Below are 288,358 nucleotides of genomic sequence, written 5' to 3' on the forward strand. Positions count from 1 at the left end.
TCATGTTCACACGCTTCACCACTTCATGTTGAGTTTCCCAGCTTCCTTGTACAAACGTAGCCTACAGTTCCTGCTCATCTTTCACTCTTACTGTAAGCTTGTTATGATGGACATTTCATCATGATAATGCCGAGCGCTCCTCTGCAAACCTCAGAGATCATGTTTCAAGGCATTTCATTAAGATGTAAGAAGTCTGTCTCATCCTGTCATGATGAAATGATGGGAAATCCTGCCAGATGTGGGATTTCAGGCTCTGGAATGAGTTTCCCATCAATCATTGATATTGATAAAGAATTGCAGGACTCAGTGTTTGCTGATCTTTAGTTTGAGCTTTAGGACTCTGAATTCAAGCTTGTCTAGACAAATACATATTATTCTGAAAACACATCAGCTTTAGTCAAACTTACCAAGAAACCGCGTGTCTATATAATAACAAGCTAAGAAACATCAATCTCTTTGAGTTATGACAACTTTGAATGCAATTATGTAACAAACCACACTGAGTTTGAGGAACCTGTAGAATAAGCAACTAAAAAAACTACTGAAAAACCTCAAGAAAAGCTAAAAAAAATAAATAAATAAAAATAAAAAAACTAGAAAAATGTTCCAACTTATTTAATGTTGGTCCTGGAACCAATTCATTTTTATATTTCAGCAAATGCTATATCTAATTTAATCAGCATCTACATTTTGTTCAAGTTTTCAAAGTTATCAAGACAATTTCATTGCTACAACTTAGAGAAATTTGAGTTTAAATGATACACAATATTAAGTTGATGTGAACATCAATACATTATGCAAATAGAATTTACCAAAATAATGTTTGCATGTCTGAGATCTCACACACCTGAAGCGCTCACACTCGTGTGTGTGTTTGCAGTGGTCATCTGATGATGTCATCGCTCTGGCTTTTCTTGAGAACTGACAGTCACTTCCTGTTTTGGTGAGCGGCTCAGATTACCCCAGGGTTAGCGAGACGTGCGTCCCTCAGTATTGCAGTGAAGGAAAACTGCCAGACTTCAGGCTTTAACTAAAACAGCAAAAGAACAACAGTCTCATTATAAATGGTTGATGTGAAACAGTCCAGAAAGGAGCATTCTGTGGTTTACCTCCCTCATGTCGTCCAAACCTCTGACTCTCTTCTGTGGAACATTACAGAGACATCAATCAGGTTTTTTTATTGTACATTTTTAGGTATTGTTTATTAATAAAAATAAAAGTTCCCTGCTGTCACAGATCATCAGATTCGTCTGATCTCAGAACAGTCTCTGCTGTACAACTGTGTGTTCTGAAGACAAGGGCTTTGAGTGATGCGAAACACACACACACACACACGCACACACACACACAGAAGAGAACAGATATAAACAGCTGGAATAGAGCAGAATATTTAGAATTATAATGTGTGCCTTTATTTTTCTCTCTTTAGAAATATCATGCTCTATATTATGTCAGAAAAAGCTCTTTGTTTTTTATGGATCAGTAATATATTTAGGCATCAGTCTGGCAATTTGAAAAATATGTTTTCAAAGTCATTATAAATATATATATATATATATATATATATATATATATATATATATATATATATATATATATCACTTTAAAAAATATTGATGGTTTAACTTAAAAAGTAAGTAACCTGGTTGCCTTAAAATTATAAGTTCATTGAACTGGAAAAAGTGAGTTAATACAATGAAGGAGATTAATTTAACCATCAGAAACTCAAAATAATGAGTTATCTCAACTAAATAAATTATTTAAGTTGATTTGACAAAAGAAAATATGTTGTGATAACAAATCTTGAAAATATTTTTTAACAGTGTATATATTATAACATATAACTCTATATGGTTATATATATATATACATACATACATACATATATATATATATATATATATATATATATATATATATATATATAACCAAATAACCATGTAGGCAAGAGTTTTTAATGTTTCTGAAAGAGCCTCTTCTGCTCACCAAAGCTGTTTATTTGGTGAAAAAATCAGTAAAATTGTGAAATATTATTCCAGTGTAAATCATCTGTTGTCTATGTGAATATACAGTAAAGTGTAATTTATTCAAAGCTGAATTTATCATCATTACTCCAGTCTTCAGTGTCACATGATCCTTCACAAATCACTCTAATATGAGGATCAAGAAACATTTATGATTATTATCAGTGTTGAACACAGTCGTGCTGCTTCATATTTCTGTGAAAAATCATCATAAATTTTATTTTTCAGGATTCTCTGGTGAATACAAATTTAAAAAGAACAGCGTTTATTTGAAATATAATCTTTTGTAACATTATAAATGTCTTTACTGTCACTTTTGATCAATTGAATGTGTCCTTGACGAATAAATGTATTAATATCTTTCAAAACAGATTTCTACTGACCCCAAGCATAGCCTAGACGGGTTCGACTGTCTAAACCAGGTTATAAACTTGACCAGATCAAATCCTTCGGCAATATGATCAAATTTATTATTATCATATAAAAATATACATGGGAAGTGTTACACACATACAGTAAGACGGACAGGACACATTACGGCCCTATACACTGCGACACAGCTGCCTAAGCCAAATAATACTGATGGAAACAAGGGCCCTTAATGTGGTGCAGACACAAACAACACGACAACACAACCGTCAGTCATGAGCATTAGCTCTGCAGATGACCTCATCATCTCAAAATAGAACATTTTGCTTCTCTTATGAACATAAAGGTTTTGCAATACTTCATTTAAAAAAATCTATACACATACATTTATTTATATATATAAATTTATAAGCAAGGCATATTGTGTTTACCACTTTACGGATAAGCAGTACGATTGTCATAATTGTTTACATGGCTGGGCTCCTCTTTTCTGGGGGGGGGGGGGGGGGGCAACATTAAAGGAACAATACAATATTACAAATATATCATATTTAAAAAAACTTATCCTCAGGCCACTTGAAAGCTGTGGAAGCTCGTTTCTGCCACAGAACAAAAAATGAAACAAGTTTAACTAAATTCTGACGTGTTCTCGCAATTACGGCTTTTAACTCACAATTCTGACTTTTTATGGCAATTACGGCTTTTAAATCACAATTCTGACTTTTTATGGCAATAGCCTCTATGCACGATCGCTTCCGGGTTCGTCTCGGCACGCCCAGTAACATCCGGTGCTGCATCGTCAGTCTATGGTCAGAATTACACTCGCTGTTTATAAAAACGTCCCGCGGTTAACGTGATTGATATTAACAACACTGAGGCAGTTAGCTGTCACACAAGAGTGAAAAAGAGAAGTTATTTTAAATTATATATTTCCAGCTACAACAACAACTTTGAGGGTTAGTATTATCTCTTATCGTACGAAATTCGACTAGCGAATCAGCGTTTCTAAAATCGTTGTCTCCGTTTCTGAGCAAACGGATTTTATTAAAGGTTTACGCGCTTCCGGAAGTAAAGACGCTGACTGAGATTCTTTCGGACACACGTCAGCAGGGTTCGTGCATAGAGGCTATTGAGACTTTTAACTCACAATTCGGACTTTTTCTCACAATTGCGACTTTTAACTAACAATTCTGACTTATAATTGCGACTTTTTAACTAACAATTCTGATTTTTTTTATAGCAATTGCGACTTTTAACTAACAATTCTGACTTATAATTGTGACTTTTTATCTCACAATTCTGACTTTATGCCAATTGCGACTTTTAACTCACAATTCTGACTTATAATTGTGACTTTTTATCTCACAATTCTGATTTTTTCTCACAATTCGAACTTTTAACTCAAAATTCTTCTTTTTTTGGCAATTGCGACTTTTTATCACAATTCTGAATTTTTATCGCAATTGCGAATTACTCAATCAAAAAATAATGATCACAATTGCGACTCAATTCAGATTTTTTTTCTCACTATTGCAACTTTTTACCTCATAATTTTGACTTGTTGTAGGAAATTTTTACTTTTTTTGCAGTTGCGACTTTTTAAGGGACTATTCTGACTTTTTTTCTCCGAATTGTGTAATATAAACTCACAATTGCGGGGAAAAAGTAAAAAAGATTTTTTATTTTTTATGTTAAAAGTCGCAATTACCTTTGTAGAGTTTTTATTCCGTGGCAGAAACGGGCTTCTCTAGAAAGCTGATATGTGCTGGAGTAAGTCGGTCCGTGAGAGATCTAAAAGCAGCAGTCGTCTGAACTCGACACGTTTCTTCCGTTTCCGGCTTCACTCCACCTTGAGAAACATCTTCCTTTGGAGAAGGTCCTTCGTAGTGAGGAAAAGTCTGGACTTGATTGTCAGTTTGCAGCGTAATGGTCATAGTCGACCTGGACAGTGTCCAGTCAGGTGACCTGTGAAGGTCAGAGGTCATGTGGGGTAAGGATGTGGAAAGACAGGATGAGGGCGGAGGAGAGCAGGAAGAAGGAGAGAGAGAGGGATGAGGCGGAGGAGAAGCTGACAGTGGAGAGCTGGAGCTCCGAGTGCAGGAACGCCGACAGAGGCACGTGAGACACCAGCGTCGGGCTGCCCGAGTTGATGAGCGCGTCGATCTTCTCTGCCTCCTTACTGCAGGCTTCAATCTGCACACACACACACACACACACACACACTGTTCAGTTCCACTGGGCAGAAATAGGGCATTAAGTCCTTGTAGACAACTTTAATATTTTTAGGCAATTGCGGGAGCATCTGGAGCTCATGATGCAAGAGTGTGAAATCCTGCGCCGGGAGACACACTCGATCATCACAGGGACACTGCTCCATACTAACACTGATGCTCACTGCTCCATACTGACACTGATGCTCACTGCTCCATACTAACACTGATGCTCACTGCTCCATACTAACACTGATGCTCACTGCTCCATACTAACACTGATGCTCACTGCTCCATACTAACACTGATGCTCACTGCTCCATACTAACACTGATGCTCACTGCTCCATACTGACACTGATGCTCACTGCTCCATACTAACACTGATGCTCACTGCTCCATACTAACACTGATGCTCACTGCTCCATACTAACACTGATGCTCACTGCTCCATACTAACACTGATGCTCACTGCTCCATACTAACACTGATGCTCACTGCTCCATACTAACACTGATGCTCACTGCTCCATACTAACACTGATGCTCACTGCTCCATACTAACACTGATGCTCACTGCTCCATACTAACACTGATGCTCACTGCTCCATACTGACACTGATGCTCACTGCTCCATACTAACACTGATGCTCACTGCTCCATACTAACACTGATGCTCACTGCTCCATACTAACACTGATGCTCACTGCTCCATACTAACACTGATGCTCTCTGCTCCATACTGACACTGATGCTCACGGCTCCATACTAACACTGATGCTCTCTGCTCCATACTGACACTGATGCTCACTGCTCCATACTAACACTGATGCTCACTGCTCCATACTAACACTGATGCTCACTGCTCCATACTGACACTGATGCTCACTGCTCCATACTAACACTGATGCTCACTGCTCCATACTAACACTGATGCTCACTGCTCCATACTGACACTGATGCTCACTGCTCCATACTAACACTGATGCTCACTGCTCCATACTAACACTGATGCTCACTGCTCCATACTAACACTGATGCTCACTGCTCCATACTGACACTGATGCTCACTGCTCCATACTAACACTGATGCTCACTGCTCCATACTAACACTGATGCTCACGGCTCCATACTAACACTGATGCTCACTGCTCCATACTAACACTGATGCTCACTGCTCCATACTAACACTGATGCTCACTGCTCCATACTAACACTGATGCTCACTGCTCCATACTAACACTGATGCTCACTGCTCCATACTAACACTGATGCTCACTGCTCCATACTGACACTGATGCTCACTGCTCCATACTAACACTGATGCTCACTGCTCCATACTAACACTGATGCTCACTGCTCCATACTGACACTGATGCTCACTGCTCCATACTAACACTGATGCTCACTGCTCCATACTAACACTGATGCTCACTGCTCCATACTGACACTGATGCTCACTGCTCCATACTAACACTGATGCTCACTGCTCCATACTGACACTGATGCTCACTGCTCCATACTAACACTGATGCTCACTGCTCCATACTAACACTGATGCTCACTGCTCCATACTAACACTGATGCTCACTGCTCCATACTGACACTGATGCTCACTGCTCCATACTAACACTGATGCTCACTGCTCCATACTAACACTGATGCTCACGGCTCCATACTAACACTGATGCTCACTGCTCCATACTAACACTGATGCTCACTGCTCCATACTAACACTGATGCTCACTGCTCCATACTAACACTGATGCTCACTGCTCCATACTAACACTGATGCTCACTGCTCCATACTAACACTGATGCTCACGGCTCCATACTAACACTGATGCTCACTGCTCCATACTAACACTGATGCTCACTGCTCCATACTAACACTAATGCTCACTGCTCCATACTAACACTGATGCTCACTGCTCCATACTAACACTGATGCTCACTGCTCCATACTAACACTGATGCTCACGGCTCCATACTAACACTGATGCTCACTGCTCCATACTAACACTGATGCTCACTGCTCCATACTAACACTGATGCTCACTGCTCCATACTAACACTGATGCTCACTGCTCCATACTGACACTGATGCTCACTGCTCCATACTAACACTGATGCTCACTGCTCCATACTAACACTGATGCTCACTGCTCCATACTAACACTGATGCTCACGGCTCCATACTAACACTGATGCTCACTGCTCCATACTAACACTGATGCTCACTGCTCCATACTAACACTGATGCTCACTGCTCCATACTAACACTGATGCTCACTGCTCCATACTAACACTGATGCTCACTGCTCCATACTAACACTGATGCTCACTGCTCCATACTAACACTGATGCTCACTGCTCCATACTAACACTGATGCTCACGGCTCCATACTAACACTGATGCTCACTGCTCCATACTAACACTGATGCTCACTGCTCCATACTGACACTGATGCTCACTGCTCCATACTGACACTGATGCTCACTGCTCCATACTAACACTGATGCTCACGGCTCCATACTAACACTGATGCTCACGGCTCCATACTGACACTGATGCTCACTGCTCCATACTGACACTGATGCTCACTGCTCCATACTGACACTGATGCTCACTGCTCCATACTAACACTGATGCTCACTGCTCCATACTAACACTGATGCTCACTGCTCCATACTAACACTGATGCTCACTGCTCCATACTAACACTGATGCTCACGGCTCCATACTAACACTGATGCTCACTGCTCCATACTGACACTGATGCTCACTGCTCCATACTGACACTGATGCTCACTGCTCCATACTGACACTGATGCTCACGGCTCCATACTAACACTGATGCTCACTGCTCCATACTAACACTGATGCTCACTGCTCCATACTAACACTGATGCTCACTGCTCCATACTAACACTGATGCTCACTGCTCCATACTAACACTGATGCTCACTGCTCCATACTAACACTGATGCTCACTGCTCCATACTAACACTGATGCTCACTGCTCCATACTGACACTGATGCTCACTGCTCCATACTGACACTGATGCTCACTGCTCCATACTAACACTGATGCTCACTGCTCCATACTAACACTGATGCTCACTGCTCCATACTAACACTGATGCTCACTGCTCCATACTAACACTGATGCTCACTGCTCCATACTAACACTGATGCTCACTGCTCCATACTAACACTGATGCTCACTGCTCCATACTAACACTGATGCTCACTGCTCCATACTAACACTGATGCTCACTGCTCCATACTAACACTGATGCTCACTGCTCCATACTAACACTGATGCTCACGGCTCCATACTAACACTGATGCTCACTGCTCCATACTAACACTGATGCTCACTGCTCCATACTAACACTGATGCTCACTGCTCCATACTAACACTGATGCTCACTGCTCCATACTAACACTGATGCTCACTGCTCCATACTAACACTGATGCTCACGGCTCCATACTAACACTGATGCTCACTGCTCCATACTAACACTGATGCTCACTGCTCCATACTAACACTGATGCTCACGGCTCCATACTAACACTGATGTTAAATAGAGAAACCATGAAAATATTCTAAATTATTACTTGCTATGAGTGAGATTGATCCAGACAACAGTCATCTTTAAAAAAATAATTAGTTAATTAATGACGTATTCACTAGGTAGTAGTGAACGAGTGAATTCTGGGAAATTGGGACACTTTGGGAGATAACTGGGGACACATGTCGTAATTATCTTTAATTAACCTCTATAGGGTTTATTTGTTGTTGTTATGTTAGAAAATATCTTATATTGGTTGATTACATATTCAATTGCTTATTTTAAAGTTGTGATTTTTCATACTGTGCATTATAATATTGTGGTGGATGAATTCAAGCAAGTATTTTGTTTTTTTATTATTTTAATAACTTATTTAGTTGTGATCAGTTGTAATTATTTGTGATCCGTTGTGGTCAGTTGTGGTTAGTCGTAATTGTGGTCAGTTGTGGTTAGTTGTAATCACTTGTAATTGTGGTCAGTTGTGATCAGTTGTGGTCAGTTGTGGTCAGTTGTAATTGTTGTGGTCAGTTGTGGTCGTCTTACACACACACACACACACACACACACACACCTGCAGTGGCGTTGGCTGCTGATCCACAGGCACGATGAGGATGATGATCTCGGAGTCGATGCTGAGATAGCCGAAGACGTCGCACTGAGGAACAGAGATGTGCAGCCGCAGGATCTTCAGGATGTCATGCAGCGTCACCGGCTGATTGCGGTTCAGCTAAAACACACACACACACACACACACACACACACACACACACAGTGTCAATATCAACACACACAGACTCTTATCTCTTAGCACATTTCCTCAACAGGCCGCATCACTCATTTGTTCACAGCATACCCCAGTAACAGTGGTGATGGCATTATTTAGTACAACACTGCCAGGCATTATTGGCCATTAATGAAAGATAATATCTGTAACAGTAGACAGATTTTGGTTGGTTGGTGTTTTAACGTCAGACAAGATTCCTTGGTTATTTTCATGGCGAGTAACACTAATATAAAAGAGCAATTTATAAACTTAAATAATGTTTTCAACATGCAACTTCTATCCACAGTAGAGTAAATTTATGCAGTTTGTTGTTAGTTCACTGATGTCATTCATCCTATTGATACCGTAAGATAATATGGTTTTCGGAGGGAGGCCAGAACCCAAACGACAACATTCACTAATAAAAGTTAATAAAGCCAAATATAACACACTGCTTACAGAGCATAAACATCCAGAGAGTGGGTGATGAAACCCAAGCTGTTCTGGAGAAATGCATGCATGTGTAGAGCCCTACACCCCCAGTGATGCACTGAAGGACCAACACTGCCCCCTGCTGACGGCTCCTGTCCCTGCAGCCCACAACCCCACATTACCTTGGCGAAGGTGTTCATCTGCTGTTTGTTCCAGAGGATCTGCAGCATCCCTGCACACACCGGACAGCAGGCGCCTGCGAACCGTTCAGAGAGATTAGAGTCTGTAACTCGGCTCTAAATGAAAGATGTTTGGCGTGAGCGTGCGGCGGCGCTGACCCGGTGGAGTGACGGGCCGGCAGCGGCTGCTGGAGAGAGGAGCACACGACACCGCGTTACAGCCCGAGTCCGACGGCACGCCCGACACGACCCCGACCGCGTGACACCGGCCCTGATAGTCCACGGCCACGCGCGCAGAGAACGCCTCACACACCGTACTGAAGCTCTCGCCGCTGTGGCCACACACCTCACCGGGCCTCCGGCACGACTCCTGCAACACACACACACACACACACGTTACACACAACACACACCTCCATGGGGCTCCGGCACGACTCCTGCAACACACACACACACACGTTACAAACAACACACACCTCCATGGGGCTCCGGCACGACTCCTGCAACACACACACACACACGTTACACACAACACACACCTCACTGGGGCTCCGGCACGACTCCTCAACTATAATTCTTTCAAATTAAAATTTAATACGACTTGAGAAAGAATAAATTTCACATAAGCATAAACCGGCCACACACACACACACACACACCACAGCACAATAGCGATAGTGCCGTACGCCTCATCATGCAAACCTTCATCAGAGACAACATCGCATCATATTCACAAACACATGTCACATATTTAATACTCAGTTTATGATCAAAGCTCTGTGGTTCAAAACATATAATGCAAATCAGTGATGATTGAGAGATGAACAAATAACCCTTCCTCAAGCCTGACGATCGGGATTTCTCTAATCAATGATGTCTGGATCAAGTAATCAAATAAAGTTATTCTCATGTTTCGTTGATAAAGTACGTCAGATTGACACAGAAAGACTCGTGAAGCTCGAGCTGAAGGACGTTTGTTCAGTTATACTAACAGACTTTACTGGATAAAAGAGTCGAAACTCTCAGTCGGACACAGAAGGACTGCAGGAGATCCAGATTACAGGTGTGTGTGTGTGTGTGAGATGTGATCAGTGTGTGTGTGAGATGTGATCAGTGTGTGTGTGTGAGATGTGATCAGTGTGTGTGTGTGAGATGTGATCAGTGTGTGTGTGAGATGTGATCAGTGTGTGTGTGTTGCGCCGCACCTGGCAGTGTCCGCTGTACGCCAGGGTCTTGCCCCGCAGGTTCAGCTGGCAAAGGTTGGCGTGCTCAATGTTTTCTGTGTCACACACCGGGTCGAGCTGGTTTTGGTCACAGGCGCTCGGTCGCGACACACACTCGTACTGTGGGCAGGGATAGTCCGACAGGTCCGTCAAACACACCTGACGTCTGGGGATACACCTGTGGATGAACACACACACACACACACACACACAGTTTGTAGAAGTCAGTAGCAGTAAATGAAGAGATGTCTTATCCATCACACGTTCAGTATGGCGTACCACAAGGCTCAGTACTAGGACCACTGCTGTTCACTCTGTACATGCTGCACACACACACACACACACACACACACACACCTGACGTCTGGGGATACACCTGTGGACGAACACACACAACTATCTAAACCTCCTTTTGATGTTCTTCATCTACTCGTGACATTCAACATTCTCCACTTAACGATGAGAGGTGAGCATGCACTCATAATGAACTGCACATATATAGCATTTATTAATCTTAGTTAATATTAATTTCAACATTTACTAATACATGATTAAAATCAAAGGTTGTGTTTGTTAACATTAGTTAATGCACTATGAACTATCATGAACACAATGAACAGCTGTGTTTTTATGGACTAACATTAACAAAGATTAATAAACATTGTAACAAATGTATTGCTCATGGTAGTGCATGTTAGTTAATACATTAACTAATGTTAACTAATGAACATTAATGTAAAGTGTTCCTGTTAAAGGTCCCATTAAGGTACAAAAAAAAAAACTTTTGTTTTTTTATGGGTTATACAAACATTCCTTTCTTTAATCATTATTTAAATGTTACTTTCAAATGATTGTTCAGGAGTAACATTTCCAAACGTTCCAACTAAAACATTTCAGGAAAAACTCCACATGAACAATGTATAACTAATGTTTTTGTGCTAATGCTTTATAGAAGAACTTACAGTGTTACATGCGACACTTACAGTGGTAAATCAGACTGAGGGGTCGAGAGGTCACACACACACACACACACACACACAGAGATCCTCTGGCCCTCGGTCACATGTGTAACATCAAAGCTTCCACATTTTATCATCTTGTTTACAGAGGAACAAACATTTCCTTTGAAACGCGGGCCAAGCCGATGTTACGCAACACGCATGGCTGTGTGTTACATAAGACAGATGTGGACGATCCTCACACACACTCGTTTAACCTGACGCTGGAGACCACGAGCGTATGAACGTCCTCAGAGACATCTACAGCAAACACACACCCCCTGATGAACACACAGACCCTCGACTAATCCCGTCAGGACAGAGCTGTGAACTCCAGCAGAACAGTCTCAGACAGAATAACTGTGTGTGTGTGTGTGTGTGTGTGTGTGTGCGTAACTCACCTCTGGTTCTTCTGGCAGGGGTCGGGCAGGCAGGGGTCAATGCTTCTGCACGAGCCGAACACAAACTGATTGTCCCTGAAGCCGACACAGCGAGCCACACATGCGCTGGGATACGTGCGTCCGTTCCCGGCACACACCGGCACAAAGTGATCCGCACAACCGCAGGGAAGGCCTGAGGAAGAAGAGCAACACTGATGACAATAATCATAGGATTATGATTAGCTTAGGGTTAAAGTCATATCCATTTCAAGGCAACAAGTCTCTTCTGTGATCCAATAAAAGCAGCTTTAGTGAGCAGAAGAGACTAAAACATTACAAAATCGTCATCACTGCAAAGATTCGACTGGTAGTGTATTTTAAAATTCTATATTTTAAATTCCCTTTCAAGGGAACTCACGCTGCATCGAAACGCTGTGGGAACGCCTCTGCGTGATTGTGTCATGAAGCATGTATAGGGCCCTATAAAATCCGTTTTATTTTTTCCCAAATTCCATTTTTTCCGTTTTAATTTTTGCAAATTCCGTTTTTTCCGTTTTAATTTTTGCAAATTCCATTTTTACCGTTTTAAATTTTTGCAAATTCCGTTTTTTCCGTTTTAATTTTTGCAAATTCCGTTTTTTCCGTTTTAATTTTTGCAAATTCCGTTTTATTTTTTGGGAATTCAGTTTTTTTTTTTTTTTTACCCTACAGTTATTTTAGTTGTAAAAAGAGCTTTTATTGTTGCTTTTAATGTTAATGATTAAAATGTACACAAATAAAATAGGCATTTACTCTTAAAGGGTTAGTTCACCCAAAAATTAAAATTAAGTCATTAATTACTCACCCCCATGCTGTACCAACCCCGTAAGACCTTCGTTCATCTTCGGGACACAAATAAAGATATTTTTGATTGAATCTGAGAGCTGGATCAGTCCTATATAGAATGCCTAAGGGACAGGCTCTTGACGGCCCATAAAGTCATTAAAGAAAAGGTTTAAATATTCCATGTGCCTACAGCGGCTCAATTATAAGTTTATCAAGCGACGAGACTACTTTTTGTGCCAAAAAAACATAAATAACGACTTTATTCGACTATTCTATTACTTCCTTATGGGCGCATGCGCGATAACTGAGACGAGGACGTTCTCATTCGTCTACTTCTTGTTACCGGCTGCTCACCGCTTAGGAGTTTTACCGCCCCCTACCGTACGTTTTTTTCGCACAAAAAGTAGTCTCGTCGCACAGTGTTCCCACAGCGTTTCGACGCAGCGCCTCGTTCCCTCTTCAGGGAACTTGGGTTACATGCGTAACCGAGATTTTTTTGTCTGTTATTGTGTATAATAGTAACCATGAAGAACTATATTTGGATATAGGCACAGGTGTAATCTGAAAAACACACACACACCTGTGAAGATGCGCCGGCCCTCGTCTGGTACGTCAGACCGCAGACAATGACGGGATGAACAGACGGTTTCTCCGGCGAAACAGGAACAGGTCTGGCAGTCGAGCCGGAAGGAGGAACCGTGAGCTGGACCGGAACATCAGAACATCAGAACATCAGAACACTGGGACAGACAACATTCACTCTCTGACATCAGCAGATTCTCCACTGACACAGACAACATTAATCTCATCTCTTTCTTGCTCTGTCTGCGTTTGCAATAATGCAATCTGAGATCAACTGATCAGAGTACAGCTTGACAAACTCAAAGTAGCCTCTTAAACACTGTTTCTTGCCTTTTTTCATTTCCTTTACTGAAAATTATATATATATATAGTTATTCCCATATTCTCATATTATGACTAAGAATATAACACTACACATTTGTTTTCATACAAATAGTAAAAATCCTTGCGAGATTAGTTCATTTTCTAATAAGCATCGCTTAAGACAACTATAAAGCACATCTGTCTCTAATAAACCGCTTTAGAAGTGGAGTAAAAATACACATGAAAGAAAAGGCAATAAATTCATTCAGGTTCAGACCAACAGGCGTAAAATGAGCTGTTTAAAAAAGAGGAATACTAATAAAAACAAGAAGAAAAGACCATTTAAAATTATATGCATTTATTCTAATTAGAAGGTGTTAAAATGTTTAATATATATATGTATATATATAATAAAATATAAACTTATGAAAGTGTAATATTTGTGTGTGTGTGTGTTTGAGTGTGTTACACAGATAATGTTTTTAATGTTTTAAGCAGATATTTTGTGTTTAAAACATTATGGAAATCATCCATTGAGAATACAGATTTCATAAATTACAGATGCATGAATTTGTCGTTTTATTCAACATCTCACCAATAGATGGCAGAATCCACCTTTCAATAGTCTCAGTTTTTGTCACATGTCTGTCCTGTCATATGTAGCACATGTGGTGTTTTGTGTTCCTGTCTCTGTCTTGACTCCTCCCTCCTTGTTATCTGATTATTGGTTAATTTGTCCCAGCTGTTTTCCCTCGTTACCCTCCTTGTTTGCTCCCCTATTTAGTCTCCCTGTGTTTGTAGTCCTGTGCTGGTTCGTTGTTATCATGTTTCCCGCTGGACCTTAGATTATTCTTAGTTTGTTTTAGGTTGTTAATGTTAGTATTTATATTTACTTTATTACATTTTTATTCCTGCACTTCGAGTCCTCGATCCTTTTCACTATCCATCCGTGACAGAAACGAACCGTTCATGATGAGGACTCAATGGAAGTCTTCGGGTCAACCACCAGTTGTGCCGATTGACTGCCCGTACTATGACCGGATCATGAAGGTCTCTGTATTGGTTTCCTTGCACCAGGACGGGAGGAACGTGAGACTTTGCATGGGAATTTTTCTCCACCAGTGAGAGTTTAGGGTTGGGAAAGATGTCTCTCAAGGACCTCTTTAATTAAGCCCTGGATAAGCCATTTGATGTGTCAGAGATGGAAGTGCTGAAAGCCTTTGACTTTTGGGCTTTTATTAAGGTTTTAAACCCACAAGGGAAACCTCTAGTGTGGCAACGGCAGCACCTCCGGAGGCAGTTCACCCAACAACGTTTCACATTCATCGGCGCAGGAGGAGGACCCCCGTGGCCTTCGAGGATCCGATCTTAGTGGTTCACGTCCCGTCTGCTCAGCCAGAGACTGCAATTCCTGAGCCCGTGTCAGCTGTTCCTGAGCCGATGTCTGCTGTTCCTGAGCCGGTGTCTGCTGTCCCTGTCTGCTGTTCCTGAGCCGATGTCTGCTGTTCCTGAGCCGATGTCTGCTGTTCCTGTCTGCTGTTCCTGAGCCATAGCTTGTTTCTGTTCCACCACCATGGCCGCCCGAGGGGTCTTCACCTCCCTGGCCGCCCGAGGGGTCTTCACCTCCCTGGCCGCGCGAGGGGTCTTCACCTCCCTGGCCGCGCGAGGGGTCTTCACCTCCCTGGCCGCCCGAGGGGTCTTCACCTCCCTGGCCGCCCGAGGGGTCTTCACCTCCCTGGCCGCCCGAGGGGTCTTCACCTCCCTGGCCGCCCGAGGGGTCTCACCTCCCTGGCCGCCCAAGGGGTCTTCACCTCCCTGGCCGCCCGAGGGGTCTTCACCTCCCTGGCCGCCCGAGGGGTCTTTACCTCCCTATGCTCTCCCGAGGGGTCTTCACCTCACTGGCCGCCCGAGGGGTCTTCACCTCCCTGGCCGCCCGAGGGGTCTTCACCTCCCTGGCCGCCCGAGGGGTCTTCACCTCCCTGGCCGCCCGAGGGGTCTTCACCTCCCTGGCCGCCCGAGGGGTCTTCACCTCCCTGGCCGCCCGAGGGGTCTTCACCTCCCTGGCCGCCCGAGGGGTCTTCACCTCCCTGGCCGCCCGAGGGGTCTTCACCTCCCTGGCCGCCCGAGGGGTCTCACCTCCCTGGCCGCCCAAGGGGTCTTCACCTCCCTGGCCGCCCGAGGGGTCTTCACCTCCCTGGCCGCCCGAGGGGTCTTTACCTCCCTATGCTCTCCCGAGGGGTCTTCACCTCACTGGCCGCCCGAGGGGTCTTCACCTCCCTGGCCGCCCGAATGACTGACATCTCCACCACTGGCCGCCCGATGGGTCGTCTGCTTCACCCTGGTCGCCAGATGGACTGACTTTTCCAACCTGGTCTCCTAAACTGTCCATGTCTCCTGTCCCGCCCTGGTCTTTCCCTCTTGGCCCTCCCTAAGGTCCCTAGAGAAGCGTCTGGTAGCTCCTTAAGGAGGAGGTAATGTCACATGTCTGTCCTGTCATATGTAGCACATGTGGTGTTTTGTGTTCCTGTCTCTGTCTTGACTCTTCCCTCCTTGTTATCTGATTATTGATTAATTTGTCCCACCTGTTTTCCCTCGTTACCCTCCTTGTTTGCTCCCCTATTTAGTCTCCCAGTGTTTGTAGTCCTGTGCGCTGGACCTTAGATTATTCTTTGTTTGTTTTTGGTTGTTAGTGTTTGTATTTATATTTACTTTATTAAATCTTCTTCCTGCACTTGAGTCCTGGATCCTTTTTCACTATCCAGCCGTGAGAGTTGTATGCCTCTTGCGTTAAACTTGCAATAATAATTAAATACAAACTAACAAAATCGTAGATGTCGGTTACATAAAATCATCATGTAAAACACGTTATTAAATTACATTACTGGGTTAATATTTAAAGTGCCCCCTATTATGCTTTTTTGAATATTCCCAGTCATGAAGTGTGCAATAAAGCTGTTTGTGAAAGTTAAAGCTCTACAAAGATTCAAAGATCAAAGAGCACATAAATAGAGTTTTTCTCTCCTAAAAGAAGTGATTCTGAACTGAAACGAGCCATCAGTAATTCAGTTTCACTTCCTGATGAAACTGTGTTTTTTGAAAAAAAGTGTTTTTTGACCTCAGATGCATGCATACCTGTTGTAGGAAACTCTTAACATTAGGAGCCTTTTTTAAGCATCTTACTTCTGCGCTGTCCTGCGACGAGGCAGGTCTGGGTGGTGTCGACACATGGCATCTCAGCACAATTCTCCAGGTGTCCGCTCTGACCGCAGGTACACACCTCGTAACAGCCCACCTGTGCACTCCTCGTGGGCACCTGGATACGAGCGTCCATGGGCACCAGGAACTCAGACGCCTCGCCCAGTTTACAGCCTTCAAAACATACAGAACAAACATCTTCAGACATTCCTCGGTGCTGACGTCATAATTCAATCCAATGAGTCATAATACAATGAGTGAGTGAGTGAGTGACGGTACCAGGAACGCAGAAGTACGGCAGGCAGTCTTGTCCAGGATGGCAGCCCTTCCGGTTGACCTCACACAGGTGATTGCTGGGACACGGGTTCGGGTTGCAGGGATGGATGACTTCTTCAATGATGTTGTCAAAGGGACTGGGAGCTGCAGACAGTAGGAGTGAGATCAGACGAGATGAATGGGATCAGACACACTTAGAGGGATAGAGGGATCTGGACGGGATCAGACACACTAGCTGCATTTACATGGACACTTATAATGGGATTGACAGCTCAATCGGACTAAAAAACCTTCATGTAAACACCTTAATCAATCCAATTGAGTTTGATCCGATCCGAATTTTGATTGGATTGAAAGGGGTGGTTTACTCTTTTTGTAATAAGATCGAGAGTTCACACACTAAGAGAGATAGAGGGATCTGGACGAGATCCGACACACTGAGAGGGATAGAGGGATCTTGATGGGATTAGACACAATGAGACAGATCTGGATGGGATCCGACACTAAGAGGGATAGAGGGATCTGGACGGGATCAGACAAACTGAGAGGGATTTGGACGGGATCAGACACTGAGAGGAATATGGATGGGATCTGGACGGGATCAGACACACTGAGAGGGATACTGGGATTTGGACGGGATCATACAAACTAAGAGGGATAGAGGGATCTGGACGGATCAGACACACTGATGGGATCTGGACAGATCAGACACACTGAGAGGGATACTGGGATCTGGACGGGATCATACAAACTAAGAGGGATAGAGGGATCTGGACGGATCAGACACACTGATGGGATGGGATATGGATGGGATCTGGACGGGATCAGACACACTGAGAGGGATACTGGGATCTGGATGGGATCATACAAACTAAGAGGGATAGAGGGATCTGGACGGATCAGACACACTGATGGGATGGGATATGGATGGGATCTGGATGGGATCAGACACACTGAGAGGGATAGTGGGATCTGGATGGGATCAGACACACTGAGAGGGATAGTGGGATCTGGATGGGATCAGACACTGAGAGGGATAGTGGGATCTGGACGGGATCAGACACTGAGAGGGATAGTGGGATCTGGACGGGATCAGACACTGAGAGGGATAGTGGGATCTGGATGGGATCAGACACTGAGAGGGATAGTGGGATCTGGATGGGATCAGACACTGAGAGGGATAGTGGGATCTGGATGGGATCAGACACACTGAGAGGGATAGAGGGATCTGGATGGGATCAGACACACTGAGAGGGATACTGGGATCTGGACGGGATCAGACACACTGAGAGGGATAGTGGGATCTGGATGGGATCAGACACACTGAGAGGGATCGAGGATCTTTGCTCACCCAGGTATCTCTCCAGCGGGATGCAGCGCTCCGGGTCATCGGTGGGCGATAGCAGGTCACAGATGCGCTCCGGCGTCTGTCCTTCAAGGAAGCGTTTCCGGTCGCCACACTGACTCAGGATATCCACACAGTCTGATCTGAGGACACACCAAACACAACACTCTTGTTCTTTATGGAATATTGCAGTGTTTATTGCAAATTATTTATCGGTGCACATCATTATTGTGTTCATAATCTTGAATCGGAACAGTGTATGCGTGTGACGTCACCGTCGGCCGGAGTGACAGCAGTTACACACACTGAGTGGCAGAAACTCTGAGCGGCAGCATTTGTTCTCAGCGTGAATGCTGCAAACACACAAAACACATCTAAGACCGGAAAGAGCTTTGAGATTGACTGTATAAATATATTTGAAGAGAAATCCGAGGTATATTTTTTTACAGACGGCTGAAAGCTACTGAACAGAGAAGCAAACATATCGCTGCGATTCACAGAAACAACTGGAAACAGGCAGAGAACGGTGGATTTACAGCTTTCATTGTGTGTCAATATGCTGAATTATGGGGTAAAATCACACCCTATATATTGTATTGTCATCAGTTACTGTAAATATTTATCATCGTATAATCTGCATAATTGGATGTTTTTAAATAATGTTTTAGGGCTGGACGATATGATGATATGACACTGATATGAGTGATCACATGGATTTAGACCTATACTGTATTTATATCAAGCATTCACAGGCAAATGTGCTTTATGTTTTTCTTCGGCATCAAAATCAGGCTCATATAAATGCCAGGAAACATGATTCCTGCTGATCCCAGGATCTTTGGTGAGTTACAAGGATCACTATATCCAGTCCAGTCTTTAGCTTAAACTGATAATCGTTCGTTTTACTCGTGTTTTCGCAGTTGCCTCTATTAAACGCAGTTCTGCCACTCAGTCCGGCTGAGGGAGTGTGTTCCCGCGGGAAAGTGGCGTCAATGCTAACCCTCTATGACTTCCCCTCTCTCTTATCTCTTCTCTTCTCTGACTTCCTCAGTGTTTAATGTAACGTTTCTTTTAATGAAATTCTAAACCATTAAGATGACTTTTAAACTGTTCCAGAAACAAAACAGTTGTTGTTTTTGCTTAAAATCAAAAGTCATACCTCGCAATTGAGCTTTTACTTCATCTATTTGCTTTGTAATATCAATTGTGAAGGGATGGCCCTTCAAAGGCAGGATCATAATTCATCTTCAGCTGCGCGAACCCAATACCTGCAGCTCTGGGATATGTTGGAGTATCATGAAAGGACACAGACGGCGTCATTCCTGATCACGAACACTTATTACATGAATTATCATGTGTGCTTTTGTTGTAAATCGCTGTTTCTGCTGGTGTCAGAACAGGCCAGAGCTCTTCTCTGTGCGTCTGCCAAGCGTGAAACTACCGTGACCTTTGCCCTCAGACAGAGCAGATGAAAGCCAGCTTCCTATTGACAGTACACACACCGTACACACGCCTCACGCTCCAGTGTTTCAGGACGCCTTTCAACTGCCACATGTCCATATGTGCCATTCCCGGGAGAGGCTGGATGTCCCGCGGCGCCTTTTCCCTCTCCGGCTGGGGGTTTGTTGCTTCTGCTCGACTCACGGGGACGGAAACATTCGGACTGTTTTGTTTAACAGCACATAGTAAGACACTTAACTAGCGCACTACTGAGGGAGACTGACGCATCTGAAAACATGATCAACCTTAAACATCAATGATCACAGTAAACTAAATAGTATTCATTTATTGTTTATTAAGTCTACTTTTAATTTACTAAAAAGAACCGGTTCATTAGAGTCATTTGTGCAGGAATCAACTATAGCTTTTGAGCCGTATGGTTTGATTCAGTGACTCATTAGAATCCTTCATTCGGGAGTCAGACCACACCGCTACTGTACAGCTTTGATTCACTAATAAGAACCGGATCATTAGGGATCGATCAGCCTGCGCTGTATAGTGCCGGTAACGTTTACATCCACTTTGGCAGAACTTTCCGTTACCAGAACACTATTTAGATTGGATTTTTGTGTTTTTAAATGGCTCTGGGTTCCCTCGTAGCCTGAAGCCTGCTGGAACAAGACCTGGAGGTGTCCCATCACGCCTGACTGATGCATTGTGGGTCGCAGCCGCCCATTAATCACAGTCACAGCTCTTCATTGACTCCTAATGCTGCCAGTGCTGGAGAAGATCTGCACGCTGTCACAGGTTTATAGGACCCAAAATACATATACAACCCAACAGGCACGTAATTGACCACTAAAGATTTCTGCTAAAGCAACATGCAGGTTTAAGATGTCAAAACCCATCACAAGACAACCTGCAATTACCGGGATATATTTCATATTGACTGCATTAAAGACAGAACACACACGAATCAGAAAACTGGCGTCCACAGGCTGTTTGTGGACTAAAGTGTGGATTATGGCTTTTATACGGCAACTAAATGTTTTTTGGTCTAGCGCATAAAAATCGGCCAATAAATTTAGTTATAATTCTTTTTATATTATTATAGTATTTTATATATAATAACTGCAAAGTATTTTATACTTCATAGTATTATTAGATGTAGTGATCAGTTTTATTGTATTCTTTAATTAGTGCTGTGCAACGATTAATCACATGCAAAATAACAGTTTGTGTTTACATCATATGTGTGTGTACTATAATTATTTTGTATATATAAATACACACACATACATTTATATATTTAAGAAAAATGTGGATGCATGTACTGTATATATATTTATATATAATTTATATTTGATATATAGTAAATATAAATATTTTATACATAAATAACACAATGTTCTTATATATATATACAAACATACATACATGCATGTGTGTGTATTTATATATACAAAATAATTATACACAGTACACAAACATATATGATGCAAACACAAACTTTTATTTTGCATGTGATTAATTGTTGCACAGCACTAGTTTTAATGCAACAGTAAAAAAAAAAAAAAATATATATATATATATATATATATATATATATATATATATATATTTAAGTAATAAAAATATGATCACTGCCAATTTACATTTATTGGGGGAAAAAAAAAAACCTGTTAAAAATAAAACTTCCAAAACAATGTTTTCCGTAGAAGAACCAAAGAACGTTTGTGTGTGTGTGTGTGTGTGTGCCGCACCTGCAGATGACGCTCCCCCTGGATCTGCTGTAGCAGGGTTTGATCTGCAGGGCGCAGGCCACAGCCTTCCACATGTCCGGCCGGCACTTCCTGATGTCCAGCACGGGGATGTTCATGAAGGGCATCTTGATGCTGCCATTGGACCAGAGCTTGAAGTCGTTCATGGCGCCCTGATCCGACTGAACGTTACAGCTGCGAAACAGCTCCGTCGGCCTGAGGACAACAAACCCAATGTGAGCGCTTCCAGCCTTACACACACTCATCACACACACATTCACAGAGCAACAGGACACAAACTGGCTCACAGTCTTGACTTTTATTTTCCCAGAAGCAGCAAATGATGCTGTTGAAGACAGCGTTGGGATCTGGATGTTGTTTTGTGGATCTGCAAGCGTCCGTCACTGAATAAACACAGCGTCGGGGAGAGGGACTTCCTCAGGAAAGCTGGAGCAGAGAGAACCTTTCCCCCAGTTTGTATTCTCTGTGATGATCCGCTGTCTCTGGACGGGTGGAGTAATTGTTGGGTAGAGTCCGGGCGGAGGTTTCTGGATCCTGGATGCGGTCAGAAGCGGATTCTGCTTTGAGCTTTCCTTCGGGGTGTGGCGGCGGCGGATTATAACAGGAAATAAAAGAAGGCCCTGACAATCATCATGTGTGTGTGTATATTCAGTACTATTTATATATATGTGTGTGTGTGTATTCTAGAAATAAAATCAGCTTTGTTGACAGGAATAAATGACACTTTACTGTTAAAAGTCCGTGCCCTTACGTAGACTACGTTACCCATAATGCATGCGTTCATTGTAGTTCCGATCGCTCGCGGTTGCGCGAGCCGCTTTCACTTTCGGTGCGGTCTAGTTATGAGAAGCAGCATCCTCAGAGCAGAAAACTGACATCCTTTGTTAATCCTTCGCTAATATTGTGTGTAAGAGCGCTGTGTGCGTCCTTGAGATGTAAGTATGGTGTTTTGCATAAATTATGTTCAATACAGAGTTATTAGCTCAGATGAGGAGATTGTTAATCGTGTAACTCAATACTACTATAACGTTTCTTATCCAAATCGCTCTGCATTTCCTCATATAGTAGTCATTTACTGTGTATACTTTAATTATTGCTTTGCAAATAACCCCAAATATTATATTTAATGCATAGATTGCCTGTTTTTTGGCATTTTTTTCGCTGTGTGGAAATTTGTGGTAATTATGCAAGTTCATTTATAGTGTTAGAGCTCCCTCTAGAGGATTTTGGTTGTACTACGGTCCATTTCTTTATGCAATTGCATGAAACTATCCTACATGTTTGTTAATATACACTTTATTGTATTTTCTGTTTCAGATAACCACACACACACACTCACACATACACCCATTGACACATATTGTGTCATATTGATATCTGCAAACTCTTATCCTCCATGTACCTTATTCCTCAATAAATATGTAAACTGCACCATTGGATTTGCCTATTCCTTCTGACCGAGGAAGACTCAGTTGATGAGCAATCTATAATCAGCCGCAGACGCACACGGTCTCTCACAAGTGGTCCTTCGAGCCGGAGGTTTATTGGCTGAGTCAACAAGATGGCAACTCCACAAGATGAAGTTCCTCAGGAGAAGATTCCAAAGCATAGTTCCCGTCCAAGAAGGAGCAGAAAGCTTCCGGGACATCTGGCGGAGTATGAGCACGACCTACCTGATCCAGAGGATACAGAGTCTTCAAGCAGTAGCAGTTCAGAGGAATCTGATAAGGAGAAGAAGATGAAAAAATGGAAGAGAATGGAGGCAGTTTGGGGCAGTGTACTGAAAACGATGAATGAGATGCAAATCACAATGAAGGAGACCAGTGGTGCATTAACCAAGCGTGTGGAACAACTGGAGCGAGCGTGTAAATCATGCAGTCCTCTCCCTACTCATAGTGATGTTCAACAGCAAGATAGAGCCGCTTCACTTCCTGCTCTACTCCAATCGCCACAGCACAGCAGTACGGGCATGAGCAGCATACATACTACTGATCAGCTACATGTACTGACACCATCAGAGAGACAGGACACTGGAACACCTGTGAACCTGTTAAGACCAGTAGAACCTATTGCATCTTCACCGTTGCAAAATCCAAACCCCATTCATCCAGCACCAAAGTCAGCTCCATTACCATTAAGCCCTATCATTCAGCCTGTTTCAAATAATCAGCCAGTGCCGCTGTCACCGAATTCTGTAGCTCAACCTGCACAGCAGCCAGCCGCAGTGCTAATACCTCAACCTGTGCTTCAGCAACCGACAGTGACACAGCCTGTACTGCAGCCCAGAGTGTATACTGCATTCCAGCCCGCAAGTCAGTCTCCATCTTGGCCTGTGCCACAGCCTGCTTCCCAGCTGAGAATCCCTGTGGCCCATCCAGGTATTCAACCGGCTCCGCTATCTGCTCCAACCCCCAGAATGAGTCATGTGATTCAGCCTACTCTACAACCTGTCAACCAAGTAGCCCAATCAGTACAGTTTGGGAGGTTTGAACCACGTCAAGCTGAGCCCTTATTCAGTCAGAGGTACCAACACTCACAGCCTCTAAGCAGCTCCGCTCAGGTACTCTCCACACAATCCCATGACTTCTCTGCAGTCTCAGCGTCACTGTATCAGCCACCACCGGGGATATCAGCGTCGCAGACTTATAGCCAGCTGTATGCTGCTCCACCTCCTGATTCAGCCTATCCATCAGTCTCTGCCTACCCTTCACTGCCTGCTGCGTTTACTGCACAAGACACAGTATCTCCTGCAGCTGAAATCACCCAGCCAAACCTGATGGAGATGCTCCTAGCATCTTCATACGGCATCCCGAAGCCTAGACTGGTGACATTCAAATCAGGCAGAGATAGTGATTTTCTATTACTGAAGAAAGGATTGGACAGCCTACTTGGTCCACATGCTCATCTCACAGAGGAGTATAAATATCACATTCTGATAGATCAGTTAGAGCATCCATGTGCATTACAAGTGGCCAGACGCTATATTCACGACCGCACTCCCTACACTAGTGCAATGAAAGCTTTGGAGCAGAGATATGGGCAACCCAGGCAATTAGTCCAGAGTGAACTGAGTGCTATACTTAACTGCTCTCCTATTAAGGCAGGTGAACCTCAAGCCTTTGAAGATTTCTCCCTGGCGGTGTCCAGCCTAGTGGGCCTCCTCAGTACTATGGACGATGTAGCAGCCAGCGAGCTCCAGTGTGGTTCACACGTAGACAGGTTACTCACTAAGCTCCCGCCTAGCTACAGAGACAGTTTCATAGAGTACTGCATCACACGTGGCATCATACGCACTGGCAGCAGTAGAACCTACAACATGTACGACTTCTCCGAGTGGCTTGAACGCAAGTCCCAAGTTCTACAGTTATCACGGCAAGCCATTCAGCTACAGTCCTCAGACAGATCACGCCCAGAGAAGGGGAACCTCAGAGCCTTTGCAGGGTCCAGGGCACAGAGTAAGTCTACATCCATCTATTATGGCTCAGATCCCGCTCAAACACAGCCAAAGATAGACTCTAAGGCACACACAACTAATCTTTATCCCTCCTCTAAGAAGAAGCCGTTTAAGCCATACTGCCCATACTGTGAAGGGACAGAGCACTACCTCAGTGGCTGTGTAGATTTTAAGAAGCTAGACCTCAAAGCTGTAGCTTCTTGGATAAAAGAAAAATCCAAATGTTGGCGCTGTGGCCGTAAACATACCCCTGACCAGTGCACTCTTAAGAAGATGTGTAGCACCTGTGGAGAACAGCACTTATTAGTGCTTCATGACCTGTCTGAAGCGAAGAGGAGGGACCCGAACATCCTAACAGTGAGCACCAGTCGAGTGTTTTTGGCTCCCGTCAGTCACTCTGGCCGTGTGATGCTTAAGGTTGTGCCCATCCAGTTACACTATCAAAGGAAATCTCTGGACACATATGCTCTTCTTGATGATGGCTCAGAGAAAACCATTATACTCCCTGCTGCTGTCAAGTCGTTAGGCTTAATCCAGGAGGAAGAAACTCTGTCTCTGCGTACTATTCGTCAAGATGTTATCCAGATTAAAGGAGGCTATGTCTCTTTCCATGTGTCCCCAAAGGCCAAGCCGAAAATACGCTACAAGATCACGCGTGCCTTTACAGCCCAACAGCTCAGCCTAGCTGAACAGTCATGCCCAGTGGAGTTCTTAAAGGAGAAGTATCATCACCTACAACAAGTGCAGCTTGAAGGATTCAATCAGATACAGCCACTTGTGCTAATCGGATCTGACAATGCTCACCTCATAACTCCCGTCCGTTCTATCCTGCGAGGTTCAGCCCAAGGACCTGTTGCCGTCTGCACTAAGCTCGGGTGGGCCATCCAGGGTCCGAGCTGCAGTATGCCTACTCAGAAGGGGGAGGTGCACTGCCTGAACATATCATGTCTTTCTCCTGCCGTTGCCCTTCAACGGGATGTACAGCGTCTGTGGCAATTAGATGCTCCTCTTCATAGACCAGGGAAGGAGGTCACACGCTCAAAGGAGGACAAAGAGGCCATAGCCATGTTAGAGGCCAAGACTATCAGAGTACCTGTGGATGGTGTAGAGCGATATGCCACCCCCCTGCTCAGGAAGACGGACTTCCCACAGATGCATGTCTCCTCTGAAGTAGTTAAAGGCCTTCTGAGGTCCACTGAGCGTAAGCTAGCTAGGAATCCTGACCTGGCACTTACATACAACCAGGAGATCAAGAGGCTGATAGATTCTGGTTATGTTGTCAAGCTGACTCCCGAAGAGATTCATAGCTCTGCTGAATCTTGGTATGTACCACACCACATTGTACATCACAACAACAAAGCTCGGGTCGTCTTTAACTGCTCCTTTGAGTTCCAGGGGACTGTTCTCAACCAGTACCTCCTGCCAGGACCTCCCATGGGGCCTACACTGCTGGGTGTACTTCTGCGTTTCCGGCAGTATCCTGTAGCAGTGAGCGGAGACATAAAGGCCATGTTTCACCAAATCCGCCTGCTCCCGGAAGACTGTCCCCTGCTGCGGTTCCTATGGAGAGACTGTGAAACAGAGAGGCCCCCAGATGTCTATGAGTGGAGAGTCCTGCCCTTTGGGACAACGTGTAGCCCCTGCTGTGCTACCTTTGCCCTTCAGAGCCACGTAAGGGAGCACAGAGACACCTTTGAAGACGTCTACGACTCTGTCCACACCGCTTTCTATGTGGACAACTGTCTGCAGTCCCTTTTTGACCCACAAGAGGCCAAGTTGCTCATTGACAGAATGAGAGAGCTGCTTATCCAAGGTGGATTCGAAATACGCCAGTGGGCTAGCAACATCCCTGAAGTGGTTGCTCATCTGCCAGGTACAGCCAGGTCAGACAGTTGTGAACGATGGCTAAACCTTAAAAGCCTTGATCCTCAGGAGTCTACACTGGGTCTCAGCTGGCACTGCACTACTGACGTCCTGGGATATAAGCACCGCCCTGTAACCTACACAACTGTGACGCTGCGCAATGTTTACAAAGTACTGGCCAGTCAGTATGACCCATTGGGTTATATCTGCCCCTACACTACAAGAGCAAAGCTCATTGTGCAGGCCCTGTGGAGCACAGAAAGAGGATGGGATGATCCCATAGAAGGAAACCTGCTTCAGTCCTGGCTCGAATGGGAAAAGGAATTGTCCTACCTTCAGTATATCACCATACCTCGATGTTACACTCCTCCTCACAACAGCAACAGTGCGACCTATGAGGCTCACGTCTTCTGTGACGCCTCAGAGAAGGCGTATGGAGCTGTGGCCTATCTCAGAGTCATTGAGCAGCAGACTCACATCTCCACCTCCTTCATCATGGCACGCTCCAGAGTAGCGCCCCGCAAGCAGGTGTCGATACCCCGGCTGGAGCTGTGTGCTGCGCTCACTGGAGCCCAACTGGCAAAGGTACTCCAAACTGAGCTAACATTACCCCTTCACTCAGTCTATCTGTGGACAGATTCAACGACAGTGCTTCAGTGGATTCAGTCCAGTTCTTGCAGGTACAAAGTGTTTGTGGGGACTAGGATCTGTGAGATACAGGAGCTTACTTCTCCGGAACAGTGGAGGTATGTGAACTCTGATGATAATCCATCTGACGACATCACAAGAGGGAAGCCACTGTCAGAGCTCACGGTCTCCAGTCGATGGTCACAGGGTCCACACTTTCTCACACAGACTCCTGACACCTGGCCGAAGTCCCCGACAGAGTTCCTAGAATGTGGTAGTGAAGAACTCAGAAAGACTGCCTTCTGTGGTCTTACAGCTGTATCACCAAGCCTGCCAGATCCAACACAGTACACATCTTTAGATGATTTGATTCTGGCCACTCACCAATCCCTGCAGGGGGCGGCTACCCCCTACACTGCAAGTGGACGCCTGGAGGCAGAGACCCAGCTGCTTCAATCTGCACAGAAGGACAGTTTCCCAGAGGAGGTCCAAGCCTTACAAGCAGGTAACCCTGTTCGCCCGAGCAGTCGTCTCAGCGCCCTTTCCCCTGAGTATGACAGCCCCAGTGGACTAGTCAGAGTGGGCGGCCGCCTGCGTCAAGCGACAGATGTAGATCCTGACAGCATCCATCCAGTTGTATTATCACCTGATCACCCTCTGACTCAGCTCATCATAAAGCATTATGATGTTCAGCTGTTCCACCCTGGTGTAGAGAGACTCTATGCAGAGTTACGCCGCACTTACTGGATCCTCAGAGGTCGCCAGGCCATTAAAAAACATCAGTATCGGTGTGTGGACTGCAGGAGATGGCGAGCCTCACCCTCCACACCAAAAATGGCTGACCTTCCCTTATCTCGATTGAGACTCTACAAACCACCCTTCTGGTCTACAGGCGTAGACTGTTTCGGACCATTCTTGATTAAGATTGGGCGTAGGAGAGAGAAGCGCTGGGGAATCATCTACAAATGCCTCACCACCAGATGTGTCCACTTAGATCTCATCCCTAGCCTTGATACTGACTCTTTCTTAATGTCATTACGCAGGTTTATTGCACGCCGGGGAAAGCCGTACGAGCTGTGGTCCGACCGGGGAACCAATTTCAGGGGTGGCCATAAAGAACTACAGGTCGCCTTTGAGAGCATGGCACCAAAGTTGCAGCAGCAACTGGCTAATCAGACTATCAACTTCCACTTCAACCCTCCATACTCTCCTCATTTCGGGGGAGCTTGGGAGAGGGAAATCCGATCTGTTAAGTCAGCCCTGCAAGGTATCCTGAAAGACCAAGTAGTAGCAGAGGAAGTGCTCCTAACAGCTCTCATAGAGGTTGAAGGGCTCCTTAATTCTAAACCACTCGGATATGCTTCCTCTGATGTAGCTGACCCGGACCCCATCACGCCAAACCTGCTGCTAATGGGGCGGCGCGACGCTTCATTACCACAGGCAGTATACGGCCCTCATGATGTCCTTTCCAACAGAAGATGGAAACACAGTCAGGTGATCAGTGATCATTTCTGGAAACGCTTCATCCAGAATTACCTACCTGGGCTTCAGTTGAGACATAAATGGAGGAAAGCTACTGATAATGCTACTGTGGGACAAATTGTGATGATCGTTGATTCCAACCTTCCCAGAGGACTTTGGCCTGTTGGTACCATCACCAAGGTTTTCCCAGGGACAGATGGTGTTGTTCGAGCGGCAGAGGTGAAGGTTAAAGACAGTATCTACATTCGCCCGGTAACCAAACTGGTGGAACTCCCTGAAATGCCTGAGGATTCAAATGACACTTCTTAAACTAATTTACTTTTGAATGAGTGTATTTGCTAGGCAAATACAGGGGCGGCTGTTAAAAGTCCGTGCCCTTACGTAGACTACGTTACCCATAATGCATGCGTTCATTGTAGTTCCGATCGCTCGCGGTTGCGCGAGCCGCTTTCACTTTCGGTGCGGTCTAGTTATGAGAAGCAGCATCCTCAGAGCAGAAAACTGACATCCTTTGTTAATCCTTCGCTAATATTGTGTGTAAGAGCGCTGTGTGCGTCCTTGAGATGTAAGTATGGTGTTTTGCATAAATTATGTTCAATACAGAGTTATTAGCTCAGATGAGGAGATTGTTAATCGTGTAACTCAATACTACTATAACGTTTCTTATCCAAATCGCTCTGCATTTCCTCATATAGTAGTCATTTACTGTGTATACTTTAATTATTGCTTTGCAAATAACCCCAAATATTATATTTAATGCATAGATTGCCTGTTTTTTGGCATTTTTTTCGCTGTGTGGAAATTTGTGGTAATTATGCAAGTTCATTTATAGTGTTAGAGCTCCCTCTAGAGGATTTTGGTTGTACTACGGTCCATTTCTTTATGCAATTGCATGAAACTATCCTACATGTTTGTTAATATACACTTTATTGTATTTTCTGTTTCAGATAACCACACACACACACTCACACATACACCCATTGACACATATTGTGTCATATTGATATCTGCAAACTCTTATCCTCCATGTACCTTATTCCTCAATAAATATGTAAACTGCACCATTGGATTTGCCTATTCCTTCTGACCGAGGAAGACTCAGTTGATGAGCAATCTATAATCAGCCGCAGACGCACACGGTCTCTCACACTTTACTATATATATATTCACATAGAAAACTAACTATATTCCAGAGACTAACTTTAATATTTTAATATTTAGTGGTATGCAGTTTTATATATGTGTTTGTGTGTGACTTTTATGAGATACTGAACATGCAATATCTGTTCAGCATTATATATCTGCCACCGGCTCTTTAAACAAAGGTTCAGAAACTGAATCAGCTCTTGTATTCGGTCGGGTCAGATGCAGCGCCGCTGATAGCCTCGTCTGGGATGGAGTTATGTCTTCTGCCGTCTGTGTGTGTGTGTGGAGGTAAACACTGCAGGACGTCTCTCAGCCCTGCTGGGGTTTCCTCAGGGTAAGTCTACGCACCGCAGGCGCTCTCGGCACTCGTGTCCCTCCGCTTTCTTCCCTGTTTGCCTTCGGTGCGCTTTGAAATCCGCAGGAGAGCCGCCACGCAGTCAACCCAGGAATCCTTCCCAGAAATCAAAGCCAGCGGTTGTTTTCCTGAACTCCAGATCCCGTCGGAGGAGCAGGGGTGCCCTCATCTCCGGCACTGCCATCCGTCAGCCAGAGAAAACAATACCCAGAATTCTTCACATTGCACTGGATTCCTTCCTCGCCCTGGGGTTCACAGTCACTGTCAGCCATCCATCCATGTGTGATACAGCAATATGTGTTATTGAAAATAAAGTCAAAATGAATAATGGCGATAGATCAAAAGTGACTCCCACCGGTTTTATTGCCTGCCAGTCAGAGATGGGGCTTCAGAATATTGTGTATGGGTGTTAGCGCTTGTTTTGATCATGTCTCGAATGCATTACCAGAGCTTGATCTGTGACGAGGGTTCAGTGTGAGTGTCTTGGGTCAGTCAGACTCAGTTTGCTCTGTATTGAACGATCCAGTTTTTCATCTCGACCAGCTCCTGCCATCATCATCTTCATCAGTCGTCCGCTGTGATGCTCTCAAGCCATTTCATCATCAACTGGGCTTGTTGCGACACTTTCACAAGCTCTTTGTGTAAGCCGCACGCATTGTTTAAAGACCTGAAACTCGAACTCTTGAGAGGGCTCATGGGATTGACGAGAGCGTTGGTGGGAAACCAGCAGTCCTGTCATAGTGATCCATGCCTTTCTGACCCGAAAACAAAGCTGGACCCCGGCTGCCATCATCCATCATGCTGTCCACATCCGTGACCCGCAGAGAACGGCCGGCCAGCGAGACGCCCGACAACACGACCGCTGGATGTTCATTTCCCATGTAACGTAGACCTTGTGTTCAGTTGCAGAACAGCATCCGATCTCACGAACCGACTGAACCCGTCTCATAACGAGATCACTGGGCAGAAGGTATAGCTGGATATACTGTATTTCATTCATTATATGCCTGTTTTATACAACAATCCCGTAAACAAGAAGTTATTATTGAGGAACATTAGACACACAATGTTATTTACTTTTTTTTGCTTTGCAATGAAAACAGCCAACAACACAAAAACAGTTATTGTTAACTAAAATATTGTTGTCGTTATTGACTAAAAATGACTGAAAAAAAAATTTAAATGAAAAACAAACTTAAAAAAATAGAAATGCTGCCTTGGCAACTAACAAAAATAATCAGTTAAAGTTCTAAAATGAATAAACTTTAATTAAAATGAAAAATATAAAAATAAAAGCTTATTTAGAATATAAATAAACACTACAAACTAACTCTTAAAGACTGTCACTTGATTTGTTGTTGAAAATATCAGTGATTTTTGATTGTGATAGTATAGCGTGGACAGAGAGGGGAATCGGGAAAGGTCCACGCCGACTCTATCAGTGATTATGAACGAATCCGTTAAATGAATGATTCACTCAAAAAGTCGCCCCCTACTGGTGTGACAGTGTAACCTGCAGAAAGACCTATGGGAAAATCCCCAGAACGAACGCACAGACTCGGACGAGCGGACTGATAGAAAGCCAGCGCACCAGCAGCAGTGTGTGTCGGAGCTGAACAGCGGGAGTGTGTGTCGGACCTGAACAGCGGGAGTGTGTGTGTGTCGGACCTGAACAGCGGGAGTGTGTGTGTGTCGGAGCTGAACAGCGGGAGTGTGTGTGTGTCGGACCTGTTGTTGAAGTTGGTGCAGTAGCTGAGGTCTTTGCAGCCGAGCTGGCAGGGCTCGCGCACGTCGGCCAGGCACGTGATGAGGTCCATCTCCACCGGGTTATATTCGCAGTGCTGGTCGAACTCCTGCCATGTCTGAGTGCCCCAGTTGGTGCTGATCTCCAGGCACATGTTCCTAACAAACAGGAGAGATATGGAGCACGTTCACATTCATAATATTTCTATAGTGCTTTTCACAGTACACTCGTCTCAAAGCAGAGTCCACATGATCCATGTCCAGCGAGAGAGATATGGGCTCGGCTGACCTGCAGTGGGACGTGTTGGCTTTGGAGCAGCAGTGCAGCTTGGCGCAGTCCATCTTGGCGATGGGGGGGGACTCGGGGTGGGTCTCGGTGGGCGGGTGGGCGCTGCCCAGGAAGCACTGCCACAGCGGGTCCTGCGGGAGAGGCTGGCTGCCGCACTCCGAGATCAGTCCGTCCATGATCTCCTGCTCCGTGCTCATGGTGCGCAGGATCCGCTTACAGGCGGTCTGACAGTGAGCCTCCACCGCCCGGTCACAGCAGTACAGACCTAAACACACACACACACACACACACATTTACTTAACCAGTTCAAACTGTCGTTTACAATCAAGTCCTGCCACTGTTAGTTTGTAGAAGTTTATCATCATCAGACAGAAAAAAAAAATCACAATTTAAAGGAATATTGTGATAAGTTTAAAATATTGTGTAATAATATTGTAAACGTTTATTTTATTTTATTGTAATGTTCATGATTACTTAACAATGAGCTCTTTTCAGAGGTCTTCTTCAGTCTTTGTGTGATGTTGCTGTTAGATCATGAGAAGCTCCAGCTCTTCTCTATATGAGTGTCAGTGTTTCTGAACTCCTGAAACGCCTCCACTGTATCTCGAGTTTATTCCGGGAACACGTCGCAATATCCCTCATTATAATAATTCATGCGCAGAATAAAGGGGCGGGGCCTGGTTGAGTTAGTTAGTAGTGTGTCAAACTGGCGGTTTTGGAAAGGGGCGGGGCATTTCCCCAAAACACTCGAATCGCTCAACCAATAAACAACAAACTGATCCAGCCGACCAATCAGAGCACAGTGTGCTTTAGGGAGGAGGGGCTTCATAGAGACAGGAAGTAAACAGAGCGTTACTGACAGACTGGGAAGAGAGGAGCCGCAACAATGGAGAATATGAGGAGAATAATCAACATTCAAGCAGGAAAACCTGTTCTAGGAGCGCCTGAAAACACATCAAGAGTTTGGAAAAGGGGTTTAATCAGCGCAGTCTCACCCCAAAAAGTCATATAACTGACGTTTTGGGACGTCTTTTGACCATACGTCAATATTCGCCCTTTTTAGGGCCCCCTTAAACGTCGGTAGATGAGGTTATGGGAGCCTAACTCTACCCCAGACCTAAACCTAACCCTAACCCTAACCCTAACCGACGTTAAAGGTAAAGCGTCAGTTGTATGACGGGCCAGGATCACCATCTAGCGACGTTTAAGGGGGTCCGAAAAAGGCGAATATTGACGTATGGTCAAAAGACGTCCCAAAACGTCAGTTATATGACTTTTGGGGATGAGAATGTGTTGGTTTAATAAATCCTCACTATATTAACACAATGGATTGATTCTATTTACTTTTGTTCATTTTAATTCACAATATCTAATACTGTGTCTCAGATGATCACATGTTTTGTTTCCCCCCTTTAGACAAAGGATAGTTGCACATTTATAAATTGGGTTAAAATATGAATTATTCATGAGGTTAATCATCAGCTTGACTGCAAAATAATAAAATCAAAAACCTTTGATGGATTACATGGTACAGGCAGTCTCAAACAGACAACCCCAATTTATCAAACTTCAATTTGCATACTGCATACTTGCAAAGTTTGTTGGGGAAATGCTCAAATACAGTAAAACAGTGAAATATTACTCCAGTGTAAATCATCAGCTTTCTATGTGAATATACAGTAAAGTGTAATTTATTCCTGATCAAAGCTGAATTTATCATCATTACTCCAGTCTTCAGTGTCACATGATCCTCCAGAAATCACTCTAATATGAGGATCTGATGATCAACAAACATTTATGATTATTATCAGTGTTGAACACAGCTGCTTCAGAATTAATAGAAAGGTTTTTTTAAATGCACTTATTTATTTATTATGTTTTTAATGTGAAAATGATGAATTTCTTGTGTCGTAATTTACACTGTTGACCCCCAGATAAGGCAGTGTTGTCAGTGGCACACACTATGATGTCATAGACGGGCTTCTTGACACCACTGACCTCATCGCATTCTTGTTTGTGTTGAAATGTTAGCATGTAGCAAAATGTATCGGCGTAATAAAAGTGTCACGTCTTGCATGTTCTCTGAGAAACTGAAGCCTGTGACGTCAGCATGTCAGAGAAGCTCCACGGCTCTGGGGTTCACGAAGGCTAACACTCCTCAGATCCCCACGCGTCCATGCTTCTCGACAGTGGGTGTGTGTGTGTGACTGGGAACGCAGTTGAAGTACTCACTGTCAATCGGGCTTCTGATGGGGTATGATTTGGTGTAGTTGGCCACACAGCCGATGAGCTGAGGGCTGATGCTCTGGCAGTACTCCTTCACGGCGTTGATCTGGGAGACGGTGGGCGACGAGTCCGTGCGGAAGATGGCCTGGCAGTATTCCCGACAGTTCGTGTGTCTCCCAGCGTAACTGCAGCACACTGAGCCCACTGGAGGACACACACACACACACACACATGAGGAGACATCTCTATGGCCCGGTTTTAAGGATCTAAGCTCATGCTCTAAAGCTCTTAATGCATCCGAATCCACTTTTGCTAGTTTAACGACGACACAAATAGTCTGAAAGGGTCGTCCCTATTCTCTTAATGAGTAACGAGAGTGTTTTGTCTCTATTCTCTTAACGAGTAATGGGTGTGTTTTGTGCGTAACGTGCAATAAACCAATCAGACTTTAGAGCAGGTTCATTTGGTCAACGGCTCAGTGTATTCCAGCTCCTCAGAATAGCAGCGCTCCACCAAAGCTCCTGAACACACACTCGTCCTCAGACCCACAGCCCACGGCCACAGGGGGGCGCTAATGCAGTCGCTAATTAAAGGGGTCATGAACTGGCTTTTTAAAAAAATGTATATTGTTGTCTGAGGTCAACTTATGACGTTCGCTTGGTTTTTACATTAAAAAACATCAAAATGAATAAGTAATAGGCTATTTTCTGTCCTAGTTTTGAGCCCAGCTCACAAACGCTCAGTTTTTATGGGCGTGTCGCACTGAAGTAAACGCCCACTGCTGTGAGTGGAGAACAGTTTTGCATATTATAATGAGTTTCACTCTCGATCCGGTGTGTCATCATGAGGTAGGCATCTATGTTATTTAGCTATGCGTGTAATGCGCGAATCGGTGGGCGGGGCTAAACCGGCCGCGTTGATCTTCTTCTGCGGGGGTGGGGTTTCATCCTCTTTGACGTCATAGTTCCCCACTTTGAAAAACGAGGCGTTTGCCGAGGCTGGTGTCAATAAAAGCTTTTATTGGACTAACAAGGACGTTTTCAGTTCTGAAACTTACAGGATATTCTTATAATATGATGACCTCTTAGAAGTCAAAAGCTCAAGGAAATTTTGATTTCTCAGTTCATCACCAACACGGGATGTGAACATGACAGCCGTGTCGGGCTGAAACTAGCGAAACACACCAGCGTCGCGCCTGGCGCTGCATTGCGTCGAGTGTGTGATAGCGGCCGACGTCTCACTGCTTGTTGTCAGATATATCCAAGCAGTATGAACACAAATAAGCCCTTCATTTAGATGTGACGTCCATGACAGGCTGGAGGACAGCAGGGTAAAGGTCATGACCTCCCAGGCACATAGACCACTCGATCTCATTTCCTCTTAATACTGGAGGACTGACATGAGAGAAGAGATAAACGAGATCCAGATGAGACTGAAACCTTCTCATGCAGTTCTGCTTACTTTCATTTTTGGTGATGCAGCTGAAGAGCGGCTTCTGCAAGAGAACAACACCTCCTTTAGAATAACACAAGTATATCTGCCTTTATAAAACAGATCAATTATGAAGACACAAACATTAAAAAACTTTTTTTTTAATTTAAGAACTTGACCTTCTGGTCTATTAGTCAACATTTCATTTTATTTCTCAGTTTATTATTTTTTTTTTAACTTTTCACACAAAGCTGTTGTTAGCGCAGTGGGGTAAAATTGACTACTTTTAAAGGCATCTTTATTTTCCACTGCACTGTCCCTTTAAGACTGCTTCTTCAACTAAAACATTCACCAAATGACCAAACATTATTTCTGAATTTATGTCCACTACTATTCAAGAGCTTGAATAATGACCTCTTTAACTTAACTTAGGCTTGCAGTGTATTATGGGAAGGGACGTATTGGTTTATCACAGTTTCAATCTGTATTTATGAAAACTTGATTCCACCTGGATTTACAAAAATAAAACTTAATTCCTGGTAATTGTGACTTGTGGAGTGTGTGAAACTCTCAGCTGTGAGATGTTTCTCTTACACACATGTACTGCTCACACAGACTGTGACTCTACAAACACACACCAGCATCTGCGACTCCGTAACCTCTCACCTCTGAGTCTTTCTTGCACACTTTTGTGATGTCATTCCTCGACGAAGCCTGAGTAGAAGAGCAACACGTTACAATCTCACACACCCCAGATGTGTCATTTACAGAGCGCTTTTACAATACAGATTGTTTTCATTTTGTGCGTGTGTGCGTGTGTGTGTGTGTTGTCTGTGTGAGAGACCTGTTTGCAGTCCCGTCGGCAGTCGCTGTTGATGGCCAGTTCACAGCAGCCCAGACCCACCCAGCCATCAGATTTCTTGGACGCACCTGAGAACCATTAAAGAAACCAGTGACCTTTACAACAGACTGAAATACAATAAATAAATGCATATGTTACTTTAATGACCGTCAAAACAACACAGCATTAATCTGAGCAAATATTTCATCCTGACATGCTTTAATGTTCTCAGCTCGCTCGCTTCTTCAAAGAGTGTCAGGGCGAGCGAGGTGGAGTGTGATGGATGTGGAGGACCATACTCCTGCATCTGGGAGCTATTATGTCTTCAAACTCTAAATCCTCTCTTGTTCTTTTAAGACTGGCACAGGTTGAGGAGACAGGTGTGTGTGTGTGTGTGTGTGTGTGTCACGTACCCGGTAATGTGCTGTTGATGCAAATCCAGAGTTCGTTCTGCAAAACAACCAGGAGATGTTGAACATAACAGCAACTGAAAACACCTGTCACACACACACACGTCAAACAGGCACAAAAATCTTTGTGGGAACACACACACACACACACACACAGAGACACACACACACAGAGAGAGAACACTGAACACGCATAAGAAAACCAGTGAGTCCACCGGGACGTCGTGGAGGAAGCCCCAGAGATGCCGCGAGGAAACCCCAGAGACGCCGTGAGGAAACCCCAGGGACGCCGTGAGGAAACCCCAGGGACGCCGTGAGGAAACCCCAGGGACGCCGTGAGGAAACCCCAGAGACGCCGTAAGGAAACCCCAGAGACGCCGTGAGGAAACCCCAGAGACGCCGTGAGGAAACCCCAGAGACGCCGTGAGGAAACCCCAGAGACGCCGTAAGGAAACCCCAGAGACGCCGTGAGGAAACCCCAGAGACGCCGTGAGGAAACCCCAGAGACGCCGTGAGGAAACCCCAGAGACGCCGTGAGGAAACCCCAGAGACGCCGTGAGGAAACCCCAGAGACGCCGTAAGGAAACCCCAGAGACGCCGTGAGGAAACCCCAGGGACGCCGTGAGGAAACCCCAGGGACGCCGTGAGGAAACCCCAGGGACGCCGTGAGGAAACCCCAGAGACGCCGTAAGGAAACCCCAGAGACGCCGTGAGGAAACCCCAGAGACGCCGTGAGGAAACCCCAGAGACGCCGTGAGGAAACCCCAGAGACGCCGTAAGGAAACCCCAGAGACGCCGTGAGGAAACCCCAGAGACGCCGTGAGGAAACCCCAGAGACGCCGTGAGGAAACCCCAGAGACGCCGTGAGGAAACCCCAGGGACGCCGTGAGGAAACCCCAGAGACGCCGTAAGGAAACCCCAGGGACGCCGTGAGGAAACCCCAGGGACGCCGTGAGGAAACCCCAGGGACGCCGTGAGGAAACCCCAGGGACGCCGTGGAGGAAACCCCAGAGACGCCGTGAGGAAACCCCAGAGACGCCGTGAGGAAACCCCAGAGACGCCGTGAGGAAACCCCAGGGACGCCGTGAGGAAACCCCAGGGACGCCGTGAGGAAACCCCAGAGACGCCGTGAGGAAACCCCAGAGACGCCGTAAGGAAACCCCAGGGACGCCGTGAGGAAACCCCAGGGACGCCGTGAGGAAACCCCAGAGACGCCGTGAGGAAACCCCAGAGACGCCGTGAGGAAACCCCAGAGACGCCGTGAGGAAACCCCAGAGACGCCGTGAGGAAACCCCAGGGACGCCGTGGAGGAAACCCCAGAGACGCCGTGAGGAAACCCCAGAGACGCCGTGAGGAAACCCCAGAGACGCCGTGAGGAAACCCCAGAGACGCCGTGAGGAAACCCCAGAGACGCCGTGAGGAAACCCCAGGGACGCCGTGAGGAAACCCCAGAGACGCCGTGAGGAAACCCCAGGGACGCCGTGGAGGAAACCCCAGAGACGCCGTGAGGAAACCCCAGAGACGCCGTGAGGAAACCCCAGAGACGCCGTGAGGAAACCCCAGAGACGCCGTGAGGAAACCCCAGGGACGCCGTGGAGGAAACCCCAGAGACGCCGTGAGGAAACCCCAGAGACGCCGTGAGGAAACCCCAGGGACGCCGTGGAGGAAACCCCAGAGACGCCGTGAGGAAACCCCAGAGACGCCGTGAGGAAACCCCAGGGACGCCGTGAGGAAACCCCAGAGACGCCGTGAGGAAACCCCAGGGACGCCGTGGAGGAAACCCCAGAGACGCCGTGAGGAAACCCCAGAGACGCCGTGAGGAAACCCCAGAGACGCCGTGAGGAAACCCCAGAGACGCCGGGACTCCAGCTTTGTAACTAAAAGGAAGAGGGTGGAGGACGTTCCTCTGAGGGAAACACACCACAGTTCGACAGGAAGTGACAGCGCTCGGCGTGCAGGACTTCCTGTGACGCCACGGCGATGGCTTTGATGTAAACAGAGTTGTGAAGAGTTGAGGAAAGCCTTACCAGAGACTCAGGGCAGTAGCTGGGCAGACGCAGGAGCAGATGCTTCAGACGTGACTCGCTCCGGATGCTGGCGAGCTGTGGATAGAAAGCACAACAAACACTCAAACATTTCAGTGTGTGAACTGCATCATCATGAGACCCCCTGAAAACTGCACTTGGTGTGTGTGTGTGTCTGTGTGTGTGTGTGACGGTCAGAAGCGAGTCGGTCTGATCTGTTCCAGTTTACAGAACGGCCGGCTCATGCTCGGCCAGTGTTTGCCTCTGTGTTGAAGGATAATTAGTGATGAACAGAGAGAGAAAGGGACTTTGGATTTGCTGATAGATAGTTTCAAATAATTTCTCTTTGCAAAAAAAAAGAAAAAAAGTGAGGAAATTGAGAGCACTGGCTGTACAAAAAAATCACTTTTATATTTTTAAAATGACAAAAGACTCCATCAATTGTAATTATTTGTCACTATCTGACACTTGTCAGCCAATCAGAGGACAGGGAGGCGGAGCTCTGCCAGCTTCAACCAATGACATGTATTTGGAAAAACATATGTAAACAATCATTATTTTTGCATATAATGACATTAATGCATATATCTATGCTTTTCTACACTAAAGTCATGAAGGTTCAGAGAGTTTTCAAGACTTCAATGTAAAGTTTGCATTGAATACTTGAGCTGTGTTTTCCAGAAGCAAGAACAGCTGCCTGCATCAAAGGAAAGTGGTGACTCCACCCACACAAGCAGATACTCCACCCATAAGAGCCGAGATCCCACCCACACGAGCAGTGACCCCGCCCACCAGAGCAGAGACCCCACCCACAAGAGATATGCCCCCGCCCATATGAGCCGATACTCCGCCCACAAGAGCTGAGACCCCACCCACATGAGCAATGACCTCCACCCACAAGAGATGTGACCCCGCCCACATGAGCAGTGACCCCCGCCCACCAGAGCAGAGACCCCACCCACAAGAGATGTGACCCCGCCCACATGAGGCGATACTATGCCCACAAGAGCCGAGACCTCGACCACACGAGCAATGACCCCCCCCCCCCTCCCACAAGAGATGACTCCGCCCACGCGAGCTGCGACTCCGCCCACCGCACAAAGAGCGGCCCCTCAGATTAATCCAGCTGGAGAAGTTTCTCTCTTTTGCTCTCCTCTTCATGTTTTGTTTCGAGGGTAAATCAATGGCGGATGCCAGCAGGACTTCTAAAGGACTCGTCTCCTCTCCTCAAAGTCTCTTCAAAGCATCGGCTGTCCATTAGGATGAAACGTTCTGGCGATTACCATCCGCACGTTCCCTCCTCGCTCGCTCTCTAACAAGGTGTCATTATTCTCTCCTCCTAATCTCCTCTTTTACACACACCCGTCTCCCGTCTGATGGGCTTTTAGCTTTCCTTTAATGCATGTTTGGATCCTGGTCGCTGGCAGGACAGTGTTGCTCTGGGTCAGAGAGGGTTAACAGCGCTCCAACTACTGACCGACCCCCTTTAACTTCATCAAAAGCTCCATTCAGAAGTGTGTTTCATGTCCTCGATTCTGTGGAAGTCGGTTTGGGACGAAGAGCGCGAAATAACTAAAAAAGACAGCTTTTATTTGCTCTTTTTCATCAATCTTTCCACCTTGAAAGGAAGAACATCTCACCGTTATATATCCCGAACAGCTCCACAATAACGCTTGTGTTTGCTATTATTCATGCTGGTTTTGAACAAAATTATCTTTTTCAGCTTTCTCCATGATGTGCCTAATATGATCATTTAAATATGGCAGTCACTCAGTATAATATTACCATCTGAATTTATCAAAACAGGCTTTTGTGAAGAAAAAAATGGAAAAATATTAAATAATAGAACTGGTGCTCTTCGTGTGGTCATCATAAATGACTTTTTTTCATTTAAATGAAGGGAATGCACAATATATATTTTTTTATTTTATTTAATATTTTGTATTTTTAGGGTATTTTATGGTACTGTACTCAATTTATGCTGTATGCTGTATTTATTCACTTTTTGAGCACTGACCTGAAAATAAATGACCAGTTTAAACTGTGGTGAATCTTGAACGCTTTAAAGCATAGACTGAAGTTTGGTCTCTTTTCAAAGACGACACTTGGCAGATTATTGCTGAAGTGAAAAAAAAAAAAACGTTTTAAAAGTAAACTTAAAAAAGTAACAGAATTTTACATTTACTGTTATGAAAAATGCACAAAAACTCTAATGTGAGGAGCACAAGTGTGACTGTTATTTGCAGGATCATCTAACCTGTTTGTATCATGTCCATGATTATTTGTGTGTTCACAAGGCAAGTGCCAAAACCTTTACCAAGTTTCGTACTATTCCAAATAAATAAATGATTAAACATAATTTTTTTTGAAGAGCACCATAGAGTTAAATGCCAAAGTGTCATTCCGGGAATACTGATGAACAGAAGAAGAGTGGTAAAAATGTTAGATCTTTTCCACAAAGTAAAGCTGACAGTTAATTCATCTGGCACATTTATTAATAAAAAATAATGCAATAAAATTGAACACATTGATGGAATTTTACAATTCATGCCCCCCTGACCCGTACATAAATTCCAAATATATGTAATATTACTGACTGAATTTTTGTCATGTCTCTTCAATAATTCACCTAATATCCTTTAGTCAGCAAATAGAGATTATATGCGATTAATTGGATATTTTTTGTGACTTTTATAGACATTTCTCTCAAACAGGATACAGATAATAACCAGGGATTTTATATGAGAACATTGACAGTCACATTCCCTTTTGTTTCAACTCAGATTTGTCCTTGAAAGGTCTACGACAAAGAACCATTTTCCTTCATTATTAGTGGACGCCTTTCTCTAGATGGTCAAAGCTGCATTAATGCCATTGATGTCTTCATGTGTTTTTGCATCAGTTGTGTTGGTGTGAGTGTGTCGTACCTGTTCACACGCTCCCTTACACTGAGGAAAGAGTTCTGCAGCATGATGGCAGCAGGAGGGATCTGGAGAGAGAGAGAGAGAGAGGGTAAGTTCAATCCATTCCATCCAATGTACTCCCAACATATTTCACTTTAAGCCCCGCTGACGGAGAATACCTTTTGTCGGCACTTTGTATTCACCCATACATAGTCAGTCTAATGTGTAAGTATCTTGAAATGGGCAGTTGACAGTTAATCATGGGATTTCACTTCTCCTCACACTATATATGGACATTTACTGAAGCTCTGGTTACATTTAAATCAACATCACTACACTTGAAGAAAAGTCCATAAAAATAGCTATTACTATGAATACATTTTCTGAATCGATTTCACAGGTGTTTTATCCGTGTTTTGAATCACACATTACACTGCATCGTGTTTTATGGTGAAATTAAATATCTGTAAACATAACAGATAATGTCCGGGCAAAAAATGTCCATCACCTTTTCCGTTTTTGTTTTTCTACAGATATTTTTTTTCTTCAGTGAATGAATGTCCTGAAAACCCCAAATAAAGATTTTCTTCGCAAAATATTCTTCGTCCTGGTGCTACAAAACTACGGCACATCAGATTGAACCAAGAGACAAAGTTTGAACTTCCTACTCTACAATATAGAATGAGACCTGAAGTCAGAACTTGACAACTATGACATTTCAATATTAGGCACTAACAGTAACGGTATCGGTAGCACTAACAGTAACAATAGCGGTCGGAGTAACACTAACGGTAGCGGTAACACTATCAGTAGCGGTAGCAGTAACGCTAACAGTAGCAGTAACAGTAATGCCATCAGTAGCAGTAACATTAACGCAAACAGTAACGGTAGCGGTAACACTAACAGTAGCAGTAACACTAACAGTAATGGTAGAGGTAACACTAACAGTAGCAGTAACAGTAACGGTAGCAGTAGCAGTAACACTAATGGTAGCGGTGACACTAACATTAGCGGTAGCAGTAACACTAACAGTAACAGTAGCGGTTGCAGTAACACTAACGGTAAGGGTAACACTAACAGTAACGGTAGCAGTAACACTAACAGTAGCGGTAGCAGTAACGCTAACAGTAACAGTAGCAGTAATGCTAACAGTAACGGTATTGGTAACACTAACAGTGGCAGTAACAGTAACGGTAGCAGTAACACTAACAGTAACGGTAGCGGTAACAGTAACAGTAGCGGTAGCAGTAACATTAACAGTAGCGGTAGCAGTAACATTAACAGTAGCAGTAGCAGTAACACTAACAATAGCGGTAACACTAACAGTAACGGTAGCGGTAACAGTAACACTAACAGTAGCAGTAACACTAACAGTAACGGTAACACTAAAAGTAACGGTAGCAGTAACACTAACAGTAGCAGTAACACTAACTGTAAAGGTAGCAGTAACACTAACAGTAGCGGTAGTAGTAGCAGTAACACTAACAGTAGCGGTAACACTAACAGTAACGGTAGCAGTAACAGTAGCGGTGACACTAACAGTAATGGTAGCAGTAACACTAACAGTAACGGTAGCAGTAACACTAACACTAACAGTAGCAGTAACACTAAAAGTAATGGTAGCAGTAACACTAACTGTAACGGTAGCAGTAACACTAACAGTAGCAGTAAAACTAACAGTAGCAGTAACACTAACAGTAACAGTAGCAGTAACACTAACAGTAGCAGTAACACTAACAGTAGCAGTAAAACTAACAGTAGCAGTAACACTAACAGTAACAGTAGCAGTAACACTAACAGTAGCAGTAACACTAATAGTAACGGTAGCGGTAACAGTAACACTAACAGTAGTAGTAGCAGTAACACTAACAGTAACAGTAGCAGTTAAACTAACAGTAACAGTAGCGGTAACACTAAAAGTAACGGTAGCAGTAACACTAACTGTAACGGTAACACTAAAAGTAACGGTAACAGTAACACTAACTGTAACGGTAACTTTAAAAGTAACGGTAGCAGTAACAGTAACAGTAACACTAACTGTAACGGTAGCAGTAACACTAATAGTAGCAGTAACACTAACAGTAGCAGTAACACTAACTGTAACAGTAGCAGTAACACTAACAGTAGCAGTAACAATAACTGTAACAGTAGCAGTAACACTAACTGTAACAGTAGCAGTAACAGTAGCGGTAACACTAACAGTAACAGTAGCAGTAACACAAACAGTAGCGGTAGCAGTAGAAGTAAAACTAACAGTAGCGATAGCAGAAACACTAACTGTAACAGTAACACAAACAGTAGCGATAGCAGAAACACTAACAGTAGCGATAGCAGTAACACTAACAGTAGCGATAGCAGTAACACTAACAGTAGCGGTAGCAGTAACACTAACAGTAGCAGTAACGCTAACAGTAACGGTAGCTGTAAAACTAACAGTAACGGTAGTGGTAGCAGTAACACTAACAGTAACGGTAGTGGTAGCAGTAACACTAACAGTAATACTAACAGTAGCAGTAACACTAACAGTGACACTCACACAAAACAGTAACACTCACACTAACTAGCCCTAACACTAACACTCACTCACACTTAAGTACCAGACAAAGGAATTTGACAGATATCAAACAGGTAAATGCATGTGAGAATGTGATCTGACTGAGAGAAGACGTGAAGCTAAGCTGGAGAAGCGCTATTGTGTGTGAGCGACTGTTTGCTTATAATAATCACAAGAGAGAGTTGTGGCTTTGAAAACTTAAGAAAAACATATTCTCATCTGTTTATGCTCCTCCGGAAAAAGTCATCATTATCAAAATGAAGTACTTTCATCTCAGCCCAGACTCATCCAGGCTGATTCCTTTCATCAGTGTGATTGGATCTGTCTTGGTTGCACTGCTAAGTGCTCTTCTTCAGGGCTGTAGTGCGCTTCTCTGGACGATCTGCTTTCTGTCTCACAGCATCTGGCCTTCAATGAGCAGAAGTAAGATACGCCTTGCCTTTCATGCTTTCCACACTGTGGTTTATCGAGCTGACACCAGTGCTTTCTGAACGCGTGTGAGAATGGACACGCAACGTGAAACGAGATGTTCTTTTGAGGTCGAGGAATAGAAGTAAACCACTGAATGAACGCAGTCGTCTGCATTTATGGCTGTGTGAGTAAAAGGACAAATTTTAACATTTTAAAATTATTATTTGAAATAATAAAAACAATTTTATAATAATTATGCCAAATTACTTTTTTGTTTTTTTGTTTGTAAAAATGTCTTTCCTTTATGGATAATGATAACAGGAAAGTTGACATTTTCACTTTGTGCCACATAGAAATACATGAAGAATTAATGGATTAATTAAAAGCATGCTCATCATTTACATGGTGCAAGTAAATGTATATATTAAAGGGGGGTTGACTGCTTTTTTTCTTTGCATGATTGTGTTTATGGGGTGCAATATAACATGTATTCGTGTTTTTTTGTTTGTTTGTTTTTTAAAGTCTTATTTTTCATAAACTTCACCTTTATTGTCAGCCGCGCTCTCCTCTGTCCTCGAACGACTAGTTCACTTCCTGAGTCTATAAAACCACTCCCTCAAAAACAGACATTGGGCTCAGATTGGTTAGTTCGGGCCAGTGTGTTGTGATTGGCTAAACTGTCGCTCACTCTGTTCGGAAGTTTAACGCCCATTACCTTTATGATCGAAACGTGCATGCCAAAGGTCCTATCATGTAAATAACGGTTACAGTCTATAGTCGATACGTGCAGCATAACTAGTTGCCTAGTGGCTATAAACCCAGCGCTGGCATTTAAAAAAAAACAAAAAAAAACACAAGGCTACGTCTGGAATTATACATGCAAATACTACATTTAAAATGATGTCTTAGCCTACTTACAGGTTGTGGCCCAAAAACTGCTGCCTCTGGTTTTAAAGCTGGAACTGCTTCATGTTTTAGTAGCAGCTTCTTGTTGAATCCGGTGTTGAATTCGAGGAGATTCTGGAAGCTGTCTTCCGTAAAATGCGCAGCACAGAGAGCTAAATTACGACGTCATTTTCAGGAACATAATCAAACATAAATTGTATCCATTGTTGACGAAGTACAGCGTCCGTGGGAAGCTCGAACACAGAAGACCTGACAGCTGGGTGAACAACACACTCGATGAGCCGCAGAAATATGGTCATGCCTTTTCCTGCATTTTCCAGAGGGAGGGTTGATGCAAATGTGTGGGTTAGTGACACCTAAAACCCAGCTGTAGTCCCAATCGAGTCGTTTTTGTAGGCAATATACTTCCTGATTTTTAAAAGACGATATCTCTGCTTACACTGAACTTTCAGCGCTGCAACTTTGCAGATACTGTTCACGCACCAACAGCAACATTACACACTATTTAAGATGAAAAAAGTGAAATCGCAATCAACCCCCCATTTAACTATATTTGTATAGATATTTCTGAATAAGAAATACATCACCTCACTGACCATTTAGCCAAGGTCAGATCCTAGGGAAGCAGATCCCAGTACAGCATAAATATGTGTGAGTGTTTCTGAGTCTCTCAATCACTACTTTGAGCCTGTTTTTCTGAATAATATAATAATGGCACATCAAAGGCTTTACCGTCCTCAACACTCCTAAACATCCACTTCACCAACATCCCAAACACTTCTGTTCCTGAGTGTGCTTCAGTCCACCGGTTCCAGCAGCTCCCGTGAGTAAAGCAGAAGGTAAAGGGAGTAAAGCAGAAGGTAAAGGGAGTAAAGCAGAAGGTAAAGTGAGTACCTATGCCCGTTCATGTCGAGTACGACAAACTGCTTCCCGTTTTGAGCATCTCTCTTCCAGAAATGGCTTGAAAGCCTCCTGAGAGTCCCTGCGGCCATTGTTAACCCTCTGAGACCTAAGGGTATTTTTACAATAAATTTTCCGTCTGGTGTCATTTACTAAAAAAGCTTGTAAAATATCAACCCTTTGGTGCACAGACAATTGACACACCTCTTTTTTTTCAGGACAAATTGAACTTTCAGCATATTTGTGTTACATTGATGTCACCTGAATGTAAAATAAGTTATGGGACCATAAAGACAAATGAAAAAATAAATCGGAAATGGAATCACTCAAATATTTATTGAAATCACACACAAATAAATAAAAGCTAAGCAATTTTCCTCTGGAAAATAGTTTGTTCATGTCTTTGGAGTCCTGGAGCACAGGAATAAACATTATAACTTGTATAGAACAAAAACTATTGACATTTTTCCAAAAGAAGTCCAGGCGTTTGGGGCCTCATGAAATTCACTGGTGCCAAGCCTCAAAACAGTTTCTATCAGCAATCACACAGAGGCCCACATCACAGGTTTTGCATTTCTATTTTATTTATTATGTTCTTTTTATTCTTTTATAATACATTTATAATACTATAATACTTTTTTACAGTAAATAAATAAATGGCACTTCAGCTGGGCCTCATGAAATTCACTGGTGCCAAGCCTCAAAACAGTTTCTATCACCATAACACAGAGGCCCACATCACAGGTTTTGCATTTCTATTTTATTTATTATGTTCTTTTTATTCTTTTATAATACATTTATACTACTATAATACTTTTTTACAGTAAATAAATAAATGGCACTTCAGCTGGGCCTCATGAAATTCACTGGTGCCAAGCCTCAAAACAGTTTCTATCAGCAATCACACAGAAGCCCACATCACAGGTTTTGCATTTCTATTTTATTTATTCTTTTATTTATTATGTTCTTTTTATTCTTTTATAATACATTTATACTACTATAATACTTTTTTACAGTAAATAAATAAATGGCACTTCAGCTGGGTCTATCCTGGTAATCTAGTTCCTCATCTGTCAAAAAGCTCTGTTCTCCTGAAAATCCTTCATCCTGCAAGGAACCAAAATAGACCAGCGCTTTATTTACGTCCATTTCGCTGTGTTTCTCTGTGAATCGCGCGTCTCCGTGAGTCTCTCTATCTCTCTACACTATATCAGCGCTTGGTTCATGCGTAATGACGCACACCAATGTTTACTACGGATCAGCCTGTAATTGGTCAAAAACCATCACGTGAAAACATCACGTGATATCCAGAATGTCCGCTAGCATCGAGCTAGCGGCAAAAATGACGGAATATTTATGAATTATGGACTTCAAGAGTATCAAAGTTTGACATAAAGCGTTTGGATTTATTGCTCAAAACCTCTGAAAGGAAGCACAAGTTCCAGGCTGGATAGAAAACCTTCTGTAAAGGCTAGAAAGACCCGAAAGACACCCCCGTGATGGCTAGCTCGTTAGCTTTCTGCTGGAAAAAACGGTAAGAAAATCGATAAATCTGTCATCGAGTTATGTAAACATTTATCGGAGGTGACGTGTGGCATCGTCGACGATGCCGTCGGGCTCAGGGGGTTAATTGCTGTGCGCCATTTGGTTCTGTCATTTGCAAGTGCCTCCCAGTTGTCCAGGTTGATGGAGAAAGCCTGAAGATCCCTCTTAATGACGTCTTTAAAACGTATATGGGGGCGACCATGTTTGCGGGGGGTATTTGCCAGCTCGCCATAAAGCACGATTTTTGGAAGGCGAATGTCGTTCATTCGATATATATGCCCCGTCCAACGGAGATGCCGTTCGCGAAGGATGGTGTACAGGTCACTAGAACTAGTTCTCTCAAGTATGGTAGAGTTTGGCAAATTATCCTTCCAGCATACACCCAGTATGGAACGAAGGCAGTGGAAATGGAAGGCGTTAAGGCGATTTTCATGCCTCCTGTATGTTGTCCATGTCTCACTTGCATATAGTGAGGTGCTCAATACACATGCATGGTACACACGGACTTTGAGGAGCAATGAGCGGTTCTTGTTGTGCCAGACACGCTTGCTCAATTTTCCAAACATTGATGATGCCTTCCCAATGCGTATGTCAAGCTCTGCTACAAGGTTATTGTTGTTTGATACTGTGGAACCCAGGTAGGTGAATTTGTCTTCCACAAATAGATATGTGTTTTTAATGTATACTGTAGGGTTTAGGGTTGGAGGTCTGGCAAGTATAAATGTCTTTTTGAGACTAATCTGCAAACCAAACTCTAGACATGCAGCAGCAAAAGATGAGCAGAGTAGTTGTAGATCTGCCTCTGAGTGGGCAACAAAGGCAGCATCATCAACATAAAGCAGCTCACGTACCAGAACATGGCACACTTTAGTCTTCGCCCACAGTCTGGTCAGATTGAACAGTTTTCCTGAGCTGTGGGTATGTAGAAGGATACCCAAGTCATCAGGGAAGGCACGGCATAGTAGGGCAGAGAAGAAAATTCCGAAAAGGGTAGGAGCAAGGACACATCCCTGCTTTACCCCAGACCTTATCTGGAACTCGTCAGAGCGAGTGGCTTCAGACTGTACAGTCGCCTTCAAACCCTCATGAAACTCAGTGATCACCTTTAGTAACTTTGGAGGTCAGTCAATTCTTTGTAAAATTAGGAAAAGTCCAGATCGACTAACGTAGTCAAGAGCCTTGGTCAAGTCTACAAACACCAGGAGCAGAGGCTTGTGCTGTTCAATACACTGTTCCTGTAGTTGACGGACACAGAAAACCATGTCTGCTATGGAGCGGCCAGCACGAAATCCACACTGGCTTTCAGGAAGAATACGGTCAGCAAGGGTTTGTAGACATGGTAGAATAGTGCGAGCAAATATCTTGCCAGCAAGACTGAGCAGAGATATTCCTCTGAAGTTGTGACAGTCTGCACGGCTCCCCTTGTTTTATAGATGTTGATGATGTTGGCATCTCTAAGGACATCGGGGAGATATCCACTGTTCCAGCACATCACAACCAGATGATGTAGGACAGAGGCAAGAACATCACGCCTGCCTGGTAAACCTCAGGGGGGAGGCCGTCAGCTCCGGGAGACTTGTTATTTTTCAGTGCCTTAATTGCAGATTTGACTTCCTCGATGGTAATATCTGCATCCAGATCAGACATAGGGGGAGCTCAGGAATATCAGCAGTTATTGCCAGTGTGTTGGCTGTGACAGGCTGGGCATAGAGAAGGCTGTAGTGCTCTGCCCATCTCGCCAATTGAGATTCCATATCGGTCAGAAGTTCGCTTGATAGGGAACGGAGTGGAGAGGATTTTTTAGGGACCTTTTTAGGGACGAATGTTTCCAGTGGACACACTTAACTCAATACGGTCACACAGTGTGCTCCAGTAAGCCTGCATGGCTGTACGAGTGGCCCGTTGGACATTGTGGCATGCCTGCTTCAATGCTGCCCTATTTGAGCGAGTGTTGTGCTGCAGATAGGACAGTCTGGCTGAACGCTTTAAGTCAATTGCTGGTAGGAGCAGGCTGGCAAGGGTTTTGAACCAGTCAGGCTGTGATCTGGATCGCTTTCCAAAGATGGAAAATGCAGTCTTTGTGGTAACAGAGTGGAAGTGCTGCCAGGCAGCCGTGATATCCGCATGAGGAGGTGAAGAGTCAAAGCTGGAAGCAAGTAGTTCCTGGAACGCATGATGTGATGCAGGAGCATAGGTTGCAGAAATATCCAGACGAGGAGTAGGCTTGGGCCTTGCGTAATGAAACTTGCTTGGGACCATCCTTAATTTACAACGTAGAAGGCAATGATCAGTGTCACAATCTGCTGAATGCAGTGATAGGCAGTGTGTTACTTCCTTTAAATGTTCACGGAAAGGAGTAAAGCAGAAGGTAAAGGGAGTAAAGCAGAAGGTAAAGGGAGTAAAGCAGAAGGTAAAGTGAGTAAAGCAGAAGGTAAAGGGAGTAAAGCAGAAGGTAAAGGGAGTAAAGCAGAAGGTAAAGTGAGTAAAGCAGAAGGTAAAGGGAGTAAAGCAGAAGGTAAAGTGAGTAAAGCAGAAGGTAAAGTGAGTAAAGCAGAAGGTAAAGGGAGTAAAGCAGAAGGTAAAGTGAGTAAAGCAGAAGGTAAAGTGAGTAAAGCAGAAGGTAAAGGGAGTAAAGCAGAAGGTAAAGTGAGTAAAGCAGAAGGTAAAGTGAGTAAAGCAGAAGGTAAAGTGAGTAAAGCAGAAGGTAAAGTGAGTAAAGCAGAAGGTAAAGTGAGTAAAGCAGAAGGTAAAGGGAGTAAAGCAGAAGGTAAAGTGAGTAAAGCAGAAGGTAAAGTGAGTAAAGCAGAAGGTAAAGGGAGTAAAGCAGAAAGTAAAGTGAGTAAAGCAGAAGGTAAAGTGAGTAAAGCAGAAGGTAAAGTGAGTAAAGCAGAAGGTAAAGTGAGTAAAGCAGAAGGTAAAGTGAGTAAAGCAGAAGGTAAAGGGAGTAAAGCAGAAGGTAAAGGGAGTAAAGCAGAAGGTAAAGGGAGTAAAGCAGAAGGTAAAGGGAGTAAAGCAGAAGGTAAAGGGAGTAAAGCAGAAGGTAAAGTGAGTAAAGCAGAAGGTAAAGTGAGTAAAGCAGAAGGTAAAGTGAGTAAAGCAGAAGGTAAAGGGAGTAAAACAGAAGGTAAAGTGAGTAAAGCAGAAGGTAAAGTGAGTAAAGCAGAAGGTAAAGGGAGTAAAGCAGAAGGTAAAGGGAGTAAAACAGAAGGTAAAGTGAGTAAAGCAGAAGGTAAAGTGAGTAAAGCAGAAGGTAAAGGGAGTAAAGCAGAAGGTAAAGGGAGTAAAACAGAAGGTAAAGTGAGTAAAGCAGAAGGTAAAGGGAGTAAAACAGAAGGTAAAGTGAGTAAAGCAGAAGGTAAAGGGAGTAAAGCAGAAGGTAAAGGGAGTAAAGCAGAAGGTAAAGTCCCAAGAGTGTTTGTGACACCAGGATCTCAGCAGGAACTGAAGACAAAAGAACTGAAGACAAACCGCCTCATGAAAGAGAGGTGGTTTGACGGCCTCAAATAAAGGTGATCAAACACCAATGAGAAGCAGATGAGAACTGGGCATACATGTGTCAACTGCTCCACATGAGGATCCCATCAGCTTCAAAGCCTTACAAACACACACATACACACAACTGGAACAGATAAACCCTTCACTAACCTGCAGATAACCAGTTCTGTGTAGCGTTTGAATAAGGGAATGCATGAACTGATCAGATATATCTGATATATATATATATATATATATATATATATTACAAATGTGTAAAGATGAGAAAACAGTTGTCATTCTGACTCATAATACTGAATGTGGTTCTAGAAGATCAAAAGAAAAGTTGATGATGAACATTTAGGCCAGTGAGTCATTTTTGGGGGTCCTTTATGACATTGGTTTTACATGAAAAAATTGAAGCGTTTGACTTTTTCAATATTGAGAGGAGGACAGAAAGAGGAGGGATGTTAATATTTAAAGGGCCGGCGCTATATGGTCATATATATGTATATTCAATATTGCACCACTTTACCACATTATAACAGTAATATCCATTATAATACATCCTTGTGTGAAAACTGAATTTCTATTGCGTTTTTTCTAAAGTTTAGATTTAAACGTAGTTTCTCACGGTAAATTTACACTGTAAAGGAAGCACAAAGAGCTTCTGACTGTTTAATGCTGCAGAAAAATGCAGTTTAATGCTGTATATACACTTAGACAGCAACTTTATACAGTATGATATTATGTCTTTACACTGTAAAAAAGTATTGTTGGTTTAACTTAAAAAAGTGAGAAACTTGGTTGCCTTAAAATAGTAAATACAATGGAGATTGGTTTAATCAAAAGAAACACAAACTATCATAAATTATCATTTGTAGGTGATTATTATTGATTTGACAAAAAAAAAAAATGTGATAAGTCATGATTTCTTTTTTTTTTTTACAGTGTACACAGAATGCTGAGAATGCAGAGATAAAGACGTGAATATCTCTCCTAGAGTTGAGACTTGAAAAAAGGCTGTTTTTTAAAGAATAAAACATGATGTTATAAAAGTGCACACAGTGTTAATAAATGCTGCGATTTTCAATTTGAAGGATTTCAAATTGTTAAAATTGTTCTCAAATTAGCATAAAAGGGCAGCTAGCAGTGCATAGTGTGGTAAAGGGGAGGAAAGCAGGGTGATTTGAGAGTCTTTGTTCGGATCGGGTCGGGTCTCCTAACGAGCTGGGGTTTTAATGACCCGCTGAAGGTGCACTGGAGCATTTCAGAGCCGTTACGGCCTCAGCCTGTGGGCTTTGTGTTCGAAGAGAGGAACGCTAAACATTCAGCACAGACCCGACGCATTACTGATGCTGCTGGGGAAATGATGAAAAAGCCCTGGAAACTACAGGAGTGGTAGTGGATAAGAGTTTCCCTGAGACTCGTGGAGAAAACACTGCGTCTGTCGCTCGCTGGCTCGAGCAGCTTTACATTATACAAGAGCAGGCTGAATTGTGCAGTGGAGCCGTGCGTGTCTCGCAGCGAGATCTTTAATGAGCAATGACAGATTCACACAGATCATAATAATGGAGACTGGGAGACGCGGCCCATTAGTGAACGCAACATCACATCAAGCAGAAAGGAGAACTAAATGCATCCCATAGCTCAATATACAAGAAAATAATTATTACAAATATTCAGACTGATCTCATGAAATTGTGTGTGTATGACACGCCAATTCGTATTTCCATTTTTGGCGTGCTATGTATCAACGCGTATAATCGCTTTTCAGCGTGTTTATGAATGCAGATGACTTAGCGTTACATTACTGTATATATAAATATATGACTTACCTCAACCCCGTCCCTAAACCTACCCGTCACTGGGGTTAATGGCATTATGAGTCTTCCCCTACCATCCTAGGAAAAAAAAATATCATTCCCCAGATGTAGATCTACACTTTGCTTCGTTTCACTCGGACATTTAACGGCATAAAGTGTTCAGAAACTTCCAGAAGAAGCCATTTACCTAAAATAAAAAGAACTAAAAATGAGAGGGTTTTTAAAAAAATTCAAAGGTCATAGATAATGTTTGAAATTGTCATGAAATGCTAAATATAACAAAATACCTGTAAAATCACTGTAAGAAATGCATGACATGACCTCTTTGAGATCATTTTTTTTGATAGAATAATTTTTTCAAGTCTTATGCAGCATGAATATTAGCTCAATACACAAAAACACCCTCACTGTTTATTTTTTGAAATATTTTTACACTAAATATTAGTCAGTTAGTTGAGGCAGGATCTTTTTACTCGACCATAATCACAACCAACTAAACATAAACGAGAACAACTCAAACTAAAGGCTATAAATACAGAGAAACTAAAGGGTGGAACAAGGAACAGGTGAGTCAAATCAATCAAACAATGAGTTGCTATGACAACAAACGACAACATTCCAGAAACCATGGAAACAAAACAGAAACCAAACTGAACTGGGGTGTGTTTCCCGGAAGCATCGTTAGCCAACTATGGTCGCAAGTTCTGTCGTTACCAATAGAGTTCAATGGAAATTGCGACCAGCTTGCGACCATAGTTGGCTAACGATGCTTTCGGGAAACGCACCCCTGAACGTTTCATTATTACGTTACTGAACGTCATTGCACAGTTTATTGAAAGGAGCTGAAAATGGCTTGAATTTCAGTAACTCTACACTAACATACCGTATGAGTGCCTGCATCTGCAAACTTTTATGAAACTTTAAACATAGCAGAGGGTTTAAAGTTTTCAGGGTTAAATGGTCACGAAAAACTGAATTATGACTTTTAGTGTCCTAAAACCTTGACAAACATGGAGCTCTGGGAACATAAAATGTCATTTTAAAAGAAAAAAATGATAAAGAGAAAGAAGAATCAATCCGTCAAAGCAGCGGCAGAGTATTAAAGGAAGAGCGTGAGTTTGTTATGCAGTTCCTTCAACAATGCCTATTGTTACGCAGCACGAGTGTGAGCAGGCAGATGATGTCACACACACACACAGATCCTCCGGCCTGATGTTCTACACACACACAGGGATTGATGGAGTTAATGGAGTACAAATAAACAATGACCAGAGTCAACAAAAGCCATGAGTGACAGAGGCCTGCTGTAATCCTGTCAGTCTGTGAAGAAGCATGTGCTGTCGCTCAGTGGGGATCCAGACACACACAATACAGCACAACACACACTCGCGCCCTCACAATACAGCACAAGACACCAAGCTGACTCTGGAACAACACACTCGCTGGGAGACGTGCGCCACTATACACACCGCTATACACACCGCTACAGGCTCTCGTGTGCAAGGCTTCATCCAGGAGTTAATGCGTCTCTGTGCAGTTTGACTAAAGTTCAGGTCCTTTCTTTTGTGGAAAAGGCTAAAAAGATCCCCTAATTTAGCCCAAAATACAATTCATTCATGCATTTATTTGAATACACCTATTCTAAATTCTTCATGTTTTCCTTAATGCATCTAAAAAAAGAAAAAGAAAATCCTCATAAAAATAATGTAAAATATGAAAATAACTTACTTTGCCTCACAGTAATTACGTTAGTTGCTAATCAGATACTTCTTATCCAAGGCAACTTTGGAAACAATAATGTCCTTGAGGAACCGTGGAACTTCATCTGGAAGTTAAAGCACAATCTCCCGATCAGTTCTGAAGTGGATCGGCGTTCGTAGATCGACTGGTAGAGACTATTTTTCAAAGATGGCTTCTTCCTGTATTCGCGAAGTTGACTGTGTGTATGAAATATCTTCTTATTGAACTGTATGGACACTGATAAAAGTTCTCAATGCTTCGGTTTGAATGTAGGGACCCGTGTTACTGTGGGGCTATTTTGAGCCTTGTTAGTGGTAATAACAAGCGATTTTTATTTGTCATTACTCTATGCCCGATATACTAGCGTTATACTAGCGTTATAGGGTAAACTGTTTATTTACATTCGGCAATCGTGAAAACAAATCTCAGATAACGGTTGACTAGGTAACAATGTGTAATTAGACCAAAGGTTCATTTTGCGCCGGAGTTCTCCTTTAAAACTTTGTAATAAAACTAGCAAACTAGTTTGTAATATCTATCTTCCGGCAGACGGACTGCACAAGCTGACTTACGGCACAAGAGTAACGCTTGACGATGTGTGTCTGCAGAAAACTGTTTCTGGCCGAATACACCCTTCCCGAGAGTCTTAAAGTAAGAAGTCCAGCTTATTGAAGGTCAAACTACGGCGCGCCTGAACGACTCGTTCCACTTCCATTGGCAGAGATCTTGGGAACGGACACTCTCTTGGACTCGAGACTAAACACACATCAGCCGTGCAGTGCTTGGGGTCTTCCTCGGGGAGCGTCCCGCACTTCACGCTGGATAGATGTATTAAACCTATATTCAATCATGCAACATTTGACTAGTTGTGCTTTCACTGCATTAAACCGCAGGAGCACATTCAGAAGATCGAACTGTGAAGCGGGACGCTAACGACATCCGAGTCTTCATCGGACATCAAGAGTCATGGGTTCTGTCACACTGATCACGGGTCATCTCAGTGGATCTTGACCGCGTGTGTGTGTGTGCCATTGTTTTCTGGAAACGGGAGTTTGAGTTTGAGGCGACATGCGTTTCCTGTTCACTTTCGGTCGGTCACAGAAGAGAGGGTGTCACCAGAAGTGTTTCAATAGCAGGACTGTGAAGAAGACATCACACACACACACACACACTGCTGAATGCTGGATGATTCTTGTCTGGTTTCTTCTGCCGGCTCCTGCATTCCTGTGTGGCAGGGCCTTCAGAATAATGCCTGAGGGTCAAAGGTCATTTCCTGTGCATTAATAATTGAGGAAATTTGACATAAACAAGGAAGGATGGAAGGATTGACCAGGCGGGAAAACACGAGGATAAAATGTAAAACACTCTCATCATTTTGAGCCAAAGTTTCGAATCTTGTTGACCGAGTGTTAGTCGAGCGTGTGAGCCACAACATTCCCAACGTTTCCCAAAACCACTGCATTGGCTCCTCCAGTAGGACATTCGACAATGATTGAAGAGTTTGCAAACGTTCAATCTGTGGTGGCGAATATTTCAGCTTCGAAAGCAGCAAAAAAACTAAATGAGGGTTTTATAATTGCAGATAAACGGACCAAGAAACGGTCAGTCCCAGCGAACGTCCAACACACACTCTTCCAGGAACAGCAACAGAGCGCTCGTTAAACGCTATCTGCTCCGTAATGTTCTCAAAACAACTCGTTCAGGGAAGATTTTTCTGAAACGATTGTAAAAGACTGAAAGAATCTGCATAAAGATGTTCAAGTACAACATCAGCAAACCTACATTAGTGAAAAGGAAACTCCTTCGCAGAAACGGTCAGATGTTCTGCCGGATTAGAACAAATGTATATCTTAATGTATTTAGTTTAGCCGAAATGTTGGTCAGTAAGAAAATATTTACTTTGTAATGTCTTTAAAACGTTTTTGAAAGATACGCTTCATAAAGACATGTGGGATTCTTAAATTAAACGTCCCTCTCGACTTCGACTGCTGTCCGTTACGATGATCAGCTCGTCTCGATATTTCAGAATATCTTACAGTGACATGAAAGTGCCAGATGGCTCTGAGAACATGAAAGGCACGTGGGCATGGCATGCGTCCGGCTCTACACCCCTACATGTGTCCGGCAGACTGGAGCTGGATCTCTCCACAGATGTTCCAGACTCGCAGCGCCAACCCATCGGCTCCTCGAACCCAATAAAACGACCAGTCCGAGCAGATCTAACGACACACGCAGAGAACACGGCTGTAATGGCTGACACGTGTTTGGGTGGAGATCGTACGTCACAAAGAACGTACAAAGAAATCTTCCTAAACACTAAAAAACATGGTGGCCTTAACTCCTGACTCCGCACTAGAAGAACGGCACTGGTTTTCAACCTCGGGTTCTCCTGTTCTCGTGCTCGAGGAGCCTAAATGAGTTGCAGATGTTTCTTCAGATAGGTAGAAAACACGAGACGCCTCTCGATCGTCTGAGGAAGGAAACACACATTTATACTGTGCGAGGGAGAAACTGGCGAAACAACGAGTAAATAAAGGTTCAGAAGGTTAACAGGGAACTTTTGCACGGTCACATTATCTGCGTAAGAGCAAGAGTAGCCTAATGTCTTCCGTGTGTGTGTTATTTACTGGAGGAATCCGAGCACATGTTCACAAACACACACTTCAAAGCTCCTCCAATCCAGATGTCAGCTCGACTCTCTGTGACACTGATAGAACATGAAAGAACTGGCTTTAAGTTTCCTTTGGTATAAACAACACGAACATTACGCCAGAAGGACATTTTATAACTTGTTTATTTTTTTGCCAAAGCAAAACATCATGAAAAAGCGACTCGAGGATTCCGACACCCACAACAAAAGGCAACGATAAATAACAAATGTTTCCAACACCTTCTTCCATTCTGTTCATCAACATGACTTACACTGATCTCATATATCTGTTCAGGAATAAATACAGTATTTATTTACTATTTGCTGGTTTTTACAAAAATCCTTGCTTCATTGTTAACTTCATTACAACTCTACACTATAGAGAAAATATTGCCATGCATTGTGTCGATTGTAAGTAACGATCAGAATTAAAAGTTAATAATAATGCAAAACTTGTTTTCTTAATAGTGCACATTATTTAAAAATAAAATAATTTATGTCAAAGATCCCCAGAACAGATCGCCATAATAGCGACTTTAAATTACTATTATGCAGCACAACATAGTCACACAGCGTGTTATTATAGCTACAGCCTAATGCTTGTTTATGAATGATTAATGGAAGTTATTATAAAGTGTTAACCGCGGTCCTGACAGGATATGAGCGAATCACCGGATCTGAAAGAGTCTAAACTCTTTTTCACACGCATATTCGGATCATACTTCTATCAAAAACACATTTATTAAGATGTTGCTTTAACTGGAATATGAAATTTGAAGCTTATTGCCCATAACCCAGCATGCATATAATGAATTCAGCAGTTGTGGGAATATAACGGTACAGTCGAATCGAGCATAGGCTGCACAAAGATCGTTATCAAACTATGATTTAAAATTCATTACCAAACCATAATAGCAAGGACAATTCATTACCTCTGATCCAGCACTGAACGCGTGCTCGAATAACGGTTCAGAATCAACAAGTCCGAACTCGCGATTATGCTGCGAACATGACGTTATTACTTCATTATTATTAGCGTCTGCGCTTTTAACAACACGCATCGACAGGAAAACGACGTTTTCAACTGGTAAAACTATCAGATTATCGACATTAAACAACTAGACGCATAACGGGCGAAGTAAAAGCGGACTTACCCTGAGTATAAACGAAGGCGCAGAAGTTGCCGGAGAGAAGCAAAATGATTATCTCAAAACACACAAACATCTTATTGAAATCCTAAAGTGCATGGTGGAGTCGAAGGCAGAGGAGACGCGAGCTCCATGAGAGAGTGTGTGTCCGCGGCGGGTCCGCACGCACAGGCCGCACCGGAGACGCGCTGGAGACGCGCTGGAGACGCGACGCTGGAGATCTGAGCATGTGCGGGGGACTGAGGGCTGGAGGAGGGCTGGGTTAACGGAGGAGCCATGAGAATCACCGCTCTTATACCGTTATGTGCCCGAGGGGTGGAGTGTGTGTGTGTGTGAGAGAGAGAGAGAGAGAGAGAGAGAGAGAGAGAGAGAGAGAGAGAGAGAGAGAGAGAGAGAGAGAGAGAGAGAGCGTGCGTGCGTGTGTGCGTGAGAGAGAGAGAGACTTTGAGTTTTTAAAACGCTTTATTTAACAACACTTATTTGTTATTTAACAAAAGAAAACACAACAACACTACATGACTTTATCTTAAATCACATATAAAAAACAACTCATTATTAAGTATAGAACAACATCGCAACATTCAAACTCAAAAACGTTGATTGCATTCATCATCTTGTAATAATTAAAATCAACAAGAATTCTTGATTTAAACATATTCTTAAAAACTGAAACAATATGTTGCCCATTTCTCTGTTCTATTTCATTTATTCTGGAAATATGAATTGCTAATTTGGCTTGGCCAACAATAAAGTTAATCAATTGACACTTGTACTTTACTTGAAGCCAAATATAAAACATTGCTTTGTAAAAGAAATCCCTAATAAAGAGAATAAAAATTCTAGGTCAAAGAGCGGAGAAAGTCTGTGACAATTCATAAAACAATGCAATATTGTTTCTCTCTCTAAACAGAAAGGACAATTATTTACAGTGGGATTCAATTTCGCCACAAAGGCGTTTACAGCGATTGCACCATGCAGTATTCCAACCCGATCTCACGACCAAGTCGTACAAATTCGACGAATGATTAAAAAGTGGCTAATTCGTAACAATTCATACGACCTCACTCGTACGAATTAATACGATTTTGCTAAATCGTACATATTTTACGAATTGGCCAATTCGTATGAATTCGTACGAATGACCTACCCCTTACCCCGCCCCTAAACTTAACCATCACGTGGGTTTAGACAAATCGTACGAATTAGTACGAATTAGCCACTTTTTAATCATGCGTCGAATTCGTACGAATTGGTCGTGAGATAGTGTTGAGTATTCTCTACTTGTACTCAATGGTGGTTTGTATAGTACCCTCCACTCTGGTTTTAATTCCTCTACCACTCCTAGTTTGTCTCTCCATACTATGTCAATTCTGCCTTTTATTGTATGTTTATTTATTACCTTCATAATACATTTATATAAGATCTTTCCTTTAACTGTCCAAAAATCAACATTTTCATTTGCATTCAAACACAACAGAGGACTATTATGTGAGCATTCCTCCAGATCAGGTGTACTTCTGATGTCTGGGAAGAGGTCATTATCATCAGGGACAATATCATCACCCGTACTGTAACTCTCAAGTAGAGCCCGACCGATAAAGGATTTCGAAGGACGATACCGATACAAATATTTTTGGGTTTTAAAATCCGATATATCGGCCGATGTTTTATTTATTTATTTATTTATTTATTTTAAACTGGACATGATAGTCACAAATTTTGTCCTGCTTATTTGAGCTGAGAGAACTGATGGGGATGTTCTTTTAAATGTTATTCAAGCAATGTATGTCTCGTGCCCAACTCAACGAGTGCTGCCAACAGGAACGATGTAGAGTGCCCTCTGGTGGACAAACTATACAACTCCAACACTCATGACATGGTTCAAGCATGTTTCGTCCGTTTTTATTTTATTTTTGAAATATTGATTTATCAGCCATTATAACTGCCGATACCGATAGTTTGGAAAATGCCTAATATCGGTCTGCCGATATATCGGTCTGGCTCTAAACTCAAGTAGAGCTTTTTCCTTGGAGTTTAAAACCCCACCCAGTTTGTTCAGAAAACTTCTATCAAATCTCACCGATCTTATTCCCAGATGTGTAGCAACAGTTTGTGCATTTTTTAGTCCAGGTCCGGCTTTTTCAACAACGTCTTTCAATTGCAACAGTTTCTTTGACACAAGCAAGTCTTTTAGTCCGGGAAGGTCAACTCCCGACACATCAAGGCGACGTCCAAACACAACAGGTTCCTCAAGCACCCAGAAAAGAGATGTGCCCATTCATGCTTAAAAAAGACTTTTATAAAACGAAGGTAGTCCAAGACAAATCCAGGAGATTATTGTCTGTTAAAACAGTCCAGCATGAAGTCCCACTCCGTTTACACCAGATAAAACAGTCTGTGCTAATGGTCTCCACACTAGACTCTGGGGACCCATCAGCTGCTGAAGTTTTGGTAACAGTCCCAGAGGAGGATCGACACTAGCAAGTCTATGCCATAACGAGGAGGACCCACCAGGTTGTTGATCATGAGCGTACGACCTCGATAAGACAGTTTGGGGAGTAGCCATTTCCATCTCTGTAAACGTCCTTTGATTTCTTTCTAGCATACAATCCCAATTGTTTGTAACACAGTCATCATTCCCTAGAAAAATTCCAAGATATTTAAATCCACCTTTCTTCCACATTAAACCACCAGGCAAACTGGGAGGACCTCTATTCCAATCGCCTATTAAAAGGGCCTCACTTTTCCCCCAGTTAACTTTTGCAGAAGACATTTTTTTTAAAACTGTTAACAATAATCTTCAATTTTTCAATGTCATCAGCACCAGATATAAAGACAACTACATCGTCTGCATAAGCAGAAAGGTGCAACGTGATATTACAGTGTGGTATAGTAAAACCACTCAACTCATTTCTTAATTTATGAAGCAGAGGTTCAATAGCCAGGGAATAAAGCATGCCCGACATCCCTGTCTAACTCCCCTCTGAATCGTAAACGGAGCACTCAAACCACCATTGACTTTGACAACACTCTCAATGTCACAATACATGGCCTCAATAAAAACCCGACTAAAACCGAAAGCTTCTAAAACATCTCTCAAACACGCTCTACACGGTCAAAGGCTTTTTCTTGGTCTAACGAAATCAGACCAACATTTACACCAAATAGCCTCGCAACCGCCAAAACATCTCTGACCAATGAGATGTTCTCGAAGATTGACCTATTGGGTATGCAATAATTCTGATCAGAATGTATTATTTGAGGTTGAACTTAACTTAACCTTGTAGCTAAAGCCTTTAATAAAATGTTATAGTCAGCAGATAACAGAGATATCGGTCTCCAATTGCTTATGTTTAGGAGATCTCCCTTCTTGGGCAGGAGGGTAATAACAGCTCTTCTACAGCTCAACAATCCTTTATTCAAACTGTCATTAAGAACTAAAAAGAAGTCTTCACCAATCACTGGCCATAAACGTTTATAAAAATCAACAGGAATCCCGTCAATGCCAGGACACTTTCCTCATCATAGCGGTATATAATTCGTTTTGTGACAAATTTTGTTCAAGCTTAATGTTAGACTGTTCATCAATCTTTGGAAGACCGTTAAAAAAAGTGAAGTCATTATTTTCTCTTTGAGACAATTCACATTTATACAAGTTTGAATAAAAATCAACAGCATGTTTGCGTATCTCACTAGGCTCAGTAGCTCTTTCCCTGTGTCCGAGCGCGTAATGAATGAATGACACGACTTTGGCCGTTTTTTCTTTCCAAATTGAAAAAAAATTTAGATGGTGCATCCATTTGTGAGATGCTTTGAAAACGTGAACGTATTAACGCCCCTTGAGCTTTTGTACCCAACATATCTGCAAGCACTTCCTTTTTGGATTTGCTGCTATCAAAACAATCACCGTCACCTGTAGAAGCTGTTGTATTTAAAAGTTCTATAATTTTATTTTCTAAAATCTTCATTGACTGGGCCATATCTTTAGTGGCATTAAGAGTGTACTCTTCACATAATTGTTTTATGTGGACCTTGCCACAATCCCACCATTGTTGTAAGGAAGTATAAAACTGTTTTTGTTTCTTAAAATTTTCCCAAAACAAATAAAACATTTCAATAAACTTTTCATTTAAAAGGGATGTATTAAAGTGCCAACAAGCAACACACAGAATTACTAAAAAAAAAAATCACAAACAACAGAACAGTGATCAGAAAACCCTACAGGAATTATTTTACATTCTCTGGCCAGATTTGCTTGATAATTACACACATCCAGTCTTGCCATAGAAATAGTATTATCTCTACTATGTGCCCAAGTATACTGCCTATTCTTGTGATGCACATTCCTCCAATCAAAATGTTCTCATCAACTGTGTGAGCGCTTTTTGAGAGGCGATATGTGGCTCTAAGTGATTTCTGTCCAATTCATCATTCTCAGTACAACTAAAATCTCCACCGAGGAAAAATAATTCTTCAGGGTTTAGGTCTTTCATAGCAACACTAATTGTATGAAAAAAGCAATTCTTTCAGCTCCTTTTGTGGGGGCATACTGAGCTTTAACTTTTAAAAACCGGCCTTTAACTATTTCTTCCATTTCACAAGAAATTGGCAGGGATTTCTTTGAAAACAGAACAGCTACACCTCCACTATTGAAAGACCTATGACTCAAAAAAAATTCTCCATCCCATTCTTTTTTTCCAGTCTACCTCATTATTCAAGTCACTATGTGATTCTTGAACAAAAGTGACATCAATATGTTTTTGTTTAATAAATTCAAACAAACACATTCTCTTCTGACCATCTCTAGCACCATTTAAAGTGAGACTTCCAATTTTAAAATCTCTCATAAAAAATGATGTTTTAAAAAGACAGAAGTAAATAAAAGAAACAGTAAGGCAAAAACTTCTACCAGGAAGAAGAAATTATACCACGTCTTGTTTTTCGTCATTAAGATTTTGCTTTCTAAGTTTACTCACAATTTTCCTAAGACGGAAAACTTCTTTGTCTGCAAAAGCACCTTCTTTCATTAGAATTTTTGCATCATTAATGAAAGTTGAGCGATCAGGGAAGTAATCTTCAACCTGTAAGCCTTTAGTCTCTTTCAAAAATGTGCTAATGTCCTCAACTTTATATACTGTGGTCTGATTCTCATTTTCATTTTGCCATGAAAGATAAGAACATTCAGAAATATTGGAATCTGAAGAATCACCGTCATTCTCTGGGACTAAACTTTCAACCTCGTTTTTGTTTGTTTAAGGACTTTGCTCTGGTGGACTTTTTTCCTTTTATTTGGACGTTTGAAGATTGGCACTGTTTCCATCTCCATTTCAACAACACCCTCACTGACCTGTTTGCCATTTTATCTGTATTAATGTCACTGCTCGAATTAACAGTGTCAAAAATTATGCGATCAGAGACCGAGATCAGACCTGCAGTAAGCAGCCATATAGTGGGTTTATTCCCAACCGACTCACCCACCAGAACCAGCAGCAGCATCAGCATCAGCATCAGCAGGGGCCACAGCATCCTCTGTGACAGACAGACACAGCTTCAGAAGGATTACTCTGAGTGTTGGTCTGTACAGTAGCATTTTCATCTATTTTATCAGGACAAACACGTATCAGATGGCCAATTTTGCCACAGCCAAAGCATTTCATTATACTTTCAGACGTTGCATAAACTGTAATTAAATTCCTCAACTCTAACATTGAATGGCAGGTTCAGCTCAGCATTGTTTTTCAGAACCATGTAGACCTGTCTCCGAATTAAGACACTACATGTTTCAGGAAGGGAGGTTTACAGCTAAAAGCTATTTTTCTAATGGGAGAGACTATCTTACCAAAGAAAGACAATACTTGCATCAGAAACAAAAGGAGGTACATAATCGTCCGAGAAGGTAAGAGCAGAACAAGCGTAAGCGCATCATTGATTCATTTACAACTCCCGAACAAGTTCATTCACTTTTTCGATCGCGTTTAAAAATAAAACAACCGCGTTGTTCATTTTAGATGCAGAAACAATAGCGTTGTAACCAACTAGCCTACATTGCCAACCGCTAAAGCACATTCATCTACACTAAAATTACACAAAATCTTAATCCATGACGCCGAGTTAACCATCACTGCTCGTTATGTGTACACCTGAAGCAGACATGCTTACACGCCGGGGGCAGACTCACAACTTTCTTTAAATAAAACTAATCCTCAAACACAAAAACAACACACAAAAAACATAACCAAACAAACAAACAAAAAAGTTAGAAAACACACTCAGGTGTCACTCACCACGCACTCTTCTCACTCACTCAGCAAACGCTCGCACATGCGCACAAGAGAGAGAGGGGGGGGGCAGATAGATAGATAGATAGATAGATAGATAGATAGATAGATAGATAGATAGATAGATAGATAGATAGATAGATAGATAGATAGATAGATAGATAGATAGATGGAAAATAATGAAACATATTTTTTTTTTTACAATAAAAAACGTTATAGTCCAGCATAAGAAAGTTTAGTGATGGTTAATTTTTGTTTAAAAAAAGTTATTAATTTAGTTAATTTATATACACTATACAGCTGCTCTGGAGAAAACCGTGATGTCATCATCCAGCGGACTACATCGTGCGTTGTGGTCGTGTCTAGGCGCAGGTCCTCCATCTGATCTGGATACGGCTCGGATACGTGTTGTGGTCGTGTATCTGATACAGTCAAACCAAAAATTATCGAGACACCGTATATAATTTTTGATATTTTTTTACTGGTTGCAGGAAACCTCATTTATGTAAGTTAGGTTAGCAAGATGTCTGAATACAATTTAGTTTGACTGTAGATATTCACGCAGAGAGGACAAAATGAGGCCCCATTCCTCCCATTCAGAAGAAAACCTTTGAATGTATTAAATCAGAGAGAGAGAGAGAGAGAGAGAGAGAGAGAGAGAGAGAGAGAGAGCAGCGTAGAGACACAGAGGCACTGACGCGTGGCAGGAGTGGACGAGCAGATCGTCATGTTCATCTGAATGCTCAAAAAACAGTTCATGAAAAATAATAAAACAAAACAGCTAAATCAGAATAAGCGATTCAACAAAACCATCTCGAGGTTGAGAAATAACACACATCTATATTGCTCCGCTGAGGGCTTGTGACATCTGTATATGATTCACATGACTTTCCTGACCTTTGACCCGCGGTCTCCTGCTCCTCGGGCCATTACAGCACAATCATAACAGATGTCCGCTGTTCTTCCCAGACACATGTTTGATCCACACTCGAGGGTAAAATAGGATCTTTGGCCTGATCATATCAGAACTGATTCATCACAATCTGCCACTTAAAAATAAATAAATTAGAGATATGCAAAGATATTCTTGGGGAAAAGATAATATCTTTTGAGGAAACTCCAGCTCCTATTATATTAAAGTCAGAGTGAAACCGCCGTCGTTCAGACGTGACCTGTTTCTGTGCTGAGAATAAAACCTGCGGTTTGGTTTCAACGCTATTATTTTGCACCGCTATATACATTTAAATATCTGTTTATCAAGCTAATGACACCCTGCTTGAAGCCAGACGTAAGTGATATATCTTGAGGTAATTACAGTAGGTGTTCCAAGCTAAACTTAAATTGGAGACCGTAATGACTTTTGCTGCCGTGAAGGCAAATACGCTTTATTTAATGAGCTGCTTTATAACCTCAGTGCAGGACTTCCGCTCCATCTCGTGTCGTTCTGTAATTAATACTCACAACTCAAACGTCAGTCTTTGTTGTGGCCGAGCGCAAGACGCAGCTTGAAGACGGAAAAGCATCAGGAAGTAGCAGTAATTCTCCACACACACACACACACACACACACACACACACACACACACACACACACACACACACACACACACACACACACACACACACACACACACACACACACACTTAGAGCAAATCCACCATATCAAACCACTGCTATATTTATCCACCAGAACCACATATTACGGTCATCAGACACCTTTATCACCCTAATGAGCAGAACTCATGCTGAGGAGTGCAGGCCTCACACACACACACACACAATCTCTCTCTCTCTCTCACACACACACACACACACACACCTGATTCCCCATAGTTTCTTCAAATTCTGCTATTACTATATAAAGTAACAAGAAGTGGCATTTTACAGTGGTGAATTATGAGCGCTGGATTGAATAAAGTTTGACTGGCACTGTAAGAAGTGTAGAAACACATCTGTACTGATGGGAACTGCGCCACTGTTCGTCCGACTGTTACTGTACTTGTTATTTACTGTATTTTATGTTTTACTTTAAACTGTTTTAATTATTCTGATTTCTTTAGATTATTTTAATTTCTTCCATGTAAAGCCCTTTGAATTACCACTGTGTATGAAATGCATAAATAAACTTGCCTTGCCTAATGTAAGTCATGTCTTATAAAAATAATTATTTTACATTTTTTGGGTAATATAAAATAACAAAATAAAATACAGTGACCAACTTTCTAAAGCTGTCGTTTTGTTCCAGTAAATAACAAGAAATTTACAAAAATCTAAAAAGATGCATGATGACCATCAACTACAGTAAGTGACGCCTAATACTTGCAATGAATTAATATTTAAAGGGGTCACGAATTGAGACATAAAATGTTCCTTGATCTTTCGATATATAAGAGGACACTGTACTATAAAAATATCCTGCAAGTCTCTCTTCCTCTTCCTCTTACTCCAAAAACAGCTTTTTTGAATCCAAGCTCAGGTAATAGTGTGATAAGAGCCTCTGCAGAATGAGATCGACGCCCACTTCTACATCATCAGACCCCGCCCACCGACACACACACGCCATGAGACGCAAACACAGGATTTCAGCAACAAAACCACAGCTCAGGACATGAGTGCTTGTGACCCGGGGTCGCCAGAAGGTGCCTGTCAGTCTCTTGAGAGATGACATAGCCAGAAAAAATGCCATCTTTAAGACTGGGCACTTGTCTGATGCCGTGTCCAGAGGCTCGAAGGGCCAAGGATAACGTTTTAATACTACGGCTAGATCCCATGTGGGTAGACCAGCGTTCAGGAACCGATCCCTCTCAGGGGTCAAACCCATCATTTCCACTTCTATGATGTCGAAGATCTATAATGGGACGTAACGCACCCAAATCACCACCTTCGACGCTTAAGCCCAGGATCAAACCCTCCAGAGCTAGCGGACGAGGGCCTCATACCCCTCACATTATCCACGAGTGAAGCCCCCGGGCTGCGTCTGACAACAGCTGTGATGCCGGCTCCTTTATAGCTTCGTTTTCCACCGGCACGCGTCACGGGACCGTCATCGACGCAGCTCTAGATCTCTCGAAAGGGAACTCTGAAGGGCTTTGCTGTGAGTGACATCATCAGAAAGACATTACAACATGTTTTGTTTTATTTACAACATGACACTGCAAATGATAATGAATACGTTTTTCACTTTATCGAAAAGGATGAACTACGAATAGCCTACAAAAACGACAGTGGGATAGACAATCGGACATTCATTCAAGATTCTGTTGTTACACAAAACACAGTATCAGTTATCATTTGTAAACTATAACCATGGCAACTCCGTCATTATTTTATTTTATAAAACAGTTAGTTCGAATCCTTGATTCTGATTGGTCAAGAGCTGTGCTTTATTCACGATAAAACACGGCTATGACCGCTCCACCCAACGGCTCTATCGATCGCTGCACGACACTGCGGTTCTGTGTTGTTTTTATTTGAGCTTCATGCGTTTTACACTCTGGAGCGCCGTTGCTGTTCAGGCCGTTCACGCTCAGGGACTATTTTTTCTAGCGGAAAGAAGGCTTTTTACTTCAAGAAAGTTGCACTAATACATTGTTTTTTACTTTAATATTGTGTGGCAACCGTTTTATAAAAGCAATACTCGAGGCTGTGCTGTATGGTGAATAAGTGACGGCTGAAGGGGTTACTCCGCTTCGCGTCGGGCCTAACGACGCCCTTCAGCCGTCACTCATTCACCGTACAGCACAGCCTCGAGGACCTTATTGCTTACATGCAAAACTGTTACTCAATCACCACTCCTGAATGAGAAACGCCCATCAAAACAGTGTTTCAAAGAGAGGGTCGAAACTGGATAGAAAATAGCGTATTGCCTCTAAATTAGGATGTTTTTGACGTAAAAAATCTTGATCACATTATACAATTTTAAGAAAACAAAATTCCTGACCTCTTAAAGTGACTGTTTACATGATTTTTCCCACAACATTCCACTGTGAGGAGAAAAACAGTCATACTGTTGGTGTGTGTGTGTGTGTGTCAGTGCAAACCCTGAAAAACAAGCCCAGCTCGTGCCAGCTCCTCTGGACGCCTGCATGCGTTCGTGTTCGGGAGGTGCAAACTTTCCCAATAAACACTGTTTCTGACAGCGCTTCAGGCTTTACCACCAACATTTGTTCATAAACACACTTTCACATCTGAGTTCATCACAGGTCATCATATCAAAATCAATAATAATAACACACAAACATGAAATTTGGAAAAAAATGTTTTATTCAACAGACAATAAACACTTGATTTGCTTTATAAAAAAATCTATAAAAAAGATGATTTGATTGTGATCTGAGATGCAAGGTCCAAAAACGGGTTCATGACGATACAAAAATGAAAGAAAATTAATTTCAACAGTTAAATTACATATTTATCAATGACATTTTTAAATCATGTGCGGTCGGTCACTGTATAAATAAAACACGGAAATTAAATTAAATACATACAGAATAACAAACAAATAAATGACATGATAAAAAAGGTTTTTGTTTGGAAAATCAACATCAAAAATAAAAAAAGTACAGTGCATGAAAATGTCATGGAGAGGGCCGACGTCGCCGGTCCAACGCTGCGATCCGGCCAATAAACACGTTACATTCGAGGAGGGCGGCTTGGGTTGGACTGAACGTTCATGTGCTGCTGGAGCTCATGTCGTCTCTGTCCACACTAACACAGTTTCTGCGGCGAGCGGCTTCAGGATCTCAGGATCTGTGCTCGTGGCTGGTCTCGATGCACAGGACGATGAACCGGTTGGAGCAGCTTCGGGTCTGCTGGTTCAGCAATCCGCTGTAGAGGAACGAGGCCTGACCCGTGATGGCCATGTCTCCGGCTCTCCAGGACTCACAGTTCAGAGCATCCAGTCGCTTTCCTCTCGCTGAAGAGCCGTGCCACACCGCCTTCTGAGGCCTGAACACACACACACACACACACACACATAACTAAAGACATGTATGGCTTCAAACATCTCAAAACGCTCTCGGGAACATGCAGAACTGTTTACATTTCCTGAACCCAAAGAGTTTGTCTAGCCCTGTATCACGAGGCTGCTTCAGGGTCATCCATGGGTTCATATGTGTATTAGCTTTGAGCTCATGTACACTACTGTTCAAAAGTTTAGGGACAGTAAGGTTTTTAAATAATAATAATAATATGTTAATTCAGTAAGGAAGCATTAAATTGCTCAAAAGTGACAGTAAAGACATTTTTGTCATGACACCTTGGGTGTTTGGTATGATAATGGATATATGCAATGCTAATGTATTCAGTCTTGGTAGAAGATCTGCTACGCTGCTGTTACTAATATTACTGTTACTGTTATTACTGTTACTGTTATTACTGCTGCTGTTACTGTTATTACTGCTGCTGTTACTGATATTACTGTTACTGATATTACTCTTACTGTTATTACTGCTGCTGTTACTGTTATTACTGCTGCTGTTACTGATATTACTGTTACTGATATTACTCTTACTGTTATTACTGCTGCTGTTACTGTTATTACTGCTGCTGTTACTGATATTACTGTTACTGATATTACTGTTACTGTTATTACTGCTGCTGTTACTGTTATTACTGCTGCTGTTACTGATATTACTGTTACTGTTATTACTGTTACTGTTATTACTGCTGCTGTTACTGTTATTACTGTTACTGTTATTACTGCTGCTGTTACTGATATTACTGTTACTGTTTTTACTGTTACTGTTATTACTGCTGCTGTTACTGTTATTACTGTTACTGTTATTACTGCTGCTGTTACTGTTATTACTGTTACTGATATTACTGCTGCTGTTACTGTTATTACTGTTACTGTTATTACTGCTGCTGTTACTGTTATTACTGTTACTGTTATTACTGCTGCTGTTACTGTTATTACTGCTGCTGTTACTGTTATTACTGTTACTGTTATTACTGTTACTGATATTACTGCTGCTGTTACTGTTATTACTGTTACTGATATTACTGCTGCTGTTACTGTTATTACTGTTACTGATATTACTGTTACTGTTATTACTGCTGCTGTTACTGTTATTACTGCTGCTGTTACTAATATTACTGTTACTGATATTACTGTTACTGTTATTACTGCTGCTGTTACTGTTATTACTGCTGCTGTTACTGATATTACTGTTACTGTTATTACTGTTACTGTTATTACTGCTGCTGTTACTGTTATTACTGTTACTGTTATTACTGCTGCTGTTCCTGTTATTACTGCTGCTGTTACTGATATTACTGTTACTGTTATTACTGTTACTGTTATTACTATTACTGTTATTACTGCTGCTGTTACTGTTATTACTGTTACTGTTATTACTGCTGCTGTTACTGTTATTACTGCTGCTGTTACTGTTATTACTGTTACTGTTATTACTGTTACTGATATTACTGCTGCTGTTACTGTTATTACTGTTACTGATATTACTGCTGCTGTTACTGTTATTACTGTTACTGTTATTACTGCTGCTGTTACTGTTATTACTGTTACTGATATTACTGCTGCTGTTACTGTTATTACTGCTGCTGTTACTGTTATTACTGTTACTGATATTACTGCTGCTGTTACTGTTATTACTGTTACTGATATTACTGCTGCTGTTACTGTTATTACTGTTACTGTTATTACTGTTACTGATATTACTGCTGCTGTTACTGTTATTACTGCTGCTGTTACTGTTATTACTGTTACTGATATTACTGCTGCTGTTACTGTTATTACTGCTGCTGTTACTGTTATTACTGTTACTGTTATTACTGTTACTGTTATTACTGCTGCTGTTACTGATATTACTGCTGCTGTTACTGTTATTACTGTTACTGTTATTACTGTTACTGTTATTACTGTTACTGTTATTACTGCTGCTGTTACTGTTATTACTGTTACTGATATTACTGCTGCTGTTACTGTTATTACTGTTACTGTTATTACTGCTGCTGTTACTGTTATTACTGTTACTGTTATTACTGCTGCTGTTACTGTTATTACTGTTACTGTTATTACTGCTGCTGTTACTGTTATTACTGTTACTGATATTACTGCTGCTGTTACTGTTATTACTGTTACTGTTATTACTGTTACTGTTATTACTGCTGCTGTTACTGTTATTACTGTTACTGATATTACTGTTACTGTTATTACTGTTACTGATATTACTGTTACTGTTATTACTGCTGCTGTTACTGTTATTACTGTTACTGTTATTACTGTTACTGTTATTACTGCTGCTGTTACTGTTATTACTGTTACTGATATTACTGTTACTGATATTACTGTTACTGATATTACTGTTACTGTTATTACTGTTACTGTTATTACTGCTGCTGTTACTGTTATTACTGTTACTGATAATACTGCTGCTGTTACTACTGTTACTGATAATACTGCTGCTGTTACTGTTATTACTGTTACTGATAATACTGCTGCTGTTACTGTTATTACTGTTACTGTTATTACTGCTGCTGCAGAGCAAATACAAGACTTAAGTTTTCTAATTTAATTCAAAATTGTGATGAAGCTTCAGGAATTATCATGATATGGAAATGTGATACGTCACATGCCTAATAATAAGCTCGAGTACATGCATTTCACACTGAGTTCAACCATGAGTAAAAACAGATAGAGTTCTTAATGTGAGACTGAGGAACCACTAACATAGGCTTAATGAACTGTCTCTTCTGTTTCATGCACTCATACAGCAGTTCTCCTGAAACTCAGTCCACGTAGATCCTAAAAACGTCCCACTTCACAAACAACCTTAAAAAAGGCTCCAGCAAACCACAATTGCTGCTGCGCTGTCACTGCCTCATCTGGAGCATCACACTGCAGGCTATATTTACCGGCCTGGAGTATAAATACACTTAAAGAGAGAAGAAAAACACAAATGCACGGGTGGAGAAATGTGAGGTGTAGCCGCTGTCGTCTGGACTGTGGTCAGTGCACGGAGGAGGGCCGTGTGTGTGTGTGTGTGTGTGTGTTGGCAATACTTGAGAGACTCCAACCGAAGCTGTTTACCACTAAACCATTACTAGAGTTTGTCGACTGCCTTTAGGCAATTAATGAGGTAGAATGATGGGACTAAACTGAGACATTTCATGCGATTGCTTGCCTAAAATGTGCATGAGAAAATAACATTCAGCCAACCAACACAAAGCTTTTAAGCACATGATTGGATCAAGAAGTTGTTGAAGTGTGTTAGAATCTCTCTGCTCACTTGAGGATAATCTTCAACGCTGCGTACGCTGTGAGTGTTTAACACTTGTTCAGAGTGTGTGTACTGACCAGAAGGGGTCACTCATCACATCACGTCCGTCGAAGGAATACAGCGGGATCCCGGGAGGCAGGAGATGGTTGGAGAAGATCGACTCCCAGTCCTTGAACAGGACCTCACCCTACACACACACACACACACATCGCAGAGAGATTTAAAACTGTCCCGTAAAATCTAACGTGAAGTATATGGATTTAAACTCTTAGAGGGACAGTTCCAGGGTTATTACACTCAACTGAAACTTAAAATGTCCTGATAATTTACCATCCGAGATGTTCACGTCTTTCTTTCTTCAGTCAACAAGAAATTAAGGTTTTTGAGGAAAACGTTCCAGGATTGTTCTCCATATAGTGACCTCAATGGGGTCCAACGGGCCGAAGGTCCAAATGTGAGTTTCAGTGCAGCTTCAAAGTCTCACAAAAATAAACATTTACATAGTCTTTAACCACAAAATCGTGTCGAGACTTTGAAGCTGCACTGAAACTCACATTTGGACCTTTGACCCGTTGGACCCCACTGAGGTCACTATATGTTTTCCTCAAAAACCTTCATTTCTTGTTGACTGAAGAAAGAAAGACATCTTGCATGGCGTGGGGGAGAGTAAATTATCAAGAAATTTTAATTCTGAAGAGAACTAATCCCTAAAAACGTGTTGCTTTAACCCTTTACCTGTCACCCCCCTTTTTGATAATTGACATTAAAATGCACTATACAAACTGAAATGGTTGTAATTCAAGAATGCTTTGGAATATATCCACAAATTTGGTCTTGTTTTAAAGAAAACAAACAGTAGATTATTACTGAAGTGAAAACACTTCAAAAAATTAAAGTATGAAAAAGTTATGGAAGTTAAAATTTACAGTAAATAAAACATACTTTATTAATATATAATTTTTTATATAAAATAAATATTTTACACAATAAAATTACTATAAAATGAAAGCTATATATCTAACCAAGTTGTTTTCCAAATTTAAAGTTGATATCACAAAAATTGAAGTTCCCATGAGATTTTGTTTAGGCGTTATACCAAAAATAGCCACCGGTTGCAATTGAATTCCACTGAATTTAATTGTATGCATTCTGCCATAACAAATTAATACATTTCTATCCAAATATCACTTCTGTCACTAAATATGGAACCTTGAGACTCAGATCTTTCTGAAAATATGTGTTTTGTCAAGATTAGAAAAGGTTTTGATAATAAATTATGAAAGATGATGCCCAAAAGGGGAGGGGCCTAATAAAAAAATACCGTTTCTATGGTAACGCAACGTCTAATTTCAAAACGGTTTTCACAGGATGAATTCTGAGTTCATAAGCTTTCAAATGATGCCTAACTTATGATAACTACTAAAATATGTGATATAATAATAATAAAAAAATGTTTATATATATATATAATATATTATACTTTTTAGAGGACTTCTTACTTTACTTTTAAAAATATAATTTTATCTTTTTTTATTGACAAATACTAGATTATGTTTTATCATGAACTTTTAGCACTAAAAACCAAAGTTTAAATTATTAAAAGTGTGTGCGTCGACTTTTTGTGACAAACGTCAGAAACTCCTGTAATGACGTCAATTTTTTGAGGCGCACTCTTGTCAAAAATTCATATATTACTGTTCATTCATAAATTGTAAGAAAAAAAAAACAAACAAATATCAAATATCTATTTAGGAGTCTTAGACCTTTCCAACGATATATAGTTTGTCATGACTAGATTAGGATTTAATAGTAATATAGTGAAGTAAATTTAGGTTGCCCGTATACGGGCGAGTGACAGTTAAAATAAGCGTTAACTGAAATAAATAAACAAAAAAACGTATTTAAAACAGAAACAGGTGAGATTCCTTTACAAAGGAGCAGGAGAGAGTGAAACCTAAGACATTCACCTTCAGGTTGACGACTGGCGTGTGAGTTCGGAACATGGGCTGCACGGTGTCAATCAGGTCCTGTAGGTGGTGTGAGAGGAAGGCCTTGTAATGGTCCCTGATCCCCATGGCTTGAGCTTGAGTTCTGCAGAGCTGGTTCACCGAGTGGATGGAGCCCAGATTGCCCGTCAGCGGTGTGTTGAGGGCCACCAGCCTCAGCTGAGAGCATGGACAAGTACACACGTCACCACACACACAATAAACACTGCCAATGCTGAGAAACACGATGACTATTGTACTGAAATATAAACGGGCTTTATTTAGCACAGTTCAGATTTTATAACTCACAATTCTGTTCTTTTCTCTTCAAGACCTTTTAATCTCAAAATTGTGAGATATGAAGTTGCAGTTACCAGCGTGTGGAAACCGTTCGCCCTCGTGTGAAAGGAGGATTACTAAACAGATTATTGAAATCATTTTGCCCACAAACCATTGAAAATGCGCTTTTTTTTTTTTGTAAAGTTATCAGCCATTCAGAACTTCTACTAGCCAAAAAAAGGAAAGAAAAAGAGAAAGAAGAAGAAGAAAGAAACGAACCAGATTAATTACATCAGAGCTTATTTACAGTATATACTGTAAAATTTGGATTTCATACATTCATTCCTTATTCAAACAAAATCATGTCATCCATCATCTCTCTTCCTCCTCATCCTCATCCTCATCCCCATACATGTGTTTTAGAAGGACACAGAACATCAGAAACAGCTCAGATGTTGGAAAACAACAGTGTGTTTTCTGTTCACCAAGAGCGTTTTAATCTCCGCTATCGCTTCAACGCCAATGAACGAGCGAGCCGTTATTAGTTGTGTCGAGCCGCGTGTGTTCAAGCCAGATATGAGCAGATTCTGTGCAATACGCTGTGTTTTATATCTCATGATGATTTTTGATTTGGCAGATTGGCTACGCGGACTTCCCCAGCAAAGTGAGTAAATATAATAATAACATGCAAATTGGCCAGCGATTTAAAAGCGTTTCCCGCCACTGTTGATCTTCACCCGCATTTGTTCATTTCAAACCCTGATTATAAGACACAAAAATGGTCCAAAAGTGAAGAAAGCAGAGCATCTCCTCATGGATGATGAAGAACCGTCCTTTAGTCTAAAACAGGAGCTGGACACCACAGACTCAGTGACGAGGCCTGATCTCTCCGAGCTGCTTTTCATAACCAAACCATGACAAATCTGAAATATGACATGAGTCTCTCTGTGGAGGACAGCCTGGGGAAGTGTGTGTGTGTGCGGCTGAGAGAGCGTTCAGTGTGTGCTGGGACAGCCAGAGATACACTACTGGAGGATACATGACACTCGCTTTACACTGAGCTTACTGTGGAGAACTTAACACTAGGAGAAGCCAAACCATTCAACACACACACACACACACACACACTTACTGCTTGTCCCGTATGTATCTCAGGTGTGTTGAATTGAGGCCTCAGCATCAGAGGTTCAGCCAGTAGGGTATAACAGACACAAGCTCAGTCCACACACACACACACACACATACACACACTCACACACACTCTCTCTCTCTATTTGAAATCAGATTTAAAACAGTCACTTTTTCCACAATAAAAAGTGTTTTCTTGCCCAATAACAAGTGTGTAGTGTGTGTAGTGTGTGTAGTGGGCTGAAGGAGTGTTTATTACATCATCCTGTGCGAGGGCGGGAGACTCGAGTGTGTGTATCAGAGCGCCCAGCAGAACCTCTCGCCAGCCTCCGGACACTCGGATGAAGAGTTTACTGGAGTCTGAGAGCAGAGCCAGCGTTCCCTCGTCCTCCAGCGCCTGCGTCATCACTCGCACACTGGCAAACCTCCGAACCTGTGGACACGACACAAACTCCACATATCTCTCACGACAGGACACCAGATGAGCGATTTAACATATTCAGGGCTTTAAAGGAATATTTCACTGCAAACTGAAGTTATTTCAAACCTGTATGAGTTTCTTAGTTCTGATGAACACAAATGAAGATATTTCGAAGGATGTCGATAACCAAACCGCCCCAGCGCGCCATTGAGTAGGAAACACATAGTATGGAAGTCGATCAACTGTTCGGTTACCGCCATTCTTCAAAACATCTTCCCTCGTGTTCATCAGGAGTAGGTTTGAAACAGCGTGAGGCGGAGGACATGATGACAGGATTATCAGTTTGCAGGGAAGTATTCCCTTAAAGCCGCAGTCACATCAGTGACATCTCCCAGTGTATGAAGCACAGCTCACTCTGTTCCTCATGCGGCGAGATCATGTGACCACATTTTGGCATTAAAGCAAATGATTGACAGATTGGTTGAAGAGATATGAGGGTTTACTCACGGCTCCGGCGGGATCAGCTCGACCCGGGGGACCCGGGGGACCCGGAGGACCCGGAGGACCAGGGATCCTCACACCTGAAACAACAACAGGATCACACACACACACACTGGGATCACAGCAGGACTGATGGGAAATCTACAGCGCTCTGCAGGGGTCCACTGAGAGAATCATTATCTCTGATCAACAACATGCTGAGAAACAGATAAACAGATGTAAAGCGTCACCATTATAAGAGCCTCAGGTATAAAGATGTGTGTGTGTAATGATCCTAAATGTGAATGTATGAATGATTTATCAAACACCACTCTCTCTTTATAAATACAGTTCATCTTAAAGAGGCTTGATGTAGTTTTCAGGCTCTCCTAGAACAGGTTTTCCTGCTTGAATGTTGATTATTCTCCTCATATTCTCCATTGTTGCGGCTCCTCTCTTCCCAGTCTGTCAGTAACGCTCTGTTTACTTCCTGTCTCTATAAAGCCCCTCCTCCCTAAAGCACACTGTGCTCTGATTGGTTGGCTGGATCAGTGTGTTGTGATTGGTCGAGCGCTTCGAGTGTGTTTGGGAAATGTCCCGCCCCTTTCCATAACCTCCAGTTTAACACACTACTAACTAACTCAACCAGGCCCCGCCCCTTTATTCTGCGCATTAATTATTATAATGAGGAATATTGTGACGTGTTCGTTCCCGGGAGAAACTCAAGACTACAGTGGAGGCGTTTCAGGAGTTCAGGAACACTGACACTCATATAGAGAAGAGCTGGAGCTTCTCATGATCTAACAGCATCATCACACCACACTCAGAGGAAAAGCAGAGTAGGACTCGTTTAAGTTCAATTTGGCTCCACCTACAGGACGGTTTATGTACTATGTGTGTGAAGGCATTTATTATTGTGAAAGTTAGAATTTAAAGAAGTTAAAATTTTGCTCATTTCTTATAATAATGCATATTGTAAAAGCTTGTTTATCTTTATATTTTCATAATAGTTGGGGGCCTTAAGCACATAAATAGGTAATTTCGCGCAAATTCATCTAAAAGCGCCAAATTTGGCACAGATGTAGCTCAGGTCATACTGAAATGATTTAGCTAGGGCGCCGGAGCCAGCGACCCTCGGGGCCAAGATGGCGGCCAAATCCAATATGGCCGCTGCCCGAAAAGGGTTCCGGCTATAACTTTTGAACCACATGAGTTACAAATACAAACTTAAAATGTTTTCACCTTAATTGATCATGGGAAACACATAGAAATGTTTATATTTATGACCCAGTATATCTGGACCCCTTGATCCTCCAATTCCAATATGGCCGCTGTCCAAAAAAGCAGTTTGGGCTGTAGAATGGGGCCTTACATCCCATTGTTCGCGTAAATTCATATACAAGCACCAAATTTGGCACAGATGTAGCTCAGGTCATACTGAAATGATTTAGCCAGGGCGCCCAAGCCAATGGTCCCTGAGACCAAGATGGCGGCCAAATCCAATATGGCCGCCGTCTGAAAGGGATTCGACTATAGCTTTTGAGCCAGATGAGATATAAATACAAACTTGATGTCTATTTTACCTTTTCTGGCTATGGGAAACCCATATGAATACTTACATTTATGATTGGGTATATCAGGACACAATATTTTTTTTCAAAAAAAAAAATATCGCTATCAGGACCCCCCAAATTCCCTAAATCCAATATGGCCACCACCTAAAATGGATTCGACTATAGCTTTTGAGCCAGATGAGATATAAATACAAACGTGATGTCTATTTTACCTTTTATGGATATGGGAAACCCATAGGAATACTTACATATATGTTTGGGTATATCAGGACTCCCCAATATGGCTGCTGTCCGAAAAAGGGTTTTGGCAACAAATTTTGAACCAAATGCGCTACAAATGAGGATGTGGTGTCTATTTTATGTTTATTGATCACAGGAAGTCCACTGGCATATTTATATTTATGCTTGTGTAAGTCTGGAACCTGTATTCTTTTCAAGACTGTGGACAGCGGCCATATTGTATTTAGGAAATTTGGGGGGTCCTGATATACTCAATCATAAATGTAAGTATTCATATGGGTTTCCCATAGCCAGAAAAGGTAAAATAGACATCAAGTTTGTATTTATATCTCATCTGGCTCAAAAGCTATAGTCGAATCCATTTTAGGTGGTGGCCATATTGGATTTGGCCGCCATCTTGGTCTCAGGGACCATTGGCTTGGGCGCCCTGGCTAAATCATTTCAGTATGACCTGAGCTACATCTGTGCCAAATTTGGTGCTTGTATATGAATTTACGCGAACAATGGGATGTAAGGCCCCATTCTACAGCCCAAACTGCTTTTTTGGACAGCGGCCATATTGGAATTGGAGGATCAAGGGGTCCAGATATACTGGGTCATAAATATAAACATTTCTATGTGTTTCCCATGATCAATTAAGGTGAAAAACATTTTAAGTTTGTATTTGTAACTCATGTGGTTCAAAAGTTATAGCCGGAACCCTTTTCGGGCAGCGGCCATATTGGATTTGGCCGCCATCTTGGCCCCGAGGGTCGCTGGCTCCGGCGCCCTAGCTAAATCATTTCAGTATGACCTGAGCTACATCTGTGCCAAATTTGGCGCTTTTAGATGAATTTGCGCGAAAATGTGCTTAAGGCCCCCAACTATAAAGATTCTGTAATTAATTGAGCTGCTGGCACATGATTACACCTGCTCGTCAGCTTCTGCCGTTATTAATCTGTAGGAGAAATCCATGGTCTTTATGATCAGATCTGCTCATACGTGTGTCTGTACTGGACGGTCCGGCAGATATGTTGTGGATTTGTGGAATGAGGACGGCGGTGTGTTGATAAAGCACATTTGTGTGGTTGGGTTGGACTGTTGATGGTCAGATGTTCTGATTGTGCTTTAAGGTTCTCCTCACCGGAAGCGTATCGTCCGGGTGGTCCCGGAGGTCCCGGCGGTCCCGGAGGTCCAGCAAAACCACTTCTGCCCAAACCTGGTGCTCCAGGGGGTCCTCGAGGGCCTGGGTGACCCGGGGGCCCGGCCACAGATTCCCCTTTAGGCCCCTGCGGACAAACCCTGAATCATTACCCATCACACTCCCAGCAGAACCACTGGACACACACCCACTCAAACTAAACAGCACTTCTAGTGCAGAATTTACTCTGAAGAGTAACAGCATGTGGATTTGAATTAGTAAGTAAATTATTCATTTTAAAATTAAAATTTTAACTATGTTTATCTGAGTGATTACTTTCCTGGTAAATTTTTAAATTTAATTTCATTATATATCATACACTGTCTATTATAATGTTCTATTGTTGTAGTTTTACTGTGTGCCTTGTTGTATTTTATATCTGTGAAGCACCTTGTTCAGCCTTGGTTGTTTTAAGTGTGCTATACAAATAAAATTGATATTGACATTGATATTGATATTGATAAACATAGAAATAAATTGGATTAACTATTCCAAAAAAAAAGTCAAGAAAATCCATAAAATACCATAATCTATGATGATGAGTTATTGAGATTATCTGCTCTAGGTCAGGTATAAGAATTTGAGAATATTTTGCAATATTTGAAAAGTCACGTTTCACTCTAATATGATCTGTCAGAAAGTGAGTCATTATCCTCAGATTAACCAATGAGAAATGGCAAATTTACAATAAATCACTCCTTGAATCGCACAGAAAGATCAGAAAACACTTTGAGTTACGAGAGAAGAGAACAACAGGGAGTGTGAGGAGAAATCAAAACTAATAATAAAATGTCGGACACAGAAGGACTGCAGGAGATCGAGATTACAGGTGTGTGTGTGTGTGTGATGTTCAGTCGGACACAGAAGGACTGGATTGAGTGTGACGGGTTGATCAGATTCGAGATGTGTGTATCAAATATGATACAGTAGCTTATAGGGTTCAAATAAATGCATCTTTGAGTCTAATGAAGAACTGATGAAAACAGAAACAGAGGTTTTATAAAAGGCCACGTGTGTGTGTGTGTGTGTGTGTGTGTGACTCACCAACAAACCAGACTTTCCAGGATCCCCCGGCATCCCCGCTTCACCTCTCTCTCCTTTCTCTCCTATGAAGCCTTTATCAGCCTGACACACACACACACACACACACACACACACACACACACACACACACACAAATAAAAACAACTTTACCGGTTAAACATTAAAGCACATTAAACATTAAAGTGTGTGTGTGATGAAACTCACAGTGACTCTGGTTTCCAGTGTGTGGCCTATGAGAGAACAGATCAGACACTCATTACTAAATTATTCATATATCACATTAAAACAATATAAAAGAATAAACTATTAGAATAAATTAATTGTCATTATTTTGTGTAATATGTTTGGTGTAAGTTTTGAACAGTAGTGTGTGATGATCATGAAATAACACACCTCGAGTGGGATCTCCATTCAGCTGAACAGAAGCAGAGAGAGAGAGAGAGAGAGAGAGAGAGATCATATCATTATTTATATATAATATGTTGATGCTTTGGCAACATTGTGTTACACAGTCATGCTAATAAAGCTATATTGAATTAAAATTGAATTGAATTGAGAGAGAGAGAGAGAGAGAGAGAGAGAGAGAGACAGGTGTGTGTTAATGCGACTCAGTATACAACATCTGGGTGTGAATCAAACGAGCAGAAGAAACACACACTCGTGTTCTTCATGTGTGTGTGTGTGTGTGAGAGCTAACACTGCTGATCTCAGGTTTATAGTGATTCACCGAAGTTCAGGAAGTTGATGATCCACGGACACAAACAGCCATAAACACCGGGCTATGGATCATACGCACTGAATCATGGGATATGCTCAACTCTACGGCCTTCATGTGTGTTATTAAAGACGTCGTGTGTGTTTGCTATTAAACACTGACTGTATATGAGTTATGAGATGATGATGATGCAGTGGAGCTTTGAGGAAGAACTGTAAATCAGTGTTAGAGATTCATGATGTGCAAAAACTCTGAAAGCCGAGACGAGTTCTTATGATCCATACGAGCCGTTATGACCATCACACACACACACACGTGCAGGCGTCTCACATGATCAAACCCAGCCCAGAGAACGGCATTATGGGCCATAAACTCATGCTGCCAGTATCTCCTTCAGGTTATGCGTATGTGCTGCAGTGTTATGATGTGCAACACTTGAGAGGGGTCAAAGGTCAAGTGTGTGTTCAAATCATCTCTCTCATATCCCAGTTTGATATCTAGAGTGATCTGTATAATACTGACGAAAACACATAATATGATAAAAATGTATGTAAATAGTAAATGAATGTGTCCAGCGTCCTTGTTAGACGTGTTAAATGTGTTACTATAGTAATAATTACATGTAACTAAACCCAACCCTAACCCCAGAATGAGTGCATTTAGTTAGTTAATATTACTCTGAACGTAAATGTATAATTCCACTGCAGCAAGAACAGCTCAATAATAAAGTGGAACTGGTAGTAAATACTAAAAAAATGAAATAACACTATCATAATATTTGTTTTGGTGCAGAAATGACGCACTTCTCCTTTAAATATGAGAATGAAATCCTCACTGAGAGGAATATTTCTTGATCAGAGTTAGAGTGAGAGAGTTGAAGGATGATGAAGATGAAGATGAGCTTTACTCAGTCACTCACGGGCTGTTTGCAGTTGGGCCGAGGAGGGACGGGAAACACGGTCTATGGGAGATAAACACACACTGAGCAACAGCTTTACACACAGTCTGTGTGAGACACACACACACACACACACACACACACACTTACTCCTCTGGGACAGTTGAAGGGCCCTGGACGGCCTGGAGGACCCGGAGGACCCTTTGGGGAAACAAGAGGAATCATTAAAGAATCACGACAGACACTGGGAATCATCAGGAATGAAAGACTTTGCATCAATCTTAGCCCAGACTTTTATTCTCCCAAATCGTCAAACTGCTCCAGCTTGTATTTGAGACGGGCGTCTATATAAGACTGGCAGTGGGCAGAGGGCACGGGCAGAGGGCAGGGGGCAGTGCCACAAGGCAGCCGTCATCTCCTCACACCTGCAGCAGTGGAGGGAGAGTGTTGCCTCTCGAAGTCGAAGTCCTCCAACCCGAGTACAGAACTGAGGACTGTCATTCGGGCGAGGAAGGCTACGGTGAAGAGCCTCTGAGGGTGGTTGCGGATGTACACGACACAATGTAATAACATTACCTAGCATTTTCAGGTAGGGGAAAATCCTTTCCAGGTCAAAATGACCCGAACACGACATGAGGGAGAGCCAGGAGAACGGACTCTGAAGACGCTTCACGTTTGTGTTGTTGTGATGTAAAGCTTGCGCAGCTGCCCTGAACGATGAATAACTGTTATTTCTTAGATAAAAACATAAACGTCTTGCTTGTAGAGTACGGCAAAGCCCTTTATAAATGCTGGATGTCAAGGGCAGCAATCTGGACCTCATACAGCTTTGAGTAAAGACATGAAATGCTGTGAGTAAAAGAGCTCGATGACACGGCATCATGATTTCCAGATCACTTCAGCTCAGTAACACACGACACATGATGGACTCACAGGTAAACCCACGGACTCTCCTTTCTCTCCCTTCCGCCCGCTGACCCCTGGACGACCCTGAGGACACACACAACACCCGTACATCATCGATTCATCGCAATATTCAGCTTTGACCAGGAATTACACTTTACTACACATTCACATAGAAACACAGCTCATATACATTGGGATAATATTTCACTGTTTTACTGTATTTCTGATCAAATAAATGCAGCTTTAGTGAGCAGAAGAGACACAGTAACATCTCACTGACCCCAAACCTCTGAATGATACGCTCCTGCTCCTCTTAAGAACTATATAATGTTAATGACACTTATGTTATATTGTTGTTTATTGAGTTTTTCAGGGAACTTACCGGACGTCCTGGAAATCCAAACTCCCCCTTTGGTCCAGAGGGTCCGATGAGGCCCTGGATCAGATTAATAACACACAGATCAGAGATCAGACTGAACTCTCGTTGTGTGTCTGTTCTCTGGACTCGACTTATTATAAAACACAATCAGCAAAGGCACTTCAAAAATATGTGAATTGGAAAATGTTAGAGGAGTCTGACTCTTAACTCTTAATCCGTCACTGCTGTTTCCTATCAAGAGCAAGAGCTTCTAAACGCATGATGTGATTGGCTGTGATTTTGTTGCTTCTTGTGGTGTTTTAGTTGGACAAAAAGCCAGTCCCTCCAGAAAAACGTGATTATGCGATCGCTGAATTCAATGCAAAAGTCCGCATATTTATGCGGGGGCCGCATTTTTTCAAATACGCCGCACTTTCGCCACATAAATTGCCGATTTCTGTGCAAAATATGCGGGGTTTGCATAATTTCACAATCCTCGCATTTTCGTTGCAAAAAAAGTCACATGTATCTTAGCAGAAAGTTGAAAAATGTTGCGTTTGCTTCACACAAGAGCAGCCGTTTCCCCCTGTTTCCATGGGAACGTTATGAAGTGACGCAATTACGCGACGCCAGACAGACTCACGGAGGCGATCGACATCTCACAAATCGAACTCGTATAACTGTCCGTCACACGTTCTACCGTCACAACGTTACTTAATAAACAACATAAGATAAAAGAATTAGCATCAAACAGAAATGACCCGCACACATGGGGTGTTCGAGGCGCACATATAACACTGCAGAGAGCTCTTAAAGGGGCCACACCTTATTTACACTCGTTATAGTCTGAAATAAAACAAGATGAGAAATTAAATATTCCCAGCACTTTCTATGATGTAGTATGCTTGCTTATCAAAGGAAGTAATAAGAAATGACTCTTACATTAACAGGATGTTGGGGGAATCACTTTTTTTTCTCTTTTTCATCAAACTGCAATTTTTGCAAGTTCCCTCAATTTTTGCAAATTCCTGCAATTTCATCTCATAAAATTGCATACATTTACGGTATGATGCTGGCAACCACAGCTGCCAGTAGTTTACCGCGTAATCCATCAATTTTTGCCCGCAACAATCACAAAAAAACTCCGCGTTTTTCTGGAAGGACTGAATACTATTATGGTAAATGTTATATATAAATCGCAAATTTTTTCACAAATTTTTGGAAATTACCACCACAAAATCAGTCATTTTGATCGCAAAAATCACACAAAAAAATCGTGAAATCCTGGAGGGACTGAAAAGCAAATAACTGACTGACTCCATCAGGTGGAGCTGATGTGACGGAGGAGTAGCAGAAATACTGTGTTTGCATTATTATTCAACACGATCCCTCTTTCATTTGGAGAATTCATAATGAAATATAAGTGTGAAAATATGAATGAATGCCAGTCACGATGACGTCCTCCTCTCACCTGTTGCCCAGGCGGACCAGGAACGCCACGCTCGCCCTGAGGATTACAGGAAAAACAAGGAAATCAGATCAAGACTGCACAACCATGACGGACCTATCGTCTCGGGCTCGAGATCCGGAGGATCGGGCGATTAAAGCATTGGGGAAGTAGTGAGTGACCTTTAGTCCTGCTGGCCCCTGTGGCCCCGAGACTCCGGACACGAACCCCGACTCTCCCTTCTGACCCTGGAGCGGCAATCACACACATTATTACTGTAATCACACACTCCTAACATCCCTATTCATCAGCTGCAGGAACTTCTCATGATAAACTGTGGAATCAGAATATCACACACACACACTGTAGTCTGGTCTGGTCTCTCACCTTTGACCCCTGGACCCCCGGGGCCCCGCTGTCCCCCTTCGGCCCTCTCGGACCCTGTGGATCAAAGCAAAACTCCTTTATGTTTGTCATCGTTGCTGTAACGTAATTAAACTCCATCAAAACTTTTACACTCAAGTGCAAAACCCACACAAATATCCAAATGATCCAAAAGCCAAAGCTCTCCACTATAATCACGTTATTAACTTAACAATAAACTTCGTTTCAGATGCTTAAACACATAATTCCAGTAATTGTTGCAGTTAAATGTTCCATCACAACATGGAGTGTGTTTCGCCGCTGTGAGACGATGTGTGTGTTATTATCTCCAACCACACGCTTGAACGCTGTGTGTGTGTTTCATGACATCTCCAGATCTGCGAGCCTGACACTGAAGCACACACACACACACACCCCTTGTGAGGGACACAGTAAAGCACAGCTGATGTGTGTAATTGTTTCACAGGCGGCTTCAATGATTATTGTGAATAATTCAATTACACTGCAGTGTTTACACTCCTGCGCTGTGAGTGTGTGTGTGTGTGTGTGTGTGTGGCTTTCAGTGACTCGTCTTCCTGAGCCTTTCTCTGCGGGAAGCAGTTTGGAAATTAAAAATCACGAAGATAACGTCTGGAACGCTGGAAAGATGACACGCGTGTGTTAAGTGATATTTCATTGTAATCTTATATTGAATGTGCATTCCACCATAAAACAGGGAAAATGACTTTACAGCTGTTATTTGTCCCTTCTGGATTTCATAAAGGATTTATTTTTTTAGTTAAAAGTGGATGTTCATAGTAATTGCTTCTTTAATAATATTAATAATGCTGCGAAATGATATTCAGGGTGGTCAATGAAAGTCAGAAACATGCATTGACCACAGCCACTGATACAGCAGATACACTCATCATGTGTGTTTAATGATTCACTGTTCAATTCAATATTGTTTTCTGATTCAAAGTTTTTTTATTCAATTGTTTTTTGATTCAATGTTTTTTTATTCAATTTTTGATTCAATGTTTTTCTGATTCAATGTTTTTTTATTAAATTTTTGATTCAATGTCTTTCTGATTCAATGTTTTTTTATTCAATTTTTGATTCAATGTTTTTCTGATTCAATGTTTTTCTGATTCAATGTTTTTTTATTCAATTTTTGATTCAATGTTTTTCTGATTCAATGTTTTTCTGATTCAATGTTTTTCTGATTCAATGTTTTTTTATTCAATTTTTGATTCAACGTTTTTCTGATTCAATGTTTTTCTGATTCAATATTGTCTTCTGATTAAATTGATATGTTTTTTGTTTTCGTCTTTTTAATTCACTGCTGTCTTTTCTAATTGGTGATTTTCATTTGAACTTTAGGGTGACTTTAGTATAAATATGATTGAACAAGAAGATGTTTGTGTTTTGAAGGGCTCTCCGGAGGCTCGGGCTGTGGACCCGAGACGAGGAGGTTCTGCTTCTTACCGGTGGACCTTGTGCTTCAAAAGCCCCGGAGAGGTTGAACATCCCTTCAGTGTCGTTGAGCATGAGCTGAGGACGAGAAAGAGTTCACTGCAATCATTACCCGGCCCTGTCAGATGAATCAATCCAGTGTGACCTTTCATTAATGTCCTCACCTCATGCAGGCTGTAGACGGGTCCCGGGGGCCCGGGAGGCCCTGGAGGGCCAGGTAAACTCACTCCATCCAGGCCTCTCTCTCCCTGAAACACACACACGTCCACCATTAGCATCAGAGCAGACTCTGAGAAACACGTCAGGAAGGAGAATTAGCTACAAACCTTCTGACCCCAATCACCTTTCTCTCCCCTTTCACCCTGAAAACAAAAAAAAATAGCTAATTAGGGACAAATTCACATTTAAAACATTTCTAGATGTTTTTTTATTTTTTTAAAGGATGTATAAGTCGATGGAAAAAGAATGAATAGATTGCACAAATTTATATAACATATTTTGTGTTGTATGTTTACCTGTGGCCCAGGGCGTCCAGGTGACCCGGGCTGTCCATCGGCTCCGTCTGCGCCCGGCTCCCCCTAGTGGAGTGGAGGAGACATCATCACGCAACGTTACAAGCTTTACAAGGTTAAATTATGTGTTCAATGAATTTCTGTGTGGCAGAAGTCTTATAATATTTATATAATATATAGAAAATAATATATTGCGTAGTTCTCCTGCACAGAACTTGTGATGCTAAATTAATGGTGTATCATGGGAGCAATTTATTAAGTGGAATCTTAATTCCCTGATCAATTCCTGAATCCAACTTCTGCGGCCTAGTGTATGATGTGATATAAAGCCGTTATAAAGTGAGTTCTCCTCTGAACTACACTGAGAGGAAGGGGCCGCACACGTGTGTTGGAGACACTGCAGGATAATGGGCAACACATGCCGGGAACAGCGCTGGAAAGCGGGAATGGAAACAGTTGTGGAAGTGTGTGTATGAACGTGATGAAGGAGAACAGACCTTCACTGAAACACCCCGAGGGCCGTCGGCTCCGTCTTTCCCCTAAAAGTGTAGAGTTGTGTTCGTTTAAACATGATGGGGAGGAACAAATCTAAGGGTTATGAGACAGATATGCAGAACCCTGGGACTGATGGGTAAAACGACATGTATTGACCGATCATGATTTGTTTTGGTGCAGTACCTGTGGTCCGGGGGGTCCGGGGGTCCCGGGAAGACCCTGAGGGAGAGAACATGCATGAGAATGAGCTGCAGTTGGGCTGAAACACACAGAAGACACTCAGAGTGTTCATGTACGTACGGGCGGTCCTCTGGGCAGCAGCGGCCTGAAGCCACTGTCTCCATCCAGGCCGGAGCCCTCCAGATCCTGAAGAAACCAGCCGAGACAGAGCCAGAAAACATTGCAGTGGGTTTCAAAAGATCTGCTTCTTTAATAAAACATCCCTCACTTGCATGTACACAAAGAATAAATAAAGAAATATAAATAAATATAAATATATGAAATAAAATAATAAATAACAAAGAATACATGAATGATAATGAATTAATAACTAAAATAATGAATAATTAATAAATAATATAATGATAAATATATAATTGAAATTGGAAAACAATAAGTAAAAATAAACAAATAAATAAAAAAGTTAGAAAAAAATAGTAAAATAAAGAAAAAAAATAAGTTAAAACAACAAATAAATAAATGATTAAAATAAATAAACAACAAAAATACATGAACATATGCATGTTCTTAATCCTTCCCTTGATTTTAAGTAGCTAAACACAGAGACTGAGGTCTGGAGGTGAAACACACCATCATGTCGAAGCTGAAGGGTTTCCCCGCTGGTCCGGGGGGTCCGGGGGGTCCTCTGGGGCCCTCAGCTCCTTCAGGCCCTCGCTGTCCCGGGACCCCTGGATCTCCCTGAGGGACACACACACAGCAGATCTGAAGTTACCTTACAGATAATCTCAGACTTACTCACTCACATATCTTCCCCAACACTGCGGATCTGAAACATCACGATCATCTACAGGAATTTACCTTTGGTCCACTGGTTCCAGGTACACCTGCGTCCCCCTGCCAAAAACACAAGACGTTTCAAACCCTGCCTAGAAAACAGCTTCTCCCAGTCTGCAGCGGCACATGACGACGTTATTAGCTTAAACAGAAATTACCTGTGGAAGGTAGTAATCGGACCACTCAAATATTTATCTATAATAATCACAAAACTACATTTTCAAAGATACTTAGAGACAAATAAAACACAGAATTAAATAATGACTAAAATCAACAAACAGTGGTAAAGAAAAAACGTAGGTTAAAGGTTATATAAAACACATCTTACCTTTTGGCCTTTTTCTCCGTCTTTCCCAGGTTCACCGTCTCGTCCATTAGCACCCTAAAGTGACAGAAATCAGCATATTAGGACCACACACACACACACTCACACACACACAAGTAAGTACAGATCTAACAGCAATCTGAAGAGTGTTTTCACATTTCTTCAGTCAGGCTGAAACACTCATGACATTACAGCGGATGGGTTAACACAAGCGTTGGCTTTAAGCTGGAAACGGGGAGTTCGCTGAAGTGTACGGTTAGGCCGTTTCCCCCATCGTAACGGAGGCGTTCGTGCTCCATAATTCGAGCGGAGCAGATCAATATCAGTTAAGCAAAAGACATGAATGTTAGTCCATCACGCTCCTGCGGGCGGATCTGGGCTCGATTCACCGCTTTACGGGCCAGTGTTCATCTGAAAACTTTAGTGGATTAATACGCTATCTGATTTTCACCCAAGACAAAATATTCTGGAACAATTACATCAATCTGGAGGTCTGGATAACTGTGTAATGTCATGTTTCACAGAACTGTAATAACCCTGGAGTGGCAATGCCAACGCATCTGAAGGCCTTTAATGAAGACAAGTATCTGTGTTCAAGAGCACTCTGATTTTAGCATCTAAATGCTCTGATTTTATTCAAAACAATGCAATCTCAAAATTATATTTCAGTTTAAATATAGCACAGTAACACCCTGGAAATCATCCATCAAAAATAGTCTCAGGTAACCCCGTAAGCACTGTTCCCTGAGAAGAGATGCACAGGGTCGCCGGAAGGTCCAGACTATACAATCTGATAAAGGTGTGACGAGGACCACTCCGCCGTTGGACGTCCCGTTCTGCGGACGCTTGGGGAGGGTGGAGGCCTGAGGGACCACCGGCCGGACCATTAGTAGGTGCCTTGGGTCTTGGGTAAAGAATAGCCTTCAATCCTCCTGGAGCGAACTCTAAACAGGAGGAAGCAACCAACAAGGTCTGCAAGTCTCCTGCTCTCCTATGAGACGACATTGCCAGAAAAATGTCATTTGTAAGGCTAGACACTTGTCTGATGCCGTGTCCAAAGGGTCGTAGGTTAACCCTACTAACACCATGGTGGGGTCCCATGCAGGTATCCTTACCTGAGCCGGAGGCCTCGTCCTACGGGTACCACGGAGGAAACGTGTAACGAGATGATGCCTTCCCAGCGAGCTGTTATCCAGGGGGACATGGAAGTCAACCACTGCCATCACAAACACCTTATGTGTAGAGGGGGAAAGGGGAACTGAAGCCGGGTCCAGCTGGTGCGGTCTACACCATGAAGTGAATACTCTCCACTAGAATTTAGTTTGGTCTCCACTACCTCAGTAGAGAGATCAGCGTTCAGGAACTGATCCCCCTCAGGGGCCAAACCCACAATTTCGACATCTCGGACCGGGGGTGTGATATCAAGCCCCGGCCGGTGTTAGGCCTGTGTTATGAGGTCCCTCCTGACGGGAATCTCCACGGGGAGCGTCCAGGAGGGCTATCAGGTCTGAAACCCACACTAGGGCCGGCCAGAGCGGGCTACTAATGGGAGTTGACTAGAACTCCTGAGAGCAGAGTAATCGGGGGAAATGCGTACAGCTGAAGGCTTACCATGGCGTCCAGTCCCAGAGGAGCTGGATGAGTGAGGGAAAACCAGAAGGGAACAATGTGAGTTGAGACACAAACAGATCTATGTCCTGCTGGCCAAACTTCCTCCAGATTAGTTGCACCGTCTGCACTAGCGTTGGCCAAGCTTACTTCAACGACTCGATACACACAGGAGACAACTGTGCCAGCATCATGACCGAGTCCCAGACTACTCCTTAATATGTCGTCCGTTGGACAGGAGTGAGCCTCAGCCCCAAGCACTACATGTGGTCGAGCACGACATCTCGATGCTGCCGTCTACTGATACTGTGCTAGAATTACCCCGGAGTCTATGTAATCGAGCACTCTTATACCCTGGAGTCTGAGTGGAAATAAATGCCTTTCTGGTGCGTGGTTTGAGTTTACCATCTGGGACCAGCAGCCCCAGTCCAGACCCAAACTCAGATCCAGACACAAACTCAGATCCAGACCCAAACTCAGAGCCAGACTCAAACTTAGATCCAGACCCCCAGACCCAAAGTCAGATACAGACCCAAACTCAGATCCAAACCCCCAGACCCAAACTCAGATCCAGATCCAAACTCAGATCCAGATCCAAACTCAGATCCAGATCCAAACTCAGATCCAGATCCAAACTCAGATCCACATCCAAACTCAGATCCAGACCCAAACTTAGATCCAGACCCAAACTCAGATCCAGACCCAAACTCAGAGCCAGACCCAAACTCAGATCCAGACCCAAACTCAGATCCAGACCCAAACTCAGAGCCAGACCCAAACTCAGAGCCAGACCCAAACTCAGATCCAGACCCAAACTCAGATCCAGATCCAAACTCAGATCCAGACCCCCAGACCCAAACTCAGATCCAGACCCCCAGACCCAAACTTAGATCCAGACCCAAAGTCAAATCCAGACCCCCAGACCCAAACTTAGATCCAGACCCAAAGTCAAATCCAGACCCAAGTTTAGATCCAGACCCAAACTCAGATCCAGACCCCCAGACCCAAAGTCAGATCCAGACCCAAACTTAGATCCAGACCCAAAGTCAAATCCAGACCCAAAGTCAAATCCAGACCCAAACTCAGATCCAGACCCAAAGTCAAATCCAGACCCAAGTTTAGATCCAGACCCAAACTCAGATCCAGACCCCCAGACCCAAAGTCAGATCCAGACCCAAACTTAGATCCAGACCCAAAGTCAGATCCAGACCCCCAGACCGAAACTTAGATCCAGACCCAAAGTCAGATCCAGACCCCCAGACCCAAACTTAGATCCAGACCCAAAGTCAAATCCAGACCCAAGTTTAGATCCAGACCCAAACTCAGATCCAGACCCCCAGACCCAAAGTCAGATCCAGACCCAAACTTAGATCCAGACCCAAAGTCAGATCCAGACCCCCAGACCGAAACTTAGATCCAGACCCAAAGTCAGATCCAGACCCCCAGACCCAAACTTAGATCCAGACCCAAAGTCAAATCCAGACCCAAGTTTAGATCCAGACCCAAACTCAGATCCAGACCCCCAGACCCAAAGTCAGATCCAGACCCAAACTTAGATCCAGACCCAAAGTCAAATCCAGACCCAAAGTCAAATCCAGACCCAAACTCAGATCCAGACCCCCAGACCCAAAGTCAGATCCAGACCCAAACTTAGATCCAGACCCAAAGTCAGATCCAGACCCCCAGACCGAAACTTAGATCCAGACCCAAAGTCAGATCCAGACCCCCAGACCCAAACTTAGATCCAGACCCAAAGTCAAATCCAGACCCAAGTTTAGATCCAGACCCAAACTCAGATCCAGACCCCCAGACCCAAAGTCAGATCCAGACCCAAACTTAGATCCAGACCCAAAGTCAAATCCAGACCCAAAGTCAAATCCAGACCCAAACTCAGATCCAGACCCCCAGACCCAAAGTCAGATCCAGACCCAAACTTAGATCCAGACCCAAAGTCAGATCCAGACCCCCAGACCGAAACTTAGATCCAGACCCAAAGTCAGATCCAGACCCCCAGACCCAAACTTAGATCCAGACCCAAAGTCAAATCCAGACCCAAGCTCAGATCCAGACCCAAACTCAGATCCAGACCCAAAGTCAGATCCAGACCAAAAGTTAGATCCAGACCCAAACTCAGATCCAGACCCAAACTCAGATAAAGACCCAAACTCAGATCCAGACCCTAACTCAGAACCAGACCCAAAATCACATCCAGACCCAAACTCAGATCCAGAGCCAAACTCAGAGCCAAACCCAAAGTTTCTGTAATGCAGTGCAGTTCAAGATCGTTTACTCACCGATAGTCCCGGTTTGCCCATCTCCCCATCCTTCCCAGGAGCCCCGGGGGGCCCGACTGGCCCTGGGTGAGCTCCGACAGAAGGACCAGGAGGACCAGGAGGACCCGGTTGACCCGGAGGCCCAGGAGGACCCTGGTGAGAATCCAGCAACACAAGGATATACACATTTATATAATGACTACCTCATGTTTCATTCTGTTCAGTGTTAAATCATTTTATGACACTATTTTAAGCGTTGACTTACAGCCGTTCATTCCTCATGGAATCAAGAGATCACATCAGCAAAGACAACTTCATTATAACAGGGCTATAACTCACCCGTATCACCTCTGTGTCACTGTCCAAGTCCAGGTAACCGGAGCCCGAGCCGTCAGTGCCGTCCTGCACGAGAGAAAGCCTCAGTGAGCTCGTGCTGTTATAGAGTTATCCACTGATATACATAATTACATAATCAAGCACATACCGGAGACTTGAACGCCCCTGGCCGTCCTGGTGGCCCCGGAGGTCCTGGAGGCCCTGCGATGCCCACACCTGGATCGCCCTAGAGAACAAGCAGTGATCGAATCATCAGACTCTCAGCGAAACATTCCTTCGTTCCTCCCGTTCGGATGTTAATGAAATGTCAAATTCAGCTGCTGAAGACGATTATTTAAAAAAAATAAGTTGAACGGATGGCTTTAGCACATTTATATTCCATCAATAGCTCAATAAATCAGGCTGTCTCTCAAGAGTTATACATTATCATGGAGATGTACTTCTGGCACTTTGTTAAGCAAACGTGTGTCGTACCTTGTCCCCTTTGGGACCCGGATCTCCATTAAGGCCCGGGAACCCCGGAGGTCCCACCTCTCCCTGTGTGTGACGGAAAAGGAACAAAACAAAGTTCAGATTCATGGATGTTGGTTTGGTTCAAAGGAAGAACCAGCCGCTCGCTCAGATGGAGCAGAAGCACAGTGAGGTCATGACCTTTGGAAGGACCTTAAAAAAACCGTCTCGGTCTACAGTGAGCAAATAAAGTCCGAATACAATTCAATTTAATGAGCCACAACAATTCAGTATGAAATGATAAAAGAGCACATAAAAGTTTTGATGCTGAAAAGTCCTGCAAACTTTTGAGCAGTTGAGAATATCAATAATAAATGTTTGTAATTTCCATCTAATGGTTTTGTATTTCATAACTCTATGGCGTCTGATCAGAAGATACTCACAGCGGCGCCGTCGTTCCCTGGACGTCCCTGGAAGACAAAAACAGCCTTAATACACATTCATCTCCAACCTCCAGTGTGTTCAGCTCATGAAGAATATGAAGCGCTATATGGAATCGGGAACAAGTGTGTGTGACAGACTGAACATCTGCTTATGATGGACATTTGTGGCTTTATAGGATTAGTTCACTTTTAAAAAAATTTTTGCTGATAATTTACTCGCCCCCATGTCATCCAAGATGTCCATGTCTTTCTTTCTTCAGTTGAAAAGAAATTAAGGTTTTTGATGAGAACATTCCAGGATTTTCTCCATATAATGGACTTCAATGGGAACCAAACGGTTTCAGTTTCAGTGCAAACTGTTCAAAGGGCTTTAAACGAAACCTGACGAGGGTCTTATCAAGCGAAACGATCACTCATTTAATAAATAAACAACAAAGTTGAAGTTTTATAAGCTCAAATGCTCGCCTTGCTCTGTTCTGTGATGCGCGTTCGTGACTCTCCTGTTCGAACACGTTCATCAAAATGAACGAATCTTTTTTCAAGTCATTTGGTTCACTCAACGAACGAAATGAACAAATTCTGAAAAAGATTCGTTCATTTTCATGAGCGCTGTATTTTTCAGGGTCCCTCACCTTCTGTCCGTCGGCTCCCGGAGCTCCTGCCGGCCCCTGAGGGCCCCGGGGTCCTGGTTCTCCCGATCCCAGCGGTGATCCAGGCGCTCCGGGCGCGCCGGCTGGACCTCGGTCTCCTTTCTCTCCTTTCTGCATGGTGATGACCTGTCAAACGCTCAGCCGTTATTATCAGAGAGGAAGAGTGTAAGATAAGAGAATAAACCGACTCACGTGTCTGTCCTGAGAGGCTCCCTCTGATCTGATGGGCTCTGAAAACAACATTAAATATATTAACTGCAGCTGTTACTCGCATATAAAGAAATCTGCATAAATCAAATGATCTGCGGCCTCTGCGAATGCTTCTGATGTAAACTAAAAATATGGTCTGGTGAATAACACATAGTTGCTCAAATATGATTGGTGAAAAATTAGATAAGAAAAAAAACATGAAAGAAAGGGAAAGCTGAAAATGAGATGAAAAAGCTTGAGCGTTCACCTGTGGGAGTGTTAATGATCATGTGGTCTCCGGAGCTTTCTGCCCAGTCTTCATCATCTGTGTGTGTGTGGAGCGAGGGAGCATCAGTAGGGGGCGCTCTCACCGGCTCAACCTCAAACAACAGCAAACACAGTCTCACAATCACAGCAGTGTGTGTGTGTGTGTGTGTGTGTGTGAGTGATGCCAGCAGAACTGCAATAGCTCTGAAGGTCATGGAAAACAGCGCTATCCGAACATTACACTTCTAAATAAAAGAGAAGTGGATCTGACTTCCACCAAACGCTGCTGTCACTCACCGTGGGATATTCTCTCTCTTCATGCACTTTCTTCACTTCGTCGCCAGTCTCCGTGTCGTCGTAGATCTCGTAACCGCTTCCGTAACCTGATGCCTGAAAGAATTGAGACACAGTTTTAATGTGATTCCTTTCGGGTTTCCAAATCTCAGCTTCACAGCAGTTAAACACACATCCGCAGCGTCCAGCTTCAGCCACAGGGCGGCGCTGTCACTCCACTGTAAACTCCCGGACACTTCCACTGCTCAGGATAAAGGGCTTTGGGTTCGGAAAAGCTTTTGAAGCTTTAGAGACACACAGTCCAAACCATCTGAATCAAACTATTTAAAGTGTTATATTAACCCGTGTCTAACACATAATGAATAGTATAAAAGATATAGTAGTAGTTTTGAACAAACCAAATGTCTGTAACCTTCCTATTTTTTGATCTACCCCACCATAACAATAATAAATCTTCTGCTCATTAAAGCTGCATATATTTGATACAAAAATACAGTATATTACTCCAGTGTAAATCATCTGTTGTCTATGTGAATATACAGTAAAGTGTAATTTATTCCTGTGATCAAAGCTGAATTTATCATCATTACTCCAGTCTTCAGTGTCACATGATCCTACACAAATCACTCTAATATGAGGATCTGATGATCAAGAAACATTTATGATTATTATCAGTGTTGAACACAGTTGTGCTGCTTCATATTTCTGTGGAAACCGTCATATATTTTATCTTTCATGATTCTCTGATGAATAGAAATTTAAACAGAACAGTCTTTATCTGAAATATAATCTTTTGTAACATTATAAATGTCTTTACTGTCACTTGTGATCAAAAAATGAAAAAAGGGTAACACTTCATTTTGATGGTCCCTTTTGAACATTAAGTTGAATATAAGTAACTAGATGTCAACTAACTCTCATTAGAGCATCAGTCTGTTCAATATCTGCAAACGCTTTATTGTGATGATCCTCCAACAGACATTTTATTGACTATAAATATCTTTGCAACTTATTGTATCCCTAACCCCACCAGTCTACCAGTACTCTACTACTACTCTAGTGAGAGTTAGTGAAGTCAACGTTAGTTATAGTCAACAGAATGTGTTAAAGGGACCATCAAAATAAAGTGAAACCTTTTTATTAACTCACCACAAACTTTTCATCATATTTCATAATTCTGATCAAATCTGATGAAATGGTATTCAATTAATTGAAGTAAAAAAAATGTTTTGCTGTGTATCATTTTACATTAAACCTAACTTAACCCTAACAAAAAACAGATGTGACATTCCCTAAAATAGAGACACCCAGGAAGTGACATCATTTTTTTTTTTGTATTGATATTGATACAATTGTGTTACCCAAGTTACTATAAAAAATGCCTCATTTTGTGCCACATTCATAAATTATATTTGACATATTGATGGGAAGACGACACAACACTCACGTAAGGCTCGTCCTCCTCACACTGCTCGTTCGGTGCCGTGGGATCGGCCGTCAGAACCAGCTGCTGGATCGAGCCCTGGAGAGAGGGAGAGAGAGAGAGAGAGAGAGAGAGGTCATGCACTCATTTCTCCCAGAATTTAATCAGCCTGAAACTGATTGTGAAATGTTGAAACTCAGCCACCGCAGCTGTAAATCACAGTACACACACACAGAAACACAACTCCAGAACTCCAGCTCTGTTCACAATCACAACAGTTGATGTTTCATTGATCTGATCTTGAGCGGCCATCGTCAGTCCTGCTGTAACAGCTCATGTTTTCTCAAAGATCTAACGAGCTGAGGTCCTGATTAGCAGAGGCGAGGTTGGCAAGCTTCAGTGCTACACATCCAGAGGACAAACACCTGTTCCCATCCACTACGGCACAGAGTGTGGGAAACAACCAAAGAAAGAAAGAAAGAAGGAAAGAAAGAAAGAAAGAAAGAAAGAAAGAAAGAAAGAAAGAGAGAAAGAAAGAAAGAAAGAAAGAGAGAAAGAGAGAAAGAGAGAAAGAGAGAAAGAAGGAAAGAAAGAGAGAAAGAAAGAAAGAGAGAAAGAAAGAAAGAAAGAGAGAAAGAAAGAAAGAAAGAAAGAGAGAAAGAGAGAAAGAGAGAAAGAAAGAAAGAGAGAAAGAAAGAAAGAAAGAAAGAAAGAAAGAGAGAAAGAAGGAAAGAAAGAGAGAAAGAAAGAAAGAGAGAAAGAAAGAAAGAAAGAAAGAAAGAAAGAAAGAAGGAAAGAAAGAAAGAAAGAAAGAAAGAGAGAAAGAGAGAAAGAGAGAGAGAAAGAGAGAAAGAAGGAAAGAAAGAGAGAAAGAAAGAAAGAAAGAAAGAAAGAAGGAAAGAAAGAAAGAAAGAAAGAAAGAAAGAGAGAAAGAAAGAAAGAAAGAAGGAAAGAAAGAAAGAAAGAAAGAGAGAAAGAAAGAAAGAAAGAGAGAAAGAAAGAAAGATTCTCTATTCATGTTATACAATAATCACATTTTCATAATTAATAACAATGAGTAATAAATAACAATATTAATTCCTTCAAATTTCAGCATTACCACTGAAACACTAATTTATCATCATCATTCACAAAAATAAAATTAACATTTATACACCACTTTCTCTTAAAAATGTGCATATCATTATTCATTTTATAAAATTCATACTCTATTTTAACTCTGGATTCTACCAAAGCTTTGAACAATTCTACCATATTGATCCTTTTATCCTCATTTTCAAGTTTATATGCTTTCCAAATAGTTAACTTTGCTTGACCAATCAAAAAATTGGAAAAGGTGCAGGACTCACTTTGAGACTTAATATATTTAGACCCAAAAATAAATACTGTTTTTGAAAAATTCCAACCAAAACCTTCAAATATATTTTCTAAAATATTCAAAAGAGGTAAAATTTTGTAACAATCGAAAAAAATGTGAAACACAGTATCCGATACATTGCAAAATTTACAAACAGAAGATGTACTAAGGTTGCACTTGAACAAAAAAGTTTTTGTTGCTAATGCACAGTGCAAGATACGCCACTGTAAATCTCCTGATCGTTTTGGCAATGGACTTTTATAAAACAAACGCCATGAAGGTAATTGCACATCAGGAGCAGATAAATAACTCCTCCATTTTGTATCTGTCTTATTCTTAAGTTGTTCACAAAATCTTGACTTCACACAAGCTGTATACAAAAGCTGCTTACTACTGTCTGAAAAAGAAACATGCAGAAGTTCTTTAAAGGAAAGAAGTTGTCTCATTTGTCCATTATCCTGCCAATTATAAGGTGTTACAAATAATTCAGGAAAAGAACTTTGGTTTAATCCATCAACAAAAAAGTTTTCAAGAAACGTATTAAATGATGTAGGAAATGACGATTTTAACTTGCTTAAAACATTCTGCACTATTCTTTCTGACTTCCTACCCATTTGTTTGGTTATTTCTTGTGCACAAAGCCATGTACTATGTTCTGTGTCAACTAAATCTGCCACTTTTGACACACCAGATGAAATAAAAGTGTTAATTCCAGTACTTTAGTAAGTAAGAAAGAAAGAAAGAAAGAAAGAAAGAGAGAAAGAAAGAGAGAAAGAAAGAGAGAGAGAAAGAGAGAAAGAAAGAGAGAGAGAAAGAGAGAAAGAAAGAAAGAAAGAAAGAAAGAAAGAAAGAAAGAAAGAGAGAAAGAAAGAGAGAAAGAAAGAAAGAAAGAAAGAAAGAGAGAAAGAAAGAGAGAGAGAAAGAGAGAAAGAAAGAGAGAAAGAAAGAAAGAAAGAAAGAAAGAGAGAAAGAAAGAGAGAGAGAAAGAGAGAGAGAAAGAAAGAAAGAAAGAGAGACTGCTCTCGACTGGTGTTCAGTCATGCGTTACATGTGACGGCGTATGCAGGAGCTACAAAGGGACGCGGCACACAACAGTGCTCGCTTCTGATAGGTGGAGGCCAGTCGCCCTCGGGCACTCAGGAGGCGTGGCAAAGGGACGCAGTGTCTCGTTCACTTCTTAGGGAATCAGGGAGACAGTCGACCCCTAGACAACCCCAGACGTTCTGTCACAGAGCTACCCTCAGCTCTTTGTGACCCCTGGTTAGCTCTTCCACAAAACACATGAACACATACTTGGTTTTTAAAGACTCTTTATTTACCTTAGTGTACCAGCAACATGAGAGATGGATTGTCCACACAAATGTCTTCACAACTGTGCTGTTGTGTCTCAGACTGGCCACCTGAGCACTAACCCTGAGGACATTTAACGTTTGTTGCAGACTGTTGATTGTCACCTGGAGCAGCATACAGGGTGGTGGCCATCTTGAATTGGGTAAAAGACTGGAATGGACTTTTCTTATGTTTTTTATACCTGTGCTGTGTTGCATCATGGGAAGTGGGAGATACCAAGTATGGTGTTAAGGGAAGGGGAATTGGGATGTTAATGTGAACTTCTTTGTGAACTCCTCTCACAGAAAGAAGTGATCAGGAGGGTAAAGACTGTTGGTAGTGAATGCTGTATCAACTGACTGCTGTGATTGAAGTAGTAGGCCTGATGCAAGGCTGGTTTTTGGTATATTGACTTTATTTTTTTTCTTGTAAATTTTTCCTGCTACCTCACCTGTGAGCACCTTGCACTTTACGAAGTTGGGAGAACATAAATAAATATGAAAATGGCATTTAACGTCCTCCATGTGTTATTTTGAAGAACTTTGGATGTCCTTTGTGACACGTTCCCTTTGGAGGGAACATGCGCTGCCTCAAAGACGACAAAGACGGTTGGGGAACGAAACACCCTCTGGGTCACACTGAAGCCAGTCTCACACAGCTCAGGACGAGAGGACTCGAGATCCAGCATCTGATGAAGGTGTGCAGGGCCCATCACAGACCTCGGGGAACTCCTGATAGCAGGGCTTTAGAGGACGCCACTCTTATCAGAAGAGGCGAGGGCAAACTGTGCCACATTCACTGAAGAGACAGCCTCCATAATCTCCCCGATAATGAGTGACCCAATACACACCTACAGCTCCTCCGACTTCCCCCAACCAGAGGAGCTGGTCCAGAGGCACCTTGGGCTCGTAGCCTGGCCTACAGTGGAGAATGGCTTTGACCCTCCCAGGAGTAAACCGGGAGAAACAGAGAGAGCCTGGAGGTCCCCAACTCTTGTGAGGGATGCAATAGGAGAGACCCTGGCCTGGACAACAGGCCTCATCCTCTGAGCACCGTGAAGGAAACTAATGATCAATTGGTGACTCCCCAAGGGGCCACCGCTTTAAGGGGGACGGGAAATAAAGGCTATCACCCTGAACCCCAACAACTCTCCTCTCCTCAGTCTGATGTGTTTGCCCGATGAAACAGGAGAACCAAACGAGACCGAGCAAACATTCCCATGATTATCTCCATAAAGCAGGAGAATCCCATTCCACAGGTAAGGAGAACACACTCCATCATTATGACAGCAAGGAGTTCTCAATCCATGAGGGTGAACACTTTAACTATTGGGGAAACCTGTAATAGTCTCGAAAAAGTTAATCTCAAATAGTCTTCTCAAAGAGTGAACTAAATCTAGTTGACTGGTACACTTAACCCAGATCTGCTCAATTAAAATACACTCACCTAAAGGATTATTAGGAACACCTGTTCAATTTCTCATTAATGCAATTATGCAATCAACCAATCACATGGCAGCTGCTTCAATGCATTTAGGGGTGCGGTCCTGGTCAAGACAATCTCCTGAACTCCAAACTGAATGTCAGAATGGGAAAGAAAGGGGATTTAAGCAGTTTTGAGCGTGACCGGTCTGAGTATTTCACAATCTGCTCAGTTACTGGGATTTTCACGCACAACCATTTCTAGGGTTTACAACGAATGGAGTGAAAAGGGAAAAACATCCAGTATGGGTCAGTCCTGTGGGTGAAAATGCCTTGTTGATGCGAGAGGTCAGAGGAGAATGGGCCGACTGATTCAAGCTGATAGAAGAGCAACTTTGACTGAAATAACCACTCGTTACAACCGAGGTATGCAGCAAAGCATTTGTGAAGAAGACACAACACACACAACCTTGAACAGCAGAAGACCCCACCGGGTACCACTCATCTCCACTACAAATAGGAGAAAGCTCACCAAAACTGGCCAGTTGAAGTTGAACAGATGGTAGAGTCCGAATTTGGCGTAAACAGAATGAGAACATGGATCATCATGCCTTGTTCCCACTGTTGGGCTGGTGGTGTAATGGATGTAATGGATGTTTTCTTGGCACACTTTAGGCCCCTTAGTGCCAATTGGGCATCGATTAAACGCCACGGCCCACCTGAGCATTGTTTCTGACCATGTCCATCCCTTTATGGCCACCATGTGCCCATCCTCTGATGGCTACTTCCAGCAGGATAATGCTCCATGAATCATTTCAAACTGGTTTCTTGATCATGTCAATGAGTTGACTGTACTAAAATGGCCGCCACAGTCACCAGATCTCAACCCAATAGAGCATCTTTGGGATGTGGTGGAACGGGAGCTTCATCCCACAAATCTCCATCAACTGTAAGATGCTATCCTATCAATATGGGCCAACATTTCTGAAGAATGCTTTCAGCTCCTTGTTGAATCAACGCCACGGAGAATTAAGGCAGTTCTGAAGGTGAAAGGGGGTCCAACACAGGATTAGTGTGTGTTCCTAATAATCTTTTAGAGGAGTGTATTTACACTTAATAATTTCTGTAAAATTTTCTCAAACCTACTTTCAATTTTCTGTAATTTTGTGAACATATAACAAAACAACTGTGGTGTATTTATAGTGTTGCTTGAAGCTGCAGTTTTACAGACGGACTGCAGCTGTGAACGCATCGCTCTCAAACACTCGTTTATTCAGGCAGTCCATCAACAGCCTGTGTTGACTCAGCAAATCACATCTTCTGGCCACACACACACACACACACACACACACATGCGCCGACAGGAGAGCAGGACACTCCAAACCTGGACAGTAAATCTGCACATATAGTCGTGATTACTCAGATAACGGTGTCTTTGCCAGACGTGATGCACAATAACACTTCATTTGGATTTAAACAATATAGTTTAAAAATTGCTGTAAATGTAAAAGAATATCAGTCCACGACAGCGAAACTCCATGACTTATAATACAGTTTTTCTCAATTTTACACACAAATTCTGGTACTTGACACACAATGAGCACAACATGTAACTGACACACAACCCCAGTTCTGCTGAACTACACACACGATTCCTGCTTTACACACACACTGCAGATCTAAAACACACTTTCTCAAAACACTGCACACAGTTCTCTGCTTTTGGCACAATTTACCTGCAGAAAATCTCTTGTTTTCATGAGGAATCACAGATCTGCACACTGACTCGACACACGCCACAGTTTTCTAGTCAGAGCTTCAGCGTTCAGACCGAAGCAGAAGAAGAGCGGATGGCTTTACTGTACACAGTAATCAGTAAACAGTAATCCTCCTGTTGTTCTGTAGACCACTGTATGTGCAACTGTGTGTAGTTCGGGATGTACACTGTGTTCATTGTTTTTGTGGGAAAAATAAAATATGTTTGTTACAGTGTATTTGTGTGTTCTGAATAAAAACTTGACGGTTTTTTGCCCATTGTGTGTGTGTGAGATTGTGTGCGTGTGCATGTGTGTGTTCTGTCTCTTGGCATCTACACTGAAGTACAGTGAGACGGCCTCGTTTCCAAACACACTCATCTGCTCAACACAAAAGAATGAAAGGTCGTATTTTGTAACCAATGAGCACAACTGATCTGTTTTATTTACAGTTTTTCTCGATTGTTTACACACATTTTCTGAAAGTATGCCTCATATTCTCAGAACTCTACACACAAATCTAAAAACACTCACACAATTGGCAAAACCCCTCAATTCTCCTGCAAAATGAAACTTTACATTTAAAACAATGTTATTTCTTCTCAAAATGGACACACACAAACCATCATATGAATAGACATTTATAAGAACCAGTTGAACACTGATGTGATCAATGTAAAACACTTCTTCTCCATTCATCATAATGACTTGGGCCTTTTTTTGTTCAGTGTTACACTTACTACAGATATTACATACACAACTGTGTTGTAAAATATTTGAGAATATTGTTTTTATACCCAGAACACACAAATACACGGTAACAAATATATTTTACTGTATTTTTCCCACAAAATCAATGGGAGATAGATCCCACATTTTGTACACCCCAACCAACACAAAGTTGCACATACAGTGGTCTACATACAAAACAACAGAATTTTTTATGCTGTTACAGTAAAAAAATAAATAAATAAATATCTATGCTGCATCCTCTCTTTGGTTTTGGAATTTTATGCTAAAGCTCTGATCGCTAATTGTAAAACTGTGTGACGGGTGTTTGCCCGTGTGACGAGTCAGTGTGAATATTTGAATGGCAGTGTGTGTTCCTCATGAAAACAAGAGATTTTGTGCATGAAAATTATGCCAAATGCAGAGAATTGTGTGTAGTGTTTTGAAAAACGTGTGTTTTACAACTGCAATTTGAGTGTAAAGCAGGAATTGTGCTTGTAGTTCAGCAGAATTGGTTCAGGGGGTTGGTCAATGAGTTACATGTTGTGGCCATTGTGTCTCGAGTACCAGAAAATATGTGTAAACAATCGAGAAAAACTGTAATCTCTCAAGCAAGATTTTTGACCACCGGCATGAAGTCACACTGTAGACGTCTGTCCACAGCAGACACAAGACTCTCGGACACGATCAAATTAATCAAAACCCACAGCCAATCAGAAGAGTGTGTGGGCGGAGTCTCTCTGCAAAGTTACTGCACTCGCAACCAAATTAATCAAAACCCACAGCCAATCAGAAGAGTGTGTGGGCGGAGTCTCTCTGCAAAGTTACTGCACTCGCAACCAAATCAATCAAAACCCACAGCCAATCAGAAGAGCGTGTGGGCGGAGTCTCTCTGCAAACTCACTGCACTCGCAACCAAATCAATCAAAACCCACAGCCAATCAGAAGAGCGTGTGGGCGGAGTCTCTCTGCAAACTCACTGCACTCGCAACCAAATCAATCAAAACCCACAGCCAATCAGAAGAGCGTGTGGGCGGAGTCTCTCTGCAAACTCACTGCACTCGCAACCAAATCAATCAAAACCCACAGCCAATCAGAAGAGCGTGTGGGCGGAGTCTGTTTTAATTTATTTTCAAAATCTGAGGAGAATTAACCGAATTCACTGTATACTTGCATTGCATGGAAAAGAGCAGCTCGGACATTGTGCTAAACATCTCATTGTTTGTTTTATGTCAGAAAAAAATCATTTTGTGTGTGTGTGTGAGAGAGAGAGAGAAGAAAGAAGGGGAAAACATTAATTCATACACTTTAGTGGTCCAAAAAGGGAAAAAAATGAAAATACACGTCCGTGCTCATGTCTCCAGTCGTGTAAGACTGCCACGTCGCCGCTCTTGTGGCGGGATGATGTTGTCCAATGTTGTTCAGAATGTGAACGAGCCACAAATCAATGTCTTGGCGCCTCTCTCGCCCGAGCTGACGGTTATACGACACATCTGTGATGCTAATGTACGCTCTTTAATTGGTTTAGAAACGATGCATGTCTTTTGTTCTTATCCTTTATGAAAAAGCAGCAACCGTCCACAACTATGGTCATCACAACCTTCCCGTCATATCCCTGTGATTAATGTGCAATACTGTGGTTTATGGTATTATGCGCTGTGAGGAAGTTCAGATTAAAGGTAAACAGACTCGAGCCGCACCGTAACTCTGTTAGTTAGTGATGCTAAACACACACACACGTGGGCATAACACACTTCGCCCCAAACCTCGTGAGCATCCTAACCAGGGCATTCAATGCATTTAAGCGTGTTTTATCCAAGCAAGAGGAAGCAAAAAGCAGTGTTTAATCCGCTTTAACCGTGTGTGCGTTGATAAGTGGACAGCATTGCTGAGTATTTCCTCCTTAAAACTGCAGTGAACCAAAGACAGTCTCAAAAACACGCTTTGGTGTTTCTGACGTCACAAACCACCTTGTAACCAATCAGATCAACGTGTGATCGACAACCAGTGGATCTCTGAGTGAGTGAGTGAGTGGAGGCGGGGCTCATTTGGATATTCATAGAATGAGGCAAGGGTGTCGAGTTACATTCAAGATATTTTAAGGCATGAAGAGATTTTTATTTAAGAAAAAAAACCGTTTAAATATGTAATTTTGGTGATGAAAGAAGAGGTCCAACTATTGACTCCAGGGGGCTTTAAAACGAGGGTTTGGATCAGAAGCAGTGTGTAAACAGTAAATCAGAAACTCACCAGGAAGGGCTCCATCCGTGTTCCTCCAGCGTTCCCGATGAAGATGCCGGAGCTGGGCTGGAAGGAGAGTGTGTGTTGGCTCCGGTGGAAGGCCACGCGGTGGTGTTCCTCACAGTCCATGTAGAGCTTCACCTCCTCGCCCTGCACCGCCAGCGTGAACCGGGCCCACCGGCCCGTGAGCTCCGCCATCTTGAAGGAGGCCGCCTCGCGCGTGTGTGCGTCTCCGGACTCGCTGTAGTACAGAAGCACCCGCTGAGACCCGTCCTCCACCGGCGCCAGCGCCACCCCCAGCTGCACCACCTTCTGCAGGGCGTCGGTGATGGCGAACAGCACTCCCCCCCGACGGCTGCTGGGTTTGGCCGTGACGATGATGGCGAAGTCCCGGAAGAACGGGTCGGGGATGAAGGAGCGCGTGAGGCGGCCCACGTTAGCGTCCGGCCCGAAGCTGTACGCGGGGAACCCCTCGAAGCCCGTGATGAAGGAGACCGACGGGGGCAAGGGCACGCCGATGAGCTCCGTCAGGTCCAGCTGCCCGCCAGAGCCGCTCTCTACACACACACACACACACACACAGAGCAAATCAGCGGTTAATGCTGGGATATTCTCCGGCCACAGGAGCCGGATAGTGTTAGTGGATATGTTGAGCTGTCCAGCTTGAGCTAAATCTCTCAAAAATAAAACATTTACAATGTGACCCGTTAGCTTAGCAACATACTAACATTTGCCTCCTGAAAACATCATCAAACACACAGTAAAAACAGTCAAATATTATTCCAATGTAAAGTCTTTTTTCTATGTCAAGTCTCCTCCATTTATACAGCGCTAATTTATACAGTGATAACATGAGATTAATATTGCAGCCTAATGTTGAGTTTAGGAAGTCTATAGTGTGTTATATGTGTGCTAGGCCAGAGAGATGTGTTTTTAGTCTAGATTTGAACTGATAGAGTGTGTCTGCTTCCCGGACAGTGTTATGAAGATTGTTCCAGAGTTTTGGTGCTAAATAGGAACAGGATCTCCCGCCTGCAGTCGATTTAGATATTCTCGGGATTATCAACTGGCCGGAGTTTCGAGATCGCAATACACGTGAAGGACTATAATGCGTTAAGAGCTCGCTCAAGTACTGGAGATAAACAATTTAGTGCTTTATAAGTAATCAGCAATATTTTAAAAATGTATACAATGTTTAATAGTCAGCCAATGCAGGGTCGACAGAACCAGTCTAACATGCTCATACTCCCTGGTTCTGGTAAGAACTGGAGCGGCTGCGTTTCGGACGAGCTGGAGTTTGTTTATTAAGCGTGCAGGACAACCACCCAGTAGAGCATTACAGTCATCTAGCCTTGATGTCATGAACACATGAACGAACTGTTCCACATTCGTCAATGAGAGCATATGGAGTAATTTAGATATATATTTTTAAGATGCGGTTTTACAGATACTAGACTCATGACTTTCAAATGAAAGAATATATTGTGAATATCCAGTAAAGTGTAATTTATTCCTGTGATCAAAGCTGAATTTATCATCATTACTCCAGTCTTCAGTGTCACATGACCCTTCAGAAATCACTCTAATATGAGGATCTGATGATCAACACACATTTATGATTATTATCAGAGTTGTTTGATGAATCTGAGTTTGACTCCAGCTTTTAAGATTTTTCGATCCCATCCGCAGACAACGCATGCTTTACCAAATACGAGACATTATTATTATGAGCTCCTGTGTAAAATCTTTCAGTCCATCTTAAAGTCTCAGTCCAGCTTACAATTCATCTCAAATTAAGGTCTTTATAATCACTCCATGCATTTTCCTGTTTATGTGCTGAGCGGCGGCCAACAGTCCTGCAGTTTTATTACCACACACACACACACACACACACACACACACACACACACACACACACACACACACACACACACACACACTTATCCAGGGTTGTAAACTCCCTCCATGTCCTACATCTTCATTCCACTTCAATCAGCTTCTGTTTTAAGGAAGAATCTCCGTTTCCCTTGCAGATGAGAAACCAAAACACCCTGAAGCCGGAGCTGATCACAGATCAGCTTCATTTCCACTTCAGCTCCCGAGCACATCAACCCGAGGCCTACCAGCCGACGCTCGAGTCGAGTCCTCGCTGAAGACCTGGAGACACACATGGTCTTGATCAGAGTCGAGGAGACCTGCACAAACAATCGCTCGCTCTGTGACGACACGCGCTCATCTGGAAGCGGTTAGCGTGGGCTAACAGAACCGCTGTGATGAACGTGCCTGCACAATTAGACTTGTAGATCCTTGAGGAAACACAACAGCCTGAAGAAAGAAACAACACTGCTATCTACACACTTACAGCACAACTTAATACTAGAAGAACTAAGAGATCCTGCTAGAACACTAATGCTAAATACTGAACATCCAGTCTCAAAGAGGCTTCTGTCTCAGATGCCCACTGGAGTTAAGGAATCTCCCATTTCAAGTTGATTTTTTTAGTTTATTCACACGACTTTTTATCGGATCAAAACTATTATTCACCTCGGAAAACACCAGCAACACACACCAGCGACACACACCAGCCCAGCGACAGACAGAAGCAGAGGGGTCAGTCAGTTCAGATGAGAAATACTTTACAGGTCAGATGTCAAGTTCAGGATGATTGTTTAGAAGATCTAGAGAACAGAGAGACCGTATGAAGTCACTGAGCGCTGCACTGATGTATCGAGTGAAACGGCTCGCGAACTATACTAGCAACTTTTAAATCACTTTTTTTTTTCAGTGTAGTATAATAAATAATTATAATTATATTGTCACTGATAAATAAATCACAATAAACCCGGTAACATGCCTTAAGAAATGAAAATTGTGCCTATGAAAATTAATGGGGTAAATTCAATTTCATGCCAACTTTACCTTTTATGAAGAGGAATTATGACGTGCACTTGAAAGGTAATATGAAATGTTTACATCTTTACAGTCATAAATTAATGCATAGATTGGAGTTGAGAACGCATGCATCACAGTGTAAATGCTTACATGCATCTAAACCGGTTACAATTTTGCTGTGCATGTAAACACGCTCAATAATGACAGCAATAATCTGTTGACCTGCCATTCGTGAATCAAAGAATCTTTAGATTTTCCTAGTTTCACCAGTCTGTTGTGCAACAAGTGGAAACGCTTAGCAAGTATAAAGACATCTATATGATTTGCACTTTTATGACTCCAGAGCAGATGTGCCTCTCGCCTGAAGATCGACAACACAAGGCTTCTGATGAAGAGATGAAGGTCAGTGACTGGCTCTCAGTGGATCGAGGTCAGTGTCAGGATGAGTAACAAGGAAGGAGCACATTATTGCTTATCGGGAATGTGGAATGGACCAAAGGTTAAAGGGCTTGGGCAAATATGTTGATCATGTGATCACAGCAGGACTCGTTAAAAGAGCCGGACGAGGTTTGGAATAAGCTTTGCTCAATCTAGGCTGGGTTTAATAATGAAAATGTGAAGCTTTTAAAATTAAAACACTACAACATGGTAACTCCAAATTAAAATGTACTGATTTGTAAACGTACACTAACTATTCAAATCGCAATCTGTTTTCAAAGAAAAAATAGTTAAATGCTTTTAAAAAATCAAAAAAGCCCATTATAAACTAATGTGCATCAAAAATAAATAAATAAATGAATAGTGGCGTTCCTTTGGTCACAGTATTCCTGAACTCAGAAACCACTGCTGCTGTAAAACTGTAGAAGCTCAACATGTGATCCGGTCTCCACAACAACCACTGCTTGTGTAATACATTTAAATGTTAACCGTAATTACTGTATGTTTCTGTTTGCGTTCCAATTATATATGATCCATGAATCCCGCCGAAGAGTAAGATCAGAAAAAGCCCTACAAATGAGGAGAAACCCACAGAATGTCATGGAAGTGATCGCTGTGCTGGTCATGATCATGAAACACAGAGTTAGCAAGTCACACATATATAATCTAATTAGTAATTGCAAAATGAGTAAACCTTCAGACCAAGCATGATGCTGATGGCTGACTCAGTTTGGATTGCAGTGTATCAGTAACAGAATGAAGGGATCTCATCAGTCCAGAATGAGGTATTCGGCCTGAGTATATAAACCCTTCCCATGAGCCTCGAGTGAGCAATCATTCGGGAAGACAGTCACTTGATGAAAACCAAATGTATAACAAAAAATACATGAATTAGTATAACACATGCAATGTGAATAAATGTCCATTGAGCACCAACATCATATGTTTTTGGTCAGACTTGGCGAGTCGTCCAGTTTGTCATGTGTTTAGTGACGCTGACCTCGGCTTCAGGACATGAGAGACGAAGCCAGATCCGCCTCATCCCAGTCTGCCACTCCCTTCAGCAAACCACTCAAGAGTCCAGCATCACCAGCATTACCAGCACTTCCCTTCTTCACCCACTGTAACTCAATATAACCCACTGTAACACACTGTAACTCAATATAACCCACTGTAACACACTGTAACTCAATATAACCCACTGTAACTCACTGTAACCCACTGTAACTCGCTGTAACTCAATATAACCCACTGTAACCCACTGTAACTCACTGTAACCCACTGTAACTCACTGTAACTCACTGTAACTTAATATAACCCACTGTAACACACTGTAACTCAATATAACCCACTGTAACTCACTGTAACTCACTGTAACCCACTGTAACTCACTGTAACTCAATATAACCCACTGTAACTCACTGTAACTCACTGTAACTTAATATAACCCACTGTAACACACTGTAACTCAATATAACCCACTGTAACTCACTGTAACTCACTGTAACCCACTGTAACTCACTGTAACTCAATATAACCCACTGTAACTCACTGTAACTCACTGTAACTTAATATAACCCACTGTAACACACTGTAACTCAATATAACCCACTGTAACTCACTGTAACTCACTGTAACCCACTGTAACTCAATATAACCCACTGTAACACACTGTAACTCACTGTAACCCACTGTAACTCACTGTAACTCAATGTAACCCACTGTAACTCGCTGTAACTCAATATAACCCACTGTAACACACTGTAACCCACTGTAACTCACTGTAACTCAATATAACCCACTGTAACCCACTGTAACTCATACCCACTGTAACTCAATATAACCCACTGTAACTCACTGTAACCTAATATAACCCACTGTAACAGACTGTAACTCAATATAACACACTGTAACCCACTGTTACTCACTGTAACTCAATATAACCCACTGTAACTCACTGTAACTCAATATAACCCACTGTAACCCAATGTAACTCACTGTAACCCACTGTAACTCACTGTAACTCAATATAACCCACTGTAACTCACTGTAACTCAATATAACCCACTGTAACTCACTGTAACCCACTGTAACTCACTGTAACTCAATATAATAACCCACTGTAACACACTGTAACTCACTGTAACCCACTGTAACTCACTGTAACTTAATATAACCCACTGTAACCCACTGTAACTCACTGTAACTCACTGTAACTTAATATAACCCACTGTAACCCACTGTAACTCACTGTAACCCACTGTAACTCACTGTAACTCACTGTAACTTAATATAACCCACTGTAACTCACTGTAACCCACTGTAACTCACTGTAACTTAATATAACCCACTGTAACCCACTGTAACTCACTGTAACCCACTGTAACTCGCTGTAACTCAATATAACCCACTGTAACCCACTGTAACTCACTGTAACTAACTTTAACTCAATATAACCCACTGTAACCCACTGTAACTCACTGTAACCCACTGTAACCCACTGTAACTCACTGTAACTCAATATAACCCACTGTAACTCACTGTAACTCAATATAACACACTGTAACCCACTGTAACTCACTGTAACTCACTGTAACCCACTGTTACTCACTGTAACTCAATATAACCCACTGTAACTCACTGTAACTCAATATAACCCACTGTAACCCACTGTAACTCACTGTAACTCAATATAACCCACTGTAACTCACTCTAACTCAATATAACCCACTGTAACTCACTGTAACTTAATATAACCCACTGTAACTCACTGTAACTCAATATAACCCACTGTAACTCACTGTAACTCAATATAACCCACTGTAACTCACTGTAACTCACTGTAACTTAATATAACCCACTGTAACTCACTCTAACTCAATATAACCCACTGTAACTCACTGTAACCCACTGTAACTCACTGTAACTCAATTTAACCCACTGTAACTCACTGTAACTCAATATAACCCACTGTAACCCACTGTAAGCCACCTCAACCCACTGTAACTCAACATAACCCACTGTAACTCACTGTAACTCAATATAACCCACTGTATCTCACTGTAACTCAGTATAACCCACTGTAACTCACTGTAACTCAATATAACCCACTGTAACTCAATATAACCCTACTGTAACTCAATATAACCCACTGTAACTCACTGTAACTCAATATAACCCACTGTAACTCACTGTAACCCACTGTAAGTCACTGTAACTCAATATAACCCACTGTAACTCACTGTAACTCAATATAACCCACTGTAACTCACTGTAACCCACTGTAACACACTGTAACTCACTGTAACCCACTGTAACTCACCGTAACTCACTGTCTTTCATGCTGTACTTTAATCTATTTAACAACACAAAACGTTTAATTAACAAAACTATATTATATTACAGCCATACATGTGGTTTGGTTGGTCAGTATTAAACTAGTTCCACACATTACAGATACTGTTCTTCAGTGTAAATCTGTGACATGATCACACACACGGTACACTGCAGACATCTAGAGCAAACACACACGCTTGCATTCGACCACCAAAGCATCAGCAAAGCATGGTGGGATGTCTGTGGTTTTATAAGTTGCTGAGGTTTAGTTTTCCAGCGAGGACTCAATGAAGCCTTGATTTTCAGTGAACTTTCAAAAGTAACACACTAATCCACCACACGTGTTTCATACGGCCTGCGTCACGCTGAGCGATGCATGCGTATTACTACTAACAGTAAAACTCACGGAAAATGAAAAACTGTTAAATGTTGTCATTCACAGAGACCTGATCTAATACGCTAGCCTTAAATACTTCGTTTTCAGATATTTGAATTCTCAAAGAAGGTAAATGCTATGAATTGTGTTCTTTGTGAGTGTCACACAGCGTCAGTGTTACACAAACTCTCCACTCCTCTTCTCTGCTGACGAAAGCTGGCTTTCCTTTCTAGAACATGAATGAGTCAAATCTGGGAAAATATTGCAAAGTTTAGCATTTGCTCCACAACGACCTCCTGAAATGTCATTCATGACGTGTGCTGTATGGAATAATTACACACTTTGTGAAATCACTCACTGAATGTCAGTTCTGTGCCAGTCTGAGTAATACATGTCCTTTAACTGAGGAAAGTATGAACAGTCTGTCGGGTCACATGACCGTCGGGTGATTATCGTCACAAGTGTGTGAATGAGTGACAGGAAGCAGCACAGGTCCGTTTGAACACACACACACACACACACAGGTGCAGATCAGTGTAAACGCACACACACACACAAACACACACACACACACACACACACACACACACACACACACACACGCACGCACACACACTCACTTGGGAATGCTATATTTCTTCACAAACATTTGCACCAGCCTCTCTCCTGCTAGTTTAATTTGCCTCAGAGTGCTAAGTAGCATAAATCCTTTCAAGTGCAATTTACAATGCAAACATTTCATCAGTGACAGAGAGAGAGAGAGAGCACAAAAAACACACACGCATTCATTTCTAATAAAAATATATGTGCATGGTGTCCCTGACTAGACAAACACTGATCATCTCTGTAAGAGTGCTAATAAACGACGTCACTGTAACAGAGAAGCCGGAGACTCAGAGAGTGTTTCTGATGATTGATGACTGATGAAGTTTGGCAGATGATCCTCTTTTCCAGCAATCCTGCAGTTGCTCTGACCCTTCGCTAAAGCCACGGACCGTCTCTCGAGTCGGCTTCGGTTTCCTCAGAGTTTCTGATTAATTGAGCGCCGGCTGTGTGTGAAAACACTGAAGACAACGGGAATAATACAGATGTTGTGTAACGAAAGGAGTGTGTTTACTGTGGCACACGAGACGCTTCACACACGGTTATTAGCACACATCTGTTCCTCTGTTCATTACGAGGATCTGTCACGACTCCCTTCAGATCCACACAGAAATCCTTGACTGAGATCTGTTTATTCCTGAGCCAGAGTCACTGCACTAATATTAGCTCGATCCGAGGAGACACGGACAGGCCTGCCAACATCAGGCTCAGGAATCACTTTACACGTGTCTGAAAGAGTCTCTTCTGCTCACCAAAGCTGTGCTTATTTCATCAGTAAAACACTGAAATATTACTCCAGTGTAAATCACCCGTTCTCTATGTGAATATACAGTAAAGTGTAATTTATTCCTGATCAAAGCTGAATTTATCATCATTACTCCAGTCTTCAGTGTCACATGATCCTACACAAATCCCTCTAATATGAGGATCTGATGATCAACACACATTTATGATTATTATCAGTGTTGAACACAGCTGCTGGTCCTGTAAGGGGATTTGTCTTCTTACAGACGAATACATTCAGAGTTATAAAAAAAAAATGTCCTGGCTTTTCCAAGCGTTATAATACCAGTGGTTTAATGTAACAGATTGAAGCTCATAAAAGTGCATCTATCCATCATAAAAGTGCATCTATCCATCATCTATCCATCATAAAAGTGCATCTGTCCATCATAAAAGTGCATCTATCCATCATAAAAGTGCATCTGTTCATCATAAAAGTGCATCTATCCATCATCTATCCATCATAAAAGTGCATCTGTCCATCATAAAAGTGCATCTATCCATCATAAAAGTGCATCTGTTCATCATAAAAGTGCATCTATCCATCATAAAAGTGCATCTGTCCATGATAAAAGTGCATCTATCCATCATAAAAGTGCATCAATCCATCATAAAAGTGCATCTGTCCATCATAAAAGTGCATCTGTCCATCATAAAAGTGCATCTGTCCATCATAAAAGTGTATCTATCCATCATAAAAGTGCATCTGTCCATCATAAAAGTGCATCTATCCATCATAAAAGTGCATCTATCCATCATAAAAGTACATCTGTCCATCATAAAAGTGCATCTATCCATCATAAAAGTGCATCTGTCCATCATAAAAGCATCTATCCATCTTAAAAGTGGATCTAAGTTTTATGTAATTTTTGAGCTTCAATCTGTTACAATCGACTGGCATTATAAAGCTTGGAACATATAGCTTTAGCTTAAAATAACTCTGATTGTATTCATCTGAAAGAAGAAAGTCACATACACCGAGGATGGCTTGAGGGAGAGTAAACATCATGGAATCTTTCCATTGGGAAAAAGGTCTTTACAGCTGAAAAAGCTTCTTCAGATTATATAAATGTTCACAGAAAGAAGAAAGAACTGCTGACTGAAAGGTTCTTCAGGGACCAAACGTGTTTCTCCTGTGAGCTTTAGAGGAGTCGGCCCTGTGCTTCAGTCCTGCGGTCTCTCTCGGTAAAGCCAGACTCTGAAGGACATGTTCGCAGACGCTCCTCGAGAGGCACATTCTTGCTCCCGATCCAAAGGAGCAGTAGCGTCTCCGTCCTGAGCGCTCAGTGTTTCACAGCTGACTAAATCAAGCCTTTCAAACACAGTGACATTCCCCAGATCCGTGTGGCGTCTCCTTTACTGGAAATACTGTCAACCTCCAGAATCCAGGCCTAATAATGGAAGATCAGCAGAATCCGTCACTTCTGACTCGCACCGGCCCGAACATGCGGAGTCGAGCTAATAATGAGAAACACACTTCTGTTGTCTGGAAGGAGAATATGTGGGATTTCTTTTAGATGAGTTCTGCCCGTCAACAGACATGAGACTCACAGTTGAAGAATGTTAAGATAAGATTAAGGGAAATTAAGTAAAACAAATGGAATTTCTAATGATAATATCAGTAAATAAAGCTACTTATATCAAACTAATACAGCATGTGTTTCTTCCAGGTCAGTAGTACAGGGATATGGGATCCAGAAAACCAAAGTAACTAAGTTCATTTCTGACTCATCATTGGCAAAGAAATCCTGGAAACTCTGAGGAAAGTTGAAGTTGATGGCGTGTAAGACGGAGAGCGCTCATATACTCTCGCTGCCCGCCTAATGCCCAGACTGACCGATCGACACAAACACGACGGACGTCATGACGGACTCCACCTCGCTTTCCAGAGGAGAAGAAGAAACTCAGAGTAATGGAAGGAAAATGGTAACCGATTGAGATCTTGTGTAACAGGCGTGACGGTTTCAGGAAAATTCTTCCCTCTTGTGAAAATTACACAAAGTATAAAGTCAGACAACAAAAAGAGTGTAGTGTGATGCACTGATTAATTCATCTAGGCAATCCTGAAGATACTGAAGGAGAATTGGCATGAACCCCGCCTCTCTGAGAGCTGCTCTGCTCTGATTGGTCGGAAAGCAAACCCTCATTATCATATCTGAATCTCAGCTCTTGGTCACAGTGATACGAACAGTAGCGATGGCGAGGGTTTTACCGTATCGATCTCAGAAAACAGCGTCTCCTCGACACGAACAACACGAACCGAACTCTCCCAGTCTCAGATACACTAGTGTTTGAGGGCGGAGTTTAGAGATGCTGCTCAGCCAATCAAGGCCACAGGCTGGCATTATGCTAATGAGTTACACACCTTCAGGTTCAGCAGGAAGTGGGACTTCTTACGTTTAGGAGACAAAAACTCCTTTTATCTTTGAAACTTTGCAGAGCTTTAACATTCACTGACAGCTTTATTACACACTACATGACTGGGAATATCCCAAAAAGCATATGAGCACATTCATTCATTTAGACATTAGTAAAGAATTTTAATACCAGCAATTTATCAATTACTGGCCATAGCATGACATAACACTCCTTCTTCTGAAGGTCTTCATGCCAGCTGTGTAATAAACCAGCTGATTATAATCCGAAACACACACACACACACACACACAAGAACAAGGCTTTTCTTGCTTAAGGAGAAGCAATAACTTAGAGCTCTGCATTTGGTTAAATATCTCCAGTCCCGGAGTGTGTTGGGAGTGTTTCCCGAGAGTTTCTGGATTATAAACAGCTCTTGAAGCCGACGGCATCCCATGAAACTCGTTCTCCACATCTGTGCTCCTTAGCTAGTCTTAGTTAGGGTTCTCCACATCACTGACCTGTGCTCTTTACAACATTACACTCTAATATTGTGATGATCTAATTATAACATATCATATGTGTAATTATTCATGAGTTAACACCCGCTGGTCTTGTCTTGTCTAGCCTCATGAATCTGTAGTGTTTACTGAGAGACCTACTGTCTGATGTCCAACTAAACATGTGCTTGAACTCCACACATAAATCTGCAAATCCAGCCGTTTAAATCTAAACCTGAGGGTCTACAAATGATCTGGAAAGTGTTTTGACAGGTTTGTGGCAGTCAGACTAACTCTCTGGTTAGATATGACGTATGAGGCCTTACAGCACAGACACTTCGGGAGAAAGAGAAACAGGAACTTTCAGAGAACATTTTTCATTAGCTTTTCATAGAGGAAGTTCCCTGATGTTTCCAGGGGAAAAGCCTGGATCTGCACACAGGTCAAGTATCTTTAAAAGAAAAACAACTCAGTTTATGAGTCTGCAGGTTAAATCTGGAGGTCAGCGGTGTTAGCTACACACGGCACCGGGTTTCTCAGCTTGACCCGTCCAAAACACCCAAAAAAAACATTAAACTTGCCTTACTCGGCTGTTTCTTCATAAGAGGAAGAGATTTGATGCAACATTTCAATACTTGTAGTAAAAGTATATCATATTTACTAATCACAACAAGCACCAAAACCAGATGAGCTCAGCAAAACGCCGTCACACACAATTCGCCCTCGCTCTCTCTAAAACACACAATTCTGCTTACGACACCGGCTTCTCAAGCCTGCCTATACTGTAGTCCTCTAATTGTGAACATCTCACAGGGAAAAATATAAAGGGCTGTAAGTCATTCATCAGTCAGTCGTCAGAAACATATTTTAGACTCACTTTAGACTCACTTTAGACTTACATTAGACTCACTTTAGACTCACTTTAGACTCATTTTAGACTCACATTAAAATCACATTAGACTCAGATTAGACTCACTTTAGACTCACTTTAGACTCACATTAGACTCACTTTAGACTTACATTAGACTCATTTTAGACTCACTTTAGACTCACTTTAGACTGACTTTAGATTTACATTAGACTCACTTTAGACTCACTTTAGACTCACTTTAGATTTACATTAGACTCACTTTAGACTCACATTAGACTCACATTAGACTCACTTTAGACTGACTTTAGATTTACATTAGACTCACTTTAGACTCACATTAGACTCACTTTAGACTTACATTAGACTCACTTTAGACTCACATTAGACTTACTTTAGACTCACTTTAGACTCACTTTAGACATACATTAGACTCACTTTAGACTCACTTTAGACTCACATTAGACTCACTTTAGACTCACTTTAGACTTACATTAGACTCACTTTACTCTCACATTAGACTCACTTTATACTCATCTTAGACTTACATTAGACTCACTTTAGACTCACTTTAGACTCACATTAGACTCACTTTAGACTCACTTTAGACTTACATTAGACTCACTTTATACTCATCTTAGACTTACATTAGACTCACTTTAGACTCACTTTAGACTGTCTTTAGACTAACATTAGACTTACATTAGACTCACTTTAGACTCACATTAGACTCACTTTAGACTCACATGACACTTAAAAAATGCACAACCACTTCTACGATACTGAGCCAGTTATGTTATGTAATTTGTTATGTAATTATATAAAGAATCAGAAAACCAATAAAGAACATTATAAATGATAACTTCTCTACTAGTTTTTAGCCTTCGTCATAAAGACCATTGATCATCTGACCGTGTGTGAAGTGACTGAAGTAAACAGCCAGCGTAACCAAACACACACACACATCTGGCCAGCGTAACCAAACACACACACATCCGGCCAGTGTTAGCAAACACACACACATCCGGCCAGTGTTAGCAAACACACACACATCCGGGCAGTGTTAGCAAACACACACACATCTGGCCAGCGTAACCAAACACACACACATCCGGCCAGTGTTAGCAAACACACACACATCCGGCCAGTGTTAGCAAACACACACACATCCGGCCAGTGTTAGCTAACACACACTTTTGCCAGTCTAACAGTGAGGTCCGGCCGAGCTCTGCCGTAAACACAGCTGCTCTCCTGTAGAGACTCAGTTTAAGTAAGGATATCCCCAGGGTTTGATGAGACACTTTGTACATGAAGCGACTCAAATGACACTCAGCATATTCACTGTCAGATTATTTAAACTGAAGAAATCACATCTCGGAAATGAAATGACTATAAAACAGCCCAGCTGGCACAGTGCTACATGTTCTTTAATTACATAGCTGCACATCCTAACAAACGTCTATAAACTGGAGCACATTAAAGAGCTTATAAAGCGATCACTGACTGCTTGAGGCTCACAGAGGCTTTTATTGCTGCAGGAATCTGTGACTCTTCCTCTTGATGTCCTCGAGATGCCTTCGTCTTTGATCTAGCCTCGAGTCTCGACTTCTGAAGCGCTCCTCATGAAAGAGCCAGTGTCTCTTCACGTGTACAGCGCCCCGACCGCCATCAGCACCAGTTCTCCAGCACACCAGTCCAGGAACGTCTCCGAACATCTCCTACATCATTCTGGACCAATACTTTTACAACTATAAACATTACAGTGGTTTTCAAGCTCATTTATATGGCTTTACTTTTCTGAGGTTCTCCCCATAAATAACATGTACGACGGTTTCCACAGAAATATGAAGCGGCACATCTGTGTTCAACACTGATAATAATCATAAATGTTTCTTGAGCATCAGATCCTCATATTAGAGTGATTTCTGGAGGATCATGTGACACTGAAGACTGGAGTGATGATGATAAATTCAGGAATAAATTACACTTTACTGTATATTCACATAGACCACAGCTGATTTACACTGGAGTAATATTACACTGTTTTACTGTATTTCTGATGAAATAAACACAGCTTTGGTGGGCAGAAGAGACTCTTTCAGAAACATCTTTTGAATGTCCAACAAATCATGTTCTTCTGATTCACATCCATGCCGTCAGCTCAATAAACGGTCCTGTCCCGAGAGTAGATGTGGATTTGCTCCCACAGGAGACGTGAGCTTGTAAACAGCGTCATTAACATATCATGGTGGTGTGTCGATCCCTGCACATTAAATCCTGGACGATTATGAAGTGACACACACTTCCGGAGGGATAGGGACCTCCACCCTCTCAGCCCTGAGCTGATCTGGGACCTGCTGAACACAGCGCTGGCGAACTCACGCGAGTGAAGCCCTGTGGCGCGGGTTTATGAGGTTGGCGGGTGTACACTTTACCTCATGAATGAAGGATGTGATAATGAGACGTTTCAGCAAGACTTTCCCTCATGTGATGGGAATCAGTTTGGCATCGGCCGTGTTTCCCCCCTGCGTGAGGTGTAGGCCTGAGAAATGCCAATAGTGGCTTTCTCCATTAAGCTTTTAACGGCCTGATCGCGTGATTAGCGCTCGGTGATGGGTTTGAGTCGAGGCAGGAGCCTGGATCCGGCTCAGACGAGCGTGTTTCGTGTGTTTGCGGGAGGCCGGTGTGTTATTACAGTGATACAGATCTGGGCCCGAACAGCACATTATCTGATTACTAATAACCCGATTCACTAAACATATTATGCGGCTGACAATTTATAAGGTGAATGTGAATCATATGTAAATTTATAATTTTTTGGTAAAAAAAGAGGCCTGAAGAGTCACCCATAAGCAGATGATTGGAGCATTTGAGCACCACATCCACCAATTCATAAAAACATAATATTGTCACGAACCGCCGGGAGATTGTGAAGGTGTTTCATACGACTGACTGACATACACAAACTCTCCTTCTACTCCGGTCAGATACGCCTGTGGACACGCGTCAGAGCTTCAGTTCTCCAACACACACACTTTAAACAGGACCGACCATCAAACATTCCCTGACGGTTACTCACTTCCTCCTGTAACTCTGTAATGTCGACTCGTACTGCGTTCAGTTGCAGTGAAGCTCGTGTCCTGTGTTTGTTAGCATACCTTCTGACCCCAGACCTGCTATTGTCCAGACACTTTCCACTGACTCATGTCAGCACGCCTATAAAGTGCACAACAGCAGCTGCGAACACCAACACCAACACCACAGAGTTCAGTCATGACATCGGAAATTACAATTCTTGCTTTTATGAAATATCGCAGTGTTTACTGTAAATGATTTATCGGTGCACATCATCATTATAGTGTTAATAATCCTGAATGAGAATCAGTTCCTCTTCAGCATCTCTTCTCTGATGACGAGGGCGGGGCTATAACCTGTCACTCACATGAGATCAGCCAATAGCAAACCACAACCATCCAATCACTTCCACACAGACACAATCAAGCCCCGCCCACATGTGTTCTCGTTCCAGAAGCGTTTCGCTCGATATACGACACAATAGAGGAGAGAACGCCAGCGCTGCAGTGTCAGTTCACGGCTAACCAATCGCTAATTCTCCAAAGTCGCTGAAACACATTATTCACAGTAAATAAAGCAGCGTACTGTCGGCTCTCGGGGAACACGCCTCTACAGACCGAACATCTTTGCAGAAGTCCAAAATCACTCCTATAGGAATAAACAGTAGCGGTAGTAAAACACCAACACCCAATAATCCTGTTCACGCAGACGATCGTTTCAGAGGTTAATCAAGATCGGTTCTGACCATAACACATTTTATAGTGCCAAAATATAATAAAAAATTTATAGCGGTTTCCACGCGCCTGGCGTACGTTTTCAATTGTTTTCAATGGGAGCGCCACGTTTTTTTAAACGCCATGAGCGTAACGAGGTGCCGAGTGTTTTCTTCACGCTGAAGCGCCGAGCGCCCGCCGTTTTCTACTGGTCTCTGAGAGTTGAAAAATGTTCAACTTTGGATAAAACGCAGCGCTCGTCACTGTCACTTCTTACCCAGCCGTCCAATCGCAGTGGAGGAGGGGCGGGGCTAAGACCACACCGACCAACTGTCACAACATTCTTTCTGTACAACGACAACACCCAGCAGATCTAACCCAACAACACGGATGAAAAATACATTTATGAAACAAATTATCTGCGAAATAATTTACAAGCAAACTGTGCTGCGGATATTCTGTATCATAGCAACGACACGTCTCAACGGACAAAACGCTCTCCAGCGCCACAGCTCGGCGTCTTCAGCAGAGCGTTTTCATCTACTATAATCGCTCTGGTGGACACACACCTTACACTCCTTAAACTGTACACTAGGGGACCATGATGACGAGCATAACCGATTGAAATAAAATGCTAATTGTGGCGTGTGTCGTAGTGCGTTTACGAAACAGCAGAGGCAGTGTTTGCTGGGATGAGTGCGCTGCGTGTTTCAGAGTGAAGCGAGGCAGTGTGTTCGTCCGCACGCGAGCGGCTCAATGTACACACACACACACACACTCATATCTGCCTCATCCGAGCCACTCCCAGGATAACCGGTTATCCGTGCCATCACTGTTCACACACTCTCTCTCTCTCTCTCTAACACACACACACACACTCTCCGGTCTCCTGCCAGTGAGGAAAGGATGAGACGTCTCCTGTTTGGACACTGTTGCACATTTCCTTTGATGGAGTTTTATCCGTCTAATATTTTCCAGGACTCGGAGTCGGACGTGTTGGAGTGGAGGAAGAAGAGTCGCCTCACGCCGTCAGTCCAAACCTTGAACAACACAGTGTTTCTGCGACATCATAATACACTTATGAAACATGCAGAAACACACATCTGACCGAACACACACACACACACACACAGGCACGTCAGTTTTCATGGGAGCGTCCGGAAATATTGGCCTTCACATTAATACAGCTGGCTTTAATTATTTGGTCTCTTAACTGGAGAAATGCAGACAGTCGATTCTGTTCTGCTCACGAATGGTGATCTCCATCCTCTGCTAATGCAAAGCCAAAGAATAAGAGGAAGTTGTTTTTACGATATGGTAAGAGTTTAGCAGGCTAATTACTTTCCGCTTAACATCACTAAATCAGTCCGAAATCCTGACGAGAAACCCTGAACAAACGTGATTGTGTGATCGTCAGACAAACTACAGCTAGAGTTTAAACATGAACCAAAACTTTGAGAAAGAAACAAGTGTTCTTACACCCGCTATTAGCAATAAATAAATAACAATTAATAATGGCTGAAAAGTTATAACCACCACAGTTGTTACTGCCACATAAAACACTTAAAATTAAGGCTTTTTTATATAAACAACCAATAAAAGGTTAGACTATTATAGTGGTTTATTAGTCTTAAAGCATCATACGTCTGGTGGAAGAACACTGCAGCCGGATCTACTTCTGTGACGAGTCACGCAGGAACTGTGTCCCTCCACAGCAAAACAGTTTGGGAAATAAATTCATGATGTACTCGCCTATCAAATACATCTTCTACATTTTGAACTGCAGCTTTAATAACTTGTCAGGATACGTTACAGCTAAATAAAGCTTTGTGGATCCATGGATCGCAATGATGGATCCATTATGAATCTTTAACATCCATTTTCACTAAGAAAAACATGGTTCATTTAAGAACTATCACATTTTGAAGAGAAGAAACCCCTCATCTGGCACTATAAGAATGCCTCGATTAATCAGGCTACAGCCATATACCAGCAGAGCCAGACTGACAGAGGATCAGATACTAAGATATAAAGCAGCCCAGCTCTCTGTGGATTATTAGGACACCATGACACAGAAAAGCCAAAGGGTAGATCTGGTCAGGATTTACCCAGAGAGTCTGAACCTCAAATCAGCATCTCATCCAACAAGATGTTGCCTTTCCCAGTACAGCGGTTTTCCCAGAAGAACTGAAGATCGGTCGAGAGCTGCTGGCCCTCAGGCTGTTTTCATGCGGCTTCACATGTTGAACAATTCTTCAACCGTAGGATCCATTACAGAAGGTCGGCCTTCCTTCCTGCGGTTAATGCAAGCTGTCAGCATCCACACTCGAGCCGATCCTGAAGTTACGGACTATAATACAAACTAAACAAGAACAGAGGAACCAAAGCTACAGGAAATCTCATCTGAATCTCTCTGAGCTGGGTCAAAGCTGGGTTAAAGCTGGAGATATGGAGCTGGGTTAAAGCTGGGTCGGTGTGGTATAAAGAGCTCTAGGGGAAATGTGTTTGAGTCCAGGTAGATTCTCCTCAATCACATTTAACCGGCACATTAAAAACCCCCAGCCATGAACCGAAGTGAAGCCGCCTCTGACACAGCAGGAGAACAAACAGTTTGAGCATCAAACAAACATTAGAATTAGAAAAGCAGCTGCGCTCACACAATACATTCACAGAAGGGTCGTTTCCGTGGCAACTGCTCTATTATTGTGTTTACAGCAGGAGATGGAAATATTTGTCCCAAATCAGTCCGTCTGCAGGATGATTCGTCTTTATATACTACAGTTCGTGTGAAACCTGAATCACAGAAGATCTCCGGAGAGCAATCTCTCTAGCATACTGTAGTTCACAGAAAACTAAACTTTTGTCATTCTCTTACTCACTTTATTCCAAACCTGTGTGAATTAGCGTTTTTTTTGTCCATACAACGAAAGGCAACAGGATCTAAAACAGCCTTAGACTTTGATTGATTGGACAATATATATATAAACATCTATCTTTGAGTCCCCCGTGCGATATGAAGGTGATGACAGAATCCGGCTGAACTGCCTGCATACGGTGTAATGTGTCAGACTTCAGCAGGAATTGCAGGGTTATTGAAGCCAAGCCATTCCTCAAAACATATTAGGTTGATCATGAACACAAACCGAGGTCAGGAATGCAGTTCTTTGGCAGTGAGAATGAACAGCTCTGCATTATTTTACAGATGGAGCACAATACAGCTTTTGTGGACATGATGTCATCCTTAGGGAAAGATAACTCCACCACTGGTCATAATGGCAGATTTGACCCAACAGGGGAACTGTGCCAACTATCTGTCACCTTCTGTGACCTTGAGCTCCTCATAAAACTATGAGCCTCACCTGCATACAGTACGTCTAAAACTGTTAAGGAGAACTATATAGCAACTTTCTGCATTAAATCAACAGAAAGATGTATGGACATCATAATAAATTATGAAGATGGCCAATCAAATCAAAGAGGGCGGGGCTTAACTGTGTGAAAGAGTATGTCCTAAAAATGTAATATCAACTGTTTTGCAACAGAAACTCCTGATAGCAAACTGACATTGAATCAACGTGGAAATATAAAACAACATTGTTTTGCTCATCGAATTAACGTTGAACCAACGTCAGACGCGTCATTCTTTCAAAACTAACGGAAAATCAACTTGAAATCAACGACTTGTTTCAACGTTATGAAAGCAAACCAATTTTCGATTTTCATTTAGCTTTGAAGAATGCCGCGTCTGACGTTGGTTCAACGTTAATTCGATGAGCAAAATCAATGTTGTTCAATGTCATGAGAGACGTCGTTTCCACGTTGATTCAATGTCAGTTTGCTGTCTGGGGTTAATTGTAATTGTAATCTTAATTGTAGATTTGATTTAATTTTCAATTTAAGTTTTGATTCGTTTTCACAAATCGAAGTCAGTCGAAGGTTGTTTCAAAGAATCGCTTCGAAAAACAGATTATTTCCCGTCATAACGGATCCCATGACGTCAGGTTCACACAGTTCAACAATAATTTAGAAACTTCAAACTTTACATTAAACAATAATACTAAACAATTTTTGCATCTCTTGGCTGAAAAAAATTGCTCACACATTTTTGGACGCTATAAAATGCTGAACCTCTTATTAAAATCAACTCTGTTTCGATTCAGTCAACTCTTAAACATTATATGTGTAACATTTCTGCTATTAAAGTAATGATCTTTTCGACCCATCAAATGTCCCTGTGCTCTTCCTAATCCTGTTGTCAAGCCAGAAAATCAGCGTTTGGTTCCTTTAGGACAGATTCAACAGACACGATTCATTCTCCGCTTCAGATCGGCACTGCGAATGCGAACCGGTTCGACAGATTCAGTAAGAGGATCCGACTCAAAAGAACGAGTCGTTTGCTAATCGGACATGCCCACCTCTAGCCGTCTTTCTGCAGCTTATACATTAGTGTAACACATGAGCCCAAATTAATGATGCTGTGCCATACCTGGGTGAAGGGAGAATGCGCGCGCAGGGGGACAGCTGACAGTGATGAAGATGAAGATCCTCCAGCTCCAGACTCTGCTGATCAGAAATAAAGATGAAGATGAGCTGAGGCCAGAGGATTCTCAGAATGAAGTGAATGAAATATGAAGCACATGCACAGGACAGGTCAGTCACCTGAGCACTGAGGCGCGTGCACGAGCCATGTCCGTGGTCCAGGAGGTGTTCGTGTCTCGTGTCCCGTCAGAGACTGTGATCACACACACAAACACACTCTCTCTCTCTCTCTCTGCTTTCGGACTGATCTAGAGCAGCTCCACGTGAACAAAGGCAGTCTCAGTTCGGACCCTGAAATACGACTCCGGCTCCTCCTCTCACACACACACACTCATTCAGACCTAACACACACATCATCTGTGACTCGTCGGCTCTTCTAGAGTGAGTCTGGCACAGCAGCTTGTGCTTCAAAAGAATAATTAGAGACACAAGTAAATGTTTATGGATATCATTGCATCAGTTGATAAAATATTAACCCATGTGTTTTTTGCAAACAAAACCTGCGGAAGCTTTACTCAAATCAAAATCATATTTTGTGTCTGTGTGTGTCTATTTTAGATGTAAATTCAATTTTTTTTAGTTAATCTGAAGTTATTAATCTATACAAAGTAAATTAATAAACGAAAATAATAAATGGGATAAACTCATGCTGAGTAAAGGGTAAAATGCTAATAGACCTATTATTATTTTTTATAGCTAGTATCTTCCCTACATTATTAATATTATTTAAAATAAAAAAGTAATAACCTTTTTTAAACCTTGGTTTGGTATAATATAAAGATCAATATTTAATTTTTTAAGAATTAAGAAATTTTAAAAATGAAGAAAGTTTGACTAAAATGAAGAATCAGTTGAGCGATGACTGCGAGTTAAAGACGTTTAAGAGTGAGGGATTGACAGATGGACATTATGAACACCATCATCATGATTCTCTTCTGCAAACATGTTCAATCATCATAAATCATGATGTCAGAGAATCATGTGAAGTCCTTCATCAAGATCTATTATCATGTGTGTGTCCAGAAGTCACGTGTGTGTTTGTGTCCAGAAGTCTCGTGTGCGTGTCGTGTCAAGAAGTCACACGTGTGTGTGTCCAAATGTCACGTGTGCGTATCCTGACGTCACATGTGTGTCCAGAAGTCACGTGTGTGTGTCCAGAAGTCACGTGTGTGTGTCCAGAAATCACGTGTGTGTCCAGAAGTCACGTGTGTGTGTGTCCAGAAATCACGTGTGTGTCCAGAAATCACGTGTGTGTGTCCAGAAGTCACGTGTGTGTGTCCAGAAGTCACGTGGGTGTGTCCAGAAATCACGTGTGTGTGTCCAAATGTCACGTGTGCGTATCCTGACGTCACATGTGTGTCCAGAAGTCACGTGTGTGTGTGTCCAGAAGTCACGTGTGTGTGTCCAGAAATCACGTGTGTGTGTGTCCAGAAATCATGTGTGTGTGTCCAGAAGTCACGTGTGTGTGTCCAGAAGTCACGTGTGTGTGTGTCCAGAAGTCATGTGTGTGTGTTCAGAAGTCAGGTGTGTGTGTCCAGAAGTCACGTGTGCGTATCCTGACGTCACGTGTGTCCAGAAGTCACGTGTGTGTGTCCAGAAGTCACGTGTGTGTTTCTGTCCAAATGTCACGTGTGTGTGTCCAGAAATCATGTGTGTGTGTCCAGAAGTCATGTGTGTATCCAGATGTCACATGTGCGAGGCTGGGCAATAATTCATATGATTTAGTTTGTATAATATCTGTCAATTTAAATCAAAGTTATGTAGTAATTGTCAGAGGATGTGTTAGCGAAGGACAGGGGTTTTCCAGGCGTTTCTCACTCCATCTACGGCAACAAACAGCAGATAAATGAGCCATAGCTTAAAGGACAACTCCGGCGCAAAATGAACCTTTGGTCTAATTACACATTGCTACCTAGTCAACCGTTATCTGAGATTTTTTTTCATGATTGCCGAATGTAAATAGTTTTATCTCTAAAAACAGTTTAGCCTATAACGCTAGTTCAATGCTAGTATATATGGCATAGAGTAATGACAAATAAAAATCGCTTGTTATTACCACTAACAAGGCTCAAAATAGCCCCACACCAAAACGACAGCATAAAAAGAGTCCCTACATTCAAACCGAAGCGTTGAGAACTTTGTCAGTGTCCATACAGTTTAATAAGAAGATATTTTATACACACAGTAAATTTCGCGAATACAGGAAGAAGCCATCTTTGAAAAATAGTCTCTACCAGTCGATCTACGAACGCCGATCCAAGTGCGCTGAACTGTGCAGAATCTCATATGATCCGCTGTTTCCAGAAGAAACACAAACACAAACCGTTTACTTGTCTTCAATATGTACACGTAGCCTATACTGTTCGCGCTCACCTTATCACCTTATTCACATCTCACCAGCGCACTTGGATCGGCGTTCGTAGATCGACTGGTAGAGACTATTTTTCCAAGATGGCTTCTTCCTGAATTCGCGAAATTTACTGTGTGTATAAAACATCTTCTTATTAAACTGTATGGACACTGACAAAGTTCTCAATGCTTCGGTTTGAATGTAGGGACTCTTTTTATGCTGTCGTTTTGGTGTGGGGCTATTTTGAGCCTTTTTAGTGGTAATAACAAGCGATTTTTATTTGTCATTACTCTATGCCCTATATACTAGCATTATACTAGCGTTATAGGCTAAACTGTTTTTAGAGATAAAACTATTTATATTCGGCAATCATGAAAACAAATCTCAGATAACGGTTGACTAGGTAACAATGTGTAATTAGACTAAAGGTTCATTTTGCGCCGGAGTTGTCCTTTAAACATAAATACATGTTTGTTAAAATATAACTTAATATGGAGCATCAAAAGGTAAGTAAGTAGTTAATGTTCTTTCTCATTCAAAACAAAAAGAACAGAAACCCAATAAAATGACCATAAAATAACTATATAATAATAATGCGCTGAATTCCAACAGATCTGAAGGTTTCAATAGCGAACGGACTGAAGCGACGAGGCCATTCTGTCACCGCAGCTCTCGTGGCAAACGCATCACAGTAAACCGCTCAAGGGGAGGTTATCTCGCCATATCACTACACTATCAGAAACAGCCAGCTGGGGGAAACGCTGTGTGTGTGTACATTACACTGGCTGATAACAGGCCTGAGAGCAAACAGGCGGATGGAAACATGGCAAATGATCCTGCACTGGTACACAACTTTAATTCAAAGCTTTCAGATGAGTTCAAAAGAACCGAACTGCAGCACACACACACACACACACACAGAGAGAGTCCCTAAGGAAGGATGATGTTTGGGTCGACTGTGGCTCGGGTTAGTCAGGGGAAAGGAGTCTGTCTCAGTGTAAGGAGAGACCTCGATCAAACACTGACTGGATGTCTCTCAGACTCGTTTACCTCTCGTCCATCATCACGCTGAGACAACAGTGAGATAACAGTGAGATTACAGTGAAATTACAGTGAAATTACATTCCTGTAGGCTACTGATATAGCGGCGTCACGGATCCTGATAAGTCACGCAACCCTGATCCTTGAGTGTTCGAGTGTTTCGTGTGTTCAAATTTTTCGAGAGTCTCGAGTGTTTCATGTGTTTTGGTTGTGACGTGTGGTTTGAGTGTTCGAGTGTTTCAAGTGTTTTGTGTGTTTTGAGTGTGTTGTGTGTTTTGTGTTTTGTGTCATGGATGCTGCTTGTCGGTTCCAGGTTAAAGTGTCTGTCTGCTAACTCGGCGCCGATCAACACTTGACTTGAGCTGCAAGTCATCGCATCTGCGACGCAGAACATCTGCAGGGACATTTTGCAATTACTGGCACAGTCTCATGGGTTTATTTCTCAAAAGCAACAAATATGTTGAGGCAGCTCCAACTATTTTCTCACTCTTAACACAAACATATATATATATATATATATATATATATATATATATATATATATGTTTAGTTCTGGACCCTGGCTGGAGTCAAAACCCTCCGTTTCTGAAAGTCTTCGAAACTAAATTTCCTTTTAATCATCAAACTATTTTGCTGAGCGCATGTGGCAAGGCCTTCTGGGATTGAGAAAGTAGGTTAACTTGCTGGAGGAACGATCTCCATGGCAATATGGTGTTGTTGTTTGAAAATACAGAGAAGAGGATCATGGGATTGAAGCTCCGGGTCCGGTGTGACTCAGTCCTGAGAATCTGATGCATTCTGTGACTCCACAGATCTGTATTGGGAAACACATTTTAAAGAGATGTTTTAGAGGTCATTCGGGTCATTTAAAAAAAAATGTAAAAAGAATTGTGTGAAAAAATAACATTAAAAGAATATACTTAAGTCACATTCAATTTCATTCATATCTGTCACAAGGCTTACAACAGACTAAATGAGAAACTTCAAACACAATATTAAATAAGAGTTAGAATAAACGCAGGTACAGTAACAGTAGACGGGACACGGACTTCCAAACACGGCTAATTAATTAAACACAGCTGAACCAACAAACTCATGATGATGGTAACCATGGAAACAAAGGAAGACAGAAAACGACTGAATACAAACTAAAAGTCCATGAATACTAAATACGACATTTTCGCATGTGAAAAAATAAATACAGCTTCACGTTATGTCAATCGCTCTTGCACACTACCTCCAAAACTTTCGTCCGTCATTAAAAAAAATCGATCAGATTTTCTGCGTTTTTCACATCCGTAGCAAGCAGTTTGAATGATGTTTGAGGGTGTTTTGACAATTCAGAGCCGCTGAATCACGAATATGAAAAAACGCATACGAAAATTTTGGACTCAGGGCCTTTACCTTCGATGAGCAGCAGACTTCTGCCCGACAGCCACGGTTACGTCACCAAGGGTGCACGTCTCTTTCACAAGCATACAAATGAAACTATGATGGCCTTCAAGACACAAGTGAAGACTTGAAAACAACAGCCGCCAATAATACTGACAATACATCGAGCAAATCCTAATCAATCATCGTTTGACTTCATCTGAAGCTGGAATCACGTGTGTGGCCGTTTAAGTGAGAGGCTTACTTTAGCTTCGGCCGACTCCTGTCGTGTGCTGAGATTACAACAGAGGAACTTGATGAGCTCAGTCTTTGATCAGACCACACACACACACACACACACACACACACACACACACACACACACACACACACACACACACACACACAGGCATTGTGTTCTCAGCTGCCACTGATTCAACAGAGAGCTTTACATCAGCGCTGACAGATCTTCCTCTCAAAGTTTACTGAAGAACTTTATTGATTTACTAATTTAGCTTGAACTATCCACAAGTTTCCTACGCCCCATGAGGCCTTGCGTCAAAAGTGGGCGCGACTTCCGGTTTGAAGTAAACAAGCGCTACTTGACATGCTTCACACTCGTTCATTCAACAGTTGACAGTCATTCAAGTTATGGCGATCCAAACTAGCTAACGATGTGGGAACACAACCTCAACGAAATTAAAAAGGGTGAAATAACAGTGCCTTTACCCTCCGCAGTAGATGATTTGGAGTATTATAATAACATTATTAATAATCAATACTGATCAAGGCATGTTGACAGACAGTTGTGCGAGCTGACAAACAATTAAAATAAAAAATACACACTTAGTCATTGTGCTTTGGAGTTTATTCAAAATTATAAATGAATGTGCTACTTGAATACATTAACTGGCACATTCGGTATTCTGCCAACACAGGCTTTGATGCTGAGTTTAGGTGTAACATCAGTAGAGAACAGCCAAACACATGCTGAGAGAGTTGATAGAATATTAAGATTTTAAACAAATGTACACAGGATGATTCGTTGTCTTTTGGGAGGTTGATGGAAACTTCAGTCGTTGGTAGGATCACTGTGATTTCGTTTTCAGCTTATCTTCAAAACAATCACGTTTAAGCCACTGAATTAGTTTAGTCCGGTTATACATACAACCGCGAACAGCGCATGTTGTCCCTGAGCTCCGTAACGACATCTCTCATAAAGATTTGCGTCTTTAAATAGTAAAATAATTCTCCGAAAAACAGCTAGCCTCTTCGCTAACTAACACACAAAACACCATTGGAATGCTACTTACGCCGCGTCACCGGAAGTTTCACCCACTTTATTTTTTACATGAGCGCCCCTCGGAAACTTGTGGATAGAAAGCAAACTTTTGTTTTTGGTACTTAGACAATCAGTATGGAAGAAAAAAACACACCCAGATCAGACAGAGCACACATCGAGTGTTAGACAGTATTATAATAATTTGAATCTCCGTTTGTTCAGAATTAAGTCGTAGGAAGTTACTCGTCCAGTGTTTATATCAGCTCTGCATTCTGGTAATTTTGAGTTGGTAAGTTTCATCAGGACGTGAAGAAATATAGAGCTGAGTATCATCAGCATAACAGAGAAAACTAATGCCATGCTTCCTGATGATATCAGTGTATGTGTGTGTGTGTGTGTGTAGCATGTACAGAGTGAACAGCAGCGGTCCTAGTACTGAGCCTTGTGGTACACCATACTGAACGTGTGATCGATAAGACATCTCTTCATTTACTGCTACACACTGATAACGCTCAGATAAGTATGATTTAATGCAGTTCCACAAATGCCAACATAGTTTTCTAGTCTATTTAAAAGATTGTTGTGGTCAATATTATCAAATCATGGTCATTAGTTTAGTATAATGTCATCAAGTACAAAGTCCCAAGCCTCGAATGAGCAGCAAACACACTAAAGCAACACGACACACGTGAAAGGTGTAGCAAACGTCTCAAAGAGAGGGGCTTTATTACAGCAGCGCATCACTGAAGGGTTGACGGATGGATGCTGGTGTCGACGAGTGTAGAAACAGTGCTGAAGAAAACACTCGGCTTCGCCAGCCGATGACACGTCACATTACACAGCTGTCCTTCACAAGTGTGTTGAACATCCGTTCATGAGACTTACACAACCTCTTAGCAGTTAAACATCCCTCCTTTGCATAGTTAAAACTTCACGCATGAGAAAAATAAAACATTAACAATGAAACCACGACTACAAAAAACAACACTTTCCAAACAGATCTTGAAATACAGCAGGACATGTTTTCCAGGCTCAATAATGCAGGTGAAGAAACCAGCCTGTGGCGTTCTGGGCTCTGTCCACGGTCTGGTCACGGCATTCAAAATATTAATCATATTAAGCACATTTTAAATAAAAACACATTGACATTTCACTTCTAGGGTTCTGGAAATAGCCTCCACATTTGATACACTTTTCCAACAATGATGATTATTTAGTATATGTGGGTGAATCTTACCAAGGACATGTCTGGGTCGTACTCTCTGGGTTGTAACTGGGAATTTTGCATTGACATTTTTTATAATTAACCACATTCCCCCAAATTATTATTAACCCTCTAGTGCTCACGTGGCCATCTAAAATGACTGAAATGTTGTTGAAAGTTGAAAAAAAAAATTTTAATTTGAGGTTGATATCTCAAAAATGAGTGCGTGTGGGTGCAGTACCGAACGCTTCCACTGGAGGAGTGAAGCCTCGCATTCGTTTCTAATGAGATCATTTTTGACAGCAAAAAGAACAAGTTTGCCTATTTTTTCCAGGAATATTTAACCTTTTCCAATCGTGTCCATGATTTTTGTGAGTTCACTCAGCAAGTGCCAAAACCGGCAGCAGAGGGTCAATGCTCTTCACTGTCATCAACACACACACACACACACGGTCCTAAAAACAGCCTTCATTTATTCATGCAAACTATACTATCTTGATTTTCTGTGGGTTTGATGAGGGTTTAAATGTGAGTTCTCAAGAGATTCTTCAGTCTAACTATTGGAAAATATAGAGAGCTCGATCAGTGAAATAAGTCTGACACTGGATATTACAAATACTGTTGTCTCCAAAACATGGCTTTAGTTCTTCTCTTGTGAGTCACTTTGAATAGTGTGTAATGTTAAAGCACGGTGTCTGTTAGCTTCACGTTATCCGTGTTCATGCTAGCGAAGAGGCTGACGTGGTCTTCCTCTTCTCCGGCACGGTTCAGTGATGAGGATGAATCTGCAGCGAGACGAGGCGTTTGACCTGAGCCTCGGCCCGTCCACAGAAGCAGGGCATTGTGGGTCAGCGACCCGGAAAAGATGTGAGCATGGGTTCGATAGACTCACTCCGTGCGAGTTCGTCATCTATTTCAAGATGCCCATTAAAGCGTTCGGACTGGAGATGATGATGATCAGATCAGGAAGTCTACGGTACGAAACTCCCTGCTGGAGCGCGTGCGGGACGGGTCGGGGCAGCGGCTCTCCTGAAGGTCAAGGGTCGCTTCATCTCGGATCAGTACCGTCCTCAGTCTCTGCTGGTGGAGAAGTTCGTCTCTTCTCATCAGGACTCTGTTCTCTTTGTTGCCCCTCCGATCACACGCCACGCCTGGGGACGGGCAAGAAAGAGGCGTCCTGAAACCCAGCCAGCGAGAGTGTGTGTGTGTGTGTGTGTGTGTCACTGCGAGGGCTGTGTGTGGCTCTTCTTCTCGCCGCCGCTGAACACCTGCTCGTACGACGGCGGCGGATGGCTACAGTAGGACGGCGGTGGGGGGAACGAACCAATCACGTGTGTCGCCGGGGCCGGCCCGGGGTAGGCAGGGGCCAGGGTCGTCGTCATGGCGACGCAGGGGTCAACGTAGCCTTGCATGCCCGGCTGCTGAGAGACTGTTGGAGAAACATGGGCTGAATTAATGTCAAGGTTTACAAGCACTGTAACATGTGTCACTGGAGATCTACACACACACACACACACACACACACACACACACACACACACACACACACATCTTTACTAAGTGTGATAATTCACTCTAATGTATGTTCCACACAAGACAATTTGCATGTTAACCCTAACTGTACATTCTCCTTACAAAACTGTTCAACTCGAAACCTAACATTAAGATCCAACATTAACATTAAGATCCAACATTAAGACATTTCTGCAAACAAATAAAAATAAGTAGATGCTATCAGAACAAATAGATGAAAATATACACAAGTGTTCATCTTTCAGTTTTATTACCATCCATTCAGAATGGGGAACTAAGGCATAATTCTGTATAGTAGACATGGATGAAGAAAGGATTATAATCTATAATCAAGAATTATAAACAACCTCTAAAGTAATATGTTTGAGTGAGCCTGTGTGTGTGTGTGTGTGTGTGTGCATTCTGCATGGTAAATGTTACATCCATTAATAAAAAATTGCTAAATGCATACCTAAATATAATTTAATCTTAATAGAGATGGAGTCGCTGAAGAAGTGATTAAAGTTAATTAAAAATTAAAATAATGAAGTTTTGAAACTTTACAGAGGATTTCTTTATATTGTAATGTCCCCACTAGATCACCAAATTATATGAATATTACAATAGAATTTTTTTTTTCCTATTGAACAATTTTTTCTTAACCATTCCAGATGTTTTATTCTTTCTTTCTGTCAGCCGTGTGTCGAAGTCCTTAAAAAGTGATTTCTTGAACTCTTTGTGTCAAACAGCGACATTACACACACTCACTACAGTTAGAAAAGTCCAATCACGATCCACCACGGGTCTAACGCATGTGTGTTTGCTTCTGGAGCGTCAGTGAATGAGGCTGCATTTACACTGCAGGTCTTGATGCCCAAATCCCATTTTCTGACTATATCCGATTTTTTTGACGACTCGCTTACATAATCTTTAAAATTGACCCGTATCCGATTTGTGCATTTACACTATACACTTTCACACATTTACACTCGATATCTCAGCTCAGGATGGGTCTAGAGACTCCATTTTTGCACCCAGGTCTAAGTCTCATGGCCCTCTATCTGAATCCAGAGTTTTGAGAAGATTGGAGAAACTCAAAATTTCACCCCCCGAAAAAAACTAAAAGGGGTACCACTGTCGTTTTTTTTTCGGGGGGCGAAATTTTGAGTTTCTCCAATCTTCTCAAAACTCTGGATTCTGATACTCTGGGCCTCCCTGAGTGCAGTAAAATAGTTTTCTTCCCAAAATTTTGAAAGCTAAGCTTAAAAACCACGTGTCCACAAACCCCGCTATTTTTCCAATAACCCACTATTTTTATAATGGCATAAATGCTACATGGGATCTCAATATCTCAGCTCAGGAAGGGTCTAGAGACTCCATTGTTGTACTCAATCTGATCTTCTTGAAACTCTGGAATCTAATAGAGGGTCATGAGACTTAGACCTGAGTGTAAAAATGGAGTCTCTAGACCCTTCCTGAGCTGAGATATTGAGATCCCCCATAGCATTTATACCATTATAAAAATAGTGGGTTCGAGGACGGTGGTATTATGGGACGGCGCTTGGTGCTACGGACCACGGGGGGCCTGCTGAGTGCAGTAAAATAGTTTTTATCACGACAGGAACTTTAGTTGAAATGTCTATCAAATATACTACCCGAAACCCCATTCACTAGATTGCAGGCCAACATAAAAATGGTATGAAACTCATACAAGTTTTGAACAATATGAGGGTGCGTAAGTGATGACAAATATATATAATAAAAGAGTTATATTAAACAATGTCCTGGCCCTTCCAAGCTTTATATTGGCTGTAAATGATTGTTTCTGTTTTGAAAGTCCAGAAAAGTGCATCTATCCATGATACAAGTGCATCTATCCATCATAAAAGTGCATCTATCCATGATACAAGTGCATCTATCCATCATAAAAGTGCATCTATCCATGATACAAGTGCATCTATCCATCATAAACGTACATCTATCCATCATAAAAGTGCATCTATCCATGATACAAGTGCATCTATCCATGATACAAGTGCATCTATCCATCATAAAAGTGCATCTATCCATCATAAAAGTGCATCTATCCATCATAAAAGTGCATCTATCCATCATAAAAGTGCATCTATCCATCATAAAAGTGCATCTATCCATGATACAAGTGCATCTATCCATCATAAAAGTGCATCTATCCATCATAAAAGTGCATCTGTCCATTATAAAAGTGCATCTATCCATGATACAAGTGCATCTATCCATCATAAAAGTACATCTATCCATGATTCAAGTGCATCTATCCATCATAAAAGTACATCTATCCATGATACAAGTGCATCTATCCATCATAAAAGTTCATCTATCCATGATAAAAGTGCATCTATCCATCATAAAAGTGCATCTGTCCATTATAAAAGTGCATCTATCCATCATAAAAGTGCATCTATCCATGATAAAAGTGCATCTATCCATCATAAAAGTGCATCTATCCATAAAAAATATATATTAATATAAAATATATAAAATATTCATATTTAAGTTGCGCTTTAGATTCAAGTCAAATCCATATGTTCTTTTGGCCGGAAGTTATTTTACTTTATAAAGTTTTAAATATGGATATTTTTCTTACATCTCCATCTTCCTCATTACTCCACATAAAGTCAACATCGGAGATATTTTCATCAGCTATTTGTTCAAGCACTTCAGAACTGTATATTCTGCACATGAAAAAGTTTCAAAAATCTATCGGTACTGTGATATATATATATTTTTTTTATAAAAGAAATTTCAATCAGCATCACTGAAAATGTGACTTCAGTAACAGGCTTTCAAACCTACTGTCCATTCTAATGGACGGACACATTTAAAAAAATCCTGATTTAAAACGTGCAATTCTACAGTCGATTTTTAACTTTAATTAATAAGTTCAATCTTTCTATTTTACATACAAACTATGAAATACTGGCAAAAATATATACAAAATGTAAATACACCTTAGAAAATGTTGCTTGCTTCTGTGTTTGGAGTGAAGTGCTGCCATGCTTCTCTTCAATGTAGTTTTTTTTTATATAATTAACCCTACATGCAGAGCTTTACTGGCATTTGATTGGATGACAAACGTCCAATCTCAAGGACTGCAGGCTTTAAACTAGGTCAAATGCTCCAGAAGTTAAAAAAGGGGGCTGACATGTGATGTCCATTATAATGGACACAGGGTCTGAATGGGTTAAACCCGTGCCTCCATATCTCGTGAAATGTCTTCAAACACAGATTTATTTCTGTAACATCCCTGCATTTTACCAGCACTCTTCGCCTCAACACTCAAGAGACATGAAAGCTCTGCATCTGAGTTGACGTCACTTGTTTAATGACGTACGACTCTCATTTCCTCCGATGTGTCTGCTTACATGGCACACGCAAATTCTGCACGTATCCTATTCATATCAGCACATGTGAGTGAGGCCTGATCTGAGAAAATGGAAATCCATGCGTTTTCTTTTCCTGCTTACACGTTCAAATCCGATCTGTGCCACATAAGAGGAGTAAATCAGATTTGGGTCACTTGAACCATACAGTGTAAACGAGGCCTAATCATTTTTCCTCACTCGTCCTCAGTGTGTCGATGATCTCAGTCACTGCTGGAAACAGTCCAAAACTGGAAAATACGCTGGAAATCTGGGCCCTGGAGAACTTTTCTGAAGAACTTTTTTTTGTCTTGTAGACTATCTTTTTATGTAAAACATCTTATTCAGGACAGTAGTACATAAAAAATAACATGCATGTTGCATGATGCTGGACTCGTCCAGCTCTTCTGAAACCATCGAGCGCTTCAGCAAGCTCTTACACAATCAGTGAACACACACACTCTTGTTTATGTGCCTGACATGTAAAGTATGAATATTGTTGACATCTGTGTCAGATATTAATGAGCTGAAGCGCAGAGGAACATCACACCTCGTGTGTGTACAAAGGTAAAGTGCTGGAGGCTGATGTTTAATATGGTGTTTTATGAAGAATGAAGCCTACCTATCTTTTAGAGCTACTGGTAAATGTGTTTAGGAATGCAGATTTACTGCCAGAAACTGGACTTAGCCGTTCTGTGGATCTCGTCGATGCGTGTCAATCTTCAACTGGAGCTCAAGAGACCCTTTTCATTTAGTTTTCCATTTAACGACTGTAAGACAAACGAGAGTGCTTTTCCTTATTCATGTTTATTTGTCCTCTGAAAAATAAAAGCCTTAGCAATATCCCGAGTAATTGCAGCCGTATTCAGATTTTCAATTCATTTGTCCACTCAAGTAGCAATAATGACGGTTCATTTCCCCTCAGAACAGATACAAACTTATTAAAGTCATACAAAAGTGACCTATTTCCCTAATATGCGTTTCAGTGGTTGGGAATATAGTTCACCACGAATATGAATATTGCCAATTGCACAGCAATGTTTTATTCTCAGTCTATATAATCAGTTCTCTGTTTCTGACTTTCTTTCCTCGCAGTTCTGAATGATAAAAAGTAGCCAATATTTAAATTGTCATTCATAAAGTCAGAATTGTAAGGTATAAACTTTTTTGTATTCTGCAGCAGAAACAAGCTTTCATACCAACATGACACAGATGAGAGAGAATAACTTCCGAATTACACCCTAGTTTCGCTGCCAAACATTTGATATGATAGTGAACATGAGACAGCCGGCGACTAACCGAGCGCTCGCTGACCACACCGCCAAACAGAAGTCCAGTCTCCCGCACATGAGGACAGTGTGTGTGGTGTGTGTGTGTGTGGCGTATGTTGGTTCGGATCTGCCCACACACCAGAATGACTCATTTGCAGTGTTCTGCCGGTTTGGCTCAGAGACGAGGAAATATCTCAAGTGTGTGTGAAGTGCCGGCCTCGGCTGAACGACTCGAGACGACTGCACTCACCAACACTGATACAGGAGGATTCGGGAGATGCGTTTACTAACCGGAGTGGATCGCCAACATAAATGCACAACTTTCAATGTTAGGATTTTTTTTTTGCACCCTCAGATTCCAGATCTTCAATAGTTGTATAGTATTGTCCTATCCTAACAAACCATACAAAGGAAAGCTCAATTATTCAGCTTTCAGATTATCTCTAAATCTCAGTTTCAGAAAATGGACCCCTGTGACCGGTTCTGAGGCCCAGGATCACAGGTGCTGATTCTGCTCAGGTGACGTATGAAGTCCTCACCTGGTGTGCTGACCGGCTGTCTGGTGAAGGACACGTTAAAGGTCGGATCTTCGCTGAGCGGAGACGGATACATCCGCCGGCGAACGAAGAAGCCCGCGCCGCAGCAGAAGAGCACGCCCATCATCAGCAGCAGCCTATCAGAGACGAGAACAATCTGCCAATCACAGCCCTCATCAAGCAAACCTAAGAAAACTGCTTTTAAAATCAACCATAATTGTTGCAACAGATAACGGGAAGCTTGTGTCCACAAAATAAAAAATTGAAAAGGTAATTGCTACTTTTATCTCAAAATTGTTTGATATGAATGATCTTTTTAGGTGTTCAAGCACAAAGTGCTCATAACTCCTAGACCGTTTGACTTAGCTTCAATGTTTTTACACCACTCTGGCTCAGTCAAGACGGACAAGATGTATATCTCCGATTTCCGTTTGGAGCAAAAAAAAAGTGTTATTTCAGTTTTTGTCCAAAACCCACTTTTGCGAACTAGTCCCTGGTTTTTTGCCCAATCGGGACCAAACCAGTCTAGGCCTATTCTCTGGACTCTCTAGATCAATAATTATCGGGAAAAAAAGTTGAAATTTTGTAACAGGGTCATTTAGATAGTGGTCTGTGGCAAAATTCAGCCAGTAAATCCTCAAATTGACTCAAATTGATGGATAGGAGAAGCTATCAGAGTATGAGCCGGATTGGAACCAAACCAGTCGAGGCCTATTCTTTGGACTCTCTCGAAATTTTGCATTTGATTGGCTATAACAGGGTCGTTTACAAAAGGGATGGGACAAAATGTACCCAAAATCATATAAATCCTAAAGGAAAACTCAGAATTTCACAAAAATTGATGAGCATATGTCTCATAACATGCCGAAGAAGCATGCACAGTTTCATGGAGATCGGACCATAGGTGGCGCTAAGCTTTAAAACCATGTATTTCCAATGGTAAATTGCCTGTATTGATTGTAAATGGTGTTTTACATCTATTATGTGGGTGGATAAATGCATGTTAAATAAAACTGAATGCCTTTTGATGCTTTTGTGCTTAAAGGCCTGAACTGCTTGAACACCGATAAATGCTGCTTGCAGCTTTAATTAAAGCTTGTTTCTGCCAATATTGTGAGACAGAAACATTCAATTGTGAGAAATTATGATATAAACTGTGAAAATAAATGTCATTGTGAGATAAACTGTGACTAATTACCTTTTTACATTTTTTTTTTTTCTCCAATGAATGTTTCGGTGATCAGTTGTTAAAATACTTTTTTTTTTTTCCTTAGTGTGAAAAACATTTTAATAATCTGGAGAATCTTTAGTGGAATGGAATATGGAACCTTTATTTTTCAGAGTGAAATGAAACACAATCTAAGTGTATAAAGCAGAATAAAAGTGCGTTCTCACCAGAAGTACCAGAGCCTCTGTATGGAGAGCGCGCGGACGCAGCAGCGAGTCCCACAGCAGTCTTCATACGAGCGGCATCTGTGGACCAGAACACCACACGGACAACACCAACAATGATGAATGTACAAGCGGAACCGCGATGAAAATACATCCACTGATACGCAGAATACTAATATTTCACAAGAACCATTAAAGCTCATCAAATGTGCTTGTAGGATCTGAACTCATGACGGAAGCGTTAGTGTCAAGTTTCAAGTGTTGAACAGCGATTCTCATTTGGTAAATGTGTTATAATGAGGGGCGATTAAAAATAAGTTTATGTTAATCAGGTCATGTTTTGCTGAGATACTGTGCTTGTGGATTGTAGACAACAATCCCCATAGTGCATTGCAATACTCAGCTCCGCAGGCCACTCCCACACCTCCGCCCATCACTGTAGACTAGAGTTGAGCTCCACTTTACGCTACCGCCTGGAAATCATTTCGCACAATAGGTCTCATTCATGAAACACGAGCAGAAGGAATGTTTGTGTAAATCGTGTGTAAAGTGGTTCTGGCGTAAATTTTCGGATTCATTAAAATGTTCGTATTTTCCAAATGTTAGTTGGTATGCAAGAAATCTACACCTGCTCCCAGCCACGCGTAAATGGTGCGCTTAACATCCGAACCTTCATCGGGTACATATTTAAAAAGCATTTTGAAAAAATATTTTATATAGTAATTACATACGTTTTTTCTTTCTACTTTTATTATGAGAGCCAGTAATAGCAGATCTGGTGATCAATGGCGGTCCTTCTCCAGTTTGAATACGATTTTTCCGAAGTGAACTAATTCGTTTTTTGCTGTCAAGCTTAATGTCGAACCATTTTCAGTTTGATTGACAGATGAAACTCCATTAACTGCATCTGTAATATGCTGCCAAGCTTCCTTTTTTTAGGACCTGATATGTACGCTTGATAATAAAATGTGGCGTTTTGAATAAACTTCTGATAATTAAACTTCCATTTCTGCATCCGAGAAATCTTTCCTTTTCATTCGCACTCATGTTATTATATGCCTATCTCGGGGCCTATCATGTTATTATATGCATATCCCAGGGATATAGATGTCAGTCGGATATAATGGGCAGGATTTATGGTCATTGAGAATGAACGTGCACGCGCATCCCATTTACGACTGGTTGGAATTCATTAACACACACACACACATTTCACTATCATTTGTGAATCAGGAGAAGAGTTTTCGGGAAGGTCTCTTTATGCGCAAATCACTCTCATATTTACTCGTATATGTTTCATGAATGAGACCCAATGCGCGCTAATATAATATGACGACGTAAGAGCGTCAAGGCGGTGCCTTCTGAGTATTCAGTGCCTTCATCCATATTTACTAAAAAGTTTCTGCCAGTGAAATCAAACGCACTGGTGCTGATCTGTGATTGGTCTGTTAGCGCATTAGGTCCAACCCCCTAAGGGCGGGTTTGTAAGGGTGGGGACTAGTGCTTGTAGTCTTTACAGAACAATACCTCCAACAATGATGTCAAATGATGATTTTTGCGTCATTGTAGGAGGAAGTGAAAAAGGTAAAGAGTGGATCTCAGGGAAAAATGAAAGAGTGTTGCACGACCATTCAATCGTGTGACTGGATTGGTCAGATCTAACAATGGAAATCTTCATGCAAATGGGTGGAGTGTCCCTTAAACAACTCTGAACATGATGCCTTGGTGGACAGTACACAACAGACCGAGAGCAGGTTCAGATGGTCAACGGCTCAGTGTATTCCAGCTCCTCAGAATAGCAGCGCTCCACCAATGCTGCTGAACACACACTCGTCCTCAGACATGTACACCGCCCATGGCCACAGGGGGGCGCTAATGCAGTCGCTATTTAAACAATGTGGCGCAGATGTGAAAATGAAGACTGTGTACTGAGCAGAACACACTAGCATCGCGCCTGGCGCTGCATTGCGTTGGGTGTGTAAGTGAGCTCATCTGTGCTGATCTGAGGCCAGTCAACAACAGCAAGCAGGGATTAATTATTAAAGCTTTTCAACATGACAGAAGAAGACTGTACGAATCAAAGGCCATTTTGCCCAGAGTGAGACCCGCTAATCAAAGCGCTGATCCGACTGAAGTAAAGCTCGCTCGACGCAGTGCCTAAAAGCCCACACTGGAGAGCATCATACACACCTTACAACGTGTGGCCTGGGAAAGCTCTGTCTCATGGGAAGAGCAATCACTGTTCTGTGTGTGTTCTCAAGCCGTGGCACATACGGATCGAGGAAATAAACTAGCCCTTTTAGCATAACTAATGGACCGTTGATGAGGACCAGAGGCTGGAGCGCATGGCACTCGACCTTGATCTGAAGAGACCCCAGCCGGAGCTGTGCGCGCGGTCATCTCCACGACCCTCATCGCTGTTACTCATCGCACCAAACACAACACACTCTGACTGATCTCCAACTGATCCTCTCATGTACACAGCTCTTCTTGTCTCATGTTTGACGCAGAGATGAGAATAAGTCGATGTCGGCATGGTGAGATCTGTGGAGCGGATGCGTGGGGATTGTGGAGCGCGGAGTGAATGTTAAAGCTAATGCAGTAAGAGAGATCAACAAAACCACTGTTTTAAAGTCCCCCTGTCGTCAATCATTTTATCCCTTGAAACTCACCAAAATGACATATCTAAACACCTTAAAATATCTTGAATGTAACTCAACACCCTTGCCTCATTATTATGCGCGGTTCAATGAACATGTAAATGAGCCCCGCCTCAACTCACTCACTCACTCAGCTCAGAGATCCAGTGGTTGGCGGTCACACGTTGATCTGATTGGTTGTATGACGGTTGTGACGTAAGAGAGTTTGAGAGTAAAAGTGATAGTACTCACATGAAATAGATGGGGTATCCTCCTTCAAAATACCAGCAATACTTCTTTGCTTCTATGCACTGCAAAAAAGACAAAAATAAAACAAATTAAGAGACATATAATTGACTATTATAAATTATATATAGACAATGTTCTGAAAATGTTACAATTTTTTTTTATAACGAGTGGTTATCTTTAGTCAAAGTTGCTCTTCCATCAGCTTGAATCAGTCGGCCCATTCTCCTCTGACCTCTCGCATCAACAAGGCATTTTGGCCCACAGGACTGACCCATACTGGATGTTTTTCCCTTTTCACTCCATTCTTTGTAAACCCTAGAAATGGTTGTGCGTGAAAATCTCAGTAACTGAGCAGATTGTGAAATACTCAGACCGGTCACGCTCAAAATCGCTTAAATCCCCTTTCTTTCCCATTCTGACATTCAGTTTGGAGTTCAGGAGATTGTCTTGACCAGGACCGCACCCCTAAATGCATTGAAGCAGCTGCCATGTGATTGGTTGATAAGATAATTGCATTAATGAGAAATTGAACAGGTGTTCCTAATAATCCTTTAGGTGAGTGTAAATTGAATTATGGATTGAAGGAAATAATCCAGGCATGATGATGATCTGCGCCTTTTACCACCTTCTGCCGTTTTCACATCCAGAAAGCCGACATGACCTGCGTCTGCACTGGTCCTGGGGTGAGGTGAGAGAGAAAGGTCACAGACGTGATATTAACCCGGTGTCAGGCGAGACCTTTCACGTCAACAACAACATCGCTTTACCGGGAACAATCTTATCAATAATCTTCCTGATCAGTTTCATCATCTCAGCATCTCGAAGAACTCAATATTGTGACAGAAACTTTTAACTCTCTCTTTTCCAGCACTTTAGACGCAGTTGCTCCATTGCGCTTAAAGAAGATTAAAGAAAATAGTCCAACGCCGTGGTACAATGACCAAACTCAGGCCCTTAAGAGAGCAGCTAGAACAATGGAGCGTAGCTGGAAGAAAACTAAACTACAGGTATCACGGATTTCATGGAAGGAGAGCTCGATTACATACAAAGAGGCCTTAAAAACTGAAAGGTCTGCTTATTTTTCAAACCTATTAGAAGAAAATAAACATAATACTAGGTATCTATAACAAAGGCTAAACTAACGAAAAAGAAAGCTTCAAGCCCAGAAGTGTCCAAGCAACACAGCAGTAATGACTTTATTAACTTCACTTTTAAGATTGATAATATTAGGGACAAAATGATAACTATGCAACTGTCTACTACAGTAGTGCATCAGCATTGTTGTGGTCTCCCTGAGGAAAGATTTGGTTCATTTGCTGCTATAGGAGAGGAAGAATTTTTTTTTAAGCTGGCTGATAAAACCGCTTGTAAAAAAAAGCAACTTGATCCTACAGAATTAGTTAATTACAGGCCAATCTCGAACCTGCCTTTTCTGTCAAAGATACTGGAAAAGGCAGTATCCTCACAACTGTGTTCCTTTCTTGAAAGAAATGATATCTGTGAGGATTTTCAATCGGGATTTAGACCACATCATAGTTTTGAGACAGCTCTCATTAGAGTCACACATGATCTGCTCTTATCATCCGATCGTGGTCGTATCTCTCTATTAGTGTTACTCGATCTTAGTGCTGCATTTGACACCATTGACCACAACATTCTTTTAAATAGACTAGAAAACTATGTTGGCATTTGTGGAACTGCATTAAATCATTATTATCTGACCGTTATCAGTGTGTAGCAGTAAATGAAGAGATGTATAGCAATCACAAGTTCAGTATGGCGTACCACAAGGCTCAGTACTAGGACCGCTGCTGTTCACTCTGTACATGCTACCAGAGCCGGCCCGAGCCTTTTGGGGGCCCTAAGCAGAATTACACTTAAAACTTACAATCACGACCTATTGGTTTTCATTAAACCGAGAAAAATTGAATTTTCTTTTATTGACGATCACTGAGAAATGGTCTATTATTTAAAATGCAAAAAACAAAAACAAAAAAAAACATTTATTATTTTCAAGGTGAAAAGGATTCATTTGCCTGGATCCACGCCGAAGAAAACGTCTAAATGTCATGAAGCAGCCTAAATAGTCCACTTTGGAAAATGTGTAGATGTCAGGTTTTCATTAAACCGAGAAAAATTGAATTTTGTTTTATTTACGATCACTGAGAAATGTTCTATTATTTAAAATGCTATATATATATATATATATATATATATATATATATATATATATATATATTATGTTCAAGGTGAAAAGGATTCATTTGCCTCGATCCACCCCGAAGAAAACGTCTAAATGTCACGTTTTTAATGAAGCAGCCTATTATGAGTAAGATGTCTATTTTTCCGGCGTCCCCCAGCTCCTCGTTTAAGCAAAAGGTACGCTAAAAACAACGTATTACATCGACGTTAAACCACGTTAACCGTGTTAAACATAACCTTTTAAATACTCGACCTAGTTCCATTGCTTAGCAACGGGAAGAAACTCCAGTAACTTCAGTGCCCAACCCGTATCACGACAAGACGTGAAATAATCACGTTGGTCCACTTTGGAAAACGTGTAGATGTCACGGTTTAGTTTAAACTCAGAACCATAAATGGGGCTATACTGCCCTCTTGTGTCAAATTATATTTTTATAATTATTTTTCCAACAAATAAAACTAAACCCGCAATAGATGCAGTGGCTCAGTTGATAAAGCGTTGGGCTTTAATTAAGAAGATCTGTCAATTCCCATACTTGCGTTAAATTGTTGTGATTATATCAAAAAAAAGTGGCCTAAACAATATCTGAATGAATCATTCAAGACAACAAAACTCTGATTTAATGATCAATATACCTACCTAAAAATTACAACTGTTGCTGTGTCTGCCTGCGTTTAAGTCGATGCGTCTAGATCATAGACTGTAAAAAACCGGGTTGAAGAAATAAGTCATTTTCATTCATTCATTGATTTATGTCACTTGTTTAAGTAATCTAAAAAAATAAAAATAAAAAATAACCCCGATTAGGGGGCCCCCTGGTGGTCAGGGTGCTACACACACACACACACACACACACACACACACACACACACACACACTATACATGCTACCATTAGGAGATATCATTGGGAAACATGGAATTAGCTTTCACTGTTATGCTGATGATACCCAGCTGTATATTTCTTCAAAATTTCTACGAAACTTACAAAATACAAAACAACGGAATGCAGAGCTGATATAAAAAAATGAATAAATTTTAAAATTCTTATTACTTATAAAGCACTAAATGGTTTATCTCTGCAGTACTTGAGTGATCTCTTAGATCTCTTAACGCATTATAGTCCTTCACGTCACGTCTATCGCGATCTCTAATCTCCGGCCAGTTGATAATCCCGAGAATATCTAAATCGACTGCAGGCGGGAGATCCTGTTCCTATTTAGCACCAAAACTCTGGAACAATCTCCCTAACATTGTCCGGGAAGCAGACACACTCTATCAGTTCAAATCTAGACTAAACACACATCTCTCCGGCCTAGCATACACATAACACACTATAGACTTCCTAAACTCAACATTAGGCTGCATAGTTTAGATCAATATTACGTCCCGTTAATCCTGATGTACTTGGAACATCATAAGAAGGATGGCGTCTGCGCTAATGTCAGTTTCTCTGTTTATCCCGAGGGTGGTGGACCTGCGCCTGGACCCATCCCGACTCATCATACAACATCTCGTCTCCAAACCGGCGTGACTACTTACACTTCCAAACAGATGGAAATGGACAATTCTCTTAATATTTTGATCCAATTTGTTTTGTCACTGTTCATCACTGTTCTTTCATTGGCCAGAGGAGAACTGGGCCCGACTGAGCCTGGCTGGGTTCTCCCAAGGTTTTTTTCTCCATTCAATCACCTGTTAAAGCGGATTAAAAACACCACATACACATATAGACAACATTAAACGCTGGATGTTCACCACAGGGGGACTTTAATAAATGCTCTGGATGTATTATTCTTTGTTAGTTCATGTAACAAAGGAACCTTATTGTAAAATGTTCCTGAAAAAAAAAAAGAATATTACGGGCCGTTAATCTGCGCGTTCACACACACCAGTGACATTGGGTTGGGCGACGCCAACAGATCCCAGTTGTAACGCACTGGAGAAGATCCAGCTGAGCCTGAAACTGTTCCGACACTGAACACTATTGAGCAGAACATGTGACCGCTGTCTTATAAACACTGTCTCAGGAACTGTGGACACTTGTGGAAGAGTTCATGATGATGATGAGATGATCAGCGTAACTCCACAACAACTACACAAACGTCTCCGCTAACATTCAAGTGCAGCTCTCCCTGAGTCTCTCCGTAAGGCGGAGCTAAAGCTGCTGTTACTCCTGATCCTGGATCAGTCAGATCCGCCTGTGGTGTTATTGCCGGAGTCTCTGAAGCTCGTGTGAAGGCGGCACCCTCTTCCGAATGGAGGCGGAGCTAAAGCTCATTTGCATTTAAAGGGACACACCAAAAATAGCTATAATAAAAGATCTGATATTTTGAGCTGAAATTTCAGACACATTCTGGGGACGCCATAGATTTAAATATTAGCCTACATCTCGTCAAAATGGGCATAATAACCTTTAAAATAAAATCTTTTTTCCCTTCCTTGCAATTATATGCCTTTGAATCAACAACAATGCTTCAATAGCACTACCCATAATGCCTTTCACTGATTATATATCTGTGGCATAAGAGTACATGAGTCATAACAGATGCAGGTGCAGATGTGTCATAATAACTCTCTATTAAACCAGCATATTCAGGTTCTGTATCGTTCCCTCAACACAGACACAGACACATCGCTGCACTGAAACTCAAAGAAGATCAACCTCTGCATTTACCTGATGATATGAGTGAAGACGCTGACTATTCCCATCTAAGTGCTAATGACAAAGTATCTCTCTCTCTTCTCTGGCAGGCCGATAAAGATTCGGTGAAATGCCATTACTGTAATTGGAAATGCGTACAGTAAGAAGGTCTGGTGATGCTTAATGCCTCATCTTGGCAAGTCTTTGAAATGTAAATGCTGTTTATCAAAGCTTGGGGAAGTTATTTCAAGAAAAAAAAACCAGCCAAACTATAGCAAAATGGTACACAAACACACACACACACACACACACACACACAGACTGTATACACAACTATATATGTAAATTGCATTTCATTGTGACATTTGAACTGCCTGAAAGTACAAAACATAAAAAAATTTTTTTTTCATATTTTGACACTCATCCATCATTACAAATGCTATAGGCCTGTAAAAGGCATGTGATAATTCAACAGTGAAAATTAGTATGAGGCCAATACAAATATAGTAATCAACTGAATATAATTATAACACACACTGTAAAGTCATAGTCTCTGAAAAGAAAAAACTAAGCCATAGACTACTGTAAAACAATCCCCAAAACAGTTCTAACACTCCGGTGATGTTGTAAAGACACACACAGATCTGCGTTAACTGCGAACGGATCAGAAACAACCATGTTTACAGTATTGCCTCCATCTGTGAATGATGATGATGATGATGATGATGATGATGATGGTGATACACAAACACAGGAGGAGCGGGCAGAGACAAAGGCTCAACATCACTGGTGTATTTAACACCGTTATCAGCGCTGCAGCCAGCGGCTAATAGAGGAATAATCAAGTGTGTGTCCGTACAGGAAATGGCGAAGCGTTTGTTGTGCGTTGGACACGACGCGGCTCACCTCGAGGATCGCGCACAGTATCAGCAGTGTGTGTGTTGGACTCACCTCGAGGACAGTATCAGCAGTGTGTGTGTGTGTGTGTGTGTGTGTGTGTGTTGGACTCACCTCGAGCATCGCGCACAGTGTCAGCAGCGCGGCCGCTCCGACGCTCCTCACCCGCTCCAGCATGTCGATGTGTGTGTGTGCGTGTGTGGGTGTGTGTGTGTGTGTGTGTGTGTGTGTTAATGCCGTCAGGACCGAGGATTCATAGCAGCAAACCCTGGATGTTCACAGCAGAAGCACGAGCGTGATGCGCGCTCGCGCTTCGTGTGTGTGTGCGTGTGTGTGTGTGTGTCGCGGAGGAGAGAGAGAGAACAGCGCCAGCATCTCCGCTGCGGCTCGAGCGACAAGCAACCACGTCCGCTGCTGAACACACACACACACACACACACACACACACACACACACACACACACAGGCGCGCGATATTAGCACTGCAGGCTTCTGTCTCATACTCCTCAGTCTAACACAACTCTTTATCAGGAGAATCCACCGCTTATTAGACTATATCCGCTTACTTTAATTGAAAAAAAGCCCATATTGATTTACAACGTGGGATAATGTTACCTGGAAGATGCAAAGAAAGTAAAAGGGCGTTTGAATGTCACTGCAACAACCACACCACATGGCTTTATATTTAAGCACACTTATCAAGAATAAACACACTTGGTTTTATAAATAATAAATCTATACGGACTCTCTGCAATCAAAAAAAAAAGTTTTCTATTTTAACCTTGGGATCATACATTCAGGATATGCTAATGTTCTCATACTGACTAAATCCACTTAAACGCCTTCACAGCCTTTCTCCTTCGGGAGTAGCCTATTGATGACTCATCCTGCACTACACAGATCTCTGACCAATCAAATGTCCTCAAATCTCACCAGCATCTGACTATACAAGCATGTAATTAAACTGCCTATTGGATATATTATTGAAAGTGATCGAAAGTTGAATGTTAAAATTATTGATAAATCTGGGAACAAGTTAGTTAGAAGTCAATACAACAACACACACACACACACACACACACACAGACACACACACACACACACACACACAGCAGTCTATGAGCAGTGTGCTACACATTGCATTGTGTTTTGGATCATGTCTTATCTTGTTGCCTATATCAGATATGTTTTCATTAATATATTTAATATCCCAGAGTCGTACGTTACTTTGCCGCTTTGGTTTTCTAGCCACAGTTCAACCTTTTGACAGTTTTCATGCTATTATTTTCTTGATGTGTGACAGTGATCATGAATGAAGGCTCTCTCCTCCCCAGTGTTTACCTGTGTCCGTTGCCATGGCAACCGGTCTTATCAAAACAAAGACCAGGACCGAAAGAGAGAGAGAGAGAAAAAGAGTGTGTGTGTGTGTGTGTGTGTGTGTGTGTTGTTCTTTCTCTTAATTGGGGAGCTGCAGTAATGACTATAAGGCTCTAATGAGCTGAGATCAGTTGATGAACTGAAGTCCACCTCGACTGTCTTGTTCTGTTGCCATGAGTTTGGAAGAGGAGCTGAGAGAATCCAATTAGTTGTGAGTGCATGAGTGTCCTCACTGTCTGTCATAGAGTGTCACTCACGAAGAACGGGATGATGTAATACCACGGGTGGCTTTGTTCAATTCTATCTTTCAGAAAAGGAGAGCCCTGGACTGATGAAAATATGATTAACAACTACCTAAATGTTATTATATTTGATTTATATGCGAGTTTTAATTATCTACTTACATTAATAAATTCAAAAATGTCTCTGTCCCAAATATTCAACGCGTTCTCATCCCAAAGCGCCATATAGGACGCTTTTGCAAAAGCGTAAATATCCAACGCACATGGCACCCTTTAACGTCTAATGAGACGCTTCGGTTAATGGTTAAGTTTAGGTATGGTGTAGGGTAAGGGTTAGACCACTAGGGGGCGCCTTCTGCCCAAATATATCTGCGTCTCATTTCACGTTAAAGGGTGCCATGTGCGTTGGATATTTACGCTTTTGCAAAAGCGTCTTATATGGCGCGATAGCGTTAAATGACATTAGCTAACATTCTGGCGAGGTACTCTCGACATTCAGTAATGTTAAGCCCAGACGTGAGTGGGACTGTGGACAGAAGTGGTGCAGAGATGCTTCGGTTCAGTCTTTGCTCTTCCGGCTGGCTGCTGTTGCTTCGGGTCCTGATCCCGCTTCAAGGCATGCAGCTATACTTCTTTAATTGCTTTTGGCCAATAGTAAATCCTTTTAATGTCAAACATCATTCACGTAACAAAATAACAACTGAGAAATGGGACAGGAATATATTCACTGTAAATCTTAAAAGGAATCACACTGTAAAAAGAGCAACAGTACAGCCTCAACTTGAATGGTTGTAAAGACAAACTGATTAATGTTTGCTGAATTAGTAATGCTATTAACTTTCAAGTAATTAGCTGTTGCTCTGCAGTGGCTAATGGGAAAATGATATTCTGAAGGGGAATGGATATTTCTGCAATAAAGCCATGTATTATAATAACACCATTCATTCAGAAAATGATGCCATATGATTACAAAACAGAACTGCCATACACAAAATATGCAGAAAATAAATTACTGATTCATCGAGTGTTCTGTATTCTCAATTAGCCCAGATGCATAACAGCTAAAAATGATCAATAAAAGAAGCCCAATCTAATGAAGCACAACGAAGCAATGTTTGAACCATTAACATTCTGGTTATTGACCAGTTCATCCCTAATGAGAGGGAACAGTCCAGAACAGACCTGGGAATACAAATAATGGTCATCTCATTACTGCTGATCTATGATAATAAATGATCATTAACTTAATATGACAGCATTATTAATGTCTTCACAAGCATAATACAATGCATCAACTAATTCCAATCCACATGATGATCTAGTGTCACTCTTCAAAGTATGATGTAATAATATGCATGTAATTATTGTGCCGTTGGACAGTATTAAGCCCAGCTCCAGGACGTCTTCTAATATCCACCAGTGTAATGGCACACGCGAAAGCTTTCTCTCGATGTTTGCTGACTCAGGCTCTTCAGAGAAGCTGACGCACACACTCCTGCCACAACTAACAAGTCATTAGTGGAAACAGAAATCTATTTCCAATGGCGTCCGCTGGGAGAAGCTCAGGCTGTCCTGGGATCTGTGCTCATGTTCCTCAGCGTGTGGAAGACGACGAGGCCACACATGCACAGGTAATGACTCCTCCAGTAATCGAAGAATAATTCAAACACTCAGTGTTCGATTTTCTTTTATACATTTCAACAAACGTTTAGACACTTAAATTAATGTTTCCTTTAATTTTTTTAAATAAAGTTATAAAAAAAAAATATAATAATATATTTTTACAAAATTTTCTATTTATTTGTCACTAAAATACTCCTATTTTTACATTTGTGTTATTAAATATTTTTATGACTTTATTAAATTTCTCACTTTAAAAAAACATTAAAAATAATATATTTATATAATAAAGCAGATGGTTTTTTTTTTTCCACTGGCAGTATACATTCAGAGATCACTTTAAACATATCTTATTTGTAAATAATAAATAAAATTAATTAAAAATAAAATAAAATGTGCCTTCCAGGGAGAACTGGATGTTCATAGCATATATTCATAATACCATAAAACCAACTTCTGTGAGAGCAGAGTGCTGTGACTGACAGTAAGTCCAAGTAAAACCCCAAAGCAATCACATCAGCATCAGTGAAACCAACCGCTCTTGTAAAACTCAGATCTGGACGAAAGTTCATGCAAGATTTCAGATTCCAGAAAGGCTGTTTTTAGAGGCTTAAACAGCAATTGGATTCAGCCATTATTACTGTGTGAATCTGACAGCTGAGACACGCGACTCCTCTTATAGACTGCAAAGGCCTATTTCCACGCACACAGAAAAGGCTGACTCGACACTTTGAAGCAAAAGCATTTTGAAATGACTCTAAATCTCCCTTTTAAAGCATTCACTGCAAGTAATCCATCATTTTCCTTCATTCCCAGCCCACCCCCGGCAGCTGCGATGACTTATGTGATGATCATAATGATGTTTTTATTGTAGTCAAACACAGTGATGCAGAAACTGTAGCGCTTCACTCCGGCAACACCATGTTCCTAATTCAGAAAACACACTAAAACATGCAGTCTTTATCAAAAGGTTCAGGAAATTGTTCAGTTTTTCATTTTAAACATCAACACACCACATTATGGACTTAATTTATACATGTTTCTTATTTCATAATTCATGAAATGCATCACAGTGGTGCCTAATGTGCACCTTCAATATTAATTACTTTCCAGCCCATGAATGAAGCGACAGCCCTGTGTGTGTGTGTGTGTGTGTGTCACGTTTAACAAATGAACATTCACATTAAATGATTGTGCTGCTCACCGTGTAAGAGATCAGGGTCAGGTGCATGCTGGGGGATCACCATAATACAATGCTAACATCAGAATGTTACAATATATTTCTATTGGAAATGTCAAAATTCTTTTGAACTTTCTATTCATCAAATGAGTGTTTCCACAGAAATTGATCGGAGTAAATCTCTTCAGACTAGATTATTACTTTTCTGTTCAGCAAATGGCAGATTTGTTCCAGTTATGTCTCAGTTGTTGAATCTTTTTATGTTCATACACATATTTAGACTTGTTATGAAATCTGCTGCGGGGAAAAAGCAGTTGAAAGTGAGAGGATGCTTCTCTCTTTGTTCTTTTGTTGTTGTTGGTGTGTTTAATCCACTTTAACACACTCCATGTGTGCGTTGATAAGTGGACAGCATTGCTGAGTATTTCCTCCTTAAAACTGCAGTGAACCAAAGACAGTCTCAAAAACACGCTTTGAAATCGCTGGTGTTTCTGACGTCACAAACCACCTTGTAACCAATCAGATCAACGTGTGATCGTCAACCAGTGGATCTCTGAGTGAGTGAGTGGAGGCGGGGCTCATTTGCATATTCATAGAACCGCGCATACTAAATGAGGCAAGGGTGTCGAGTTACATTCAAGATTTTAAGCGATGAAGGAAAAACACACACACACACACACACACACACACACACACACACTGGGAATCACCGTCATGCTGATGTTCCGGTTGTCATGGCGATTGAATGAGGCGATTCAGGCGCATTCCATAATTAGATTTTCTTGTTAAAACATTAATTGTGGTTAGATGAGTTTGGCCCGGTCGGTTTCTAACGCAGAACTCTTCCCTCCACCGGAACTAAAGCCCATCGCTGTTATAATGCACATGGGTCAATACGAGCATTTACCCCGGAGAAAGACACAACGCATAAATACAGGAGCTTTTACGGATATATTTATTAATTATTGTTAATGTTAGTAATAATCTAATTGTTCATTTCATATTAACTAAAACATTATTGTAACTGAAATAACGTCATTTCATGTTATTCATAACTTAACAATTCACCACTTCATGCCAATGATTTGATTATGCCAAATAAACCAATATTGTGTTCATGAAATAAATAAAAAAATAACACTTTTATGCTCTGTATAAAACGGAGCATTCGTGTCACAAAACTGACTGGATTGCAAGAAGGAAATGATACTGTGTGAAATTGAGCAACAAAAGTCAAAGAACATCAGCTAAAGATTTGAGCTCAGAGAGAGGAGAACTGACGCCCCCTGCTGGAGGACAGTCAACACTACAGGGCCTGCCTGCCGTGCATCCTTCGTCGTCAGTCTCCTCTCCTCTCCAGCCTGAAATCCTTCACATGACAGAAACATACGCTAGTGTAAACTAAATATTAGATTATTTGAGAGGGCTGTGTCCGAAATCTCCACTCAAACCACTACTAGAGCACTATATAGTGAGCTCACCAGTGGGAGATTTCGGACACAGCCAACATTTGGAGAATTCTGTACTCTAATTATTAATTTGTATGTATACTCACATTCAAGTGTGCTGGATAAAATTAAATGTTTTTCAAGTGCATTGTAATACTCTCTGGATTATCATAAACCTTTGAGAGAATATTGTTTGCAGCATGAAATATAATTGTAACTTCTACGGCAAGTTCAAGTACGCCACCTAGAGGACAGAAAACAGTGTCAGGTATCAGCCAAAATGACCACAGGTTTCCTGACACACACTGCACAGAATCTGCAGTAACTAGCGGAGAAGAGCAGTGGAGTACAGCGCCACCCGGTGGCCACATTCACTCACTGCGCTGAGAAAGATGTCAGGATTTAAATGAGCTAAAACAACTGAAAATCACAACACGCAGCAGGTACTCACCAATTAGAATATAGTGCAAAAGTTCATTCATTTCAGTAATTCAACTGACTCACTGCATGCAAAGTGAGATATCAAGCCTTTATGTGTTATAATTCTGATGATGATGATGATGATGATGATGATGATGATGATGGCTTACTGCTTATGAAAACCTTTGCTAATGTTTGGAGTTTCATCACTTCTCGAGTTCAGCGTCTCTCTCCTCTGGCCTTCACCACGCTTTTGTTCTCCACACTCTTCAGCTCTTCGACTCTGACCTTGACTAACACACGTGTGTGTGTGTGTGTGTGTGTGTGTATGTGTAACCTTTTGTAACCATAACCTTTTAAATACTCGACCTAGTTCCGTTGCTTAGCAACGGGAAGAAACTCCTGTAACTTCAGTGCCCAACCCGTATCACGACAAGACGTGAAATAATCACGTTGGTCCACTTTGGAAAACGTGTAGATGTCACGGTTTAGTTTACACTCAGAACCATAAATGGGGCTATACTGCCCTCTTGTGTCAAATTATATTTCTATAATTATTTTTCCAACAAATAAAACTAAACCGCAATAGATGCAGTGGCTCAGTTGATAAAGCGTTGGGCTTTAATCAAGAAGATCTGAGTTCAATTCCCATACTTGCGTTAAATTGTTGTGATTATATCAAACAAAGTGGCCTAAACAATATTTCTTCAACCCGGTTTTTTACAGTCTATGATCTAGACGCATGACTTAAACGCAGGCAGACACAGCAACAGTTGTAACTTGTAGGCAGGTATATTGATCATTAAATCAGAGTTTTGTTGTCTTGAATGATTCATTCAGTCATTTTCATTCATTCATTGATTTATGTCACTTGTTTAAGTAATCTAAAAAAAAAAAATTAAAAAAATATATATAAAAATAAAATAAATAAAAATATATAAAAATTAATATATTATTCTGCAACATTTTAGTTGTAATTAAGTCATTTTTTATTACACTGTAGTAGTAACTTAATATCACATTTTAATCATGCCGATTTTTGGGGGAGAAAAACTGAAATGGCACTCTTCATATGATATCAATTAACTAGCTAAAATTATATATATACATTTTGTAATCCCCATATCTTGAATTTTGTGATCATTCACATGCATTCATAAATACATTTATGGTCTTTATGTTTGTCAATAATATGAAATATTTCATCCAGAAAAGACAAAACAAATGATAATGAATGAACCCAAAAGGTTCCATATATAACCTTTCCTTGGTTACAAAGAACCCTAAAGAGTTCTCATTATTGAACCCATAAAAAGGGATTCTGTAGAGAACCTTGTAGGGGTTCTGATAAAACCTTTTCTTCTAAGAGTGCAGAATGTATTTAAAGGAGTAGTTCACTTTTTCAAAAAGCTGATAATTTACAACCAAACCCAGCAGAAGCGACTGTGTGTTTCCAGCTGCCGGTCTGAGGGGCGTGTCTCTCTGCATGACGCCATCGTGCACGTCTACCCGAGGGGGCGTGTCTCGGTGACGTCATCGGGTCTGCCTGTATAAGGGGTCTGGAGTGACAGGCATCATGGCTCCTCCGCTGGAGACAGAGAGAGTGATGGAATGATTTATCGAGTTCACTTTTCAGTTTAAGTCATTCATTTCTTTCATGCATTCATTTCTTTCTTTCTTTTTTTTTCTGGAGGCAATTTTAAAAGAGCAGGTAAGAGCCAATATTAATTAATGTTGCATGATTGAAACTTAATATCTATTTAACATTTGCAAAGAAAACCTAATCTAGCTAAATGTATGGACACTATTTAGTCTTTTTTGTTTTTATTAATATTACATTGAGTTAGAAATGTTGAGACATTTACTTAACTATATTAGTCTATAATCATGGGTTTAATATATTTTTGTCATCTAAAATAACCTGCTTTGAGATATACAATACAGGCCTGTATTTAAAATCTATTTCTAAAGTAATTTTATCCTTGATGTTTAAAATGTTTGATGGCACAAAGAGGACGCCCTCTATAGGACAGGTGTCAGTCTCACACAAGAGGATTGCAGGATTATTATGTAATGCATATCCCACTGTTTAGTTTTACACTCTATATTCGTATTCATATATGCACTGAAACATGCTTCTCGTCTGATGCATTGCCAACATGTATGGGTCCATGACTGTATCTGATCTGAGCATTACTGATCTGAGATCTGAGCATTACTGCTGTCATTGACCATGTAGGAGCTGTTTCAGATCTTGCAACACCTGAGCTTTTTATTATTATTATTATTATAAGACTTATAAGACTATTATTATAACTCGTTCAAAACCCAAAGAGTTCTCTGTTTAAATTTTAGTGAAGTATGACCTTAATTGCAGATGTTTATCTTAAATAGAATATCGTTTTTTAATAAAATAATTCTCATAAAACATGAATGCAAATTAAAAATGAGCATAGGTAATGTATTAGATAATTGTAAAGGTAGTTCTCCCAAACATTACACCCTGTTATTCAGCCAGAAATGTAAATTCTCTCATCATTTACTCCGCCTCGTGTCAAGCCAAACCTCTATGACGTTCTTTAGCGGAACATAGAAGATATTTTGAAGACTGTTTGTAATTAAATAATTTTGGTGGCCATTGACGGAAAAAAAAACAACAACAACTAAACAAACAACATTAATAACATTCAGCCATCTGTCAAAATAACCGCTTTTTCACAGAAGAGAGAAAGCTTTGGATTGAAATGAGAGTAAATGTTCATTTTAGGGTGAACTGTCCAGATTAAACATATATAAATGTTAATTATAAAATACTAAACATATTACAATTTGCCCACGGTCTTGAGAATTAATTTCATGCATGCACACACACACACACACACACACACTCACACTGGCACACACTGGCACACACTTGCTCGCACACACACATTTGCTCTATATAGAGCTATAAGTCCACCTAGAGTCACAAAATATCATGTTGTATTATTGTTTGTTCCACAAGAGGTCGACAAAGAACCCAAATGTATGATATTTTGAGCTGGATTGCATGTTTACACGAGAACGCTCGCAGGTGAAAACGTAAAAAATATTTTATCGGATGTGCCTTTCTTTTACACGGCGACGGCGTTTTTGGGGCTTAAAAACGCACCACCGCTGCGTTCCCGTGTAAACGGTAAAAACGCAAAAGTCTGCTTGACAGTGAAGGTTGTACGCAGGCGCGCTGACTTGGTGTTGTTGTGTGGCAGTGCTCCACATTGCCACCTAGCCGCCTGGAGTGCATACTACATTTTTACACACTTTTGCGTCATCAAATGCACACGGATTTCCCACCCAAAATGCTCGTCTAAACGAAGAATAAAAAGTGATAACGCAACACCACTTTTGCGTTTTCTGTTTAGAATCATTTCCGTGTAAACACAGCCTAAATGAGCTATGAATCAAATTGGGGAACATGTGAACAGGGGAACATGGGAACATGGGAACAGGGGAACATGAGAACATGGGAACAGGGGAACATGGGAACACGGGAATGGGAACAGGGGAATAGGGGAACAGGGGAACAGGGGAACATGGGAACATGGGAACATGGGAACAGGGGAACATGGGAACACGGGAACACAGGAAAATGGGAACAGGGGAACACAGGAACAGGGGAACAGGGACATGGGAACAGGGGAACATGGGAACATGGGAACATGGGAACAGGGGAACATGGGAACACGGGAACACAGGAAAATGGGAACAGGGGAACACAGGAACAGGGGAACAGGGACATGGGAACAGGGACACGGGAACAGGGGAAAATGGGACCAGGGGAACATGGGATCGGGAGAACAGGGGATCGGGGGAACATGGGATCGGGGGAACAGGGAATCGGGGGAACAGGGGGACATGGGACCAGGGGAACAAGGGAATGGGAACAGGGGAACAGGGGAACACGGGAACACAGGAAAATGGGAACAGGGGAACATGGGAACAGGGACATGGGAACAGGGGAACATGGGAACGGGGAACAGGGGAACATGGGACCGGGGGAACATAGGATCAGGGGAACAGGGGATCGGGGGAACAGGGGGACATGGGAACAGGAACATGGGAACATGGGAACAGGGGAACGGGGGAACGGGGGAACAGGGGAATGGGGGAACAGGGACATGGGAACATGGGACCGGGGGAACATAAGATCGGGGAACAGGGGATCGGGGGAACAGGGGATCAGGGACATGGGAACAGGGAAACAGGGGAACAGGGGAACAGGGGAACAGGGGAACATGGGAACATGGGAACAGGGAGACATGGGAACAGGGGATCGGGGGAACAGGGGGAAATGGGAACAGGGGGACATGGGATCAGGGGAACAGGAGAACAGGGGGGCATGGGAACGGGGGAACAGGGGAATGGGGGAACAGGGACATAGGAACAGGGGAACATGGGACCAGGGGAACATAAGATCGGGGAACAGGGGATCGGGGGAACAGGGGATCAGGGACATGGGAACAGGGAAACAGGGGAACAGGGGAACATGGGAACATGGGAACAGGGAGACATGGGAACAGGGGAACATGGGAACAGGGACATGGGAACAGGGGATCGGGGGAACAGGGGGAAATGGGAACAGGGGGACATGGGATCAGGGGATCGGGGGAACAGGAGAACAGGGGGGCATGGGATCAGGGGATCGGGGGAACAGGGGATCAGAGGAACAGGGGAACAGGGGGAAATAGGAACAGGGGGAAATAGGAACAGGGGGACAGGGGATTCGGGGAAACAGGGGAACATGGGAACCTCCTGCAGAAAGAAATGGCCAATTAACCAGCGATTTCCCATGACTGGCTTGAAAGCACAAGTGTTTGTGAGACGCTTGAGCTGAAACTTCTCTGAGCAGCAGAACATCTGTCCCACTGACCTCAACACACGGGTCTCCACTTCTGCTGCTTTCTTTTCTGTTTAATCCTCAATCCAGTCAAATCCGGCCATGAGTACGTGTTTCTGCATTCTCCACGTACTGGAGTGTCTTGAACGTTTGTGCTCCACTGTGCCATCAGGGTTATTACCGTCGAAGCCCCAGTCAAACACAGCGTCCCCAGCCTGTGCAGTGTCCTGATGCCCAGAGTCGGCGTCCCAGGCTTCACTGCGGGACAGGGAACGGCCCCTCTGTTGTGTTAGACAGTGCCATCACCCTAGTCAAGCTCGCTTTACCTCAAAATAACCGTTGTAAAGTGGACAGATGCTTCGTGTGACGTGGTTTTGAAAGGCTGGCTTGGGTCTTCTATTTTTTATTTTTATTAAAGAAACAGAAATTATACTGTGCAAAGTCAACATGATTCTTAGGCATTGCTGAACAACAAGAAGTGTTTCTATATGCAGCACAAGTACATGTGTGTGTGTAATTGTGGGCATTTTCTCGTAATTCGGCATGCCCTGTTTATTTGCATGTTGTGTTCACCAGTTTCTTTGCAGACGCTGTTATTTCCCTGTGGTTTAGCGGTGGCTGTGGTCTGTTTGTTGACATCACTGAAGCAAAGCGAGAAAGCAAGACCACGTGTTGTTCGGTACCAGCAAAACGACCCTCAGAGACAATTTTATATAGTGGAATAAAAGGGAATTGTCGTAGCCTGTAAAGTTATAGAGTTGCTTTGCCAATGAAACGTTAGCAAAATAGACAGACTGCATGCTATTTTATTCACATAATTTACGCATATCATTCAGGGTGTGTCTGGTTGACGTATAAACTTTTATGTTTATGGAGGAATGTAAAAGTTTGGTTAGAGTTTTGTGTTAAATTTGAAGAGTGTTCCTGCCAGTGCAAAGTGACCAGCAAGATTCAGGAGAGCCCAAATATGATACGAGTAATCAGCATATAGCACTAATTGTTTGATTATGAGGCTCATATTTTAGCATCACAGTGTTAACAGAAGTCTTTAGTTACGAGCAACAATAGGTTGATTTTAGGATCAAATGCCTCACAATATAATGATGTCTGTCTAGATTGTTTTGCATGTTTTCCTTTCATTGTTTTTAAGTCATGTCTTTTATTATACTGTATGTCTTAGTCTTGCTCGTGTGATGGGAGAAACGAAGCTTTTCTAAACTTTGAACCAATTGCTTTGCAAAATTATTCCCTGTGTAGAGGAACTCAAAATAACAGATAATGACGCTTAGAAATCCTTACAAATTAAGAAAACATGCATAAAACATCTTCTACAATCAAACCAACTGCAAATGTTTAATTGACAGTGTAATCAATTAAATGCTATTAACAAATCATAATACCATTAACAATGAAGGGTCTCTATCCTTCAATATATGTGTTCTTTAATTCATTTGAAGAGCTTGTTTTATGGTTAATCAGGTCAATAAGAGACTATTAACTCTATTTACTGTAATATACAAATTTGTTATTGAAAATGAGATAAATTCATAAAACATGGGAATGAAAACATGTTCACCCATTTAGTTCATGATTTCATGCCTTGAGGTTTTTCGCCAGTTGTTCTCATGTTTTCACTGGTTGATCGTCTTATAACTGGTTCTGTTCTCTCATTGGTTCAGTGTCCTTTATCTTGTTTTGCAGGTCTTTCTTGTCATTGGCTGTTTTTGTCATGTACACACACACACACACTCGGTGTTTCAGCCTCATGTTTGCCATGCTTCTGGTCATTGTTTATTGTCTAGTTCATTCATTTTATAAATCAAACTGTGCAGTGGACCTTTCCATTATTCTGTAGATGTTTATAGAAGTGACACAGATTGTGTCTCGCTGTGTGCACTGATCTGATTAGCTTAAGTAAGTGTGTAACATCAGAAGTATAATCAAATGAAACACTCATCTTTATGTAATTATGTAAGATAACTGATTCTTAGCCGTTTAGAATAATTATAGACTGCAGTGTTGCTCTGCATCCAAAACAGACTGTTTAATATTCTTTAATCAACAGGGCTCTGCAGACTGACACTTATATTCGAGCCCGGAGCGCTGGTTGGGAATGTCGTGGATTTGGAGGTGTTTGCCAGGACTGGTTCTCCTGATGAACTCGCGAGCGGACGAGGACATCCGAGCCGGTATTACCAGTTTATCACCAAATCGGAGAAATGCATTCAGAAGTGTCATTAAAATCATCATTAAAATCAAAACAGAATTTTTGGTGGAGCATTGCAGTGTTTATTATAAATGTTTCATCCATCATGCATGTAATTTTTTCTTATTATTACACATCTATTGATATTAAATTATTATATTTCTTTGGGCCGTTCAGCATTGCATGTATCATTTGCAGAGAATGCATCACTGTAATAAGCATAGTAAAAAACTCTATTCAAAATGGTGTACAAATAAAGCATGTTCAAATATGTGTGACGTGTGCTTTATGGTATTAGAGTATTTGTTACTTGCCAGATCCAAAATGTAATTGAAGTTGTAAGTACGTAATTGCGAGATTCTGTCTATGTCAATTATGTGTTTTCCATGTGCTTTCTTAAAGTCGTCATTAAAACAGAAGCAGCGCTGGTCTTCTCTCCTCTATTGTGTCGTATATCGAGTGAAACGCTTTTGAAACAAGAACACATGTGGGCGGGGCTTGATTGTGTCTCTGGGGAACTGATTGGACTGGTTGTGGTTTGCTATTGGCTGATCTCTTGTGAGTGACAGGTTATAGCCCCGCCCACATCATCAGAGAAGAGATGCTGAAGAGGAACTGATTCTCATTCAAAATTATTAACACAAAAATTTATCCAGATCATCTTAAGACGGAGCCAACAAAAAAATATGGAATCCAAGTTGATTCGTCAAATTGTTTTTGAATAATGCGAAAATTAATTTTTAGTGCTCCGGAGATATTTTGGCTTATACCTTTTGAACGGTTTTCCAAAAAATCATAAAAGTGGTCTGTTAAATTCGGGGCGGCATGCCGAGCAAAATAATATACATTTTTACCATATCGGCCATTTCTTGGCGTCTGCCATTTTAAATTTAGAAGTAAAATGCTGTATTTTATGAACGCATTAGCGTATTGTTACGAAACTCTATGTGGTTCATCGGCACGATGCCCTGATGTGCATCTGAGAAGTTTCGAACCAGAGATTCCTGAAACCTTACCAAGTCCAACAATACTAAACATGCTAGATTTTGATTTAGCGTTTAAACAACTTTCGAAGCCGAAACCACCGTCGGAAAACGCGAAGCATAGGTTGTTGCCAACATGCTAGTGTCCAAATGTCAATACTGTAATAGTAAGTGCCAAAAAAAAAAAAAAAAAACACAATCAAAGTCCGGTTTGGGTCATATAATTGTCTATGACTCCAAATGAAGTCTATAACGAAATAAGATATTTTCACCAAATTTGACACGTTTATGTTTAGGGGCACTCGGAGGACGTGGTGGGAGTGTGCCTCATGGTGGCACTATAATTAAACAAAACATGAATCATGAAACCGCTGGTCTGACATGCAGTGTCTTTGTCTAATAGTCCGTCATGATATTGGTGTGTACTTTCCCATCATTTGAATTACAAAATGACAAAAAAGATCTATAACTGCAATTGTTTTTGAATATACAGTAGCTAAAGTTTACGAACGGAAAGCATATCGTCACGAAACTCAGCAGGTTTTCTTCGGCACCACGTCCTGAAGGTCCTCAACAAAGTTTCAGGCCAGCGCCCCCTTGTGGTCACAAATTGTAAGGAATTTATAGGATAAGCAATAAATCTCATTACAACTCAATGTATTAATGAGATGTGAACCTTTTTGTTTACATTTGTTTTGCTATATTTACTCCCTTTTGCAGTTGTTCTGCTGCTTGCTTCGCTGTTTGCTTTTCAGACTCTCTGTGTGTTGTTTATGTCGATCTCAGTCTTCTTCTTCTTCTTCTTCAGGCTGCAGCACTGCTGTTAATGACCTGGTCTACATCATGGACGGCTCCTGGAGCGTGGGAGACGAGGACTTCGAGATAGCCAAGCGTTGGTTGGTCAATGTCACCAGTGGCTTCGACGTGAGCTCCCACTACTCTCAGGTCGGTGTCGTTCAGTACAGCGACACGCCCCGGCTGGAGATCCCTCTCGGCCTCCACAAAACCACTCAGGATCTCGTGAAAGCCATCGAGGAGATCAGCTATCTAGGGGGAAACACGCAGACGGGCCGCGCCATCAAGTTCTCCGTGGACCACGTCTTTGCGTCTTCGCAGCGGAGTGACGTGAAGAACCGTATTGCCGTGGTGGTGACTGACGGGAAGTCGCAGGACGACGTTATGGACGCTAGCGTGGAGGCGCGGGCGCAAGGGGTTACGGTGTTCGCGGTGGGCGTCGGTTCGGAGATCACCACGTCCGAACTGGTGACCATCGCTAACGCGCCGGAGGGGGATTACGTGCTTTACGCCGAGGACTACACCAACATCGACCGCATCCGGGACGCCATGGCACAGAAGCTGTGCGAGGGTAAGGGGCTGTTCACACGACACCGCGTTCAACCAGACACGTAATGTGCGTTTTGGCCGTTCGTTCACACGATAACGGTGTTTTGGGCACCTGAAAATGCTAACCTTTGAAAACGGGTTTCAAAGTACAAGTTTTTAAAAGCAGTCTCCGTGTAAACCATAGATATATACACTAGTTGTCGCCTTGGCCACGGCAGTTCATTAGAACGAATGCGTCAATAGAGCCGCCATCTTGGAACAGGGGAGCCCCTCCCCTTTAATGCATCAGCGTCAATGTAGACAAAGGTCTAACAGAAATAAAATCACCATAAATCATCATGAATGTGATTTTCTAATTTTTTTTTGGTTCGTTCCAACGGTTAGACATGTATTTATCATTGATTCTAGAAAAAAACAAACATTTTGTTTAAAAAACATACTTCCTAGTTCAGATTTCATTCAAAGGTCCCTGATCCAAGATGGCGGCAGTTTTGACGCATGCTTAGAACCCAAGGTGACGTCTAGTGTATATGTCTATGCGTGTAAACAACAAAAATGCGAAGAGGATGACGTCCTGCACATGTGTATAACGTGTTCAGTCTGTTTCATCGCCATCTACTGGCCTGGCAGCAGCATACAGCGTTGTAGTTGTTTTCACGGATCCGTGTGAATGGGGATTGTTTTGACGATGGTGTCGTCTGTACACAGAAAACTCAAAGGAAAAACGTCTTCGTCTTAACCATTATCGTGTAAACGTATCGTAAGATTCAGGCATTAGCGACACTACAGTAATACGGTTTCGTTTGAAAACGCATCCTTCGCTCTGTTTTGGCCTTCCGCCACACTGAGACGGCGTTTTTATTCATGAAAATTAAACTTTTTGAAAATGCACTCCAAAGATTCATTTGAAAATGCAGTTTTCGCATTGTAGTGTGGACTGAGGAAACGTAAGTTTAGTCATATGACGCATATAGTACCAATTCATGTTTATAGCGGTATTGGGCCCGTTCACTTTCACACTGTTGCTAAAATATGTGACTTTGCACACTCTTCATATCACAGATGAAAGAACATTTACTCGCGTTTGCTAAACATTTGCTGATATGTCGGAAAACGCTGGAAAACTCTAGTGTGGATGGATATTTTAGCAGCAGTTTTCAAATATATCTGGATAAATGTAAACGCCACGTTGACGGTCCACACTACAACACGGAAACTGCGTTCACAAATTGATCCACTTTAGATTCTCATTAATAAACACGCTGTGTGTTCTCAGTGTGGACGGAGGGCCAAAACGGAGAGGAAAAGATCAAATGAACCCGTATTAGCGTGGGCAAGGCCTCACATGCGTGTCAGCAATCCCATAAACATTTAAACTAGTTTTGGCATTAGCAATCCTCTCCTGTTCTTGAAAGAGCAGCGGACCACTAAAACACCACAGTCCATTCATGCCCAGCGACACGGAGAGCCACAGACCGCGGGCCAAACCAGCGGCGCGATGCCATGGCAGGAGGGGCCGGGAGCTGGCGAGGTTGGCATGTTCTGGTTTGGATGGAGAGAGTGCTTGTTAATAGTGGCAGGAACCTGAAGCAGTTACAAACATTTGTCCATGTTTTCTGAGGGTTTATTTGCAGCTGTTGCCTTTGGCTCAGTCGGGGTTTAACCGGTTACGGTAGCGACTGACTTACTGTGAATTCTGTGGAAGTCAATGAGCGTCTGGTTTTCCATATATTTTTGGGTGAACCATCCCTTTAAAATGAGCATATTCAAGAAAAAAGGTTTTTAAAAGTAAAACTGAGAGAACATTCAGAAATAAAATGTTGTTTTGTTCGCTGGGCTTAGCTTTGAAATATGATTTCCTCCATTCCTGGGAATCGGCTGGATTGTACATTATCATATTTAGCGCAATCATATTACATTTTGACTGAATGAAAATTGAAACATGATTAAAAATAAAACGCATCTGCTGGTTTGATAGTGTGATCAGATGTGTGTGTGATGGGTCTGTGCAGAATCTGTGTGTCCCACTCGGATCCCCGTGGCGTCGCGGGACGAGAAGGGCTTCGAGCTGATGCTGGGCATGAAGATCCAGCTGAAGGCCCAGAAGATCCCGGGCTCGCTGCGGTCGGAGGACGCGTATCTGCTGGACACCGGCACCGACATCACGGAGAACACAAGGTCCGGTTCGTGACGGTTAATGACGGGAAACATGCTCTTATAATGCTGCATTACAGGATCGCGTCACTCTCTAAAAAGTGCCTCATTACGCAGCCTAACTTAGTTACTTCTGATGGAAAGAAATGTTAGGAGGAGATCTGTTGCAAGAGTTTATTGTAGCTAGTAATAATATAATACTTTCATTTTCTTTTAAAAACACATTAGAATAAGATTATATTCTGCTCTAAGTGCCATCGTTATGGAGAAGAGTTAGTTCAGTAGTTTATAGAATGTTTAAGCAAATTAATTCAACGGACAAGTGACATGCATTACTTATTTTTAAACAAGTAACTCAAATATTAACGTGTACATTGATAATAATAACTTTATTATTCTATAGAGCCTTTAATGAGCTTCTCAAATTGCTTTACTTGGTGGAAAAGGCTAAATAAATCAACAATAGAGTATTAAAACAGTGTTTACTCAAAAAAAAAAAAATGCTGGGCTATTTCAACACAAATTTGGGTAAAATATGGACAAACCCAAATGTTGGGTTGAAAATGTATTTAAAAAAGTACAGTTGAAAGTTAAAGCTGAAATTAGTTAAAAAATTTAAATGACATTTTTAACCTAACATTTGGGTTTGTCCATATTTGACCCAAATTTGGGTTAAAGCAACCCAGCATTGTTTAGAGTGTTGATGATCTGATTTTAGTGATCACAATGATTTTAACATGTTTAACATGTAATAATTTGTAAAAATGATTTCAGAATCACAAGTTATTACATATTAAACACGTTTAAATCCACTGTTAACATTATGTAATCAGATGTATCAACTAACACTGGCCACAGTGGATTTAATGTGTTTAATATGTAATAATTAGTGATCCTGAATCACTTTTTGGAGCTCCTGAAAATGTGTAATAGTTTAGTTGATGGCTTTTATTGCGTACGTGTGTGTTATCCATCTGACGGATAGTGACCTGTTTTAAAGGGAGATTTTCCCCGAAGGCCTGCCGCCCTCGTATGTGTTCGTGTCGACGCTGCGGCTGCGAGCGCCTTCGGTCGGGGAGAGGTTCGACCTGTGGAGGGTCCTGTCTAAAGATGGACAGATTCAGGCGGCGGTCTCGCTGGACGGCCGGGTCCGGGCCCTCGTCTTCACCACCACCAACACCGTTAATGAGGAACAGGCCGTCACGTTTGATGCTCCAGGTATCGAGGTGAGCACAACCCTACAGCATCATGCTGTTTCTGTTTGGATTTACCTATGTGTCAATGATAATAATGAATGCAACTTTTCAAGACACCAATGAAAATAAATGAAAATGAAACAGAAAGCCCACACCATAAACACAACAAAGAAGCTGTCAATCAAAAACTTTCCTCCATCACAGCCTCATTCATGCAGGAACGTTAGTTTTGGAAATTGTGCGTCTCTTGTCTGACACTACTGTCGGATGAAGAAGCAGATCTTTGAGCACACCTTTAGTCTTTATAGACCTGAACACACACACACACTCACTCACACACTCACTCATCCTCTTGCAGGCTCTGTTCGATGGCCGCTGGCACCAGCTGAAGGTTCTGGTCCGGCCCAGACATGTGACGTGTTTCCTGGACGACCGGCAGATCCAGGAGCGATCTCTGGAGCCGTCGGAGCCGATCTTCATCAACGGGGAGACTCAGATCTCCAAGCGCTCGGGCTCGGACGCCACGCTCCCTGTAAGGGCAGGACACACACACACACACTGCAGCAGGGGAGAGTGGACACACACACTAGGCATCATATCAACACTATATAGAGACAAACAAATATTTGGAAGATATCACATTTATTTATCCACAGTAAAAGTACATTTCTTACTTATGTTAATTTTTCCAACTCTTTTTTTTTGTGTTTATTTAAAATTAGAAAAATCTGATTTTTTAATCTTATATCACTAATTTAATAGTTGTTTAATGCTGATGTAACAGCGGACACACTCGCCGGGTTTAAACCTCAGGCGCTCCGGCGGGGCATGTTGTCACACGGTAAAATGAGCCGCCATTAGAATGATGATATTCTATTCTATATGTTTATGAATTCTATTGAGAAACCATGAGAAAAAGGTGAATAAAGATGTTCAGAAATGATTCATTATTATTCTGTTCTGAAATATAGCTGTGTTCTGTGTGTTTGATGTCAAACTCAAAAATTTTATATGAAATATTTTATATGAAAAAAGTTAATAAAAGTATTTTATTGAGAAAATATTTGAGTTTGTCATGTATATTAAGTGAACTGATATTCTTGTAGGCTGTTTTTAAAGTACGGGTTGCAGTCGTGTGTTGTGTTGAATTAGAGAAGCCTAAATGTGTGTTTTTGTTTTTGTCGTTTCTCACTGAAACACACAGACAGAGATTCAGAAACTGAGGCTTTACTGTGACCCTCATCAGAGCGAGAGAGAGACGGCGTGTGAAATCTACTCTGTGGTGAGAGCTAACGAACTGAATTGTAGAATTGCATTCGTTTGATTGGTTGTGGGCGGGAACTGGTCTTTTTAAGGGTTAAATATAATTCCTGTCATTATTATTTCATTTAAAAAAATGCATGAAAAAAAGATGCATGAGTTATTTTGAGTTGAATGAATGCGAGGAATGTGCTTAAACTAAAATTTGTATTATTAGTTATAGTAATCTTGTCATTTAAAAAAAAAAAAATCAAAATCTCCCAAAAAAATTGCATTAAAATAGATTTTATAAATAGATTAAATAAAACAAGCTTTCTGTAAAAAATAAATTAGAAAAAAGTAAAATTTTAGGGCTTGGGGTGAATTTGACCCGCGAGGGAAGGATGAACACACTAACTACTGCTGCGAAACACACTTTATGACACACTTTAGGACAAATATCCACACACACACACACTAACTTCCTTTTTTATCTCCCTTGTTTTACAGGACGATGAACGGGTACGTGTGAACCGCACACACTCATGACCGGAGTGTGTGTGTGATGAGCTCGAGGTCTTGCTGATATGAGTGTGTGTGTGTGTGTGGTGTCTGCAGAGGTCTTGCTGATATGAGTGTGTGTGTGTGTGTGCAGTGTCCCCTGGATCGAGAGCCCAGCGCGGGGCCCAGGGACGAGTGTGACTGCAGTGACGGGCCGCCGGGACCGAGGGTCGACACACATCTCCTTCTCTCTCTCTCTCCTGTGTAAGTGCACTCTCTCTCTCTCTCTTTAACTGGGTTACTCACAGTTTGATCTCCACAGGGTGAGCGGGGGGAGACGGGCAGGGACGGTCCTGCGGGCCCCGGCGGGAAACCTGTGAGTACACCACACACCTATATATCAGGATATCCACGCTTTCCGTTCCGGCCGAAGACTATCTGTGTGTTCTCTCAATACAGGGACCTCAAGGTTCAAAAGGAGAGCCGGGAGAGCCAGGTGTGCCTGGAGAAAAGGTAAGGAGCTCTTACAGTGGCAGACCATTTACTTCAAAACAAACACACAAACACACACACACAAACAAACACACACACAAAACAAACAAACAAACCTCAAAATCATGGATATTTTACAGAAAAAAACACCAGAATAAAGGCCATTGCACACTGAGTCTGGAATTCATGTCCAAAATTTTCGCACGTTAAAAAATATATAAGACCTCACAGTATGTCCATCACGCTCGCCCATTCTCCTCTGAAACTTTCATCCGTCATAAATTAAAAAAATTCTGCATTTTTCGCATCCGTAGCAAAGAGTTTGAATGGTGCCGCTATTAAAATCTGTCTCATGCCTTTATAATGTACTGACATCCACTAATGTGTGTGGCGCTGGTATACGTCTCTCATTAGCAATCGCGCCCTGCTTCATACCAGTCATAAAAACATCACTGCATTCACTCATCCATAAAAGATCCCTCAGCTTGACGACAAGATCCATAATGCGGAATATACGTCATTAATATACGCCTTTGTTATTGTAAGAGGTTAGCGACCCCTGGTGGCGAAACCATATTGCATATTGTACCCTTTAACAGTATTTTACTGTAAAATTACATGAAATGTAAGGTTAGATCTGTTGCAGTTTTTGAATATTTGCACAGTGTAGTCGTACAGTATCTGATGAAGACGCCAGCGTTGTGTTTGCTGTGTCTCGTAGGGCGACGCCGGTGTATCGGGACCGAGAGGCGATCCGGGGCAGCAGGGAGTGAAAGTGAGTCTCCCATCAGAAAACACACACATATTTACACATGCGTTTAGCTGTAATCTGGTGAGCTTTGCACTTATTGCAAATCATATTCGGTGTATTTCATACGCAGGGTGAGCGAGGGGAACGAGGGTTGCCAGGGGAACCGGGCCCGCCTGGACCAATGGTAGGAGCTCTCACTGACTGCACACTTCACTTCCCTCTATCTATCAGCACACTCAAGCTGCGTCCCAAATCGCGTACTCGTGCACTATTCTATGCCACTTTGTAGTATAAATAGTGTAGTCACACTGCAAATTACAAAAAGAAAAAGTGCACTTATTTAACCAAAAAAACTTCATGCACTCGACTGGCAAAGCTTTAATTATGGGCTTTCAGACTCCGATGTTGAAAGACAAAATAAACGTATAAAGTTCATACACTACACGGTACAAAGTGCATAAGTGTATAGTGTACAAGTGTATAGTGCGTCATGTGGGACAGCGCTTCAGTGTGTGACATGAGTGTGTGGACGGTGTTCGGCCCGATAGAGAGCACAGGGGGACCGTAACAGCACATGTACTTGAGTATACTGTACTGAACTACAATTTTGAGTGTCTGTACTTTACTTGAGTATTATTTTTTTCTGGAAACTTTTTATTTTAACTTCACTACATTTGAAAGACAGATATCAAACTTTTCAGTCCACCACACAGATGTGCAGTGCTTTAGTTTGGGTGTGGAAAATAAATAAAAAAGAAGATAATTAATAAAATATCGAAGATCTACTTTTGTGTTTCAGGGAGCAACGAGACCAGTCATTGGTAAGCCAGGAGAAAAGGTACTATATTCTTTCAATTATAATAATCATATTATTATTTTTTTCAATTGTAAAGTGCATAGATGCATAGATCATGGTCTTATTTCTTGTGCTTGCTTTTAATTTTTGCTGATTTAAATAACATTGCATTACTTTACTTTTCACTGGACTACAGTCAGTTTTCTTTTCTTTTTCTGTGTTACAAATATTTTAATACTGTAATATATTTCATTTAAAATGTACAAATTTGAATACAGTATTACAATGTAATTACTAGTGTAAAGAAATAAGCAGTTAATAGATTGCATGCTGTCACAAGCATTTGTGATATTTACAGTAGCCTCAGATCACTACAGCAAGTAGAGGACGATCAACACGTTATCAATTTTCTGCCCAGATTTGAAACATTAATTCCATAATTCATTAAATTGTGTGACACTGAGAAAATGCCCTGTGTAACAGGGCGTGCAGGGGCAGAAAGGAGAACGAGGACCTCATGGAGAGCCCGGGCCAATGGTATATCTGTGTTCTTATACCTGTGTTCTTATATCTGTGTTCTTATACCTGTGTTCTTATATCTGTGTTCTTATATCTGTGTTCTTATACCTGTGTTCTTATACCTGTGTTCTTATACCTGTGTTCTTATATCTGTGTTCTTATACCTGTGTTCTTATATCTGTGTTCTTATATCTGTGTTCTTATACCTGTGTTCTTATACCTGTGTTCTTATACCTGTGTTCTTATATCTGTGTTCTTATACCTGTGTTCTTATATCTGTGTTCTTATATCTGTGTTCTCATATCTGTGTTCTTATATCTGTGTTCTTATATCTGTGTTCTTGTGCATTCTTCAGGGTGAACCAGGACTCCCTGGGAGCCACGGACCTGCCGGCTCTGCTGGGTCAAAGGTCAGAGAACATTCAAACCATTTTCATTGTCAAAAGTGTAGATTTTTTTTTTTTGTTAGTAAAAAACACACAAGCCAGCCCAGCCCAGGTGTTATGAACGCTTCTGGAAAAGCAGTTTTGTCCAGTAAAGCATAACTCGTCAGTGCAGATCTGACACCCTCCTGTCGCTGTAATGAGGATCTGAAGTGTCGTTCACTGTGTGTCGACAGATATTACAGTAATGCTGGAGTCGTTACTGTTAAACATCTGCTAGTGTCTTGAGTCACGGTATCTCGCTGTAAACGTGAAGCAGCCGTTGATCTATACAGGTTAAGTGGTTACACTGCGTTATATTATATATTATATATTTTTGCATTTTATTAAGCATAACCAAAGAAACTAAGCTTGTTAAGCATCATCTGGTCCTGCGGTTCTACTTGATGCCACTAGGATAATAAATAGCATGCATTTGCCTTGATAAAGTTTCAGGGAACATTGCACCGGCTAATGGTTTACAGGAACTCGAGAGACTGAAGCTCAGATGAACATAATTATGGCCAGCAAGATAAACAATCCCTGTTGACATGAACAAGTCATTTCATCCTCTAGAAGTGAACTTCAGAACAGTGTTTTCTCAGATGCAATCTTGATTAAGCAAGACAAATGACTTTCTCCTGCAAATTAGACAAAACGACTTGAAATCATCATCATTATGTGTAGGAAACAGGAGATGTATATTTGGGTTTCCAGCTCCCACTGCAGACAGAAGAGGTGAACATGTTCTTCACAAACGTGTAATTCACTAAACCTAATATGGCGTCTACAAAGCTGTGGCATTTTAAAGAGACCATTAGTCATTTCATCAAAGCATATTTAATAAACACTATCAATCAAAAGTTTGAGGCAAGTAAAAAAACAAAAAAGATACTAATATTTTTATTCAGCAAGGATGCATTAAATTGATCCAAAGTGACAGTAAAGACATTTATAATGTGACAAAAGTTTTAAATAAACTCTGTTCCTTTTAAATTTCTATTCATCAGAGAATCATGAAAGATAAAATTTATGACGGTTTTTTTACAGAAATATGAAGCGGCACATCTGTGTTCAACACTGATAATAATCATAAATGTTTGTTGAGCATCAGATCCTCATATTAAAGTGATTTCTGGAGGATCATGTGACCCTGAAGACTGGAGTAATGATGATAAATTCAGCTTTGATCACAGGAATAAATTACACTTTACTGTATATTCACATAGAAAACAGAGGATTTACATTATAATAATATTTCACTGTTTTTACAGTATGTTTGATCAAATAAAAGCAGAAGAGACAAAAACAACACAAATCTCACAACCCTAAAACTTTAAAACAGTTGAGTACACAAAATGTAACTTTTTTGAATGATAAAAAATGAATAAATACATAAAATAGAAACATAAAAACCAAACTGTAACATCTGTAAAATGGCACGATTTAAATAATACATTTAAGAATATTAGTCTGACCCTTTCTAATATTAATAACACAGTTGTTAAGCCACAAAAACCAAACATTTAAACCAGCAACTCAAGAGTAAGAGGACGTGATTAAATGCTTTAATGGTTTTTGAATAATTAATCACATTAGGTACTGCTCTAAATCTGACGGTTCTAGTGATGCAAATAAAGTTTGAGCATCTATGACCCGCAGATCTGTGTGTGAAGCTTGTGTTCCTCCGCGCTCTTCGTAATCACTGAAGACACACATCCGTCTGACGGACATGAATGACAGCGTTCTCGTATCGCTTCCAGTGTGAGTCCTCGTCCTTTGAGATCCATGTAAATATTTGCAGTGCAGAAAACAGTGTGTTCTCACACGAACCGATCTCTTCCAGTCTCAGACACAACTAGAGCGTTAGAGGGCGGGGCTAAGAGACACCGCTAAGCCAATCAACACCTTAGACTGGCATTATGCAAATTAGTTCCGTTGTTACATGTAACAGGAAGTGAGACTGCATGAGTAATAACTGCGTGGCTTATTTCGTATATTCTCGTAACTTCTCACGACAAATCTGCGCCTAGTTTCGAACGCACATCAATTTGTTGTTAACCTCGCTCTGTGTTAGTGACTGTTGAGTACTGTAAATGAGCGGCCGTTGGTCATTTGCATAAACACGCCCACACATCTCCATATAAGGGCTTTCTGGTGCCATTCTCACAATAAACACCTTTTATCATTCAGAGAATAACTATAACACAGCTTTTCTTACTCTTTTACTCTATATGATGGAATGTATTTAAGATGAAATTATATTATTTAATCATTTTAAACATAGATAATATAATACACACACACTTTAAGGATGAGCTTCGAGCGGATCAACTCAAAGTCAGCTGTGATCTAAACGTTGGACTGTAGTCTTCCTTCACGGTCTCTCTCTGAAACAGCTTCATTGGCTTCAGCTGAAGGACAGGTTCAGTAGTGCCGTAACGCCGTGTTTGCTCAGGCACGGCTGTGAATGGGACTTTGTCAGCCCTTCACGAAGGAAATCATTGCTAAAAACACTTGAATCTGTCAACACATGTTTCCACTGGGCTGACAAACGAAGTAATGTTCGTTCTGTTCGCTCATCCTGGAAATGTTCAGGAAGATGATGCCATCATTGGGAACCGCTCAAGACACTTGTTTTCTCACTTTCTAAAAGTCTAAATGATGAACAGAGAGTGACAGCTGAAGATTTGCCAACATTATGGACATTATTTGGAAATTGCTCCAAATATTACGAGAGGGCAAGACCTATTCTTGTGAGTGTCACATTAACATTTTTAATCCAACCTTCGTAAATCCCCATTCGTCTACAGTTTTTAAAATGTTTCAGCTTGTTTCAGGACTTCCAGAGAACATTCAAAACATTCCCATAATCTTTTGCAAAATTATAAAGTGGTAAGTTCCCTTAATGTTCATATAACCAGGAAAAACAAGTTTTTAAAACGTTTAAATAACTCGATGTTTTGAACGTTCAGGGAATATTAGAAATAATGTTTTCATAATTGAATGGGAAATGTTAGCAAAATGTTCTTGCAACATATTGTTGTCATGCATTTATCAAGTTTGCTTCTAATCCTTCTCTATATTCTTCTTCTAAATTTGTTTTGGGAACATAAAAAAAATATAATTTATACATTCACCCTTCATTTCTCCCTTTACTCCTCTACTTCTGTTACTCCTCTCCTGATTAATTCTTAAAAATATGCAAATCACTGTTTATTAGACCATTCAAAGAAAACATCAGTTTAATGTGCAGTCAGCATCGAGTGCAGTCGCGGTTCAGTTTACGGTCCGCCGCTGTAAAGTTCAACACTCTCGGCTTGCAAACAGAGGACTTCTCACTGTTTTTATTTTAACACTCATGCTGCGGTGTAACTCTTTAAAACAAGCTCCTAACTCCAGCAGAATCAGTCCCAACATAACCCCAAACTGGGTCAAAACCTCCCTGTTCTGGATTTCATGGCTATTAAAAGCCCACAGATCCCCACAGCTGCACATGAAGCCGCAGAGACGGAGATAACAGCCGCGCCGCGCCTTCATGTGGCCGTACGGCTCCAGTGCTTAGGAGCTCTCGGAATCAGATCACACACACACAAATACATTTGCACACATAAACACACACACACACACACACACACACACACATGTACACATATGTAAACAAACACACGTGTTTATGTGCTGTTCCTAACTTCCACAGCCCTCACACTCGCAGGCTTTATTCTGAAGGACTTTTGTCACAGCACAAAGTAATTCTCTTAATTAGTACTTTTGTCTTGTTTTCCCAGAAACAACACTTTCCAGACATATCTAAACACCTTTTTAATAAGCATAAGTAAAAATGCAAACAGTTGGTTCAGTCAAAAAAAAGAAGATATATATATATATATATATAGTTTTAGCTGTGTGTTCACTTTACTCGGTCCGACTGGCGAAGAGAAGTCAACACAATAATGCTTTATAAATGCATGAATCAGAGATGTCCACTTTTCAAACATTCTGTAAATATCAAATGCTGATGAAAATATAGACGTATGATGATTTATCAGTAATATTCAGATGTAAAGCAGCATGTGCTGGAAGTCCTGCAAGAGTTGCACAGAAACTCATTTTACTGTGAGTATGTGACCACATCCACACATATAAGTGATGTTTTCAAACAACACGGTTTTCAAGTAGTAACTTCTTTTATGTTTCTGGCACATCATACACCTGAAATTATATGTCTGAATCAATTTAGTCCAGAAACGCTGTGAGAATGTGGACAATTATATAAAAACCGGCAGTTCTGAGACTGTAATTCTGCATTCGACACACGATCCTTAAAGTCCAGCCCTACTCTCTCACCTCCTCCACCATGAGATCCAGCATTATGATATAATTATTGCATTTATATATATGTGGTTGCACTTATTGTTTCAATAAGACTAAGGGGAAACTGCACTGTAAAAAATAACTTTACCGTTAAAAATACGGTAGGAACGTTATTGGTTTTACAGACTTAACTTAAAATTTACAGTAAAAAAACATAATCTATTTTCTGATAAAATGTGGATTTACCAACTTATTGATGTATCTGTTTTAGACTATTGTAACAACCAACAATCATCACAGCAGTGATGAGTTACATGAGCAATACTTAATTAAAGAAGCTGCACAATGTCATTCACACAAACATTAAGCACCATCATGGTAACACACATGAAATTAAAAAAATGCAATAAACCTTAATTTAACAACATTAAATGTAACATATAACCCTAATGTACATAACTGATTAAAAAAAAACTATAAAACTATGAGGAACCATAGTTATTTCAACAAAAATACATAAAATGTGAAGTGTCACACAGGGAATTGTGGGAATGTCAATTTACGGTTTTTCACTGTAAATTATACAATGATTTGTTCTTTTTCACTTTCAAAAACGGTAAATTTAACAGTATTTTACTGTAAAATTATATCACAGTTATTTACCGTGTATAGTACGGAAACTTTCTGTTTACCACAGTTTTGCACTGTAGCATTTTTACAGTATTTTACCGTTAAAATCACGGTTTACAGTGTGTGTTATTCATTTTTTCAGCTCCAATTAGCAGAAAGAAGGGATGCAATAGCATTTGCACATGCATGTTTTTCCAATGCGTCCAGGTTTAACATGAGTGATACCTCAATATCAGAAACATCTATAGCACAAACACGTGAAAGCGCTCATCCATCATCAGAGGGACGTCTGAGACGTGTCTTCCACAAACTCTCTGAATGTTTGCTCACCACAGACCATGTTTTATGTTAACACACCTCCAGATGTCTGGCCAGAGTCGCAGTAGTGAGTGGGTCCAGCTCCAGGTCACCACAGTCCACAATCATGTGTTCTCTTACATTCTCACGGCTCTTCTAATGAAAGGTTTGCTTGCTTGGATGTTTTTATGTGTCCTGAAGTTTCTCTTTCTCCCGGCCTTTCAGACCGCTCCACAAAGCCGAAGTCTTTTGTATTCATTTAATGTCTCATGTAGTTTTACCTTGCTATTTCACTAGTTTACTAATATGTTGTACTAATATGTTGCCGATGTTGATCCGCGTTTTCGTCCGGAGTCGATCAGATTCACGTTTTGTCTGACGAGCTTCAGCAGATAAAACTTTTTTTGTTTGTTTTTTATATTTATGTGGAGTGTGTGTTGTGCTGGAGGGCAGGACGTTTTGGGCTGCTATCAGACTCGTCAGCTGAAGTGCTGTTGATTACATAGATAGACTGTATATAAGGATAGAGAGGCTCGGGAGCGCGCATGCACGTCACATCCGAAGGATTTCGCAGGGAATCCGACCCGGAGACCTCACATATAAATATGAATATTGGCCTTCAGAGGTAATAGCAAAACCCAAAAAGTGGATCATTGCAATGTGTGACTACAACCCCTTCAAACACAGGCAATAAAAAAAGGATTCATTTTATAAAAAAAAGTTACATATAGGACCTTTAAATGTTGTAATTGAACTATAAGGCCCAATCCTGGCTCAATCTAAGCCGTCTGTGAAACCCGATTATGCTTAACCCCCTGCATGGGGTCTGAAATGTACTGTATTTGGGGTCCTTGAGATGTTCTGACATGCCCTGACATTTGTACTTTTTTAAGTTGCTTATAAACATATTAATGGCTCAGGTGAAATTACACTCTATTTAGCACAAACAGGGCTACCATAATATGTGATCAACATGTACATGTTTGTATTTTTGAGAGAATATTGTTTATGCGTGGTTATTGAAAAAACTAAAAATGAAAGTTTCTGAAATAAGGCCACAAAACATATAGGAAATATGCGTCCACAAGGCTTTTGACTAATGGATGTTGTGGCCTAGAGTTTTTTCTTCACAATGATCTGAAAATCATCCTCGTAATCGTTCACATAAAACTGTGAATTGGGTTATTTTGTGAAAAAAAAACATTTTTTGTTTGGCAAGGCGATATGCGTCCTGTCCTGCTGCACAGTTTTACTTCTCAATTACATATATCAGATGTGTTTTTCATTTATGCATCTTAGTAGTGTATCCTATTAGAACGAAGCAGTAAGAAAACATAAAAGACAGACATAAGATGTTATGGAGAATAAATCGTTGCAATTACAGCATTGCCGGTTGTTTGGCAAAACAAGGCTCTGTTTTATGTGTCCATTGAGATCTGGCACTCTGCAAGACAACAAACAAATATACAGACATACACTCCATTCAAGTCTGAATCTAATCCCCTTCTCGTTTAAACCCTTCATGGAGAATTCACTTTTTTTCTGAGAGTGCTTTCAAGCTGGTTTTTCACCTTTAAAGTGGAGCACCACAGTTAAAGTGTTTCAGATCTGAAAGATGAATTGTTGATCCGCAAATCTGCTGTGTTCCTCAGGGGGAGAGAGGAGACGTCGGGCCGTCGGGCGCAGATGGACCGCAAGGCCTTCCAGTGAGTCGCTGCTTTTGTGAAATATCTGTCACATGTATTCAAATGCAGTTCAATGCCATATTTTTAATCCAACCAAACAATCCTCAGCACATGCTGACTGAATCCTTTCATAATTATTTTAGGTGATTCCTTAAAGTAACAGGGTCCTTAAAAAGTCCTAAATTCATCTGTATCAAATTTAAGGTCATAAATTATATAAGAATAGACTTAATTATTATTTCAAGAGGTCTTAAATTTGGGTACAGGAATGGCGATATGGCTTAATGGGGTTATTAAACTTCAAGTGGCGATGATTTAATGACTTATATATAAGCCCTGTATGTTTTTACAGTAAAAACGTGGAGCTGTTGCATCTTCTACAGGCTTTCAATTATGACAATGTTAAATTTATGGTGTTTTTAATGGTGCCCCATTTCTAAAAAGCGCAGCTGCGTTTCTCATCTTCCCGAATTTCTCAGAGAGTGAAATTGCATTTTCATTCAGCCGGTGGATTGAAAAGAAGCGAATGTGTATTCTTGAAAATCGAAACATAATAAGATAATAACATGTTTTAAATTAATATAAAAATATAATGATTTTACATTTTGCCCTTAACAAAATAGTTTAAAGGCTAAAATGTCATTTATTATTAGTAAATTAATTAATTAATTTTTGATCAAAACCAGTATTGTTTGAACTTGGATTATATCACTATAGAGTTGCTAAACCCGCACATTATATGATATTATATTTAAAGCCTCAAATTTGATTGTAAAAACGGTATATACCCTGAGACTAAATGAGTGTGTGTGAAGCCCTGCATCCACCGCAGTGTTTACAGAGCCAGCATGAAGAATCTGACATTCCCATCAATCTCCACATCTACAACAGCCAAGTGTTGGCATGTCAAAACATCCTGTTCATTTGACAGAAAAAAAGCATTTCTTTTATTTGAGTCTGTGGCTGTTTAGCACAGAACCCTCTCACTATAGTTTCTTACTCAGATGTGGGCAGCTTTACATCTGTAATCAATTACCATTAGCTTTGTTTGTCTACTTAAATGAGAGAAAAATGGATTTTATATTTGATCTAGTCCATACATCCAGTGGAGATTAAATAATTGCGTGTCAAATGAACATCCAGCCCCAGTGGATTATTGAAAGTGGCAGCAGAGCACAGAAATATACAAAGCCTGGTTTGCTTGTTAATGTCGCCCAAACATTTAATAAAGCACTGAATGAAGCACTGCTCCCACTCAATGCCTGACGCGTCCTCAATCCTCTATATGGGTTTACTCATTTGTTTTCTAAATAATGATTATCCTGTGCCAGTAATGAGCTGAATCCGTCAGTTATATTTGCAGTGTTGTAGTCGAGACCACCTCACTCGAGTCCGAGTCGACACCGAGTCCATAGAGAGTCGAGTCCGAGTCGACACCGAGTCCATAGAGAGTCGAGTCCGAGTCGACACCGAGTCCATAGAGAGTCGAGTCCGAGACCAGAGACGGTCGAGTCCGAGTCGAGACCGAGACCATAGAGAGTCGAGTCCGAGTCAAGACCGAGTCCATAGAGAGTCGAGTCCGAGTCGACACCGAGTCCATAGAGAGTCGAGTCCGAGTCGACACCGAGTCCATAGAGAGTCGAGTCCGAGTCGACACCGAGTCCATAGAGAGTCGAGTCCGAGTCAAGACCGAGTCCATAGAGAGTCGAGTCCGAGACCAGAGACGGTCGAGTCCGAGTCGAGACTGAGACCAGTGAGGGTTGATTACCTAATTTACTTTTATTTACTTAGAGAAATCCTTTTTTTTTTTACTGAATTTACTTAGAGTTTAAAAAATATGATCAGTTTAGGGTAAAAAGGCCACATAGTAGGTGGTGTTAAAAGTAATTTTATTACAATTTGTCATGCGCAGTTGCGCACTAGAAAATCACCAATCACTGGGCGTGTCAATCGATTTAAAGAAATATTTTATTAACATACATTAATAATCATGAAAAATATTTTTAATTGAACTCGAGTGGACTCGGGAATAATTCCGAGTCCTAAAAAAAAAATGTTCGAGTACGAGTCAATTCCGAGTCCAAATGGACACGAGTCCATGACAAGACCAAGACCATTAAAATATGGTCTCGAGACCGAGTCCGAGACGAGTCCGAGTCTCGAGTACTACAACACTGTATATTTGGACTATTTGGCTTTGCACTTGAAAGCATTGCTTTGATTTGCTAATAAGTCATTTTCTGCTACTAATCATTCCATCTCTACCTGGAAAATGAACACCTGACTCATGGTTGTAGTCGTGAGTGACACCTTTCATCTTGCAGGTAATTACATTATAACAGTCTCGCTCTCCTTCCTGTACTCTTACACTTCTGCAGTGTTTCCTCTTAAACCTGCGATGGCCTCAGAGAAGAGCCTTTGAGTGAAACGCAGAGGCCGCTCACTATGAAATAAGATAATGTGCAGGAATCTCCATTTCAAAGCTGTGTGACTATGGCCTTTCTTGGGGAGATTGAATCAGACGTGGACCTTGAGGTTTCCTCCACACTGTTCATTAGCCTGTTATGAAACTACAACAGATGATTTATTTTTGTGAACACAAACATCCGCAGGTGCTGAAAAACAGATGAATGTTGTGAAGCCGCTGTGATGCGGGACCCGCTGAAACTAAAGCCCAGTGTGTTGCATGAGTGTTTTCTAGTGAAAGAAAAGCGGCATTTCCTCTTCTAGCTCCTCATCAGGGTATTTCGTGACGTTGTTATTGAGTTTGTGGCAGGAAGGAAGAGGCTCTCGTATTTCATTCTTGGAGTAAAGAACTCATCTGTGAAAAAACTACTTTTTTGCTAATTCTCAATTCATATTATTTATGATTCTTATTATATTCTAATTACTGGAGAATTTTTTACGCAGAACAAGGGGGTAACAAAGCAACTTACTATGTAGCAATATGAAACATCACTATTTGCACTTTAATTGCAGAGAAAGGTACTGTTATAAAAAAAATCGTTTTAATTACACAGTATATTTGCACTTACATTTGAGTGTTATTGCAATTCAATGGGATAAGGACCATACTAATTACCACATGGTAAGGTCTAAATTAAAATCATAGCACAAACAAATTATTTTGACTTAACATTAAGTAATCTAGTAAGAAAAGCAAATAAATTTAATTTTTATCATAGTATATATATATATATATATATATATAACCCACAGATGTCAAAATTACCCTGTAACATTGCACAAGAACATATTTGGCCAGAAATGTGATACACTTTATAAACAACAGACATACAATTTTTGCCTGGAATATATTAACAGAATAGGTACCTGTTGTTATTTTTTTTTAACTAATTAAATAATTTGCTTGTATATCTGCTTGTTACCCCTTTATTACCCCAAACTTAACATATTGTTCCCTTATACTTACACGGAAGTACACTATAATTACAGAAACGTACACCGTAATTTCAGTGTACTTACACAGTTGTTTGCGGGTCGTAAAATAAAGTGTTGCCTAATTTATTTAATTTACCAAGTAATTTACCAAGTCACATACTAGTTAAACTCAAACATGATATATTTTGAGATATTAAACGTGCCTTTTAGAGGAGTAAAAACATCATCAGACGTGATTTTACAGTAATCTTGGAGAAAGAGCATGATAGTCAGAGTTTTGAGGGAAATATCCACGGTGGGGTTTTTGTTTTTCTAATGTGAGGAGCATCACTGACTCTCACCGGAGCCTCGATGGAGGAAGATTAATGGATCTTCTCAATTAAAGTGTTTTAGGGGGCGACACTGAATATGTGTGACTGTCAGAGAGTCGACTGTGTCCTCTTCCACCGTTACAGCAATCGCTTTCCCACAGCGCACGATTAATGGAGTGGCATCATGAAGGATGGAAGTGTTTTGGGTGTGTGTGTGTGTGTGTGTGTGTGTGTGTGTGTGTGAAACACAAGGACATGAAGTATGTCTCTGACGGATCTTGTTTTGTTCAGGGAATCCGTGGGTTACCCGGTGAAGCAGGAGCGATCGGACCGCAGGTATGAACACACACACACACACACACACACACACACACACACACACACACACACACACACACACACACACACACACACACACACACACACATCACAACTCACATCAATCAATCAATTAAAAATGTGATCTCAGAATAGTTAATCTAGTTTATTTATTACAAGGACAGTGCATATTAACATGATAAGTCTTGTTTTCATCTGCCGTCCTGGGCCAGATGTAAATAGGCAACCTAAAAATACAATGTAAATACAACAAATATAATTAAAACATAACAAACCCAAACGAACACACACAAAAAAACAAAAAAACAAAAAAAAAACAATAAAATAAAAATCAATGTTGACATATTTGCATGCTAAAAAGCCACGTTTTAAAAGAAGAACGAAATTCATTATAACTATTTAATTCTCTAACAGAATAAATAAATGAATAAACCCCTTCAAGGTGTGTGTTTGTGCGTATGTGTGTGTGTGCGTTCTCAGAATAAATAAATATTGTGATTAATACATTGCTCGTTAGTTAATAATAATACTAATGTTAACAAATGAAACCTTATTGTAAAGTGTAATAATATTAATGAATGTATTTATGTTTCATAAGGCCACAATGTGAAACATATTAATGGCGCCAAAATAAATGAAGTCATGCAAAAAATTATTCTTGTGATTTTGTAATGTAATCTGTCTTTGACAGGTTTTGTGAAATTCTCCCATTTTTAATGATGTGTGTGTGGGGGGTGTAGGGCGCAGGAGGAGCCGTTGGCCAGAAAGGCTCGCCCGGACCGAGAGGACCTCCGGTGAGTAAACGTCCCACAATGCATCAGGATTACCTCTTTAGCCCCTCATTGGTCACACTGACCCGGTGAAAGTGCACACTTCAGAGAAAATGGATTGTATCGTGTCCCAGACGGCGGCTCATCAGATCAGGAGCGGGACCAGGGGTCAGAGGTCAAGCAGCGATCAGTGTTTCAGAGTAAACCGTGTTAGAGTGACCTCTTATGGACACACACACACACACACACACTCGACTGAGTAAACGCTGCTGCCATCTAGTGGTGTTTGAGGGGTCATTACAGTTTCACTAGGACACATTTCTCAATACTCGGGTCAGTTTTTCAGAACTCTACACACACACACACACACACACACTCGTGAACACGGCATCAGTGTGTGTGTGAGCTGAGCTGAGGATCATCATTGCTTTGGCATAGAAATACATTAAATTAAGACATCATTAAATTTCTATGAAATATTTTCTCTCTTATAGACACACACACACACACACACACACACACACACACATATACCGTTTTTTTCATACTTCTTTCATAATGTTAAAGTTCAAAACATAACGCAAACCTGAATAAGCAATCAGACTGTTTTAAAGTATAGTTATAGATCTGGAAAAATGAAAGCCAATCAGATGTCGCGTGATGACAGACTCTCCTCATGTGTTTGATTAAAGATGCGTTCAAAAGATGAAATATAATAGTGGATAACATTGAATAAATATATTTTCGTCAGGTTAGATATTGATTAATCGCTCAAACCCCTTCACCGAACCCTCTCTGCGGTTTGATCATTCTTAACCTAAAAACATTACGTTTTAGTTTTTTGAATTTTTTGACTTCATCGAACGGTACGAAACGTAAAGGTTTTGGCTCTTGCTTTGTGAATACTAAACAAAATCATGGAGATGATTGGAAAGGTTAAATGATCCTAAACGCATTAGAGACGAGTTTCCTCTAGTGGAAGCGTTTGGTACTGCGGCCACACACACACACACACGCACGCACAGAAAGCTCAGATTTATGGCTTTAGAAATAAAACATGTTTAGAAAAAAAAATTCAGAATAAACTTAAAGGTCTATATAACGTATATAATAAATGTCTATTAATGTTTTTTGTTTAAGTTCACTTTTTGATCTGGCAAGTCTTCTGAAGTTCGGTCGTGCTTTAAAGCGTTCAAGATTCACGACACTTTAAGATGGACATTTCATTTTCAGGTCAATGCTCAAAAAGCGATAAACAGGTAATAAACTGATTATAACTATTTCATAAATATAATTCAATACGATAAAATCCCTTCGAAATACCAAAATATTAAATAAAAAACATTATCAAACTAAAATATAGTAGCCTATATTCATTTAATTGAAATGAAGTGTCATTTTTGAGGTCTCGCACATAAACATGTTTTATTCGTGCTTGTGTGTTCTGATCGAATCCTCGTCCAACTCGCAGTGGGTTGTGGGTAATATTAGCCGCTGAGCACAGATCCGCATGTTCGAACACTAATTTCCTCATAATACGACCAGGACGGATAGTGTGTGAATTGGGACGCGGGATTAGTCAGATAACGACAACACTGGTTAGTGGGACACAGGAACTTAAATGTATTAAGTTGGCTCAACAAAACATGATTTGTTGAATGTTGTGCAGACCTTAACTAATTACTCTGAGAAGTTTTCCAATGCAAGTAAGTTCATCGAGTAAAACTTTTATCTGTTTGTTTCCACAGTCATTTATTCCTGCAGTTTCTGATTGCTCTCTTTAGCTTGAGTTAGCTCGTTTCCCAATCTCTTCTGGCGTTGTGCTGAACGGTGTTTGCAGGGTGAGTGAGGTCATGTGTTATCAGTCACTCTGTGTGTGTGTGTGTGTGTGATTAAACCCTGCAGGGCGCGCCGGGGCCGTCAGGGCCTCCTGGAGCACTCGGACCCCACGGACACAAGGTTTGTACGATACTAACATCACCGCTAGCAATTATGCTAATACCTGAGCTTGAATCCGGTGGGAATAGCCACGCTGAGATTACCTGAGATTACCTTTATTCCGTTGCTGGAATTGTGTGCGCTTATCTAATGGATTCTGGAGAGTCATTCTGTAGCACAAATTTCTTTAATATTTACAGTGATTACTGGGCTTGTTATCTGGAAACAAACGGCTTCTTCTAGCGGAGTTATAATGGAGAAACTGCTTGAGATCCTCTTGTGTTGTGTGTGTGTGTGTGTGTGTGTGTGTGTGTGTGTTCAGGGTGGAGTGGGAGAAAAAGGCATTGCTGGTGATCCTGGTACAGACGGTCAAAAGGTAAGAGTCTTCGAAGTTCTGCATTTAGTCGTGCAATCGTGCTGTTAGCCGTTAGCCTGTTAGCACATACACACATGCTGAGGACGCTTATGAGTGTGTGGTGGCCAGTGCTGTCCTGTTGCATGCTGGGATAGCACACGCTAAGGCACTGTTTACACCTGGTCACTTCATGCGTTTCTCAGATCGGATAGCGATCTGATTTATCAAAACGATTCCTTTTACACCCGTGCACATAAATGTGTTTTTGCAAAACGGATATAAATCCGATCTTCAGTTCCCGCGCTATATGGTCGCGTCAGCGAAAGCTACAGATATGAACTGCATTTTATTGATCATCAGCTAAAATCATCATCAAAGACCGCAGTAAGAGCGAGCGGTAGCAGTCCTGGTAAGATCATGTCTGATGAATAGATGCTCATCTGCAGTGATGCTGATAACATCACATATAGCCTAGAACACGCTCGACACTTTATTTTTTAGCATTTCTGAGAGGAGCAAAATGTACATATGTGGTTTCAACAACCAGATGCGCTCACACTTTCGTCTGGAATGACGCTGTGGGGATTGAGCTCGACTCTCAGAGACGAGGATGTTGTCCGAACTACATGTGATCTTGGACATCCACTCCGTAACGGGCCTCTCAAACACAGGAGTGCTCTCGGTGCAAGACTTATTCTCCCATAATGCACCAGAGCACCACAGTCATCTCTTCCTAAGGCCATCAATCTGCTTACTAGGTAGTTTTTGCTCTCGGGGTCCCCCTACAGTTGGGACACAGTATTGTCCTCTACTGCTGTCGTAAACTCTGTCATCCTACATGCACGCGCATTTGTTGACAACCATGATAGCCCTGAACACTGTCAGAGGAGGTCATGCAGGTGTTCTGCTTGCGTCGCGTGTGAAATGTCTTCATTCCAGGTACAGTGGCATAAATTTCAGCATGTCATATGAATATCATTTCATGGGTTTTATTTTTTTTTTAAACGACAAATGATCGCGATGCTCACGTTTACAAGCCAGCGTCATTAAAGTAGCCTAGTCTATTGTTACCGTTTTACTGAATCTACTGTATATGATGCTTCAATGCAATGTGGTAGATAATAACCAAATATCGTCAATATTATAATATCAAGCTACCATAAACGAATCCGCAAATTTTACAAAACGATTTGCATTATAGCTTGAGGCAAGAAAAATAAACGAATATCACAGACATGTTAGATATTCTAAAATACGATTTTGTACATCTTATTTATTTCCTTGCAGGAATCTAGCCCCTACCAAACTTGTACACGCCGTTTAGAAGTTAAAACACCAGTTAACTTTATTTTGAAGATAAACGGAGGATAAGAGAGCTTCCGTAACATAGTAAGACAAAAAAACAAAGAGAAAGTATGCAAGCAATATAACGTACTTACTAGTCCAAAAGTTCACGCGAGGAAACGCTGACCCAATGTTGATCCTCGTTCTGCACTTTCTCTTTTTCTCTTTTTGCTTTGCTCCGATACAACCTTTGCTTTCTTGTTTTTCTGTGCTGCTTCGGCCATGACTATAACATTTGGCTCGCACCTCCGACGTTAAGGAAGTGAGGGTGGTGGTGGAAGTGACGTATGTGCCGTCAAGCAGTCGAATATTGTAGTTCTCTTTGTTCGCCGGGTTACTACCCGAAACCCGAAGTTTAAAAGTACGATTAAAAACGCTACAGACTCCATCAGGCTATGGCAGACGTCTCATTCAACCTATTGTAAGCAGATGTACCAAGTCTTCATCAGAGACTTGGAAATATATTATGAAGGTTGAAAAGCTACCTGGTGTTACGTGACTCACCGACACTTAGTTCATTTTTAAACTGACAATATTTCTGTTTTTGTGCAACATTTAATTATGTTTATAATTAATGTGCTAATATTCCTTGCTGCTATTTACGTATTTCACCATAACAATTCTCTAATAATGTAAATATCGTATATTTTTCATTTATACTCTTATATCATGTGCTCTTTATCTATCTACTTTTTATTACTATTTCTCACAGGGTGAGCGGGGCGAGGCGGGGCCTCCAGGAGTTCCCGGAGCCATGGGCCTTCATGGATATAAAGGACTCGAGGTAAAGACCAAGGGCCTCATTTATAAAACTTTGCGTAGGATTTGCGTCAGAAGTGGCGTACGGATGAAACATAGGACGTGCGTACGCACAGAAATATTCGGATTTATAAAACATCCTACGCATGTTTCCCTTCATAAATCACAATCAGTTCTAAATGTAGCGCAGCTTTTGTGGCTTCATGCCACGCCCATAGTTGCCCATAAATAGTCCGTGAAACGCCCAAAAGTTAATATTCATGAATTGCGAAATCATGTTAAACACAGAGAGGAAATAAAAAAAAAATGTAACTTCACTCAATGTGAAGTAGAAGTTAACGTTGGCAAGGTGGAAAAGAGGAGAAAAATGTTGTTTGGAGGGCACAGTGTGGGCATTACTAATGCCAAAAAGGCACTTGAGTGGCAAAAGGTTGCAGACGCCGTAAATGCTGTAGCCTCACAACCTCGGACTGTGGCCGAAATAAAAAAAAGAAATAGTCGGACATCAAAGTCGAGTAAAAAAGCGTCTAGTCATTAATTCAAGAGGTGGCCAAGGAGTTGGGCGAAATCAAGACTGTCCTAAATAAAATAAACTGCATAATAAACTGCATAATTCTTGAATAAATAATTTTGTTGTGAAGATGATGCGTTCACTCCGAATCCTTCCATTTAATCGCCACATCTTCTAAGAGCTCAATATCAGCCATTGTGCGTCATTACGCATTTTATTTCCATCCATTTAATTCTGCATCTGACAAGCTACGGATGTCGGTTATAATCTACTTGGAAATGGGAAATAGTTCAGAGCAAATGTAATTTCTTGCAGCTTTCTGAATGGTTGAGACACGTCATACGTTATTGTATCAAAAATAAAACAAACTAAATGCATATACCATGATTCCGTAGATTATGAAGACATTTTTACTATGAAAACATGAACTTTTCCCAGTGGACAAATAATATTTATCGATCTATCTATATATCTCCCTAATTATCTATCTAATTGCTATATCTGCTCCGTTAGATGGACATATTGGCGATAATATTAGTTTTGTACATTATTTCGTTCTGTTTACCATCTTATTTATGAGGATGAATTGCATAGCAATATTATAGCAGAAAATATTTCACTTTCTTTTTGGAAATATGTTATTTGCATTTCTGTTACAGATCGATCAAACGGGTGTTCGTGTAGGATGTTAATTGTAAGCTGTTAAGACTTGCTTTGTGAAGTATTCGTGTTATTTATGAGAGGCGTATTGCAATTTATTTTACACAACCGTCTACAGTTTCACACACTTTCACGTGTTTTTTCCAACTGCCGACGGTGTCGCCATTTCTCATTTCACCCGTTTTTGTGCGTACGCCTGGGTCAGAGCTTGCGTGAAGGACCGCACATTTTACTGTCAAGTTTGCTTTTTATAAATACCAACTATTGCGTAGAGAGCGGCGTACGCCTTCTTTTGTGCGTACGCAACGTTTATAAATGAGGCCCCAAACCTCCACATGCTCTATAGCGCTCAAAGGCTCGGGGTTGGTCCGGTTTCATCATTACTCCAGTCTTCAGTGTCAAATCACTCTAATATGAGGATATGATGATCAACAAACATGATTAATATCAGTGTTGAAACCAGTTGACGAATAAAAGTATTAATTAACTAAACTAGAGCTATAATCAAGTCTTGAACTTAGTCATCTCATGACACTCTCGACAGGTCTAGGATCAGTTACCCTGAGGAGGTTCAACAGAAATTTCGACTGGTACTGAAACAGAACCACTTCACTCAACAAATATTAAATTTCCTATGATATTTCACATGTGCACATAATTGACCCTAACAAAAACTAACACAAGGAAACCAACAGTCTTTGTCTCTGTGTGAATGATAGTGATGTGACGTTCGGCATAAAAAGAAACGAAGCATCTCACGTGAAGCAGTGTACCGGAGCTTGATTCATTTTGCCATAACCATGTGATCAGTGTTTCGTGCTTCGTTTCAACACACAACCACCTGACTGCTTCATATTCTGATTTAAAGATATTTGTGCGCTGGTTTTGAGTGTCATGTGCTTCGGTAGTGAATTGAGACCGACTGAGATTCACAGTTCACAAGCACTTTCACTACCCAGCACTTCACTATTCCACAAAAGTTTTATTTTATTTTGATATGTCTATATGAGCCTTGCCTATGAACTCATAAGGTGTAGGACTACGGCTAAAGTTTTAAGGCTGCATTGTTGAACAGATTTAATTTGTCCTATGTATTATTTCATAAATTAATTCATAGACTCATTTTGTTCATGCCATTGTGCAATGCTAAGCTTTCGGTAATACAACCATCCTCAGGGCATACACAAACACAGTTACGCTCCATTTGACTGTGTTCAACTACACCAGGACAATCAACAGTGATAACCCACACCTGCAGAGGCCAGGTAGGGACAGTTGTAGTCCACTGGTGGGAGTTGTAGTTTTTTAAGGTGATCAACCCTTAGTGAAAAACACTACAAGAAACAGACATAAAAAGTATACACAAATACACTTAGTTTCAAACTAGTTACACGTAGTAGAACTACACGTTCAAACTACGTGTGGTCTTATTTTTTGGGTTGTCAAGTGTTATCTGTCTGGCACCTTGTTTGCCGTGAGTGCGGTGAAACTCTTTCATATTACCATTGTGTAAAAATCAATGATTTTTATCATTGCTTTGTGGTTTTTATAGCACAAAGTGATTTATTACATAAAACAATAAAAAAAAAAAATTGGGATAGGTAGCTTTTCCACCTTTTGACCACAAGATGTCGTTAGTGTGCACCGTGTTGAAAAGCTTCGAGTGATGAACCGATTTACGATACACTTGAGGGGAAAGCCTCAGTGCTCCAGAAAGCTTCGTTTCACCATCACTAGTAAATGAGAGGATAATATAAACAAAAGTCCAGTCCTTAGAGGAGTTAAAGTGATGGTGAAGAGATGAGCAAAACCCAGTGGTTCCCTCTACCAAACTGAACTGACTTCTGCATGGGTTACCAGGCTTATATCTAGCAGCCACCATGCACTAGTGCCCTCAAATGGCTATTAGAGGTACTACACTTTAACCAGGTCACTTTTCAGCCAATAGTCAGAAATTACAACATAAAACCGTTACAGGTAACATTTAGACCGTTGCATCAGATTCTCAGATTCGCAATTCTCTTCTGCAACATCCAGATTAAGATTATTAATGAACTGAAACACACCTGACTGTCCCATAGGCACCTGAAACATTAAAAAAATGACTCAAAATATTCATACACACTAATATATACACGTCTCTAATCCATGTTCAACAGTGAAGAGAGTGAAGTGAGCTGTGTTTCTGTGTTTCAGGGAGAGAGAGGACAAGCGGGACCCAAAGGCCTTCAGGTAAAGATCCTCCACAGTTCCTGCACTCTTTAAACAGTGCGTTTGTGCTTTATCAAAGCTGTGGTTTTGGCTTCAACTCAAAATTCAGATTAATCTTTAACCTTGATTCTTTTTTTCAAAGCATAATAATAGATTTAGTGGGAATTTTTGATGGAAAAGTTTCACTTTATCACTTTAAAACCCTGTTAAGTTAGGGCAGATACTGACATAAAATGCCTATCACTATCAATATCTGCCAATAATATGTCTTATAATGCTTATTTTGATGATCAAAGCTCTGTAGTTTTAAAACATATTGTAGAATGCAATGATGATTGACATGAACACTTTACAATAAGGTTCATTAGTTAACTTTAGTTAATGTATTAACTAACATGAACTAACAAATGAGCAATACATTTGTTCCTGTATTTGTTAATCTTTGTTAATATTAGAAATACAGCTGTTCATTGTTAAATCACAGTGCATTATCTAATGTTAACAATATTTCAAAATTAACTTTGTCAAAGATTAATAAATGCTGTATAAGTGAAGTTCATTCATTATTAGTTCATGCTAACTAATGTAGTTAACTAATGTTAACTAATGAACCTTATTGTAAAGTGTTATGATCATATTTCATACTCATGATTTCTCTAATCAATGATGTCTGGATAATCAAGTAAAGTTGCTTCAGTCCAGCTGAAATATTATGAACAATATCAAAGTTATTCTCATGTTTCGTTGATAAAGTCACGTCAGATTGACACAGAAAGACTCGAGCTGAAGGACGTTTGTACGGTTATACTAACAGACTTTACTGGATAAAAGAGTCGAAACTCTCAGTCGGACACAGAAGGACTGGATCGAGTGCGACAGCAAAGTTAATCATGTAAAAGCCCTGAAACTGTGCTTATCAAATATACTATAATACAGTAGGCTAACATCTTAGCTTGCAGCTGCAGTGTAATTTGTGTACTTTAGCGTAATAATCTCCGTAGGGAACATCCCCCTGAGTGTGGTTAGCTCAGTCTCAGTCAGTAAACGGGACGTGATGAGTCTTGTAAAGGTTATAAGAACCACCCGTTGATTGTGAATACTAATATAACCTTTTAGAGACGGAGACCCCGCTAACACAGGCTGCTCTCCTTCACAGGGGGAAAAGGGCAGCAGAGGTTCTCCTGGCTCTCCTGGCTCTCCAGTAAGTGTTGGAACACCTTCATCCTCCAGGGGGCGCCAGCTCTAAAGCCCTGCACTAAACTTATAGAACCTTAGAGAACTTGTTCACTTATAGAACCTTATAGAACGTATTCATTTATAGAACTTGTTCACTTATAGAACCTAATAGAACTTGTTCACTTATAGAACCTTATTGAACGTATTCACTTATAGAACCTTAGGCTATAGAACTTGTTCACTTATAGAAACTTATAGAACGTATTCACTTATAGAACCTTATAGAACTTAATCACTTATAGAACTTTATAGAACGTATTCACTTATAGAACCTTATAGAACGTATTCACTTATAGAACCTTAGGCTATAGAACTTGTTCACTTATAGAAACTTATAGAACGTATTCACTTATAGAACCTTATAGAACTTAATCACTTATAGAACTTTATAGAACGTATTCACTTATAGAACCTTATAGAACGTATTCACTTATAGAACTTGTTCACTTATAGAACCTTATAGAACTTGTTCACTTATAGAACCTTATAGAACTTGTTCACTCATAGAACATATTCACTTATAGAACCTTATAGAACTTGTTCACTTATAGAACCTTATAGAACTTGTTCACTCATAGAACATATTCACTTATAGAACCTTATAGAACTTGTTCACTTATAGAACCTTATAGAACTTGTTCACTTATAGAACCTTATAGAACTAGTTCACTTATAGAACCTTATAGAACTTGTTCACTTATAGAACGTATTCACTTATAGAACCTTATAGAACTAGTTCACTTATAGAACCTTATAGAACTTGTTCACTTATAGAACATATTCACTTATGTTCACATTCCAGTGGGACAGTGTGTTATCGAGCTGTGCGATTCATACAATGTAATCAAAATTAAAATGAAAACAATAAAATTAAATAATGATTTAAAGCTAAACTTTTAGTTTCGGGAAGCACAGAAAGCGTGACGAGTGAACACACACTTCCGAGTACTCGGAGACGTTCCTCCTGTTGAATCATTCCAGGATGGCAGACCGTACTCCTGATTCCTGGGAAAACATCAGGAACTGCAGACACTGACTCACACACCGTCCACGTCGGAGAACACGAGACATCTTCAGATGAGCTCCAGTCAAGTTTCCATCAAATATACAACATTTAAGAGGGAATATAGAACTGATTATAAAACTCATATCTACAGTCAGAGCAATAGTACTCAGCCACAGATGAGTATAGAGTTTCTGGAAGATGAAGCGTCAGCAGTGTGTGTTTGAGCTTCTGCACTGTTGCTTGTAGGAACTTAGAGGCAGAAGCGCTTTATTTTACAGAGTCATTATTACTGTTGATACTGTAGTAATAAACATGCATAATTACATGCGATTATCCCTAAACCAAACACTCATCCTAACCCTATAGCCAGTGCATGTAGTTGATTAATATTATCAGTGCTTAATAGAATTAGACTATGGAAACACTGTTCTTTAATTCGGTGAAGATTAAAATCCTCTGATTTGATCCTAAAGTTTGTGTTTCTGAACAGGGTGACGTCGGGCCGCGGGGAAGCAAAGGAGAGGTTTGTAGAATTACACACTTCACATTTTATACCAGAGTTATGATGGTCATCCTCAGGTCAGCGCGGTGGAAACTAAAGACATTTCATACATTTATCATTCTGTTCCTGTGGAAATCAGTTTCCAGACGGATATGCAAATCCCGTTTCTTCAGAGAGTTTATTAAATATTTCCGTCCTGTGTTTCCTGCACACTAGACTCTGATTATCTGGACAAATATTGTGATTGTGATTTAATCTTCAACATTTCATTTTGCTGCTTAACAACAACATGTTCCCTGATTGTTTTTCAGTCTCCCTGAACATTGTGGAATAGAATCAGCGTTGCTTATGTGTGCTAAAACTGAAATGACTGTACGTCAGGGCGTTTACGTTAGCATTGAACACGAACAATACAATTATTCTAAGCATTTATTAATCTAATGCCAATTTCAACATTTACTAATACATCATTAAAGTCAATAATGTAATAATGTTCTATCTGTTAATATTATGAGTCAAAATGCACTAACAATGAAGAGTTGCATTTTTACCAACTAATATAAAGAAATATTAATAAATACTGTGAAAAATTAGTTAATAGCAGTTAAAAATGCTAAATAACCAGAAGTGTTTTCTGTAAAACTATTAAAAATACGAAGTAAAATTAACATTAGATAAAAACGTGTAAATATAAATATAAATTATATATAAAAAGAAGCACATAACAATTTTACTTTAAAACTAAATTATTACTAAATAATACTGTATATTATACTACAGTAATAAAACATGTATTCATTTATTTTTATTCAGATTATATTGTCAAATATAGGATAATCCTTATTAGAAATGATGTGAATATGAACTGGAGATCCTGTTAAAATCAGTGCAATGCATTTCAACTATACATAATTGAATGATATATACGTATGATATATATAACTCAATCATGAAGAACATTAATATAAATGCAGGAATGCGTGGCTATAGGCTGATATACACGTTGATCATCTCAATGTCAATATTATTTATAAAGCACTGTTAATCACAACCTAGGTTGACCAATGTGCTACGCAATAAAAACACAAGACAATACAATATAATTAATAAAAAAGCACAACGCAATACAATATAATTAATAAAAACACAAGACAACACAATAAAATTTATAAAAACACAAGACAATACAATATGATTAATAAAAAAAGTGCAATACAATATAATTAATTAAAACACAAGACAATCCAATATAATTAATAAAAATACAAGACAATACAATATAATTAATAAAACACAAGACAATACAATATAATTAATAAAAACACAAGACAATACAATATAATTAATAAAAAAGCACAACGCAATACAACTTCCTCATTGATTATGTGCCAAATCCAACAAAAAAAAAAAAGTTTTTAACTTAGATTTAAGACCAGACTACAGAACACAGAGGCAGATCGCTCCACAGGCGCGAGGACATAATAAAGCGATGCATTAAACAGAAGTAATGAGTGAAACGAGGCCTATAAACACACAGCGCCAAACGACTGAACCAGCGAATGAGGAAACAAGAGCGACACGCGAGAAAACTACAAAGAACTACACAACATGGCCGACGACAGGAAGTAACACACGTGCTGATCATGTGATTAATCCCCCAGAAAGGTTCATTGGGCGAGCCCGGGGTCAGAGGTCACGACGGGCCGAAGGGAGACGCGGGTCACACCGGTGTGATCGGAGCGAGAGGATTCCCGGGACAGGACGGTTTTCCGGGACAACCCGGCGCTCCGGGATCTCCAGGGAAGCCTGTGAGCGTTCCTACATCTCTCACAGCGAGCGTTCAGATCTGTTACATGCAGACGCCGTCTAATGAGTGTGTGTGTGTGTGTGTGTGTGTGTTTCAGGGCAAGCCTCCGTCAGAGGAGCGTTTAATGAGACTGTGTGGAGCCGTCCTGAGGAGTGAGTATCTGCCCTTCCTCAAGGTCCTCTTCTGTCCGCCGCACACACACACACACACACACACACACACACACACACACTAATATGCACAATTACAGCTCTTAGATTAAAGCAAAGTTCACTAGAAAAGAGCTTTTGTTACGGAAACTCGCTGAGCTATATCACTCTTTTACAGACTCCAAGCATGAGGAAGAAATAACCGCGCTTTGGGAAATCATAATTATGATATGGGCAGTCATAATTATGAGATAAAAAGAGGTTGAAAATTTTAAATTATGACTTCATAATTCTGATACAAATTCAAAATAATGAAATACTAATCCAGTCCTAATTCTGATGTACAACTGGTCATTATTATGAGATAAGTCAAAATGATGATGCTATAATTATGAGATGAACAGTCGAAATGATCACATACCAAGCCAGTCATAAAAAGTTCAAATTGACATAATTATGTTATAATTAATCATAACTATGATTATGATGTCAAAGTCATGACATGAAAAATCAAAATTGAAATAGTAAGACATAATTTTGAAATAAAAAGTCAAAATATTGGCATAAAGGAAAAACAATTATACAAAACAATGACATACCAAGTCTTTATGAGATTTACATTCATAATCATGAGAAGAAAGTCCTAACTGGCAAAAAGTCATTATAACATATCCAGACAAAAATGAAAAAGTCAAAATTATGACATAAATAGCTGAAATTATGAAATACTAAGTCACAATTATGAGATCAAAATCTAACCAGGGGTGCACGATATATCGGCCACCATATCGGTATGGGACGATATTTGTTTATTTTTATGTTATCGTTATCGGCCCGATAATGAAATTTGGCTGATATATTAAAACTGATAAATAATGAATTATTTCCTTCAACACTTGACACCTGAGACACTTAAGATGAGCACTGTTCAACATGATTGATCCGGCTTAAAATATGATTGGAATCAAAAAGGAAAATATAAGTGAAATATAAATATATAAGTGAAAATATAAATATAAGTGCAAAATGTGCTGTCATATCGGCTACGTGAAATTATAATGAGAACATTATAATTGTGTGATTGGGAAATGGATTTTAATGGTTTTTGGAATCAGGATCTCAAAAATGATATAAAAATTGGATTTAGATTTATCGGCCGATATATCGGTTATCGGCTTTCAGACATAAAGATTTATCGGTTATCGGTATCGGCCAAAATGTTCATATCGGTGCATCCCTAAATCTAACCCTATAAAATTCATAATTTTTACCTTTTAAATGTTTTTTTATTATTATTATTTGAATTTTTAATGTCATATAATAACTTTAAGTCATAATTTCACCTCAGTATGTCATAATCTCATAATTTCAACCTTTTAATGTCATAATTATGACAAATCTTTTCTTTTTTTTTAAACAAAACATGAATCACAGTCCAATAAATGCATCTGAATACAGATAGATGCCGACTTTAAACACTTGAGAGTAGAAGTGCTCACACTGTGTGTGTGTGTGTGTGTGTGTGTTCCTCAGGCGAGCTGGCCCGGCTCCTGCAGTCGATGGGTCCTCAGCGCTGTGAGTCCTGCGAGAGCATTAAAGGGCCCCCAGGACACCCCGGGGCTCCAGGACCGAAGGGCTCCAGCGGGGCTCCAGGTTATCCCGGCACACACGGGGCTCAAGGATACCCAGGGCCCCCGGGGGTACAGGGGCCGCCAGGGGTCAAAGGTGACCGACACGTCCAAATCATCTAAATGACTTTGGCTTTGGGTTTGTATTTTAATTGCATAATGTGTTTGTCCCTGTTCCAGGAGACACGGGCCCTCGGGGGTTTAAGGGCACTAAAGGAGAGAGCAGACCGGGATACCCAGGGCCCCCCGGAGACACCGGTACACTCACACGATTACATCATTATCATAAAACAATCATGCAGGCAAACACTCATTTTTGAGATTTTGGGCTATTTGGCTTTTTATCACATGTTGTTTCAGAGCAGTGGAAAGAACACATCCACAAACACACATTGAGTTATGTTTATTATTAGCACTTTTCAGAATACATGCTTTCCAGCAAATGCACGAGTCCACATTACAGTTTTCAGGAGACTCTGAGTTATGGATTTCACAAATGTTTATTGCATGCTCTGTTAGTTATCGCACTTTATCTGTTTGCGATAGACTCAGAAATCATCACTGCTCCTTCGTTCATGGATAACTACACTCGAACCAATGAGTAACACAATATTAGTAATCTAGTATCTATTATTAACTTACAAGAAACTCTTTAACGAACTAGTAAGTAAAAGCGCACAGACGAAAGTTGCAGTTCACTATTAACTAATCAATAATTACTAGTTTTTAATGCTTCCAGAGAACTACTGAAAAACTTTCATAATTCACGCAAAACTGATGCAGGACAAAAGACTAGCTCTACATTAACATCTGAACTGAACTGCTGTAAACCAGTACACAAGGTGTTTACATTATCAATATGGAATATCATGATTTGGGGAAGCTGTTAATAATTGGTCTCGCACTTGTCCTGTTTTCTGGCCGGCACTGAATCACTCGAGTCACCGTACTGAGTCTTCAGACATCCAAATACCATACAGTTATTATATTATTTAACGTACCTCTCAAAATGTCTCCTAGCTCATATATATATATATATATATATATATATATATATGTGTGTGTGTGTGTGTGTGTGTGTGTGCATATCTTGTGAATGATTAGAAGACTCTACACTTTATTGACATTTCATTAGTAACTACTGTAAGAATTATGAGAACTAACTAGTCATGACTATGGCAAGCCGTTTTAACTTTTAATCATTCGCAGAATATGGATTCTTGATATCAACAATTTAATTGCTGATATCTGTAATTAGCCTGGCTAATTACAGCAAAAAATCAATTCTTGCAGTTTTAACTTTTATTCATTTCCAGCATATGAATTGTCGATATCAAGAATTCATATCCTGCGAATGATTGAACGTTAAAACGGCTTGCCATACATGACTCAAGTGTTACATCATACTTCTAAAGAAAATTTGTAAAAGTGTACTATTCACCAAAAAAATCTCAAAATGAGTTTTGAGTTTTGTTGCACAAGTCATGACTAGGAACACATGAGTCATCACTGGTTGGTTCCCATGGTCTTCACTTTATAATACGGATCAAATCATTAGTAATTCCCACAGAAGCATGAAGGACTTTCATCTCTTACTAACTCGTTAATCAGAGTTTCTTGTTAGTTAATAATAGTTACCATATTGTTAATAGTGTGTTCTCATTGGTTCTTGCGTTTTTCATTAACGAAGGAACCGTATTCTAAAACATCTTTACAACTCACTTTACGACTATATATAATACACACAGTGTTCAATTAGTCTAATCGAGTGTTTTCATGTTTTCAACTCGTTCGGTGTTTTGAACATGTACAGAGTTAGTCTGTGATTTAATCGCCGTCCGAATGAGTTCACATGAAGAGATCACTTCAAACGTCGATGTTTATATCCTGTTTGGCCCCTGCCGCGCACCGTACGCACGACACACTTGTATCAGAAGTGTTTACGAGAGCAATAGTTCATCAGCGTTGATCGAGGATACAGCACTGTAATGGCCCGTAATTGTTGCATGTAGGCTCGGATTATTTTTTATAATATCCCATTAATCCTAATAAATGCAAAGTGATTATAGTTAAGTTATACCTTTAGAGTGTCCTTAGCGCGCTGATATATCACTCATCTATATATTACTGTATTCCTGGAGCATGATGGGAATGTGCTTGTTGACACTAGACTAGACACTGGAAATGTTTGCAAATTAGTGGATTTTAATGAATGTTTTTAGTTACTTTGGGCAACAGTTGTTGCATTAAATGAAATGAAATAATTAGATAATACAAACATTATTCATAAAACTTGTCATACAAAAAAAAAAAATGTTTGCAATTTCTAAGGCAATCAGTCAGTTGGTTATTTCTATTAGTTAAATAGTTTGAATCATATTGTCCTGTTTAATGAGAAACTCCGGCACTGATGGACAGGAGTGTATGGGAGTGACTCGTGTGTGTGTGTGTGTCGTCCTCCGCAGGGATCCAGGGTCCTCGCGGCACTGACGGCATCGGCGCTCCGGGTCCGCCGGGAATAACGGGGAAATCCGGGACTCCGGGCGCTCCAGGGAAAGCGGGCCCTCAGGGGCCGAGCGGAGTGTGTGACATGTCCATCTGCTACCAATCCTATAACCTCAGGGACGAGCACTACAGGAAAGGGCCTGAGTACTGACACACACACACACACAGAGACGTGGCGCTGCGATGGTGCGGTGAAACATAAGTGGCCTTTAGATGAATAATTCTGACATTTATAGATTCATAAACCTGCCGTTCAGTGCACAGCGGGCTTCGTGAACACCATTAACACACGGCCATAAGGTCATTTGTGAAATAATACTGCAAGTGGATGAGTGTTAAAATGTCATAAACATAGCAATTAACAGTAATATGTATCGCCATTACTTATGAATATTTAGTATTAATAAAGCAAATGGCTATTGTTGCCAAACAAGGGATCTGAGATGCAAACATTAAAAACATTCATTTGGTGCTCAGGAAGATTAGGAATAAAGATGACATGCATTAATACTGGGGAAACTGTTTGGACAAAAGTATGTCTTGATTTTCCTGAAACAGGGTTTTTTTTTTTCTATTTTAAAGTATTTATTCCATTTTGTGTGTGTTGAAGAATCTCTTTTGGCTGTAACATATTTAAGATAAGGTGTGAGATACAAATTTGACATGTAATTATTTTAAATATTTTACATTTATTTGTGAATCCATGCAAACTGCTTGTTATAAGTACGTTCCAGTGAAATATTTCATTGTTGGAAATTATTGCTCTTTCTAAATTTATATATGACCATTTGTTGTTACTTTAACATTCAATTGTAATCTGTTGTTTGATTCACTTGTTGAGGGTAAATGGACTGCATTTATATAACGCTTTGGCCACCAAAGCGCTTTACATTGCAGCTGGGGTCAGGTGGTCAGGTCAGGTGGAACCGGGGATTGAACCACCAACCTTTCGGTTTGTAGACAACCCACATGAACCACTGAGCCACTGCCGCCCCATTTACTTGCTGAAACTAGTTTGAAATGTCAGAGTGAGTCAGAAATGAGTGGTGAAAGTCCAGAGAAGTGTAAAAGCGTGTGTATCCCGAAGGGTTTGGTTGTTTTATTGAAAAGCTTCAGGGATTCTGGGAAATTCCCAAATGATGCAGGTCTAATTTGTCTTTGTAAAATCTCTGATTTGCTTTGTTCAAATAAAGGGGAGTGGCTGATCTGCGGTGTCATGGCAACGCGTGAGTAATTCTGGTGTCATCATAAACAGGAAGGGAGGATTGTTACTAGAAATGATTCAGATTTTTGACAATCACACATCCCCTGCTTTTGATGAACTGGGCAGACAAACAGTGAAGGGTGTATTATATGGTAAGTGTAAATTCATAATTTGAATGATTTTTTTTTAGATAACTCTTTATAGTGATACTCCATCATTAATAACTAATGCAGGATGAAAGAGTAGTTACTACATTAACAATTCAGCTACTATTAACTAATATAGAAACAAGCTTAACTAACCAGTAAGTAGTATCAAAATTAGGAGATACTTCTAAATATCTACAATAATGAGATTAGTTAACTTTCTCAGCCGTAATCAGTCATCGTTTTTACTCAAGTGTTGCCTATATTATGCAGGAGCTACTGGAGATCATAATTTTATGGTGTAATTTGTAATTTTTCACTCTACATTAATGGTCCAGGTCTCCATTGCATTGAAGAGTGTTGCCTACATTAGTGATGCATTTTATGCATTCGTTGTGCATAAAAAAAGATAATTGCTAACGTCTCACACTGTAAAAATGAATATGCTCTATCGAATCAATAGAATTGTGGCAACAGATAACCAGCAATATTATTAATTAAATTTAACAAATTACAATTGAGTAGTAATTAATCAAATTAAAAGTTAACCACTTAAAATGAGTAAAGTTTACACCACAAAAATTAACAAAAATATCTCACTAACAGACTGACGTCAAAGATTAATTAAGAACTCTTTATTTTATATTGGCAACATTGAAGACACCTGATGTTAACAAGCAGAATCACTGAAGGAGAAAACCGGCATTTTAAAACAAACACCGATCACCATAATGGTGACTTACATTTATGTTTCTTTGGTTGTTGTTGTAAGTTTTACTCATTTTAAATGGTTAACTTTTAAGGAATTAATTTGATAAATTATTACTCAATTCCAATTTGTTAAATTTAATTAATAATATTGCTTGTAATCTGTTGCCACAATTTTTTTTTGATTAGATAAAGCATATTCATTTTTACTGTGCAGAAATGTTAAAGTTGTGATTAGTAATAATAATTTGTCATAATTACCTATTAGTTATTCTTAATGAGGCCAATCTCATTAAGTAATAATAGATTACCTAATAAAGTATTAACTGTCTTAGTCCTAAATTCGATATAATCTAATTAGTTAAGCTTGTTTCTATATCAGTTAATACAATTCTGTATCAAAATTTATAGGCAATGCTAGTTTTTTTAGGCACGGTGTATAGGGAATTACAAACCTGCGCACATTTACTCAAACACACATAACTATAGAATCAGTTCTTAATGTCAGCGTTTATCACAGGTTCAGTTTAAAGTCTGTTTAGAGAGAACGGTGTCGTCTCCAATTTATAACTAATGCTCATTTCAATGGAAGTGACTCAATCAAAACCAACTTTAGCTGGAAAATAACATTATTCAAGAACCACTATAAAACCAAACCAATCTCTGTTACCTTAAATTATAAGTTTTTAAGTACCTAAGTACAGGTACTTGTTATAAATACCTAAACTGTATAAGTTATAAGTACATAAATTGTAAGTTTATCTCTGTAAAGCTGCTTTGAAACATCTAGACTGTTAAACATGCTATTTAAACGAGTGACAATTAGTTAACAGCTGAAAGATTTCATGTAGAATTAGTCATTAGTCCTGTATTATTATTATTATTTTTAATGCTTTATTTCAACATTCAGTTTACAGTGTGAAACAACAAAATTAGAACACTATAATGATTATTAAAAATAACAAAAATATAAAGAATAGTAAAAGAAAACACTACACCAACACCATAGCACAAAATAGAGAGAACTAGACAGTAAAATCAATAGGAAAGAAAGAAAGAAAGAAAGAAAGGAAGGGAATTACTTAGATTAAAATAACTTTAATTATTAATTAAAGGGATAGTTCACTTTGAAATTATTTTTTGGTATGTTTTATCTTACCTCAAGGGCATCCAAGATGTAGGTGTCTTTGTTTCCAAAGTATTTTCAATTGTGATATTTTTAGGTCAAACCGTTCTTGTCTGTCAGTCATATAATGGATGTCTATGGTCACCACCTCAAAGAGCATGCACAGAAAAGTCCAGATTAAACATGATTTAATGACTCGTAAATGTAAGTACACACTGATGGCCTAAGACACGAAACGAGCGGTTTGTGTGAGCGGTTTTTACCTCTTGTAACCACAGCCACATCCAAGTGATCTGACGGCACGGGTGCTTCGGTCTGCGCAAGCGTCGGAAAGCACTGGAAGTGTTCTCTCGCGTGGTTGCAGAAAAACAAAATCAACGTTGTCTGTTGATGTTGTCTGTCGAAATCGTCTTCCATTGTGTGTAAATCTCTGTGTAAACAATGAGTGACGTACACGCATGAGAGATCCCTTCTGCAGATCACTTCAGATCAGTTGGATGTGGCTGTGATTACAAGAGGTAAAAACGATATAAATACTGTTCGTTTTCTCACACAAACCGCTCGTTTTGTGTCTTAAGTCATCAACGTGTACTTACATTCACGAATCATGTTTAATCTGGACTTCTCTGTGCATGATCTTTGAGGTGGTGACCATAGACCCCCATTATGTGACTGACAGACCAACGGTTTAACCAAAATACATCAAAATTGAAAATACTGTGGAAACAAAGACACCTACATCTTGGATGCCCTTGAGGAAAGATAAAACATATCAAAAATTAATTTTAAAGTGAACTATCCCTTCAAGGTTAAACGTTTTGTGCGTCATGCTAATTGTCCATGTTGGGTTTATTTCTTTTGGGTTAATTAAGTAATAGAGTAACTCTAACCCTAACCCAGTAATGTTTTAAACATCGGTTGACATTAGTCCTGCATATAGTTCTGAATGACGCAGAAGTGTCCAGTCCTCAGTGTAATGAGCGGCTCACTCCTGCAGATGGAGCCTGTGACCGGCACGATGGAGACGCTCGCTGACACCACAGAATACGACTACGGGACAGCGGACGCTGCCTATGTGTGCGACAGCAACGGCAGCAACGACTTCGCCAAACACTTTCTGCCCCCGTTCTACTACATCATCTTCATCTTCAGCATTCTGGGAAACGGAGTCGTTCTGCTCGTCATATGCAAGTTCGAGAAGCTGAACACGGTCACGAACATCTTCCTCATCAACCTGGTGGCGTCCAACATCTTCTTCACGCTCACGCTGCCGTTCCAGGCCATCTTCCACTCCGACCAGTGGGTGTTCGGGGAGGCGATGTGTAAGCTGGTGAACACCGTGGACCGTCTCGGCTTCTACAGCTCCATCCTCTTCCTCACTCTCATGGCGTTCGACCGATACCTGGCCGTGGTCCACTGTGTGGCCGCTAGCAGACAGCGCAGGACCTTCTACGCCGTGGCTTTATCTTCAGCGGTCTGGAGCATTAGCCTCCTCGCTAACAGCGACACCTTCATCCATTTCACGGTTGAAGAGTATTCGAGGGAAGGGTTAGTGTGTGAAGACTCGAGCGAACCCCAGTGGAAGGTGTTCGGCCTCTACAAGCAGTTCGTCCTGTTCTTCGTCTTCCCGCTGAGCGTGTTCATCTACTGCTACTTCAGGATCACGCTAACAGTCTTGTCCACGCGGATGAGCGGGAAAATCCGCACTGTGCGGCTCATCTTCGTAGTCGTGCTGATGTTCTTCCTCTTCTGGAGCCCGTATAACATCGTACTCATGATGAACGAGAACCGAGATCCCGAAGATTGTGAAAGCTTGCTTCAGTACGCTCTGTACGTCACCTCCAACATCGCTCGCTTCTATTTCTGCGTCAACCCCGTTTTTTACACCTTTCTGGGAAGAAAGTTCCAGAACCATGTCCGAGGAGTGTTGAGGAATCAAGCTTCGTGTTTATCGAGCCAAACTACTCTCAGCGGGAGCAGCCGAACGCTAGCTTAAGAGATTAGCATTGCGCTGCTTTCATTCCACGTGAAAAGAAAAAGTGAAATGAACCAGCAAACGAGTGTTGATGTTGATTGATGTATACGTGATAAATCATTGTGATTTCATTCACATTCACAGTGATATGTGTTTCCCTTGTTTACTGATTTGGATTGCACTTTATTTTAAGGTGTCATTGTTACAGTGTACTGTAATTTATGGAAGCTTGTTTCCGCCACAGAATGAAATATAAAAAAGGTAATTGTGACTTTTTTTCTCACAATTGCGAGTTTAGATCTCGTATTTCTGACTTTATTTCTCAGAATTGCCGGATGTAAAAGTCACAATTGCGAGATATAATATTGCAATTGCGTGTTATAAAGTCAGAATTGTGAGATATAAAGTCAAATTTGCGAGATAATGTCAGAATTGGGAGATATAAAGTCAGAATTGCGAGATATAAAGTCAGAACCGTGCGATATAAAGTCAGAATTGCGAGATATAACGTCAGAATTGTGAGATGTAAAGTCAGAATTGCGAGATATAAAGTCAGAATTGTGAGATATAAAGTCAGAATTGTGAGATATAAAGTTAGAATTGCGAGATATAGTCAGAATTGCGAGATATAAAGTCAGAATTGCGAGATATAAAGTCAAAATTGTGAGATATAAAGTCAGAATTGTGAGATGTAAAGTCAGAATTGTGAGATGTAACGTGAGAATTGCGAGATATAAAGTCAGAATTGTGAGATATAAAGTCAAAATTGTGAGATATAAAGTCAGAATTGTGAGATATAAAGTCAGAATTGTGAGATGTAAAGTCAGAATTGTGAGATATAAAGTCAAAATTGTGAGATATAAAGTCAGAATTGTGAGATATAAAGTCAAAATTGTGAGATATAAAGTCAGAATTGTGAGATGTAACGTGAGAATTGCGAGATATAAAGTCAGAATTGCGAGATATAAAGTCAGAATTGCGAGATATAAAGTCAGAATTGCGAGATATAAAGTCAGAATTGCGAGTTATAAAGTCAAAATTGTGAGATATAAAGTCAAAATTGTGAGATATAAAGTCAGAATTGTGAGATATAAAGTCAGAATTGTGAGATGTAACGTGAGAATTGCGAGATATAAAGTCAGAATTGCGAGATATAAAGTCAGAATTGCGAGATATAAAGTCAGAATTGCGAGATATAAAGTCAGAATTGCGAGATATAAAGTCAAAATTGTGAGATATAAAGTCAGAATTGTGAGATTAAAAGTCAAAATTGTGAGATATAAAGTCAGAATTGTGAGATTAAAAGTCAAAATTGTGAGATATAAAGTCAGAATTGCGAGATATAAAGTCAGAATTGTGAGATATAAAGTCAAAATTGTGAGATATAAAGTCAGAATTGTGAGATTAAAAGTCAAAATTGTGAGATATAAAGTCAGAATTGTGAGATGTAACGTGAGAATTGCGAGATATAAAGTCAGAATTGCGAGATATAAAGTCAGAATTGCGAGATATAAAGTCAGAATTGTGAGATATAAAGTCAAAATTGTGAGATATAAAGTCAGAATTGTGAGATATAAAGTCAAAATTGTGAGATATAAAGTCAGAATTGTGAGATATAGTCAGAATTGCGAGATATAAAGTCAGAATTGTGAGATATAGTCAGAATTGTGAGATATAAAGTCAGAATTGTGAGATATAAAGTCAGAATTGCGAGATATAAAGTCAGAATTGTGAGATGTAAAGTCAGAATTGTGAGATATAAAGTCAAAATTGTGAGATATAAAGTCAGAATTGTGAGATGTAACGTGAGAATTGTGAGATATAAAGTCAAAATTGTGAGATATAAAGTCAGAATTGTGAGATATAAAGTCAAAATTGTGAGATATAAAGTCAGAATTGTGAGATGTAACGTGAGAATTGCGAGATATAAAGTCAGAATTGCGAGATATAAAGTCAGAATTGCGAGATATAAAGTCAGAATTGCGAGATATAAAGTCAGAATTGCGAGTTATAAAGTCAAAATTGTGAGATATAAAGTCAAAATTGTGAGATATAAAGTCAGAATTGTGAGATATAAAGTCAGAATTGTGAGATGTAACGTGAGAATTGCGAGATATAAAGTCAGAATTGCGAGATATAAAGTCAGAATTGCGAGATATAAAGTCAGAATTGCGAGATATAAAGTCAGAATTGCGAGATATAAAGTCAAAATTGTGAGATATAAAGTCAGAATTGTGAGATTAAAAGTCAAAATTGTGAGATATAAAGTCAGAATTGTGAGATTAAAAGTCAAAATTGTGAGATATAAAGTCAGAATTGCGAGATATAAAGTCAGAATTGTGAGATATAAAGTCAAAATTGTGAGATATAAAGTCAGAATTGTGAGATTAAAAGTCAAAATTGTGAGATATAAAGTCAGAATTGTGAGATGTAACGTGAGAATTGCGAGATATAAAGTCAGAATTGCGAGATATAAAGTCAGAATTGCGAGATATAAAGTCAGAATTGTGAGATATAAAGTCAAAATTGTGAGATATAAAGTCAGAATTGTGAGATATAAAGTCAAAATTGTGAGATATAAAGTCAGAATTGTGAGATATAGTCAGAATTGCGAGATATAAAGTCAGAATTGTGAGATATAGTCAGAATTGTGAGATATAAAGTCAGAATTGTGAGATATAAAGTCAGAATTGCGAGATATAAAGTCAGAATTGTGAGATGTAAAGTCAGAATTGTGAGATATAAAGTCAAAATTGTGAGATATAAAGTCAGAATTGTGAGATGTAACGTGAGAATTGTGAGATATAAAGTCAAAATTGTGAGATATAAAGTCAGAATTGTGAGATATAAAGTCAAAATTGTGAGATATAAAGTCAGAATTGTGAGATGTAACGTGAGAATTGCGAGATATAAAGTCAGAATTGCGAGATATAAAGTCAGAATTGCGAGATATAAAGTCAGAATTGCGAGATATAAAGTCAGAATTGCGAGTTATAAAGTCAAAATTGTGAGATATAAAGTCAAAATTGTGAGATATAAAGTCAGAATTGTGAGATATAAAGTCAGAATTGTGAGATGTAACGTGAGAATTGCGAGATATAAAGTCAGAATTGCGAGATATAAAGTCAGAATTGCGAGATATAAAGTCAGAATTGCGAGATATAAAGTCAGAATTGCGAGATATAAAGTCAAAATTGTGAGATATAAAGTCAGAATTGTGAGATTAAAAGTCAAAATTGTGAGATATAAAGTCAGAATTGTGAGATTAAAAGTCAAAATTGTGAGATATAAAGTCAGAATTGCGAGATATAAAGTCAGAATTGTGAGATATAAAGTCAAAATTGTGAGATATAAAGTCAGAATTGTGAGATTAAAAGTCAAAATTGTGAGATATAAAGTCAGAATTGTGAGATGTAACGTGAGAATTGCGAGATATAAAGTCAGAATTGCGAGATATAAAGTCAGAATTGCGAGATATAAAGTCAGAATTGTGAGATATAAAGTCAAAATTGTGAGATATAAAGTCAGAATTGTGAGATATAAAGTCAAAATTGTGAGATATAAAGTCAGAATTGTGAGATATAGTCAGAATTGCGAGATATAAAGTCAGAATTGTGAGATATAGTCAGAATTGTGAGATATAAAGTCAGAATTGTGAGATATAAAGTCAGAATTGCGAGATATAAAGTCAGAATTGTGAGATGTAAAGTCAGAATTGTGAGATATAAAGTCAAAATTGTGAGATATAAAGTCAGAATTGTGAGATGTAACGTGAGAATTGTGAGATATAAAGTCAAAATTGTGAGATATAAAGTCAGAATTGTGAGATATAAAGTCAAAATTGTGAGATATAAAGTCAGAATTGTGAGATGTAACGTGAGAATTGCGAGATATAAAGTCAGAATTGCGAGATATATAGTTATTATTTTGAGAAATAAATAATATATCTGGGTATATAGATAATATATATATATATATATATATATATATATATATATATATATATATCTTTTCTCATATCAAAACTGAAATGTAATAATTATTACGTATAAGGTTAATTAGTTAAGTAATTGATATATATATATATATAGGGTGATCAGGATCAGGTCTTCATCAGGGGTTTATTCTGAGATCAGACACACACACACACACACACACACACTGAAGGGGGTTCTGAGATAACAACTGTCTGGATGTACATTTTCCCGGTTATTACACATATACATGCCACATACCTAAATAATAATAAGAACAAAAATTGTCAGTGTCCCTCCATCACGCTTGCAGAAGAGCTACAGCCTAATGTGCTCAGCGCTGGCTCCTGTGTGTGGAGATCCTCGCTCAGCAGGAGAGCATGCTGGGAAACGGTGTGTCGGAGCAGAGAGCATGCTGGGAACGCTGTCAGAGGAAAGCAGAAGATCAGGCTGAGTCACTGCTCAGAATAGTGAAGTGTGGGTCAGTGACACACAGTCATGGGGACAGACGAGCCGTTGAGAAATGTCACTGAAGGAAAACAAACAGCGGTCAAACATTTTAGCGGTCGGATTTTTTGGTCACTTATAAACCTGAATATTTATAGAAAACGACACATAAAGACATTAAGTTCACTCACCTAGTCCAAGCCTATATCAGTTAAAAACATCCATCCTTCTGTGCTTTTCCTGCAAGTGTCCGAGTTAAAGAGCAGGATTGGCCGTTTAGTGAAGCTGATTGCTGTGGCCTATCCAGATTAGACATGGATCTTCCTTCACTTTATATGTTTTCTAAGTATGAATGGTAGTTTAATAAATTTGTTTGCGATCAAATATTCAATTTCTCTACTCTCTGTAGTGACATCAGCGGTAGCAGTTCATACTAATACCACGTTATTTATGTCTTGTCGATGATTGGTTGATATACCAACCCGATCTCATGGCAAATTCGTGCAAATTTATACGACTTCATAAAATTTTTGCTAAATCATTCATATTTATATTTTATGAGTTGCCCAATTCGAATGAATTCCTACGAATGACCTACTCCTGACCCCGCCCCTAAACCTACCCGTCACATGCGTATAGTAGTCTGGGTTTCCCCATTCTGCCGATTTAATTCGCTCTGCTAGGCAGTCTGGATACCATGAACCAAACTATTCCCTGAAAAAGTGAACCAATCACAGAACGGCGAGGGAGCACAGGCGCATTTGATAGACATTCGTATCAGCCAATAATACGGCTATGGGGATTTGTAAACCACACCTCAAATACGAGAAAATCAACATGCGGTTTCCAGACCACGTTTCATTCTCAATGGTGTTAGCCAGGCTATGCGTATATAGACAAATCGTACGAATTTGCACAAATTTATAAAAATTTGCGATAGCGTTGGATATAGCAAAGGAAGTTAGTTTAGGTATGTTCCTTTTCTCAACACCGCTAATCGCTGAAAGTCAAATACTCAATGGTGATTGGCTAATTTTAAAAATATTTTTTCCATCGGAGGCACAAGTCTCGGGTTTTGGATTTGCATCCTCTCCATTTCTCCATCCCATCAGACTCGTGTGTCACAGGTCAGGCACACACAAAAAAAATGTACTAGGGAGGTTGTGCACTTTACATAATATATTTATATATAGTTTACTTATAATAATTGTTTGTTTTTTTTTTACTTTAAATGTTTTTTTTTCTATTAAGGTCTATGTAATTGTGTCTCAACTTAACAGTACAAAATCCTAATGTGTTGTCTAAACACAACCCATTTATGTTAAGTAAAAAAAAAATGTGTACATCCAGTATAGTGCGAGATGACTGCCATTTTGCCCGAACTTAATTTTATTGTGTTCAATCTGCTTAAATCTACGAACAACTTAAGTTTACTTAACCTGTTTGTGTTTGCTTACATGATTGATTTGTGTTGCCTTAACTGAAACTGGGCAGCGCTTTTAGTTCCCAGCATGCTTTGCATATGATTGAATTAAGAGAGAATAAATGTTAAAATTAAGTGTTATTTTATGTTGTTTTTTGTTTTGTTTTTTTGGAGAAATTTAGAAAAGGGGAAGACTTGATAGTGTGTAATAGTGTTTAATGTTAAATTACATTGGAATTATTAAACCATGTAAATTACAGTGGGTTACCATTGTGGAGAAGAGTGGAGCATTTTGTTAGCCTGTCGACTGATTTCATGATTTGCTATTTAGTGATGGGAAGTCCGGTTCTTTTCCGCGAACTGGTTCTTTCGGACAGTTCGTTTTAATGAACCGGTTCAAAAAACCGGTTCACCAGTTCTTTTACGTCATCACGTAATGACGTCAATTCTATCATCCCGGCGGATAAAAATACTGTAAAGGCATTTGTAATCATAACTTCAGTCAAATAATAGTACGCATCGTCATAATCATCTTGGATAAGTTTCTTACATTTACATTTTGAAAACGAACCCTGCTGCAGCCTAGGCGATGTGCTAACGCGGATGTTTTACATGTTTTAAATATATAAAATGAATAAATGGTCTTCATCATTTCATTTGTTATTAAATAAACCTACATTTCGCCGATTCGCCCTCTCATTTAAGTCTTGGGTTCACCCGTACTACTGCGTGCTCGTATATCAGCACGGGATCAGCCGGCCGAAAGAAAGTTCTGTTCAGAGACGGTGATATCACGCATGCGCAATATCTCCAGCTCATCGGTTCTCCGTATCGAACGTGTCCGAAAGAAACAGTTCTCGGTTCTGCACTAGTGATTCAAGAACTGCAACAACCAGTTCTCGACTCGAGAACCATAGCATATCCTGTGTGTGCTGAGCTGAAACCTTAATATACAGTCGACAAAACTAAAAAAATCGATGCATGTCTGTCTCTAATATAGCCTTCTGTAGCCTATACAGTATACATCATGTTAAACATTTAATTCGTTATGTTAACACATTATAAACATTTACTAAGCAGTGCACCATTAAAACCTTGGCAAGAGTTTACATCAAAGATTTATATTGTTACTTAGAAATTAAATGAGCTGTTCCTGAAAATATTATTTTAGTATAATAATAAATGTTTAGTAGTTTGACAGTTTTAGAATCCAACCATCGTTTCCAATCGTTAAAATAATACAGTGATACAGTAATTATGTGATAAACATGTTTCCAAAATGTTTTATTTTGTTACACTTACTGATGTTCAACTAAAGACATGGAAACATACATTCCGTCCCTCAGAAAAAAATGGTTATACTGGTTATCCGACCGCTGTACCTGTACGTTCGGTAGTACACGCATGCGCAATATCAGCTGCTCGTGCTCATCACTTCTCTCAGCACCAACATATGTCTCCGTTCAGTGAACTTTTTGAGTTACTGGAATAAAATGTACTTCTGGATATTGGTTTATTTCGATTCGGAGGGACTCTCAGGCATGTCTGAAAGTGAGTAACTTTAGTAACTTGTGGTTTAGCGCTGACGCAAGACGCGAACTGTTTCGAACGATTCAGTCCGATTTAGTGTACTGGTTCGACCGGTTCACTAAAAAGAACCGGTTCAAAAGAACGATTCGTTCACGAACCGGCCATCACTATTTCTATTGCTTTGGATGAAGGAGCATGTAAATCTTAGCATTCAAGATGCTAATATGTGCTTCTGCTAACTAATAGCTAGCCAAAGTCTATCAATTTAATTAATTATCACTGAATCAAATGATATATAAATGGATGAATAAATATAATAAAATGCCTTTGAATCATGTCAGGAAGCCTTTAAAAATTCACGTTGAGACTACTTAAATTGGGTAATTTAAAATTACATAATTCTATTATGTTGAAGTTACATGAAGAAAATTATGTTTGGAACCTGTTGACAAATTAAAATTAATTAAAGCCAACATATAATTTTTTTGAGTGCAGTCTGGGAAGAAGCGCGGGTGGTTGCACTTACAGAGAGGACATGACAAACAAGAAATACACATTGGCAGACATGAAAGTTTGAGTTGGCTGAGCCTGATGAGCCGCCACTGAAAATTACATTTCAAGTTGACTCCACTACATTTTGCACATAAAATATGACCAGTGGCTCAATTTCCCACAAGTTTGGCTAGTTTTGTTGTTTTTTGTTTTTTTTAGTTTTGGTGCAGACACTAGTGTCGCCTCCCGTCTTCATTCCCACAGTTCGGCCGGTCTCCTTCTGTGTGTTTCCTCAGATGAACTCCACGGCCCTCATTTCTCAATCAATGCAGTTTCTGTGTGTGATTTCGCAGTTCACTTTTGCAGAAGTCTTTGCTAGACGTCTCCCTCGTGAAGATCTGTGGGTATGATATATTACCAGTGTGAATGATTTAGGCCTAGATATTCAGAAAATTGTATCTATTTTGAAATATGCTTTGACATAAAACTATTTGACAGGAAACAAATAAATAAATAAAAGTGTGTGTGTGTGTGTGTGTGTTTGGGGAGGTAGGGTTACAGATGGGCTGATTGTGATGACAAAATGATGACTAAAGCTTTGCTCATGCATTTTAATCAAGTAAAATAATTTTTTTTTAACAGTTTCAGTAACGCATTCAGTGGTTTAAAACAGACCTGTATCTTTTAGTTTGATAAATGTCTCTATATATTAGCAATTATCAATCCTGGGGCTTTGTTGGTCAGTAAATACATGAACCAGTGAATGCCAAAATGAATTCGATTGATGATGTCATAATGCTGTTTACGATGCCATGAATTGCCATAACAGCACTAGTTTAGGGTCCAATTCTCTCTATTAACTAGTTGCTTATTATCGTGCTTATTACTAGGATATTGGTTGTTTATTAGTAATTATAAAACACATATTAATGCCTTATTCTGCATGATTATATTCTACATCTCTATACTCAATACCTAAACTTTACAACCACCCTACTAACTATTAATAAGCAGTAATTAGGAGTTTATTGAGGCATACAGTATTTAATAGTGTGAATTTAACCCTATTTGAAATGTGAAACTATGCTGGCCAGAAGTATTCATAAATAAGACCTACGTATAATCCTGATTGGTCATACCTGTATTGTGAAGAATTTCTTAGAGAGGGTGGCTCACCTTACCCCACTCTTACCATCAACAGAGAAGCAAGGTTATTACTTTAATTTAAAAGGCACTTTAAAAGGCTCGGAAACCAATACATTCATTCACATAGTGAAAGGACATGATCCACAAATTTGCACCAATATTTATAGTCATACATAACCAGAGTGCACAGACTAACTGAGTTCATTTGTCAGCTGAAGTCAAAGTTTTTTGGATTTGCAATAAAACAGACTGTCCTGTGAAAGTACCCTCTACAACAGCCAAAGCAGTTCTTTCTGCCATCATTTGCATTTCCCAAGACATCTATATAAAAAACAAAACAGAAACAAACAAGGACAAGGCATAAAAACAAGACATAAACCCTTCCCTGAGAATTTAAAAGCAGTCTAATGTTACCCTGGTGTGTTTTATTTTTTAATTTAATAGAACCGACAACTTGAGCTTCTCTTATCTAAATGTATGTTGAATGTGACTTGTGGGATTATAGCAGCATGTACTGTATACAGTGGCCTCTCCATTACATTTTTTAAAAATTTGTTAAATGGCTTGAATATATATAAAAATAAATGAAATAATATATTGCATGAAAAAATAAATGAGATAAAATACTTAAAGAGTGTTTAGATAGACCAGTTCGCATGTAATGGCCATTATGGTGATCGGTGTCTTTACTCTCGACTTTCAATGCTAGTTTTTCTCTGGCTGCTGTAACTGAGTGTCTGTAAGGCATGTTTGCTATAGCAAAGAAGCATGTCCTGATTTAACACAGTCTCATCCCAAATCGTCATATAACTGACGTTTTGGGACGTATTTTGACCATACGTCAATATCCGCCTTTTTAGGGCCCCCTTAAACGTCGGTAGATGGCGATCCCGGGCCGTCATACAACTGACGCTTTACCTTTAACGTCAGTTAGGTGACGGGTTAGGTTTAGGGTTAAGTTTAGGTCTGGGGTAGAGTTAGGATCCCATAACCTCATCTACCGACGTTTAAGGGGGCCCTAAAAAGGCGAATATTGACGTATGGTCAAAAGACGTCCCAAAACGTCAGTTATATGACGATTTGGGATGAGACCGGGTTGCCTGATTTTGCGAGTTAGACACGTTCCTGGGTCCACATATTTTGTTGATCCTGGAACAACATTCCGGTCTGAAAATGTAGTCCTAACCATATTCCTAAACCTAACCCGGGTACAGTTAGGTTCTCCCTAAAATCAGAGGGAAGTGATAGTTGAATAACACTGATGTAGAAGCACCTAACCCTGGTTGTAAGCCTAAACTTAACTGGTTGTATACCTAAACTTGACATAAACTGTAAACTGGTCCCTCAAATCTGATTGGTTAATTGGAATGTCGCTCCATGATGAACAAAGATGTTGATTCAGGAACGTGTTGCACTTGGTGAAATCAGGTTCTGCAGCCAAATCCATTTTTTATAAGTATTTACTGATGATGACATCATTAGTTAATATATAAGTTGAGCACAACTAAAGCAAAACTGATCACCATAACGGTAACTATCGTTGTCCCAACACTCTTTTGTATGTCTTTGTATTAAAACTTACAATTATGAGTAAAACTTGCTTGAGAAATGTAAGGAAATCAGTTTCCACACACAGTTTAACAACAACAAGAACAACAAAAATGTATGTAGGCAACTACTTTTGAACTCAACTTATTTGTGTTTGACCAATTAGAATTGACGTTTTCAACATGCACAGTTAAGTAATACCAACACAACTTTCCTTCTAAATGAATTCAAATATGTTGTGTAGCAAAAACATAACTCAACTTTGTAACTCACATTAAAACACATTAGGTTAATATGGGCCTGGTTTCACAAACAGGGTTTAGATTAAGCCAGGATTAGGCTTTAGTTAAATTAGGAAATTTAAGTATCTTTTATAAATGTTCTTTAGGAAAAAAAAAAAACATGACTGGTGTGCATCTTGAGACAAAACAGCGGCACTGACATATTTTAAGATTTGCCTTGTCTGTCCCATATTTTTGAATATATGATAAGCAGCAATTATTCAATATATTTTTAATAATATATATTAAGCCATGTAATATACTGACCATAAACATACGGAAATACATGTTCTGTGCGTATGGGCTTGCCAGTGTTTGGCTCTGGTCTGGATGTGTTTGCCTCTCAGCTGTTGTTGAGTCAGAAGGATTGGGTTCTTGACTGTGAAATAAGCATGCACCTTAGGGTTTAAAAGCAATTCCCAGGCCTTTGCCTCTGTTAGGGAGTCATGTGTGTGTGTATCGTCTTCATCACTGAAACACTTCTCCTCCCTCATAAGTGCTTCTGCTTCACATTCACCCCTGCAGAGAGCATGCACTCTTCGTACACAGCGTTTCATTTCCGTAATCATGTCAAAAATAACATTTTCAACACTGTGGGTTTGGTTAATCTTCTGCTTCCTCATGTCTGCTTCTCACGTGACGTGGCAGTTGCCTTTTCTTTTGGGAAAAAATATTACTCATAATGATGGAACAAATTGTGGGCAATGTAAGGCTATTCAAAAACATCAACATTATTTTTTATCCTCAAGAAGCAAAAAATATGCATATAAACCAATTATTTTATTATATCTAGTTCTGTTCTAGTAAAAAAGCTTTTATTAAAACAAAGGCTAACACTTTACAATAAGGCTTTGTTAACATTAGTTAAAGCAACACCAAGTAATTTTTCACCCTACAGGTTGGAAGTGGAATTGTCCATTACCGCCGTCGCTAGTCCCTGTAAAGGCAATTCTAAACAAAATTCTAAACACATCGTAAATGTTAGAAATGTATTGCTAAAACATATTACAAAGACTGTGAACTGTGAAGTAATGAAATGTGGAGTTAGACCGTTAAACAGTTTTTCACCATTGCTATTTTCCGGATTTTTTGGGCGGGGCTAAAACAGGGCTCGATGACGCACTGGAGCCCATGAGCTTGTGGATACGATACGATCATGTACAAAACAGATCGGTGTCATTATTTAAATTTCCTAAAAATGATCACATCATGAAGAGGTGGATTAATTTTGTGCAGAGCCAACCTTGATGAAGAGCTGAGGATCACCGCTATCACCCGCCTCTGCAGTCATTTTACACTGGATCGTTTTATAAACTTTCGTCAGAGACAACGACTCTGAAAAAGATTTGTTCATTTTGATGAACGAGTTCCAACAGGAGAGTCACGAACGCGCATCACAGAACAGAGCAAGGCGAGCATTTGAGCTTATAAAACTTAAACTTTGTTATTTATTTATTAAATGAGCGATCGTTTCGCTTGATAAGACCCTTATTCATCGTCTGGAGTCGTTTAAAGCCCTTTGAACAGTTTGCACTGAAACTGTCTTTTGGACCTTGAACCGTTTGGTTCCCATTGAAGTCCATTATATGGAGAAAATCCTGGAATGTTTTCATCAAAAACCTTCATTTCTTTTCGACTGAAGAAAGAAAGACATGGACATCTTGGATGACACGGGGGCGAGTAAATTATCAGCAAAAGTTTTTCTAAAAGTGAACTGCTCCTTTAACATTTTAATGTACATAAACGACGACCAGTGATCACCAAATGTCTGGTTAGATTTCATGACAGTTTTAAATGGTTATGATGAGCGATATGAGACAAATTTGGTGATCGTTTCCCACACGGATTGGACCCTACCCAATCTAGAACGCATGCCAATGTTACAGTTTTTGCTGTGTTGAAGTGTGTAGCCGGCGCAGTGGGACACGTACCCACTGCCCTCACCGAAATCGGTGCCTATGATTAGCATGTAATAATTTTGACCATGTCATAAATATGTGGCGGAAAAGGACTAAGATCAATTTGCTTGGAAAACACAAAAACAGACATTGTCTTGAGAAAGGAGAAATTCTGAGAAAGGAAGTGAAGTAATCAGGATCTACGAAGAGAACATAAAAAAAGTATGATATGATTGCTTTAAGGTCTGTATTAAACCTCATTAAAACCCTGTCCTGGATTCAGTCCACATACAGTAACGCTAAAACTCATTCTGACTCCAGATCTGCTGGAACATCTTCTGTAACCGCACATTTTCCACATATTCTCCAAAGACGACGGCATCTTGTGCTGATGTGTGTCAGGAGGCGAGCTCGAGGGGCTTCTGCCAGCTTCTTCTTCTCGCCCTGTAGACTCGAGCGTCTGCTTTCCCCAGGCTGTGTGTTGTAGAGCTCGTGCCGCTGGGGGCGAGAGACATGCCACATCCTCAGGCTGAGCAATTACTGCAGACTTTCATTGTTGAGTTCATCTGTTTCTGCCGGAGTCCCGAGAGAGAGAGAGAGAGAGAGAGAGAGAGAGGGAGAGAGAGGGAGAGGGGAGATAGAATAACTCCTTTAGGAAAGGTTTTCTTCAAATTGGCCGCCAGCTGCCTTAGAGTCTCCTGTAGAGTCCTCGTGTAGAGCGAGCAGAGCCACCGAAACACAACAAGCGGAAGGGAACACTGTAGAGGAACGGTCCGGATCACTAGTAGTTAGTTCCTGAGGAGTGACTAGGCCACACTTGAGTAATTAGTGATGCATTTTATGACCACGGTGAGTTAAAAAAAGACAATTGCTAATGTCCCAGACCTGTTGTGATTAGTTAGTTAATTAGTATGAGGTGTCATTGACGCATCGTGAGATCCCTCGAAAGGGAACGTCTCAGGTTACGACTGTAACCATAGTTCCCTGAGATAGGGAATGAGACGATGCGTCACTTTGCGACACCTCCTTCATCCCTGGGATTTGAAGATTTTTTGCTTTCTTTGAAGCTGACGCGGGGCGATTCCAGATGTGCTTTTATCCTTTCCTGGTCGTGACGTCACCCGCCCGTAACGCTCATTCTCACCATTGGACTAGTTGACACGAGTGCTCAGACGCATTCACGCAGGGGCGTTCCCACAGCATCATTGACGCATCGTCTCGTTCCCCATCTCAGGGAACCATGGTTACAGTCGTAACCGGAGATGTTACGTCAGATGAGGACGAATGGGGTTCGCTTAGAAGCCTGTCATCGAAAGAAATGCAATGGGTCTGCGGGAATTTGCATGGCGTTACTCCGCGGGTATAAAAGGAGTGAAGTGACAACAAAAGGGAAAGGGCGTTACTTAGATTATTAAAAGAACATTAATTAAGGATGAAAGGTTTGTGGGTCGTTCCAATTGTACATGATAGTGCTTTTGGGTTAATTAAGAGAGGATGAAACTGTTATCAAGTACTGATTTAAACATAGGTTTACATTAGTCCTGCATAGTTACTTATTAATGACGCATCGTTATAAAAAAGTGCTAGCTTCCTGAACGAGAATGAAACCAATAATGCCACACTCGTTCATTCCCGAGATGATTTTCTCCAGTGCTTTTATTCTCACAGGATTCACATGCTCTCCGCGACCCAGCATCAGAGACCACTGTGCATTAATAATGAAGAAACATGCGCTTATAAACACATGCATTCTCGGTTCTTCATCAGTTCCTCAGCAGGGATGCTGATGAGTTTATGAGCATCGCTTTCCACATGGCCACAGATATGATTATGTAAACATCATTAAGAGAGTTTGCGAATGAGATCATCTGATATCAGATATTGAATGCTATTCATTTGCCCACCTTCATTTTGCTTGTAAGAATTTCTGTTGAAGTCTGGTAACGTTTATGTCTAAAGTGCTTTATAGGGGACAGATTGCTTCTGATGTTGAAGAAAAAAAATCAATTTCATCTCTACATAGTCATTATTCTGCTCATTCAGTTTTGCTCTCATCTGATAGTCAATGCAGTCAAATCAATGATATCACTGAATATCAATTGTCTTTAAAACCCAAACGTCTGAGAAGTCATGCGACAGCAAACACTAATATATGCCATACTTTCTAATTCATTTTATGATATGAACTCAGTCTGTTGTACTTTGTCTTGAATTTTTACTCAGATAAATACACTATACCATCAGCCAGAAAAATCACACCTTCTTTTAATGAATCCAAAATATATTATTGCTTATTTTTATTGCTAATTTTAGTAAACACCTTAAAACACATCTTTTTAGACAAGCTTTTAACTAGCTATATGGTGGTGTTGTAATATGTGTGTGGTTTTTATTTCTTTTATTATTTGTTTTTTACTGTAAAGCACTTTGTGACCCTTCATGTCTGTGAAAAGTGCTATATAAATGAAGTTTACTTACTTACTTATCAGTCAAAACGTCCCTTTTTGCATGATTTTCAACTGCAGCGACATACAGATATATATGGATGCCTCTGTCCTATACGAGTTCCTGGAACATCATATGTTTTGTGAGTTTCAGATTTTACAGATGCATAGATTGTTTATCAGCAGCTGTTTCTGGTGTTAGAGTCGGTGTTTTGCACACACACACACACAGAGATCATCAAGCTGATTTATGGACATGTGTGTTTTAAAGGGAGCCACAAGTCATATTTCTCATTGCATTTATGAGCGTGTGTATATATTTTGCACGGTTGCTCATTTGTTAATTGAGGCCTGACACACACCAACACATTTTGTGTGCTTTCACTGAGGGTCAGAGTTCATCTATAGAGCACTTTTAAAAATTAGCTTCTTAATTTACAGTGCAGTTTCTACTTTAATATAGCTTACTGTACATTTCCATAATGAACTGAGTGAAGAACGTGCAAAGCTTGTCTAGTTTAAAGACAAAGTTAATCACAGAACAACAGTCTTGACAGATTTGCAAACATCTCCCTTCATTAATGTAAATTCTTCATTAATTGTGTTAAGTATCTGCCTCTTACAGGGCTGACAAACTATTAATATTCACAGCAAAGGCTTAATGTATGGTCTTAATTATATAAATCAACCTAATATTAATCTGTGTTGAAGTGAAACTTAAAGTAAAGAACTTTAATTTAATCGTAATATTTCAAATGTGAGATGGAACCTAACTTGTTATTGAGTCACACAAAGACATAGGTAACAAAATTAGCCTTATTATTTAGAAATATGATCTAAATTAAAAAAAAAACATCTGAATGTGCTCTCAAAATGTCCACTTTTTTAATGTTTTTAAATGTTTTATTGCTTATGTGAACGTTAAGGGAAAGTTACTTTTGAAACTAGAAACATTTAAAAAATGCAAGACGAACATACTATAGATGTAGTTACTATAGTTGCTATCTATACTTACTATAGATGCTATAGATGTAGTTTTACACACACACACACACACACAGCAGAATGTGGCCCATCACTTCAGAGATCCGCTGCTCAGTGGTCAAACCTAAATCTTGCATGTTTTTACACACCGGCGTCCCTCGATCACTGAGAGCAGTGTTTGTGTGTGTGTATCTGCTGGTGTGTGTGCTCTCAGAGGCCTTCAACTGCTCACACACACACACTCACACACACACTGGCATTAATACAGCAGAACGTGGTCCATCACTTCAGAGATCCGCTGCCCAGTGGTCAAACCTAAATCTTGCGTGTTTTTACACACCGGCGTCCCACAATCTTTGAGAGCAGCGCTTGTGTGTGTGTATCTGCTGGTGTGTGTGCTCTCGGAGGCCTTCAACTGCTCACACACACACACACACTCCACGCCTGCTGCTGTTCTCCAAACTTGGCTTTCAACTCCCCGGTTTACACTCCAAGTCCAATTATGATGCACCAGTGCACTCTTAGCTGTTAATGGCATTTCACCATGCACTTTTTCAAGCTTTCAGGTTTTTTTCTCTGCAGTTCTAAACTAAATCTGCTCTGCCCAGTTAGGGCTCTAGATCAGTGTTTCTCAAACTTTTTCAGCCCAAGGACCACTTTATCTTCCATTTTTTTTCTGAGGACCACCTAACAAAATCCCACTCTAACACGCCCCCAAAAAAACAAACAAAAAAAACATATGTAAAGATAAGCTAAATTGAAATTTAAATTTAACTCCTAACTGAGCTTTGACTGATATACTGTAGGCTTTTCATTTTTCTGTCAGTGAAGAAAGTAAACATAGGGTCAACTGATATAGGTTGATTTTGCCTATGAATAATTTTTCTCAGACGCGTTTATGTACTGAAAGCTAAAGCTTGGTAATTAAGTTTATTAAATGCATTCACAATATGTATAGGCTACACATTTATTATAGTTTTTATGCCTAATACAGGGCCGTCGACAGGGCTTTATAATCAAAGAGGTCCTAAATTTGAGGTTGGTAGGGGCTTCATATTTTTTGATTATCTGATATTTGCATTTTCAAGACGTTTGTTTGAAGACCAAAAAAAACAAAAAAAGTATAGGAAATTGCTTTAAAACCATGTCAGTGGGCAGTAGATTATTTGTCAAAATAAAGGCTATTCTCAATATGTATACATTCATTATTACTCATGTGCCTAAAATGATGAAAACGGCTTTGTTAATGTTTCTTGTCCCCTCACAACAATGACAGTAAACTAATTATTACAGTAAATGTCACGTTACTATCTTTTTATTTACTAATTTTCAGTTCAAAATGGCTTAAAGAGGCTTAACCCTCTGAGACCTAAGGGTATTTTTACAATAAATTTTCCGTCTGGTGTCATTTACTAAAAAAGCTTGTAAAATATCAACCCTTTGGTGCACAGACAATTGACACACCTCTTTTTTTTCAGGACAAATTGAACTTTCAGCATATTTGTGTTACATTGATGTCACCTGAATGTAAAATAAGTTATGGGACCATAAAGACAAATGAAAAAATAAATCGGAAATGGAATCACTCAAATATTTATTGAAATCACACACAAATAAATAAAAGCTAAGCAATTTTCCTCTGGAAAATAGTTTGTTCATGTCTTTGGAGTCCTGGAGCACAGGAATAAACATTATAACTTGTACAGAACAAAAAATATTGACATTTTTCCAAAAGAAGTCCAGGCGTTTGGGGCCTAATGAAATTCACTGGTGCCAAGCCTCAAAACAGTTCCTATCAGCAATCACACAGAGGGCCACATCACAGGTTTTGCATTTCTATTTTATTTATTCTTTTATTTATTATGTTCTTTTTATTCTTTTATAATACATTTATACTACTATAATACTTTTTTACAGTAAATAAATAAATGGCACTTCAGCTGGGTCTATCCTGGTAATCTAGTTCCTCATCTGTCAAAAAGCTCTGTTCTCCTGAAAATCCTGCATCCTGCAATGCACCAAAATAGACCAGCGCTTTATTTACGTCCATTTCGCTGTGTTTCTCTGTGAATCGCGCGTCTCCGTGAGTCTCTCTATCTCTCTCTATCTCTCTACACTATATCAGCGCTTGGTTCATGCGTAATGACGCACACCAATGTTTACAACGGATCAGCCTGTAATTGGTCAAAAACCATCACGTGAAAACATCACGTGATATCCAGAATGTCCGCTAGCATCGAGCTAGCGGCAAAAATGACCGAATATTTATGAATTATGGGCTTCAAGATTATCAAAGTTTGACATAAAGCGTTTGGATTTATTGCTGAAAACCTCTGAAAGGAAGCACAAGTTCCAGGCTGGATAGAAAACCTTCTGTAAAGGCTAGAAAGACCCGAAAGACACCCCCGTGATGGCTAGCTCGTTAGCTTTCTGCTGGAAAAAACGGTAAGAAAATCGATAAATCTGTCATCGAGTTATGTAAACATTTATCGGAGGTGACGTGTGGCATCGTCGACGACGCCGTCGGGCTCAGGGGGTTAAAGTCTTTGAGGTGATGTTACCAGAGGAAATAGTTCGGCTCAGTTCATTTCACTTTGAGGAAGTAAAACGAGTTGAATACAGAAACAAACTTTAGACTAGAAAGTAAAGAAAAGATCCAGGATCGGATCACGTGGACCGACACGAGGACTACATGTTGAAGGCAAACGTGTGAGCGTCCAGAGCAAGAAGGAAGAGGCGGAGCCGGCCTTTATCCCCTTGGAGAAATCCATCCCCTTCCTGTTGGCTGGAGCCAATCAGGGGAATGGACGTTGCATGCGGGAACTCTCGGTTTATTGTCCTTTGTTCTCATAGCACACGTTCCTCGTGGGAGGGGCTGTGTTCAAGGAGGGTTTTACAGTTTAACAGTGTGATCTTCCATGGCGGTAAAACCCATTAAAAATACACTCTACTTTATATCTCTGCATATTCGGGTGTTTCATTCGATAAGCATTCTGGAGACATCAAGAAACATCATGTTACATTAAAGCAGTGGCGGCTCCTGCAAAATCTCTCAGGAGGGGCAAATATTTGGATGATTGATAAGGACAAGGCCCACCCATGCAATGGATAAATTAAAAGCTTAAGCATGTAAAGTCAACTTCACTTTAATATTAATGACTAATAAAGTGACTTAATAACAATAAATCTTCTTGTTTCTATACTCACTATTATTACACTTATTACATCACATTAAAGAGATTCGGCACACAAATTAAGATATTTTTGATTATATCTAAGAGCTGGATCACTCCTCCATACACAGCAAATTCTGTTTTTTGGAATAAACTCCGTTAGTTAAAATCAACTCAATCTGAGTGTACATGTGAGACCATCAAATAGACTCCAGCGCAGAGTTAAAATAACTCTGCTCTTGGAGTTGAATTTAACACTTTTTCGGAGTTAAAATTTATGGAGTTAAAATACTAAACCTACGGAGCGTAAATGTAACTCTAAAAATAATTATATGAACTCATTACCAGTGTTAAAAAGTAACTCAAAAAAAATATTTAGTTTAACACTTCTTAGAGTTAACATTTATTTAACACAATATAATGTTTTGTGTGGAAATTACTACACTGAACACCATATTCTTGATTTACTGCCTTTATTTCAGCAAATCGATTTGGTTCAGATTTGAGGAGGAGTAACCTTCAACCGGTTGTCTGCAGGACAGTCGTATATGAAGATCACAAAAACAACAGTATGAGGCATAATCTAGCACCATTCATTGAGAATGCAAAAATATATTAGCTGAAAATCACGCACATGTGATCGTGGGTCACCACTAATACGTAGCCTAACGTTATAGCTGTTACAACTCAAATCATTGCAGGCCTACACAGCACAACTATCTTATTTTCCAGGGTAACGTTAGACACTGCAATTGTGTAACCACGTATGCCTGTAATGCATTGATGCATCAACTTCACGGTAAAACACTCATTTTCAGAAACACGGTGAATGGAAAGACGGTTAGCTAATGTTAACTCGTTTACATTGACAAAAACCCCACGCAAATAGCCATTTCAAAATTTGAAACAAGTAAACAAACGTTCAACAGCAAGTTTGTCATAATCGTTGACGTTAGTAAACAGTATAACTAGCCTATATAACGTAGCAGCTACGCGATGACCAAACGTGTTTGTCAGAAAATATAGAACATTTTTAAATAGTTTATATACTCTTTTACCTACCTCACGACGAGGCACATAAGTCCATTATTCCTTTATCCAGCGGCAGGGTCGTGTCGTGGCGCACTTCTCAAAAATAACTCCAGGTGTAGCTAGTGTTAAACCAAAACACACTCCTGAACACTGTCAATGAATGAACTCCAAAATACAACACAGCCGGGGAGTATCCAATAACACAAAGTGTAGTCAGAGTTAAAAAAAAATAACTCAAAAGTAACTCTTTTTTGCCTAACTCATGATTTTTCAACTCCTGAAATTTGCTGTATAGGCTTCTAAAGGACTGTGTTCGCCATGGCGTTGTTCAAGTTCAACTGTCTGTAGCCACAACTCGCGAGATGTCCCAACATTCTCTCTCGCTCTCGCTTTTTTTTTTTTTAATCAATTTGATAAAGATAATTAAGTAGTGTTTCATTTTTTATTGTTGCTGTTTGAATTCAAAATTGTTTTAAAATATTATTTGTCACTTAATATTAAAGATTTTTAATAGTGGATGTTTGTTCCCACCAATCGCTGCACAAGTTAAGGATACGTATGATGATGTAAGCACGTTAGTGCGAGCCCTCCCGGAACCCATAGAGAATGCGTTGCAGTGCCTGCAGTTCGAAAAAAAACATCTTTGAATGTAAGTCTATGGGAACACTCTGGGCGATTTTCAGCCAGAGTGAAATCGCCCAAAAAGAGGCGGTACTCCACAGAACGTGACATGACACTGATTGGACTATATAGTGATGGCTAGCGTAACTCTCTGGTTGAATGAGATTGTGAGTGTGATGATTCACACTTTGGTGGTGCGTCGCCCAATCGCCCCAATGAAGAAACCGCCCCTGCATTAAAGGAATGTACACTTATGTTTAAAATGCATAAAGAAGGTATTTCTAATTTCTATTTACCCTGTGTTGGGTTGAGTCGCCTGGCAAAGTCCTTACAGAGTCTACCGGTCAGCCTTCTCCTTTGGCTGTCCGGGCTCATTAAACCAGGAGTATGGCTGCCTCCAAGGCTATTCTCTCAGCAGTATCTATCCAAGACGTTTTTGATGCAGCAGGATGGTCCTCACCGCACACATTCGTCAAGTTTTACCATCTTGACTTCAGCTCTACTCCAGGGCCACAGGGGCTTTTGTCCGAATGTGCTTTGACTTCACACGACGGACAATTGCTCGTTTGGCGACGTTGGTATTTGCGTTCCCACAGCGTTTTTACGCAGCTCGAAGTTCCCTGATAGGGAACGTCTCTGGTTACGTATGTAAACCTAGTTCCCTGTGCCTTACTCCCAGCATGCCCGTGAGCACTTGCTTCAGTCTTATCAGAAGCGGACGCACTTGTGTTTTGGGGTCCTTCTATGGTTTCCTGGTCGATGACGTCACCCACCTTTGACGTTCCATCTCGCCATTGGACTGATTTCATACATGCTTCATGACGCACTCACGCAGGGGCGTTCCCACAGCGTTTTCACTCAGCGTCTCGTTCCTTTCAGGGAACTAGGGTTACATACGCAACCAGAGACGTTTTGGGGACGCCTGAAACCGCAAACGGGTTTCAAATTACACTGTAAAAATAACCGTACCATTGCATTTACCTTACCTCACAGTAAAAAAAAAAATGGTAGAAATTTTCATGTTTTACATCATTTAAACAAAATTTAAGGGAAAAAACTGGCAGCTGTGGTTGCCAGTACTATACCGTAAAAAAATACAGTATAAATATTTATGTTTTACAGCATTGAACTAAAGATTACGGTAAAAAACTGGCAGCTGGTTGTAAGCGATTTACTGTAAAAAATATGGTAGTAATATTTTAGGTTTTAAGGCAGTGATCTAAAGATTACGGTATACAAAAAAAAAGAAAATAAATGACAGCTATGGTTGCCTGTAATTTAATAACATTGTATTACAAACCAATTTGGATGATGAGCGATTGCTTTCGGGTTTTTTTAACAGTGTAACAGATACATTGTGCTTAATTGTAAAGTTTCTAAAGGACTGAAAGTTGGTGTTGGTGTCTTATAATTCTGTTACGATTCTACAGTAATTGAACTAACCTGAAGTCGTGTGGTGGCAGAGTTATATTAGATCTGGTGTTTCTAAAGTAAGTGAAACAAAGTTGTAAGTTTCTAACTTGAAACTGATAGTGACATTGTTATAATTCTGAGGAACTTCTAAAGTAACTGAATAGACCCGACGCTGCGTGGTGGTCAGAGAATTATTTCACAACTTTTATGTGTTGTAGTTCAAAACTACAAGCCAAAGCAGTGTGGTTTTGCCTGACATAGAAATATTGGTTAAGCCCAAACTGCAGTGGATAAGTATAGAATATAACCAGTAAAACCAGACGTAGTGTGGTTTTTTCACTCTGACAGTTTTACATTTCTTAACAGTTTTGTGTAATGAAATTTGTGGCCGTGGTTAAGTTTAGAAGCCTCCGGTATTTTGGCTATTTACTTTGTCTGAAGTACTGGAGCTGTGAATAATAGACTAAAGGAACTGGATAACATAGTTATTTAAAATCAGACTTTGTGGATAACTATTATATCAAAAATTGGGAAAATTGCTAATGCGTTTCAAGCACTTTTTGCTTCATACAAAGTAACCAGGAGAGTAGATGAGATAGAGGCTGAGAAGGAGCGACTCAGTGTTGGGGTAATTTCTACAAAAAAAATACCTGGCTATGGAAACGATATGGAAACCAGAAAAGATAAAGATGCAGCACGAGATTACACTTCTTAGAACTAACAATAGTATGCTTAAATCGTCTGTGGAAGGAACGCTGTCCAAAAGTGTGGAGGAAGCGAAGGCGGCTTCTCAGTGTATGATAAAGAATGGCTCAACTGAGAAAAAACGTAGTAAGACATTGTTAGGGGTCACATTGTGTAACCCAGCTCCAGAAAAGCCAGATTTGCTGGAACAGCCGATACTCAGGATCATTCAGTAGCCGATACTCAGACTGTAGAGTCAGATTCCCATGGCACCAGTCCATTCGACGACCATGACCTCTTCCATAGTCCGAGGATTTAACCCAACTGAACCGGAAACTGTGATCAACTGTGATACTGGAAAATTTGATCCTGCCAAACGAAATCCATTAGATTTACTGAAAATATTGGAGTCATATGTCGAAGTGTACAATTTAACAGATGGGGATGTGTGCTTGCCTGACATTTTGTCTGGAGCTTTAACTCATAAAGTAAAGGTCAGAAAGGCTAATACGTCAGAGAGGGAAAAGGCACTGGAGTCTTCGGTGTGATGTCAGTTCATCGGGATGTTTAAAACTTTCAATCTTGATATTACTAAGAATGATGTCAGTTTCAAGTCTGCCTTGATTAACACACGTGACCCACTCGGTCTGCTGTGACAACACTCTCTGAATATAAGGACATTATTTGCAAAATTACAGTTTTACAACAATAACGCAAATCTAGACATCCAGTTGCTGCCGTTGGCGGGAGCGCATGTTCTACGTTGTAGGGCTGGGTAATAAATATCAATTTCTCGATATTAATCGATTGTCATTTTCACGAACCGATATCGATTCTTAAGTCTCAAGAATCGATTAGTCATCCTGTTTCATTTGAATGAATGGATCATTGTATCGCAACTGCGCACATTCGAACATCCTTTGTTACTATTGATATGAAACAAAGTCTCAATTTTCAAATTACGTCCATTTTCTTTAGAAATTCAAAGACATAAATAGCGTTTTGGCGCTGTGGCGTGAGATCGCTCTAGAGAAGCAGCAGCGCTGATCTCTCTTCTGGCTTAATAATACCAGTCACAGCGCCAAATAAACATGAATGAGCTTCTGAAAGTGTGTTAAAGATAGAGTACAACTTATCGAAATCTGTATCATATCACATTGATTCCCTCAATCAGCGTTTCAACCGTGGAAAGACGTCAGTTAAACAGCTTGTAATCAATGTATCGTCATATTTACCTCAGAAAACCCACATCAACTCGTTAGTCAGCTAGAAAAAATAACTCTAGAGAGGAGCATTTTGCTAAATATATACACCATATTACATATGCATTATAATCTCAATGTTCTTCAATATTTAATGCATATTTGAATAAATCTGGCAAGTTTTTATGACAGCGACCATTTAAATGTTTATATTTCACATAATCTTCTTATTATAAATAATAGTGTAATTTAAGTGTTTGTATAGCTACAAAACAGTTCATTATTACCTTCATATTAGGCTAATGAAGTCTATAGGCTACAACTAGACTCCCATAGTTTACAGCTTTAGTTAAGAGATTTGATTCCCTTGAGAAAAATTGCCATTTATTGTAACTGATATCCAAAATAATCGATATTGAATCGAATCGTAATCGAAATCGAATCGAATTGTAAAATTTGTCTCAATACCCAGCCCTACTACGTTGTCTAAAGGTTCCCATCATAGACCAAGGAGATTTGCAAGAGCATATTCAGAAGCTGTTATTCTTTGCTATGTATGTGGGAAAGCCGGTCACATTGCTAGACAGTGTCAAGACAGCGAGAGACCTCTAAAGCTTCATCTGTCACGCATGTGGAAAGGATGGTCACATTAAAGGCTCTGTTTGGAGAAAAGAAAGGAAGATGTTGGTTTTAGAAACCCAGTTGGCACTGTTGAACGGAAATAAAGAAGCGATTCACACCCTGTCCAACACATCTCTACACGATCTACGTTACTGCAGATCAGTCACAAGCAGATGCGAATTAGAATTAGTTTTATAACAGTGACGCATTTTAGAGAAATGTTTACTATCAAAAGGGGGGGGTATTCTTTATGATTTATTAGCTTTGATATGTAGTTGTAATTTATGGCATTATGTTTAGAAATAATTTTAGCGATGTTTGATGTTTTGAGATGAAACTTCTGCTTTGATGTTTGAATGTGAACCTCTTCTTTTGATCATTGTTTCAGATATAAAGGATGTCCACACTCAGAAAAGAACACAATACACATGATAAAATGAAAAACCATGTATACACACACACACAAACACACTATTTTGTCTATTGACTGTTGATCAACAATCAATAGAGTTATCAAAACCAAACAATATGCTAACATCACGGATGCACATTGAGAGCTCAACAAGACCTTGAAGAAAAAGACAAGATTTTGGCAAAACAAATGCATGATGGACTTCTGATGAAATCTTAGATATTGCCTTTTCTGGTTTAATTTGGAATGTAATTTGGACCGGGACATGTTTCACTTTCGTTTTGTGTTTTGTTTATTTTAAAGCGCTAGTACCACATTAGTAATGCTAATCTGGATGTTGCAGAAGGGAATTGTGTTCCTTTATTGAGCTCAAACACTTGATGACTCAGTTGTTCACTGGACGCGTTTATCCGAATCTGGGAATCTGATCTTAGACCTCGATGTCGATAGTGTGAGGAGATGACTCGGCTCAAAATTTGATCATAGCTCTAGTTTAGTTAATTAATACTTTTATTCATCAAAAACGCATATTCAATTGATCAAAAGTGACAGTAAAGACATTTATAATGTTACAAAAGATTCTATTTCAAATAAACACTGTTATTTTGAACTTTCTATTACTCAAATAATCATGAAAGATAAAATGTACGACGGTTTCCACAGAAATATGAAGCAGAACAACTGATTTCAACTCTGATAATAATCATAAATGTTTGTTGATCATCAGATCCTCATATTAGAGTGATTTGTTAAGGATCATGTGACCCTGAAGACTGGAGTAATGATGATAAATTCAGCTTTGATCACAGGAATTACACTTTACTGTATATTCACATAGAAAATTATACATCATACATTAACATTATAATAATATTTCACTGTTCTACAGTATATTTGATCAAATAAACGCAGTCTTGGTGAGGAAAACTGGGTTCCTTCACTCAGTTGTCACAAACACAACGCGTTCATTTGAGTGAAATGTGAATGAAATGGACTTTCACAGAGTTTGTAAAGACTAAAGCAGAATCTAATGAACCTATTAGCAGCAATTTCTAAAGTCTGCGCGATGCTTTTGAAAGGATGTTGCCTATTTGTGGAACATGAAGATGAGATAAAAGAACATTGAACTTGTAAAACATCAGCTTAACGAGATGTAACAAAAGTGGTAATTTGTTAATTTCTTTGTTGATTGTGTTTGTTCAGGTGTTTGTTCGCTGATGAGCTGCAATGAAACCGCTGATCAAAAGCAGGCGATGATGAGGGAGAAAAAACAGCTTATCACTGTTGCACACATATTTTAGATATATTTAATGGTTCTAAATGTCCTGAATATTCTGAAGCATTCTTCAGAAATGTTGGCCCATATTGATAGGATAGCATCTTGCAGTTGATGGAGATTTGTGGGATGAAGCTCCCGTTCCACCACATCCCAAAGATGCTCTATTGGGTTGAGATCTGGTGACTGTGGCAGCCATTTTAGTACAGTCAACTCATTGACATGATCAAGAAACCAGTTTGAAATGATTCATGGAGCATTATCCTGCTGGAAGTAGCCATCAGAGGATGGGGTCATGGTGGCCATAAACGGATGGACATGGTCAGAAACAATGCTCAGGTGGGCCGTGGCATTTAAACGATGAGATTGCCTGTGTGTGTGTGTGTGTGTGTCGTGAGATATATCATGACATCGTTCCCCGATGATCCCGCAGTGCTCTTCCTGTGGAGGTCAGATCTCTTGTTCTTAGGTGGGAATCTCTGACGCAAGTCTGTGAAAGCGAATATAAAAGCGTATTATCGTTGCCTTTCCTCTCAGCAGATCTGATAACAAGAGCTAAATACTCTCTCAGGCTGACCTAGCTGTGTTCCCGGCACTTTTGCTGACATTATTTATGATCTACAGAAAAACAAATACACCTTTTATCCTCTATAGTTTTTGAGAAATAGCTCCTGTTATGTACATGTGATCATAAACAGGCCTCCAGAATACACATCTCACCCTGTAGGAACGAGCCGTTATGCCTCGAAATTAATGGAATTACGTTTTGCATATTTTCCCTCTAGTTTTTGATATCTCACAATTCGCTTCTCTGATCAGTCCAATGAAAACGCAGGATAATTGACGGCATAGATCAGGCAGCGAGTGAAGCACGTTCTCTGATGCTTTCTTTCAAAACAAACATGTATTTTGTTGTGCAGCTTAAAGGCAACGGGAAATGCATTGGTCAAATTATGGGAAACTGAATCATGTCATTGTCATAATGTGGCTTAGTTCCAAATAAACAAGATAATTTATATTGACACTGAACAAAACTATAAAAGCAACACTATTGTTTTTGCCCCCATTTTTCATATACACAAAATGCTTATTTCTCTCAAATATTGTTCACAAATCTGTCCAAGTGTGTGTTAGTGAGCACTTCTCCTTTGCTGAGATAATCAGTCCCTGTCACAGGTGTGGATTAGACAGCAGGATTATTGCACAGGTGTGCCTTAGGCTGTCCACAGTAAAGCCCACGCTATAACGTCTATAATGAATTCTGGACACCTATTATGTGTTTGCTCTTTCCATTGCTCTTTAAATGCGCTTGACTACATGGGGTTTGACTTCAACTGCTCGGGACGGGTTATGTCAATGACCCATTTCCGTAAAACTTCAGTATTTTATCTTAAATAAAATAATGTTGACATTTCCGATGAAAGCGTGATAGTGTTTCTGAGGTGTAGTGAATGACGCCGCATGACGTCTCCATTAATTCACACAAATAGCGCGGGGCACAACCTAACGCGGGGTTAAATGTAACACGGACCGTTTATAGTTCGTCAGGATCAAGCAGGTTGTCTTTCCGCTCTTTTTCTCTCGCTGCCAGAAGACGATCTCCCGCAAATTTGTGGAAAGTTTTGATCATATTTCGTGAAGATACTGGACAAAGAGTGTTTTGACACCATGAAAGTAAATTTTTTCATCATAGGTTTTTTTTCGGTTTCTGAGTTGGGTGTATACGTTTCCAAATCTAACTTTATATTGCCTTAATCGCTGTCTTGTTGGCTCAAACACAGCACCGTTTTGAAACATGTCCGCAATTCCTAGCGACTGTTAGCTAGGGTTAAAATATGTAATACACAGCGGGGTTAGTGCTAACACAGGGTTACAAACAAGCCGCCAAGTGTACAATGATGATCAAATGAAAACGGAGACACACAACTTTTCAGGTTTGAGTATCATTTATACATTTAACTTTGTTGGACTTTCACAAACAATGTTGGAATTTAAAATGTTTAAAATTTAGTGTACTATGAATAATAACTTTTATAACGTTTATTTAATTAAAAATATGGCCTGTTTTTAATGTAATAAACCCTTTAAATTTTTATTTTAAGCTCATTTGTGTTATCATTACTGTTATTATTAATAATAATAACAATTGTACATGTAGCTGCCACACACAAATTTAATTTAATTGCAATTAGAATATTTTATAATTTTATTTATTATTATTTATCGCAAAACTATGCAGCCCTTTTCTATGTTTCTGTCCATGATATTGATTGATTGGATGAGGGATGGATGTATGGATATCTGTCTATACAGATGCACAAACAATATCAAACTATTCAAATAAAATAGTCCTGAATTGTGTGTGTTACAACTAACCCCTCTGTCTGTTACTATTAACCCCGCATATGGGGTAAGCTGTAACATTTGCACTTCTGTCACTTTCAGTCCAACTGTACGAAAATGGTAGGACCTAGAAAAAACTTTAAGTGTTCATTTGTAGCAGAGATGTGTATGTTGCTTGTGTAAACAAATAAAAATAATAATCTAACCTAATTATTTTTTAATTAATTGAGCCAAAACCAAAATGCGTTAGGTTGTGCCCCGCTCTCCCCTATTCATTTAATGTTTATATATTTTAAAGCACTGAATCGCTATCAAATCATGATTAATTTGATTCTTACCATTTTAAATAAATTATTGACCGAAATAAACTAGTCACGATTAAAAAATACATGTTTTGTCCCTCATGTGTCTTGAGGTGTGATGCTGACAGGTACAGATCAGGCAGACAGGGTACTCAAACACACCAAATAATACAAATCACAACATCTCTTTGACATAGACAGAAACATTGACCGACACGGACTGAACAAACAGAGCAAATGCTAAAGCAGAGCTAAATACAGAAGCAAATGAACACTAGCGAGGTGAAGACAGGTGACACAGATGATGATCACGATGAACAGGTGGATGATTGAGGGAGTGAGAACAGGTGTGGAAACAAGAGGATCCTGGGAAGTGTAGTGAAGATGACGAGGACAGAACGGTGCAGACGAAGACTGTGAAGACTGGTTATCTTCAGGTCTTTTTGACCCGCAAATGACTGAATTTTTTAAAAGATGCTCTCTTTGTCCAAATAGCATGAAAACTTCTACGCCTCTCACTGTCTAGATCTACCAATATATATATATATATATATATATATGAATGATATCTTTTACTATGTTAGCGTGAAAATAACATAGCGAATATACAAAATATACAACAACGAAGAAACAATGCAGATCACATAGACTGAAATAAAGTGGCACACTTCCAACAATGCAAAAAAAAAAAAAAAGATCCACAATGCACACTCACACACACACACACACACAATAATACATTTGTAAGGCTATACTATGTATACTGCCTGCAGTGCATTGACGCATACACACCCGCAGTGCACTGTAAACGAGACTGTATGTGATGACCACCAATTATTGTTCCTAGATGTTGAATTTTTTCCCCATTGTTTTTTTTAACACATTTTTATTTTTTTACTGCTTTATTTGCTCATTTGTTATTGCTGTTCAGTTCATTGCATTTTGATGTTCATGTCATGTATTTTTACTCAATATGTAATATTACTGTTAATTTCTGTAATTTGTGCTCTGTTACAGTTAGTAAAACTGTAGGATTAAAATTGTAGAATTATATTAAAAACAAATGATTGAAATATATTATAAAATCTATAGACTCCAACATTTGTAGTCTTGCGCAGGTTTGATTTGATAATCTTGCTTTTGTCAGTACAATTTTTTTTTTTTTAAATTTGACAATATTAAATATTGTCAAATATTGTCATATATAAATATTTTTTCATATTTAGATATGAATCCAACTGGAAAAACTTGTGAAAAGATATGTAGTTTAGTTAATCACAGAACAAATAGCTTATGGTGGAGGTCTATGGCCATGTAGTGGTTAAAGTGAGGGTTTTTTATTTTATTTTAAAACTGCATTTTCCAAAAAACAAAAAACCTTACATTAAATCATTTAAAATAATCCATGTTATCCCCATAAATGAAAGTTAGAAATCTGGATCTTTTATAAAGTAAATTTGACATAAAATGCTGTTTTTTTTTTTTTTTGTAAAAAATAAAAAGTCTATTTAAATAAATATTTATTTATTTATAGAAATTTAAAAGATATCAAAAATCCTCCAAAAACTGCACAAATGTTGAGTAAAAACATTAATAAACAGACTAAAATTACATTTGAATATATATATATATATATATATATATATATATATATATATATATATATATTATTCTGTTACAAAATTAAATGTTATTGTCTGGGGTCTCTGGAAACCCCAAAGATAATGAGTGTAGACACAAATGAAGATAGTCAGAGACGATCGATGCATGAGGAAACGAGTGAATCGTTTAGTATTTAGCGTTTTTGTTTTTCTAACGAGTCTGTCCTGGGTTAAGGTAATGATTTGCACAGGCTTTTCCTGTGATGCATGGAGCTCATACCTGTGGAGTGTGTTTTGAGACCCTCACGGCCTGATGTGTGTGTGTGTCAGAGTATCTTCGGGATCAAACCGAGTCTCTGCACCTCGGCTCTCCTGCAGACTGAGAGAAATGAACATGTCACATGGCTCTGAACTCCATCTCGCTGCTAAAGGTTACCTCTTGAATATCAATGACAATCCATGACGAGTCAAACCAAGAAAACTTTCTGCGTGCGTCACTTTCTCGCCGTCAACAGCGATAAATCAAACTCGTCATTAGCATCCTAACAAACGAGAAGATTCCAATGGCTCGGCTTCTGCCATTAGCTAATCGATCATCTTTTTTCTGCTTTGGCTATCAGCACGCTTCGCTCAAACCCGCGCGCCTGTGCTCTCCGACAACATGATAAAGCGAGCAGCTTTGAATTAAAGTGAAGATTGATCGCCTTCAGGTACTTCTGCTTCCCACCACTCATGCATCATAGCTGTCACACATCTCGTGTTCAGAGTTAACTGGGATACGCCGCGTCTCAGATGCTAATCTACAGTAGCATCTCTCATCTCCTGTTTATTTACTGGTCTCTCGGTGTACTCCTGCTCTGGATCTCCAGTCTGTGCACATACAGGAACACGTGGACACTTTCTGTAGGATATAATGTCACAAACCAGACAAAGGACAAAACTGGACGAGTTTTGATCTCACAGTAGCCCCTTTTCCACCAGAGCATTTTGAGAGCCGTTGGGTTCGGTTCAGTGTCTGCGCGCGAACCAGTTCATTGTGTTTCGACAGCCAAAGACCCGGTTCTCGGCCGGGAGAACTGGTTCCAAAGCGCCACCAACTCTTTGCTAGACTAGAACCGTTCTTTTACCGCTTCATGCTTACGTCGGGGTCTGGGCCGGGTTTAGATGTGTCCTGAACATCCCAGATAGCAAACTGACATCGAATCAACGTGGAAACATGACATCGAAACAACGTTGATCTGACATTGTTTTGCTCATCGAATTAACGTTGAACCAACGTCAGACGCGTCATTCTTTCAAAACTAACGGAAAATCAACTTGAAATCAACGCGTTGTTTCAACGTTATGAAAGCAAACCAATTTTCGATTTCATTTAGCTTTGAAGAATGCCGCGTCTGACGTTGGTTCAACGTTAATTCGATGAGCAAAATCAACGTTGTTTCAATGTCATGAGAGACGTCGTTTCCACGTTGATTCAATGTCAGTTTGCTGTCTGGGATCTTTTCTGACCACAATAAAGGATCGCAAAGCCAAGAGAAACATTTGCAGAAACACGATGAGAGTCCGCCTTTGTAATTGTTATGCTTGAAGTTAACGCAAGTGTTTCTATTTTTGTAAGTTTTTTTATTGAAGACATTATAAGCAAAGAAGAAAACAGTCACAATATAGTACAAATAAATGGAAAGAAAAAAAGACACAAGACAGGGGTACATAACTTTATCCAAAAATTATCCAACATATCAAACGAAAAGATTAAAAGACTTACATATTTCAATAGTTTTTAAAGCCTTCTTGCTATACACGAGTTAAGGCCTGTTCACACCGGGACGAATTTCGCGTGCGATATTCGTCGACGTTTAACGCCTCGAGACTAAACAATGGGCGCCAATGTGAGTGTTCACACCGACGCGAAAACCGCCACGCGTAAAAGCGTCATTTTTAAAAAAACGCCTCAAGTTCGTTTTTTTTTGGTTTGACGCGCCGCGTCAAAACCTATCCGACCAACGAGATTGGCGGGTTTGCTCATTTTATTTCATTTTTCTATTGTGACGAGAGTTGGATGTTTGTTTGTGTTTTTTTTCTCTCGCTCGATCCCCGTTTATGAGGAGGACGAGTGTAACGTTTGAGTGGTTTTATTAAACTCGGGGAAATACGACAACTCTCGTCTCTCGTGCATCTGTTCATCCGACAACGGCTATGTTTTTATCTCTGGGCAACATCTCAACTTTGCGTTACACATGTCCTGTTTCCACGTCCTGTCCTGACTGTTTTTAAGTGATGAAAATGTCCTGGTTTTCAACAACAAAAAACTGCTGGGAAAGATAATTTCTCTACAGCAAAATATAGATGGGCAAACAAGGTGGACGAGGATAAACAACAAGATAAAGAGGATGATGAAAACTAAAGATATAAATAGATTTTGTTAGTTCGTTTTTGTAAGTTTGTAAGAGCTATTTTTGTTACATTTGGAGGCATTTCTTTTAGTTATTTATTTTTCTAATACAGAAGACATTATTTCTACACTCTAAAAAATGCTGGGTTGTTTTAACCCAACTTTGGGTCAAATATGGACTAACCCAGCCGTTGGGTTAAATTTTTACATTACATTTTTAACCCAACATTTCGGGTTTGTCCATATTTGATCCAAAATTGGGTTAAAACAACCCAGCATTTTTTAGAGTGTATCATTATTTCATTCGTTGTTTTTAATCTGTCATAATAAAACATTGAGACATGAATATGATCACCCTAGTATATTCCATTATTATTTCTGTTTTACATTAAGCGGCATCTAATGTCAGGGAATGAATTTGCATGTTCACTCTCATCGTTAGCGGAAAACGCTTGGGTGTGAACACAAAAAACGTGTTGAAAAACGCTGACGAATAACGCGCGCTGATATTCGTCCCAGTGTGTACGAGCCTTTAGAGATAATCCCAAAGTAAGCGTTTCTAGCTAAGACGTATGGCGACGTACACAGTGACGTAACGACGTCGTTCCCTGGGCGCTCTAGTCAGTGGAAAAACAAACCGGTTCGCAAGTTGAACCAACTCCGAACCAACTTTGAAGTTCCCAACAAGTTCTTTTTTGGTGGAAAAGAGGTAAGTGAGTCCTGGCTTGGATGGAAGAATGAACAGACACACACACACACACACACGGACGGATGGATGGATAGATAGATTAGTATCTTGATGAGAGTGAAAGTGAAGCTGAAGCAGAATTTCTGAATCTGAGGCTGAAAGTGTCTCTCAGTCGTTCAGGATTATTATTCTGCAGCTGCAGTGAGTGTGTGTGTGTGTGTGTGTGTGTGTGTGTGTGACGTGAGAAACACACTCATCACTGCAGGTGGAAACAGCCTCGCTTATTCCAGGAGGAAGTTGAGCTTTGAATGCGAAACCCTGTCATTTCCATATAATTGAGTCACGGTAGAAAATAGAATAAAAAAAAAAAAATCTCATGTTTCTGAGAAGTGTTCGTCAGGCATTTTCATAAACCATTCTGACAATCCTCACAGTGACGGTTTAATAACGACCTTATCTCATCTCACATGGTGTAATTAAACACACTTAGTTGTTATCTTAAATCTGCATATGCCAGTTGGCTCAGGTGTTTCGTTTAAGAGAGAAGATTATGTTGAGAAAAGAGTAAAGATATGTTGAAGGCAGTCGAATTTAATCAGACGATCAGAGAACGTGAACATCTATAAAATCAGCTGTTCTGAACATAGTCAAGGATTTCTGCGAGCAGGAGAAGTGTTGGGCATTGGGAACATTAGTCAGCGTTCTCTTCTGTCTCATAATGCAAAAATAATGATGCTTCCGTTTTTATAACTTGTTCGTTTGACATTTAGATTTGCAAACTTAATGTAGCACCCAGAAGCTAAAATAGCATCCATTTGGTGCCCTGACGGAAGTTTAAAAGCGTACATTTCTAAATTATTTTAAAAGACAACTTTTTTTTACTGATTTGAGAATGGCTTGCAAGTTTAAAGAATGTAATGTTTTTTGAATGCATTTATCAAAAAAAAAAAAAAAAAACTAAAATATACTTTAGATTAGAGTCCAATTCTCACTTAACTAACTATTAACTACGACTTTGTCTCAGTAAACTAATTATTAATAAGAGAAAAGGTGAAGACTGGGGAGTGGAAGCTCCGCAAATACACAAACAGAAAGAGCAAAAGTGTGGGAGACATTTGCCGAAATAATGAAAGATGATGACCAAATTGCTGGCTTTATTATGTACTTCTTGCGATGCCATTTACACATTTGTGTTATACGTCTATGGTCCAATGACGCTACGATGAGCATTCACTACTTTTAAAAAATGCGGTCAGGAAGCAGGTCGGGTACAATATTTTCGTTCTTATTTTTTGCGGTCCGAGTTTCGGGCGGGTTAGTTGAAAACGTTGATCTGGTGCGGGTTGTTTATACATTGACTGGCGCATCATACCTGGGATGAAGACATTGAAGATGAAGAACTCCTTCCTTCTGCACTCTGCAGAGTTCGGGGGAATCGCTTATCAACAAATGCACGTGTGTATTCCCTAGTAACCATGACAGAGTTTACGACAGCAGTAGAATACTGTTTCCCAACTGTAGGGGGACCCCGAGAGCACGATTTCAAAAATAACAGAATGCTGCTTTAACGATTGATCAATTAATTTGAATATCCCCAACTGAGCAAGTAAAGGCAACAGTGGCAATTTACACAATTAAAATACCTTTCACTTATCTAACACACATCACTGGGGATTCAAATTAGATTATAACCCTTTGTAGTCATATAAAAGTTGTAAAACGAACCTGGAAATATTGAATATATGACTCGGTTAGAAGAGTCGCGGGACAACAGTTGCTCTCTTTCCATTCAACCGGAATATGAGCTCGTCTTCCTCCGCGCCTCGCTAAGGGTCTCAAAGGGTCTAACAGCATTCAATAGTATTTAACTTGTAATAAAAGGAAAGAAAACAAAAGATAATCTAAACAAAACCTATTTTTGTGAGTGTCACACAAGGAACTGAAAAACTCCATCAAGTGACTAAATGGAGAAAAGAAAAAAAACCTCGGGAGAACCCAGGCTCATGTGTCCTGGGTTTAGGAGGTTTAGGAGTGGGTTTAGGGGGTGGAGCTAGGTAGGTTTATGGGTGGGTTTAGGGATCAGGGGGTGGAGCTAGGTAGGTTTAGGGGTGGGGTTAGGGATCAGGGGTGGAGCTGGGTAGGTTTAGGGGTGGGGTTAGGGATCAGGGGTGGAGCTGGGTAGTTTTAGGGGTGGGGTTAGGGATCAGGGGGTGGAGCTGGGTAGGTTTATGGGTGGGGTTAGGGATCAGGGGGTGGAGCTGGGTAGGTTTAGGGGTGTGGTTAGGGATCAGGGGGTGTAGCTGGGCAGGTTTTGGGCTAGGGTTAGGGATCAGGGGTGGAGCTGGGTAGGTTTAGGGGTGGGGTTAGGGATCAGGGGTGGAGCTGGGTAGTTTTAGGGGTGGGGTTAGGGATCAGGGGGTGAGCTGGGCAGGTTTTGGGCTAGGGTTAGGGATCAGGGGTGGAGCTGGGTAGGTTTAGGGGTGGGGTTAGGGATCAGGGGTGGAGCTGGGTAGGTTTAGGGGTGGGGTTAGGGATCAGGGGGTGGGGCTGGGTAGGTTTATGGGTGGGGTTAGGGATCAGGGGGTGGAGCTGGGTAGGTTTAGGGGTGGGGTTAGGGATCAGGGGGTGGAGCTGGGTAGGATTAGGGGTGGGGTTAGGGATCAGGGGGTGGGGCTGGGTAGGTTTATGGGTGGGGTTAGGGATCAGGGGGTGGAGCTGGCTTATATGGAGCTGACTAAACGTGGCTAATGTGACCCGCAGAAACAGTCACTGAAAAAATCCCCACCAACCGACTCAGTATTTTAATGTAGTTCCTTATATAACACGCGCTCAACTCTTGTGGTAATTGCTCTCCATCGCTCTGACGAGGTAAAGCGCCACACACTCGCACTCGACGCCATCTGTGCTATCGGTGGAGCTTCTCCCTCAGCGCTCGTGTTCGTCCCTATTCCACACATATTCCCTCATGGTCCTGTTAAGTACTCCAGCCATACTTCCACAGCGTAATTGCTTGGTGGGAATCCTTACAGCGAGGGCGCTTGGCATACATAATCTGAGCAGTGTCTCTATCAGGGCCAGGGGTGTGACGCGGGTTTCTGATGAGGGTCCTGCGAGGGAACATGTTGGTTTACATGAGACTTCACTTTCAATAATTTATGACAACTGCTCCGGTGCGAGCCGACACGCTGGACGGATTCAATGCCACGAGAGAGGAAAGAATCAAATACTGCGCACTACACCTGCATTAATGCATGAGTCCGTCGGCTACGGCCGGATGCTGGAATAAACATGGATGCTTTCAAAAAACTAAAAAATACTTGTAGCCGTGAGAACAGAATAAACCATTTTTATCGAGGGATGAAAACCATTAGTTTGTTAATGAACAAGAACCATTTTAAATTCACCATCAGTTCTTAAAATAACATTTTTAGGACTTTCTAAAGAAACTTTTGCAGGATAAAGACGCTTTTATGACCACACAACATAAATGTTCTTCACTGAACCATCAAAGAAGCTATTTGTCAATTTTTTCAGCCATTTTGTTCAAGCAAATACTGAAGTCTGAAGTTTAATTTTCTTCTTAAAATAATGTCACTGATGGGTAAAGTGAATATGTGAACACATGCGTTGATGAGAATTGTTTTTGTGTGCCTGTTATGCTAATTTATAATGCATAATGTGGGAAAAATGAAGTGTTGAGCGTTATGTACAGTATTAGCACATGATCTGTGTTATTCATCAGGGATTATGGGAATGGGGTAACGATGAAGACTGAATGAAAGTTCCTCGAGACGGCAGTTTTATTGAAACACACACACACACAGTTTAAGCACAGATATCTCCGGGTTAAACTGGTGTCAGATTATGAATATGATGCAGGTTTGCCTCTGTGTGTTGAGCTTCACTGCAGTGTTAGCCTCGTATTATGAGATATTGAAACATTTTGAGATAATAGCATTTTCAAAAGCTGGAACTGTATTCAGCCAAAAAAGTAATTCAGTCTAGATTTGGCTTTAAAAGTGCGTTTATATATAATGTTCCTATTTAATCATGGGTTTTCATGACAGCTCTGAAAGTCAAATATATTCAAATAACAACGCTATTCAGATCTTCTTCTCCGGCAGTGTTGAAATATATTTCAGGCAGAAAGTTTCTTTGCACCTTAATGGGAATTATTCTTGCAGTTGAAAGTCTAGGGCAGAAACCTCTAGAATAGATGAGAATAAATGCTTATTCAGTGTCAGTAATGGAGCAGCTTTTCTGAACGAACACGTCACAATATTCCTCATTATAATAATTAATGCGCATAATAAAGGGGCGGGGCCTGGTTGAGTTAGTTAGTAGTGTGTTAAACTGGCGGTTATGTAAAGGGGCGGGGCATTTCACAAACACACTCGAAGCGCTCAACCAATCACAACACACTGCTCCAGCTGACCAATCAGAGCACAGTGTGCTTTTCAGGAGGAGGGGCTTCATGGAGACAGGAAGTAAACAGAGTGTTACTGACAGACTGGGAAGAGAGGAGCCGCAACAATGGAGAATATGAGGAGAATAATCATGAAACCTGTTCTAGGAGAGCCTGAAAACTACATCAAGGCCTCCTTTAAGGTATGAATATTTTTTAATAGTTTTAGCTCTGTACCAGCATGATACACACTTCCTTCACATTAAAAACGGCAAATATAATTTAATATAAATAGTTATTAATGCATATTAAATGAATAAATATGCATATAGTTCACATACTAATAGAAAAGCATATAAAATAATCTGTAGGTCTTGATCAGCATCATGCACTTCGACTGCTTTGTGTTAATATACGACTGTGGATGGCGGGGCGGTAAAAATTCATCTTTAATTTGATTATTAATCATCTGTCTGCGGTTCTCCAGCAGAAGAGCCGGCCTTCTGTCTCTTTCATGTCGGATCAAATGCATTCATTATTTTTGGGGGGCTAAAAGTCGGATGTCCATAAAACATGCCCTTTGATAAGAGTTTGCACTGGATCTCCAGAAGCGCTGGTCAGGAGAGGCGAAGACCTTGATTATCTGCTGGACGCTCTGCAATTATCCACGTGTTCTTTCATCAGGAGCAGCAATTGTGCACGCCACCCGAGATCAGTTATATAGAATAATAAAGAGTGACGTCTTTATTATCGCTGCATTATTTAATGTCTGAGAGCTTGTTTTCCACAGAGCCAAGGTGCTGTCAGCTTTATTAATGCAGATATGCAGTGGTTCTTTGACCCTGACCACGGCATTACAGCTGCAAATGAATGTCAAAAATATAACGTTTTTTTACTCGTAATTGTATGCGTGTTAAATCTGCACACAAAGTCTTTACTTTCTGACATTCATGTCATATGTTAGGAAAGGCATTAGCATTTCAAACACAGCAGGGCTAAAACTAACACACAGACAGTGATGCTGAAAACACACAGAGAGTGATGCTGAAAACACACAGACCGTGATGCTGTTTCTGAGGCTCTGTTGAGTCTGTGTTGTATAAAAGACGACGTCTCTGCCAAAAAGACCAGCATTTTTGCCATGCTAGTCTGGCGTCTGTGCCGGTTAGTGCCGGATTGGTTATTTCATCTGCAAGATGTCAGTTTTGGCACTTTAAACAGACGCAAAGTCAATCTCACGTCCCTGTGGAAATGTACGTCTGTTTTCAAAACTGAACCTCATGTGGACTCTTTACGGCATGACAGGAAGACAAGGAAATCATTTTATACATGTTGAGTTCCCTGTTACTCAGGTCATTGCAAGACGTTTGTCTTTAATTCATAGGCAATATAATTACAATTAATACAAATAATATATAAAGTGATAGCTAAATTTGAGACCCTGCTTCCCATTATGACAGTTTTTAATTATTATTTTATCTTTTTTTTGTTTACTTCAAATGTACTACTAAAAAAAAAACACATAAAAAATGAGGTGTTTGTATTGCATTTAGACATGTTCCCAATTTTGATAACAGGATTGAATATTATAATGAAAATAAAGCATAATATGTAGCTGTTACGTGCTGGCAGGAACAAAGCAGAGACTGAATCCAATCGCAAGCACTTATATAATAAATCAAACAGGTAATTCCAAGGCAACATGAACAGCAAACATAAAAACAAGGACTGAACTAAAACACAGGGTTTAAATACAGGGGAACGGATGAGTGAAACAAGACACAGCTGGGCAAATTAACACAAACGAGGAGCGGGAAAACTGGAACATGACTAAACCAAATACACAATCATGGGGAAACACAAGACCGACAGGAGCAAGACATGAACCCACACCGTGACATAGCCTGTGGAACAGATTAAAGATGGTTCAGTCCTCATGCCTGCCAGTTTACAGAAAGGGCCAAACACACGACATAACTGTAAACAGGGCCATAGATGCATCACAATTAGTTTTGACGGCATTCATGACCCTTGGCCATGCGACACATGAACAGAATTGATGTCTGATTGATCAGTAGCAGCTAACATGTACATTCATCTATGTGGGGCAGATTTGTGCCGAACCGTAGATTAAATTAGTAACTTATGATTATCAGATCTAGGCAGGTGGAGCTGGGGAGGAGGAGGAGCTTACAGCAAACACTCAACCAGACTATTCAGATGATGGGCAAGCGATCTCATTGGCTGCAGGATCAGCGGAGCCAATCAGCTTCAGGCATGAGCTAACGATGTGATTGCTTGGGACCAATCAGCATGAGCCCTGTAGAGTTTCATGACTGAACTAGACACTTATTTATAGGGTGTTCACACTGTATAAATAAAGGATTTATACTTTCAACAATTTAATTGTTTTAAATTAACAATTAAATTAATTGTTTAACATGCAATTTATACGCTAAAATGAGTTTTCACCACAGATTTAAAGTAGTTCAATTCTAAAAAAAACTTTTGCTGATAATTTACTCACCCCCATGTCATCCAAGATGTCCATGTCTTTCTTTCTTCAGTCGAAAAGAAATTAAGGTTTTTGATGAAAACATTCCAGGATTTTTCTCCATATAATGGACTTCAATGGGAACCAAACGGTTTCAGTTTCAGTGCAAACTGTTCAAAGGGCTTTAAACGACTCCAGATGATGAATAAGGGTCTTATCAAGTGAAACGATCGCTCATTTAATAAATAAATAACAAAGTTTAAGTTTTATAAGCTCAAATGCTCGCCTTGCTCTGTTCCGTGACTCATGTTCGTGACTCTCCTGTACAAACTCGTTCATCAAAATGAACAAATCTTTTTTCGAGTCATTTGGTTCATTCAACAAACAAAATAAAGGTATTGACTCTGAAAAAGATTTGTTCATTTTGATTTTGCACTGAAACTCTCATTTGGACCTTGAACCGTTTGGTTCCCAATGAAGTCCATTATATGGAGAAAATCCTGGAATGTTTTCATCAAAAACCTTAATTTCTTTTCGACTGAAGAAAGAAAGACATGGACATCTTGGATGACATGGGGGCGAGTAAATTATCAGCAAAAGTTTTTTCAAAAGTGAACTACTCCTTTAAATTGTAAAGTGTAGGGTGCAGTTCAGCTCATTTAAGGCTGATTGAGTTTATACACAGTTCTGTTTTCGAGGGAGTGGATAACCCCTCTGCCCTTACAGAAGAGACGTTCGTTCTGATCTAAACCTCTAAAGGTGACGTTTCCAGCGGAGAACAACACATATTTCAGTCTGTTTCATCAGCAGCATCCACAAACTCACCACTTAATTCAAGAGTATTTACGCTGGAGGCCAAACTGTGCTTCTCCTCTCAGGGATGGCCTTGTGTTTCAGACTCGAAGGGAAACCATGGAAGTTCGTCCCCCTCGGGCTCCTTGACCTTTCCTCGCTCCTCTATCTGTCTGGCACTCGAGACGAGGACGGAAAGGTTAAGGTGGACCCTCGGTGCCCTCTTATACAGAACAGTTCCTTTGAGCTGGAAGTCTTTAAAGCTACAGGGATCATAAGACTTGGACTGAGCTTAACTCGGCCGTCTGACAATCCCTACAATACTGTGTCCTCTCTCACCTCCAATCCTAATGTTCATTCAAAAGCACGCACTTAATGAGGATTATTATAGAGCGCTAGTGGTTTCCTCCAGTATTTAATGATAACTAATGAATTTAAATGTATGCATGTATATATGCTTTGTATAATATTGTTTAACATGTCTCAGCCCAAGGAGGTTCAATGGCCCAGTTGAGTCTTTGGCTTGTGTTCATCTACTTAAAATATGATTTTTTTTTCCATGCTATTATCACATTTTTCTGCGAGTCTATAATAAGGGACTATTGTTAGGAACAGTAAAAAGCACAATACAGTTGAATTGAATCAAATCTTAGGAGAATCATTATGTGTCTGCACGATTGTTGTCGTTGCTTGTATTACATTTAAATATTTGTAATATTTATTAAATTGGTCTCAAGTGTGTATGGGAATGCACAAATGAGTTTCATACAAATTAGCCACCAATTCACCAAATTGTAAAATATTATGAAAGTAGAATTGCCATGAGAATAATAATTGAAATAATTATGAATGGCCACGAGAGAGTGTCAATATCAGCAAGATACGCTTTTCTGATGACACATTTACAGCAAATTGAAATTTAGATGTTTTTTTTTTAGCAGACAGTTTTGTATGTCACATGACCAGCGGCCGGCCAACTAGTGAGTATTATTAATGAGTACATGCAACTACATGCTAAAGAAGAATCCCAACCACTAACCACTAAATGTTCACATCCACCAACCACTAAAATGTAACACAAGGGCTTAACAGTACAGCTTACAGTTTGAGATAAAACATATAACAACTGTGCTTAAAGCAAAAGCTTGTAATTTTAAAGTCAAATGTCTATATTTCCCATTGGCGATGTGTAGTGATGGTCCTTGACTCGTCCATCTTGTGCTCAGTAATCAACACAACAAGAGTCTTGTTTCTCGTGTGTTCGCTCTCAGGGCTTTTGAATCTTTCAACAATGTCAGATGTGCCGAGCATAATTCAGAACATGACTCCGTGCGGCTCGCCACTCACACATTCAAATGTCTTTGTATATTTCTAACAGCATATAATAGATACCATGTACGATGTTGACCCGATCTCTATTTAAAATGTCAATGCATTGGCTTGTTGAATCGAAGCACATCTTTATATTCATGAATCAGAGATAGACACACTTTATCCGCCTCCACATCAGTGTTCCAGTTTCAGGACACGTGAGAGTTTGGGACAGCTTGGCTAATGCACAGATATGATGGAAACGTATGCATGCGTAGCTTTCCCACCCCACGACAGACTGTGACAGACATTAATCAGTAGGGTTTTAACAGGGCAGTGCATCAGCGAATCCGCTCGCTCCATCAATCTGCTCCTCTCTGACATTTTCACCAAGCGCCTTTATCATTCTCACACACCTTTACAGAGATCCTCGCCAAAATAAGGAGAATGGGGGGAGAGGGGAGTAAACAGAGAAGAAAAATAAATCTACACCTGACAGGACCTGGAGCGGCGGCTAAAAGATATCGGCGGTGTCAGAGAGCACTGCAGCCGGGGCCGTTTCTCTCGGTCTGCTCGAGGAGATGATGATCTTCCTCCACCTTCATCACTCCAGCGGGGCGTTCTCATCACAGAGCTTCCTTTCCAGATGGAGAGATCTGCAGATAACAGAGCAGGCCGCCTGCGGACACAAGCAACCATCGCCACTTGCAGCTATATTTATTATTATTAATGTTGTTGGGACTTTTACATGGCTTGCACCTTGGATCCTGTTATGAGGTTTGCGTTCTTGAGTCGCCGGTTGCACGTTACTTTAGCTGGACAGTACCTTTATTCTGAGCTGCTGTAAAGCCTAACAATCTCTGCTACTTTGAAAAATGAAAATTCTGTCAGTATTTCCTCACCCTCATGTTGTTCCAACCCCGTAAGACCTTCGTTCATCTTCGCAACACAAATTAAGATATTTAAGATATTAAGATCACTCCTGCATACTAGTCCATAGGCTTCATGAGGGACTGGCTCTTGCTGTCCTCGAAAAGTCATTAAAGACATCGTTAAAATAGTCCAAGTGACTAGAGTGGCTCGATTTTAACTTTATCAAACGACGAGAACACTTTTGTGCGCAAAAAAACAACAAAAATAACGACTTTATTTCAACTATTCACTTCCTTCTCCATGGGCCTGTAGTCAGTTAACGTAGTGTGATTGCGTAAAGCTACGTCACACGTAGGCTCACTATTGGCCGACGCTGGTCATGTGTGTGTGATGCGTGTGACGTACAATAACAGAAGCTTACGCTATTAAACTAGTAACCTGACTCGCGCAGAGGGAGAAATAAACCAATAGTTGTTTAATAATAGTTGAATAATAAACGAAAAGTGTTCTCGTCGTTTGATAAAGTTAAGATTGAGCCCCTGTAGTCACTTGGACTATTTTAACGATGTCCTTTAATGACTTTTCGAGGCCAGCAAGAGTCATTCCCTCAAGAAGCCTATGGACTAGTATACAGGAGCGATCTTAATATCTTAAATATCTTAATTTGTGTTGCGAAGATGAACGAAGGTCTTACGGGGTTGAACAACATGAGGGTGAGTAAATACTGACAGAATTTTCATTTTCAGGTGAACTAACCCTTTAATTTGTTATCACTGTGAAGCTACTTTGAAACGGTCCATATTGTTAAAGCGCTGAAGGAGACTTGACTTGACTTTAGAAATGCTACATCACCTACACAATAAAGAGTAGTCTAAACTGTTAATCAGAATTAACCTTCATGATGGCAGCTAAAAAGCAGAGATGAAAGGCAGATTTCCCCTTTGAAATAACATGCACAGTAAAACCTTATGAAAAGGGTTACTTCCAACGTCAAACTGGAGATTGACTGGCCGGCTTATTTCCTTTCTGCTAATGAAGAGAGTGTGTTTTCTCCAGGCTACATCTGGACACAACAGCTGGACCACATCAGAAATGCACACACACCCCTCTCTCTCCTCTCTCACTGACATTTACATGTATACTGAAAATGTTTAATTTTCCTAAGTTAACTTTCCCTAGATTCCTAAAACCTAGTTCCCAATAGTTTCCCTAGTTTCATTGATTTTTTTTGTATCTTCAACACCATTTATCTCAATCTCCTCAAACTCTGAAACTGAAAGCACAGTCAAAAGCTTGTTAATTTATTCTGCTGTCTATGTTGAAGTCTCGTGACACACTAAGCAAAATTATGGGGAAGCACATTATTCACTCACAGGGGATTGAGAAACCAAACATAACAAAAACATACATATAATAAATGTTTGTTTGGGTTTTTTTTTATAAATTGTTTGACTCTGTGATGCTGCGTTTGAAAATCCTACATAACAGTTTTGGTTAAAAGCTAGGGATTTCAGATATATTGAATATAGAAATGAGAGCTTAAATTACTCTCTGTGTCTGACAAAGATTTTCATCAGTAATTTGCAAGTAATTTGATAATAAAATAATTAACCACTGTGATTTTAGCTTTTTCAAGTGTGTTCGGTTAGAGCACTTTTAGATACACTTGCACGTTAGAACTGGAGTTGAAGTTCCCTGACATACATAAAAGAAATGTTTTCATTTTGTGTCTGTACCGTGGCTTTTGAATGGCTGCCTATGAGGGTCAAATTGACCCGAATAATAAAATATTATTCATTTTTGTATATGTCAAAAGACAGCAGCATGTTCAAACTTTACATGCATTTTCGTGATGATAGATGAAAAAAAATCACAAAATATCAAGAAAAAAAAAAACAAGTGTTAACCACTATTTCCAACAACTAGAAAATGTAAACAGGTCAAATTGACCCAAGGGTTAAACTTGGAGCGTTCAGTACCACGAACATAGCAGAAATGCGTCATCATGCAATGCTGTTTAAATACACTGCAGGACATTGTGACTCGGACTGTGTCGAAGAGTTATTTCAAGGTCTTCCTAAACTGGACTCTGACTCAAAGACTGCTGTGGACTCTTTTTTAACTTCTGAGCAAGTCTCCTCTGCTCCGCACAGCTCAGCTCGGGGCGATCCCCTGCTGTCCAGGGTTTGACATCAGAGTTTTACAAACAGTCTTGGTGTGGATCTCTGTGAATGGTACAAAGATGGATTTTTGCCGTTACATGTCGCTTTCTTTGCTTCCTAAAAAGGGTGATTTGTCTTTGTTAAAGAACTGGAGGCCGTTTGCCTTATTGACCACAGAATATAAGATTTTGTCAAAATGTCTTGCTAATAGGTTAAAGAAATATATAGACATTAGTGCAGTCAAACTGATTAATCGCATTAATGTCATAGTTGACTCACAATTCATCACACATTTTTATCTATTCTAAATGTCTTTTTGTCCCATTATTTTTTCTCATTTTAATGCTCTTATCATCATGGAGAAGTGGACCGGCTTGCTTTGTGCAAATGTTTTTTTATTGAAAACAACATTGTCATATACTGTGTTCAATTTCACACTAACGTTCTCACTTGGAGCAAATAATCTCTCACACAACGTAACACTGTCCATCAATAAAAGAGTGAAATACATACTGACAGGTCCTGATATTGACGAGGGAGCGGAGGATTCGCATCAGCTGTGTGTGTGTGTGTGTGTGTGTGTGCTTGGCCATCATCAAGTGGTGTTTCAGACTGGACGTGCTGCGATGATGATAGCTCAGTTCACAACGACAGAACACACAGATCACTTTGGTCTTGTCAGTGCTAGTAAGAACTAGTAAGAACACTTGAGTCATTACTAGTTAGTTCCAATGATCTTCACTTTATAATACGAATCCAAATAATTAGTAATTCCCACAGAAGTATCTAGTAACACTTTCATCTGTGAGCTATTACTTACTAATTTGTTAATACGAGTTTCTTTTAGTTAATAGTAGTTACTAGATTATTAATAAACTTTTTCAGTAGTTCTCTGGGAAGTATTAAAAAAATAGAAGTTATTGATTACTTAATAGTGAACTACCACTTTCATCTGTGCGCTATTACTTACTAGTTCGTTAATCAGAGTTTCTTGTTAGTTAATAGTAGTTACTAGGTTGTTAATATTGTGTCACTCATTGGTTCTTGTGTAGTTATTCATTAACGAAGGAACCGTATTCTAAAGTGTTGCCACACAATGTTGCCAAAGTATCAAAATATGATATATAAATAATACAAAAAAAGGAAAACATATAAGTGTAAATCATGTCATATGTAGCATTGTAAATAAATCTTAATAAATAAATAAATACATTGGGTCACTTAGAGAATTAGCTGCCTCTTGTGAATAGCTAGCTGCTAGTCAGCTGTACTATCTGTACTCTCTCTCTCTCTCTCTCTCTCCCTCTCTTTCTGTCTCTCTCTCTCCCCCCTCTCGGAGGAGAAGCATCTGCTGACACTGCAGATTCAACACCAGCAGCTAGATCAGTGTGATGTAAATAATCTCTCTATACTTCTATGCATGCATCCCTTCCATCTCCCCTTATACAATCTAGCCAATAAACTACATTCAGTAAAGAAATTCTGATTATGAACTCTACACTTTACCAGACCGTATGCTAATTATCAGGCTGAATCGTTCACAACACTCTCATCCATCTAACACATCTGCCGTTGATCTAACAGACTTTAGTGCATTAATAATATATGATAACATAACTGAACAGCGACCATTCAGGTCTAGTCGACCCTTATGCTGTGTCCATTACAGCTTCAGGTCCAAGAACATGTGACGCGTCTTGAGTCGTAAACCTCATTACTGAGCAGAAACACATCTGGGTTAATCAAATATTTCGCTCAAGCTTGACAAAATAAAGGCTAAAATGCTTCAGACTCTATTAAAGAGGGACAAATGGTTTGGAAATAATATAGGATTGTTTGATCGTTTGAAAATGCCTGCTCTGCAAATAGTGTTTTCATGAATATAAGGCTCAGTTTATATAATTAACTTCATTTACACACGAGACGTGTTTGTGCTGGGAGGAATGACAATGGCTTAATAAAGTGTGTTAGTGCTCCCACTTTCCAGCGGCGCTGGTTCCGGAGGGCAACCAGGATGTGTAGCAAAAAGGTTTTGAAAATCGACAAAAATACTTCAATCCCATGAAGCATTGTGAAGAGCATAATCAAATTAAAAATCACCTACTCATCGATTACATCAGCCACGGTGCTTCATGGGAGTGGGCGGAGCTAAAGAGCTCGCGGCTCTCTGATTGGTGGAACTTTCTGTTGTAGGGTCTGGACCCATCAGACACACCTTGGTATACAACCAACTAACGATCAATGTCCCCTCTCCTGTATCATGTTTCCTATCTAATTAATCCTCATTTAATGGATTAGTTCACTTTTGAAAACACTTTTGCTGATAATTTACTCCCCACCATGTCATCCAAGATGTCCATGTCTTTCTTTCTTCAGTCGAAAAGAAATTAAGGTTTTTGATGAAAACATTCCAGGATTTTTCTCCATATAATGGACTTCAATGGGGTCCAAACGGTTCAAGGCCCAAAAGACAGTTAATAACAGTTTCAGATGCAGCTTCAAATGTCTTTAAACGACACCAGACGATGAATAAGGGTCTTATCATGCGAAACGATCGCTTTTCAAAACTTTATTTCAAAATGCTAGCCTTGCTCTATTCTGTGAGGCGCGTTTGTAACGTCACGTAATACGTAATTATGCTCAAAAGGTCACGGGTGACGTAGCCGGAAGTACAGAGTCAATGTTTACAAGTTGAACGCATAGGTTGAACTTGCAAACTAACTCAAACGGCGTTTACAAAAAAAGGAATTAAAAGATAAAACAACGATGTCGGACGATTTTGATTCTGTACTTCCGACTACGTCGCCCGTGACCTTTTGAACGTAATTACGTATTACGTGACGTTACAAACGCGCCTCACAGAATAGAGCAAGGCTAGCATTTGTCCTTAGAAAAGTTACAATTTTGAAATAACCGATCGTTTCGCATGATAAGACCCTTATTCATCGTCTGGTGTCGTTTAAAGACATTTGAAGCTGCATCTGAAACTGTTATTAACTGTTATGTCACACGCCAGACGCTCGATTTGTGCCAACTTGATGCGCGAATGAGGTGTATTACTTGCTACTTATTACTTACTAACTGATTACTTGATTGTAGCAATATCATTTTAACCCAATTAACCGACCCAAATATTCATAATTAATCATAACAAGTTATGATGTAAGTTCGTTATGTGAGATGTAAGTTCCTTACACTGTACAGCATCGTGGGTAATGTAGTTGTCCCTGTTAAACATGACAACTTTAAAAATCAGCTGAAATAATGAGGGCTGACATCTTTAACAGAAGCAAAACACCATCGATTAACAACCTCACACTCACAGTACGACTGTCTTCAAGGGTTATTGTTGAAAATGAAGAAAATGAATTTGGTTTTTACTTCCACAACACAACTGCAGAACATCAGTTTGACTGCAGGTGACGGTAAACGCAGGTTTTAATGTGACGATTAGCCTCGCTTGAATCATCGACTCACTTGAAATAATGCAGAAACATGTTTGCATGTGCAAACATCCACCAGAGAGCAAAAAGGCTCACACACACACACACACACACACACACACACAGATGCGTTGGCTGCTTTAATCTCTCCCTGCAGCTCCAATTTCATGCTCTCAGCATTAGAATAATTTGTTTGGCAGGAGAAGCGCACACACACACACACACACACACACACACACACACACACACACAGGGCAGTGTCGGCATCACCATAACCTGTGTGATCTTCATTAGTGGCTCTGAGGAGGAGGCCGGCTCTGCAGATTGGCTGGATGGATCAGTGTGTTGGTGAGGAGCTCGACGGGAGGCTTATGAGCTGCTCCACACACACACACACACACACACACACTGGCTGACGGATGGCTCTATGGACCCTCCCAGCTGCTTTAATATTGATTATGGCCTGGCCCATCGAGCACAGGGCCTGAGGGGCTGAGGATCCGAGAGTCCTCGTCTAATCTCACACTCTTCATTGAGCTTTCATTCACACGGGCGATCACACACACTCCATACCCTCTCGTTTATCTATCACACATGTTATCTAGGGCTACTTACAGATCGTGACAGGAATATACAATGGAAAAACAACAAGATAAATAAAAAAACAGTAAATAATAATCAACTAATGATAATAATATTATTAATTAAAAAAAATAAGATAACACGTTATAATAACTACACACTATTAATCATTACTTAAGCATTATAAATAAGTTATAATGCAATAATAGACAATAAGCAGTACAGCTATAAATGCTTTATTCTTGATTTAGAAGGGTAATAATGTGTTTAATAATTGTATTTTAATATTTTATTAATGATCAATTTATAATTTTTATATTAAGTATTGAATTATTTATTTATACACCAGTTATCAGTGAGATCACGTAGAAAGTGTGAGTTAATGTAGTACATTCAGGTAGTTATAAAGCTTTTAGCAGTGATCAGTTAGTTATTATTACCATTTTGTGAACTCATCTAAAGTGAGGATTAGTTATGCGTCGTAAAGCATTTATAACGGAGATTTGAAGGCTGATTTATCTTCCAAACAGAAAAAGGAAACAAACACATCACAGTGATACAGAAATTTTTTTGTACAACTATACATTTAGTAAAATTGCAACTGTAAAAAAAAAATATTGTTGGTTTAACTTAAAAAAAAAAGTAACCTGGTTGCCTTAAAATGTTAAGTTCACTGAAATTGAAAAATTGAGTTAATACAATGAAGGAGATTAATTTAATCACCAGAAACTCAAAATATTATGTTATCTGAACTACATAAATGATTAAGTTGATTTGACAAAAGAAAAAATGTTGTGATTACAAATCATGAATATATTTTTTAACAGTGAGCAGGATTTCAAATGAAAGTAGGTTAAGGTTTGATGCGTCTGTGCTGTGCATGATACATCCGTTTCGGAGAAGCCGTTGATTAGTAAAATCCTGCATCACACACACACACACACACACCTCCTCATTTTATCGTATGTACTGTAGGCTACTGTATGTCAACACAGATTTACACTCATCCTAAAAGTACGCCACTGCATGTTTAATCTGCAAACCTGGCAAACATGAGCCGTTTAGCAGCCAACAAAGTCCCCAGCATACTGAACAATTTATTTGTGCGCATATGATTAGCGTTAGGAGAAGGAGACCCTCTCTCATTACACAGCTTGTCTAAAACAAATGGGTCGGTGTGTTGGCAGAATAAGCAACACTATATTTCATCTGACTCAGTTTCTGTGGGATGTCACCGGTGAGTTAGTGTGACAGCCGGGAATAATTGGGTTTTCACCGCCGTCATTTTGAGTGTGTCTTGAAAAATCAGCCCTCGCTTGGAATTGTGGGTCGGATGGGATTTGTGTCATGTGTTTGAGAAATTCTGCTCATTTATATTTCCATTCCTGAGCTAGAAATGCCCTTCGACAAAGAGAGCGCTTTGTTAGCCAAGGGAAGGATATAGGGCTTGGACCATGTATATGTCACGGCTCATTACTGGTTATTGTACGAACACATGTCAACAAGCGACCCGTCTAACCTCTACACATATGCTATACTATAAGCGCACGAACGAACGGTTAATATTGCACTCTGTACTGCCTTGAAGATACTGAGGTGGGTTCAGCTTCAGTCCACATAGTCAAATGTCAGATATAATCCGGCGAAACATGCCCACGTCTCGCACCCTGAGCTAAGCAGAGAGAGTGTGTGACGCATTCAGAACAGGCCTGGAAACACACTGCTTAATTTTATTAGCTTCAATTCCCCACATCGTTTCCCATCGTCCGGTTCTAGTAAATGTAGAGGAACAACCGGACAGCGATTTGTCATTTAGCATGGCGTGTGGAGCAGATGGACACAACCTTCCCTCTTCCCAACATCCCGGCCAATCAGACGGCCCATCAGTCACGCCTGGGCTCTCAGGGGCGTGTGCTCGTTAGTTAATTACACTGTGAATATCCAGCCGTCCACTGGTCCTGCTCACTACAGTTAAATCAACACTACAGACCCGGCCCGAACCCGCGGCCTCTGCACCGCTGAGCGGGATGATGGATGTGAGCAAATATTAACTGGTTTTAAATGACACCGAAGTCAATTTATGGGAAGAGTGTTTGGGTGGAGCGCATGTGGAGAGACCGGACTGGCTCTAATAGAGATGTGCTGTCTCGCTTTCCAGGGGATTTTGTAATTCAGAACAATAACAAGCTTTTTTTTTTTCAGAAGAAAATGTGGGTATTGTTTGCCAGTGCATCTGTGGTTGCTAGGATGCTCTGGCTGGTTGCTAGGGTGTTTATATCATGATTTGGGTGGTTGCTAGGGGGTTTATGAGATGGTCTTGTTGGTTGCCAGAGTGTTTAAATGGGGTTACTTGGATGTTTCTAGTGTCTGCCAAAGTGTTGATACACTGTAAAAAAAAATATCTTCAAGATTTATTATCACAACACATTTTCTTTTGTCAAATCAACTTCAATAATTTATTTAGTTGAGTTAACTTATTATTTTGAGTTTCTGATGATCAAATGAATCTCCTTCATTGTATTAACTCACTTTTTCCAGTTCAATCAACTTATAATTTTAAGGCAACCAGGTTACTTACTTTTTTTAAGTTAAACCAACAATATTTTTTTACAAGGATGTTTCTAGGGTGTTCTGGGTGGTTGCTAGGGTGTTTATATAATGATTTGGGTGGTTGCTAGGGGTTTATAAGATGTGCTTGTTGTTTACCAGAGTGTTTAAATGGGGTTACTTGGATGTTTCTAGGGTCTGCTAAAGTGTGATATGTTGTTACAAGGATGTTTCTAGGGTGTTCTGGGTAGTTGCTAGGGTGTTTATATGATGATTTGGGTGGTTGCTAGGGGGTTTACAAGATGTGCTTGTTGTTTACCAGAGTGTTTAAATGGGGTTACTTGGATGTTTCTAGGGTCTGCTAAAGTGTTGATATGTTGTTACAAGGATGTTGCTATGGTGTTCTGGGTGGTTGTTAGGGTGTTTATACAGTATGATGGTCTTGTTGGTTGCCAGAGTGTTTAAATGGGGTTACTTGGATGTTTCTAGGTGTGCCAAAGTGTTTATATGTGGTAACTAGGATGTGTCTACGGTGTTCTTTGTGGTTGCCAAAACATTTAAATGTGGTTCCTGGGGGGTTTTCAAGGAGTTCTTAGAGGTTGCTAGGGTGTTGCTAGGATGTTCTGTGTGGTTGCTAGTTTGTTGCTGCTGTATTTAGTTACTACGATTTTGCTAGAGTGTTCTTGGTGATTGTTAGGATTATCTTTGTGCTTATTAGAATTTTTTTAGGGTGTTCTGGGTGGTTGCCAGAGTGTTGATATGTGGTTGCTAGGGTGTTCTGGTTGCCAGAATGTTGATATTCAATTACATTCAATTAAATTCAAGTGTAGCATTTTTTTACATGTAGTTACTAGAATGTTTCTAGGATGTTCTGAGTTGTTGCCAGCGTGTTGATATGTGGTTGCTAGGGTGTTGCTAGGGTTTTCTGGGTGGTTGCCAGAATGTTGATATTTAATTAAATTCAAGTTTATTTGTCTAGCGTTTTTCACATGTAGTTACCAGACTGTTTGTAAGGTGGTCTGAGGGGTTGCTAGGGTGTTGCTATGTTGTTCATCATATGCAAACATTGTATGGCCAAGAGGGCAGCCCTATTCATTTGGGCAACGTGATCCTCCTCTTTATACAGTCCTGTTTAAATACAAATATTGCATGATTTCACACCATTCATTGATGTCCAAAGACAAATATACAACAGTGAGCAATACTCCGATCCTCATGCTGGAAATTATGCCAGCAGACTAAGTGGCCTTCCAAGAAGCATTTACATTTTTTTAATTAGAAATGATCTTTTATTATTATTATTATTAGGATCGACACACACACTTGTATTCAAAAGAAACACCCAGTGTATCTTGCTAAAACCAATGCCAATAATCCATTTGTTGGCAAATTAACTATCAAGTGAATAATTTATCATGTACGGACAGTGCAGTGCTTCGGGACTATTGATTGTGAGCGCGAGCGGCTTTAATTCTCAGCGTAAGGCGTGTAGAAGCATTATGAGTAATTGTAGTTCAGCGCCGGCTGGTCAGGAGGGCACAGAGGACTCGCGGCGGAGTTTAAGATGAATTATTGCTGAATCAAAAGCATTGTGGGAAATCTGCCCTGACAACGCCAGGGACTCGTGATACGCTCTCTGCGTTTCCAAGTGCCTTAAAAGGTGTTCAGTGACAGAACACACACACACACACACACACCACACTCGTCTCATACACACATCGAAGGCTCCCACAGCCATAACCAGAGAAAAAGAATATGCTTACTTACAATATAATAACTGACATTTAAAAATACTATTACTCCTGTAAAACTGAAACTATCATGTATTAATGTTATTGTTATACACACAGTTTCAATAAAACAGTCGGTTAAGATTATCCTGTGTGTGATGGTTTGATGAACGGTAACCTCGGCATGGGGAGTTGATGTGCAAATGAAATATTCCTTGTTATTGTTCCTGATATGGGTTTGAGACTGTCGAGGGCTGTCCGCGCTGAAGCAATAATGAAAACACAACAATAGAAATATGTATAAAATAACAAATGCAAGAAATATTCTCTTTGAAGAGTGAAAGATAAAACACTCGAGCATGTAGAAAGAGGGGAAAAGGTTGCGTTTTAATAAATTCAATCACGGCAAAGCGGCGAGTGATTATGCTGATTGCTAAGGATGTTATTTACAACAATATCACCTAATTATTAACACACTCCCAGAGAGGCTTGGTTTGACCCAGATAGACCCTCTGAACATTGATGCACATTATTTCATTTCGCTTGCAGTGTGTTTTGTGTCTGCTCTTTGTGATCTTTTGCACATTTGCTGAACCGAACCACAGTTCTGCATTAATTCGCTTTCTTGCTGCTAAAAGAGTTTATATACACTCGTCAGTCATCTTCACCATTGCATGTCTACGTATAAGCCTGTAAAACACTGTAAAAGTGTAAAAGCATCACTGCACACACACTTCTTCTTCTTAAACAGAAATGTGAATTTGTAATTTAATTAAAGCAATTAATGAACTAGTCTGTTAAAGCTTGTGTGTTTGTTTGTAGATCTGTAAAGATCTTGTTATTTTTTGTGGTTATTTTTTGGTCGGCTGGAGCAGTGTGTTGTGATTGGTCGAGAGCTTCAAGTGTGTTTGGGAAATGCCCCGCCCCTTTCCATAACCTCCAGTTTAACACACTACTAACTAACTCAACCAGGCCCCGCCCCTTTATTTTGCATATGAATTATTATAATGAGGAATATTGTGACGTGTTTGTTCCCGGGAGAAACTCACGACTACAATGGAGGCGTTTCAGGAGTTCAGGAACACTGACACTCATATAGAGAAGAACTGGAACATCACACACTAAACACAGACGAACATGGAGAAACAACTGTAAAGTGTGTTTTAAATACAGATGGAAACAAAACCAGAGCTGGTGGAAGAGACCAGTTTCGCTAATAAGCAACTATAATGTGCATTGAAGTGCAAAAAAAAAAGAGTTGTATCCTAACGCATGAGGAATTCATCACTGTCTCCTCAGGGTTTATTATAGATTAGCATTGATCAGCCGCGTCGCCCTCCGCTCTGCTTTAGAAACACATTAGCGGCGAGAGAGTCTCGATCGGCCTCGACAGCAGGGCTCGCGAACGCCTCATCTCCACATCTCACAAACAAGCATTGAGACGCGAGCAGTTAAATAGGAGTTTCAAGTCTATCCGTTTGAGTCCATCCATCATTGTAATTATACATCAATCTCGCTAATTTTTCAGTATCATTAACCTTGGCAATCGCCTTCACAGCGCAACGCCATCTGTTAATTCCTTCTCAAGTTGTGTTGGCGCTCAACGCACGATCGCTCTCTTCTCGAGTGCTTTGGGGAACGACGACGTTCCCGCGGGAGGGTTTTGTGGAGGATAAAAGCAGCTACACTTCCTTGGACCAGCTAATGAACTATCGCTATCTAGAACAGGGAATGGATTAGCTGCTAACGCTAGCGCTCCACCATTAGTCACTCATTGATGCATTAGCAATGCGTCAGTAAGCTAACATCATCAGCGGAGTGAGCCGTCAAAGGTAACGCTTCACACGTCCCCTCCAGTTAAATCTAAACCTCACGATGACTTGTTTAATTCTGTTGAGCCTGAATGACTTTGAATAATGTGCTCGTGTCTAATGCGCTTTATTCCTCCACGTTTATATTCATCTCGCACTGATTGCAATTACAGCTGGTCAGAGCGTCCTCGTCTCCTTATGCAGACATCAGAACACAGACGTTTAAGGGTTCACACACTGATGTGGAGATGAGTGATAACAGTTTCAGTGATGCTGGTTTTACTCACGAATTGTTGGGGAAAGAGGCAGAATAAACCGAGTTCTGGAATTCAGATGTTCGGCACAACTACACTTTACGGGTGTAAATACACAAATATAGCGATTAGTGATGAATATAGCTAACCGGCCTGTGCGTCTCATGCATATGCAGCATAAAACATACTTTTCAAAATAATACTTATTACGAATATAATTAAGTGTGAACTGAGTATAATGATTTTGCAATTAAATGTAAGTGTATTATAATTTAAATATATTAAATGCAAGAGCTGTTGTTGTTTTACCCACCGATAATAGTGTCATTAAAGCAGTGCACGTGACGACTTCACACAGAGCTATAGTATAACATCAGAAGACCTGGAATATATATATACCTATATAGTGCTTTTGTGAAAGAGCTCATTCACTTTCATTACATGGAAAAGAGTAGCATTAACATTCTGCCAAACCTCTCTTTTAGTGTTCCACAATATAAAGTAAGTCAGACAATGACATTGAAAACTTTCATTTTTGCCAACATTATTCCTTTAATTTTCATGCATATGAGGCTTTTCCCCACATATTCTGATTGCATAGAGTACACAAGACAAATAACACGGTTCCAATTCATTATTCCTAACCCTCCCTTTAGAGCTGGACAGGTGAGCTGTATTTATGCAAAGATCTGCATTGTTTACCTGAACATTTACATGCGCTTCACCATGGGAACGGCTCTCCTCATCCCGTGTGCAAGACTCTTGTGGATCTGATAAATGAACGGGAGTGTTGTGCCATTACTCACCAGATTCAGTCCCACAGCCGCGCTGCCATTAATCCAGCTCCGGAGCCCTTATATATACTTATGCAAAACAACAAGCCCCGTGGCACATAAAAAGAAAAACACGAGGTGAGCCTTTAGAAGGAAAAAAGTTAGTAATTTTTGTTTCCAAAGCCACGGGAAGCAGTCTAGCTGAGAAAATAGGAGCAGCTATGCCTTTTTGCGCACACTTACACTTGTGATTTCCTATTATTGTGAAGGTCTGAGGAAACGCATGCTCAGTTTTGTGCACTTAGATGCTTGAATGGACTGACAGTTTGATGATTTGAATGTTCAATTGAAGTAATAAAGGTCTCCATTCAGTGCCATTCTATTGTTCTATTGTATTCATTCAATGATACCAGAGTTTAATGACTGTTATTTAGCAGGCGAGAAAGTTCCCACACGAGACTAACCTTGCATAATGCATTACGGTTAATGGACACGGGTGCAAAACATCCCAGATTGTTTCGATTGCTCGGGTCAGGAAAGGCAGGCGACCTAATCAGTGCAGTTTATGTACTAAAGAAGGTTATACTATATTCCAATGAATATGACTTCAATACTCTCTCTACATTATTGTGTTTCCCTCATTCATTTAATTAAATGCATGGCATTTACAGCATTACTCTGTGTTTTGAGTTCTCATTATGTGTCCTCAAGGTAAAAAAACTCCTCAGACTCTTTTAAAAGGTCACATTGCACAAGAATATGCACTCAACTTTCGTAGACTTCGACTTCAGTGACTCGTCGAGCTCATACTGAACTCCACTCTCGAGCTGTGCATCACAGACTTCACAGATAAATCATTTAAGACTATTATAATCAATCCACCATGCATAAAGTTAGGGAATCAGCGCATAGATTGGCCGCAAGGCATCGGTTCACGTTGCTTTCAAAGCGGCTGAAGCAGAAGCACACAGAGATCAATACATGCTTGTGTTTGCTGGGAATGGTTGGATGACTCTTCACAAGCAACAGCGGACCCTGCCTTTGTCAGTCTGAACTGAGTGTCGTGACAGAACCGCTGACTCAGGGAGAGGATTGTAAAAGGAATTCGATGGAACGTACTGGAAAGTCCCTCAGAAATCTCTGTCCATCAGGTTTAATCCATTTCACTTCCAGGCAAACAATCAGAAGATGCAAATTTGAATGAGTGTTTGTAAAAGACTATTTGTATAGTCAATAGATGTGCTGGAGTGTGTGTGTAAATCTAGTTCAGTGAAACTCTACAGGGCTCATGCTGATTGGTTCCAAGCAATCGGCTCATGGCTCAAGCTGATTGGCTCTGCTGATCCCGCAGCCAATGAGACCGCTCGCTCAACATTTGAATAGTCTTGGTTTGCTGTAAGCTCCTCTGAACCTCCTCCTCCCCAGCTATACCTGCCTCGATCTGATACAGGATTCCTGTGTGTGTGTGTGTGTGTGTGTGTGTTAATGCAGCATCCGCAGATCTTACAGGCTAACAGCAGTGAGTCTGAGGATCTTTGAGTTCATACTCTCTCTAAAGCAGCAGCAGCAGAACACTAGTGATGGGAAACGGAGGCTTTCGGAAGCATTTGAGGCTTTCATCCAAATTTGTGGACAATGCGCATTAGTGATATCTGGTGGTCAGACTTGTTTTCTCCACCATATCTGACAAATCACCAAACAAAGCTTTGTAAGTCTGTGACATACACGTGTGGGATGAATACACTAATATCTAATCTCATCGAAATTCATTTCTGCTAATGACTTGTCGGTACAGTGTGTGATACAGTAGTGCTGTGAAAACTGCGTCAGATACATTACCATGGCCATATTCAATAACATGCTAACACTGTTCTGAGAGCTGTTATGATATAGTGAGGTTTATGTTCCCTGGTGTCCACTAGATGTCCTCCTTGCCCACGGTGTCATTCACTTTTGGAACTACATTCCCCACAATCCTTGTCTGCGCTCATCACTGTTCATTGAACTCAGATGTTGCCCATTATGTTCTGTGTGTACATACACCCTGCCTGTTTAGTGTTTGTTACGGAGTCGTTGGTATTCGTCACACCACTTTGAAGTCTTGCCTGTTTTTCTGTCTTGGATTGATTATTTGCACTTGATCCCTGTCTGGTTTGTTGTGAGTACAGATTACCCAAATAAATTACTACTATTGGAACTTACCTGTTTGTGTGTGTGTGCATCATGACAATGTAATCATGGCATTTACCTGTTTCATGCACATAATATGGATAAGCTACAATTTCATCATGACAGGTTTAATTTATCACCTGAGAAAATTCAAGTGTTTAATCACCCAATCACCCAATAACCCAATAAGCAAATCACCCAATTACCCAATAACCTATTCACCCAATAATCAAATCACCCAATCGCCAAATCACCCAATAACCCAATCACCCAATAACCCAATGACCTATTCACTCAATAACCAAATCACCCAATTACCCAATAACCCAATCACCCAATAACCCAATCACCCAATCGTCCAATCACCCAATAAGAAAATCATCCAATAACCCAATGACCTATTCACCCAATAATCAAATCACCCAATTACCCAATAACCTATTCACCCAATAATCAAATCACCCAATTGTCCAATCACCCAATAAGAAAATCACCCAATCACCCAATGACCTATTCACCCAATAATCAAATCACCCAATTACCCAATAACCTATTCACCCAATAATCAAATCACCCAATTGTCCAATCACCCAATAAGAAAATCACCCAATTACCCAATAACCTATTCACCCAATAATCAAATCACCCAATTGCCCAATAACCCAATCACCTAATAATCTATTCACCCAATAACCAAATCACCTAATCGCCCAATCACCCAATAACCCAATCGTCCAATCACCCAATAAGAAAATCATCCAATAACCCAATGACCTATTCACCCAATAATCAAATCACCCAATTACCCAATAACCTATTCACCCAATAATCAAATCACCCAATTGTCCAATCACCCAATAAGAAAATCACCCAATGACCTATTCACCCAATAACCAAATCACCCAATAACCCAATCACCCAATAATCTATTCACCCAATAACCAAATCACCTAATCGCCCAATCACCCAATAGCCCAATCACCCAATCGCCCAATCACCCAATAACCAAATCACCCAATCCCCCAATAACCAAATTCATACAATAACCAAATCACCCAATCACCCAATAACCCAATCGCCCAATCACCCAATAACCCAATAACCCAATAACCAAATCGCCCAATCACCCAATAACCCAATTACCAAATCGCCCAATAACCTATTCTGGGGTTTATATGACGTCCACCTGTGCATGCAGACACACGATGGCTGATTGCGTTTACATTACACTGAGATCCGATCACAATACTTCCTCGACTCCCTCCGGATCTGGACACACTGATCAGAGAACATTCCATCAGGAGTGTGTTTACACTTGTCTTTTCAATGTGTGTGTGGACAACATCCGGATACAGGTCCAATGTTAATGCCAAGTGCAAATGCAGCCTACATGTTTGGTTTTAGTGAAAAAAAAAAAAAATCATGTTGGTCACTAAAAATAATGGTAACACTTTACAATAAGGTTCATTAGTTAACATAAGTGACTGTATTTACTAACATGAACTACACTGTAAAAAGTAATACCTAGATCTAACTTATAAAAAGTGAGGCAAGTGGCTGCATTGAATGTTTTAGGTTGAGTCAACTTGCAGCCTTTTTTAAGTATATTGAACATTTTAACATTACTTTATATGAACACAATAAAATCAAGTTGAGTTAACTAATAATACTAGTATTACTCAGATAAACCTACTTTTCTTGGTAGATGTAATGTATTTATGGCTACAAGTAACCTGCACACATTTTAATTAGGTTTTATGAACTTATTTTCTTAGTAAAATTAACCTAATCATATGTGAATTAACATTTTAATTGAGTCCTGGATAGAAAATAAATCTAAATGTCTATATTTTAAGCACTACAGTGATTAACCTATTACAAATGCAATGGAAGAAAACAATGAGAAAATAGAGTGAAGACAAACATTTATTCAGTGTTAACCAGTGTCACTTAACAGTGACTACACAGCAAATGTGGCCACACATGTACAGTATAATATAAAACAAACACTGTATAAGTGTATTTTCAACCTGTTCTGAACAGTACATCCAAACTGCCCAATCTGTAATGTTTGGATAAAGTTAAATGTGAGCTTATTAATGTAATGTAATGTGTGAGCATTAATGTGGATAAAGATGAATGTAAAGATAAAATCACATTGTATCACAATGGAGGTCGAGAGCATAGGTCAGTCCAAACAGAAACAGCATGATTTAGACAGGTTTGGCACACCTCTGACCACGGGCTGTCCTTCTATCATAATACCAATCGTGTTGGGATGATGGCACATGTACATTTTCAGTGGGCAACTGCCAAGCTCAGCGTGCACCTCTGTTTCAGCACGATTCTATTGGTGGAGACAAAAGAATCAAGAAAAACAGGTAATGAGAGGAATATAGCAAACCAGTAGAAGACATAAGACAGAAAGTCAAAATTGTACTTTTGTTACTAAAGGTGGTGATACTAGACGGATACTGTGACTAGAGCATGTGACCAGAGTGAAGTCTATGACAATGCCATAGAGTGTGGGTACTAAACTATCATAATCCACTGTAGCATAAGTGGTGTCGTATTCTGGTTCAAAGGATGCATTACAATGAAACAATGCAATTGTCCTTGCCTGTCCCTGATTGGTCATCACATTGTTGTGTATTAAGCTACAAAGTTTAAATATATGTTCAAAAGATGTCTTCCACTGAGGAGCCAGAATGAATGTTTTTATGATATCTTTTTTTTTATGTTTTCTGAAATGAATGTTCATGGAACCAGTGGAAAATATGTGGACATATTTTCAACATAATTTCAACATAACAATTTTAGTCATCACATGTCAGGATCTTAAATGATCACAGACAAAAGTTGAGTAAAGGTTAGTGGCAACTGACAGCTTGCCAAACTGCCTCAGAGAAAGACTGACTGATAATAAGAAACTGCTATATTTGGTGATTTTTACTGGTTGTGGGGAGGAGACAGAAAGGTGATTAAATCTGCCTTTTATTGGTGGTTGGTACAAAGAAATAGTAAAAGAAATGTAATTGTATGGAGCCTAGACTATTGTTTGCAATTTTACTTATGTTTTACTTACCTGTGAATAGTTAGGCTATAGCTGTAATTGTATATTCTTAAGTTTTTCTTACCTGGATGTGAAGCTTGAAGACCCCAGGTAACAAAAGCGCTTGGGTATCTAAAGACCAGGAAAATGCATGTTAGAATAAGGTTAAAAACCAGTGGTAAAAGTAGTTTAAGTAATGGGTTAGAAATAATTTTCTTTTTTTTTCCAACCAAAATTCTGTCATTAATTGACTATGCAGCATTAAAAAAAAAACGTGGAAAAAATCTCTAAAATCAAACAGACTAACATACATTAATGCAAAAGCTACACAATCTCTGATTGCAGTCCTGTCAAAACACACGATTACTTTGTTTTGTCTGCTGTCCATAAAACACCATCTTACTTCCCTTATTTGCCTGTTCTATTGACTGAAGGCTTGCTTCAAATTTCTACCGCTTCGATCGAATATTATCCCGAAATCCAATCATTGCAATCTAAAAATATAACTGACGGCATTTATGCAACTAATATTGCCTACATATCTGCGTTTTTATACACGTCCATTCTAAACTTTGTTACAGTGGCGATAATTTTAGCAGGTGCTGCTAGAAATAAGCATTAAAAATACACATTGTAGGCACGACTATGGCCTACAGCACTCATTTATTGTTAATTTAAACCGCTGTTGTCTGCCGCCGATCGACCACACTCCCATTAGCACTATGCTACCATCTTAGCTTGCCTATGTGTGCAGGATAGCTCTATTACAGACAGTACAATGCAAACCTAACCTTAGCTCCCTGGAGTAAGCGATTTTGCGTGACTTTACATCACCAGTCATTTGGCTAAATTTGCTCAACTTACCTTGTTATTCAGATGATCCGCTGCAGCGATCAAACAGTTGAAGTGCCGAGGAAGAAACTGCATCTGCCGAGGAAACTCTGCACCAATGAAAAAGCGGCATTCCAACTTTTAAAAAATGTAAAATATTTATGTTTGGTGAACGCATGTGCCACATCGACAGCTGCTCAAATAAATAGTGTATGTCAACTTACTTTTATAACCTTTATAGTACACAATAACCACAGACAAATAACTACCTAAAAATATTGCATTGGTTTTATTAAAAATATATGGTTATATAAAAACTTCTACTTTTTAAGTAAAGAGGAAGTATTTTTTATACTTTTAGTATAAAACTAATAAAATAAGCTAGATTACAACTATTTAAAGTATATAAAACCTACGTTGTGGGTGTAGTACTTTTTACAGTGTAACATGAGCAATACATTTGTTACAGTATGTGTTCACACCAAGCACGATAACTATAAAGATAACGATAAAGATAACTATAATAAAGATAACTATATATGCGTCCACACCAACAACCAATAACAGTCTTTTTATTCTAAGCATGTGCGCGACCGCGCTGCGTTTTTAAAGCAGCGAAAATGGATGACTGCTGCTGCTTTACATTACAGACAAATATCAAAAGAAAAACAGGCGCTTTTGGGTACATGACATCCTTAAAGACGAGAGGAGTTGGGAGCGCATATAAACACTGAATCTAGCAAGTCTAACAGTGAATTTAGCTGATGAAGTCGGTGATGGGATGAAAACAACACCTAGTCAACACCTTTATGTATACAACGCCTTTTTTCACTGCAACTTACACTATGCTAAACTGCATAATATCTCATCGTGAATACTTCTCACCGTTTATTCCCAGGATACGACCGATTGCTTTCCATATATCCATCTTTCAAGGTATCCTTGAAAAGGGTGTTTGACCATGGGTTTGACTTGTCAAACAGCTGAGGATTTTTTGTACCTCGACGATGAACTTCTCTGCAATGTCATCTGCCATTTGAAATGCGCGAGACCTTTAAATTAGAATCGATTCTGATTGGTTGTCAGTGTTTTATCGTTGGACAGCTGGAAAAAAATCGCTCTGAAAGTGATCCCAACGATATTGTTCCTCATGTCTTTATCGTTATAGTTGTGTTGGTGTGAACTCTGTTATTCTTTAATATGGAGAACGAATTTTAGAATTATATCTTTATAGTTATATTTATAGTTATCATGCTTGATGTGAACGGGCCTTTAATCTTTGTTAATGTTAGTCAATAAAAAGACATCTGTTCATGTTAGTTCACACAGTGCTTTAAATAATGCTAACACAGTTTTGATAAAGTATTAGTATATGTTGAAATTAACATTAACAAAGATGAATAGATGCTGTGAAAACAAAGGTCATCATTAGTCAAGTTAACTAATGAATTGTGTAACGTGTTTCCAAAATAAATGAACATTTTGTGCAACATTTGTGTTATACTAATGTCAAACTTCATTGAAATCACTAGACGTGGAACATGCATCTTTTTTTAAACATATTCCTTATAGTTTATGGGAGTTCATTGGCATCTAAGCACAATTTCTAGTCAATTCTATTGTGCTCCTTTGGAACAGAGCCATCGGCTCGGCCGTGTCAAGTACCAAAAACCATCTCGATCACGGAAACGTATTGTTATTATTCTCCAGCACCTTTCCTTTACTATATGTTTGGGGAAATTAGGCACCTCAGGGTTTAAAGGAAAAATGAAGCCATTCCAGACTCATTTTTTGTCCTAACGAATGTTGCAGCGGAGCCGCATTGCAGAGAGAGAAGAGAGAGAGCCAGATCTACAGGGAACTCAAGCTGTAGTAATGTGGACATAATTATATTTGGCATGGCCTATGGTTAGTGCTATTAATGTTCTCTCTCTGTGTGTGTGGAATGTCTCTATATGTTTGCTTGTGAGGTCTGCTTCCTCATTACGATCGCAGCACCCTTGACAGTTTCATTAAAGGTGTAGATTTCTCCTGTCAACTGGAATAAAGTATTTATACACAAACCTCCGAAGCGTCGCTGGTTGTCCGTATGCAGAGTCCTCCATTAGTCGGCTCGGATCGATGGGCCCTCGCTGGATCTGATCTGCTGATTGGGGGCTGCGCGCGTGCGAGGGTCTCTTCTAATTTCAGGAACATATCTGTCTCTGTAATAGTTAAGTGTGATATCGACCCGCTGTCCACATTGTCTCTGACACCTGAGCGTGGGCTAAATGAGCTCTGAGAGCGAGACTGGAAAACCCTGACCGTCTCTCCCTTCGCTCACACTGACAGCTCATCCGGAGAGGATATCTGTATGCAAAAACGCACCAATCGTCGCAAAAGACAGTTTCTGACAGGTTCCAGGAATCCACTTTTTGTTTTTAAATCACTTTTATCAGTTATTGAGAACCCAGATAGCAAACTGACATTGAATCAACGTGGAAATATGACATCGAAACAACGTTGATCTGACATTGTTTTGCTCATCGAATTAACGTTGAACCAACGTCAGACGCGTCATTCTTTCAAAACTAACGGAAAATCAACTTGAAATCAACGCGTTGTTTCAACGTTATGAAAGCAAACCAATTTTCGATTTTCATTTAGCTTTGAAGAATGCCGCGTCTGACGTTGGTTCAACGTTAATTCGATGAGCAAAATCATCGTTGTTTCAATGTCATGAGAGACGTCGTTTCCACGTTGATTCAATGTCAGTTTGCTGTCTGGGAAGGCAGTGTTGAGGATAACGCATCACAAGTGACGTGAGTTATGTAATCAGATTACTTTTCCAAGTAACTAGTAATGGAACACGGTTTAAAACATAATATGTGAGTTACCTTTTAAATAAATAATGCTAATCTTACTTTGCTTTCCGTGCTTTGACTGACAGCTGAGTAAGTGCAGAGGCGTTTGAGTAATAGATCTAGCGTTTCTCTGGATGAATAAAAACTCTGAATATTGTGCAAATCTGAAATCACTAATTAAATATGTTAAACTGCACAGATATAATTTCACAGTCAAGGCTACAGCCGTCACATGCACGCTTTAATTCACTGGTATATCTTGAAATATGTCAGTTTCAGTGTTTTGTCTCACAAGGAATGTTTTTTTTTTTTTTTTTTACAAAAGCTTTTTAAATGACCTCATTAAACTAAGGCCTAGTCCAGTCCTTTATGTATTTGATCTCACTTTATTAACCATTGTCTTGGCATTTGGTGATTTAATTCACACATAACAGCAAGCAAAAATAAATAAAGATAAACATCACATTTATGTTTCAGTTTTTGTTGTTGTTTTTATTGCTGATTAAGAGTGTTGTCCTGACTCATTATTCTTCTGCTATTGAGCGGCGCCCTCTAATGTACAGGAGGGAATCTGCATTTTATTCAGTCTGAAGCTGATTCATGTTACTCTTTTTATTATTAAAAGAAATAAATAAAATAAGCAAGCCCAGTCCAGGTGAGAAAGTGTACAACACAAACGTAATACATCATTACTTTCCATCAAAACACAATTAGTTGCATTTTAGGAAGTAATGCAATAACTATCTTTCCCCAACACTTTATTTTGATGGTTCACTTTAGAGATTCTGCTGATTTTAAGAAACTACATGTGAACTAGAGGATCAGTAGACCGTCTGCTTAACCCTTTCCCGGCCATTACGGATTTTCCAGGTTTCCCACTGTTATACGGTAGGGAATATCAGTCAGTGGTATTGAAGTCATATTCAACATTATATGAACTTTAACAGACCGTATCAGTTCGGCTCAGATATCTGACATATAGTCCTCCTAAATCACTGTAATAAAGGCGACACACGCTGTTTATGACGCTCGAGGGCTGTGCAATTATACTTTACTGACCAGTCATACATTCATCGCCCGTGTGTTCATCTGTCGTATTTATTGGCTTGATTTAAAGCAAACACACTGACCACAATATATCAGTGTTTTAATATGGCTTTATATAAAGAAGCAATCCTTTATGGTACGTTTACTTTCAGTATTACTATTGTTATTTTAATATTGATGTCTAATAAGAGCTAAAAGTCAATGTATAAAAAAAAAAATATTATCATATGTAATCATTTTTATTTTATTTTTTTTTTTCGTGTGGCCGGTGAAGAAAATGTTATATTTGATGTGAATTTCCTCCCGAAGATGATAGACAACATTTTCATCAGTTTCTCTTGCGATGTGTGTGAATCAACACTGCCAACAACCTTGATAATCTAAAGAAAACCGTGTGTTAGTATGCACACAAATCAAGTGAAATAAAGCTGTAAATGTAAAGGTGAGTATGATGAATATTGAGATCGGGATGAATAAAGCGTAAAGATGGACCTCCATGAATTATAGAACAAGCCTTCAGTTTTCAGAAACAGTGAAACTCTGGCCTTTCAGATGTGCCAAGAGAAGACTTAATACAGCCTGATGGAAGGAATACAGTATCAGTTAATTAAAGTAATTATCATTTAAGGAGCAGCAAACACATTTATTTAGTGATTATCAGAGTGAATGCTTAACTGAGCCAAAGAAATAATGTGTTAATTACGTTAATGTAGTTTGTCTTCATTCAATGTTGGATTAAAACACGTTTTCAAAAAATATTATGCTACATTTTTGTCGTGTGACTTGCTTGACAGTGGCATCTATCTAGTATAGTACAACTATATCAACTCTCAGTAAGGTTTTTTTTTTTACAGAAATTAATATTTTTATTAAGTAAGGACAAAAAATTAAGCTGTGTAATAATAATCATAAATGTTTGTTGATCATCAGATCCTCATATTTGAGTGATTTGTGAAGGATCATGTGACACTGAAGACTGGAGTAATGATGAAAAATTCAGATTTGATCAAAGCTGTATATTCACATAGAAAACTGATGATTTACACTGGAACAATATTTCACTGTTTTTACTATATTTTTGATCAAATAAATGCAGCCTTGGAGAGCAGAATAAACTCTTTCAGAAACATTATTAAAAAAAAACATTGAACAGTAAATACATATTACGAGCAGTACTTCAGCCAAGAACAGTCAAATATCTGTTCGACTTTCTACTACACTATTGTTCCCGTTATTCTCTATTCTGTCCTCTTCTTATATAAATCAGTTGAGGAAGTATTGAGTATTTCCTCACAGTACAATGAGCTCTTAACCTCAACAAAAGCACATATCTCGCCTCAACATTTGGCAATCGGATCAAATAATGAGTCAAGAAGAAGTGAAAAACACTGGCAATGGAAGGTCATGTTGGGTCAAATGTGGTCAGTCATGTGGGTGTTCATGAATACTAAAACTATTCATACTTTGCACATTATAAGCTACAAACAAATATAGTACTGCCAAAAAAAGCAAAAACTGGTGTAAAAACATTAGTTCTCCATATTATTGGCGTTTCATGAGATTTCCTGAGTTTCCCAAACCTGTTTCAATGGCGTTGTTTGAGTAAAAGATGGCAGCTTTTGTTTTTTGGGTGAAATATCAATTTTAAAACAAGTTGACTGTCACATGTCTGTTATGTTTAGCTTTAGTTCTTGTGATTTGGGCTGTAATATATATATATATATATATATATATATATATACGAAAATAGCGTTTTCGTGTCAAAACTTTCTCCGTCTATCCGATCTTTTCTAAAAGTTTCTCATCCACACTGAAACGTCAGAAATCGCTAAATTCCCCTAAAACCTGAAAATTCCCCTAAAAACTGAAAGCCCAGCGAGATGATGCAGACGTGACAGATATAATAAAGTTATCACGGGATCATTTTCACTCAGTCACCATTAAATGTTGGGTCTTAAACGCGACTGCTCTCGTGTTTCGCCACATCAGCTGCTAGTGAACTTTCTGTCATCTTCGCAGGACCGCGATGACCGTGAAGAGAGAACGTATCTTTAACAGCCGCGTTAAAGCGAACGCCACATAACAGCCACAATAGCAGTATATACACACCTCAGTTCAATATGCGTCACATGACTAAACTCACGTCATCGGTTTCACGGTCCACGCTAAAACACGGAAATGCCGTTTTCAAATTATCCACTTGGAAAAGGTGTTTTCAAAAAGCTCAGTTTTGGGTGCAAAGCTAAAAATGGAGAGGAAATTTCCAATGAAAAGGTTTCAGTGTGGACATGGTCTTGGTTTGACCTTTTAGATTTAAGATTTTAAAAGCACTGTTACTAATGAGTTGTTCGTTGTTAGTTAATGCACTAACTAAAGCCTATTCGGACGGGATTAACTTTACAAGGGTGGAGGGAGTAATGTCATTTTACCACAGGACGTCTGTAATATTAATGGCTATTGATGGGCAATTCGCACGGGATACGATAGTTGAACCAGCAGAACTCGATCTACACACCGCCGTCTCTCCTGTCGTCATGTGTGTGTGTTACGCTGCTCCCTGATATCATGTGCACAAACACATATAACCTATATTTACATATCTGAAACAGTTCTGTCCGGTCAAACGATGTATTCATTAAAGTCAGATTGGATTTATATAGAGATATCTGGTGTAAATGCCAACCAGTCGGGCTATTTGCACTTGGTGTTAATTGGCACTTTATTTAGTTTTATTTTTAGTTTTAGTCAGCCAAACTATAATAACCCTGGAGTGCAAGAGAAAGTGAAGAGCTCGGCGTATGTGTGGAGCTGTCAGGATTTATATATGCTACAAACAAAAGTACCATTCATATATATATGCAGAGAATCTGTGTCTTTCACTGGATTATTAGCCTTTAAGAGTAAATATTTCAGTATATCTGCCCCTGGTGACAGAATCTGTTTCGACTGAGAAACTGAGAATGGCTTTCTGGGACCGTTGAAATTGAAAATGGCACAAAATGGCTGCTTGGAATACAGAGTGAGAGAAGTTCTCCGAGCGCTAAACCAGCACTCCTGACGGCGGTCCAGAACTGGCCTGAATAATCTCGCCTCGCGAGGGAAAAGTCCTGCCTTTTTTATATTCAGCCAGCCATCTGCACCATATGTTGATCTCGGGGAAGGATGAGGATGTGTTTTTGCAGCCTTCAGGAGACTGGGAACAAGAATGAAAAATGGAAGGAGACCAACAGAGAGATCTGACAAACAGAATGAGACAGGAAAACAAAGAAAGAACAAGCAAAAGGAGAGATAAAAGGAGCAAGAAAAAGGAGAGGTACATGATGCTGGGAATAGGAACTTACTTCAGAGCATGTTGTGCCTTTTACAAACTCTTGATGTAGTTTTCAGGCTCTCCTAGAACAGGTTTTCCTGCTTGAATGTTGATTATTCTCCTCATATTCTCCATTGTTCCCAGTCTGTTAGTAACGCTCTGTTTACTTCCTGTCTCTATGAAGCCCCTCCTCCTGAAAAACACACTGTGCTCTGATTGGTCGGCTGGAGCAGTGTGTTGTGATTGGTCGAGCGCTTCGAGTGTGTTTGGGAAATGCCCCGCCCCTTTCCATAACCTCCAGTTTAACACACTACTAACTAACTCAACCAGGCCCCGCCCCTTTATTCTGGGCATGAATTATAATGAGGAATATTGTGACGTGTTCGTTCCCGGAAGAAACTCAAGACTACAATGGAGGCGTTTCAGGAGTTCAAAAACACTGAGGGATGGATGGATGGATGGGTGGGTGGATGGATGGGTGGATGGATGGGTGGATGGATAGATGGATGGATGGATGGGTGGATGGGTGGATGGATGGGTGGATGGATAGATGGATGGATAGGTGGATGGGTGGATGGATGGGTGGATGGATAGATGGATGGGTGGATGGATAGGTGGATGGATGGATGGATGGATGGATGGATGGATAGGTGGATGGATGGATAGGTGGATGGATGGATAGATCTATAGTCAACAAGAAACAACAAGGAGACAGTCTCATGGAAGGGATCGACTGACCAACAGTAAGCAGTTTTTTGGGTTTGCATGTCTAGAAATAGAAGAGCATAATCTGTTTTTGTTTATTATGTGGAAAAAGAATTAAACTCACAGGACTCACAGATAGTGTGTGAGTGCCTCAAGCCGAGTTTTAATTAATACTATGCGATTGGTTTCAGGGCTGCTTTCCCTCCTCCGCCCAGACACCCTCTCTCCATCACGTCCAGAAGGACGAGAGTTACTGGGGCTGTGCATCAATAGATACTCATTTGAGTTTGGAAAGTTTTGTTTTGCCCATCCTTTGCAGCCTGTCCTATCCGAAGGCATTCGAACCCTCAAGAAATACCTGGGCTGTGCCATCTGTCTTGTTTACTCGTAATGTGACAGTGACTGAATGCAACAGCAGGCGTTCTGAGCCGAAGCCCCTGGCCTGTGAGAATAGCTAATGAGGGACTTGGACTCCCACTGTGTGGCTGCACAAGAGTATATTTCATCCTCAAGAGCCGGAACACGCGCAGGTCAGCGGCTTGATGTGTTCCGGCTGACGTAACCAACGCTGAACACATCAAAATGCCACTTCAGGAGGAAAGCAAATTAGGGGAATGGCACTTAGTGTATTCGTCAGACTGAGGACTGAGTTTGGGCTTCACACCTGCTCTGCACTCATAGCAGACACGGCATTAAGCTCCATGTGCTCTCTAATCCTTATGCAATTCCCGTGTCAGATAGTCTTCTGTGCTGTGAGGTGTGGAAAGTGCTCCTTAAAACCTGGATATTCTCACTTGGCCACAAAAAACATTAAAAAGAAAGTGCTAGAAGTGCGGAAGGCACCATTTTCACTCCACAGACTCTTTAGGACTGGGTGGAAAATCAATGGCTGTATTTTACTGCCGCTTTACTTTATTTCCTTATTATGAGTATGACTTTTTACCATTTATTTTTTATATATACATATTTGTATGTGTTTGTGCGTGTGTTTGTAAACGCTTCTCCTGTTGGGTAATAGTATAAAAAAATTTCTTAATGCTCACCAAGGTTACACATATTTTATTTTCAAAATTTCAGCAAAAAATCCTGATGAATTGATAATAATATTTTTAAAAATATTTCAAATAATGTAGTAAATATTTTTAAAAAAAGAACCATTCATTTTCTATTTGCAATAATATTTCACAATATTACAAATTTTACTCATAAATGCAGCCATGGTGAGCATTGAGAAAAACATGAAAAAACTAACCCCAAATACATATATATATTTAATTTATATTATTATAATTTATATTATATATTTAAAAATGCTTATATTCTTTGAAAGAACAGCATTTATTTGATAACCTTTTTTTGTAACAATGTAAAAGTTGCTACTTTTGATTAATTTAATCCATCTTTGCGGAAAAAGTGTTAATTTCTAATATTTAAAAAACAAATGAAATAGTAGTTTTTCTCCCGAGGGACAGTTCTCTGTAAATGCTTCTTCCCCTCCACTGTTTCCCGTCTTCCTCCAGTGTCATCTGACCTCTGACCTCTGCACTCAAAGCTGAGGTTACAGCAGGACAGGCACGAGTCAGATCCTCCAGATCCAGTGTGAGAAGAGTGAGTTACTGAGCTTTCTGAGTCGCCGCATCGTCTCCTTGTGGATGAATGGATGATCATATTAGCCTTCATCGGAGATAAAGTATTTCAATTTAGAGGTCTATGAGGACACTTAGCGTCTGGAAATCAATGAAGCTGAACCATCACCTTTAAATCATAACTCAAAGAATTAGTCAAAATGACTCAAGAATCAGGACTAGAGTTTGGAAACCCGTTCAGTGTTGTGTTTCAACAGTTTAAAACGACTTGAATTGAGTTAGATTCACATGAAGTCGTTTTCTCCTACAGAAAGAATAAACTCTAGAGACTACAATACGTTTGTTTATAAAGAAGAAGAGGAACTTTTTCCGTGTCAGTTTAGCAGCACATTCTGCACATATTGATGAATAATTGGAGAAATACTGTTTAGTTGTGGAACAGCCGAGTAATGACAGCTTGGAATATCTGTAAGGCACACGTCGTAATTTCTGAGGAAAATACCACTGCTAAATAATAACCGTAACTTAAGCCTTTTGTCACATTGTGGTTATATAAGTTAATATTGTTCATTATAGCTCATGGAAGCAAAATATTTTTATGAAAGGATAAATAGGAATGAATCATCAATAACATGACAGATATTCATGCGCTGAATGTGTGTCGCTCACAGACAAAATGTGGGTTATTTCTTTTGCCTATGATATTTATTTTACACGTACAGTATATAAAGAACATCATGAACATGTACTGGTTCATCGTGTGATCATTTAAAGTAGTTCACTTTTAAAAAAAACTTTTGCTGATAATTTACTCACCCCCATGTCATCCAAGATGTCCACGTCTTTCTTTCTTCAGTCGAAAAGAAATTAAGGTTTTTGATGAAAACATTCCAGGATTTTCTCCATATAATGGACTTCAATGGGGTCCAAACGGTTGATTGTGTCTGTGTGGAACTGATTGGATGGTTGTGGTTTGCTATTGGCTGATCTCATGTGAGTGACAGGTTATAGCCCCGCCCACATCATCAGAGAAGAGATGCTGAAGAGGAACTGATTCTCATTCAACATTATTAACACTATAATGATGATGTACACCGATAAATCCGTCAGAATAACATATACTGTAGAATTTTTCTCTAGAATCTTGAATTTAGAAATTTCTCTAGAATTTCACTCTAGAATCTCTTCAAAGAGGTACAGTGAGGAGAACTGTCGACAGCCCTAGGAAGAAAGCAATAAAAGAGCAATAAGAGATGTTCAAATTTCCCACTGAGCCCATAAAACCCTCGCCGGGTCCCAGTTGGAAATCCCCTGGTCTTGACAACAAAGAATAAAAATAATCATAAAGTCCTGCATAAGCTCGTCTCAAGCGGACCACTCCGGGAACAGACATAACTTAATTAGCAACTTATCAAATTATACTTTAAGGCAATTGATATTCTGCCCTGGAGCTGATACAATTATAGTTTCCATTCAATTATTATTTCCCCTCCTTATGAATTTCATTCGACCCAAGTTCCAATTATTTTCACGTATCTCTCATCTCTGATCTCAACACTTCCTCATAACACACTGTTTTCCTGCTCTCACTTCTCCTCAGAAACATCTCGCAGTCCCAGTCCAATTATTTCCTATCGTTCGATGGCGGCTCTCTTCACCAGGAGGAACTCATTGAAGCCAACATGATTTCATTACTGTTTATTTGCTCACTAGAGTATTCTATATATATATATATATATATATATATATATATATATATATAATGCCATCCCGCTGCACAAGCCAGCAAAATGGGACAGAATGTTGGATACTTGTCCGCTCATATTGATTGTGTAAAAATCTGGTATTTTAAATGTTCGAGTGTTTTTTGCGGTGATGTGGGGTGAAACGTGCTGTTATCCCAGACATTTACATGATGATAAAAGACATCTCCATAATTGCAGACACCGAGTGGAGCGTCGAGTTGTTTTCAGACATATCTTAATGCCTCTAATCTGAAATTCTAATCTTGTCTAATGCAAATTGAAAGTTCATGAACATTACTTTAGGTAAGATGAGTGCAGACGGAGGCTTTGAAGAGCATCTTAGCTTTCCTTCCCCTCCACTGAACCTGAAAACTGCATAAAGAGAGTTTTAATGAAAACTTTATTGAGCCATTTAAAAATACCAACATCTCATTATCATCCTTCTGTGGGATTCAAACTCATTTTAGTTTGGATTTAGATGTAGCTTTTGTTAAATCTGTTGTAAATTCTGTCAAAATCAGAAATTATTAATCTGATAATAATTATTTTTAATCATGTAAATGTGAATGTTCATATTAAAATGTTTTTAAAAATATTAATATTAAAATATTTGTCACCTTCAGTTATTGCTTTAAAGGAGTTCACTTTAAAAAAAAAAACTTTTGCTGATAATTTACTCACCCCCATGTCATCCAAGATGTCCATGTCTTTCTTTCTTCAGTCGAAAAGAAATTAAGGTTTTTGATGAAAACATTCCAGGATTTTCTCCATATAATGCACTTCAATGGGAACCAAACGGTTCAAAAGACAGTTTCAGTGCAAACTGTTCAAAGGGCTTTAAACGACACCAGACGATGAATAAGGGTCTTACCATAACTGCCATAGTTACGCATTGTTTGATTGATTAGTCCCACCTGTCTCTTGTTGACATCCTCAGTTATCCTGTGTGTGTGTATATATACTATATATACATAGTCCTCTAGTATCCTGTGTATATATAGTCCTCAGGTTCATTTGTTCTTAGGCTGTTCTCGTTAGTTGTCTAGTTCTTCTTCGATGTTTGCTTGATCATACTTTGATTTATTGTTGCGCTTAAATCCTGACTCAACTTATCATTCTTGCAGCCATTGTTGTAAAAACTAAATATTAGTATTAAAATGAATATAATACTAAACATGTATGTATTATAACATATTTAACAATAATATAATATTAAATATAACAATTCCACGTCCTTTAGCAGAAGGAATCAAAGGAGCATATCTCGTTGGGTGTTGCTAAAGAGGTTCAGGAGTGTTCCCGATGGGTCTGTGGAAGTATTTAAAGTCAGAACGTGTTTGGAAACACACCTATAGATAAACCCACAGTCTTGGTCATTGCAGGATTTTCATTTCTGTACTTTTCACCTCTCTCTCTGTCCGAGGTAAATGAAATGTCACTCGTCAGACTTCACGGCCCGGGATTAATTGGCGTCTGATATGCTGCACTTGTCATGTCTTCTGGATGTCATGTAGTGGTGGTGGTCGAGACGTCACTCAGCCTGATGAGTTCTTGATGGGTCTTTGAGGCCGGCTGAAACCTTCAGGTCCCCGTCTGACACTTCCCCAATCGCCTCTCCTTTTCATTTTCTTTCAGGGACTGAATTCACTCACGTTATCTGTAGAGGAGACAGTCTCATCAGGTCCCAGTCCAGGTCCTTTCATGGCCGCAGTTTTGAGCTCATAGCATGATGTGTCATGTTTGACAACAGGCAGAAATGAAGATGAATCTGAGAGGAAGCTGTTAGTGTACCCGATCCTCCTCGGCTTATTTTGGCGGATTCAGAACGGCTCACACACATGTATAGGGTCACACAAATAATAAGTCTTATTTACACTTCCATTGAAAAGTTTAAAGAAAATAATATGTTTATTTCAACAGGAGGGTCATCAGAACCATTTCGACAGCCCATTTTTAAAAGAAATCAAGCTTTATTTTGCTGCCCTAAATATAAATGATTTAGTTTTCCTGACCGTGTAATTAGATCAAATATGGACTAACCCAAACATTGGGTTAAACATGTAACCCAACAGCTGGGGTTAACCATATTTGACCCAAAGTTGGGTTGAAACAACCCAGCATTATCGTAGAGTGTACTTTACAAAATCACCCAAAAAATCCATTTGTCATCTTTGGAGCGATTGTGCGTTCTGGAGGACTTGACATTGGCGTTTCAGCGGAAATGTCAATATTGTATATTACATTTGTTATATTTGAAGCACAAGGACAAAGGAACACCTGTGAGCGATATGAAATGTGATTTTCCAGACAGATCACTGATAAGGGAATCCATGCACATTGAAATGCCACGGTTAAGCGACAATAAAACGATCGGGTTTGACAAAAAATAATTGCTTCTTCCAAACCGCGCTCTCTTTCAGGATTCCTGCACCAGATCCTACGGTTGCGGTGCGGCTCACTCTCTCCCATCGAGCTCCATCGCCATGGCAACTCAGGTGCAGCCTTGTACAGGGATGGAGAATATCAATGGGAGCAACAGACCTCATTTATCACCTAATTATTAGGATAAGTATTTGAATGGGAGCACGAATACACATTCCCTGATATGCTCAATCCATCAAACGCACGGCAGGGCTTCAGAGAGGTCGTTCGGTTACGAGATCCGCTCTGGCTTATGTATAAATTCATAGCCATTTTTGTAGACAGTGTCGAATGAGCAAAATTAGATGAGCATTCAGGCAGAAACACATCTCAGAAAGCGTCAACTGGATTCGTTCTATCCGAGTGCCTTTATCTTTGCATGAAAGCACATGATGTAACAGGAACAGGGTGTGATTAAAGTATAAATCAGTAATTATACGCCACAGAGACATCATTGACATTTGCATTATCTGTCACAGCACATTAAACTCGTGATAAGAAATGCACACGAAATCAAATGGCTTCTGCAGCACTTTGGATCAGTTTAACTTCAGAAACGCCATGGCGCTCTACACATCAGCATGATCCCGAGATAATGATTACATAAACCTGTATCCTGATTACATGGCGTTGTGATATTGTGTGGGACTAAACGTCAGAAAGATCACTGGGTCTGCAATCATACTTTACAATATTTTAATATAGCCCTGAATGCCTTTTTACCCGCTGGACCCAATTGGATAGACCGAAAACCAATCAGAGCGATGAAGGAGATGACGTATGCAGAGCACAACAACTTACACTCACATAAAGGATTATTAGGAACGCCATACTAATACTGTGTTTGACCCTCTTTCGCCTTCAGAACTGCCTTAAAGGAGAAAAAATGAACTTTTGGTTTAATAAAACATCGGTACCTAGTCGACCGTTCTTTGTTTTCGTGATAATCGAATGTAAAGAGTATCTCTAAAAACTGTTTAGCGTAGTACATGGGGGCATATAATACGTAAAAAGAAATTGCAAGGCTCAAAATAGCCCCACACTAACACAGTAACATAGTGAGGGTCCATACATGCAAAACGAAGCATTGAGAACTGTGTAAGTGTACTGACCGTTTAATAAGAAGATAAAGACAGTTCACTTCGTGTATACAGACAGGAGCCATCTTGGGAAAACAGTCACAACAAGTCAAACCACGAACGATGTTCCAAGTGAGCTGAACTGTATGAACGGCGTTCGTGGTTCGACTTATCAAGTCTGTTTTCCAAAGATGGCTCTGTCTGTATTTCTTTCCCATTAAGATTTTTTGCGTGATATTCGTGTCAATAATCGTCAAGCACGGGTGACTCCGCGTAGTGGGAACGTCCTCACAAGTTCCAGTAACGTCAATAGTAATGTCTGTTTAGAGTTTCTCGTCTTCAATAATGTTCTCAAAAGTTCTTAGCTTTATTTAAATGCGACTTCTTGTGTCAGGACATTCAGAGAACATTCAAAAGTAACGTTCCCATAATGTTTGAAGAATGATCCAATGCACTGTTCCCTTAACATTCATATAAACGAGAAAAACACTTAAAATGTTTAAAAAGACAACATTGAGAATGTCTTTTTTCCCATTGGGAACATTAGCAAAGTGCTCTTAGAACATGCATATGGTCCTACATAGATGGCACTATACTTGTGACCTTTCTCTGAAGAATTATCAGTATGAATATAATAGTATAAAAGTACCGAGTTAACCTTGAATATAGCCAGTCTTCTGACCTTTGTGTTCTCCACACGGTATAAAACCTCTCATTCAGAGAAGAGAGCAGCTGATGG

At 40.4% G+C, this 288,358-nt stretch overlaps 6 protein-coding genes and 1 long non-coding RNA gene across 9 annotated transcripts; 3 read left to right on the forward strand and 4 right to left on the reverse strand.

Annotated features, from left to right (window-relative positions):
* Nucleotides 1-2,469: 2,469 nt before the first annotated feature.
* reck (reversion-inducing-cysteine-rich protein with kazal motifs) lies at nt 2,470-60,123 on the reverse strand. 3 transcript variants are annotated; one of them, XR_016149382.1, is made up of 22 exons: nt 59,858-60,123; nt 42,722-42,783; nt 39,798-39,872; nt 37,774-37,810; nt 37,364-37,449; nt 37,186-37,233; nt 36,550-36,583; nt 35,095-35,292; nt 32,863-33,127; nt 32,559-32,732; nt 21,886-22,098; nt 18,689-18,825; nt 17,341-17,481; nt 17,047-17,235; nt 13,562-13,684; nt 12,178-12,349; nt 10,761-10,956; nt 9,715-9,925; nt 9,559-9,632; nt 8,753-8,908; nt 3,972-4,586; nt 2,470-3,937 (listed from the first exon to the last, which is right to left on the reverse strand). XR_016149382.1 is itself a non-coding variant. In XM_089125876.1 (22 exons), exons 1-22 carry the CDS (start codon nt 59,925-59,927, stop codon nt 4,368-4,370), a joined length of 2,880 nt encoding a protein of 959 aa, XP_088982002.1. In that variant the 5' UTR covers nt 59,928-60,123; the 3' UTR covers nt 2,470-4,367. The 3 variants fall into 3 exon arrangements, 2 of the variants coding, with proteins under 2 accessions (XP_088982002.1, XP_039522341.2); XM_089125876.1 differs by adding an exon at nt 9,969-9,992 and having other exon boundaries at nt 2,470-4,586; nt 9,715-9,901; XM_039666407.2 differs by having other exon boundaries at nt 2,470-4,586.
* A 10,251-nt stretch (nt 60,124-70,374) lies between these two features.
* On the reverse strand, nt 70,375-129,683 carry col15a1a (collagen, type XV, alpha 1a). Its single transcript, XM_089125942.1, has 40 exons — nt 128,575-129,683; nt 128,402-128,478; nt 107,986-108,533; nt 99,170-99,244; nt 97,726-97,818; nt 97,430-97,541; nt 97,165-97,202; nt 96,955-97,098; nt 96,323-96,349; nt 95,904-95,966; nt 95,578-95,655; nt 95,433-95,495; nt 95,115-95,246; nt 91,216-91,269; nt 90,912-90,947; nt 90,684-90,791; nt 90,174-90,239; nt 90,057-90,092; nt 89,876-89,917; nt 89,382-89,444; nt 89,193-89,228; nt 89,031-89,114; nt 88,879-88,944; nt 87,415-87,468; nt 87,210-87,275; nt 87,052-87,087; nt 85,605-85,658; nt 85,250-85,306; nt 84,467-84,517; nt 84,338-84,379; nt 83,097-83,118; nt 82,908-82,933; nt 82,704-82,784; nt 81,603-81,747; nt 78,693-78,766; nt 78,023-78,197; nt 77,769-77,827; nt 76,340-76,537; nt 74,450-74,559; nt 70,375-71,076 (listed from the first exon to the last, which is right to left on the reverse strand). The coding sequence occupies exons 1-40, from the start codon at nt 128,601-128,603 to the stop codon at nt 70,872-70,874; spliced, it is 3,525 nt and encodes a 1,174-aa protein (XP_088982068.1). The 5' UTR covers nt 128,604-129,683; the 3' UTR covers nt 70,375-70,871.
* On the forward strand, nt 92,664-95,085 carry LOC148969498 (uncharacterized). The gene is made up of 3 exons (XM_089125812.1): nt 92,664-92,717; nt 93,319-93,829; nt 94,835-95,085. The coding sequence occupies exons 1-3, from the start codon at nt 92,664-92,666 to the stop codon at nt 95,083-95,085; spliced, it is 816 nt and encodes a 271-aa protein (XP_088981938.1).
* Nucleotides 129,684-136,698: 7,015 nt separating the features above from the next.
* Nucleotides 136,699-152,764, reverse strand: vopp1b (VOPP1 WW domain binding protein b). Its single transcript, XM_039666408.2, has 5 exons — nt 152,559-152,764; nt 146,706-146,764; nt 143,818-143,895; nt 142,426-142,559; nt 136,699-137,131 (listed from the first exon to the last, which is right to left on the reverse strand). Exons 1-5 carry the CDS (start codon nt 152,619-152,621, stop codon nt 136,923-136,925), a joined length of 543 nt encoding a protein of 180 aa, XP_039522342.1. The 5' UTR covers nt 152,622-152,764; the 3' UTR covers nt 136,699-136,922.
* Nucleotides 152,765-160,325: 7,561 nt separating this feature from the next.
* LOC120475742 (uncharacterized) lies at nt 160,326-205,773 on the forward strand. The gene is made up of 30 exons (XM_039666409.2): nt 160,326-160,442; nt 165,673-165,796; nt 167,605-168,162; nt 170,153-170,318; nt 171,295-171,520; nt 171,849-172,022; nt 172,695-172,772; nt 173,240-173,251; nt 173,385-173,459; nt 173,553-173,606; nt 173,690-173,743; nt 174,444-174,497; nt 174,604-174,657; nt 175,273-175,311; nt 175,753-175,806; nt 176,144-176,197; nt 183,103-183,156; nt 187,140-187,184; nt 187,928-187,981; nt 189,863-189,916; nt 190,218-190,271; nt 192,307-192,378; nt 195,721-195,756; nt 196,892-196,936; nt 198,468-198,500; nt 200,141-200,287; nt 200,384-200,438; nt 201,969-202,160; nt 202,244-202,321; nt 204,529-205,773. The coding sequence occupies exons 2-30, from the start codon at nt 165,721-165,723 to the stop codon at nt 204,717-204,719; spliced, it is 2,838 nt and encodes a 945-aa protein (XP_039522343.1). The 5' UTR covers nt 160,326-160,442; nt 165,673-165,720; the 3' UTR covers nt 204,720-205,773.
* A 55-nt stretch (nt 205,774-205,828) lies between these two features.
* Nucleotides 205,829-210,313, forward strand: LOC120475743 (C-C chemokine receptor type 4). Its single transcript, XM_039666410.2, has 2 exons — nt 205,829-205,924; nt 208,750-210,313. Exons 1-2 carry the CDS (start codon nt 205,922-205,924, stop codon nt 209,746-209,748), a joined length of 1,002 nt encoding a protein of 333 aa, XP_039522344.1. The 5' UTR covers nt 205,829-205,921; the 3' UTR covers nt 209,749-210,313.
* A 60,595-nt stretch (nt 210,314-270,908) lies between these two features.
* On the reverse strand, nt 270,909-273,322 carry LOC120470617 (uncharacterized). The gene is made up of 3 exons (XR_016149202.1): nt 272,917-273,322; nt 272,138-272,184; nt 270,909-271,347 (listed from the first exon to the last, which is right to left on the reverse strand). It is a non-coding gene; the product is annotated as an uncharacterized LOC120470617 (long non-coding RNA).
* Between the last annotated feature and the right edge of the window lie 15,036 nt (nt 273,323-288,358).

Source organism: Pimephales promelas, chromosome 22 (genome assembly GCF_988280905.1).
Source record: "Pimephales promelas chromosome 22, fPimPro1.hap1.1, whole genome shotgun sequence".
NCBI classification, from domain to species: domain Eukaryota; kingdom Metazoa; phylum Chordata; class Actinopteri; order Cypriniformes; family Leuciscidae; genus Pimephales; species Pimephales promelas.

Coding starts and splice junctions, on each gene's coding strand:
- col15a1a (XM_089125942.1), bottom strand. CDS start 128,603: ATGGCTCGTGCACGCGCCTCAGTGCTCAG. Junction 97,542..97,725: donor AAGAGAGAGAATATCCCACG/GTGAGTGACAGC, acceptor CTGTTGTTTGAG/GTTGAGCCGGTGAGAGCGCC. Junction 83,119..84,337: donor GGCCCAACTGCAAACAGCCC/GTGAGTGACTGA, acceptor GCTTCTGTTCAG/CTGAATGGAGATCCCACTCG.
- LOC148969498 (XM_089125812.1), top strand. CDS start 92,664: ATGAGGTCCCTCCTGACGGGAATCTCCACGGGGAGCGTCCAGGAGGGC. Junction 92,718..93,318: donor GCGTCCAGGAGGGCTATCAG/GTCTGAAACCCA, acceptor ACTCAAACTTAG/ATCCAGACCCCCAGACCCAA. Junction 93,830..94,834: donor TCCAGACCCCCAGACCCAAA/GTCAGATCCAGA, acceptor CCAGACCCCCAG/ACCCAAACTTAGATCCAGAC.
- LOC120475742 (XM_039666409.2), top strand. CDS start 165,721: ATGTCGTGGATTTGGAGGTGTTTGCCAGGACTGGTTCTCCTGATGAAC. Junction 187,185..187,927: donor CAGGAGCGATCGGACCGCAG/GTATGAACACAC, acceptor TGGGGGGTGTAG/GGCGCAGGAGGAGCCGTTGG. Junction 202,161..202,243: donor GGGGCCGCCAGGGGTCAAAG/GTGACCGACACG, acceptor TCCCTGTTCCAG/GAGACACGGGCCCTCGGGGG.
- reck (XM_039666407.2), bottom strand. CDS start 59,927: ATGTTTGTGTGTTTTGAGATAATCATTTTGCTTCTCTCCGGCAACTTC. Junction 10,957..12,177: donor CCCTGCCAGAAGAACCAGAG/GTGAGTTACGCA, acceptor GTTCATCCACAG/GTGTATCCCCAGACGTCAGG. Junction 9,926..10,760: donor CGTACAGCGGACACTGCCAG/GTGCGGCGCAAC, acceptor TGTGTGTTGCAG/GAGTCGTGCCGGAGGCCCGG.
- vopp1b (XM_039666408.2), bottom strand. CDS start 152,621: ATGCTGGAGCGGGTGAGGAGCGTCGGAGCGGCCGCGCTGCTGACACTG. Junction 146,765..152,558: donor CACTGTGCGCGATGCTCGAG/GTGAGTCCAACA, acceptor TCTTTTTTGCAG/TGCATAGAAGCAAAGAAGTA. Junction 137,132..142,425: donor ACAGCCGGTCAGCACACCAG/GTGAGGACTTCA, acceptor TTTCTCCAACAG/TCTCTCAGCAGCCGGGCATG.